A 257,416-nucleotide genomic window follows, 5' to 3' on the forward strand; every position below is an offset into this window, starting at 1 on the left:
GAAAATCCGCCTGGAAACCACTTCCAAATAAGAGAGTAATTTGGAGTAGTGAGCATAGATTTATGAAGGGGAAATTATGTTTAACCAGCCTGATGGCCTTCTACAATGCGATGACTGGCTTGGTGGATGAAGGGAGAGCAGCTGATGTCATTTACCTTGACTTTAATAAGGTCTTTGATGCTGTCTCCAGCAACATCATCATACACAGCTGACAAAGTACAAGTTATATAAGTGGATAGTGAGATGGCTTGAAAACTGAGCAAAAAACTGAGCCCAGAGAGTTGTGATCAGCAGCACAAAGTTCATTTGGAGTCAGATAATTACTGGTATACCACAGGGTTCAATGCTGGTGCCAATACCGTTTAGCCTCTTCATTAATGACCTGGACACTGAGACAGAGTGCACTTCAGCAAGTTCACAGATGATACAAAACTGGGAGGAGTGTCTGATACATCAGAGTGCTACCATTCAGAGGGACCTGGACAGGCTGGAGAGTTGGGCAGAGAGGAATTTTGTGAAGTTCAACAAGGGGAAATGCCAAGTCTTGTACCTAGGGAGGAATAACCCCAGGCACCAGTACATGCTGGGGGGCAACCTGCAGGAAAGCAGCTCTGCAGAGAAGGATCTTGGGGTCCTGGTGGACAAAAAGCTGATTATGAGCCACCAGTGCAGCAAAAAAAGCCAACAGTATCCTGGACTGCATTAGGAAGAGTGTTGCCAGTGGGTTGAGGGAGATAATCTTTCTCCTCCACTCAGGACTGGTGAGGCACATGTGTGGTAATGTGTCCAGTTCTGGGTTCCCCAATATAAGAGAGATATGGACTTAGTGGAGTCCAGTGCAGGGCCACAAAGATGATTAAGGGACTAGAGCATCTCTTGTGTGAGGAGAGGCTGAAAGAGCTAGGACTGCTCAGCCTGGAGAAGAGAAGGATCGGGGGGGTGGATCGTATCAACATGTATAAATATCTGATGGAAAGTAATGAAGAAGAGAGAGCCAGACTCTTCTCAGTAGTGCCCACAGGCAGGACAAGAGGCAATGGACATAAACTAAAACCAAGAAATTCCATCTGAATACACAAAAACACTTTTTTACTGTGAGGCTGGTCAAACATTGGAATAGCTTGCCCAGAGACATTGTGGAGTCTCCATCTGTGGAGCTATTCAAAAGGCAACTGGAAATGGTCCTGGGCAACCTGCTATAACAGACCCTGCTTGAGCAGGGGGTTTGGACCTGATGACCTCCAGAGGTCCCTTCCAACCTTAACCATTCTATGATTCTGTGAAGTTCCCATAGCTGGCAACTGACACTGAACACATTGCATTTAGAACTTGTGTAAAATGTTAATGGTGAGGGTAATTAGACTTTGATGAATTTTTTCAGCCACTCTGATAGCTTCTCATCAGCTGAAGCCTCTGAATCAAGAGAAAATATCTGCTTGAAAAAGCTGCTCCAGCTCACACAGGAATTAGACAGTATTTCTAACAAACACAGAAAAAAAAATCCTGCAGTCTAAGTCAGGCAAAAGTTGGATCAAAATTTACAACTTCAGTTATCAATGTCAGGCTGCTTTTTTTTGCTTCTTGCACTGAACCTGCTCCAGCATACTCACAGACAGACCTAGATTAAATTATTATAATGGTGTTTCCTGGTTTTAATATCTGTGAGTAGCTGAACACCAGTTCTCTGGTCTGCAATGCATATTTAAATATAAGTTTTAGCATATTTGAAGTGCACATGTAAATTCTTTTAGATATAGCAGGTGCATTTAAATGAATGTGAATTCCCTTTCAAAATGTAGATGAGGGCTACATTGTAAGAAATTTTGTATACAAGAGTTTCAGAAGAGTTGACAAAGAAACTCACTATTTTCTATAATCTGTGAAATACTGGAAAAGTTCAAGATCATTAAAAGTAAGGTAGTATCATGCCCACATCTTAAACAAAATTACTGAGTTGATTATAAATCTGTCAGCTTGACAAAGAAAGAAGGTTGGTTTTATTAAGGGAAAAAATGGCCAATGAGCTGAACACTGTTCCAAGTGCAATTCTGGGGCTATTGAAATCTTTGGATACATAAACAAGGAATATCAACTAGGGGAAAAGAGCCTGATATTCAGGCTCGGCATTCAAGTGGCCAGGCAGCCACTGACCCCCTGAATGAGTGCAGTTGGGGCACAGTGTCCAGTTCTGCTGCCTACCCTTCAGGAAGGTTGCTAACAATACTGAAAGGGTCCAGAAATAAACCAGAAAGAGTCACTGAGGTGTGTTTTATCAGAATAAACTTAAGGAACCAACTTTAACAAGTATGAAGTTGACAGCTCAGTTGCGTTAGTAAAAGTGATCTTCAGTCTAGCCGAGGCAGGTAGAACAATGCAATGCCAAGAAGCTGAAACTAGTCACATTCAAACCAGGAGGAAGTTGCATGTTTTAAACAGTGAGAACACCTATCATTGGAACAATTTCTCTAAGGTCATGGTGCATTAACATAGGAAACTGAAACATTAAGATTTTCTTTTCTATAGGCATGATCTAGTTTAAAGAAATTAATTCAGTGCAGTCTTCTGCATTGCACAGGGGGTCCGATTAGATGCTCACAGTGGTTCCTTTGGGCCTTTTAACTGTAATCTGTACTTTATGACTCTCCCGCCCTTCTCTAGGCTGTTGTGTGCATGTAAATGCTGCTCACACAAGTGCACATGCCTGCAACAGTTACAGGAGGATGAATTGCACACTCCCTCCATGGCACTGTAACCCACATGTTTTATGCTTCAGCATTTGACTTCGGCCCAAAGAAAGAGAGAACAGCTGTTGTTTAGACTCATTAAGAGCCAAGGAGCCTGACAGAGGTCTGTTCCATGCATTGCCTGTGTGCGAGCGGATTGGTACGGCACTACAGGAGCACAACCCAACAGTCGTTTCCAAAAGGCATGTGCCAGCACCATCTCACAACACACGTCCCCACACCTTCCCTTAGCAGGCACACACCATCACCATCTTCATCACTTTCGTATGGTTAACACAGCAAAGACCTTCAAATACTTGTAAATGAACTATTACCTTAATTAACAGAATTTATGCTGAATTAGAGTTGCATTTTTTTCATTTGGACCTCTGGGTCTACCCTGACACAGCCTTTTCCTGACTGTGCCATATTTTGGGATTCAGTCAACTCTACCTGCTGGTTGTTGCCTGAAAATGTCTTGTGCAAAACAATTGACTTAATGCCTCTTGTCTGCTCTCCTCTTGGCAGAGCATGTGTCCATCTGGAGTTACAACCTCCTATGACCACCAGGCTACCTCTCATGACACAACCAATATCCTCACAGATATGCAGATTGTTTTTATCAAGTGGTGGCAGCTCCTAGGGCGTTCTGGTTTCGCCTTATCTACCTCTTATTTTTGCAGGTATCAGTCTTTCTCAGTTTATAACAGATTTTTTGTGTTGTTCTCACAAGCAAAATCTAAGATCATGTTAACCCTGTTTCATTGGCACCATTCTGTAATAGAAGTACTAAACATAGTCAGTTGACTCTGCAGCCCTTTTTTTTACAGTAAGTACATTATTATTATTTCAGTGATAATTTCCAACAAATGGACTGAAGAAAATGGGAACAAAAGGGTGCTCACCTAAGCCTGCACATTACTGCAAACTGCTAAACCCATGTCCACATAGCTGAGACTGTGTGACTCTAAACTGTGCCTGCTGTTTCAGACAGACCAGCAAAAATTACCTGAAATACCAAAATCTCCTGTTTAGTTGTAGCAAGGCTGTCTCAAGGGTGTGAGAACAGGGAGGATAGTAAGGTTTCTCAAACATTTCAGTGAATAATCTATGTCAAGTTTGATCTAAAGGGATAAATCTTCCCTGCATCAGCTGTGTCACCTATGGGGATAGTTAGTCTTTATGTCCTTTTGCTTTAATTGATCTGTATATTTTGTAGAAATTATAATCCTTAACAGTGTTTGAAAACTCACAACTTCTTTACAGCCATTATAACATCCCTTTCATGTATCTCTTGGATTTTCCAGTTCCCAGATTATTTCTTTTTTTTTTTTTAATAAACCTTTTTCTGTAACTGCCTAAGAATCACAATACAGGCTGAAATAAAAGTATGAAATAAATATTGTGAATATTGTGAAATAAAATCCTGACTGTTCTGGTCCTTTCCTTCAACTGACAATAATTTTTGGAAATAAGCTGTTCTGTCTATCCTATGCTAATACCCTTCTTTTTTTCTTCCAGGGTTTTATTCCAGCAGCAGTTCTGGCAGCTGTTGTCCACCTTTCATTTGAAATTGGATGGATTTCTGTTTTCCTCACAACATAGCATAAACATGATCTAGCACTAGACTTTGTTACACTGCATTTCTATTAACTACCAAACCTCAGTCAGGTTTGTATTCAGTCTGCAACATCACTGATTTGGAGCTGAAAGAAAAATTCCTATAATCCCAAAGTAGAAGTTGCCAGGCCCTCCTTAGTGATGGCCAAAAGTGATGTATGGTCAGTCTCTGACCATAAATGTCTTTACCACTGATTGGTAAGGTAAAAAAAAACTAAATCCAAGGTCTGAAACCAATGACATTGAGTCTCTGTTTGTCCCTAAAATTTGCTGACCCTCTGTACTGCCCAGTTTGGCCAGTTCAGTAGGACAAACTTCCCTTCACCATTTGACATCCTGAGGAAATTGTGCAACCTTCACTTGTCAGCTGAAAAGGTCCCAGATATATTTTAGGCTATATCTGCACTCCTAAGCAAAGGGGGTGGGGAGCAGTCCGTAGTCCCCAAGGCAAAGTGGCACAGACTGATGGATACCCACATTGCTAAGGCCAGACCCCTCTTCAACAGGCTGGCTTCACCCAGAGCCCAGAGCATTTGGCCTGTGTCTCCTCAAGCCCCTGGTGGCCCTAAGATGTCATTATTAGTTTGTGTTTCTTTTGTCAGTTTACAATACCTAAAATAATATGAGAGATGTGGTATTATCAGCCCACACAGTGTGTGCACCATCAAACTAAGAAAAAACAGAGCATGGTGACAGATCTGGCATCTGGAAACACAAAGCCTTCCAGGGTGGTCTAAGAGGACTATGTAGCATGAAGGAAGCCAAACCTGGTGAGTCCATATTGCCCTTTGGGCATGAACCGGCATGAACTTCTTTCAGACTCTTAGACTCATAGAATGGTTTGGGTCAGAAGGGACCTTTAAAGATCATCTAGCCCAACTCCCTCCACCATGGACAGGGACACCTTTAAACACATCAGGTTGCTCAAAGGCCCATTGAACCTGGCCTTGAACAGTTCCAATGATGGGGCACACACAACTTCTTTGGGCAACCTGCTCCAGTGTCTCACCACCCTCATCATAGAAAATTTCTTCCTTATCTCCAATCTAAATCTACCCTCTTTCAGTTTAAAACCATTGCCCCTGTCCTGTCACTACAGGCCTCAGTAAAAAGTCTTTCTCCATCTTTCTTATAAGACCCTATTAAGTACTGAAAGGCTGCAGTAACATCTCCCCAGAGCCTTCTCTTCTCCAGACTGAATAACCCCAACTCTCTCAGCCTTTTTTCGTAAGAAAGGTGTTCCATCCCTCTGATCATCTTCATGGACCTCCTCTGGACCTGCTCTAACAGGTCCATGTCTTTCTTGTGCTGGGGACTCCAAAGCTGGATGCAGTACTCCAAGTGAGGTCTCACGAGAGCAGAGTAGAGGGGGAGAATCACCTCCCTTGACCTGCTGAGCACACTTCTTTAGATGCAGCCCAGGATATGGTTGGCTTTCTGGGTTGCAAGCACACTTTGATGGCTCATGTCCAATTTTTCATCCACCAGGATCCCCAGGTCCTTCTCTGCAGGGCTGCTCTCTATCCATTCATCCCCCAGCCTGTATTGCTGTTGGGGACTGCCCTGACCTAGGTGCAGGACCTTGCACTTAGCCTTTTTGAACTTCATGAGGTTCACATGGGCCACTCCTCAAGCCTGACTCTTCTCAAACTCTGTTTTGGAAGTGGCCGGCTGAAATGGTTGAAAGCAGAGGCAGGGTATGTACTAACAACTAAACAGTGTGCACAGCTCGTGCTCAGGCTCACTCTCTGCCTTTTATTTTCCTTTTCCTAGAAGCGTGGTCTACCTGCTGAATCTATAGTGAATATATATCTTACTTTTACCTCTTACTGTATTAATATCTTTCCCTTACAAAAGAAAAAAATGCACCTTATTTGACTTTACAGTAACATTAGGTCTTTTATATGAAAGCTCTTCAGGTCCTGTGATCTATCGTTTTCAAAATATCTTTGAGCACGACGTAGTAGGTGCCCCCCAGGCTGACTGCAGCCACTAGGATGTTCCCATCTGGCCTGCCATCTTTTCTGTAGCAGACAGAGACCAGACGTTCAAGGAATCAAATTCACTGGGACAGCTGAACTCCTCATGCCTTCAGAGCCGGGCACAGAGAGAAGCACACCACTACTCCGCCCATCAAAGCTGGGGTGAGGACAGGAGGGCTGATAGCATTGTTTCTGCCCATGCCCTGGTTCATTTGTTAGCATCCAATTTAAAATCTTAAATGTTCCCCTTGCTTTCTGATTGATCTTCTGGACACACAAGCAAGTTATCACGAGGCAGAGCACAAATGACAATAACTCCCTGAGTGCCCGCTTGCCCCAGCTGAAGCTCCTGATCCCACAATGTGTAGGGAGTAATTTACCCAAACCCACATTTAGCATAGGATCAGCGTCTGTAGCCACAGCATGTAAACACAGAGCTGACAGGATCCAAATGTGTACATGGTCTTTCCCTACGATTTAGTCTTATGTTGTTACCTTTGCAGTCTATTTGTCTCCTGCTAAGGAGACATAGGATTTACCCCATAGGATTTTTGCAGCTGCTATTGCTGCTGCCGTTTTCCTTGTCAAAATATCTTCGAGCACGATGCCCATCCCTCTTCTGCCCTGTTTGTGGTGTGGTCTGACTTAATGCCAAACGAAGGGTCCTAGTGAGGCACTCTCTGCTAACTAAAAACCAGTAACATATTTAAGTGCTTCAAAAGCAAGCACTGTCATTTATAAGGCTCGCTGCTGTCTGCCTTCCTTTCTCCTGCCACCCACTGTCTGCAGACACAGAGTTTAACCTTCTGCAGCTGCCTTGGGAAGAGTTTCAGCTCTGCTGGGGGTTTTAACAAGTCTTCTGTCTGACTCAAGCTGCTGTATCCCGTGTTGTAACCATGTTGTAGGAGGCTGGCAGAGCTCTCCTCCTCTTGGAGCTTAGGTCTAACAGCCCCACGTACCGCACCGGGAACTGCTGTGCAGGACAGCCACAGGCTAACATGGGCTTGTGCCAGGGTCTTCAGATACATGTTCCCTCTGAGAAGAGGCACGGGTTTTGGATGGAGTGCTTTGTGTGCAGGCAGCAGGACAGGGCAAAACAGGTTAAAGGGCTCAGAAAGATTCAGAAACAAAGGATGAGGCAGGTGCTAGGTGTGTCTGATAGCCATTTCTAAACATGCCCTAAATGGGGTGAATCTCTTGATGAGTAAATCCAGGAAATGCAGGGCACAGTTTCTCAGACTCCTGGCCCATATGCCCTACCCACAGAGCAAAGTGTAGCCATCCCTTCTTGCTGAAGACTCTAGGATGAGGAGTTTGATGGTGGGCACCAGAGGGAAAGATCCTCCCTTGGTCCATCCTGGAACCAATTTGATAACAGACAGGTCACAAATGCAATAAAGTACACTTTTTCTGAAGGAATGCTGCCAGAGCATTAACTGAATGGCATTGAGACCAGCAAAGCTTATTCGAAACGCTCAGGGAACATACTATTTTAAGGGTAAAAAATAAAGTGGCATAGGGACAGGTTCTGATGTGGTTCCCCCAGGGTGATTTGCACATCCCACAGTCTTGCCCTGGGATAGCACCAGGGCCACCGAGATCGGCCGCTGGCACCAGCTGAACAAGAACCATTTGTGCCAGTTTCCTGGTGGGAGTGATTGATTAGAGCTGGTTGAGCTTGCTCTGTCCAGAGCAGGTGTGGAGCAAATTTGCCCTGACTCAGTCAATTAACTTTATCAGAGAATCAAAATCAACAGCATGAATATGATAACAATGTGTTGCGGGCTCCATGCTTCTCACTGTGCCTGGTCTCACACTGCTGACATAATTCTGAAGTTATCGCTAAAAATGGTGCCCAAATCTTGTGATGTGTGAGCACATGGGTCCAGATTCATCCCATGCATGAGCAGAAGGTTAGTGAGCGCACTGAACCTACACTCCTCCGCACCGTGGGCTTCATCTGATACACAGGAATAATTATCACTGCTGAAAGCGTTTGAGTCTTTGGTTTATCTTTAGGTGAAGTTGTTCTGTTTTTTTTACTTCAGGTGAGCACCACAGAGAACCCACCCTAAGAAGTGGAGGAATCCTGAAGGAAATCATATGGTATGGTACAAACAAGGGAGGTAAAACTTAGAAAAGCAAAACATGGACCAAGCAGCTAGATGCCCAGATGCCCAAAGGTCAAGCCTGATGTGTATCATGGGACACAGAACATGCATCTCCAGGGTGACTTGGGTTTATCAGAGCCAACGTCAGTGTTGGAGCCTCCGTCTCCCATCCTTCTGCCATTACACTGGGAAATTCCTGCATAATTTCGTATGGCCACAGTTAAGGGAGGGAGGCAGGGAAAATCCCATGCCCTATGTGAGAAGTCTAAAAAATGTGTCTCAGGGAACCTTTGGCAGTTCAGGCAAGTGTCCCTCCAAGTCTGATAGCCGGTCAGACTAGTATAAAGTTGACCTCAGTGACCTCACCTCTCAAAAAAGCTGCATGTCATTCTTCACTAAGCTCTTAATTCAGGATTATTGACAAGAAGTAGGTAACCAACCACTACATTAAACAGGACTTCTTTCCTGTGTTAACACGGTCTGATGCTATATGTAGATGTGTATAGGGCCAGGGATGTGAAAAGGCTGCCTATGCCCTTTCCCTGACAGTGTCTCAGCTCACAAATCCACAGATGCAATCTTACATGTTTTCTAGATCAGACGCACCTAGCCTTGCCTCAAGCCACACTGTTTGTTTTCATGCCCATTTAACCTCAAATAAATCAAACCATTGTCCAAGTGGATGGCCAGTGAGAGAAAAGGGACAATAATGAAGCAAATCAGTTTGAAATATGTTCAGATCTCCATGCAAATTTGCCTCTTCAAAGGTGACTGTCACCTTGGTGGATTCAGCCTGCAGGTGCAGGGAGCCCCTTGCCTCCAGCAGTCCTCTCCTGGAATAATCAAATAACTCTGCAAAGGAAACATCAGTAAGTCTCTCTGACAGCCTAAGATGGGACTAAGAATGCTAAAAGCTTATGTCAGCCCTCAAGCATTCTCTGGTCACTCGGTCTTACCCTCAGAAAGGAAGTTGTGTGTAAGCTTTGTGGTACCTGGACTGCTCTTGGTAACTGAGGCTGTGGTGCAAAATACTCTGAAAGCCAAAGTTCCTGACAAAACTGAACTGTATGGGTTTTTTCTCCATGGATAGCATTTGGCCTCTGTCCTTACCCCACCTTGGTTTCTGGCTGAGCTCTGGCAGTGGGTGTGCTAATCCTGGGTTTGAACAAAGGACTAACTGAGCTACCAGCACAATGCAGAGCAACACCAAGGTTGCTGTAGGCACCTCCAGATGTCTGAGCTCAGCAGCTGGACCTCTCAGGAGCATGGCAAGGTCCCTGCTTCACCTGCTCATGACTCCCTGCTTTTTCTTCCCTTGCCCTTGTGCCTGCAGTGAGGTGGAGTCCTTTAGTTTGCACCAGCAGGTCTCTGCCCACGCAGAATCAACAACAGGACTGGGACCGTAGCTGGCACCATCCTCCTCTCTGGATCGAAAAACAAGTTTAAATCCCGTTGCAATGGTTTGGCTCAAAAATATTATGAGCGAGTGTCAGCGCTAATCAGAGCTAGGCACTGTTACAAGGAGCTTTCCTTTTGGTCGTGATCTCTGCTGTCATTAAAGGGTCCTGTCGCTTTTAAAATGAAGCAAGGCCATATGGTATATGAAGCAAAGCAAGCAAGCAAGCAAAAGTAAGTAAGCAAGAGAAAGAAAAAGAGGTAAAAAAGAAAGAGAGAGAGAGGAAGTGAGAAAGACAGCAAGACAGAAAGACAGACAGAAAGAAAGAAAGATACAGCCGAATACCAGTGAGCTGTGCTGCTTCCCTTTCTTTGTTAAATGCCATTTCCCCAGACCCAGCCTGTAGCCAGAATCACTGTATTGTACTCCAGTGAAGACAAATAGAAATAATACCCAGGAGAAAAAATGCGATCTAAAAAAGGGAAAAGTTCTCCTACCTTGTATTATGTGCAATTCCAGACACTGTAACAGTGAAACATGAGCTGATATCTCTGTTTCTATGAACATGCTATGTTTTAGAGGATGTTACTCTCAGAGCTTCTAAACTTTGTGACATAAACAGCAAACCTAATTCTGAAAAAAGCACCTACCACACCTGATTACCATAACCAGGAGCACACACTTTTAAATCAAAAGTCAGTTGAGTTGGAAAAGGTTTAAGTTTTTTCAATAAATTACTTTTTATAATGACTATAAAAGTTATATAGTACACAGAGACTTGCTAGAGGTAGATACTTTACTGTACCTGAATTGCTGGGAATACTTCCTGAGACATAAAGCTGACAATCAGACATCTGAGTGTGTTTGAAAAACATCATCTACCAAAAGATTAAAGTATGAATTTAGCAAAGTAACCCGGGAAGGAAATTCTTTGTTTTTTCTTGTTACTTATCATGGCAACTGAAGGGATGTAATGGGAAATGAGCTTACACTTTAATTCAAAAATAGTTGAAATACAGGAAGTGTTTGAGAACAAAATTATTTTTCACTGTTAAATATATGGATTTTGACTCTTACTGAACCATATTTCAACACACTTTTGTATTTTATGCCCATGATAAGTTATTAAACATATAAAATTGCCTTATTTATAGAGTATTACAACATTGCTAGCAATAGTGCCTCCATTTTTCAATGTAGCAACTCCTCAGATGTGTATAGATTCTAGATGATTTTTTAATTACAAGGGGATGAAGGGAATTGCCAGGAATAAAAGAAGATTGTTATTCTACAAAGAGGGAACAAAAGGAGTGATGATTCTAAATTAACAAAAGTATTGACTTGTATTTTTTATGAAAAATGAAGTACAATTAGGAAAAACAACCTTTTAGTTAGGATTGTTGAGGGAAGGTCATAAGGAAGGTTGAGGGGGAGAAAACTAAGGATGTGAAACTGAGCATATCTCTGTGATGTGCAGCATGGGGAGGAAAGGGAATTAACTAATGAACTTAAACAAACTACTGACAATTATTTTAAAGTGTTCCTGGAGAGTTAGTGAGCTCTAAGAGGTCTGAAAAGAAAGGGGAGCATGTTACTGGTCTTTAAAAATGGCAAGGGAAGAGGAAGAGAAAGAGTGAACCTGTCATCTACCATCTGGTAAGCCTAACTTCAGCCTGCAGTAATATAGTGGAAAAAATATTAAAAGGTAAAAATCCTAAGCACTTAGGGGAGAATGGATCCACAACCAATAAACAGCATGGATTTATAAGGAATGGAAGAAAGGCACACGCAAGCATTTTTTTCTTCCTATAATTGCAAAGTGGTGACTGAAGGGAATACAGTAGGTGTAATATACGTGCCTGCTAACATATAGATTTGGATGTATGGGCTTCAGTAAATTAAATAGGATCTAGCAGTGTGACCAAAAAAAAAAAAAAATCCAATGTAATTTTTGGGCTTCTAACACAGAGGCATCGTGTCATGTACCCGGGAAGTGATAGATGTCTCTCTCAGTATACAATACTGATGAGATAGCACCTCGACTACTGCTTTCAGATTTAAGTACTTTCAGTACCAATAAAGGTGAACTGGAAGGACTTCAAGAAGCATGGAAGGAAAAGGAAAGGCCTATAGAAACTGTTTGGTGATGAAATATTAACTGAAAATAAACATCTATAGTATGTCCAAGCAAGGGTGGGAAGAGTAAGCTCAGTGCCACATTACCCTCAGTGGAAAGTTTCCAGTATAGACAAAATAGGGTCAAGTGTAAGAATGAAAGCTGGGCAGGGAGTAAATATTAATTGTACTTGGGCAGACCTCTGCCCTCTGGTCCTGCTGAGACCCACCTAAATATTTGCTGGGGGGTGTTTGAAAGGAGCAGAGAGAATGAGGACCTACTCTGAGAGCTGGAAACAAGAGGGGAGCAGTTAGTTAGAGCTGCATGAAGCAGAATTCAGGCTGAAGTAGATAAATAAGTATAACAGGTAGCTCTGTCAATCCAGGGAATGGTTTGCTAAGGGGAACTATGTCAATAACCCTGGTTTGGCCAAAGCAGAAGTGCCCATACATGGGGAACCATGTGCATAAGGAGGGGAATGGCTTGGAGGCCCTCAAGGGGCTTTCTCTGGGGAAAGGAAGGAGAGAAAAGAAGGAGAGGGAGAGAAAAAAAAGGGGGGAACAGAGAGAAAGAAGGAAGGAAGGAAGGGCAAAAGAGAGTGCAAAAGAGAGCAAGAAAGAGCAAGAAAAAGGAAGGAAGGAAAGAAAGAAAGAAAGGAAGGAAGAAAGAAAGAAATATCTCAAACTTCCCAAAACCAAAACAGAGTACACTGAACTGTTGTAGGATCTTCCAGTCTTTCGCCACAAACCTCAGTATAACACCTCGGTGGGTTTGTCACTGCATATACACCTGGTGTTGTCCCTGAAACTGGGATGCCATCAGGCTCTTCCAACCATAATCTATTTCAAGTACATACATTTCCGGGGGGGGGGGGGGAGTGTATGTAAATGAATACATAATACCTCCTGAGAGCCTCTTGACTCCTGTCCAAGCACAGCCCTCAACCCATAGGCTTCAGCTTCAAAAGGGTGATAAATAATTATTTCCTTCCCCATGCCAAAACACGCTGCAGGGTTATTTTACATTTCCATGTAATTTTTTTTTTTTCCACATTTCCATGTAATTTTCTGCGTCTCCAGCCCCATGTCGGTCCTTCCTTCTTCCACCGCCGACATCAACCCCGCCGCCTCCGAGGCGGGCCATGCATTTCTCTCGCTGCCCAGGAGATGGTGCTGTGGATTTTGGATCGGGAGCCCAGCCACCGGGGCCGGGTGGCCCGTAGGTCCCCTCCTGGCTCTGCGGGGAAGCGCGGCGGGGACCTACGGGCCACCCGGCGGGTCTCAGCGGGGACCTTCAGGTGTCGTTGATCCCTCTGCAGCCCTCCAGACTTTCCATCTCCAGCCCTCCCCTTCCGAGGTGCGGGGCCGCCCGTCTGTGGGTGGCATCCTCTCACCCCAAGATGCTTCAACTCCGCTGCGCTCTCGGGTCAAGTCCAGCAATGCAGTTTTTCTCCTCCCGCAAAGGACCGGGGGGGAGGGGGGAATGCTTTCCTCCGTTTCGCAGCCCCTCGCCACACAAATATCTCCCAAGCCCGGCTGCACACAGGCAGCCGCCGCGTCCCACCACCCTGCCCCGCTCCCCGACCCTCCTGGCTCCGGGGAGCAGGATGCTGCGCCGGGCGTCGCGGGGCCTGAGAGCATCGCCCCCTTCTCCTCCCCTACATGCGGCCCCGAGACCCCCGTGGGCTGCCCGGTCCCTGTCTGCTGCTGGAAACGCTTCCCAGGCTGGGAATTCACCGGCCTCCCGCGGCTGCCACCTCTGAGGAGGTTTGCACTAGGAGCGAATGCAATGGGGGGGGATCAGTTTCTTTCCTTTGTAAGTGTCTTTTCTTCACCCTGAACTTAAATAAACTTTGCCTAAAAGTGAGGACAACACAGAAGCGGCTGCGGCGAACGAACACACTCTCCGACGCTTGACTTAGCCCTGAAATAGCCGGGCAGACCCTGCAGCTGGGGCTGCCCCCCGCCCCGCTGCATGGGGAACTCTGCGCCCGGCTCTGCTCTCTCCCAGTCTCGGCGTGCCAGAGGCAGGAGGGACTCGGGGCTGAGCCGCTGGAAGAAGGACGGGGAATTTGCGGGTGATCCCAAACCCTCAGCTTGCTGCGGGGCCGTCCCGCCGCAGTGGGCACGCCGTGCCTCTCTGCCCGGAGCAGGCAGGGAGAGAGGATGCCTTCATCTGTCTAAAAGCTGCCTCGCCAGCATTGAGCTCCTGGGCGCCTTTAGGGAAAATTTGGAGAGCGTCCTTCCTCCCGGAGGCTTTTCAGCAAACGGGGAGCCCAGCCCTGGGGAGAGGGAAGGGGGTTTTGACCTGGGGGAGGGGGGCAGAACAAAATGACTCTCGAGCAGATCTTGCAAAAGACGCTATGGAAAATTAGCAACCGCTGTGCTGTCCGCTCTCACCTGTATTCTGGGCCCCTCCAGCCCCCTTGCACCCCCTGCCCCTGCCTCCCGCCCCGCCCGGGACGGCCCCTGCCCGGCCGCTCACGGTGGAGGCTGGGTGATGCTCCGGAGCGGCCGGCGCAGTCCCTTCTGCAGCTCGGCTCCGGGCTGCTCGTTCCCCGAAATAATGACCCAAGTGGAGTGGAGCCGGTGGCAGAGGGCTGCGGTACAATTAAACCAGGTAACGAGACGCTGGGCAGATGTGTTTTCATTGCGCTGTAAGATAAACGCGGTGTTAAATGCCTGACAACTTCCCAGAAGCAATCAGCAAAAGTTTACGAGTGCATAAACCTCAAAGACCATTCCCCGGTATTTTTATAAGCCCCGCATTTAAAGCTTCTATAAATTCTTCTGCCTGCTTCCAAACTAAAGTTCTCGTAGACTATTAAACAGCCACTTCTTCGGAAGAGGGGGGAGAGGCAGATCACAACAGGCGGGTCCGGGGGAGGCGAGAGGGGCTCTCTTTTTGCCTCCTCCACTTTCCTCTCCCTACCACCCCCACCCCCCTCCGAGCTAAAGTTTGGAAGAAAGTTGGCATCATCAAATTGCGGCAAGTCACGGATGAAGGCATCGGCAAGATGACTGGGATACATCAATGTCTCAAGAACAGGGGGCAGACCCAGAAAGAAGGGGAAAGGAAAGGATGAAGAGAAATAAAAGAAAAAGCGATGTGGATGACAGGACGGGCAGAAGCAGGGACGAGCACATAAACAGATCCACAGACAGATCAGCAGCAGGCAGGCTGACGGGTGGACAGGGACGAGCAGCAAGCTTAGACGAAGAGAGACATTTCAGACACAAATTGCAAATCTAAGCGAACGCAGCCGAAGACAAGAGGAGGCGGCCGGGACCTCCTGCAGGTCGCCGCGGTGCCCCCGTCCCCCCGCCCCGACGGCGCGGCCCGGCAGCGCCCGCCTCCCCCCAGGGCAGGCGAGGCGGCTGCAGCCTCCGGGCCGCCGGCGGAGCGGGAGCGTACGCCGTCCCCAAAGTTGCAGGCAGAGAGAGGGGAGGTAGCACTAGTGAACCCACAGATCAGCGGGAGAGATCGAGCCGGAGACCTCCGTCTTCGGAGAAATAAGCTGCGAGGGATGAAATTTTCCCCCTAACCGTCAAATTATAATAACAATATCTGTCATCCTTCAGTGACCACAGGAGTTTTACAAGTTGGATATTAAAAAGATTAAATAATAATTAAAAAAACCCCAAACCCTATTGCCATGATAAAGCCCTTTGTTTATGGTCCCAGGGAAAACGAAGTTGCTAATTGGAAAACAATAAACCTAAAATGCCTTTGGATTAATAATGATAGAGGTTAACGGTGGCATCCCTTAGAAAGGGGGAGGGGAGCGAGGCGCTCGGTGACTGTGCGCTTGGACGGCGACCAGGGACAAGCGCAGCAGCCAAACGGGGCTGGGGGGGGCGGGGGGCGAGACCCCCCCTCTTCGGAGGGCTCGGCTTGTATGTTCGCCTCTGATCCGGAGACACGAGGTGAGGAAAGTCTGTATTGTAGTCATGTCCTCGCTAGATGAAATCTCAGTCAATTACTCTGAAATCTGCAGCTTGGCTTCTTTTCATTCTTTCCAGGTGAAAATTCAAACGTTTTCTGTTGTCGCCTGGTCCTTTCTTTCCTGAAACAAGGCACCCAACTGTTCTGATATTACCATTCAAAAACAGGTTCTGTGGCAAACCTCATTTGTGAATCTATTACAGAGATTAATAGATTATTTCTCCTTTTTCAACTAATTCTCAGTGGGGAAATTTAACCATATGGTAAGGAGAGAATTAGAATTTCATCACATTAGAGCAAAATGTAATGAAAAGAGTCCAACACCTGGGGCCAACTCCGAAAGACACAATTAAAAGGTTTTTAATGAAACCAGAGAAACCAAAAAATTTCATAGCCTTCAGTAATTCTGCCACATAAGAATGATTTACTGCAAGTGTTGGGAAATATTGTTTTTACTGATGTCATAAGGATGAAAACCTGCCACTAAATACTCTGAGCGCTACCAGTAAAGCGAGAGCGAGCTGCTCGCCTCGAGCATTAGAGGAGCAGTGGGACAAAATTCAGACCAGCCCCCGGGTTGCCACTCCAGCTGCTGGGAGAGCGCGGAGGAGCCTGTGCCCGGCTCCGAGGAGAAGCCCGGGGAGGGGAGCGGGGGGCCGGCGCGCCCGGGGGAACCGGGGCGGCATCCCGGCCTTGGGGAGCGGAGCGGGGTGCTCCCGCCGAGCCGGGCTCGCCGGAGGGAGGCAGGGAAGGACGGAGCTGAAAAGAGTTGGTCAATCACAATAAAACAAAAGTTTGGTGGGTTTTGCCCTTTCTCACCCCGCCCTCCCTCCTCCCCAGATCGGTTCATTTTCAAGGTAACTGCTGGGGCTTTATATCTTTTATAGGGACACGGGGGATAATCACTGGAAAGCGGCAATCTGCTACTTGAAAGGGGCTGAGGGGAGGAGGAGGGGAACCTCCCCGTAGTTTGGTCTCCGTGTGCTGGAGGGGGGGGGAGAGTGGGCTGGGGACCATCCGCCTCCCAGGGAAGCAAGGTGGACTTTGGCGGTGGGCAGGAGTGGGCACGGCGGTTGGGGTTGGTCCGGGTTTTTAAATTTTTTTTTCTTTTTTTTTTTCTTTCCCAGGCGATGCTTTTCGGGAAGACGGGTGGGGGGTGGGAGGGGGCTATAAGTTAATGTAAATGCGGGGGGTGGGTGGGCTGCGGTGGGGGGAGAGGGTGTCACTCCTGACTCCACGGCTAAGTTAGCAGAAGTCTGCTGGCAGCACTCGGAAGGGGAAGTGTTGAAGCGGGCTTTTCTGCAGTGCAGGGCTGTAATTTGCTGAAGGAGGCAAAGAACATCCTTCGATCTAAGTAGGGCTTTTAGTGTGCTCATTGATGAGTGAAAGTCGCCACACATGTCAAGCTAAAGGCAGTTGTTGGGTTACTAACAGGACACAACGTCTTGCAAACATATGCGTTAAGCTGTGTATACAGATGGCAGGGAGAATAATGGAGCAGGCGCCTCTTATAAAGCTCTAGCTGCTGCCTGTCTTCAGACCTGGGAAATGAAACTATTCAGACTCAGGGCCAGATAGCGCCTGGGATTGTTTGTTACCGTTTTAATCCTATTAATTAAAACGTTAACCTGATTGGGTAGAAAGCTCTGTCCCAACAGGCGAGTCTTCTTCATAATAACCTACTCTCAGAGATAATGATGTAAAAGACTCCCCCGTCTGCGGCGGCTGCTGGTTGATGGGTCCGGAAATCTCTTGAAGGTGAATCCAAGCAAGATAAACGGTGGAAGCGGCTCCGCTGGCAGCGCACAATGCCCCAGCGCGGCGCCTGCTGAGGGCGAGCCCGAGCCGGAGCCGCAGCCGCCGCCGGAGCCGCAGCCCGAGCCGGAGCCGGAGCCGCAGCCGCCGCCGGAGCCGCAGCCGGAGCCGCAGCCCGAGCCGCCGCCGGAGCCGGAGCAGGGGCAGCCGCGGCGCCGGGCACGGCGCAGCCCCGGCGGGAGCCGGGAAGCGATTTCTGCCAGCGGGACGCCGGGGAGCCGCCCGCCGCGGCGCGGAGCCTTGGAGGAGCGGGCCGGGAGCTGAGGGGGGCGGAGGAGGCGGAGGCGGAGGCGAGCGGGGCGCCGATGGAGCGGGCGCTGGGGCTGCCCGCAGAAGAGGACCTCTTCCACAAGAGCCTCGCCGCCTCGGCCAAGCGCATGGAGTCCGCCTTCCGCTCGCCCCCGGGGCTCGACCTCTCCCACCCCCGCGACCGCCAGCCCTCGCCGCTCGCCTGCTACGAGGCGGCGGAGCCCGAGGCGCTGCTGCAGCCCGGCGTCGGCGGCGACCCGCTGGCGCTGCCGCCGAGCTCCGTCTGCGTCAAGTACGGCGAGAGCGCCAGCCGCAGCTCGGTGGCCGAGAGCAGCGGCGGCGAGCAGAGCCCCGACGACGACAGCGACGGCCGCTGCGAGCTGGTGCTGCGCGGCGCCGGGGGGGACCCGCGCGTCGCCTCGCCGGCGGCGGGCGGCGGCGGCGGCGGCGGCGGGGGGGGCGGGGGGCTGAAGGCGGCCGAGGGCGGCTGCTCCAACAGCCACGGGCACGGCGGCAGCAAGAAGTCCAAGGAGCAGAAGGCGCTGCGCCTCAACATCAACGCGCGGGAGCGGCGGCGGATGCACGACCTGAACGACGCGCTGGACGAGCTGCGGGCGGTCATCCCCTACGCGCACAGCCCCTCGGTGCGGAAGCTCTCCAAGATCGCCACGCTCCTCCTGGCCAAGAACTACATCCTGATGCAGGCGCAGGCCCTGGAGGAGATGCGGCGCCTGGTGGCTTATCTCAACCAGGGCCAGGCCATCTCGGCCGCCTCCTTGCCCAGCTCCGCCGCGGCGGCGGCGGCGGCGGCGGCGGCCCTGCACCCCGCCCTCGGCGCCTACGAGCAGGCGGCCGGGTACCCCTTCAGCGCCGGGCTGCCCCCCGCCACCTCCTGCCCGGAGAAATGTGCCATTTTCAACAGCGTCTCCTCCAGCCTCTGCAAACAGTGCACGGAGAAGCCTTAAGCGCTGCCGCCGTTGCCGCCCCCCGCCGCCGCCGCGGCCCCGGGGAGCGGCGACAGCCGGCGGCCCGGCCCCGAGCCCGGTCCCGGGCCGGGGGGCGCGGGGGCGGCGGAGGGACTGACCGCTGCCCGGCCCCCGCCTCCCTCCGCCCGGCCTCGCCTCGCCTCCCTCTTCTCCGCGGGCTTGGCCGAGACGGGACCGCGACGGGAGCCGGCGCGCCCGCGGCGCCGGGGAGGGGGCGCGGCGGCGGGGGTGCCGCGGGGAGGAAGCCCAGGCCCGGGGGGTGCGGGGGGGCTGGCTCTCGCCGGGCGCCCGCTGCTCGCCCGGACAAAGGAGAGGCCGAGGCGCAGCGGGCCGGGCTGGGAGCCGGGGCTAGCACGCCGGGGAGAGGGACGGAGAGCGGCCCCTGCCCCGGTCTGCCAGCCCCCCGGTCCCGGCCCCTGGTCCCCGGTCCCGGTCCCGGCGAGGGGAAGGAAGGGGCCGCAGCGATCCGGGCGCGGAGGTGGATGGGACACATCGGAGAGGGCACCTGAGCATAGAATTTTTTTTTTATTATTATTATTAGCAGTATTATTATTATTATTATTCTGAGCCAGGAAACAAACAAACTTGAAATGTAAACTTATTATTTAAGCGACTCGCAGAAACAAAGAGACTGGACCATTGCTATGGAAGACTTTGTATTTTTTATCGTCTCTAAACTTTGATCCTGTGAAAATGCGCAAAGTTTGGTGAGAGTGATTTAAAAAAAAAAACCGAGAGAGTTAAAAAAAAAAAGACAAAAAATAACCGATCAAACCCCCTACTCCGTGTGGCTGAAAGTATCGCATTTTTAAAAGAAATATTTATGTGCACCTTGTTTCTTTCCACTTTGCAATGATGTATAAACAAGACATGCTATTTATTTGTTATTCTTTAAATGACCCTTCCACACCAACAATATTTATCATGTGTTAAGGTCACGGGTCTTATGTGCAGTTACTTTAAATGCTTCTAAAATTCTGTTTATGGATTAACTTAAACTGTGTGCCAAGTGTTTAAAACATTTATTTGCCAACAACGTATAACCAGAAATGTTGATGTATCTGAGCTGCTTAGGTTTCTGAAAGGTCATCTGGATTTTAAGTTGCATCATCCCTGTATTTAAATTGAGCTTTAATAAATTGCTTCAGTCCAAAAATTACAGGAAAGGTGTATTCTTAATTGCTCAACCAAGTGATTTTTTGAAAGGGTATTCTTTGCATTATAACAGGTAATATCTATTTACTTTTACAAGGCATCAGAGCAATAGCTGCTACAAGAACACTTGCCAAGCCAATGTTTTCCCAGGCGCTGTGTTTTCAAAGGTATAATTTAAACCGCTTTTAATGTGTATGTAAATTATTCTGACTGTGGAGGATTATTTAAGTTGAAATACTTTAAAATACTTTAGGCTGATTTACAGAACGCGTGGAATTCTTATCTTTTCTTTTCTCTGGGAGGTGGGGTGGGAGGGTGGGTTTTTTTGGAAGAAAAATGAGAGATGAAAAGCAAGAAGTAGCTATTTACCCAAAGTGAGCCTTCAGTTTGAGTTTGCATGGCTGGGTGGCTGTCTCTCTGCCATTTGTAAATCAAGATTTTTTTTTTTTTCCTTTTCAAAAACGAGTCCTGCTATTTTCCACTACTTGCAGATAATACAAATTCGGACTGTCAGGTTGGATGGCAAAATAGGAGCCATGATGGATCTGTTGGCAGGTCACGGATGTGTAAAGAGTGATATATATTAAATAGGTCAATCAGATTATGACAGCAATGTACGATCGTTTGTATGTGTATCTATGTCGGAAAGAATCTTTATTAAAATATTTTGAACAAACGCTTGTATTATGCTGTGCTTTGTTAAGCATGTATCTCCAGATTTGAGGAGGTGGATGGCGGGGGCGGGTAGTTCCTTTTCCTTTGCCTTGCTCTGAATGCGCCCCAGCACCCTCCCCCCCAGCACCCCACTCCCGGCTGAGGGTGTCCCAGGGAGGGGGGCGAGACGTTTTTCACCGCGGTGGGTCCCCCCCGGGCCGTGGCGGGCCGACCCCGGCGGTGCGGGGCAGCCGTGGGGCAGTGCCGGGCCCTGCCCGCCCGTCCCGCCGCTCCACGCACCGCCCCCCCCAGCCCGGCCAGTGGGGCTGGGTGCGCCCCGGGGTGAGCTGCAGGACCGCCCCCCCCTCCTACCTACCCCCCAAGTTTTGGAGCCGCTCCTCCCTTCGTGGTCCCTACGCCCTGCCCCAAACCCGAGGGCAGGGGTCGCAGGCAGCCCCCTAAAGCTGCCCGTTCTGAGCCGGGCCCGGGCCGGGGGTCCCGGCCCCGCCGGGTGCCCCCCTCCCCTCGGGCGGCCCGGGCCGGCTCCGGGTGTCCGCGGAGCCGCCTCTCCCAACGGCAGCAGCACAGGCGGGGGAAGGGGATAAATATTTTCTGCTCCACTTCCCATCAAAAAAGATTAATCAGAACCTGTAACTTTTCAGGAAACATAACTGTAAAGTGCCACGGAGCTGTGGGAAGGCAGCCCAGAGAGGGTGGGCAGATCAGCCCCCAGGCGCAAGGAGAAGCGTCTCTCAGCATTTACTAGACAAAGGCTGGGTGCGTCTAATTATGATTATTAAAACAATTTCCATGACGATGTCTAATATTATGTTAATTTGAAAACAACTGTGTATGAAAACTGTCGACTATAATACCTAAATTCATTTAATGAAACACATCGTTAAGGCAATTAAACCTCCTGGATGTGATTAAGGAACATAATTACGACACTGTTCTGCGCCATAATTGGGTGTCTTTAATCAAGGGGTAAAGTGATCAGCAACACAGCCATTAGTTTGTATTGTTCTGTCTCTGCTGTCCATCATTCTGATTAGGAATTAACCACTGCCACCAGCTTGGCGTGGTGCGTGTGTGTGTGTGTGTGTGTGTGTGCGCGCGCGTGTGTGGAGTGTGAGTGCATATAACATCGCAGGACACATTTGCTGCAAGATTTACCGCTTAATATCTCTCTGGCTACCGAGCGGGCTTCCCGGAGAGGTTCCCCTGGAAGGCGCGGGCGCCGCTCGGCTATGCCCGGGCGTGGGATGGGGGGAGGCAAGCCGGGTCCCAGCAAACTCCTGGAGCGGCCGGGACCTGGGCTGGGGGAAAGGCAAGGGGCTGTGGGAGGCCCACGCTCTGCCTCCTGCCTCCCGTGGGAAGGGGCCGAGGCGCGGACGGCGTGTGCGGGCCCGGCCGGGGCTGCTCCCCGCCGGCTCGGAGGAGCGAGGGCGGCCGCTGCCGTCGGTGGCCCGTCGGGCGGTCTCTCCGTTCGCCTCTCTCTCTCGTCTGCCTCTGCTTCGGAGCGACGGGAAAGCGGAATGAAAGCGCTTTTCATTCCTGCCGCCCGACTTTGGGCTCTCTCGCCTCCTCCTTGCTTGCTGTGGGGGCGGGGGGAGCGGGGTCTGTGCCGGGCGGAGGTGCTGCCACTGCCGGCCCCTCGCCCCTGTCCCTCCGCACCCCGCCGAGCAGCCTCGCCGGGAAGCGAGACGGAGCCGCTGGGCCAGTCCCCGGGCAGGTCTCGCCAATGCAAGCGTCGTGTGTGCCGGGGGTGGGGGGAGGAGAGAGGCTCCCCCGCCCCTCTTAACGCTTGATAGATCGCTTCGCCAGAAATGATCATGTCCCCCTTCAGAGGAGCTTCTTCCCCGTTCCCAACCGCCCCGCCGACCCGGGGTCTCTCCCCCAGCCTCCTCCGAAGGCTCCCTCTGTCCCCGCCGCGCAGCCCGGCTCCCTTCCCCCGGCCCCCGGCCCCTTACCCCCGCTCGGAGCCTAGGATTGTCCCAGCATGAGTGACATTGGCTTTCCTAATGTAATGACTTATGAAAGATATAATCATGTGTTAAATTGAATCCTCCGCTTAACTGTTAATGGTGTGCTCTGGGCACATTTACGTATTAGATGCTATGGTAACTAATTACCACTAGAAGAAGGGATAATACACTTTCCAGACTTTGACAAATAATTATGAGTGTTCACATCCCTGCTAGCAGCAGTTGCAGCGGATCTGCTGGAATGAGTAAGTGAATAAATGAATGGGTAAGTGAACTTGTGTGCATGGAGGGGACTAGATAATGAATAGTGGTCAAGTGAGTTTTCTTATTAAAACCTTTAATGAAAATGTGATTTAGGATGGAAGGGGGAAAAAAAGTGCCACGCTGCCTCTAAACGTAATTAAATCGCGTAATATAAACATCAGAAACATAAATAAGTTTGCTTTTAATTAAAACGCAGCAGTCAAAGTAAATTATCCACGTGCTCGGAAACTTTACAGCAATTAACACTTTTTTTGGGGGGGGGGTTGGCGGAGGGGGGCTGCTGGGGGCTACAGTAAGCGAGCCAGGACTCCGCGACTCTCTCCAGGATCATTTGTAACTTGGATTGCACCCGCTGCCAACAGGCCGGAGGGATCCTGCGGCGTTAATCAGATGGCGGAACAGCTCCTTGCCGCAGCGGGACAAAACTTTGGGGAAGTCGCGCTGGGCTCCGCGCCGGCCCCGGTCCCGGCCCCCCCCCCCGCCGCCACCGCCCGCCGCTGGCTCCGCTACTGCTCGGCGGGGCAGGGCCCCCGCCCGCAGGGCTCTGGCGCTAGCGGAGCCCGTCGGAGGCTTAATACCGGCTCTCCATGGAGTATCGCGCTTGGCTTAGGCAGGCGCCGCAGGGGTTAAGCAGCTCCTGCCCGCCGGCACGGGTGCCATCCCGGCCCGGGCAGGAGGAACCGCGGCCAGGAGCGGGAGCTAGCGCGGCCGCCCCGGCCCCGGCCCCGGCCCCCGCGCCGAGCCTGACTCGGGGACTCCTACCAGCCGGCCACGCCGCAGAAGGGACATGTGCTAAATGAGCCAAGAGCTGCAGCCAGCCCCATTTCCCCGTGGTCACTCATCAGGTCGGTGTCGCCCAGCCTCCCCCTCCCCCGAAGCGCTCCGGAGGCGGATTTGCTCCGGTTTGGCTGGATCTCCAGCCTCGGGAAGGGTTAAATCCTTCCCCAAGCCCCTAGTTGCCCTTGTCCTCTCAACCTGATTCAGAGACGTGTAATAAAACATGAAGCAAATTTATGGTCTGTTTCAAGCACTTTACTGCTGTATTTTTGAATTCATATATGCACATACAAGAAGTATGATCTGTGAATAATTTGAAATGCTATAGGAAAACGATGCATTTTAGATCAAACATAACCGTTTTCTTACATAATTGTCTCGGATTAAAATAAAAAGAAAGCTACATTTCGAACAGAGACAAAGCTGAAAATCTAATGACAGCCATAAACTGCGAGACAGCCATAAATTAACGTCTTCATCAAACACTGAAGAGATCAGGGCTTATCTAAATCAACAATTATTTCTTCCGAGAAGTTGCAGAACAGCTTGCCCCTCTAATACTGTTTTTAAATCCTCATAATTGAGGATTAGGGGCAAACAATCGCCTTTCCAGAGTAAACCTCCTCTCCGCCAGCCGAAGCCCTCCAAACTCACCTAACACCCCGACCGGTTCCCTCGGAACCTCCTCGGGGGCTCCTGCCCCCTTTCCTCACTCCAGCATCCCTGGAAGCACGGGCTGCTTTTGGGAAGGGGCTGCAGGAGTCCTCCCCCATCCCCACCCCTTTCCTCCTGATTTTTGTAGGGGGTCGGGGCAGGTGGGAGCGCAGCGAGCGCAAGCCGGCGCCGGGACTCCGGCGGGCGGCGGCGGGTGTGCGGTCCCCCCCCGCCGCCGGGGCCGGGGGCACACAGAGGCGGCATCCCGGAGCGGCGGCATCCCCCCCAGCTCCCCATCCGGTGCTGCAATCCCTTCATCAGTGCCGAGCTCGACTGATGCCCGTCCACTTTGCAGGTTCAAAGCCGTAGCGATGCGGCTGCCGCAGCTACCTGCGGCGCCGATTTTGCAAGAGGCTGCTGTAAAGATTTCCTTTTTAGAAGGCAACTGAAAAACACGTCGAGAAGACAGCCGATTCACTGGCTCACAAGATGGAAATTAGACAGGGAAAGACTTGCTGCCTGTAGGAGGTTAGCGACTAAACTATTTGGAAGGAAGAGGTAGTTTGGAGAGATGGGCTGATAGCAAAGAAGTCACTGTAAAAAGTCATCACAGGGTGTTTACTTACTGTCTTTTACTCTCTCTGTAGCCAGAACCTAGACTTTTATTCAACTTTGCTGTACTCATAGCTCCTGTTTGGGGGGGAGGAGGGGGGAATACAAAGCAACACATCAGTGTCAAAATCGGTTTAACAAAATCTTGCAAGATAGAATCCTGCAAGGCTCCTAGCAGGAACAGCTGAAGCTTAGGCTTCTTTTGATTATTTATTTCGGTGTAAATAGTTTTGAAGACAAGCACATTTCTGCTATTATGAATGATGTATTCACACAATCTCAGTACCTGAGATCCCAGGCAAGCCTGATGCATAGGATAGGCTACGTAGACACGATACTGGTTTATATGAGGATAAAGATCCTACTACAGTTTCATTCCTTGCTTTCAAATGAAAATGAAACATTTTCTATTTTTTACGTGCTTCCATATATGCAGCACCCATTTCTTCATACTTACTACTATTTATAAACATAGACAATAACTCAAGGTTCACAATACTTTCATATGCATAGTTTTAAGGGGTGTTTTCGTAATGAGATCATTTTTCTGATATGTTGTGGGTTATCGGGACATGACTAGCCAGGGTACATAGCCTGGTTTAGGTAATAGGCAGGAAAAGACTTCACTTTCTATGGTCTGACAGTTAAAATAGCTTTATTCATATGAATTAAGCATGTCATGCATAAATTGATGTCTCAGATAATTTTAAAATAGAGTGCAATATAAGTAACATCAAGAAAGCACCTAGTGTCAACCCAAATATTAGATAAAATACAGTATTAGGAGGTCTTATTAATCCCCCCCCCCCCAAGCTATCTTTCAGACCATCATGGAAAGTTCACTCAGAAATGTGCCCTTCAAGAAATCTCAAACAATGCCACTTTTTATTTCTAAACATCAATAACTTCTAATATAATCTAGAATTAAAGCAATTGCACAGTTACAAGACATTTATCAAACCCAGAAAAATGCTGCAGGTCTATCTTCTCTAAGATGTATTTTCAACAACCCTCACCGACATACCTGACAAGCATTTCTGCATGAAGGAATGAAGAAACACTGATGTCTCTGGGGTACAACCTTCGTATTAAACACCTACTTGTAGAATGCAGTAGCTACAGTGGTACCTAGAAACGCCAAGTTGCACTTTGCTGGCACAGTGCTGTATATTGTAACAATTTTCATTAATTTTCCCTTTTAAAATGAATGATCCGAGAGGACAGAATATTTTAGACTAGGTAGTACATCTTGTGCTATACAGAGGTTTGCAAAAGGAAAAGCCTAGGAGCTGTATTTGGGAATCACTAGTGGATTGCAGATCTTTATACTAATTTTCAAGAATGTCCTAATAATGTCAAAGTACCACTATTTTTTCCTCACCTGATAAGAACAGGCTTAAGTTTGGGGGGGGGTGTGTGTAAAACAGACTTGATAATTTCCTAAATTCAAAGGAGTTGCTCCATGCCAGTGCTGAATTAAAGGCTTTTCTTCTCCTTACAGAAATACCTTTCAAGATCAAGTAACAGAAAAATGCGGTATGCTGAATAAATAATTTAAAAAATGAAAGCAATAGTTGTGAATCTGTGAGAAAAGTGTAAATGTAAGCTAGAAAAAAATACCATGGACAGTCATTCAATATTAAAATAGATATATTCATTTTTATTGTGTCCTTGAAATACAAAATTCACTTAAGATGTTAGATTACTAAAATAATGAAGTTTCAATTTTCTTGCTCAGGAATTCACAATATACCTTATTCAAGCTAAGAGCCTTAATGATGGATATTAACTATTAAAGTAGAACCCAACTGTTGTTCATCTATACACAAAATGTCAGTTTGCACGATTAAGAGCAGTTCACAATCTTTTGAATGTCACAAAGTTCAATAATGATGAAATAAAAGATCATTTATAATTCTACAAGATAAATTCACAGACCAGTAATTATTCATAAAAATGGCAATGCCAAAAATAGTGACATGCAACTGGCTTAAAAGCATAAACTAAAGAACAACTCTTACACGGTTTTATATTAGCACATTAGGACACAGTGGCAGAGATGTGAACGTCTAATCTGCAAACAGGTACACATAGAGTAGCACGGTCTTTTAAGTAATGTAACAGTTTAAAAAGTTTACAATGGCTTATAGCAGTACTGAATGCCAGCACGAAAACGGAAAACATACAATCTATAAATTAAAATAAGAACAATAATAATAAAAAAATCACATTTTAGCATTCACATTAGTTGATGATGAATTCACTTTTCTTCTCGGGTACTATAAAGGGCCATACTGACTTAATAAACCTATTTTATATGAGAAAAAAGGTGATTTTTTTTTTTTTTTTAATAGCAGAAGATATTACCAATATAGCCATAGGCAGCGACAACTTACAGTCGGAGGCTGGTACTGACCAGCCGAGTCACATCTCAAACTGATCAGGGAGCGCACCATTTCACTAGAGGAACGGCAGAGAAAATTCAAGGGGCACCCACGCACTTCTCCTGGCTGACCCTACGCCCGCCGGGTCAGCCGATGAGACAAGCCGGCATTGCTGGGCTCGCCGGGCAGACCCCCCTGCTGAAGTGGAGAGGAGGGACAAGGAAGCACAAGGTCTGACTGCCTCTGACCACTCACCACCGCAGCACCACTGGCACCTGAATGCTTGCAAACAGCACTGCTGTTTCTGCTTAGATGATTTTGCTGTCTTAGTGACCCAGTGACAGACACTAAGAGCTGGTCGCTCCTGGGTTCTGCGGCAGAGGTGGTCATCAAAAACCATATTGTGCCTAAATCATGACTCATGCCCTCCTCGGCACAGCACGCTGCGGCCAGCTTGGCTCCAGCCGGGACCTCCAGGGATGGGGCACGCTCATCCCGTTGTGCTGCTACAGCTTATTGACCAGGAATACTGACACCGTGGGCCTTTCACTCCCTGCTCCGTGGAGACCGAGTCGCTCCTGGTCAGACCAGCTGCCAACGACTCTCAATAAGTCACCTCCTCAGCTGCTGAGTACATGGACCAGAAGTGCTTAACGTTTCCTCCGATCTGCTCTAGCTCTCATGACTTTACATGGGGGTGAGGCTTACCTCCTCCGCAGCTGGGGTATGCTAAGGTAGTGATGCACTGCTTACCAGCAAAACTTATCTACCAGGAGCACGGGTTACCAGGGACACAGTCCCAGGACAAGCTGGGCAGGCCCTGCTTTACATTTGATTATTTTGGTCCCTGAGCAAAAAGAGCAACTCTTATCCCAGCAAAACTCTGGCCTCTTGCATGGTGCAGAGTGTTCTCCAACCCCGACATGAGGCCCCCAGGTGCCTTCACAGAGGTTTCCTGCAACTCCCGGGAAAGATTCCGACCCTTTTTTTCTTTTTTAAATGGAAGCATGCCCTACAGATTTAATTTGCTATTTTGCAGACAATCTAGCTCTTCTTTTAATTTCAAAATAGATACTATACAAACTGATCAGCAATTAATCTGAAATTACTAATGATTTGCATGTACTTTTGGCACAGTTCTATTATGTCCTACCAAATTATGCAGCAGCCTGTGATATTCTAATTCAAAATCCTAAAAATAGAATACAATTATAAAAAAAAAGTCTTCTGTTTGAAACAAATACCTACTGTTATTTTCACAGTTGCTTCAGGTTTGTTTCAAAGTTGGATGCCAAAGAAAGATTTATCAGAACTGTGGCATGAGACATTTTACAGCTTACATTTAAGCAATAATGGAATACAGTCAATGGTGTAATGATATCAACATTTCCTCTCTCAATAAACCAGGCTCTAATGTCCAAACTGCATTGTGAGCTATGGCTGAGTACAGAATAGCTCCTACAGAGTAACTACAGCAGTAAGTAACTTGAGTACAAGAATCTCTCCATAAAAACAAATTTTATTCTGTGGCACAAAGCAATAATCAGCTTTTGCTGTTGATTAAATGTTGAAGCAAAGTTAAAGCATTTAATCAACTGCAAAGCCCATTTAATGTAAGCGTACTCCAACACTGTAGACATCATGGATATTATATATGAAGAGAAAATGTTTATCCAATATATCTCACAAAACCACAATTTTCTCCTCGGAGGATTTGGAATGTGGCTGTGCCAGTCTCTGAAAGCCTTTCTACTGATGCTGATGCTTATTTAGGGTATGTGCTTTACATGAATAACTAAACAGGCTTCTAAACAAATAACAATACATAATTCTAATCCTGAGTATGTACGTAGCAGTTTCCATCCATAGGCCATCAAGTGCTTTAGAGATGAGTAAAATTTCTGATTTTTAAAGACTTATGCTGGCACATCCCAAAGATATGTTTTTTTTGGGAACACAAGGCAAATTGAGACTGGACAGCCACGAGAATCCTTATCAGTCTTTGAAGTGATGGCTAGGAAGACAGACAGGGTCTAAAAATCTCAGATCCCGCGCACTAGTAAATTCATTTTTGAAACAAGAGCTGGTCACCCAGTGAAGCAGGTTGGGCAGCCAGCATAACAGAGGTAACTTCTGTGGCTGCCCAGGGTTTTCACTTGCTCAAATTTTGGCCCCAATTTTCCAATTTGTAGATGGGAAAGTCTGTTTCCAAACACAGGTCACACTACTCTGCCTATGCATCACTTAGGCACAGTAAAACACTATAAAAAAGTAGTTTTAGATACCACACTTGCCCTTGAAGCCCTCTTCTTATTTTGCCTTTTTGGAGAAGCAAACAAACACAAGAAATGGTCAAAATAAACACACGGACATGTTACTAGGAAAACAGCGAGACAAACAGGAGGTAATTTTTTAGATGACAGAATCATTTCAAACAGGTTCCTATATTTTCTCCCTGAAGAATATACTTTTTCGGCTCAAAAGCCAAAATAGATAATTTAGGCTTGATCCAGAGCCTATTAAAATCGACAGAACCTCCCTTCTGACTTTAAATGACTGCAGGAAAAAAATCACAGATTTTAATTTCTTTGCATTGCACCAAAAAAAAAAAAAAAGAAGAAAAGCAAAGCATTCACCCTCAGTACATACAACTGAAGTCAGAAATGTGTTGCCAGTAAGACATTCTTGCAAATCATCCCCCACCACTCCACACAGCTTCCATCACATCTCCCAAATAAGGGCTACGACACTCGAGACCATGAAGGGAACAGAGTAAATAAAAAGTTAGAATAATAATCACTAAAAATTCTTTCACCCTCTAGAATTAAGTTCCCCCTTTCTTCCTATTATGCTTCTATGAGCAGATGCAGAGATGCCTCCAGATGGTGGGTGTATGGGACCTCCCAATCTAACAAGGGGGAACCCCCTGTGACAGAGGGCTGCTGAGCCCGTTTCCCATACAAATGGCCTGGATTCGGCTTGATGTCATCCTCCCTGTAAATCCTACTCAACTCATGGCCAAGTGTTTGGGGGTCCGTCTTGTAGGGACATTGGGCTATTCACTTGGCCTAACTCTTGTCATCTCACCTCACTACTCACAACTCAGGCAGGACAAATTGAGGTGGCACGTCCCTGCATCTGATATCTACCTCCAGCCCAAGGGCTTTTCTTAGAAACAAGTAGGAAGGAGGTAAAGGCAGAGAGGGAAAAGCAAATGTTTCCAAAAATACAAAGCTAAGTGATGAAACAAAACAAATATGGAGATTAGTAGAAGGCATATAGGCAGCCGCTCACTTTCTTAAGGACCTTAGCTTGTAACGAAAGGTAATATCAACGTCTGGCAGGAGGATACCAAGGCCCATACGACTGTTATCAAGTCTGACAGCTTTGTTTTCCACTAGTTCTACATCGAAATGAGCCAACAGTAAGAAAAGAAACATCTTCATCTCGTTCATTGCAAGGAACCTCCCTGGACACATGCTGATCCCAGAGCCAAAGGGCATTAGGAAATACTTCAGTTTTCTTCCTGCCTTGTAGAATGTGGTTTTCTTCTTGCCATTCTCTATGTATCGATCGAATTTATACTCCTGAAAATAAAAGAGAGAGCACGCGTGATATCTAACAAGGCAGTTACATGAGTTGCTTTGTTTGCACAACAGTAACGCTTCTGAAACCCAGAAAATAAGATAAAGAGGAAGACAAGGAGCTGACAGCTTCTCCTTTTTAGTTGGTTCCCTCAAGTTTCATTAACTCACATTATCTTCCCTGCAAAGAACACTCCTTAAATCCACTTACTTAGCTTAGCCCTTTTACATCAAGCTCCTTCAACTTCCATGTCTCATCCACTGAGTGTCTGGCCTATATTGATTGTAATTAGATTTTGACCGCTTTGTAGCAGGGACAATGAACCTTAGTGGAAGGACAATTTTCTTGTAAAGCATCATACGCGCTCAGTGTGGTACATACATCATGAATAAGGATAATCTGCCAAATTCTGCAAATGCCTATGAATAAATTAATGCATTGCACCGATCTTGCTCTTGCAAGCTAGAGCAAAATCCATCCTTCTTTTGCACCCAGTGGTGCAGATTATTCGAAAACCAGACCCGATGCTTCGCAGACAATTTTTCCTTCAGTTGGAGATGGCTGCTGCTTAATTTGCCACATCTGACCTTCAAATGTTTTGCCTCGGAAGCTGTGTGCAAAGCAGGACAACCGCCAGTGACTGACCATCATAAAGAGGGTGCTTTCAAGTAAGGCTTGAGGTTGTGCTTGTAACTTACGTTCCATAAATTGAACATCTTTCTGACTATTTTCCAGTAGTAGGATCCCTGTTAAGAGATAATTCATGTTTCTGAATGAAGGAGATCTGGCATCCTCACTCAGTCAACGGCAAATTAACCACTTACAAAATCCTCCTGCATGCTTTGAATAAAAATGACAGACACTTCTTGCTTATGGTCACTCATTAGCATTTGTCCTGCTTTGCATACATCTGCTATAGCAGCAGCCATTTGGAGCTGGCTGGGAACAAGTCAGTCAGACAGAAACCAACCTCAACTGATTAAAAAAACCCCACACCACAATGAAAAAATACACTGATACTATCTACCCGTTAGATTAAAGGCTCTGAAAACCATGCACTGCAGGTCTTGCTGTCGAGAAAAAACAGTGGCAGGGGAGGTGGTCTGTGAGAAAGGGAACAAGTACAAGGTGCACTGGAGGGGATGTAACTTTGGGTGTTGAAGAACAGCAGCTTGTTTCTCTAAATGGCAGAAGCCTGGATTTTCCACAAAGATAAAGGTGATTTTATGTGTGTTTCCACTGACAAGTAATGATTTTCAGTCTCTTTGAACACCCCAGCCAAAAGGAAGCATGCCATTTTTTTTCCCCCATAAGTTATTGCTTCATTTGAAGAAGCACAGTAACAAATGAAAGCCCAGAATACCACTTCTTCCTTAAAAAAGATTCATTTCCTGAAATGTAAATCCTGCTGGTCTAAAAAAGCACTGCTAAATATGAACTGCAATAGCTTAAAAAACCAACCCAACCCAGAGCTCTTCACTTTGTTGGAACATTTCCACAAGGTGCACTCCTGGCATCTGGAGCAATTAAGAACTGTGGTATTGAACACATAGACATAGTGGGTCAAACCTTATGCTTTCATTGTCATCTTAAGAGCCATCTGAGAGTTATAATCACTTTTAACAAAAAATAAATTGGTGTCTAAGGAATTGGGAAAGCAGAAGACAAGTGTGAGACAGGAATGGAGCCAATCACAGTGACATCAAACTCAGGCTTGTGTTGCTGAAGCCCCTCAAGTTGAATGTTTCCTTAAAAGCTAGTTCGCTGGCTAAATAAAGACTAATTTGGGGCAATAAAGGAACTTTCAGCCATGCACAAGGCCTCCTTGGAAGAGACAGGGTGGTTGATGGCAAGGAAGAGGTGAAGACACTGAGCAAGAACAGGCGATGAAGTTCTGTGTGGAAGGCCTGCTAAGGGTATTACGAAAATTGAGCAATCTCCTGTGACTGATGTAAGTCTCTCTCTGTCACATCTCGTATTTAGCTTTGTTTGGGAAGCCACCACGTAGGGTTTCCTGCAGGGTTTCCTGATATTTCAGTCTATGGGATTTGCAGGGTTCATTTACTGAGCTCTATAACTAGCCAAGTTAGGATTTAGGGGTTCACTTATCCACTTTATAGAAAACTGACTCATTTATTTAGGCTTTGATGAGTGGAGAAAGAGGTCAACAATATATGCTTACACTTAGACAATATGGTGCCAAAGCAGAAGATAGCTTGAACTTAAATTTATGTATCCAGGAGAAAAGCATTGCTGCAAAATTATCTCGTCAAGCTGCCTGTTTTCCCAGGAAAGTTTTCCCTAAATACATGACAAGCTCAAGACTGCACCTTTCAAAAAATTCATTCTCCATCTCTATCTGATCCTCAGTAGTTATTGTTGAAAGCACACTGCATATTTTAAGAACCAAACAGAACAGTGATTTCCCCACTTTTCGAGAGGGCCCATGTGCTGAAATCAATGTACTGCAATGTGTGGATTGCTCATTCACTATCAAAAAGATAAAATATATGAACTAAAGCTGTCCTGTGAAAGCTGAGCAGAGCTGATACTAAGCAGATATATTCAAGCAATGGAAATATGGTAATATATTCCGGCAATTATTGGATAAGGGAGGGGATCAGTTTCCACACTGATGCTTTTGGTCTAGGACCTAAACAAACAGATGGACTTTTGACAAATCAATAATGTTCTCCAAAATAAAGTGTTAAGAATAAAATGAGAAAAAGCTTATTCGTTAGTTGTTACTTTTTAAGGCTAGAAATATTAATCAACCATTTGCCAATATATAGATTATTTTTTAAAATCCTAATTTTCTCAGCAGGCTTTGTCTTCATTTTTGGGTGGGGACAGCCAGCAGAGCCCTCCTGGACATCATTTCCATTTTCATGGCTCCAGTGTTCATCCCGCTGACTATAACTTACTCCTGCAAAGTCTGACATGCTCCACACCTCCTCTCACCAAGGCAGGTGGAGTTCCCGCACAGCGAGATGCTGTCCCGCACCAATAAGGCACTTGAATCTCATCTTTACTCTGCAACTTCATCTCCATAAACTCCCGTAAGGGAGAGCCTCAGGGAGCAATGCCTCTAACACGGGTATTCTATAAACATGTAAAAAAATCCAGTTCCCTTCTTCTTTGGCTCAAATGCCAAGGACAGAAATCAGCATGGCTGGGAGACAGCCATTTGCTTAGGAAAATGGGGATGAGGAATGGATCAGGTACGAGCACTTGCCTCTCAGGCAGAGGAGGCATTTAACAGCCTCGGCATGCACCCTCGCTCCTCCTCCGTGGCACCCTGGGCTGGGGACAGCAATCAGGGGGAGCAACCTAGCTGAGACGAGGTCTATTCAATTTGCATGCAGGTGGTGAATTTCTGAAGCCATATTAAGGCTGAGGCAGGGTGGATTAATTTCGAGTCTTTGATATTCATTAACTTGAGCGTCAGAGAAAAATACAAGGAGATGACACGATTACCCTCCGAGCTTCGCTGCAGAGCAACAGCTTTACAGTCTCAAGTTCACAACACTCTACTAATTGATCAAGAAGGGGTGAATCCCTACGAAGGGAGGTGAAAAAGCATAAGGCTCAAGTAAGACACTGCTATTATAGGGCTTCAGAGAGTCAATGATGCTTTGGGGGCACTTAGCTAAATGGCCCACATTATTTGCTATTTAAACCACCTTCTATTATTCAGACCTCCTTGGGTATCAAATGATCCACTGCCAAACAAAACCCACATTTAGCCTAAAGTTTATGGTAGTCAATGTGCAATTGTCAATTCCTTTGAAAGTAGTCGCAGTCAGTCTCATCACCATATTTCTCTCTTCAGGCCATGAATCCTTTGACCTATAGGGCCCTAGAAAATACATCTGAAAGTAGTAAGATTTGTTCCACAAGAAGGAACAGCAGTAAAAAAAAAACAACCCACAGATCACAAAAGGCTTGGCTGCTTCAATGCGCCTGGAGTAGGAAGAGTAGCACCAGCTGAATGTTTACCTTAGGATCTTCATAGACCTCAGGGTCCATGTGCAAAATCTGCGGGTAAAGGGCTATCCAGTCTCCTTTCCTCAAACCGACTTCTTGATTCCCTTCGAGCTTGAGAACAAAATCCTCCTGGCTGATGCGAATGTTCATGGAGGACGAGCACATGCGTAAACTCTCGTTTAAGGCACTCTCTGCGATTAAACAAAAGCGGAGGGGGGGAAGCATCAGAAATATGGGAGATGACTGCAAGTTATGCATGGCTACAGCTGCTGAATCTCGGCAGGTTTAGTAGGGCAGGCTAAAGGAAAAAAAAAAGGAAAAAAATCACAAACCAAACCAAACATAAAGCAGAGACCAGGAGGAGGCAATAAACAACCCCGCGGGGCAGGGGGGGGAGCCACGATGCTGAACCTCCCGATGTGATTCTCACTGATGGTGCTGAGAAATCCTGTCGGCTGCAGGCAGCACCGAGTTTTGGGCGGAAAGTCATTATTCAGGCATCACGTTGAAAACAACGCAATCAAAAGACACGAACGCTTTGCGCATTTACATATATTTTGGAGGTTGCAAGCAAATACCAGCGAAAGCATACATGGAGCTGCTTAGCTTGTCTTTCGAAAGCTGCTGGATGTAATGGCAGGGCTATATTAGAAAAATAATTTTGCTTGTTAATTCCGTAGTCATTCTGAGGATTTTTAGATTTATTTATTTTCTTTTCAATGTTCTATGCTGCCAAATGATAGTGTCTGTTATGGTCAGAGTGAATGAAAGCAAATCATTATTTGCCTGGTAATTTTAAGAGAGAAAGACACTTTCAGTTGGCCAAGAGACAACAAAACATAGTCCTTTCAGGCTTAAGGAAAGCAAGGTTTCTGTCTCCACCATCACATCCTGGAAGGCTCCAGAAGCTGAATGTCCTTGCTTTCCCAGTGGCCTTCACCTTTTGCTCCTAGCACGACAGATTTTATGGCTAATTTCCGGCAATTTATCCTGGCAGTTTGAGGAGGAATTCCTTTGGGAATAATATGCATAATTTGCATAAATCATTCTGATAGCATGTATATCAGCATGTAGCTCCTGTCTAGGGCTGCATCTCTCACTTTGTAATCAAAACTGACTATTTTTCCACCAGTGTGTATGGGCGCTGTTATATGTGACTTGATTCCTTCTAATCATCAGTGTGAAAAATAGCCTAAAATAGGGATTCATTTGCACATAATAATCCATTTGTGTCTGCATTTATGTTCTGTGATATCAAATAAGCCTCCTCTAAGTGTTCACCAAGGCACTGTAACTGCTGCACCCAAAAGGTTAGTTTATTAGAGACAGTAGCTACCCAGTGTAGATGCCTCTGAAAAAAAATAATAACAAACGTTCTTTCACTAAAAATTAAATCTGGTGCAGCATGCATAGCAAATAAAGTGGCCCTGGATGCTTTCTTGCAGGAGGTTTTTCCTTAAGCATGCATTTGTCTAAAGAAATGAGGCTGCGGTCAGCTTTGTGTGGCCAGCGCCGTGATTCAATGTGACGTACAGTGAGTCTGTGCATATTCTTTTGGACTGCCTTCGTTACTATAATCAGGCAGAGTCAAATCGGCTTGTTGGTGACGAAGCCAGAAAAGAACCCTGGTTCCAGAAGATGGCCTCTACTGCGGATAGCCACAAGGCACCTGACACGATAGATTTCAACTGGCAGTGCTCTAGCAACAAAACTTTATGCGGTACAAAGAAAGGGTCCAGCCTCCGCTCCCAGACTGTCTTCAACCTGCGGAAAACGAAGCTGGTGACTCCGCGCCGGTCCACCATTTGGAAATGGTGGTGATATACGTAGCGACAGCAGAAATCAAATGACGAAGAGGGGAGGAGGGGAAAAAAAGAAAAATAAAAATAATTATTAAAGTGCCACTGCAAAATAGCAGGTTTATGTTTAACCACCCAAGTGATGCGGTCACATCCTATTGGCGGACATCCTCCCAGAAAGCGCGGCAGTCCCTGCCTGCTGCCGGATCCCAAATGACAATTGGGCAGCATATCTTATGCAGAAGTTAATCACAATAATGGAGCACAAAGTGTGGCTTAGTGGTCAGATCGTAAATGACAAATCTGTTTTACCTTCCAGTACCAGTTATGTGTGGAAGGCGAGCTTGGCTCTCGCTCTGAGCGATCATGCCGATAATCATTAGATGACAAAAGTAATGAGTCACATTATGATCAACAAAGGAGAATGGAGCTTATATGGCTTTGCGGGCTCACATTAAAAAAATAGACAGTCAGCTTTCCACAAATGCCGGAGTTATACATTGAGAGGAATGACAACTGCACAATAAAACTGCAGCCTTTACTTGCAGTTGTCATAGTTCAGCAGACACCAGCCATCGCTGCTGACAGACCAGCTGGGTAGCTTGGGAGGCCTTCCATTCTGCACCATGAGGTACAGTAAATTATCCAGCACGGTAGAGCAACATCTGTTTCTGTGCTTGTGCCGAACAAACAAGGCAATTTAAAGCATACCAAGGGATAACCAAGCAGCAAATGAACATGACCCTCATTTTTTTTCCCCCCTTCTTACACACATGAGAAGCTAAACTTCACTGTGTGAGCGCTACATAAAGAAGCCAGGCTGTTGTTTGATAAGGTGTTGTCAGAGAGATTTTACATATTTTCTGGGGGGGGGGGGGGGGGGGGGAGAGAGATATCTCATAGTATTGTTATTCTTAGAATCCTCCCACTTCTCTCCGTTTCTCTTACACTAAAGCTAGCACTCAGCTTCCAATTCATTCTAGATTTTTTTTTTAAAACTGTTTCAATATACTTATAAATATTCAGTCTTTAAACCCTAATTTGCTATACTTAGTTCACATGCCTTCAAGCATTTGTCTTCCAATTTCCACTGAATAAATGCGTACTAATGAGAAATAGAGCAAGCTGCTGAGGCAAAGCTGGGTGACTTGAGCCTGGCCTGCCACCAGCTTGTGATAGGCAGGCAAATTGAGTTAAAATGAAAAGTCTTGTCAGCTGAAATACAACATGGTAGCCAAACAGCAAGCTGTCAATCATCCAGCCAAAACAAGGGACTGCAGGTAATAAAAGGTCATTGTGAATCATAAGTGCATTTGGCTTTCATAGGCAAGTTAATTTTAATTAAACATGATCTCTATCTGTAAATGTTTTATAAAACTTATTGTGCATAATGGATTGTTAATTTTACACTAACACATAGCAGGTAATAGGGTACTATAATTATTAGAGTATATTGTAGGAAAATAGCTATCAAGTATGCAAATATTTGGGGGGGGTCATTTACCCACAGGCATCACGGTGTGCCAACACAAACGATAATCGGAAACAAGTACATTTGCATCTTACTAAGAACTAAGTAATACTGCCCATCCCATCCCCGTCAAATATATTCATTTCTCTCAATCCAACCAACGATTTTAATGCTTAGCATTTGTGTTATGACTATGCACTCTGTGTTAGCTGTTTTTGGGTTCCTACCCTTTCTCGTGTATGAAACAATTTTTCAAGCTGTGCTCTTTTCGCAGGAAATATCTGGGATTCAGCAATGACCTGGGGCAAGAATACTTCACCATATAAATGAATGGACTAATATTAAACAAACGAACTGACTAAACATGCCTAGCATTAAACATGCACTAAGTATATCTCTGCTTTACCCTCTGCATTTCCATTATAACCATAAAAACCGACAGACCATTCTCATGTGTCGTTTACCATATTAGAGCTCCATTGTGAGCCATAACGACTAATAACGTACGTTACTCTGCGCACACAAATACATGCATTTGGGTTTCAGGAAAAGTCTTACGTAGACAAAACGAAGTGTGCTGCCCCAGAAATGCCACTGGAAAAAAATAATCAATCAGGGCCAAAATTTGCCAGTTTTGCTGTGGGTTGAAAGCTTTTTTTTTTTAATAAAAAATCACATACCTGTGCTTTGAATTTAGAAGAAAATCAGGCCATGTTTTTCCCCACACCCAAGGAATCTGACCATAATAACAACATTGCTTCCTGAGAAAGGCTTTTTAGCAATTCTTGCTTGTTCTCCATAGCATGAGGAATCCAAAAAAGGCTCTTGTTATAGTAGGCCAAAAAGAGGACAAAGAACCAGAGCACTTAAAACAGGAGAATGAGATGACAAGGTGATGAACATACAAGAATCCCACCTGGTCTGCCTTACTCGAGAGCAGGGACACAAATCCCGGTTTCCTACACTCTGGGCTGGCACAGGGGGAGCGGGAAGAGGAGAAGCTCAGTCTCGGAGGTTGGGGTCAGCGAGCTGCAAGGGCAAAGGCAGGGCTGGCCCACAGCCTTCCTGCGATGTGGGGATTTTTGGTGCGCAAGCAATGCAAATTGGGACCTTTGTCCCTCCTACACATTTATTAACAAAACATCCCTTTCCCCTTTCCACTGAAGCATGACTTTAATTCTCTTATGGTACAGATTTTTTTTCTATATTATTATTTTATGGGATGGTATCCAGCCCTTTATGACTTAAGTGCCAGAAGAATTGAAATCTAGCTTCTGTTCATATCACATTACGTTTAACACGATTATAAAATTTAACAAAAGTGTTACAAGAATACTACAAAGTAGGATGTGGCACTTTCCTCTCAACACATAAATCAAATGTTACCAAGGTACTTCAAGATTTCAAGGAGCAGCAGAGGAATGACACAGTTAATGTTTTAAACTGTTCATACCATTTTGCACCAGATGGTTTTAGTGAAGTACATGCTTTTATTTTCTTCATTCCTACATTTCTGGGGTGCCTTTTTTTTTTTTTTCCCCCCTTCTTCTTTTTCCTTGCCATTCCCATCTCAGTCTCCAAATAGAAAATAAAGCCTCTCTTGATCTTCTGGATGCTTGGTAACTTTCCTTTTCTCTTAATTTTTGGTGGATGCTAACTCTGATATGAAGCAGTTTTACTCGTGTTTCTTAAATGTACATTAAATGCTCAGAATGTCATGTTACTCTTCAGAAGTGTCCTTATCCAACATCTCCCCTACTTCAAAAGCATTCTCCATCGGTTAGAGAGAAATCTGTACCAAAACAGCCATGACCCCAGATGAAACCAACTTACTAGACTCACGCTATATAAGATTAACATTAACGCTCTAACAAAAAGTAACTGGATCAAACTCAATTTTATATTTGTACTATGAGAAGCAAATCAAGTTTGAACAAAGATTCTTGAGACATGCCACATTAGATGGTCCTGGAGAATGACAGCTATTACTTAGATCCAAACCAGGCACAGAGACTGCACTGCTCCACCATCCTCTCTTGACACAGCTTTGTTTAAGAGTGGCATATCAGTTCAGGCCATGAGCTACCAAGACATACAGACACGAGCTACCAAAACATATAGACATGAGCTCAATTTTAACAGGGGACTGTTTCTGATATTTAAAAAGAGAGGAATATTGAACCTTTAAGCTTTTATTCAGCTGTTGTCTACCCTATTAACACTACCTATGGAGACTTTCAGATGCTTAAAGGTTAGGTTCCTACCTGCTACACCTTCTCTTCTCCCTTGGGCTATTTTTAGCATTTACCTTGCCAGTGCCTGTGCACTAGCAAATGAAGTGAAAGCTTCAGCTGATGCTCCGAAGGCCTATCCAGCTCCTGGACCAAGCAACTTCCAATGGCCACTGAACCCCTGATCCAGAATTGGAAGATCTGTATCTCCCTTAAAGTTCCCTATTTTGAATCAAGGTACTTTTTTCAACACTGAAAACACCATTTCTGCTCTGCAAAGCTTTACCTTCTTATATTTTGTTTGGAGGCATCGCTCAACTGAAGCCCGCTTTAGAAGTCTTTTTGTTTTGTTAAAGAGAGAGAAAGAAAGAAAGAAACTGCTTGTGAAAAAATTACATTTGCAGTTTAAATACATTATTCCACTTTAATTTCAGAAAAGGGTCTTTCTTGGCAGTACCATACAGAAGTATTCGAAATCCATTAACACTTCGGCAGATGCTCAGAATCAAACAACTTAATAGGCATCAACTTTTTTTCAAATAATTGCAAGGCTTCGATTTAGCCTTTTGCATACCTTGCATAGTTAATTACCTAGGCTTTAATGTTTACATGCAATGAGAGTATCTACAGCTATAAACTACATAATTTATAATTGATGTAAATGGGTGTTATTATGTCAATTAGGCAGCTGTGTCCTCCACCTTCTCAGTAAACAGAAATGAGTGATAAACCGAGTTTGCCGGGAGAGCCCCTCTTTTCTTCCTAACAGATAAAAATAAATTACCTAGGTAGACCAGGTTGTCCAATTGTTCTCTGGTGAGGTGGATGTTATATGTGGGCCCTCTCTTTTGACCTGTTGACTGCAGCAAATGGTCAATCTCGTCACGCACCGCTGCAAGAGCTTCTGGGTGCCGCAGAAGATAATACATGGCCCAGAATGTAGCTGGAATCGTGTTTCCCACAGAGGCCCACAGGAAGGCAAAATGATGTGCTGGGAGAAAATAAGTGAAAAGGAAGATTAATAGCGTTTATTACACTGATTAGATTTGCAGTGTGCTAATTAAAAGATGTTAGGACACAGACCCAGCCAAGGATCAGTGAATGCTAATGAGGACCAATAGGCTTCTGAAGTCTAATTTTCTGCTTAATGAGAATAGTTTGAAATGTAATGTCGGGGGGGGTGGGGGGAATAAGGGGAGGAAATGCAGCTCAGTTATAATCTTTCTCATTATCACCATTAAGTATCTTGTTTTACCACCTCAGCACAAAAAAAAAATCAATTATCATAGAGGGTTGTTTCAGAGTAAAACATTTTATCATTAGCCAATTAGAAAGAACATAAAAAAATTTCAAGGTCGCCATTTTGCCTTTTTATTTCAAAGGTCTATAGTAAATTATTTTATTTTAGACAAGCAATCATTCATAAGTTTCCTACCTGCTTTGTCATAATCTCCAAGCAGCTCATATTTCTCAAATATATCTTGTCTGGCTTGGACCACTTTTGACCCTCCCAGCCATTTTGTCATGTTCTGAAGTAAAAAATGATGTATAAGCTCCTTCCGAACCTTCTTGGTAGCTCCTAGCAACTCAATTGGTATGTTTGCAGCTAAATAGGGAAAGCTGGCATCAAACTTGATAAATTTGTCTCTGATTTCACTAATAACTTTGTGGCCATCTGCAGCAGGAACTCTTCCATACAGTGTTACAAAACTGGCTTCAAACATTACAGAGCAGCAGAATTTGTACATTTTTTCTGTTTCCCAATCTGTTGCTTGTGAGCATTTCCATTCAAATATATCCTGGAGATTTTTCATCATGTGGTCAGAAATGATATCCAAAGGCTTGCCTTGTAGATACTGGTAGATTCTGTGCAGGTTTTCCTTGAGATCGGGGAATTTTCCTTTTGACAAGGCTGGGTAGTCAAAAGTTCTGGAAGCCATTTTATCAGCAAATTCATGAAATTCAAGTTGCTTGCTATTTCGGATGACATAGACATATTGAAATGGGTCCATGATGAAGGTAATATATCTACCTGAATAGAAGAAAAGAAAAAAACAAACACACGTGCACTTTTGTAATCTGGTGACACTTTCAGAAGTAATAACTGAAAATAAGCCAATGTCTGGGGAAAAAGCATGCAGAAAATCCCCAAAGCAAAGACCTGTGAAGAAATCTGCAAAGGAAAAAAAAAAAGAAGAAAGGGAGATGTAACAAGTTTTATTTAGATTATCTTTGTCAGGATGCAGACTCCACCTGTGTACACTTTTATGGCTCTTATAAAATCAGCGTGAAGCCACTTCCATGTAGACTGATCTACTGGTTTTGCCAGCAGTAGGGTGAGATCTCTGCAATTGTGGCACTTCTTTGAAATAAATCCATTACTACTCTGGTGTAATTCATGAAAATACAATGTGGAGTCATAGCAGCATTTCAAAACTGTAGGTTTTTACCAGCAGAAAGGGAGAAACACACACATTTCACCTGCATGGAGGAACATGAACAACGGGGGCTGGAGTGGAAAACATGCCACCTAGGCAGCTTTTCTTCAAGCAGATGACACAGAGACTCAAAATCTGCCGCCTACAGCTTTAACTGCACACTGCACTCCCCCAACATTTAAAGACCCTCTCACATCTGGTTTTTTTCTGGAAGTTTTGCTAACTTTTTGTTAAGAATGTGCTTAGTATCCATAAAATGACTACCTCAAGATTTGATTTTGAAGCCATAGGTTACAATGGAGTAAGATACCATTTTTAACATGGGTGCCATTTTGGGATACACACAGTCCCAGCGCTATCATGCATTGTGCCAGAGTGCACTGACAACTTCCTACCTTTCCTGGGGTACTCAAAGCAGTGACACAGCTGTACCTTCAGCTGCCTGTACAGAGGAACAGGACTGCATCAAGTTTGATGCTTTTTCAAGTTGCCCATGCCAGAAAAATCCTGCAATTTCTCCCTAAGCTTTAAGTCAACTACCAAAGAAGAGCATTTTGGTGAACCATCATGAATCAAAATGCTAACGCTCCCAAAGCTCAATTAAATCTTAACTCTTTATAGATGATTCCCATGTTAAGACTTAATTTAGAGTTCCTGATTCTTAACTTGAATGGAGAAGTGCATTAGGGAAAAAGGGTACCCATTAAAATGTACACATCCTCTGTGAAATATCCTAGCTATAAACTCAGGAAAATAGCAAAGCTTCCAGCACTTACATTCTAATTCTGTCTCACTAAAGGGACAAATCTCCTTTGATTTTAATAGGAACACTACATGCTTAACCGAGGACCAAATTTGGCTCTGTGACAGATGTCCTGAGATAAAGTAGTCACTATCACTAAAAACGTCAACAAGTATCCATGGTTACCATATAGTGATATCTGAATTATCATAGTTATTCTGTATTCTAACTTGTATATACACACAGTGCTCTATGGTAAATCTGGATGCACTCTGGACTTCCTCTGCAATTACCAGCTGCCATAATTTTCCCTCTGATTACATCCACTGCAATCCCAGTGAACCAGTAAAGAAACACAAGGGATAAATCGAGACAGAATTTGACCCCCTTTTTTGTCAACAGCATGTGAAGGTTTTTAAGGTACTTGTAGAGTTTACTGTAACGTAATCAACCATACATGTAAATTAATTTTTAAAGAATAAATATATCGCGAAATCAGCATGAAAAAGAGATCCTGAATTGCCAGTCCTCTTTTCTGATCATTTCTTCCTTCCCAGACCACAGAGTCTGACAGGAATTTTTAGTCTTGACCTCTGCAGGATCTTTGTTAAGAGTCCTAGAATTGCTCTCTCTTTCCAGCTTTCACCCACTGTCATGCTCTTTATTGAGGCTACCATCTTTGCGATCAAAGCTTGGAAAGAATGCCCATTGGAGCAATTTTTAATAAATAGATTTGGAGTGTTATTAACCCTAAAGATGAAAGCTGGCTTCCTAACTTTGCATTTACAGGGTAAACAATTTAAGTTAAGATTTTTAATTAATATTAATTTAAACCATCTGTCCACCATCTGCTTATTTCTGATGCAAAATATGAGTTTCTTTGTGATCTTTAATCAGACACTTAGCAAACGCACATCAATTCTTATCATTTTTAAGTAAGAAAATTATTTTCAGCAAATGAGTTTTCAGACAAACAATTTTAGCAATAATTTTAAATCAAAACTCACTCAACACTAGCACATACTTTGGAAAAAAAAGATCTCTGAGAAACAGAGTATCACAGATCCTGATTTTTATTATTCTCATCAGGTTCCTGGTAGCAAAAAGTAAGTGTGTACCAAAATATAATTAATTTTGTAAAATCAGTTCAGGCTCCAGACCACATCACTGCAAGTCAACAATATATATAAACACACGAAGCAAAATACTTTTGTTACCTCATTTAGTAAAGGCCTGTATAGTCAGAGAAGTGGAACCCCTCTATAACAAAGGCAGCTTGTTTATGTACCTCACCAAGAATCTAATTTTAGATCTTTTAATTAGAAAAAGACTAAAATCTAGAGCTAATTAACTGCAGTTAGTAAGTTGTTGTGAGAGTGGGTATGGGAGCCTTTAGCAATTACAGTCATACTTACACACAGATGCACTATGCGGCTACACTGGTTACCCCAGTCTCTTCTATACAGGAACAGATTGCTAATTACAAAACTGTGCCCCAACACTTCCTCTACCCTGAGCAGCAAACATCCAAACTGGAACAAACTGTCTCACCTCAAGTTATCATTTTAAATTTTGTGAGTGTCAACATGGTCCTTAATTTTGCTTTTTAAATCCTGTCGTTGTCCCTGATGAGGTCTCTTCCCACTTACTGTCCCTGGTGGTGTCAGAGACCAACAAATGCAAATCTTTCCTAAGGTTTCCAGTTATTATTCGGTATTTTAAAATGCAGCTTCCCCCCTCCCCTCTCATGCCTTTCCATCAGAGTACTGGTAAAGGTAAATGCCAGATCAGCCAAAAGTGGAGGCATATTCACATGCTCCACAAATCAGGAAGCCTGAAATACTGATGGTATTTATATAGAAACCACTGGGGACCAAGCCTTTCCTTGTTAGCTTGTAAAAAAAAATCCTTCAACACAAAAAACTAAGTTGACATGTCCATACAGAAATGTCATACTCCAAATCCCAATAGTTTAAGTCACTGAGCTATTTTCTTTAGTACTGTAGAAACAAATCAAAATAAGAGATGTATCCTTGTTTCTGTAAAAAGCCCTCTGATTTTTTTTTTTTGAATACAGCTACAGAGAATTCATGCTTCCCCATCCAGTCCTTCAGTCTGCTTTACACCCATGCTGCAAATAGCCTGGTACTCTCCATTTAGTTTCTACAGTCTCCTAGAAATAGAAGATTGATGTGGAAAATATGAAAATTGTCAACTTTGGTAAATCCGAGCACAGAAGCCAGTATTTGTATGATAGTTAAGAAATTACTCTAATAATGCATTCTGGAGCTTTTTAATGCTAATGATGAAAGACAAGCATTTCAGATGGCATCTAATGATGGATGTTATTTCGGTAATGCTTGCAGCAGGCTTCAGCTTGGTAAGGAGTTAATGTAAATTACCTTTTGCCTAAGAGAGAAAAATGTGATAAGATACTGTAGGTGTATCATGATTTAAAAGAAAAGAATGACTTAGCAGCAGTATTCAAAAAGGCAAGTGTGCTTAGTAAAAGACCCTAAGATTATTTTATTAAAAGTTGATTTAGTCTCAGAGAGAGTGTTGTAAGGTTCGGTATCGTTCCTAATAACTTGTCAGGATAAGGAGACAAAGTTTAACCCCAAAGAAACAATGACAAAACTGTTTCAAGCTCTTTAAGTTCTTACCTAGCCGTCTGCCTATGCTGCTGACCCTTAACAAGCAGAGAGGTTGGCTTGGGAAGTATGATCATCTCAACATCACAGACTTTCTCTCTCCCTCTCTTTCCCCTCCTTGTTCTTTTCTCTCTTTTTTTTTTTTAAGACTATCGCATTTACGTAATCATCCTCTTATTAGGGAGATTCTGCTGAACTGCTGACAATGATGTACAGTAGTGCTTCGCTGGCATGACGTTTGGGGAAAACGATTCTGCTGCACCACCACACAAAACCAATTAGAGAACTATTTTCTGCGACAGGTCAGGAATTTACATTGTTTCTCATAGAAAGATGTGCTTTTTAATTTCTTTATTAAGATGACATCCATGTCCCTTGTGACTTTTAGGGATGACAATCATTTGCTCATCACATGGGAAAGTACAATCAGCGAAATCGCATTACCGGTACGGGGCAACGCCAGAAACTCCAAGCATCGTTCTGCATTTTCCAAATGAACTAGTTTGAGAACCAATAATTAGAACAATATATATTGATAGAATTTTTTGACAGGACCTTTAGACACCCACCAGGGGGGTAAAGTAATGATAGTCCATATACAGCAGGCTATGCTATGTTTGCCGAACATATAAACCTCATCTTTGTCAAATCAGTAAGACATATAGAAATCCTGTACGTCTTCAGATCAGGACATGATAGGAGGTACTAACTAGCTTCAGCTTCTTCCTTGACTTGTGGATGACAAACTGTTTCTCCTCAGTGAAGTCCTGATGGTCAGTATTTTTATACCGAAAAAAGAGAACTTAAAGGGCTACCTCTGTTACGACAAACTCACAAGATCAAAGATTTCCCTGCAATAAGGCTGAAATGATATCCAGAACTCACTCCATTTACCTCAGTTTTTATCAAGGAAGGCTTCCTCAAAATACCTGAACACAGGGAGATTACCTGAAATGGAATTTTGTTTAGCATGCAAATAGAAATTTGTGAAACTAAATTACACTCAGTGATTCCTTAAACACACAAATCTCTAAACATAGTCTTGCATAAAATAATAAAGAGGTGAAAGACAAATAAATATTTGATTAAACACATTAAGGATTCTGAAGTATGACTGTATCTGGTTTTATGAATGTACTAAGGTAGTCTCTGAATTATAATTAATCTCTATTCGTAAGAAGCCACAACTGTATATAGTGTGAATGTGCATTAACAATAAAAAAGACTGTATTTCAACAAAAGTTGGTCTTGTAATGTGTCAAACTCATTTTCAAGATGCAAAAAAATCTGAGCATACCAGTTTCCAAAGAAAAAAACCCTGAATGAGTAAAAAAAATCACACAGTAAAAATGCTCTTCCAAAGGAAAAAAAGAACAGATTTGGTAAGAGGAAGAAATATTTTATTAATTAAACATACAGCCTGCAATTTAATTAATTGACTTTTGAAGAAAAAAATTGTTTTTATTGCAAAATATTACTTATATGGAAATATAAAGCTAATGCTACTGCCATGAAATGACAGAGAAAATTTTATACTTTACACTTTACATTTTTATTTGAAAGTCCCTAAAAATACAGGAATAGCTAAAAATGAGATAGACTTAACTCTAAAGTTGATCATTTGAACAAGGTTATCAGCATGTGAAGGGGCAAAAGATCCATTACATCCACCTACACTAGTAAGAGTTTGCCTTTTTCTGAAGAGAGGAAAATACTAGATTTTAAATTGATTTTAGTAAAAAGTACACCTGTGTGTATATATATAAATTTATATATTTAAGTTTCATTCAAGATTCCAGTTTCATTCTATGTTTTTCTTCTACAGCTAAGTGTCTGTGTGAACTCACTCAAATGTTTGTATTTGAGCTAGTGTAGTAGTAATACAGCTATAAATACAGAAAGCAGCAAGGTTATATCATACTTTATTATATTGTTATTTTCAGCAAGCATGATCAGAGTAAGAGGCTGGCAACGGGAAGTTCCTGTGTTCCAGTCCTGATTGTATCACTGAGTCAATGTGTCATTCATTCCCTTGTGTTCCTGTCAACCAGTTGTAAAATGTGTGAGAACATATTCTGCACTTTTTTTCTTAAGTGTTTTCTAAATTTAATCTGATATTTTTCTGTGCAGTGTCAAGATGATGTTAGTTCTCCCTTCTTTAGGAAAAAAAAAAACCAATACACAATTAAATGTGCTGGCAAAATCTATGTTCATACATTATATGCCTACAAATTCTGTCAATATGCATATATACCTATAGCTGTTTATAAATCCACTTTCTCATAATTATATCTTATGGATACTTACTATGCATACAATACCTGTGAATTTAAGTAATTTTTATTGGCCTATGCTACAGAAAAATGTTTTTGCTTTAAGAAGATTCTAAACTAAACATTTGAATTAGCATATAACTTCACTGATGGAAAAAATCAAGAGTAATACTAAAATATTTCTCACCAGCAATATGTACAGTGAAAATATCTCCAAGTTTCTTTTGCTGATCCAGTAAGAATTTGAAAGCATCTTTTCTAAAAATCAAAGCCTTCCCAAGGTAAGGAATCCAGCCATTTATTAGCGGGGGCTCTCCAGTTTTCCTGTTAAAAACAGACAAAGAAAATCAGGAATTAACTTTGGCATGAGAGCAACTCATCTTTATATCTATTTATATATTACACTTAGACCCACCATCTACATATATAATTCTTGCAATGTATAATATGTTGTACAGAAAGTTCTTCGGATATGATGGCAGGTAAAATCTAATCACACCTCTGAGCACAGAAGGCTCTGTGTGGTGATTAGGAAAAATAAGTGAGAGAAATTGAGATGCATTTAACTACAGGTCGTCCAGTTATTACCATCAAGTTATGAACACAGAAAAATGACATTCAGTAGAAAATCTCCCAGCAAAGAGTCCTTGCATTTTCAATATTTGGCATGTCACAGGAAGATGTATCGAAAGGCAATTATGACAGATTTAGGTAAATAGGACGCCGACATACCACACAAAACAACTAGCCTTACAGATAACATTTTAAGAATTTCAGTTTACCAGCACACAGACCAGCTACCATTCTAACTAAATATCTTTAAAATATAGAATAATAACAGACGCCAAACATTTACCATAATAAATCTTACTCTCCGTATATTTATAGTCTCCTAAGCTAGGAACGTGTATGAACAGTTTAAGATGAAATTCTAGATAATGATATTTGCACCCCAGTCTAAAAAAGCAGCCATGGTGTGTTAGTTATCTTTATGGAATAGTATAAAATACCTTTTAAGAATCTAATAAGTTACATTTTTCTTTAAAAAGGAAAAAAGGTTCCCACACTGTCCTATTCCTGACTGCAAGTAAATGCCTTTCCTTCGTGCTGGTCTTTAGTTGCTTGAATCTGATTTACAACAAAGAAACATAAAGCGTGCTTGCTCTGGAAAGGATTAAAACAAATATTCGTGAACAACTCTGCTGCTACATCCCATCTGTGAAGGTGACTTATACTACATGCAGAACAACTCATTCTGATTAAACACAAGATATTTACTAGCTTGGATCTAATCAAAGATCAAGGGATCACAAGCTTTACTACTATCATACACAGCATGGATTTTTATGTAGCTGGATTAACCCTATCATAGTCACATTCTCCCCTTAACTGCTGTAACAGAAATTAAAAAAAAAAAAAAAGGTAAACATGATATGCTGTATTTACATTTTTTATTTTCCTAATTAAAACTTTCTGAGCAGGAAATTACAAGCCGGAGATTTGCTCTCTTACTTTAAAAAGTTGCTATAAATTTAATTTACAGATAAACAGATGTGGCCAAACCAAGCTGCATATCTTGATCTCTTTCTGTTTAACTGTCTACTAATTCCGAATGTTAGTTTTCAAGAACATCCTTTTGTCCTCTGGAAAACCAGTTAAACCTGACAATCTCACAGCCCACACTTTTGCCCTGATGTTTTTGTTTCTTTGGGTTTTGTGGCTTTGGGGGGTTGGTTTGTTTGTTTGTTTTGTGGTGGTTTCTCTTTTTATTGTGAAGAAGGTGGAGCCCCTCTTTTTTCACTACCTCCCATAAAGCACTGCATTATCCATCCTCTAGCAGTCAAATAACAACATTATTTACTCAAGTGGTCCAGAAAACTTTGTAACAGTTAATTCTGTATTAAGTGAATACAAGAAAAGAACTAATCTGAGATTACATGAGAGGGATCACCAGCCCTGGAAGCATAACAGCCCACTCGATACCCTCAATTATCCCCTCCAAGCCCATAAAGAATCTGGATGATTTACCCATTTTTTTTCCCCCAGACTATTAAGTCTTGGGAGCGGCCACATTTCACTTCCTGGGCTGGACACTACGCCCCGTAAGTAGCATCCTGACAAATATTTAGACAGGCTTTTTGTCGTCTTCTAATTGAATGCATCTAATTTCACCCTCCACGTTCTGTCATTCGGTCAGAAGCTGTATTCTTCACAAGCTCTCCGCCGGGTAAAAAGAAGGCAGCTCAGAAATCCAGGGGAAAATTAACTTAATGCTCCAAGTCTGCGGGATCACATCAGGGAGACATTTTGCTATCGCAAAGACGTGAGGGTCATCGTTCGCTTCAGACATGTTTAGCTCAGCAGCAATAAGCTTAACACTGTTAAACACTGTGTCAAGGCTACGCGGCTTTCAGAGGCAAATATAACACCAGTTCAACTTACGACCCACAGCAGACTGATAACAGAAATGTGTCTTCATTTCTAGCTTTCCTTCTCTTTGGAAGATGGAGGTCATCTCCATGACTTATCGATGTCTGGTAACACACAGCAAAGAAAATAGCGCTGCATATATTTTAGTGCCTCCCAAAATACAATGCTTTGCTGCACAAACTTTTAAGCAGCACGGTGCAGCTGACCCTGGCTTCCTGAAGGACTCTCACTCGCATCCTGGGTACCTCCAGAAGTTCTCATCAGCTTCAGGCGCTACACTGAACCATTAGCAAAGCCCACAGAAACTTTAACTGGCTAATTAATTTGTTTATGAACTTTAACTCTGGACTCACACTTCACAGCCACTGTAAAATTTGATGATCAGGCAAAATATTACAAATGTTAAAGTTACATTTTTCTCACGACACAATATATATTGTTGTATAACGTAAATGTAAAATATAGCTAAGAAATATAAAAGAGCAATATGAAGTCTCTTGATGGCAATTTAAGATTGCAACTTTTTTAACTGAAGCATTCAGAACGTCTTACCAGATTACGTTTTGTTCAGACCTAGTTTAACTGCTTAAATTCTAATTCACTTAACACACCTTGTAATATTCCCAGATCTTTTCACTCCACATTCCTATGTTTTTTACAGGTTGGGCTGGTTTTGCTTATATACAGGAATATCTTTACTTATCTGAGAAGCCTCTGTGAAGTCAGTAAGACTTAATGGACAAATTTCTCACATATGTGAGTGTATTTTACAAATAAAGCATCAGTAACATGTCCAATGCAATCTATAAGTAGACAGATCAGTTACAAAGTGGAGGGAAAGCAACACAGTTGTATCATCCATCATTGTTAAATGGATAATTTCAAATGGCATTATGCAAAAATCAGCTGGCTACAAATACAGCCCATAAATAGAATGAACAGATTTTGATAACTGTAATTTTTCTTTGCTTTCACAGTGAAAAGATACTTCCTTGTTAGCAAGTAATAAAGTTGCAATGTCTACTCCATCAAAGAAGCAAAGTTTTGGCATTTGTTTACAGTTTCCTCGAGGTAAGATTTTTCAGCTCACCCAAAACACATAAGTCACTGACTCAGGTGTGATTATTTAGCTACTGAGGTAAGGCAGTATTAAAAAATGTGGTTGTTGTACCTATGTCTCACTTATGCTAAGCAGCAGTGATGCAATAAAGCAGGAGAAAAATGGGCTGCAAGATAAATTATGTGAAAAATAGATTAAAAAATATATTATTTTAAATTCAATGTCTCTAAACATTATGTTTTCAATAAGTGAAAGGGAATTACTTGGGAAACCCAAATAAGGTCATTTGTTAAGCTCTCTGAACATTAACATTTTTTTTTTTAATTATAAAGAAAATACCCTAAAGATTCACAAGCAAACAGACTTTGCCAACATTATCTCTCATAGAAATATTATTGCTTTATAAAAGCACACAAGACTATTCTTTTGCTGGTTACACCATTTCAACATCATTGCAGTGTAGGGCATTGGATCAGTGTAAATGAAAGGAGAGTCCTCATTTCACTGGTTATTTGTATTCCAAAGGAGCAGATGCCTTCCAAATTATGCAAAAATCCACAGCGCATCTCGTACTATAGCAGATGAACAGGTTAATTTTTCTCTTTGCACATAATAAATCATAAGTGCTTTAACACCCATAGTCGCATTTCATGAACATAAACCTTCTGTTTAATAATGTCTGTTTACAACTACAATCAGACATACAGTAATCTCTTGCCTGGGATAAACATTAATCCAGATCTGTCTAGAAAAATTATACAATTCATTACCATAAGTAATCTCTATTGTGCCCTGTGCTTAACCTTCATCTTTTTTCCTGTCCTATAATCTTGCAAATCCACTGGTGGTGTATGATTGGCATCTGGTGTTAACGCAGCCTTCACTGCACACAGCACAGCTGAAAAAGCGCCTACATGAACACGTCACTCTTCAGGGTACCGCTGGTTCAGCTGACCGCTTCTCAACAACTTTCACCAAAGGGTGAAAAAAACCCGCAAGCCAGGGAGAAAAAAGGTCCAACAATATCATTTGCCACAGAGGGCTCGTTTTCACTTTCCAAACCATCATTACCATCCACAAAAATTAAAGGTATTGGTCTGATTTTCCCATAGTATCTCTGGTCAAACCATCATATACCTTGTCCAAGCTGGAACACACTGTGCCGGGGGACTTTAAGGAATGGATATGGATGGCTACAGAAGTAGAACAAAAGCTATTATGAACACGTCAAAGCAGTTTGAGATTATTCACAGGCTCGATCACAATATTTAAGCAACAAGACATGACAGACAGTGTCTTTCCAGGGGCTTATGAACACTTTTAACTGTGAGGAGAAGAATGAGGCCAAAGGCTTCAACCCCAAGAAAGGTAATCCCCAGAAATGTGGTGTCTGGAGTGTCTTCTTGTATTATGAGAGATAGAACACAGGAAACTTAGGACAGGAGAAAGCCAGGAAGTCTATCTTCTTTTTTTTTTTTTTTTAATTTAGCAGTTACAGTTTTCCCCCCAGACCTGCTCATAGCATTAAGTGTTTTGTATCTATGAGGACAGAAAATAATATTATCTTCCAAATATTTGTCCACGACACAAATTTTTGATACTTATAAAATTATGCATGCGTCAGTGACCTCCTGGAACTCTAAATTTTCCAGGTTGAATACATGCGGTATGAAAAAAGTATTCCCTGCAGAACAAGCCAGACGAGTTTTAGCAATATACAGCCTTCTACCTTTGAATTCTCAGCTTACATACCTCCTATGGAGGTAAGGACCAGATGCTGCTCCTATCTGATCACTGTTTGGAGGGTTATGTGGAGTAAATGGGATGCATCAGGCCAAGTCTTGACAGAGATGCAGACACGGGTTGACTCAGCGAAGAAGAAACAAGAGCCCTGGGATGGAAAAAACCTCACACTGCTGCCACCTATACTTTTGCCTAGGTAAAGTGATTTCATGCTGCAGTACTGATAACTTCCTCTTTTTCATTTGGATAAAGATCACTTGTAAAAGAAAAGGAAAAAGACTCAGGAAAGAGTAGCAAATACACTTTTGAACGCACCAAGGAGAGCAGAGTTTATCTGCGCTCCCCAAAAGAGCACTACAGCAAAGACAGACTCTAGTAATGAGGTAATGAGAGACAAATTGGGAGAAATGCTGACAAAAACAAACGAACCGACGAGTGAATTTTTATAGTGATTTTTTTTTCCACAGAAAAATGCAATCCTTTTGTTGAAAGTTTTTCATGTCAAGAACTTCTGGGATTTGAAGAAAAATACTTTTTTTTCTGTAAAAGCATACAAACTTTTTGTTGCTAAGATCTTTAACTTGTGTTGTAATCCATTCATCACAGGAGCCTCTTCTTTTTTCTCTCTTCCAGTAATTTCATTTGGGTCATCCCCAAATATACAAAAAATACCAATACTCAACAACTCATTCAGTAGCTCTGAAATATCGCTCTCTAGGAAATGTTATTCCTTTGCAGTTTTTTAGGCTAAATTATCTCAACAATTGTAGGTTGACATTGTACATACCAACTCTTCACACTTCACGCTTGTGTGTTGAAGGACACATCCATAAATTCAACCACTATTTGTAGTGACTGTTTGGGACATTGCCTAAAAAGCCAAAAGGCAAGTAAATACCATTGTGGGAAAGTAATCTGAACAGTTTTAAAATGAAAACCCACTGAAAAAGCCCTTTTGGCTCAGGTTTTATGAGAGGCTGAAAATTCCCAGAAAGGTCCTATACAAAATGTAATGAAAAGTTTGTTTCATAACAGTCAGGATAGGAGTCACGGCGAAGACAAGACCTGGCTAATGCGACAATAATTCAGCAATATTAAACGCTCATATGAAGTCAGTGCTTATGGCCCCATCCTTGAAATCCTACTTTGTTTCTGCGCTGGGTGAGGTCAGTGAGAACAGCCATGACTACTCAACACTTTCCCAGACCAAGCCCAAGGTTATTCTATTACGTTTTACATTTGAGATCACTTGCCCAGCCCAGGGCTTTTCCCTTCTTAATTCAGCTTTAATCAAAGAAAAATAGGCTAGGAAGGAATGATGAGAGTTTACTTATTCCATGCCTCGTATCCCAGGTAGGGTGCTGCGCACCAGTATCTTCCCTCATATTTGTCTATGCTGTTCTTGAAGATACTCAGTAAGAGAGTCTCTACAGTCTCCCCAGGAATCTGTCCTTATTATCAGAAAGCTTCTCCTCACATCTAGCCTTTATCTTCATGTCGTACCTCAAGCCCATTACTTCTCATTTTGCCTGCGAAGGATAAAAGAATAAATTATTCCCTTCACTTCTGCAGAAGCACTTAATATATTTAAAGGTACTTATCATGTTCTCCCTTAGTCAGTCTTCTTTACGTTAAACAACCTCAATTTCTTCCAGTATTTCCTCATAAGTATTTTCTGGACCTCTACATACTTATGTCACTCCCCTCTCAATTTTCTAATGTTAGCCCACAACTTTCTCTACGGCAGTGTCCTGCACTGAGTGCAGCAGAGCAATTATCTCTTCCATCTTGAGAGTGACACACCCAGCTTTGCCTCTCCGCACAACCTCAGCTGTCTGTGCAAAATCACCACCGTGTTGATATAAACCCAGCTTGGGAACAATTACAGCCCTCAGCCTTTTCCCAGAGAAAAGATTGTGGTCCTGTCCAGATGCTGTTGATTAGTCCTCTGTGTTTTCCAGTTCGCCATTTGGAACGCTAATCCCTCCTTTGCAGGCTTGCAGCCGCTCCTCTTTTGGTATTATCCACAAACATAAACACTTTTTTTCCTGTATTCATGTGACAAGGATGGGATCAGAATATGAAGTCCACCAGTATTTCCTTTTACCACTATCAGGAACATATTTATGCTGCACATTAACTGACTTTACCTAAGAGAACCCAACGACTCTTGCCTAATATCCATCTCTTTCATAAGCCATTTCTGCTCTTTAATATACTGCTTCACTGCAACACATGTTAAAACTGTACGCAGTAAGTAGCTCATAGTAGGAAATCATATTAACTGTCTGGCCTAGAAATGACAAGTGAAGTGTGGATAAGAATGTCAGCACTCCCCACAGAAATATATTCAAACAGGCAGAAATCATTCCTTACGTAATAAAGAGCAAACAAATAAATTCAGGAAATCTCAGAAACAGTGGTGGGACATTATCATGTTTAAAAAACCCTGGTAACAAGGAAAGAGAGGAGAATGCTAGATGGAAAGATATTGCTGGTTCTGTGTGCAGCAACTGTATTTTCTCTGAGTATGTAGTATATAATTTCAGAAGTAAAAAAAAGAATTAATTGTAAAAATCAAATATTATTTCCCATAAAACTGTATGAATGCTAAACAATGCAGGATGTTTATTAGAACAAAAAGGGTAAAGAAAATAGACCCTTCATTTCATGTAACTGAACTGTCCAAAAGTTTGGTATCTTGGTTAAGCCAGACATCTTTCAAGTTCTCTATAATCACTAGAAAGAAAAGGAACGAAAAGGCGTTTTGGAAGTATTGGTCTTTATTAATGATACAGACAGGTTAGAGCTGCTCACCTAGGTAGCGAAGAGAAGATGACTCCCCTACATTTCCCTAATTCTGTCATGTCTCTTCCCACATTTGGTTTTTTATGTCAGTTTTCTTGGCCCACTCATCTGCAAACTTTTTTCTCCTCCCCATGATCCCTCTACGTACTTCCACCCTGGCTGCCCATGCCTCTTGGGATGCCTCTGTGGACCTGCCACCACCATTCAGCCCCTTTGCTCACTCACTGTTAACTTTCTTCCCAAACCAAGCTCTGGGTTCTGGGGAGCCTTGCTCTCATCTCCTGCAACATATTCCTAGTCCAAATATTGTCCACCTGCTTTCACTTCCAGTTCATCCTCAGTCAAATCCCTTCTTGAATCCTGACCACCACTGTCACCGCTGCGGACCACATACGCACTGCATGGGCACAGAAAATGCGTAAGGCTGTTGGTGAGTGTTGTCCAGTTTCGCCACCACGCTCTCCTGTCTGCCTGTACCCATCTGTTGTCTCCTGTCTTGGATGGAGACAGGAAAAGCCTTTCTACAGTGGATGTTTATACTGCCCATTGCAAAATTGATCTTCATTTGTGAGATTGACTCGTATCGACAAAATCACTCCCTCTCCATTTCCCCTTCCAGGGAATATTAGCTATTTTCAGGAAGCAAGCACAATTCATTCAGAATGCATGTGTGTGTACATGTATTTATGAACACAGATTATGTGTATATAAGCATATTTATTTTTATATAGGCACATACATATGCATATATGCAAACAGAGAGTAATTTCACCATAGGAAAAATTGAGTAGTGTTGCAATTTTTTTGTAATGGTAACACAAACATTTAGTTTTATTGCAATATTTAGTCTTATTGCAGTAAACTTCTGATGTTATAGCCATGGTGGCATTGTGAGTATCAGTACCACCGATTTGAGTTGAGTGCATTGTATACCATTACTGGCCAACAACAGAACATTGCAGAAAACTGTTCTCTCCCTCGCTCTGTCTACCACACACAGGATTTTCAAATACCAGCAGCCCACTCCTGATTTATCGAGGTAATTAACTAGAGAAATGGGGCCACTTACTCTGTCTTAAAATCTGTATGCACATAGCTTTAGATGAATAAAAAATTTTGCATTTTATCTTTAAAAAAGGATGCAACACAGCTATGAAGTTTTTAATTAATGATTTCATGACTCCCACAGTTATGGCCATGCATTCCCCAAGTGGAAGTGCAGAAGCACATGGCGCTCTGCAAGCAATTTCCCTCCTCTCCCCATGAGCTTCAGATGTCAGGCATTTCATGAATCATATTACAGAATTAACAGTCAGGACATATATGTTTTGCTCAAAAATGTATTGAAAAATTCCAAAGTATAGTCTGAACAGTTGAATAAGTACAAAAATACTCCAAGTACCTTACTTAGTTCACTTATTTGTAAATACAACTTGAAGTTGAAATGATACAGAGAGAAGGTAACTAATCTGTCACTAATGCATGTATCACAGGCAAATAGCAACTGAATACTGTAATCAGGTGAATGTTTCAAAAGCCTTAATGTTTGTAAGATGAACATAGTATTAGTAGGTCTTCTTCCCTTTCAAAGTGTAATACATACTTGCTTCCCAGATCCTTGTTTTCCCTCATTTCCTTCCAGTGCTACAAGTCTATTGCACATGTTAAGAGAAACAGTCTTGTAATTGGACTCTCCACTACACATTCATTCTCTCCTGCTTCATCTCCTTCTGCCAGCAGCCTAGATTAACATCTCAGTTTCTCCATCTGAACTGATTTTACTTCTCTCAGCAGAGACCATAGGTGATTTATTTCAGCAGAAAGCATGTTGCAGTCTGCGCTCTTCATCTTTTGCTCCTCACTAGTTGCAACAAGTCTCTGCTTTTCTTCCCTCTTCTAGACGTGCTTCTGTGCTCTTCCCTCACATCCCTACTCTTCTTCCAAAACTACCCCACTCTGTTTTCCATTTCACTTGTACCCTTTCCCTCCTTTTCCTCTTTCCCTGAGCTGTGCTCTGGCTCTGCCCCTTTCTGCAATAGCACACACGGGGCTTTTTCAAGACAGACGTTCTCATAGTTCATAGTTGGGTAAGTCCTGTCCCTGCCTTAACAAGTTGCCACAGTTAGGGAGCAACAAACCTGATTACTTGCAAATTTATTTTCCTAGGGCTGGGTAGTGATACTTTTCATGTTACCGTGTGTATGAGCAGCACCCTTCTATAACTCATGCTACACGCTATGTAACAGCAACCAGATGGAGTATCTAGTTGGAAGTAAGCGGATATGAAGTGCAGCCTTTTACTGAGCATTCCTGGGTAGGACTAGCCTGAAACTAGATCTCTTATTATGAGGGAAATTCTGAAGTATCTTAAAAGATTTTTATTTTTAAAGATTAAAAAAAAAATCTTAAATACATTTCCCACAAAACAGCTGCTGTTCAATTTTATTTAGCAAATATCAGAATGAAGACAGTCAGCCTTCTCAGCGTGCCCACAGCTTTTCCTAGGATGCTGAAAGGACTAACGAGAGGGATGGTTGTGCCCTCTTTTCGTTTGGCAGGTTTGCGGAGCAGCCTGCAGCCATCCGCAGGCCATGCAGACACCCTGTGAGCTGGGCTGTGGGTCATGCATCTCACAGGCGATCTCTGCTCGACCTCCCCCTGGGGTGCTCTCATGTGCTTTTCCCCTCTCCTGAGCCTAAAACTCTGCTGAGCCTGTAACAGATTTAATATGTATTAATTTAAGAGCTTCAGTGTATTGCCTGAAAACAATGGTTTGATGCTTGGAAAATATATTCCTTTAATTGGTCTGCAGTTGTCCTTCTTAAATATTTATGTAAACTCTATTGTGTTCAAGGGCATAAAGGTTAAACCTAAATGAAGCTCCTGGCCTTGTATTTGTGTGAGTTCTCTGGCATGTAGAACATCCTTGCCGGTTTTAGGTAATCTAACTAATTCCAGTTTTAGGCAAATCAAGAACACATTTTCATTCTGCAGTCACGAAAAGTAAAATATTATTAATTGAGGATTATAAGATGGAACAGTAACTGGGACATTGTAGGTCTGAACATGTTTTAAATCCCTCTGCTGTGAAAGATGGAGTAGAAAATATAAATACAATTCTTAATTTTTTTTAATTAAATTGAGTAAATGTCAACTTGGGGACTGTAATCAGAGACATTACAATTGCAAATGAATACTTGTTTCATTGTTTTCCTAAGTTGTTTCCTGCACAAAATAACACTTGAGTTATAAAAGGATCATCCTTCTGAAGAGTCCAAGACTTGCCTGTCCTAGATTTAATGAAATATATTATCCTTTTATTTTTTTTTTCCCCAAACCCAGATACGGTCCAATTGCATAATTTTAGAGAATCATAGAATCGTTTAGGTTGGAAAAGACCTTTAAGATCATCAAGTCCAACCATTAACGTAACACTGCTAAGTCCACCATTAAACCATGTCCCCGAGCACCACATCTACATGTCTTTTAAATACCTACAGGGATGGTGACTCAACCACTTCCCTGGGCAGCCTGTTCCAATGCTTGACAACCCTTTTGGTGAAGAAATGTTTCCCAATATCCAATCTAAACATCCCCTGGTGCAACTTGAGGCCATTTCCTCTCATCCTATTGCTTGTTACTTGGGAAAAGAGACCAACACCCACCTCGCTACAACCTCCTTTCAGGTAGTTGTAGAGAGCGATAAGGTCTCCCCTCAGCCTCCTTTTCTGCAGGCTAAACAAACCCAGTTCCCTCAGCCGCTCCTCAGAGGACTTGTTCTCTAGACCCTTCACCAACTTTGTTGCCCTTCTCTGGACACGCTCCAGCACCTCAATGTCTTTCTTGTAGTGAGGGGCCCAAAACCGAACACAGTACTCGAGGTGCGGCCTCGCCAGTGCCCAGTACAGGGGGACGATCACTTCCCTAGTCCTGCTGGCCACCCTACTTCTGATACAAGCCAGGATGCTATTGGCCTTCTTAGCCACCTGGGCACACTGCCAGTTCATATTCAGCCAGCTATCGACCAATACCTCCAGGTCCTTTTCTGCCGGGCAGCTTTCCAGCCACTCTTCCCCAAGCCTGTAGCGCTGCATGGGGTTGTTGTGACCCAAGTGCAGGACCCAGCACTTGGCCTTGTTGAACTTCATACAATTGGCCTCGGCCATCGATCCAGCCTGTCCAGATCCCTCTGTAGAGCCTTGCTATCCACAAGCAGATCAACCCTCCCTCCCAACTTGGTGTCAGCTGCAAACCTGCTGATGATGCACTCTATCCCCTCATCCAGAACATTGACAAAGATACTAAACAGAACAGGCCCCAATACTGAGCCCTGGGGAACACCCCTTGTTGCCGGCCACCAACTGGATTTAACTCCGTTCACCACAACTCTTTGGGCCCGGCCATCCAGTCAGTTTTTTACCAAGCGAAGAGTACACCTGTCCAAGCCATGAGCAGCCAGTTTCTCCAGAAGAATGCTGTGGGAAATGGTGTCAAAGGCTTTACTGAAGTCTAGGCAGACAACATCCACAGCCTTTCCCTCATCCACTAAGCAGGTCACCTTGTCATAGAAGGGGATCAGGTTGGTCAAGCAGGACCTGCCTTTCATAAACTCATGCTGACTGGGCCTGATCGCCTGGTTGTCCTGTATGTGCCGTGTGATGGCACTCAAGATGCTCTGCTCCATAACCTTCCCTGGCACTGAGGTCAGACTGACAGGCCTGTAGTTCCCCAGATCCTCTTTCCAGTCCTTGTAGATGGGTGTTGATTTGCTAACCTCTCACTTTTGCTAACCTCCAGTCAACTGGGACCTCCCCGGTCAGCCAGGACTGCTGATAAATGATGGAAAGTGGCTTGGTGAGCACTTCTGTCAGCTCCCTCAGCACCCTTGGGTGGATCCCATCCGGCCCCATAGACTTGTGTGTGTTTAAGTGCTGTAGCAGGTCGCTAACCATCTCCCCTTGGATTACAGGGGCTTTATTCTGGTCCCTGGCCCTGTCTTCCAGCTCAGGGGGCTGGGTACCTGGAGAACAACTGGTCTTACTCTTAAAGACTGAGGCAAAGAAGGCATTAAGTATCTCAGCCTTTTCCTCATCCTTTGTCACTATGTTTCCCCCTGCATCCAATAAAGGATGGAGATGCTCCTCGGCCCTCCTTTTGTTGCTAATGTATTTATAGAAACATGTTTGTATTGTCTTTTATGACAGTAGCCAGATTAAGTTCTAGCTGGGCTTTGGCCTTTCTAATTTTCTCCCTGCATAACCTCATTACATCCTTGTAGTCCTCCTGAGTTGCTTGCCCCCTTCTTCCAAAGGTCATAAACTCTCCTTTTTTTCCTGCGTTCCAGCCAAAGCTCTCTGTTCAGCCAGACAGGTCTTCTTCCCTGCCAGCTCGTCTTTTGGCACATGGGGACAGCCCGCTCCTGCGCCTTTAAGATTTCCTTCCAGCCTTCCTGGACTCCTTTGCCCTTCAGGACTGCCTCCCAAGGGACTCTGTCAACCAGCCCCATAAACAGGCCAAAGTCTGCCCTCCGGAAGTCCAAGGTAGCAGTTCTGCTGATGCCCCTCCTCACTTCTCCAGGAACCATAAACTCTATCATTGCTATGCCCAAGACGGCCTCCAACCATCACATCACCCACAAGTCCTCTGTTTGCAGACAACACGTCCAGTGGGTGCCTTCCCTAGTAGGCTGTTGCGTCCCAAAGTTGGAGCAACTCAGGTTCGTGGATTTCCTTTGTCAGAATTAAGGTGAAACGACACCAGGGGAGTTCAAACAACAACCAACATTTATTCAACCTAGCTAACCTTGCCCAAGTACACGTGAACTTATCAATATGAACCTTGCTACTTGTCATTAAGCCGCTGTTTGAGAAAAGAGGGGAGGTGTAGAAAAAGAAATGGAAGAAGAAACATTAAATGTATCAGAAGGAGAGCCCTCCCGTTGAGTCACGAGGTTCAGAGCGGACCCCCTTGCTTTCTGGACTCCTTCTCAAAGAGGAGCCCGGGGCGGCTAGATCCACTCCTAGTCTCAGACTTGGTCAACGGTTTATGTTTAAAAGGATGAGGTGTAGGGACTGTGGAAAAGAGAGAAGGAAAAGAGGGAGAGAGAGAAAGAGAGAAAGAAAGAAAGAGAGAAGGAAAGAGTTTCACCAGTCCTGGGTCCAGCGTTGGTCCAGCCAGCGTAGAGATCCAGTTCCGGAGGGCGCGCGCTGAGGACTTGTTCTCCCTTCTTTTATAGCGTGTTAGTCGATGGTCTCGACATGCGCAGTCCCATTCCCGGGGTTCTCTGGAATCGGTCGGAGAGCTTTTGGGGGGGGTGTCATCACAGAGTTGCCTCTCTTTTTCTGCTGGCATGACCGCTTAAGATAGAAGCACAGTCCCATCCTCCGTGGGGCCTCCTCCTCCAGGCGCATATGCTGTGCTCCTTCTCCTGGTCACTTAAGATAAGGAATTGCAGCTTTGGAGAAGCGCGGTCCCACCCTCCGGGGGGCCCTCTCCTCCGGCCATGTTATCCTGTTCACAAAACTCCAGCATTTTTACAGAGGCCGTTTTCTCCACCAAAGTTCTTTAACGAATGTTTGAGACATTGAATTTGTCAGACCGTCACATAGGCTTACTCACCAGCTGTGTCAGGAAGTTATCTTCCACACACTCCAGGAACCTCCTAGACTGTTTCCTCTCTGCTATATTGTATTTCCAGCAGACATCTGGTAAGTTGAAGTCCCCCATGAGAACAAGGGCTAGTGATTGTGAGACTTCTCCCAGCTGCTTATAGAATATTTTGTCTGCCTCTTCATCCTGGTTGGGTCATCTGTATCAGACTCCTACCGTGACATCTGCATTGTTGGTCTTCCCCCTGATTCTTACCCATAAACACTCAACCCTATCATCACCATCATTAAGCTCTACATAATCAAAACACTCCCTAACATACAGGGCTACCCCACTGCCTCTCCTTCCTTGCCTATCCCTTCGGAAGAGTTTATGGCCATCCATTGCAGCACTCCAGTTGTGCGAGTCATCCCACCATGTTTCCATGATGGCAACCATATCATAGTTTTCCTGCTGCACAATGGCTTCCAGCTCCTCCCGTTTGTTGCCTATGCTGCGTGCACTGGTGTAGATGCACTTCAGTTGGGCTACTGATCCCGCCACCTTTTTTGTGGGGGAGAAGCCCTGATTCCTACATGACCATTCTCAGGTGCTTCTGTGCTACCACGTGGGTCTTCATATCCTGCCTCCACCGAGACAGCAGACCAAAGGACCTCGCTAGCCCACCGCCCCTCAAACACGGGCGTGCTGCCCCCAGGCTTATCCCTAGCAAGCCTGGTTTTATCCCTTCCCCCCTTCAAATCTAGTTTAAAGCTCTTTCGATGAGCCCTGCTAACTCCTGTGCAAAGACCCTTTTCCCCCTTTGAGACAGGTGTACTTTGTCTCTTGCCAGTAGGCCTGGTATCATGTAAATCAATCCATGATCAAAAACCCCAAAATTCTGCCGGTGACACCAGGCTCAGAGCCAGGTATTGATCTGGGGGCTCTTCCTGTTTCTTCCCTCATCATTCCCTGCAACTGGAAGGATAGATGAGAACACTACTTGTGCTCCGGATTCCTTAACCAGTCGTCCCAAGGCACTGAAGCCTCTCTTGATTGCCCTTGGACTTCTTGTTGCAACTTCATTGCTGCCTACCTGAAAAATCAATAATGGATAATAATCTGAAGGCTGTACCAGGGTAGGAAGCTTTCTCTTCACATCTTTAACCTGGCCCCCAGGAAGGCAGCAGAGTTCCCTAAGAAGTGGGTCCGGTCTGCATATTGGGCCTTCTGTTCCCTTCAAAAGGGAGTCCCCTATGACAGCGACCCATCTTTTTTTCTTTATGGAAGCAGTTTTGACAGAGGGCGTAGGCCGACTTAACCTTGGCGACACCTCCAAGCTAGATGAACCATTGTCCTCGTTATTGTTCGGTTCCACTGGCAGAGCCTCATACCTATTACACAAGGGCACCTGGGAAGGTGGGGCAGTCACAGAGGAGACGCGCCTGCTGTGCCGGGCCGGGCAGGGCAGGAACTTGTCGCCGTTGCTCCCTATCCCTTAAGTCACTGTGTTCAGCCAGGTGAAGAGAGGATAGGGAATCCTGTGTATCATGCGTCCTGTCTGCCTGTCAGGCCTGTCCCAGGGAAGGTAGGGTGCGATTCCAGTAGTCCATCTCTCTCTCGCACTCCCTGATACTCCTCAACCTACTCACCTCCTCCCGGAGCTCTGTCACCAAGCAGAGGAGTTCTTCTCCCTGGGCACACCTCCCACAGCGGTGCTCACTGCTGCCGTCCCATACTGGCGTAACAGCAGGGCACAGCCCGCAGCCTGGCACCTGGCTGGCAGCGTGTGCCCACTCGAGCTCTGTCTGGGCAGCTGCATCAGCTGGGGCAGGTGCAGAGCTTAGAGAGGCCATGGCTTTCTGCTGGGTGGGTACCATCGCTCCCTGGTCGAGCTGGCAGAGCTTCAGTGCCCTTCCTGCACACCCTTCTGCCCAAACTGCCGTGCCATGCTCTGGTCGCTGGCGCTCCCCAGGGGCTTCTTTTATATGTGGGGAGGGGCTTGGCCACCTTTGTTCCTGGCCATGGTCTGGTCCTGTCAGCTGCTGTTGTGCAAGCTACGGGCTCTCAGTGGCTCTCTCAGCCTCCCCTGAGGTTCCCCTGGTTTGGGACACCACCACCCCCCCCAAACCCGTGCACTGCACTGGAGCACTCCGCTGCAGACCTTGCCGGCACCGGCGTTGCTCGCCTCGGCGACTGAGTTATTTCCTACTTTGGTTCAAGGGTATAGGATACATCTAAGCTCCCTGGCGCAGGTAACAGTAATTTTCATTTTTCATCAAGTAAAAGGCTTGAATTTGAAAATTAGACATTTTATTAAAGAAATGTTCAATATTTTCCAACCAGCTATTTCAACTGAGTACTCTTACACCTGTTTTGAAGCCCCACATAATTAAATGCTGAATCCCAAACAGCAGATGAGGCAGCTGTCTATACACGGGACACAAAATTCATCAAAGTGTCAAAGCATCATGAAATCTTAAAAGTTTAAAACACTTCCATTGGGGAGATAATGAGCTTTACAGGTTCTAATGAAAAGAAAGTGGATGCAGCCAGAGAAAGAGAAAAAGATTCAGGACATCTTATCCATGTTAATATTACCGTGCAGAAATGGATGCAAACTTGGGACTACAGCCAGGTGGCTCACCCATTCATCATTCCCCTTGCTGAAACGCCTCCGAGATTGGCTTTACCGCCACTCATCTGGTACAGAAAGCCACAGGTTTGGGTGTTTTAGAGTACACTCAAGGGTGTTCTCTCATGTGGCTGGCTACTTGACCCGGCAGCTAGCCCATCTGCACCTCAAATTTTGTCATATGACTGATGCTGAACAGAGAAAACAACCCAGATTTCTTCCTTGAAGGACCTTTAACATTGCTTGCCAGAAGACAGTTAGATCTGTAGGAAGTCTGAAAAACCTCTAGCTCAGATTGCCAGTAAAGTTGATATGAGATGCTGGGTCTTGTGAATGCCCTGGACGTCAGACCCCACTGGGATGAGCCACCTCAGATAGATCATAGATGCAGCTTGCCATCTTATTTCCATCTGTATGCCTGAATCCTGAAGCATGTACTTCCCATTGTAGCAGTATTTGAATACTTGGAATTCAGTCAGATTCTGCAATTTTTGTTTGTTCCAACTGAGAGCCACTGTGTCTTACAAGTACAATGGACTTCCATTATACCAAAGAGTGAATATCAACAGTATCGTAAACTGATGGAGAAATGTGCAAAATATGGACTCACTGAAGTCAATACTAGCCTGACTATTTACACTAACTGTGAAAAGATTTCATGTCGTGTGCTGCACCTAGAAGTCAGGTATGGGGTGCGTCCTGAATTTCATATTAAAATCTACATGCCGTTGCTGTCCCGTTGTTCATAAACAATTGGTGACATCATAGGTATGATGAGGAGTGCATCAAAGGCATGGCCAAAGGGTGCATTGGTCATGCTGAATTTTGTTTTGAGGGTAGGCAGGAATCCTGAGTAACAGGTTCTTCTAGCTGTAGCTCTACTTTTGTTATAAACCTGAGTCTTTACAGAAGGAACTTAAGTTCTCCATCACCAATAATTTTTCCATTTATACACTATATTATGTACCTTGGGCTTTATTATTTTTCAATTAGAAAAAAATCCTAAGAAAATGAAAATTAGAAATGAAAGGTTATCAGTAAAAAATTTTAACATTTCAATTCCAAGCATTTGCACCATTCTGATCCAATGTAGCCTCCTGTTAATGATACATCTGTCATTTTATTGACACCCCTAAACAGCTTTATTCTCTTTTCTAATTAAGAGACAAAGCTGATTATGTCAATCTATGAACTGACATCTGAGTGCTTTTGTTACTATGTAAGAAGCAATGAATATGACTATTGTTATGCTAAAACAAAAAACTTGGGAATTTTAACTGGAAAACCCAAGATAGCAAAATATGTTATGGCTAAATTAAAACAGATTCTTCCCATTCATGCAACATGCACATGTGATTGTATTATATAATTAAATGAAGATACTGTGTGAAAAATTAATTCCCAGTAATAGAAAACATAAAGCAATGAATGATACGTAATATGCCTGACTAAAACATGTGAGGAGAACTCATCAGATCATAACATATCTCAAACAAATAAATGACAGATTAAGCCATCAATCCTCATGGAAAAATTAAGCTATTAAATAATCCAAAATGCTTGCATGTCAGGACATGATTTCAGCTCCATCCTGCTGCTAAATCAAAGATACCTGCTCAGTGGGCTCTCCCATGCAAACGAATACATCTGGAAGTATTCTCCAGTACTGCTCTATGCATTAATTGGGAGTGCAGGGAATATCCAGTTTTCACCATTTCCCCCAAGCTACCATAAACATTCCTCTGTTTTGTGAACCAGAACTAGCTGCAATGACTTTTCAACCTGGAGAATTGATAGGTATTTTTAAGACAATACTGTGGATGGGATGAAATGCTCACCATTGCAGGAAGGTCTTAGTGTTTGGATGGACACAGGTAACACTCTGAAACATCTCCCACACACCAGCATTAATTCCTGCAATCTGTACTACCTAAAAAGGCCAGGGAGCAGACAGCAGCAGGCATATCCCACGGAATCAGATGATCTTCAATATTTTGGGATGTTAGCAGTTTCCAGACTCGAAGATAACATGAAACAGTTTTCCCCTCAGTTGTGATTAAAGGCAACAGACAGAGGTTATGCATCTCTTCTGGCAGCACTAGATCTTCGGAACCACTGCCGGTGCTGAAACTCCTGGCAGGAAAACACTGAATCCTTTCCAAGGAACTCCACTGATCCCGTGTAAGAGGTTCCTGCTGATGGTACTGGGTGTCCTCAGGACAGAGCTTAAAGTACCACAGACTGAAACAGCTCTCCTGGCATCAACTGAGCTAAATGAATTTACACCCTGATGATCTAGTCCTCAGCTGCTGACTGTGTCAACCAGTGTTGACATACACCCAACCAACACATACATCTTTCTTTTTTCCTTTAAAAACTTCTGTTCTAAATTACCAGAAAAAGCCAAGACATTATAAGCTACAGTATCAACGGCATTAAATTTAATTATGGATTATTGCATCTGTCCTCCCTCACATGTACACCTCACCTGTGGTTACAAACTACTGTCCTTCTACCATTTGCTGGTCAAGGGATTGTATCCTTTTGCCTCAGATAACCAGAGGCAGTGAGTGGCTGAATGTCTGTGACCTATCTCTGCCTTCACGGATGTTTAGTCAGTGGGGAAGGTACCTCCTTACACTTTTATTAAAATAGATCTGGAAGTGTAAACTATATCCTTTGCATTGGATGTGCAGGTTATGCATATGTCTCTGCATACCTGCAGAGATATGCAAGATAGGAGATGTCTATTACTTGTAAGACCAATGGTCTTGCTCACTACTTCAAAAAATCACTCTACTTCTGTTGCACATCATGGAATACCCAGTTGAGTGAAAATGAAATTTTAGGAACTGCTTTTAAAGAATTATTAAAAGGGATAATAATTTTTCCTCTGCCACAGGATCTCCTCTAACAGGAGGAGATTTCAATTACCTGTTGTTACTAATCAGTTTGATAGCATTCCAACTCTGACGGCTACTCGCTAGTAAGGCTGGGCTGTTCACTGCTTAGTGGGAGAAAGGGAAGGTTTCAGAATGTACACCCTTTGGCTTGGAAAGCATCATGATCTTCTTCTAAGCCACAAACATTTTGCTCCCACTGAAGTAGCAAGATTGGGACATTTACAGAAGAGTTTGGAAACACATCACACTCTTAAATGCAGTTTCCATCACATACAGGGTCACCTCAGAGGTGACTGACAACAGCATCAAACCATCCAAATCCAAAATGTAAGTATCTGGAGTTAGGATTACTGAACAAAAAATTATTGCTGATATTTGGTATTTATATTCTTCAGAATTTTCCTTTTAAAGGAAAAAAAGAAAGGAAAATATCAAATCACAGTCTCATGTTTTTCTCCCAATCTGCGATATGCATTTAGTTTATAAGAGCAGGTAAATGAAACCCAAATTAAAAGAATGAGCTCAACTCAATGGTATAAGTCCACATAGTAGCATTAATTTAAATATTTCTATTGCTAGGCCAAGTGGTACTGGGTAAGGGATAATATCTGATTAACATTGGTACACTAACAAAACTGACTGCGGTGGTCACAGAATATGAACACCTGCCAACGTGTAGGACCTACGCACCAGTCACCATCATGATGATATTCCCAGGGAAAGGGGACTCTATATAATGTGAAGAACTCTCAAAAAATGCCTTTGAAAAGCAGATTATTAAAAACAAACCCTACCACTGCACTTGGCCATTGCTCAGCCACAGAACTTCTCTTGCCTGTGCTGGGATCAGTTCCCACCACAGCCAGCCACTGGACCTCTGCCAGCCACAGCAGAAGCAGGGGTCTTGCAGCAGAACAGGCATCATGGCCGTTTCTATGCTTTCCCTTCTCTTCGTCTCCCCCGATTCCCCCTCACCCCCCCTCCCAACAGCTCCTCTGGCTGGGCTAGAGGACATGGCCAAAGGAAGAGAAGTACAGCCAAGACTTTGCTATGCCCCAGCAACCCCTCTCTGCTGTTGCAGGGTCACTGGCAGCCAGAATGATTTAGAGCAGCCTTCAGGCTATTCTAACTTACAGTGAGGGACTTGACTGACTCATTGCTGCTCCAGGACTGTGGGAACATAAAGCTACCTTAAAGCCATTTTCAGACATCCCTGCTTCTGAGCTGTGCTATTTTATCCTTGCCTGCGACTGAAAAAAAAACCCGAGAGCATGGGCCGTTTACACGTCTTGCAGCTGCAGCAATAGGGTAGTTTCCTTTGCCTTTCTTCTGCCTTCATTTTTTCTGTCTGTTTTGGCTTTACAGGTAGCTCTGGTAGCATTCATAGCCCCCCGCTCCATCAGAGATGGTGAATCATGGCAGTCTCTGCTCTATTGATCAGTCTTCAAAAGCTGAGGCTCCCGTCAGCTGCAAGGCTGCAAGAAGGCATGCTGCGCTGGAGTTTGCTGTCTGCAAACAGGACAAGCGATGTTCTCGTGGTTCATATGTGTGCTGTGCTCATCAGGAATCATTTTGTAATTTACCATCTTAATTTTTAAAGAATCAAATGCTAGTGACAGGCTAAACTGAATCGACTGTTTCATTTCATTGCTTATCAGCTTTGCTTATATTTTTACTCTGGAGGGACTTTGGTTTGAACTTCTGCATTGATAATCTATTTTGTTAGTGCACAGAAAATACCAAACTACATTTATTCTACTAATTTCTGTAGTATTCATGCACTTAATATATGCCTTCTATATTCTCTTCCATTTTAGATTTGCCATTTTAATTTAATGCTCTTGATTGCATATTCTTCATACTTACCCTCTTTGTCCTTTTCTTCTGTAATACCTTTATTAAATTCAATCTTTTTATAAAAAAGTACTTCCATTTTTTAATATTATTGCTTCTTCTCTATCACTATCTAGATTTTACATTTCATTAAGCAGACAGTTTTAATTTTACTTTTCTCTGACTGGTCCTTTCATTAGGCTGTTTCTTGTCTTGACCCTTTCATTTTATTTTTCTCTTCTGTAATTTGCTTTTATGCTGCTTAACCAATGTGTGTCTCTTTTCAAGTGTGCTTTTATTCCCTGTTACTCTCCTTGTGACTTCTCTTTGTTGCTCGGTGCTGACAGTGTTCTTCCCCATCCCCTGTGAGTGACAGTGACAGCATTTGAGTGGTAGCTGGCAGATTTAGGGACAAGAAGTATCTGTCTGAAAAGATTTTATTTGGTTTTATTTTTATTTTGACTGTAAAATCAGACCTCTCGAATCCTAGAGCACCAGGGGGCATTGTTTCATTTAGAAAATAAAAATTGTCATGATAGCTATTAACTTCCCTACAAGTCCACTGCAATACCAATCTGAGCCAAAGGAAAAAAAAAATCAAAATGGAGCTATTATGTCAAATGCAGCAACCAAGGCAGGTTATGGGTCAAACGTTTTAATGCTTAAAGATCGGTATTATTCTAGAAAGCTACTCTATGGTGAATCGGAAGTGTTGTACCCCTGACCTCCACCCCTATACACCTCAATGTTCAACTATAGCATCGAGGAGGAAACAAGAGATCAGAAGTTACAATGACAGCTCCTGAGCAGAAACCTGAATTTAATCAACAGTGGAAAATATTGACTGAAGTATCCAGAAGGAACAGGCAGTGACAGCCAAGGGAAACTACACATAAACGTAAAGAACAGCCTGAACTGCCATTAACATGAACAGGAATGTAAAGCAGCAGGAGAAATGGAATATCCCCCAGGATTGGGCCCAGTGGCTACATTTTAGTGAAATAATTAATAGGCTGCATTTCATAACCAAGTGCAGAGTAATAACAAATATAAGTGCAGCTTCACAGCTGGCTAAACTCGCAATAGCAACAGGCAACTCTATTACCACTAGTGAAACAATCCTGTTTGCCAAAGAAAAAGAGAAAAACAAGGCAGCAAAACTGTCTACAATTATGAGGGAAATCATCTATGTAACAACTTAACTAATGCCCAGAAGCTGAATGACTCACAGCATTAAGAAAATTAGAAAGGGTGCTCAGTAGTATTATATAATTCAGGACACGCACATTAGAATATCGTGGTCTTAACATGCCAGCAACAAATTTAAGCACTATGCAATATATGGCTCCAAACCCCACAGAACACAAGCAAATGCTTAATTCAAACCACACTGCAGAATTAAGCATGCAGCTATTTGCAGATTACCGATCTAAATGTCCAAAGGTGGATTTTTTTGTTGTTGTTTTTTTTTGTTTGGTTCGGTTTTATTTTCATGTGATTTGATGCTTGGGTAGCTTAAAGAGTTCTTGCTCTAAGTGTGTTTATAAGGAAAAAGAAATGAAATGTAGCTACCTCTTCTGAACTGCCTGCTGCAGGTGACGACCTCCTGATCGAACTGATGGATGGCACGGTGTGAAACATGCACTCCGCTCACAGTGCTGAGTCTTGCTACAGCTTTGCTAGCTCAAGCTATCATGACTCAAGCCCAGGGCCAGGCCACATACAGACCACAAAAAGAAAGGAAGAACAAGCTTGATGTCATTCACCTAATCCATGAATCTGGGATGGCTTCCAAATAAGGGTAAAAAATGACCCTTTTTTTTGTTTGAGCCTCATTTCAACTATAACAAGAAGAATCACAGGTTTTCTTGACAAATACCTGCTGAAACCCGCAGGAGCTCCTGCAAGTCCAGATTTCCCCTAGGTAGAGGCAGAGCCCAAGAGAAACTGTGTGTGCCACAACGTGAAGTCAGGTGGAAGGCAGCAGAAATCAGATATCTAGTTCAAAACTCATACAGGAAAGTTCTTACAGAGCAACAATTTCATAAATCCCCACTCTTTCATGTTGCCTTCAGCTTCTGAGCCTCTGCTGCTCCACATCCCAACAACAGGGCACCACCTGGCGCATCATACTCTTCCTCTGAACGGCATATTGATTCTCTGTAGGAAAGAGAATCACACAGCAGACACTTCATGGTTTGCTGTAAAGACTACTTAAGATTAGAGAAACCTATGTCTATGTATATATACATACAAATAAATCAACAACGAATACATCAAACACAAAAACTTCCTTTCACCCCTCTACATTTCATGCAAACTTTTTCCGACTACTGGCAACAGATATATTTTCTTCATTTTTACTAATAAAACTCATATTGACCTCTCTCCTTTATAATCAATAAAGAACAAAACATACATTCACATTATATATAAAAACATACACATTATTACACACACCTATACAGACCTAGTTCAATTCCTGCCATTTTCCTTACTATCAGTGCTGTATTTTACCTACTTGTGCATTATCATTTTACTGTTACAACAGATATGACTTTAAATGCTTATTTTCTTGTTATATTATAAGCAACCTGTTGAAGTCTAATTGAATATCAAATAAGTAATTTAATCTTGAGCTTCTACTGCCATCTGTAATATTAGCAAAATACTGTAGGTAAATTATAACCATATACCCAATTGGTTAAGAGTTTACAGTCCTTCAAGAAAATGTTCAGCACAACAGCTTGCAGTAACTGTATTATTTTTCATACCTACTATCAACAATATCTTTTATTTATTTTCTTGTAAATTGGCATTTTAAAAATTAAGTGTTTATGTTTATTGTTTCCTTCATTAAGGTTTGTTTTGGAAATAATGTGGCTAAGTATGAAATATAATGTTTACTATTAACAAAAATTTGTGTTCAATGAGTGCTTACTTGTGGAGTTAATGTATTTAAAACACAGGTTAAAGCTCCAAAGGAGGTAGACACAGCCTCATTAACTCATCACCTAGATACAAATCCACCTGTGAAATTTGGGAGGATTGTTACAATGTAAAGCCTATGAGTACATTTAGGGCAAGTCTTAAAATCTCTAGCTGAAACATCCTTCTAGGATATATACAGACCTTCTGTGAAGATCTGCATCTTCAAGAACTGCTCTGAAATACCAACCTAAGCAACTCTGTAGGGCTGCAGCTATGTTACATCTGCAATTTCCTAGACTGCAATGATAAAGAGAATGTTATTGTTCATTTCAATTTAATGTGTGGATAATACTGTCCCTAGGCACCAACTTTCTACCAAGGAGGTTAGATTATTGTAATATCCACATAATTAATTGCATTATCAATTTTCTTACTTTTTAAACATTTGCTTTTGGTTCCAGAAGATTATTGCATTGCTTCTAAAAATGTCTTTACAATTAATTATCTTTCACTGCAGTAAGCAACTAGGAAACGGACATTAATCATGTAAGACTCTCAAATTGCTGGGATTATCTCATTTTTAATTACAGGTGGCATAAATGGTTATGAGCCTGGTTGTTTGTGCAAGAAATGTGGCAAAATACTTATAGCCTCTGTAATATGCTCTTCTGTACAGCATTCAGCCCGCTTATTTGTTTACATAAAATATTCCAGTCTGCCTTGGAAAGGCTCTTCAGCCTTCAATATCATCTATGGGAAGTTTCGTCACAGAAAACAAACATCAGCCATCACTTCAACTCTGCCTTACAGCCAGTGAGTCAGGGATATCTTCCCAGGGGCTTTAAACTGGTTGTGCTCCCAGACAACACAGAGCAATGCCAGCATCTCATTTTAAAGACATCACTGACATATTAAAAACCCATGTTCTTAATTAGAAGCCCCTTTTGACTCAAAAAGGGAGCTGATAATCCCACTAAAATGCCAGTTTTCTAATCACTAGAACATCCTCGGTCCTGTGTTGGTAGGATGCTCATTCTCCCTGCCCAGCTCGATATCGCGACTGAGCAGAGGCATGCTCAGCAGTGGTGCTGGCTCCATCCATGATGTGCCCGCAACACCCAGCACTTAGTTAGTGGGTCCTGTTTCTACTGTGTGAGAGCACAGCAGATGCCTTCCCAAACAGCTAGCTGGGCAGAGCTGCCTGAGATATGTTCCTGGAGAGGGAAGAAGGAAAGGGAAGAGGGAGAAAGGAGAACAGGATCAAGAACGAAACAATGGGGAACATAAAGCTGAAAAAGAAAGGAATAGATTTGGGAGTCACCCAAAGATCTAGGAAGGCAGCAAACAAGAGAAATAAAAATGCTGAGTTCCAGGGAACAAGAAGGCAGTATCTTAATCAACTTGGTCCAGATCTCATAGGTTTTAAAGGGCTGTCCTTTAACTAGAGCCTGGCAGGGTGTCTGTGGAAACTGTACTGCAGAAACTAAAAGTTTGAAACGTTAACCAAACAATTAGCAAAATCCATGGATGGAAAGTCTAAAATTACAAAAATACTGCTCATAGGTCAGAAAACCCCCGAGTCACAGATTTGCAGAAACTGGAAGAGGCAAAAGGCACGTGTCTGTGCATACTTCTCCTGCTACGCTTTTCCTGGCACACACCCACTGCTGTCCTTGGAGTCGACATGAAACCCAGTTAGGGAAGCTGTTAGTCTCATCTTGACCCTTCTTCCCTTTAAGCATAAAATGGCAAATGCAAAATATTAATAAATCAGGTTTCTGACTTGGGGATGGGAGGAAGGAAGCCAGACACAGACACAGACACAGGAGAATACATAGTCTTCATTCAGATAAACCCCTAGACCAAAAGCTTGCTCGTTCTGCATTAATACATTGCAAAAATCTACTTGCAAAAGAAAAATACTAGATAAAAACGCACAAACCAATACATGCTTTTTTGCAGCTAGTGAAGCAGAGGTCTCATCTCACAGCCATGGTGCTGAAAACTGTACTACTTCATGTGTGTGCTCACTGCACTGCTCACAATGTTATTTTTCATATAAACTCATTCCTATCTAGCTTTTTACTTCATCAGTTACTGAAGTTTTAACCATATTCAAACTGTACACAAGGAATAAGATTTACCTGATTCTTTCCTTTCTTTCAGGTCTTTGTATTCCTGGAGAGTTTCCATGCAAATATTTACTTACTTGTTCATCTTAAAAGTTAAAACGAAGCAATTTGTAGTATATAAACTATTAGTTCTAGCCAATAGGATCTTTCAGTGCAATCAGCGCTAACATGCAGCCTTGCTGCTGCTCAAACCTCCTCCAAGAAGGACTCTCCACAACTCACCTCAGAGGGTACAGCAGGGTTTCTGATGTCCAAACCTGCCTTATTTTTCTCAGAAAGCACCTATGTCTTTCTGATGTTAGCACTAATAATAGGACAAAACCTTCTGATTCTTGCAAGTGATTCCGACTGCAGCTGTTCTACAAGAACATTATGGGGCAAAATTCCCACCCAACAGTCTTTGCTTTCTTATGTCATCTCCTTCAGCTGAGATACTTCCTGAGTCAAATACTGTCTGTAAATGAATGGAGGGGACTATGACTTGTCACTAATTCAGCCCTTCAACAATGAGATTTTATTAGAGTAGACAAAGAGAATAGATAAAATACTGCTACAAAGGAAAGGAGAGCTAAAGAAGGAAGGACAAGAAGATGGGGATTAAGCAATGTACACTTAAAAGCAGTAAGGCGCAGGAAAAGGAGTACGGATCATACTTCCAAGTGCACTTGAAAGATTACGTAGAAAGAGAAACTGCAAAGAAAACATCATGACACCAAGTAAGAGATAGGAGAGCAGAGAAGATGTGGGATTGTGCAATCAACCCATTTCACATTGCTCTAATAAAAAGCAAGATTCTGGGCAGAATTACTCTGAAGTAATCTATCCTAAACAGTTTGTACACTATTAAATGTGCTAGCTAGAATTTAAATTCAAAGCCTACATCTCTTTCACAGTTACTATGGAAGCGCCTACCCTCTGTATATTTCAGATCTACAGTCTTAGACTTGGCCTTCTTTGCATATTAGATTATAACAAAAAGTTGCCACTTCTTCCTGAAAATATCTCTGAAGATTGACCTTTCCCCTTGTGCTGGTTTTGGCTGGGATAGAGTTAATTTTCTTCATAGTAGCTAGTATGGGGCTATGTTTTGGATTTGTGCTGAAAACAGTGTTGATAATTCAGGGATGTTTTTGGTACTGCTGAGCAGTGCTTACACAGCGTCAAGGCCTCTTCTGCTTCTCACCCCACCCCACCAGCGAGGACGCTGGGGGGGCACAAGGAGTTGGGAGGGGACACAGCTGGGACAGCTGACCCCAACTGACCCAAGGCATATTCCAGACCACATGACGTCATGCTCAGCATATACAGCTGGGGGAAGAAGAAGGAAGGGGGGATGTTTGGAGTGGTGGTGTTTGTCTTCCCAAGTCACTGTTAGGCGTGACGGAGCCCTGCTTTCCTGGAGATGGCTGAACACCTGCCTGCTGGTGGGAAGTGGTGAATGAATTCCTTGTTTTGCTTTGCTTGTGTATGCAGCTTTTGCTTTCCCTATTAAACTGTCTTTATCTCAACCCACGAGTTTTCTCACTTTTACCCTTCTGATTCTCTCCCCCACCCCACTGGGGGGGAGTGAGCGAGCGGCTGCGTGGTTGCCGGCTGGGGTTAAACCACAACACCCCTCTTTCATACAACTAGAAATCTCATGAAGTGTCCATGTCAACTTGCCCCTCAAAGCTACTGGACATGGTTCAGTAAGGACTAAGTTCTTCTTTCTTCATTCTGAGCACCTCAGAGGTGGCACGCTTTGGTGGGGAAGGAGGCCACACCTGCCCTTTGGCCTTCTTCTTTCCCCTGTGTTGGGTACAAACTTATCTCCTCTACTGCTAAGACTCTTCAGGGTTTAGCTGTATTCTTGGGGAAAACAAGAGTTTTCAACTAAAGGTCCAATCTGCCAACAGTACCACCCCTCACTACTCAGGTGTCCCGTTCTTGTTACTCTACCAGCAGTTGGGAAGAGACTGCTCCATGCACCCAATGGCCAGGATGATGGCACCTGAGAGAACAGCGGGGATGTAGCCCCCTCACTTGGGCCATTTCATATATGCATTCTCATATCATTTTATAAAGCTAAACAGCGCCCGACTAAGACGTGTGGGCTCCCAGTTTTCACATATGGTTATTTTCTCACACTTGGCTGATGATGGTCAAAAGTTTTAGCTATCTATTGGCTGTCAATAGCCTAGGTGAAATGAGCTCCTGGCTCATTTCTGTCTAACAGATGGATATATACCAATAAACCCACCATTACAGAACTGAGGTGACTGTCCACGGCAGATGTACAGGACTAAGGCCTTATGTGTACATTTAATTAAGTTCTCATGCAGAGACCTCTCTCTGCTGAAGATGAGTAGGCCTGAATGACTGATACCATGCTGTTCTAATTCCATGGAGTAACAAAGGACTGTAGGGCTGTCTGCAGTGTTTGCCACAAACTCTGCAAGTGCATAACCAAAAATTAATTCCACATATACGTAATTTTCTGCATTCATATTACAGATTGTGTCTGTTCCTGGGTTATACATCTTCAAACAAAGTGTCTTTGCTGAGGATATGACCATAAGATTCCGTAAGACATGTCACCTGAGATCTTTTCCATCATGGTACAAACTAGACTTCAGTAATGTTCATAAATATGATCATTCTAACACTGTCAAAGACTACCAAATGTTTTTATAAAGTGAAAGACCAGGGTAAAGAGAGTCTATTTATTCTTGTCTGGAATAAATCAAGAAGTCCCACATTGTTTTGAAACAGTAGATCTAAAAGTTAACCAAGAGTTAGTAAAGGGAAACAGGGAAGCAATGCTATTGCCATTTTTCCCCACCATGATTATTTGTAAGAGAAATATCTCAAGACACAGAAGCATATATAAACCTTTATGAAATAGGTGCTCTTTGTAGGAGTACATAGGACAGGCATACTAGAGAGAGTTAGATAACATGTTACTCAAAATAGACCAGAGCTAAATATGCCGGCTCTGCTCACTTTCCAAACTTTTTTTTTTTTAAATGCTGACCAAGCTCAGCTGGGCAAGACCTGCTTAGTGTAGTCATTTTCACATTCCCACTGAACATATCAGCTCTGACAATATTTTTTTTTTAATCTCAACAGCAGAGAGTACTACATAATTCCCCCTAACTCAGCCAAGAAAAAAAAAATTAAACTTGAGAAACTGAAAGTGCAGGTATAGTTTTATATGAAACTGCACCAAATTTTACAACAGTCTGATGTTCCTGATATTTTTATTTTAACACATCAAGGGTGATAGAAGCTTCTTTTTACTGTCAAAGTGATCAAAGAGAGGTTGAGAAAGAATCTATAAACAGATGCTGCCCAGTGACAAACCTTAAAGAACAAGACTGTGGGGCCAGATGTTTGAGTGACCTTCGGACTACAGAACATGTTGGCATGGTGTTGATTTAGATAGCTGTTGGCAGGGGCTTTCGATCCAGCAGCTGAAAAAAAATCTAAATTATGGAAATATTTTTTCTCATCTTTCCCCTAACTACAAAAACTGAAACTACTGGTCAGTGGGGCTGATAGCTGTCAAAGAAGTTGAATTCACCACACAACCCTGCCAGTAGGTATCACATCAAAAAGGAGTTAGCTGAATGAACAAGAACATCTTCAGGCTGTGCCATTTTGCATCCCCCTCAACTTTCAACAGCTGTTTCTTGAGTGAATACAGATGCAAAATAATTATATGAAATGCTTTACATTTTCAATATACTACATAATGTAAATATGGATTCTATGAGTACTTATGGGTGATATAGCATAAACCACCATCAGGAAAGGATTTGGGAAGTGGAATAGGAAATGGAATGACTAATCAATAATGGTGACTTTCCTAAATTATGTTCTTTATACATCCTATTTATAGAAATAAAATAGCATTACAAAAAAACCCCACTCTGAAACAAAAACCACCAGGGATAATTGATCACATACATATTGTTTATGTCAAATACTAGAAGACCCTGGAAATTATTATTACATGAAACATTAGTTGTGCTGCACTTTTCAGGATCTCAGTCTCAGCAAGTCCTTTCATTTTTTAATCAGGTAGGAGAAATTAGTCGTGTATTAGGAAATAAAAAAAGAAAACAGAAAGTTCTTAATCCAAATTCCAGCAGATACTAAAGTCTGAGCCACTGCATGCTACTAGAACAAATGGAGAAAGCAGAAAAAGTCTTGCTTTGTAACATTAAATGTGATTGAAGACTGTACAGTTCTTCTTACGCTTTTAGACGTTTTGTCACTTTACCTGGAGAAATATACACTGCTTATTCCGAATTGCTGCTGATGTCCAGCACTTGTCAAAACCGCTATCTGTCAAGCACTTCACAAAGTGTTGCAAAATGACAGATCAGGATGTCTGAATAGATGGAGCCCCAGGAAAAACAGAACAGATAGAAAATTCATGACTCTAAACTACATCAAAGCGACTTCTGTCAACATCATGTCAAAAGAAGGAAAAAAAGAACTGTTCATTTTAGAGGGTTTTTTTCATTATATAAACACTTTTTTCACGTATGAGCTAAGTGTAAGGAAAAATTAACTTGGTGTACAGTATGATCATTCGAATGTGCCAAAAATACTCTTTAAATAATCCAGGAATAAGGAAAGTTCTAACAGTAGATACTGTCTGGCAGTTAAAACCAATGACATCCAAAAGAAATGCATGAAGAATCTATCAGCTTAAAATAGGACAAACCATCTGGCTCCAAAGAAATAAAAGTACTCTGCTGTGCATGTTTGTTGGGTTCGCAGAATCCTACAACTGGATTAATTTTGTATTTCCTCTCCAATCAGTTTTGATCATCTCTACTTAGTCTGTCGATTGCACAACGCTAATGAAATGTTATATTCCAGGCAGCAGATGTAGTAATATCAAGGCATTACTTTAATTTAAAAAAAGAAAAAAGAAGCACCACCAGCATTGCTGGACCCTCCATTACAGATGCATCTTTTAAATAGTTCCTCAAAGGAGACAGAAAATAAGTGGGTTATGATACATGACTATATACATTCAAATTACACATAATCAAATTTTGAGAAAGAATCACATACTCGGAACGCTACGACTAATGCAGATCTAGAAACGCTTTCTGTCTCACTCACCTTTTGCTATAGGCAATTGCCATCAGCACTAAATTCAAAGAAGTTTACTAACACTGTATAGATCTCTAGAAATGAAGAGGCTAAATGCCCATGTACAATGGTTTAGGTGGCTTTTGGGACATTGGGAAATATGAAGCACACACACACACAAACTTGGGAAAGTGGTGCTTCATGCATAGTCAAGTAGGCATTAGCAAAATATGGCATTTACATCAAATTTGGAACTCCAGATTTTCCACATTTACTGTCTCTGGTGTCATATTTGCTTGCCGGTATGTGGTTCGTGGAACTGTATAGAATGGGTTGGGTTGGAAGGGACCTTTCAAGGATCGTCTGGTCCAACCCCCCGCCCCGGGCAGGGACATCGCTCTTCCACCCACTTTTTCAAAGGGCCTATAAAGCTGCTGCTGCCGCCGCTGCAGGCTCTGACAGTAGAGACCGCTGATCCAGAAACCGGCACCTGCTCAATGGCGCAAACATGCTCCCATTTTCCTCGGAGAAGCTGCCCATTATCCGTTGGCCAGCAAAGTTTTGCTAGCTTCACAACATTCGCAAGATATAAATGAGCATGAAAAGGAATAGAGCCTTCTGGTTCAGAAAGGTGCTTTAGGATGTCCTGTTGAATGTGTACACATGGCTGGGAATTACAGTCTATTAATACTGGAGTATGGTGGAAGGCACGTCTGCTTCTTATTGTATGCAGAACTTAATATATCTTGCTTCCTACTTACAAAAAGATGTTTATTACCTGTAACTGTACAGAGGTGCGTGCTTCACAGCAGCAGTGATTGGTAATAAGCCTCCTTTTCTCATTTACATTGATAGCAAGCATTAGTGAAGATATATGCATTTCATTTCATGGTTCAGAAAGAACAAAGTATATGTATATGTGATAGCAGTGGGTGGTTAATGAAATGGTCTGACAAACATAAGCTAATACATAATCATACCAGAATGTGGACTGGAACACCTGTTCCTGCTTCACAGGCTTACAATTCTTAAAGAAAAGTTACTATTCACAAGAACTGAAATCACTACTATTTAGACATCAATATGCTCCGAGGAAATTTTAGTCATTTTTTGCAAACACTAAAGGGGGGGATTTTAATGATATCAAATCTCTTTTGCTTGTGTCCTAAGAGTAATGAAAACTTCACACATGCATGAAGCTCCAGTAATTATTTTAAACTGCCTTCTGTTGTCCCCCTGAGGAACACGGTGGTATTTGTTTGATGCAGTTTAATTAGTGTCAGGGTAATTAATGCTATGCTATCTACATGAGATCAAACCCCTTTCTTTGTAACACTCTGGTAACTAAGAACTAAGAAAAGGAAGTGGTCTGAAAATGTGGAAGCTTGGCAGGCTAGATTCAGAAACGAACCGAATCGCTCAAATCTGCATTTATGCAGCCGAAATATTAAAAACATCCAGCCAAGTCAGCACCTTCAAGTGTGAGACTGGGATCGTAATGCATTAGAACAGCGCCGTAAGACAGGAGACCCACTGCCTCCCATGTAAGTGAAATGCTTTTTCTATGGATGTAATCAAATTAAGTGAAACATTCATGGATACCATGCACCTTGTAAGGAGTTTAAATCCTTTAATAATGAAATTATATACTTTTGCACAACCGGATCACCATAGTTATTTATAAGCAGCATGTGGTGCTACCATGTGCTGATATATTTTTCTAAATAAAAGCATCATTTGAGTTTAATGAATGAATGTGATTCTGCTTTAATGCCTGAATAAAATTTGCATTTAATTGAACGTTCAGTCTCCACTTCAAAATAGTGCCCTCTACTAAAAGGACCAAGGAGATATACCAGAGTGCAGAAGTTGGGAACACACACAGAAATTCCAGACACACACATTGCACACACTACATAAATCCTTTTTAACTGTTTCTTTGGTAATAAGGAACTGCGGTATAAATCTCACAACACACAAACTCGGGCTGATTACAGGCTTAAGGAAATAGCTACAGTTATCTTGACTGGATAAATTATTATATCCTAGAGGTTATTCTGTTTTTTCTAATAAAGCTTCAGCAGCCAACAGAAAAGAAAAGAAGAAAGAAAGGAGGAAAGAAGGAAGGAAGGAAGGAAGGAAGGAAGGAAGGAAGGAAGGAAGGAGGGAAGGAAAGAAGGAAGGAAGGAGAAAGAGAGAAAGAGAGAAAGAAAGAAAGAAGGAAAGAAGGAAGAAAAAGAAAAAGCTTGTCATTTTTTTCTTTGTAACCAAAGAAATTCTGGGCTTGCCATAATGCCTTTGACACTACTACTTTGAAGAACAGAAAAATTTAAATTTTAGAGCCACACACATAGCCTGGAAAACATATTTTATGCAATAATACAGGGTTTCTGTGAGGCTTCTTGCAGAAAAGGAAACCCTGATTTGAAGGCAAAGAAAGTGGCTTGGTCTATCGCACGCATGTCCTGAGGGTGCAAACAATAAGAGCCCTGTTCAGAAATGGCAAATATTCTGGCAAAAAGCACAAGCAGTAGCCCTACAGCAGTCTGCAGATTGTGTTGGTACCCATCGCCATTAAAGTCCTGTTTATCTTTATCACAGGAGGTTTCACCAGCTTACGCTGGTGGCACAGCAGCATCTGAGGGTCTCCGCAAAACGCCGCTTTTGAGGTCATCCGTGACCGAACACCCCTGTGGATCAGCTGACCAGCAAAATATGCTCCTTCCTCTCTCCAGTTCTGCTTCCCGCGACTCGGTTGATTATCAATTAAAGTGATAAATACAAATGACTTTGATAAGGCAGGCGACACACGACATAGTAAAGCAACCTGCCGAAAGCCTGCTGTAAGAACCGCCCGCAAAGTTCAACAACTGTGAAAGAACTATTAAAAAGGACACACAAACAAGTGACCTTGACTGACAAGCGCACTTCATCCCAGCAATAAACAGCGGCGGGGCTGATAAGTGTTCATTGGCGCAGAGAGTAATTACCTATCTGTCAGCGTTGCTGGTGTGTGCGAAATAGTATAAATGAAACATACATAATGTACAGCAATAATATCGGGCATGCAGAACCTAATGCATTATCATCATTCTCAGGGCTCAGGTTTATGTGGCTGCCACCACTGAGTAAATGCCTTCTAGCCATGATAATTTCATTCTAATCTCTGTTCCATATTATAATTTTCATAGCTAAAAGATACTGAGGAGCAATACGTTTCAATCAAGGGCTAAATAGAACACAACCTGTAACTGGGTATTTTATACACCTATATATATTTTTTTCTTTCAAAAAAAATTTAGTCAATTTATGAATAGACTGAAATAAGCTGTAAATTTATGGATGACAAACTCTGTCTGTAGCAATGTCACAATGTCTGGAGACAGGCTTTACATATCTTGTACAAGGGATGCCAGCTTTGTCTATCATATCTCACAAAAGAATTCAACCCTGCGGAAGAATAAAGGTTTCTGTGCCCCTTCCTAGCACGTTATCAAACAAGGTTAACTTTTAGATGAACAAACGGGTCCTGCCGAGTTAAAAATAATTAAAAAAAAAAAAGCCTTTAGACAATGTATGTTATTATTTTAAATGCTGTTTAAAATTCTATTTTGTTACATAACCTTCACAGCTAGACCTCCGCTGCGGTGAACAAATCTGCCTGCTTCTTCATTAATACCTATTTTAAAATAAAGCCTTTGTATATTTTGAAATTATTTAGGGAGTCTTTATGAAGAGGAAGGACAGTGATTTAAAGGCGTGCTCAGCCTCCCCTCCCCATCACGCCCGCAATAGGCACAGAGAATAACGCTCGCCGCTTTATCAACATACATTTGACCGGATTTTAGTACCGGGGGAAGAGCACAGGAAAACGCGCGCTGGAGCCCGCGTGGCACCCCCAGCCCGCCTGACAAACTGTTGCGCTGCCGGCCTCCCGCCGCAAAGCAAGGAGGGATGCGCAGACCTAAGGCATTGGCGCTCAGGGAGCCTCAGAAGGGGCCTTGGGCCGAGCGGGCCTGCTCCTGCACCTGGCTGCACCCCAGGGAGCAAAGCAATGGCCCTGGGAACACAGTGGTGGGGCGAGGGTGGCTCCCCGGGGCAGAGGCGGTGTGCTGGGAGCTGCCCTGTGCTGCCTGGAGGGGAGGGAGGGAGGGAGGGAGGCGAGCAGCCAGCCCCAGCCGGGGGCAGCCCGCTCTGCCCCAGGGCCCTGCCGCGGGCTCCCACCCCACCTCCGGAGGGATTTCCACCCACCCACCCACCCACGCTCGCCTCGGCCAGCTCCCGCGTGCGCCGGCACTCATTACACCAACACCCTTCCTCGTTAGATAAGCGACGCATGTCTGGGAAGATAGGCAAATGTGAAAGCTCAGTGATTACAATGAGCAGGGGTGGGAGGTTTATGCAAACCTTCATTTCGTTTTCCATCAGCAGCCCGTCTTATCGTTTGCTTTTTTGACCTTCCATCTGCGAGAAACTCAACTCTCTCCCAAGGCTTGCCTGGACCCAGACCGGGTTTGCCCAAATCTCCCCGGTGGCGTCCGTAGCGGCAGGCAGAGCCTCCGCCGGCCTCCTTTGGAAAGCAGCCCGCGTTCACTGACAGATTTCACGAGCAACCCCTCCGACAAACCCAGACGAAGCTTCAAGTGGTACGGAAACCTGAAAGCCGGCATGTTTTGCCTGGCTGGGAGTTTCACTAGAGAAATTTCACATGGCTCTAAATATAACTCAACAGCAATATTTATTTTATTTAAATGTCTCAGAACATTGCATTTGACAGAAGACAACAGACTGGAAAATTGCTTATACAAAATGCAAGAGGTAGTTGCAGTATTTTCTAGCACGTGGCATTGCTCTGCGCTGAGGTGACGCCGGTACGGCTGCAGCCACCTCTTGCCCCTGTACCGGCACCCTCCTGCTCTCTGCTTTCTGACACGCGTCCTTAGATGACTGTATTTCAAACAATTATCCAGGACCCAGGCAATTGACAGATACCGGGGCAGCATTTTGGCTGCTGAAAGTTGTATTTTTGCCATATGCTGACGGCTGACAGTCAGGAGGGTGAAACTTTCTACTGAAGTCTGAGCTGGGTCCAACGATGGACATACCAAAAATGTATCACGAACTCAGCCCATAAACAGCATACTGGTGATCTGCCTTATAAATTTAACAACGTGTTACCAATACAGAAATATTATATGTTTCTTGTGAGAAAAAACAGAACTAAAACCAGAACAAAAATGCCCAAGGCAGGTTTCTGTGTCCACCTTACAGGATTAAAAGCGTGGCCCAAAACCTATTAAGCCACTACTCCTGGATTTACAGCCAGGATGAGTTTTAGGGGAACAAGAATTTAGAAACTAAGGGCTTTTTCTTTCTGTTTTCAACAAAACAAAACGGCCTCTCAGAAAGGGGGAGAGAATAATAACGGGAGGCTTTTTTCTCTGAGAAATGAGGTGAAAATGAAAATGTTTTTTAGCTCAGCTCAGAGCGCCGGAGTGAGCAAAACAAATCCGGAGCTGTTCTGTCCCACTTGCATCAGTTTGCTATGCCGAACCGACACCCTAAGTGGAACACAAACCCCCTCTTTGCGATGCTCACTGACATCCAGACGGTATACAAAATTTAGTGCCTTGCTCCCGAGTACTGCTTGCAGGTGCAATAAAAAGGAAATACAGCGTGCTTAAAGGCAGCAAGAGGCAGGGTCCCCAGGAGCCACCGCCCCAGCAGAACCCTCCTCTTTGCAGACTGTGCATCAACCCCATGAACAGCCAAACCATTCAGAAAGCAAAAACATCCGGGGCTCAGTAAACCCCGTCCCAGGCTGCCTGGGACTCCCCCCAACTATCCTCCAGTCCTCCTGTGTTTGTTTCTATCCCACTAGATAGGGCACTGTTCAAACGTGATGTGCATACCCCTGTAATAGGCAGTGCCTAAAGGATAAAAGGCTTATTACGCTTTCAGCTAAAGTTGTTAATCCCCTAACAAGCTGAAACAGCATGTGCCGTAGTCTCGGAGGCCCGGGGTTGGACGGGCGATCATCACTTGTGTAGGAAGCTGTTGCTACAATGGCAAGCAGCACGGTTCCTTTTGGCTTTCTAAGAATACAAAGGAAACAAACAAACTCAAGGAATGGCACTTTAAATCTCAAATTAAAGGTATGTTGCTTTATCAAGCATAAAGTTCGGAAGTATCAGAATTAAAGCCACCCTCCATTACCGTATCCCATTCCCTTCCTTTGTATACGATACGACACAGCCATCAGCTGCTTTGTGTATGCTCTCTTCTTCCGTGGCCTCAGTGTATCATAAGGATAGTTTTCAGGGAGCAAATTAAGACTATGCAGTAAACGAGGCTGTTTTCAGCAAGGCTCCTGCCTCTAAATGGCTCTCAGGGTCAGAGATTTTCCCGCAAGAGGGAGGGAAATGAAATTGTGTTAGGGAACTGGAGAGAAGCACTGGTGTTGTCAAGGGAGATGAACAGCACACCAAAACCAGTCCTGCGCCCCACACTCTCCCATATTTCTTATGTCATGTGTGGCAAGGCCTTTAAATTAACATTTTGACTGACATCTTTACCATATGTCTCATTCTTTGGATGCAGAATTTGTGGTACCTGGAGCCTGAACTTAAGCAAGCTTGAGGCACTTACAGCTGGCATAGGTATAAAAGGGTTTGGAGGTGGAGTATGTCTGGCAGTAAAACAACATGGCTTGGAGATGAGGCAGAGGGCTAGGAATTAGTTAGGAGGTTATCATCTTTGCTCCATCAGTGGTTCACCACATAGAAATGAGTTGCCTGAAACTATCTCAGTTTCCCCATCTGTAAAATAGGACTAATAACAATCTTACATCTCCCAAAGGAATCATAAGGATTAATTAAATTCACATTTAATGGTCTCTAAAATACTCTACTGAAAAGCTTGAAAAAAACCCAGCTAAGTCTGGGTTGGTTTCAGCTGCTAATGCAGTGAGGCACGTTTCCAAGAAGTTCTTAAACCATCCTCACCTCCTCTATCACAAACCAACCAATTACCTGAAGAATAAGAAATCAGACAGCTATCATGTGGCAATAAAAAGCTCATTGTTGCTTACCGCATTGGATCTAACCTTCAGGACTACCTGTCTTGAATTGAAGAGAGCCAGGAGGGCCTTAGGAGGCTCACAGTGTCCTTAGACCTGTTAGCCCTGCTGAGCCCTGCAAGTCCTCACTGTGATGTGAAAGGGGAGGCACCACGCGTGAGCTGATGGTGTATTTCAGAGATGACAACTTGAAAGCCCACATAGGTAAAGCTGTAAAGGTACTCAGCCCTGTATTGTTACTGGAAAGGTATGCCAGGAGTTAGGCTATTCTCATTCTTTATATTTAAGATAGAATATTCAAACTGTAGGGTTTTTTTCCCAATAAAAATAAATATTCTTAGCTGTCCTGTTCCCCAACCCCAACATGTGAAAAAACAAGGAAATGCAATGGAGAAGAAGGACTCTGCTATCCTTTAATGTTCCTCTTCCCAAATTCAGGCTCTTCCCGGTAGGCAGCCCCAGCAGAAAATACGACTCTTTCCAGTACACGGCACAAGCAGAAAATATGACTCTTTCTTAAAGTAATGCAGTACATTAGTAACCTCCCTCAAGCCTAATGATGCCAGAAGGATTCTACTCTTTTTATTTAATTATTAATAAATTCTCCAACTGTTAGTATTGCAGAAGCAAACGAAAGTCCAATTAAAATTTGGAATCCCTTGTAGTAGGTGCCTTTATACCTGCCTCTCATGTCCTTTTGTGTTACTGTCAAACACTGAATTTCCCCTAGTATAAATTTTCCTATTGGAAACCACTGGCATCCTCCCTCCTAAATAGCCTTGTCAGAGAGTGGACTAAGGCAAATTACACTGAAGCCAAGAATATGCCTATTCTGGCTATATACTTATTTAAAGTCAAGGACATTTTAAAGAGCAGCTCCGAGCTACTGTAGAGATGCCAGCCTATGATATTTTGTGAAGTATGTCTATGAAGTAAATAAAAATAATAAAAAACCCAACACGTAAATAATCTTTAATCAAAGACATTACCCATTACACAGTAGCACCGAAAACTGCTGTATACCCTAGCTGTTAGTGAGAAAATAAAATATAATACGCTACAATTAAAATGCTCTAATATGAGTTATCCACCCCCAGAGATGAATTATTTAAGAAATTACAAATTGGTACTTTTTTCACTACGCACTTCATACTGACACATGAATAGTTCCTTCTCCTGAAGTAAAATGAATTACTCCAATGAGCAAGAGTGGCACATTTGGGCTTTTATAAACAAACATCTATGCTTCTCTAATTCTCTAAAAGGTCCTTTTCTTGGCCATAAAGGCTGTCTTAGGCAGCTTCCAGAACTGTAAGAATTCCTGACTGACTAGTAAGATGGTTTTTTTCTTCCAGGAGAGAACGATTAATAAAATATTGCCTCAGCAATGAGAGATGATAATACATTTCTAAAATAAAATAAATACATAAAATAATATTTATTTCACGCAGTTAGAGATACCTACTGAAAGTTGTATCTCATCTTGTCTAGGATATAGGTGTTCTGTCACCTATACCATGTACCAGATCATAATCGCAACAAAGAAAAATACCAAAGCTTTTCCCCCAATTTTTACGTAACATTATTCAGATCTTTGTAACTTTCTGATAGAAGAAGACTGTATGCCACAACCAAACGTATACGCAAAACGTCTGAGTTATGAAGCGTGAGAGAAACATAAACATAGAGCTGTTTCACTTTTATGAATTTATGACTTGGTATCATTTGAATGTATGTTTTATGGTTGGATTTTTGAAAAAGGCCTCACATGATCTCTCATTTCACATCCACAGCTTAATAGTGTTAAATTCAAATCTGCACCCATAGCATGCAGAGAAGTAGGGTTATCTTATCAATATAGTTGGCTGTGCTTTCAGAGCATATGCTGTACTGAACATCCAAATGACATTAGCTACATCCAAGTCTAGCTATTATGTAAAAAGGAAAGATTAAGGGTTTAAGGTTTTTAAAAACAGACAATTCCCTTCCTTATTATTTTTATTATAAAAAAAGACTATGTGTACACACATACATACGTCCATGAACTCTTCTTATATAAACAAGAGAATAAAGAGCTTCCATATTCCTGTAAGAATGCCCATACTAAACCAGTTGCATTAATTTCAATAGCTGTGTTTTGAAACATTTTAACTCAATCAGGACAAAGCTCTTTTTATAAAATTTCCAGTTATTGTTGAAAATATATCAGTTTTGTGAATTTACAAAGCAATAATCCTACACTCTGAAATCGAATGTAATGGAAATGCCTTCCAACTGAAGAGAGGCACACACAAGAAACCATGGCCATGCCCTAGTAAGGATATAGTTTAAATCACTTGTTTTTTATCAGCCTGCAGCTTGGTGTGAGTTTGAACCCAGTGGCTGGAGGTGAAAGATCTCTGTACTGATTTACTGCACCACTGAAATGCCTCCTAATCCCTTCTGTGACTCCAAATTAATTTAAATCTGTCTTTGTAATTTTTTTTCTCTTGTATCCTAACATATTCAACAACTTTTACGAACACTGAAGATTTCTGTTCTTTCTCTTCTTCTCTGTAAGCAAAATGAATCTGAACGGATGTCAACACCAGCCACGTTCCTGGGATAACAGCAGATTTCATCCTCTGTATCCGAATCTAGTGCGGCACAGCAGTTCACATCTGCAGTCATGCAGGTTACCAGGAGAGCCTTGCCTTCAAGTCTTTATATATAGTTTGCATTTACTCCCTGTTTTCAAAACCTTTGAGAGACTTGCACAGCATTCATAGAAGACAGCCTCCTCTCCTTTAAATGTCAACCACTCCTGACAGCTCTGCCCCTCAGGAACTCTGAATCCTGAAGGATGAATCTTGTGTTCTCAGAACAGGGCTTCTTCAGTACCCGGCTTCCTCCAAAACAAGCCTAACGTACAACCTCTGAGCATTCGCACTAAGGGGAAAAAATAAAGTGGAGCCTACTCCTTTAGGGAGAACTATCAGAGTAATTTTTCCTTAAGATGCAAACCATCCTATGTTTTTTCTTTTCTTTAAAAAAGTATGTATATATCTCTATAAATATATAAGTATATATAATATACCTATCAATATATATGCATACATAATATATACATACATTGAGTTTTAATACCATAGTCTTAGGCACTGTATAGAAATGTGGAGGAATACTTTGTGTTTCTCCCTGAGCTTCACGATGATTTCTGACGACAACCTACCTTGTGCTAAGTTCCAACAAATTACTATACCAGTCCAAAAAGTTCTTAACTTCAAAATTAGAAGCAGCAGAAGAAACACCCTGCAGCCTGCCATGGATTTGTGACAAACATTTCATCCAGTACACCTTTTTTCCTAAACCTCTACCTGTGCTCCGTTTTGATATCAGATTTTATTTCGTTGTTTTGTGGGAAGATGACTGAATTCAGTTGGCGATATCCTGGCCACGCCGAAGTCAAAAGGCATGCAAGCTCTTGGCTTCCAGGCCATCTTGAGGACAAATGGCACTGGAAAGAGCATATGAGATGCTATTGCACAAAGGCCAGAGGCACCTGAGATGACAGTCTTCTGGATCTTCAGTTTAATCCAGCGCAGTCACTACACTCTCAGCAAGCAAACCCCTGCAGTGCTGGAGAAGGGCAATTGCAGTCCAGAGGGTTGTTGCTAAATAGCTGGACCTGGAGAGAAGCTGGGACTCCCAGACACTGCTTGGGACTAACCCTCCTTTGCAAGGGCAGAAGGAAAGAGATTTCTAATTCACTGGGCCACTCAGTTAGTTAGGAGAAATGAAGAGAGTAGTATTTGTGAGTTAAGGCAGGATGGGCTGGGTCACGAGTGATGCTCTGCTAATAAACACTGCCTGATGTCAAAGGAGCTGTGCTAACTTTCAGCAACAGAGGCCCTGTCCTATTTATCTAAAAGCTTTCTGCATCTGAATTTTGTGCACACTTACCTCAACTGCACATCCACATGACTGTGTAAATGGGTCTAAGGCAATCTCTTTACATGTACGTTTATTCAATGCGCATGCCTTACACAAAACGCACACAGCAGCAGGGAGGCAACAGACACGTTAAAGCTCCTCCTCTTATTAAGTCTCCCCCAAAAGTCATCAGGCCATTAGGGGTTTCAAAAAACATAGCACATTCATCAGATTTATGAAACTTAAAAGCTTTGCGGATAACATGCAGCTTCTCTTTTTTCTTACCATATCTTGAACCCCCCCCCCGCCCCACCCAGATTTCATCACTTGCAGCACAAAATTATGACACAGTAAAGGCCATCATCACCATCATCCTGATTTAGGTAAAAAACATGTTTATCATAACCAACAGCACATTACTGAGGTCCTTCTGATAAAGAAATTAGGCCTCCACATAGGGAATACAGTGCCTGTCTAATCTTTCTTCCTCTGTTGCTGTGTCAAGAGGCCGATCTTTCCAACATACAGATCCTCACTGGACTCAAAGCTATTGCAGGAAGCTTTAAAATGAGATATATGGGCCATTCTGCTTAGCTCCTCTGAAGTCTTTAGGGCCTTGTGTGCCTGCCAGATTACAATTTGCCTCTGGCAAGGAGGCCACTATTTTTTGAGTCAAAACTAAAATCTGTGTATAAGAAACTAAGAACTCATTTTCTAGGTAACTATTCTGGCGATGCCTATCTTGTCACACAAAGTCTGGAGTATCGATTAGAAGTAAAATTAGAAAAAAAACCCCAACCATCAATTCATGAATTTGGGATTTCTCTTTGCTATCCATATGAGGTTGTTTAAAAAGAAGTCAGCTTTAAATTCAGTCAATTAAGAACATGATATAAAAGCAGCTCCAGGGGGCAGACCTGCCCCCAAGCCAATTTACCAATTTTGTGGCTTTGCAATCAGATTTGTGTATTTTTGTTAAAAAAAAAAAAACCAGCCTTCCTACTGTATCAAAGACACAAACAAACAAATGTCAAATCTGACTAACGCTCCGCTGGCTTCAACAGGCTTTGGATTCATTCTCACCACTTCCTTCAGGGAAACAGTGTAACAGTTTATAAACAAAGTACTATAAAACATAAGCAAATGGAGAAAAAAAAAATTTCCTTTTTTCCAAGACAGTAAACTGCCTTGGAATAATAACAGAAATGCAGCTTAAATTGCTGGTGTCCTTTATTTTTGTGTTCAGTTTCCTGAATGTTTATGGAAGGTTTTAGCTAGGGATGCTCTTAATTTATAATCTCAGAATGAATTGGTTTGACTTTGAAATTTACAGGAATTTAAGTTACTATAAAAAAGACAAGACACAAACAATGCTATTAGAGGTAACAGCTAGAACAAACTAGTTGTACTTTATTATTTTCGGAACTATGTCTATAACCTGAATCATGGATCAGAAACCCATTGCATTAGGCACTGCACAAGGCCAAAACAAAAGAAGGCGGCATTTTCTTCCTCAAAGATCTTACTTTAGACAATAGACAACAGCTGTTTAAAGACAGAAGGAAATGGCATAGGAAAAGCATTCAATTAACATCAATTAGCGGTCATCTTGGCACATAAACAGTTAAACTATTTTTTGTGTCATCACAAGGAAATGCAAGCTCTGCAAGTCATTTCTCAAGGGCAATATCCTCAATATCCTCAAAGATGAGCTGGCATTCAGGGCTGATAAGGAAGAGTGTGTAAATACTTGGATACTATATGAAAGGTTAGCTCAATCAGTGAGAAGAGAGACCATGGGAGACTGCAAGAATGAGACTAAGCATGTTGCATTTGATAGATTCATCCTTGGTGGTCGTATGCTGAGGTGCAGTAACTGAGGCATAACAGAGTAGGGAACTGAACAGGCATGTGAGATATACAGATGGACAAGAGAGGTGGTCTCTTGAAGATGTTATGCAAAATAATCTGTAAGATTTGGCGTAGTCTGGCTAGAAGACATGAGTAGATGATAATGACATCTGCAAAACATGCCTGATTCACCAGGAAGACTGGTGGCAGGGGCTACAGCAATGGAGAAAAGGGCAACAAGAACAGTGGGGGTTGGAAGGAAGGTTGGAAGAATGCAAAGCTGTTTCTTATAACAAGGGCAGAAATGAGAAAATGAGGCATGCCAATTAAAATCAAGCATTTGCATATTTACGCCTTTAAATAAACGAGTTCAATTCTATTACTGGTGTTTAGGCAGTTAGGAGCTATATTTGCCTACATAACCTAGCTGCAAGTTTTTGGAAAAGATCAACTCTTTAGTGTCAAAAAGACACTGGTTATTCATCATAAGACCAATAAACGTTGAAGCACTAAGTACTTATTTCATGGCAGGTAACCTTGCAGCGAACTCAGAAAACCAAACCCAAGCTTTCCTCATCAAGGATATCAACTATTGGTCACAGACTGAACAATACTCTCCAAAAGCCAGTATTATCTGGGAAATAATGAAAGTGCTATTTGAAACGCTCATTTACACACAGGCTGGACCTGCAAAGGTGAGTGACTTGAGGTCAGGAATTAGCCATAGTTTCCTCAAGTTCTGAGCACAAATTTTTATAAACATAGATATAAAACAAAGAACAGTTTCTCTCGCCCTTCTCAGAGAGCTGCTCAAGCTGTAACTGAACATCAGCTAATACCTGAGTTGTTCATTCTCAGGCCAAAGGAGACCTCCAAGTTATAAATATTAAAAAAGGTGAAACAGATACCATGTTGCTCAAGGGTCAAAAATCTGTATCTAGGCAGGCTGAGCATATGCATGTCTTGACTTCATTAATTTAATGGTAAAACTGTACAAGCCAGTCCACCTTGAGAAGTGAGCCTTGAGGTTACGAATTAACTCCTCCAGTGGCTGTTCCATTACTCACCATTCCTTGCTAACCTTGAGTAAGTTGACCTAGCTTTACAGCTTATGAACAACTGCTGGATACCTTGTTTGTTTCTAGCACTCAGCAGATTTAAAATTTTTTTCCCAAGATTTTTCCAACAAACATTAAACACCTTTGGACACATTCTACACAAAACCAACAAATTTTTGCAAGACACTTCCTAATGTACATAATGCCACATCCACCTTTTCTGTCTGAGGGATGAGACAAGGGACAGTTTCTCATTCAAGGCAATGGTATCTATCTCAACTAAGACTGGCATACCTGGGCCCAGTTTCTGAACCACCCCTATGATGCCCTTTCTTTACCAGCTATAAACTGTCAGAGAGTAGAAGAGGCAATATACATCCAAGTGGATGCAGCGACCACGTGGGGTGTGCTCTGGCTTAGGTTAGGATAGAATGTATCAGATAGATAAAGAGAAATAATTACCATTTTATCAGCAGAAACAATCTACATATTTATACTAACAGAGTCCATTTTACTTCTGCCTTTAGTTCCTCCCAATGATCACCTTCCTGCTGAAATTTCCTGATCTTGATTTCTGTCTGAACATACTTTTAAAGGAAAGCTTGAGCATCAACAGCTCACCCATCCATGAGAAGTGAAATAAAGTCTTGCCACAATGAAAAAAAAATCATTGCATCCTTGCTTTAAATAGCTGCCTAGTCAAGATGGCCGCAGTTGGAGAGACAGCATTTAGCAAGAAAATTTCTCTCAGTGGGAAGATATCTTGGCTTCTTTGAAGGGGAACTTGCTTTGATTTGGTACCTTCTTTTCAGTACATACTGAAAGTTCATGATACAAGGTCTGCGGGAGTGAAATCTTGTCACTGACTTGTTTGGTTTTGTACTGAGCCCCAGTTAACTAAAGAGCTATTTGGTACATGATCCCACCTGAGTACTCTCAAATGTGCACTGAAAAACATGGGCAAGTCAGTGTTGTGAAATGGCAGGGATACCAAAGCTTGAAGAAAGAGCTCCTACAGCTCTCAGAAGCTATTCAGAACTACCCCTGTCACTGCCCATGATCTGAAGGAGCTGTAGCAGCTGAAAGAATGGCTCCATGGACATTCAGTTACACTGTGTGCTTGCATTTTAAGTATTATCTTACCTACAACCAAATAGACTTATTTCAACATTTCAGGAAACATCTGCCCAATGATAAGTGAAGACCTGCCAATCCCCCCTCCCCTATTTTTTAAACATGTGATTTTGCTGCTATTGGAACAAAAAACCCAAACCCCATGTAATCGATTTTAGCTGAGTCTGATCTTGTACACTAAAATTTGGAAACTAACTCCCTTTTAAAACCAAAGTTGTAGTACCTTGAAAGCAGAAGTTCCAAGAGAAAAGCTGATATATCTTAAACAATCGTGCCGCTATCACATTTTGAACACCTTGGAGTTTGCTAAGCTTCAAACTTCTCTATGCCTTTGGGCTTTGCCCTCTTGCATACCAGCTATGCAACTGTTGCATCTGAATTGATAAGGAATGGTTATGCCTCTTACACACAAACCCACTTACACTTCTACTTAAAGCTCCACTGCCCAGACCTCTATATCACGATTTTCATAGAGGAACTAAGCCCTTCTTTTAAGGGATGCATTTCCTCTAAAAAGAAACCATGGGAGAGGCTGGATTTGCCCTGAACTTTGAGGAGTAACTCCTTTTCACCACTGGATCACTGGATGTGTCTGCCTACCCTAATCTCATACCCTTTTTCTGTCTTTGGTCTCATTATAGCACATTCTACCTTTTTCTCCCCTAGACCTGTCAGACTGCCGAAGAGCTGCTTTGAAACGAAAATTCACCATGCTATTTTTTCCAGGGAAATATTTTTCTGTTTTTCCCCAGTACGTTAATAGAACTAACTATAAATTACACCTTAACAAGCATTCCAAATAAAAGGTGTTCTTTATGCTCTTTTAATAGCATAAAAACATTTGGATCCAATGGGGTATAAATCAGCAAGTTTTTTGCAGTCTGGATCTCGGTACAGAAACCAAGCTGCTGTGCCCAGGAGCACTTTCCTTACAATTAACTTCATGCTGGATCGGTGCTACCACACTCAACCAGCATGATGAATGTACAGTAATGGTTTTTAAGTGTTGCAATGTATTAGTATTTGTTTCTGCAATAGCTTGCAATGAAATCCAGGCCACGGTAGAAATTGTTATTTTAAAAAACCACACATTATAGCTGGGTGGGAAGGGATAGGGCAGAGTGCACTACTTCCCTTTCAGCAGTGTACTAAAACCAGTAACAGGCAAGCACTGGAGCTAAGCTCCATCTTAATAGTCTATCCATCAAGCCAGTATCAACAGTTTGAATGGAACACACAAATGTGGAGTTCAGGACGTAAACGCACATTGGTCTCATAAACAGGCACTATACAAATTCAAACATGATCATACAAATCAGTAATTACTGCCATAAAAGGCAATTTTAAATATACACCATTGACTTTCAGTTACATAGTAACAAGATGCTCAGAAACCAAGCTGATAAATGCAGCCAAAGTGTAAGACCTACAACTACTGAATGAAATCCAGACTTTGCTGACAGCAAACCCAAGCACCTATCTAGGCAGAAATGCACCTACGTCTTTACATTGAAGAACTCCAAAATGCACTTTTCCTGAAAAGGTCAGTGATAAAAATCTGTGGGTCTCTGAACGCAGGAGTGTCTAGCATTAGGAGCTGATGCATCAAATACACTGGGTGCCCCTGTTCGATGTCCTCTGCCGGCGGACAGGAGGAGATTGGGGTGGGTGAGGAGGACCTGGAGCAGCTCCAGCATTACTCGGCGTGGTTCCCCGTTTCCCTCGCATACACACGCATGAACAGGGACAATAACCAACCTCGTCTGGTGGGAAAACGAGGCCCATCGAGAACAGTTATATCACATGTTCAGACAAAGCCTGCAGACACAGTCTGCCATGGGAAAGGTTTACTGTCCATACTACAGCCTGTCATTGTAAGTGACTGTATAGACACCGCATAGCGATAAATTAACTAAAAAACAATCAGTCATGCTTAGGATGCTTAATTTCAGAGACACATTATCATGGCTGTAAAATGCTTTCTGAGCATAAAGCTCAGAATTGCTCTGAGCCTTAAGGCACTGCTACTCTGCTTGAGCCCTACCTAACTAAGACACCAAAATGTACTTTGTGACAGCCCAGATCAGTTAATATTTCTGTGCCGGTCACTCCCTGATTTTAAGGCTGATGGCACTGCATTTTCAATTCTTTTTAATGAAGAGTCAGGACTGTGATGAACTGAGAAACTGTTGGCGTTATCTTTTACAAGTATTATGAGAGTAGCTGTTTGCCTCCCCAGGTTTGCTATGATGCCTGCTTATCTGTGTGACTGTGCTCACAATCGAAGGAACTATAAAAGCAAATATGTAAAGGAAAGGTTAAAAAAGTAACAACAACTACAGGTACACAACTTCTGAGGAGGTAAAATAACCGTAGTTGGTTTTCTTCAAGCAACAATCCTCCCAAGATCAAGCCTGCAATGGATGGAAACCTGACATCTTCAAAGGCTTGAGAAGGGAGAGGGATTTTTCTAGGCGTGCCGGAAAAATCAGAATATGTCAGTGAAATAGCCAACAATTTGGAAAAACTGAAACCCAGAAAGCAGGAGTATGTTGTGGGTTGAACAGGCTCCTCCTTCCAACTCAAACATGAGGATTAAACTGGAACTGTCTGAATTACACCAGAGAGATCACATTTAGGTAAAGGAATACATGTATTTTTATATACATTATTTTTTTGCCGTTGTGAACCTGGGGTCCAGTGCACTTGGTAGTTTTGGAAATAAGTATCTTTTGTTCAGAAACAGTAGTTTTGAGTAACTTTAATCAGCTTCTTCCAAAGGGAAGGTCTGGATGGTCCCATTGCACTGCATCTGCTAATACTGTCAGGAGTCTGTAAGAAGAGTAATGTAATATCGGTCCTAATTTCAGAAATGGCACTGCAGCTAGCAATTGCCCCTAATAATTAATATCTACACCATGCCCTCACAGATGAGGAAGCTAAAATATTAACACAGATTTGGGAAAAAAAAAAAGCATTCTATTTTACATTCAAAGTTTTAAGTAAAACATACATCATCAGTACTGGAAACTATCTTGATGGGCAGTTTAGACGTCTCTGAAGAATATGACCTGTTAAGACTACGCCACAGACTAAACTATTAAAAGACTGCCATGTACTAAAATAAGTCTTTAAGTGTACACTAACTCCAGACTGCACCAGGAGGAAGTTACACACTTAAAAGAACAGAGTTTTCCATGACTCCTGCCTAACAAAATTTTGATTGAAATCAAAGTGGCAGCACTGAGAACACAGGGTTGACATAACAAATGCCATAGCCAATTTGAACAATTATGAGCCCAAATCTGCCGTCATTTACATATACATGTGATTCCAGCTGGTAAGCTCCAATTATGTATGCACAACCAACAGAGAATACTTTTTTATATATCTCCAAGTTTCACCACAAAAAATACAACGGAAATTGAAGTCAACAGCATTTAAGCAAAACAAAAGATGCTTTAAGGAATATGCTCAAAATCACCTTGCTCCATGTATTTGTCCTAAAGGCTGCAAGAGTTTGATAATGATGTGTGGTTTGGCATATAAACTTGCACTGTAAATAACAAAGAGAATGCAAAAGGATGCACCAAGCATGTCAAATGCAGCAACAAGTCAACATTTTTTAGTATCTCAGCTATTGTATTGCTATTTGTGCTGCTCTCCTCTGTGGGTACGCAGCTCAAACTGATGACAGTGACGCTTCCCAAATGGGAGCATGACTCATGCAAGTCTCTCCGGTGTCCAAAACAGAACAAAATCATTTGTGAATATGACTGATTCAGCCAGGAGTCTGAAAGAATCAAAGATGGAGATGATCACTCTGTGCTTCTCCTGCCAAGTGGGAGATGGAGGAAGTTGCGTTTACATGCTTGCTTGGGCCAGCTTTGCCCATATGAGGTCTGACAGTCCAATGACAGAGTTTGAGCAGCAGAGCAACTTCTCATGGGTCTGCCTACACCACCATAGCTCTCCACAGCCATAGAAATATCAACCACACCTCTAACAGCCACCTCGACCACTGCATGATTTTAGCAGCTCAGACAGCATGTAAAATGAGATGCTGCTGCCCTCCAAATGCCTGGAGTCTTCCAAGTGTAATCCATGAATCTTGGAGAATCAATGAATTGCATCTCGGATGTCTGCAAAGGTTAACTAAGAAAAGCAAGTCTCTTGGAACCAGGAGAGGTCTGCACCTCTATAGGAAAAAGAAAATAAGTGACCACAGATCAAATACTTTGAAAGCATCTAACTTGCTCCATTTCACAGTGCCCAGTGGGGTGAAGGCTCTAAGATAAAGTGGTCTACTGGAATTTACATGACGAGAAGGTGAGGAAGTTTGTTGCTTTGCCTCACGCGTCACTTCTTTCACACATTCCTCCTTCTGGGAAGAGTTGATAATATTGTCTAGAGTTCATCTACAAGTGCCTTCCACTAACTTAACTGAGAGATCACAACGCTTTCAAAATGAAATTTCTAAGCTCATGAAAAAGCCAGATCTAAACAACATTCATATAATCTGTGGTTTAACACTTGGATACTACTTTAAGACTCTACAATTAATTATATTTTTCCTTAATTATTCATCTTTCTTCCTTTTACGCTTCTTCAATACTATTAAAATACTGTTTTGTAAAAAGACCTGTTCTTAAAAACTGTTTTTAAAAAAACCTTGTGAAAGGGGAGCTTTCTTCTACTAATAAGAACATACGGTTTGAAGCTCTCTCATTAAAATCGTAAATGCCAACTTCAGTATTTCACCTAAAATGGATCACTGCATTTCTAGGTTTCCTTACGAGAAAGTATAAATGGACCAGAAGAGTGTAACACATGCCTATCTGCAAAACCAAGGCATACATGATCTGATCCTTTCTGGGATCAGTGTGCGAGTCTAGCAAGATAAACCAGGTGCAATACAGTATTCTTCCTTTTATGTTACATCCTTCTTTTATTACTTTTATTGAACATTGAGTGTTTCAGCAGCGAATATTTGCAATACAACCAGTCTGCATTTGCTGATCAGCTGTTTCTCAAGAAATGGACAAAACAAGCCATGGCCAAAAAATGACCACCCATCTCATAGGGAAGGGCTGGAGCAGAACATAGCCTGTAAAATCGTAAGACAAAATGCGACTCCGACTTGCTATGCTACAGCACACCACTTGCTCTTTTGCTAGCATACCTAGAAACATATATTGAGAACAAATGGTGCATTTGACCTTACTGACAGTAGCACCGGAGGGAATCTTGTGTTGGTTCAGAGCTGGTAAACCTGTGTATATCATCACTGGAGTGCAATTTGTCCTTCTTTTTCTTAAAAAACAACCACCCCAAACCTCCCCCAAATCCCTACAACATTGAAAAACCCCACTATTTTTTTCATAGCATTGATATTTTAAAACACTATGTGTTAGTACATATACATTGATGCTTTCTGGAAAGGAAGTAAGGAGTTGCTCGACACCGTGAGGGTAAATTAAGTTTAGGTATGTGTAAATACAAACCACAAAATACTATGTTTATGGTGTGATATGATAAATGAAATCAACCTTGCATGATTCATGATGAATAAATTTACTGAACTGCATTTTTTTACCTTATGGGCGCACACATTAACCCATGAAAAGAAAATGATTCCTTGGCACTACACTTCTCTGAAGAGAAAATTCAAAAGGACCCACTCCTGTAACCAAATAATGTCTAAACCTGCTCACACTGGGGCAAGGGTGCGGAGGTTAAATAGCAGCAAGGGGCAGACAGAGACAAGACTGAAAGATTTTCACCCCTTCGAGTCAACAGGGGAGTGTTCCAGCTGACATATGCAGCCTCTGCTTGCCCTTTGTCATGTCTGTGTTTCACCTCAAAAACTGTCAGTGACTTGTCAGAATCAATCAGAAAAGCTAATGCAATTCTGCAATGATGTACAAGTTTGGACAGCATGACATCAAATTTCTGGTAGTGTGTGTCAAGTACCATATGAAAACAGATGTCCTCATTACTCCACTGCTTTGGTACAAAAGAGTACATCTTACCTTTTTGACCCTTATCTGGCAATTGGGGGATTATAATAAAGGACAGCAAGCGATACAGCCTCTAGCCAGTACTTTTATCATATAAATCGAATTCTAATGCTCCTTATCTTCTGCCAAAAGAAGTTTACTTTATCAAGTACAGTTTTTCTACTGGATGCTGCCTTATGTTCCAAAGACTTAGAAGTCAGACTGTCAGTGCTCCGCTTACCTGAGACAACCCAGAATCTTGCTTAATGCAACAGGGGTCTCTAGAACTTGAGTCATTAACTGCTACAGCTTGACCAGAAAAGCCAAAGCCTGTTACTGAGAGGTCGTGCAGCTCCTGGATGGAGCCCGAGCTCCGAGCACAATGAGGGACCTGCGATGCAGCCTCACCAGGGGGTTACATACATTCGAGTCCTTTCCTACAGCCAAAGTGCTTGCTCCTAATACACTCCATGGTCCTCAGGTGCCATAGCTGCAGGTGATGCATGGAAAAGGACCTATGGCTGCAAATTTATCTGAAATACAGCCAGGATTTTAACTGCACATTTTCTTTCATTATCTTAAATTATGAACAGCAGTCTTCCAACAACCTTCCCTTTCATTAAACCAGGACATACAAAATGAAACTAAAGTCTTCTCTAGCTACACTTCTCCTCTTTGATACTGTCATCAAAGCTCCACTGATGCTATGTAAGAGAAGAGACAATGTTTTTTAAGAAGGTAGTAGGTTAGGATGCCAGCAGACTAACTGCCCAGGACTCTTTTGCGTGACATGTAGCTGCTGAAACTGGTGAAATCCCCAGATGAACTGGTCTATCCAAGGCAAAGCATGGATAACCATCCTTCCGGGGATCCTTGTAGGAACAACAGGCAGATTCTCTAATTCCATTAATAGAGGAATTAAGGGAACTCTATAACCTGGGGTGTATTAGCAGGTAAAAGAAGCTTGATACAAAACTGTTTTAAATGTAAAAAGAATAAATTCCTACCACATGTAATTAGAGGGAGAGGAATAATTTTATCTCATGAGGAAAATGCAAGCACGCCTCCCTGTACCAGGTAATACCCTGGAACAGACGCATAATTAGATGCCTTAGTAAGGAGCACCGTTCTCCCTTCTCAGAGAGCGCTCTGGAATCTGACTCTTCCCAGAGAATTCCCTTTGTGCTAACAGGGAATGGTGAAGTGAGTCTCTGAATTACTTTGCTGGTTGTGCCTCTCCCTCTCTCACTGGGCTCTTTGGGGTGTACAGCCTGCTGCTATTTAGGATGTCTATACAGCCATAAGCCCTCTCTGGGAAAGAGCTGGCAGTGAAGCTTCTGTGCAAGGATGGGCATTGGCAAGGGAATGAATCTCATCTGCAAGAGCTCTCATTATGTATTCCCCAGCAAGGAGATTTGCTTGCGCAAAGCCACTCAGCATAACACAATACAATAATACCCAGAGTTTTGTATCACTACTCTTGTTCAAATCTCTGAGTGTGTTATGAAAGAGAGGCAGGAACCAGTAGTAAGATCTGGTTCATGGAAATATATGATCCCTGCTTTAATAACAGGTCAGGATACCACCAGTTCCTAGAACAGAGTATTCTTCAACAGCAATGGACAGATAAATGTAATAAGGATGGAAGTGTCATCAGTTGGAGTAAGATAGAATCAAGCCTTTGAATCCTTTCCTTTAGTGGCTTATCTACTGAGAGAGACAAAATAAATCCTGTGGAGTCCAAGTGATGGTTAAGTTCTTTGTGATTTGGAGTGAGGCTGTAATTAGCGCACTCACTCTCACAAACACCTCAGAAACTCATCTTGGGTGCTAAACAATTTTGGTCAACACTAAATTAGCCTGACCTTAATTTGCCATGGAATTGGCTTCATCTGTGTCGACTCTTCACAGAGATTTTAGTGGCTGGCTTTCCTCCAAGCATTTCAAAGCTTCTTACTCTAAGTTCAGCCTTTCCAGCTACCCACATCCCAACAGAGTTGTACACACAACATTTTATTCCATTATGACATCTAACACACTTTGAGTTAAAGTGTGGTTTGCAAGAGTATGGTAATATCGGCATATTTAGCACATGAAAGATATGAGATCTTTTTGGCTATGAAGAGTAGGGTTGGCATATTGCATTGCAGGAGTAGCTACTGTATTGCATGTGCAATAAAGGGCTTCTATACTTCATCCAAAGTCAGTCCTTAAACACATACTGGTGCACAGTTTAGAGGCACCATAGCTACAGTCCAGGATTCTTTGGTATACACTAAATGCACCCATTTGACCTCCCACACCTTGTACATTATTTCTTCTTTCTGTGCCACCTCTTCTCACAAGCCCAACTTGTTCTAGAAGGTGGACAAAATACAGGTCTTCGAATGAAGAAAATAAAAAGTGTTTTCATCTCCAAGAAATGCATGAGTGAAGAATGATGAACAGTGTTCCGTGCAGTGCCAGTTAGTAAAGCAACTGTATCAAATATTAAGGCTAAATAGAGACTTTTTTCAAGCATAGTAAGTATGCATCACAAAGATTTTCCCACCCTCCCCATGTACTGTATATGAGCTGATGTTTCTTCGATTACCATTGCAGATTAAAAGCTCATCATTACAGAGGAGTTTTTTGGCAGCCAATCTGAGAACGACCTCCTGTTCCATGTGCAAGCTGCACCTTTCTCTCCTCTCTTTCCTGAAACACGTGCCAACAAAATGGAGTATTAGAACCCAAGCAACATGCCTACCAGCATAAAATACTGCACAGTACACAAAAACTTGCCATCGTTTAGGTTGGGAGGGACCTTTTGAGATCATATAGTCCAACCCACCGGCTCAAGCAGGGTCATTTACAGCTGGTTGTCCAGGACCATATATTGATAGATGGGAGACTCCACAACCTATCTGAGCAAGCTGTTCCAATGTTTGACCACCCTCCCAGTAAAAAAGTGTTTGCTTGTGTTCAGATGTAAGGAATAACAGAGAACAGACCACATGTGACAAATATCAGCCACGTCACTTCAGGCACCACTGAAAGATGTTCTGATACCTAGATGTTGAAGAAGAGTAGAACCTCAGAAGATTAGAAGGGACAGATCTAAAGTGACCTCCATGCAAGTAGACAACAGACATTCCCAGAGAAACCTCTCTCTTGTTTCCCTACAATCTTACCCTCTCCCTCCTGCCACCCACGCCGAGGGTACCCACACCTGCACTCCCTGCATTCTCCCAGCTGGTCAGGGTTCTTCACCCCCTCTCTTTCTCTCTCGCCTCAAGAATCGGGAAACTCCAGGATACATGATGCATCCCTAAGGCCAAATATCTTCCACTGTATCTGCATGACACCTCCAAAGTGAGGCAGCCACTAGCTGCCATACTCCAAGTATTGCTGCTCAGACAAAACCAGTTATAACACAAATATTTAACAGATTTTCTCCTTAAAATTGAAATGAATGACATTTCTTTGGTAAATATGCAGAATATTTTAATTGAATTTGTATTTGCTCTTCTGTTCACTGAGATCTCTTCGGACCAAGTGACAACAAATCTGGCTCTAGGACTGCTCTATCTGCAAAAAAAATCTCATTTCTCATTGAAAAAACCCAAACGCCTAGGTTAATATTCTGATTTCTTAATATACTGAATATGAATCTTTTTATGGTTCTTTTGAACTTGTGACTCTCAGCGCTGTCACAAAAATATTTTACTAATTTCCTCAAACATTAGCACAGTCTTCCAGTTGTTAAAATTGTTCTTTCTGATATTTGCTTTGTAAAAACATTATCAAGGACAGCACAATTTAACTTCTGCAAACATCAAATTTTTATGATAAATCAACAGGGCAGCAGATACATGTATTATGAAGTTAATGGTCTGTCAAGATATTAACAATGTTGATTCCTGAAGAGAAGTCTAGCATTTAAAAGACAAAACTGGGTTTATCGGATAGGACAGATTGCTGCTTGTCTGACCGACTTAGTCTGTGTGACAGAGCTACAAGCTGCCTTTGGGTTCACAAGTCCTTCAAAACCAAAGATTCATGGTAATAGAAAGCTTTTCAGCATAAAGCACCCAACAATCAGAGTTAAAGTTTTATTTATTGGCTCTGACCATCTACTTCTGTTATCAACCATAAGGGCCCATACACTTCATCAACTCCCAACAATAGCCGCAAGCTTGGACAATCTGTCTTGTGTCTTCATTGGGTAAAACTTCAATGGAGCAGCATCGATTAAAGAACAGCCCACGCATAAAATGGAAACTCATTAAAATAAACTTTTTCAAAGGGGGAAGAAACTTCAGTTCCAATTGAATTGAACTGTTTTTATTTCGGAGATGAAAGCTCCATTACCCAGCTATACATTCATGTGCTCTTGGCTTAAGTGCTTTTTATTTGACTTAAACTTTTGGTTTCTTCCCATGTCTTTTTGGAGGATTGAGAAACATAATAGGAATTCAGAGCTTATTGAGCTTGATTGGAACACAGTATCTGTGAACCTCATCATAATACGTCCTGGACCTTTATGTTTATCGTCTCACTGTGGCCTCTTTTGTGTGTTTTCTTGGCCTTTCCTACAAGAACAATTGTCTCCTTTCACACGTATTTGCAGAGACGTTTTTAATGCTTTAAACATTTTTAAATGAGGGGCCACAAAATAATGAAGAAATAAAAATAATGCAGGTGTAGTAATTTACATTATAGATAGAAAACTGCATAAGCTGCTGATGTCAAGATAGCTTTTCTAAAGTGTTTATATGAAAAGTGACTTGCAGCTTACTGCCTGAAAATCTCACCTTGAACTTACTATGAGGGCAATAATAATATGAAAAAATACAGATGGTAACCTGTGCTATCTGGAAACTTCAGTTTAAACAGAGCAAGCTTAATACATGGTAGATTACTCATTTATATCAAAGCTAAGTAATAATATCCCAAATGCTTTGATTTTAGATGACTGAACACTAAATGAAATGAACTATATTCTCAGTTACTTACATATACTGAATGTCAAGAGAAATTTGTTTAACGCTGCAAAGCAATACAGAAATATTCACTGACTCTGCCGCCAAACACCCTGCACTGCAGAAAATGAGCCCACAAACGCTTTACAACATTCCATCACACTGTGTGTTTTTGTCTTTATATATGTTTTTATGAAACATAAGTAATCCAATTCTATTAAAAATACATGAAAATATTTCTTAAAGCTTTCTTCTTAAATAATAGCACATAACTTGCATAAAAATTAACATACAGAAGATGAATATATGTTTGTCCTTCAAATTCACCACCAATATTTTTTTCACCTAAATTCTGGTTTGGGGTGAAAAAAATCAAATCACCTTTGATTTTAGCTAGACACAGATGCACACAACAGAACTCGGTTCCTCAAGTTTACATATGGCCACACAAAGGCTGAGAAAACACAAAGGTCTATTAACGATCATCTCCCTAGAACACAAAAAATGTACTTCATGCAGCACATTATTTAAAAACAAACAATGTGTGGGAATCAGACAGATTTAAGACCTGCATTATTCTAAATTTTTGCATAAAGACTCAGTGTTGATTATAAATTAGTTTTTCTTATCAATGTGTTCATTCTCACACATTTAATTCCTGAGGCTGATAGACATTAGTCTAACACTTAGACAAGACAAGGAGAGTCTGAATGCTCAAGAGAAAGCCATGCAAATCTGGGAGTCTGGGACTCCCAAATCTGATCATAATCTTACAATTTCTATATTGCATTTGTCCTTAGGATATTGAATGAAGGTACAGTTCCCAGTCTAGCAAGGCAAACTCCGGTTAGCTTTCATCTTGGTACTACAGACACCATCAGTGAAGATATATACCTAGGCTGCCCCCAAATCCATATGCTGACCACTATGCTGTCACAGCTTCCCTACTCTCCCTTGCTCTCTCTCTAGCTAGATTAAAAGTGGCACAGTTATGGCAGCCTGCACTTCATTTGCTGCACAGAGATGCCAATCACTTAAGATACGCTTAGGCATACCAGAAAGTCCATTTTTTCCTTCTCTGCCTCAGTTTCACCAGCTGTAAATTTAGCCTCCTCTGTGGACATAGTGCACTAATCGGTTAGTGCTTGTACTTAGTGTAGTCAAAGCATTATATAAAGATCAGTTTTCAAAAACATTTAAGGGATTCTATAGCTTTTTTCCACTCTAAGAGCATTTTTAAACCCTGGAAAATGTCTCAGCGTTAGCAAAACTTATTTCCTGTATTTCTTATTTAAAATCTCAATCTAAAAAGTCATTTGAGATAACAACCCCACATTGTTCAGGGCACCAGAATCTACAGACAGGGTTCTTCTGCACAGAAAGTCACCCTAGAGTAGGGTGGGAGTTTGGGTACACAAGATATGTGGGATCAAGTACAGATATGTTAGATTGCTTTGCTACTTAATATTTTTTCATGAAAAATTCAAAAGGCAATTTAGAACAAAAGAGAAATGTGTAATCGGCATCAAAATCCATTATAAAATAGGTAAATTAAACAGATGTGAAAAATACAGCATTATTACTAGCGTAATGAATATTTTCATGGTACGTCTTTATGGACTTCGCAGTTCAAACACACATGTCAAAAGTTAAACATACAAACCGAAGCAAAAGTCTATAAAACTGAGCTATGCTTCTACATTGCTGTTCCTAGCATTTATGTTCAGTATAACTCACAGGGATTGCTACTTCCTATCAGACAGTCTCAAGCCAACTGGAGAGCTTTCAAGAATAAAGCAGAATAAGAATAATGTAGGATACAGAATTCTTGCTTATACTGTCTTCACAGGTCATTTCATTATTTTACATGGTGGTTGCAATCTGCTTACATTTTATGAAGAGAATATTAGATACAGTCTTGTTCAAGTTAAAAAGTGCCTTTTATGCCCAAAACTGAATGCTGCAGTTTAAAAAATAAAATATGAATACATCAAATTATTATAGTTTAACTTGAGACTATTCTTTTTCTTCTGTTCTCACAAAATACAAGCTTGTACTACACACACAAAAAAAAAATTAGGAAAACTTTCCTTATACTACTATTGTAACTGCTGGCACAGAGCTCTATCCCAATTAGACCTTAAAGAAATGTACTGTCCTATTATCTGAGTGTGTTTTTGGAAATGGCAATCAAAGAAATATTCTAACATGAACAAGTGTTTCTAAGTGCTAATTATTCATGGTATCACTTGCTGATTGGTGCCTGCGGCCATGAAAATTTATTTCTAGGCTGTATTTACAGTAAAACCAAAAGTGCTTAGTGGCAAGTAGCTTAATCAAATTTAAGAACAGCAGACAGATAACATAGGAGAATTTTTTTTTTTTTTGTTGCTTTAATCCTCTCATTTGGTTTTGAAACATAAGGCCCTGTTCACTTCATTTAAGTCTCACAATGACTGGAAGCCTGATCAATCTGTCTTGTGTCTTCTTAGGGTGAAACTGCAATTGAGTGGAAGCAACAGATGAACAAAGCCCACATTCAAATCTGTAGCTCATTAAAATAACGTTAAAATAGGGTAAAATCACAATTGTAAGTGAATTGTAGTTGGCTTCTTTCAGCTACATACATTTGATTAATAAACCATACATTCATTAGCCATGAATCGCTGGTCTTTAAAGTAAATTTAAATGAATGACCCTGCTTTTTTGATCTTCAGACAATTTTGAAAACATTTATGAAATAAAGCTTAAAAAAATAGGTCAAGGGCTGTTTCCTACAAGCCAAAGAGCTAATGGGATACGATCCGTCAAATCCCATAATCAATTCACATTCTGATACAGAAACTTAGAAAGCTGCAAGTTTACAAGAGACATATTGTAAAACAGCTTTTACAGAGGGAAAAAAAAGAAGTATTGTTAATTTGCTTTAAACTCACGAGCAGTCCAACAATTCCAAGAACATATTTCAAAAAAATACTGTAAGAAGGCAACCTTAATTAAGGTTACGGCAACTCAAACAACAATGGAAGAAACCCCCTAAGTCATGCAGTTGAGTAGCCTGCAGGTATTCATCCCAGACCATCCTGTTCAGAAACCTAAACAAGGATGTTTCTGCCTCGAAACATGGGTAGAAGTTAACCTAGTATTTTTACACTGACATTCCCTCAAGATCATCACTGGTATGAACCAGAGCTGCTGAGACTGGAGGTTGCTGCTGGCAGACAGGAGGTTGCAGCCTCTCTGCCACCATCAGCAAAGCCTCAGGCCCTGTGACGACCCCTCACGGAGAGACACAGGGTAGCACTGGTGCCAGTACGTCATATTTGGGACAATCCACATTCCCCCCTACCTTTCAGCTTTGATTCTTAATCTTGAAAAACAATCAGCATCATTGTAATTAAGTGGGCAACTCACTGTGACAGGGTTGGAAATAGAGTGGAAGAACGTGCCTACAGCCTGAAGTTGACCCTCTATGAGCAGAGCAACGTCCCTGCAAGAGTTATTCCTTCTTGTGCAGATCCAAGTGAGAGCAAACACACAGCCCCTACTAGCTGGAGAGAACTTTGGGGCAGGGGTCTCTGCACCAGGAACCTCTGACCAGTGGAGATGCTCTTGAGGTGGAATGGGACAATTAGGCTTCTCTCTTTTTAGCTGCCTTGTTTTATTTCCTATGACGTGCGGAAAACAGACTCCACAATCAGTGAGATTGTAAAGTAGGTATGTTTATTCAGCGCTGGGCCGCACGGGGGATAGTCCCACCAAAGTCGTGCGCGCCGCACTCGGCAGTTTGTCTCAAGTTTATACAGTCAAGTGTTACATATTCACAATACGCCTGTACATATGCATGACCTATCCCCGCTCCATATTAAAATTAGCTCCGAGAGGTCATTTCCATAGTCTCCTCTCAACTGCGCTTGCGCAGTGCCTCTTTATGGTGGTCGTCTGGTGGTCGCAGAGATGAAGATAGATGACTCCTCTTCGTCACCGCTAGTAACCTTTTTTCTTGCGCAGGCTCAGTGATTTCTTGGTATTCACCCAAGCCGCAAGACCAGTCTTAGCTGGCTCTTGGGGCCTGCTCCTGCTTCTTATCAGGAGCTGTCTTTACCTCATTGGCTGGTCCTTGGGACTAGCTCTTCTTATCAAAGACTGTCTTTGCCTCAGCTAATTTCAACAATGTAAGCGCTAAACATCATCCTTCATCCCCCCTTATTATGTCTACTGAGATTCTTTTGACTCCCCTTGTCTCACCTAGAAGAGCTCTTCTTTGTGCTTTCCAGAGAGAAGATAACTAAATGAAGAATAAAGCTTTGTCCCACAAACAGAAACCATTGTTTGAGGACAAAAAAAATTTACCAGGAATAGCTACTAAAGAACATTAGTATATTCTAGGGACACTTCAGTATTCCCAGGAGTTAATCAGTGGTTTCCCCTTCCTTCCCACCGGAATAATCCCAACTGTCTGCCATCGTTCTTTCATGAGTTCACCATGGAGAAGACACAGACTGGAGGTCATGGTGACAGTTGGAATAAGCCATTGCTAATCCCGTCCCTGACAAAAAATCACCAGGCCATGCTTTTAAAGAAGATGAGCAAGACAATAATTCCTAACCCAAATTCAACACTCAGCCCAACACCTGAGTCAGCCAAACACTAAATCTGTTTGCTATTTGCCTGTCTCCCCAACATAGCTGGGGTATCACTCCACACTCCTCGCAGACTGTTGATTATACTTCTTTTACATTTGGGGGGCTCTCTTTGAAGCTGTAACATGAAACAATTTAAGTCAGGGTTAATCTCCCTTAAATTAAAGTAAGGATCCTAACTGCCCCAAATATCCTATACAGCTGATGGAAAGTATAATTCCTAGTGCCAAATGAGGTGCTCAAGATCTGAATTCCTCTGTAGAGATACCTGTTTTACCTCCCTTGACTGCAGAGGGACAACTACAGTCCTCACTTAAACAGGTCACGTGCACGAACTTAGGGTGGGTGAATGTATCTTACACTTATTTACCAGAATTTCACATTTTATTTAAAGATGAGTATGCACCATGATGGCTTTATGGTAGAGAATGGCACGCCAAACAGTTTCCAGGCTGCCTCCCATGTACCAAAGAAGACAGTAAGTACCCCGCTTCTGGCTGTGTGCGTGGGATTTGGCTGCAGATTAAATTTAGGTACCTGAATGTAGGTATCTCATAATGCTCTATCTACGCTTTCTGACCCCAACAGCAACCAGTACAGTCTATGGAGCTTGAACTGATTTATTTCACCTGAAGTAAACAAGCAGTGCTCAATTCAGCTGCCTGAAAACAGGGGTCTATCTAGTACCGTGAGATCCTCCACGGTATTTATTCCACATTCACACAGAGCTGGCAGGTCTGACACTGCCACGAAGGGAGAATTACATCCTTCTGGACCCACAGCTGGAGGCCACACAGGACAGACATCTCTGTAGGAGAATGAGTGGTGTCCTTTATGTCTTCATTACAGCGCTAGTATAAATGATTTCCACAAAACCATTAGCAGCATCTCAGGAGAGGTGACCAGGGAGAGAACAAATCTGCACTGTAACTGCTCTGAATGCCCATTTGCATTCCCTGGAGGCTCAAAGGGTTAAACACACCGAGGTACAAATACCACCACACTCAAATAAGGGGTTTGTGCATGCATCCGACCAAACCCCAGGTAGGATCATGCTGAAAACTGGGTATCACATACCGACTATCTGGAGCAGAAGAGCACTCCCACTTCCTCACACAGCAGCACTGAATTTATCTTTTAGTAAAGCATATGCTTTGACTCGTTTTCTGACAATATCTAAACAATGTCAACACTTATTTTAGAAAAAGTTACTGCAACTGTGGCAACCATTTTTAACTCTCCCTTCATATATGCCATAACAAGGTGAATTATCCAGTCTGATCAAAAAATGTGTCTCAGTTCCACTGGTCATGGGGAGTCTAAGTTAAACTCTTTTAACCTCTTTCCTACAGTGGCAATATAAATCAACCAGATTAACCCTTAGTGAAATTTCTCATAAAATTAAGAAAAAAGTAAATTTTACTGCTAAGCCTTTTCAAAAGAAGCTAAACAAAACTCAGTTATTGTTTTTTTAAATTATGCCAAATAGCTATTTTACTATAAACACCATCCATTGATTAGCACTGTACTTGAACCATCACCGTGCCAAGTTACTACATGGCTTTTTCCATCAATATTTTATATAATATTTCTTGTGTGTTCAGTGCAGGAGAGAAACTGGCTTTAAACCAGAAAGAAGTGGAGGTAAATATCCATCAGTTAAAAACAAAGGGATAGTAGCAGAAGGTTTTTGCCTTACAATGTTTAAGATTCTAGAACTAAATTGATATTTATAACCTTTCATATTTATTTCATGCATAAACTCTGTTAATTAGCCTCATTACTATCATTAAACTTTGATTCACTCATTGCTGGAATGACAGAGTTGATGTGTCGTTTAAGAAGAAAGCCTTTACGTCAAGTTGAAGGCTGAGTACACATTCCTCATTTGATACTGATTACTATTATGCATGCATATCAAGGACTGAATGTGCAGTATTTGTCTGCAGTGAGTACTGAATATCAAATTTGTTCGATAAATCTCTACACAAAAGTTTCTATGTCTTTAGAAATGCCACATCACCTACTTTCCCAAATATAAAATTCACACAAGAACTGAAAGGTCAGTGATTCCTCCTAATAAAACATGAGAAAGCTACCTGAGAGACACCCTCACTTGAGGAAAACAGAAATAACTTCCATTTTGCTGGCAACCAGCTCTGTTTTAAGGGTGGACCCCACTCAGTCAGATGACAGCTACAGCAGTGCAGCCACTCAGAAGCTGCTTTCACCGGTTTGGAATTAAAGCATGGACAGCTGAAGATATAAAATAAAGAATGCAATATCAAATCAACCTAAAGCAAGTATTAGTAGGGGGAAGGTATTTTCTGAGATGACTGGGATAAGTGACTTGGTAAGCATCTAAAGCAGGATGAGCATGCCAGGACAAAGATTGCTACAGGATCTCTAATAGCCATAAGTAGTCTCCTTTTTTAAAACTCATTTGCAAGAAAGTAGGATAATTTTTCTCTCAGTGTGAATGGGTCCGTATCTGTTGGCTTATACTTGGAAAGCTGGAAAGACACCTTTCAGGACTAACAAGTTTCTGATTAAAAACCATTCAGAAATGGAAATTCTGTATGCTAAAGTGCTGCGTAAAACTCCCTCTTGTGACATACAACACCCATAAAGTGCAGCTGAACATTTCCAAACACTGAAAAAAGATTAAAACTCAGGAATAGTCTGTTTTGAAAAGATCACTCTGCTAATTTTTGTTGAAATAAATACACTCTTCATACAAATTAGGACTTGCATGGTATGATTATGCCCATTTCTTTCTAATGGCAATACTGTAGAAAAGCTGTCCTGGGGTACTACACACCTTTTGAGATACTGAGGTTTTGAAACAATTTTTGAAAGGAGCTAGCTAGACATTAAATCTTTCTTTTCTAGGAGAACCACTATTTTAGGTTAAAAACTAAAACAACAAAACCAGTAATTCTTAATCTATCTGGAACTCAGCAGAGCATCTCCAGTTGTCACAACCAGTTCAAATGGAGAACTGGGACTGGCTGCAGAAGCCAGTGGTTTACACAGAAAAAAGGATGATTGATATGGGAAGGAGGTTACTAGTGAAGTACTTTAGGGACTGGCTTCAAGACGAGTTAGGTTTAATACTTTCACCAACAAAATATTAAATATAAGGATGCTAGTAAGAACATGAAGTTGGGACTCACTGGCAACAAAAGAAGGACCAGAAATCACGAAGAAGAAATGTGGGACACCAGTAATGGAAGATCTGTTAGTCTCAGCTGAGAGGTCAAGTGCTTCAGGACAGAGCCAAGAATTTCTGCTGAGTGCTGGGCTTCCGTAACTGAAAACACAGAGGAGACCAAGGACCAAGAGCTATTCATTTCTTCTAGTAATGAGATGCAGAAACACAATAGTACAGTTAATCCACATATTGTCAACAGAAATATTTGTATCACCCCCAATGAATTTGTATCACTCTGATGAAACCTCATCTGGAATTTCAAAGAAAATTTAGTGGACAACTAAAATAAAAAAATTCCCCCTCCAAAAAGAAACATGAATTTATATGGTACAGGAGTGAGACCAGTTCTTTGGACAGGGAGATATACTTGTTTAGCATAGTAAAATTATGGCTTCCTAAAAATACACTGGGAAGTAGTGGAAGGTGAAAACAGCAGATTTATTCAAGCTAGTACAAAAGCATGGGCACAAAAGTCTGGGTGCAAATTACCTATGAGTTTCTTCGGGGTTGAGTACCTATGAGCTTATTAAGGGTTGAGATGAGAAGTCTAATTTTTTTTTTTTTCTTAGCTTTTTCCCTCTTTCTGTCTCTGTTCTCTCAAACAGAAGAATGATGTTTGGGACCACAAGTCAGGAAACTTGTGTTCTTATAAAGATGAAATTCCTATTTAAGTACTTAACTTTGCAAGCTGAATCCTTTGGAGAAAGACATAAACCAACAAGCCCAATCTTCCCCATTTTCTGAAACTTGTAGTAAAATCACAGTTTGCCGCAGGAAGAGTGGAAATGAAATCTCTGTAAGAGAAGTCCTTCAACGTCACAAATTAGGCTTGATAAATCAAATGCCTTGTCATACAAGTTTTGAATTCATGTGCCAAAGTGGGGATAGCAGGCAGGCCTGCCTTCCCACCGTGGTGAAAACCTGTCTCTGCCTGAAGTCCACGGGTGACATGAGGATTCTTAGCAATCTGACAGCTAAAAACGTGACCCACCTTCAAAAAAGAAGCATATGGCTTCCAGCACCCAATTCTGACAACATTTTGTCCTTATTCCAATTTTGTGCCAAATTCTCTAACTCAACTACATTTTCGCCTAACATATTATTCACCTTGTGAAAGGATGTTAATCAGTATCGTTGTCAAAATGCTTCTTAGGGAAGAAAATTTTCACCAGGAAAAGGAGACTGCTTAAAAAATCTTTTTTAGGGGATTATAACAACATGTCTTAAAAGAAAAAAATAAGGAAAGAAAAAAGGTGGATTCAGATGTATGCATTTTTATACTAAGATGACTAAAATCCTACAGGAAACAAAGCAAAACAGGCTTTATTTCTGTGTGCCCACCGCAAAGAAACATTATTTATATCAGACTACCATTTCCCTGTCTCCATTAGGACTTAAAGATCTGAGTCTTCCATCGCTCTAAAAAAGAAACTCCCATTTTTTTTCCTAACAAAAAACCAACTAAATAATGTTAATATACAGAACACAGTACTAAGAGTTCCACAATATTGTTTGCATCTACCTCTTTACAATCCACGTTCGTATCAGGAAATGCACGGCAGACATGGGGACGCTGCATTGACCAAAGTAGAGTCTAATTCAGCCCAAGACCATAGGCAAATGATTCCCTCAGATAACTGCAGCATAAACCCACAACCCTACACCTATACCCAAGTGCATCTCCACAGTTTTTCTGATGAAAACTGGTCATGGAAAAAGGTTTAAGTGCAATACACTAGTGACTTATTATTTTTCCAAGGCACTGATTTCTGTCTCTCTACATATTTACACTGCTCTTCATCAGAAGGACTATAACCAAACACTGATATTCTGTAGCTCCTGTTTGTGTGATCCCATTTGAAGCAAAGCAGATCCAGGAACTGCACTTGGTAAAATCTCTGGATTTAACTGAGCGGTAATTTCACACTCCCAATATTTGGTGAAACTGAATAGCATTGGAAGTAGGCACTGGAATCAATCACTGAAGGCATATAAAAAAAGGACCGTAATAAAAGCCTACATCCAGAAAGCTGTGTGAGAGCAAACAAAAGATAAAAAGAAGAAGGAAGCTGCTAATGCTTGAGAGCGGCCGGGGCTCTTTCAGGATGGGAATGTGTCTTATGAGTATTTTGTGCAGTGCACTGCAGGCAGCTGAAAGCATCCTTGAGCAGATGACTTTGGCCTCCCCAACACGACGTGAAACAAACACGACCCTGAGTCTGATGCAAAGGGTGAAACTTTGAGCAGACTTTCACAGACGCAACAGAGAAGCATCCAAGAGTGAACAAAGATTTCCAGGATTCCTCCACCCCACCCTTTCCAGGAGGTGAAGATAGCAGGTGTCTTGGCTCCTCATCATCCCTGAACTTTGCTGGTGGTGCAGCATCTCCCTCTGTCTCTCTCCTGCTCAGGGGTTTGGTCCTCTGGCAACCAGTGAGTAGGTGTCTGATACATTTTTTTCAAACTTTATGGCAAGGATTGCACTTTGTTAATACTGCCAGACATATATGATAGCTGTGAAGCTGGTGAGTTATTTTAACACTTGGAGAACTGGCTCTGAAACAGTCAGGTAGCAAACTGCTAATGAAAAAGATAAGCAAATGAGTCAAATCAAGCATGCTACACTGTCTGTCTTAATGTTGCTTTGTATGTCTGGAAAGTAAAACGAGTCTTTCTACTGGCCAAATTCATCACCCAAGTGCCTTCCTGTAATTCATTAACTCACCTGACCCACATGTCTCCCCTGGGGCTCACTCTCATCCCCAGAGAGAGAATTGCAGGTGCAGTATTTTGTAAGTACTTGGGGTTTTATTTCTCCTACCCACTTCCAATTCTTCTCTGGAGTTTTCCTGCCAACTGCCATGGACCTACATGCACTCAGAAGGGTAGAAGTTTCTGAAGAATATTATTCTTTATTTAGTAGAAGGAAATGCTTAGAATTGTTGTATACACTGTATGTGCTTGAAAATGAACCGTTCAATGCAGAATTTGGTCCTCACTCAGGAAAGTGGCCATTACTTGAAGCTAGTATGATTTATTGCTCAACTGCTTTACCGTAGTCTTTTTCTCCAAACAACTGCATGATCCAAGTGAAGACTTCATTTAAAAAAAATCTATAAAAGCAGGCCAAATCAGAGACCAACTAGTAAAGGAGCACCACCTTATTCAAGGAAATATAGTACTTCCCCCCCCATATTAAAGAGTTATTAGTCAATTGACAATTCATTCTGCTGCAGTGACTGGACATTTATATATCAGATGGCACATTCTGAAAACTAAAGTAATTCAGACAAGAAGGAAGCCTAGGAAGGAAGCATTCATATATACTGCGAAGAAAATGACTCCCAAACAAGTTAATAATGGCGCAAGGGCAAAGGGTCAATATCACTGTTTTTACTTATGTTTTTCATTTTTTACACAGAGGCTGACACTGGTTTAGTAATAGTTTAAGTTAGGGTGGGGTGTCCCTTCATAAAATTATGCAAGCAGCCTGAAAGAGAATACATTTGAAAGCTACTCTAAAGCTGTGAAAGGAAACGTTGCAGCTGGTGCAGGTGATCATCTTTTTACCCAGGCTGCCATCCTCTTGTTGTTTGCTTCCCTCCTACATGCACATATACATCATTGTTAATTTTAAAAAGATATATCCTTGAATGTATTCCCTCTGCAGATTCTTTACTACCTCATCATTTCCATCCACGAATCACGAAGAGACAGGAAAAAAGATTCTTACACAAAGAAATATATATTAAGCTTTACGTGACTGTGATGATTTTGAAAGACAGCAGTCCCCTAACCACAGTTGTTGACAATTACAATACGTTTTCAAAAGCATAATTACAACTTAATTGTAAGGTTTGATTTTGTAATATCACAAATAAACAAAAAAGATGTATCTCTGTATTGTAATTGGCTGATCAAACAAATACTTATTAAATATAAACACATATGCTTTTGTAGATTTGTTAGAAAGATTCGTTAATTGCTTAATGAAAGATGTCTTTCAGATACTAATTCCTTCATTTAGTTCGACAGATTAAATTTTATATGAGGAGATATTAGCATGCATGCAATGAAGTGACAAGGACAACTAAAAAGCTTAAAATGTTAATGGATGAAGTGCAGCTTTCTCAGTTACTCTAAACTAAAAGCTATAATCTTCATTACATGCACTAAAGATCATCTTTTCCCCTGCTTTCTGCAGAGATAAGACAGCTATATTTAACACAGAAACGAACACCACAATATGTTTCGATTCAGCTGCTATATTTTCATCATCATAAATAAATTATGAAAACTTTAAACAGTGCATGAATGATTCTGCATAGAAAACAACAACAAAAATGCAATTAATTTTTATAGAAGAGAAAATTGATAGTTGACATCCAAGCAATCCAATTGCTCCTATATTTCACTGCAGTAGCTTTTGGTAATTATCTTCTTGATAAACTCTCTTCGCAACGTGCTTGCAGAAAAAAACCCCAAACAACTGACTTTAATTACTAAGGCACTACAGGGTTAATGTCAACCATTGCTGTAAAAAGCAAATTACTAGCAATACCAACAGTCCAGAGCCTTCCTTTTTGCTGTAGACTGGAGTTCAATCTGGCATCATCTTTTCTCTTTCCCCAGTAGGGTGCAGGGAGCCCTCTAGCTTCCATGTGGGTTTCCTACTGTGGTACATATTGGCCAGCATACAGCTGCTCTAAACAACTATTTGCATCTACAATGCGGTCATCCCACCACCTTCTTTTCAGATCAATATGATTGGGACAAACAATAGTTTGATTTTGATTGCTCTATAGTACGCTTGGGTAGAGCCTCTGAATGCAAGCGAATCGCTCAGAAACAATGGGCTGGTTCATCATCCAAAGCGTCCCTTTTCAAACAGCTGCCTCTGCCACACTCACCCTGACAAACGTCCAGAAAAACAGATGGTTTCAGCATTCATGGGCAGTTTAGTGAAAGCCCTAGAGTCAACTATTCAAGACATTTTATCATCTAGCTGATAATAGAGCATTGCTTGGAGATAAAAATTAAAAATACATTTAAAAACTCTATTAATTCGCACCCACGTGCAGCTCCCCTCGCACACATGCAAAACAACTTCCCCGTGCCCTGTAACGCTGCAAAGTACAAGCGCTAAAGGAAGCTTCACTCTTAATCCCTTCTGTGGGATAGCCACATCGCTATGAAAAATGACAATCAGCGGGTAATCTCACAAACCACATATACTGCAATACCCACAAACAAAAGCAGTGAATTAGTAACTGAATGGGAAGTTTAACTTTGAGCTGCCTGGGGTTTGCTGTGGATTAAACCAGGTCCTGCCTTTTGGGGTGGTTTTTTTGGTTTGTGTGTATTTGTGTATCTAAGAGACAGAGAGATTGTCTGCTTGTTTGTTTCAGGCAAACCCGAATGCTTTCGAGGCATTGTTTTGGGAAAGGCACAGGATGAGTCGTGATACAGATTCTGCTCATACCTACGGACAATCGCATCATTTCCACCCAAGTCACAGGTATTAGCAGCCTCCAAGCTGAGGTACTACAAAGAAGCTGCAGTACTACGAAGCCAAGGGTCTCCACTCCCTTGAACACCTGGAGGGACGTGAAGGACAGGCTGAAGTGCAGCCATGACCGTGGCTCCTCAGCTCCACTGCCCAGAAAGCCTGACCTAGGGATGACGAATGGGCAGTATTATCCTTCACAGGATGCAAGACTACTTCCACTCGCTCCACAAATCCCTACACCTTTGGGGAAGCTTAAACTCCCTCAAACTACACTGGAAAGTCTAAGTCTTCTTGAGGCAGGACAGGAGGATTTGGCTGCTATGAAAAAAAAAAGGATTTATATTTATTATTCCTCACTTAACAGCTAACAAAGATTCATTATCTACTGATCTATTTATAGTTTGCTGGTGAACACATAAACCTTTCGCAGCAAAGATAAATGCCATACATGGCACTGCAGTAGTCCACTGAGCTGCTCCACAGTTAATCTGGACATGCTTACTCTAACTCTACCTTTCAGTGGAGCAACAGGACTGAATCCTGCAAATGCTGGGAACTTTTTGGTAGGTATATGTAAGTATGTGTCAACAGCTCTAAAGACAAGCAGAGAAACAAAAAGCAAGGGCCAGCAATCATTTTTGCCTATACCTCAATGTCTAAATGATACAATTCAGCAGACGTATCCTGGAATTGAAAAATAAACATAAAGAGAAAGAAAGAAAGAAAAATCTGACCATACACTGTAAATGTGGACTTATTTCCTTCTTAAAAATTTTTACTTTCTAAAAACATTGCTCTCACTCCATTGCATTTCAATTCAGGAAAATAATATTCTGGATTCAGTCAGAAATCTCCAGTGAAGAAAACTTTACAGAAGGAAACCTCTGAGAGTTGAAGGATGGTACCAACTTGTCAAAATGATGATACTTAAATCCATGTGGCCACACACACAAAAAATCATCATGGATAAAGTAGTTTTTCTCCACACTACTAATGAAGTCAGTTTCAAACACTGGCTTCTCTGTTTCCCCAATAAACTAATCTTCCTTACTGCTGTACTTGCACAGAGAGACCCTCTGAAGCCCCTCCAAGTTATCTGCTTCCTCTTTCAGATCTTTTCTGATGCCTCTGCTACGACATCTCTAAAGATGCCTCTGCTATGACATCAACTAATCGTGACCAAGATGAGTATGTTATTCAGATAGCCAATATTACAGTTAGGACTACAAAAATACAGGACTCTCAGAGACCGCAGGAGACTGTGTAGACCCTCCTGCTGCATAAAAGGGGTAAGGGGAATAAATATCCTAGGCAAACCTAACTCCTTCAACCTCTCCTTTTAAATCATGCTTTTAAAATTCTTCATTTCCTCATGATTTCTTTTGGAAACTCTCCAATTTATCTACATCTTTCTTTATATGCAGTCCCCAAAACTGGATTCAATACTCCAGCTGAGGCCTCATCAGCACCATATGGTGCAAAATAATTACTTCCCATGTCTTACACATGACACTCCTGTTAAAGAATCCCGAAAAAAAGGTGCTTTATTTGCAATAGCATGTCCTTTGTGAGTTATATTTCACTTGTGATCTCCTAAAACCCCAGACACTCTTCTGCCTTCCAATTACTTCCACCTTTTGTCTTTGTGCATTTACTGTATCTTTTCCAAAGGCAGTAATTTTGAATTTTACTGAATTTCACCTGGTTGATTTTCATATAGATCCTTCTGAACCGATTCATTCCTCCAAAGTGTTGCAAACCTACCTACCCCGACCCATTGTCCCTGTAAAAAAAGAAAGTGTATTTTCTCATTAGCATTTTGAACGATGGATTAGAGAGCAGAACTTTCCATGGAAGAGACTGGCGAGTGATGCTAGCTGAGCTGCCCCTGCTGCAGTTGGGAAGAGCACCACCGGTAACCTCTCTTTGAGAACACTTTGTTCAACTGCTTTGCAGCCACTTATGGTGATTTCATCTAGGCCATATTTTTCAAGCTTGCTTATAAGAATGTCATGTTGGACAGTGTCAAAAGCCTCACTTAAGTCAAGATACATCACATCTACTTCTCTGTTATCCACTAGGCCAGTTACCCTGTCAAAGAAGGAAATGAGATTGGTTTGACACAATTTGTTCTTGACAAATTCATGCTGGCTGTTTTTTATCACCTTATTATTGTCTAGGTGCTTATGAATTGTTCTAACATCTCTCTGGGGGATCAAACCAGGGCCAAACTGGACTTGGCAACTGGAAAAAGGAGTACACAGGGAATTAATGACAAGTCCTAAGTCTGACTTTCTTCTAGCCCTGCCAGGCTGCTTCTGTTTACATTAAACACAGCTTATGCTTTAAGATCAAACCAACAAAACCTGGCCACCTTCTATGGTAGGACCATCTTGCAGTTAACCACTGTGGCTGCATCACATTGCTACAACGCAAGAACCATTTAGAAACACTCCAGCTAATTCCTGTCCCAGAAGCTGCAGGGCTAAAATCCAACTCCCGCTTTCTCCAATGAGGCCAGGACTTAGGTCTTGCATCTTGGGATAAATTACCTCAGACTTCTGATGTTCAGATGTTCAGAGCTGGCTTTACATCTCCCAATGACATGTTATTGCAGTATGCAGACACATACTTAGTTTTCTAGCACATTTAAAATGTTAACCACTCATTTACATTAATGGGAGTCTTCACACTGCTTGTAACAGCCTTTGAACCAGGCTTCAGGACACAAAATTTATCACCTTTCTTTGTTTTCATAGCCTCTCTCCCAGAAAGGTCCTGACCTTGTTTGAGACTTTGGGTGGTACTGCAACAACAATAATAAATACAATGGGAAAGTTGTAAATCCCACTGCAGTTTACAGAATGAGAAGAAGTTGGGAAATCAGGAGATTTCTAGCCAGAACAAAAAAAAAAAAAAGGAAAATAAAAAAAAAGCAGCAATTTGGGAGCATCCTGTTGCCAGGAAAAAAAAAAAAACAAACAAGCCCTTTCCCTCTCTGTTTTGCTTCCAGTTTAATGTTTCCCTGGTCAGCTTTCCTGGTTCTTTTTATTTTGCTAATGTTCAAGTGAGCTCTTCCTCAGGCACAAGTTTCTATGCAAGAGACAAACAAGAGATTCTTTTCTTCCTCCTTTCTATCGCTTCTCCTCAGGCTTCCCCTTACTTCTTTTCCTTTTTACCCCTCTCAGTCTCCAACACATTCATCCTCCCCCACAGACTCATCTCTCACCCTCTGTCATGCATTTTTTTTCTGTCCTACTCCACAGTTCCTGTTTCTTAGTTCCCTTCCAAGTCTTCTTAACCATACAGGCTTTTATACAGGTATTGAACTAAGTGTTGAACGTCATCAGGCAGTCACATCTGCGTTACCTCAGCTCAGCTTCCCATACTGTTTGTTTCCATTCACATCTCCTACAACACACCTCACCCTTCGCATCAGGGAGGTTACAGAGCATCAAAGAGAAGTAGCACAAGAAGGGCCATGGAAATAGCCATTTCAGCAGCTCTGAAGACAAGTGAGTGTAGATGGAGAAGGCTGAGCACAAGAATCCACAGCACAGAATCTGGCTTCTCCAGAAAGAAACAGTCCCGAAGGACAGCTCACACTTGACTGTGGTCACGGCTCTTCCTCAGCTTTAGTCAGATGAGTGGTTTCGCAACTGCTGGAGACCCTATGTGGTCCACATACCATTTCTAAGGAGGCTATGATAGACAGCTAACGTATGCTACGTGGCATCCTACATGCACCAGGGTCCTAAGTCTTAAAAAAACCAAAGAAGCTAAAACAGCGGTTCTGATTTTTTTAAGGTGGTACTGAAGACATTCAGTAAGACCTTGTTCCAGTACTCCTTGATGAAAATCTTTGACCTACTATCGAGCAGGCCATTCCAGTTCATCTCTGTTTCCTCTATGGCCATCAGTTTATCTTGTTTTCAAGATGCAATTTCTTGAAGGCGAAATTGTTTCCAGCTTTTACCGTGCTTGGCACTAACGTAATAATAAATAGGTCTGCATTTATAAGCGATGCTAATGACATAATTAGATTCTCTAATCTCTGTTTACATTGTGAAAATAGAATTTGTGTAAAAAATTCACATAAGAATTTTTGTTAAAAAGTATAATTTTGTTTAAACTCTGTTTCATTTTTACTGTGCATAAATGGATTTTCCCCTGCTTTTGTGACAGCCTTGCAGTCCAACGCAGGAGATAGAAGTCATTAAAGAGGAAATATAACAGTAGAATTACAGAAACTGGCAAGATAACATAGAAATAGAAACATTTCCTGAAACCACTAGCTCTTTTTTTATGAAATGACTAGGTTTCAAGTTGATGTTGTCAGTGCCAGTAATCTTGAAATTTACACTACAGCAGTTTCACTATCTCAAGTCAAAGGCAGAGATTTTAAAGGAAGAAGTTCTTTTTGAAAGTTTATGCATTAAAACTTTGAAAGTTATTTGTTGGCTTGATGAAGGTTATTGCATTATTGACAGAAATACCATTTTTTTCATTAAGACCCATATGGCTACAAATATTTTGTTGCAGTGTCATCATCATAATAGAACAATACACGATAAAGTTTTAGATTTTCTATTCAGTCTAAGTGCTGTAAAATCCAGTCACCTAAAAGCATTAAGCAGTAAGTTCAGTTTTTATACTTAGCATTTCATAGGAAACAACACTAGATCATTCAGGGGTTAAGTGCAAGATTAAAGTATAGCCTGTAAATTTTGTAATGATATAGGCTGCATATGGACAGTTCTTCCATCTGCCTAGATGACTACAACAAAGATACAAGTAGATAAAATTGCAGTTAATTTAGTAACATGTACCCACATGATAGCAAGTCCAATTTTGATTGAAATCATTTGAAGGTTCTAACATTTGCATCTCTTCAATCAGCTTTCATTTCTTACAGAGATTCATCATCTCAGTATCTAGCTGGATTGCATGAAAATATGGACCTTCATTAATTTCTAGAACGAAAAACTGAAACTAATCCCGGAGACCATCTGGAAGGCACAAGTAGCATAAAAATTCAGCTCCTTGTCTGTAAGGCCTCACCGCTTCTTTAAAAAGAACGAAAGTAATCGCAGAAACTTGGTTTCATTTTTGGTTACAAGTGCAATTCAAGGACCTCTGTATCTCAGTCACACGTATCTAAGCCATGGTTGCAACGAGGGCAACACGGCAGCCAAGCTAAGAAGTCCAAAGCCTATGAACTTGGAGCTGACAGTCAACATCTTTCAGAGCATTCACTTCTAGCTGGAATAGTTCTAAAACATAATGACGACTTTCTCTTGATGGATACAGAGAGGATAAAGTGAATTTGAACTGCGTATTTTGGGACAAATCTTCAAAACATTTTTGATCCTAGTTAAAGGTGTCTATGTGAACATCAACCTTGCCAGAAAAAAATGTAATTGTCAAGCCACAGAAAGAAATGGTAGATGACATAACCCTTGTCTCATGTTACTGCTACTTACACGTACAGCTTCACTGTAGCAAGTTTGATCATACACATAAATAAGCGTTCATATATGCATATGCACACTTACACACAGGTTAACAGAAATTTCTAGTATTTTACAGCATCAACATGTATGTTTTTATGGTTCATACTCTTTAAGAGTAAATCTCATTACAAGACCTTACAAGTTGTATACCATAACAATATTAGAGGTGTGTTTATATTAATGTGTTTCCTGAAAATACACTGTCTACATTTTGTTCCAGGGCTAAAATGTATTTGGGGAAGAATGGGCTCATTCAGAATAAATGCTTCTTTAAATCCACTTTATTTTTTCTGTTGTGTTAATCAGATATGACACTGATTTTATCCTGTATTCAGAACCTGTTAGGTATTCTGTCCAGCTCAAATACAAACACTGTTTCAATTACAGAGGAAGGCACGTAGAAATTAAGAGGCATTGCTCCTTTAGGTTTAAAGTCGCTTGGCTAGTCAGATCTTCAAGAAGAATCTCTGTTACCAAGCTGAAGATTTAAACAATCGTGACTTTCAAGAGTGTGTTTCCACCCCATTAGTGATATAGTAGTTCACATCAGAAAGAACTACTGCATTTTACAGAATTCAGCAGAGAAATGATTCTTCTCCAGTACTCCGTAGTGGCAATATTTCAGGTTTTTTATGCCACGGTTTTTACAATCTAAACACAGAAATTAAATGCTTGTAGTCATAACTCATATCCTCCAATTGCTTTAAAATGGACATTTAGCTCCTCAAAGGGGTTGACAATGTCTTTTTAAATTATTACTGCTGATTTATATCACTGTAATATGACAAAGTAGACTTACACTCCTCAAATCTGAAGATAGAACAAATATTCTTTGCACACAGGAGTGGGCAAAGGTTCTTCAGAAATAAAATATGCCTGCCCTCTACTGACCATCTAAGAAACTTTTTTTTTTAAAAACAATATTTGCACCAGTAAAATTTTTAATAAAATTTTAAATTTAATTTCTTTCCTCATTTGTCTCATAACGTCATGTCTCCAAATGAGATTTCCAGTCTTCATGTACTTGTTGCATCCCTCCAGAAAGCTCAAAGCCTGTCGGTTTGCACACCACGTTATATGTATCCAAATCTCTTTTTTTTTTTTTTTGATTCACTGGTCTCCTGAGAAAATCAGGGAGTGAGAATGGAGTAGCCCAGAGTTTAAAATCTGACTGTCTGCCCAGAATTGTTAATGTAAAAGACTCCTTTTTTTGCAGCAGCTGTTACAAATCAAGAAGCAATTGTACTTTGGACATTCACACAGAATGAGTTTTATCCTCAGGAGAGCTTAGAAAAATAAAAAAGTGTTTGCAAAATTCATTGGCTACCAAATTTCCAGGGTATTTTTAATCTAGTTTGAAACACTGTGCACATGTGCTATCAGAATGACCAGTTTTTAAGAGTAACAAGAAAAACAAAGTCCTGGCTATAAGCATGTGGCCAGTTCTGGCAGAGACACACAAGGACACATCTGGATTAGTCATCTCCTTTTGAGTTGCAATTTATCTATCTGTTTTAGACTTACTTAAAATGAGATGAACCATGCTTTAGAAGTGCTCCCTTCCCCCAAACGTACATGCAGTCAGTATTTACGCCTACCACAAGCAAACGTAACCCACACTGAGGAATAAAAGGAACAAAGGAAATGCTCCTCTCCTAGTAAATCCAAGGACACAAGCTGCTTCCAAGCAAAAGAAGGAAGAGTTCAGTCCAGCGAGAATTTTACCCTTGGACCCTGGGGATGAATGGCATTCCAGATAATGATCTTACCACCATTTCTTCTGGGCTAGGTAGGACCAGTATTGCCTCCAGCACAAGCCAGTGCTAACTGCTGCTGCTTTCAAAAGCTTTCAGAACTTGCCTGTGCACAGTCCATACGAACAAGTTAGGCTATAAACTCCAAACAGACCAATTATTCCTGACCAGTTCTCCACATGGGCACTCAAGGATAAGAACGCATCCAGAGCGAAAGTTAACCATCTGATCACACAAACAGGACCTCAGTGTCTGGCTCTCCAACCCTGACACTGTTTTTAGCTGTGATTTCAGTAAGAACTGACCCAGACTAACTCGTAAGTGCTACTAAAAGTCAAAGACATAACAAATAATTAATCCACTGCTCTTGTCATCGAAAACCCATAGTTATTCACTAGGTGTAGTCCTGTACTAATGCAGGACTAATCTACTATGCTTTACTTTATTAATGCGATGACTTTCTATATTCACCAGCAAGTGGATCCATTCCAGTCCATGTTTCCATCAGGCTTTGGAAGTGAGTTGGTATCTTCAGAAGCTATAGAATGGATATAGGCACGAGACTCTGAAAAGGCATATGAATAGGACTGGGGCAGGTTAATGGAGAATGTGACCAAAAAAGTTCCATTGAGGAAATAATTTTCTTTTCCTATGTACATCCCAAACTGTGCTATGTAAATAACCTGAGAAGAAGAAAAGCAACAGAAGTTGTGTGTTTTAATAAGCCATGTGGATAGCTTGCCCTTTTCTGAGTATCTCTCTCCATATATATGGTGTACAAAGACATAGAGAATATGTAGAGATATATATTTTCCCCCAATAAGAATAATAAATAGCTACATCTTTATGGAGACATACAATAATGGTGCTTCTCCTACTGCTGCTAGACAGCTGCCTAATGCTTGTCTGCTACTGACAACCAAAAATGGTTTGCAAACAGCAACTTTCTGAGGATGAATAAAAAGAAAAATCTCTGGAATGGAGTATTTTTAAAATGGAATCACCTGCTCATGAGTGAAGTTTGAAGAGCAAAAGGTTTTATAATCAGCTCTCCACCTATCTGGGCATTTGAATACCCTGCCATCACTGCAATTCATAGAGCCCTGTTTTGAAAAATTTCTCTGAAGCTGAGGCTCCGCTCTGGAAGTCCACACAGCACAGGCGGCAACACCAGCATCATGTAGTTGCTGGAAATCAGTCCCTGTAGAAATGAAGGTGGAAAGGAGAAGATACACCAGTCATGCTTCTATCAGCTATATAAAGATGAACTTTCAGTATAAAAACCCATAATGACAGTAGTGACATAGTAGAATTATTAAATATGAACAATGCGGATTATGTTCATATTGATTACCTCTGGTTCTTATGATGAAACCAATAGTTCATGACTGAACATAAGTTTCAAATAATAAAGTTATGTTGACCAAATACTGATCATTAATAAAGCGCACATGATCCTACTCATACAAGCCCAAAAGGATTACTTATCCATGTGGAGACAACAGGCAGTAATTAATGCTCACAGCACTTACAGCAAAATTTCCTCTGGGAATTTTTCATCACTCTTTCCTTAAGAATAGCCACAGGCAAAAAAGGTTAGTATTTTACCTTACACTAAAATTAATCACAACCTTTTTAAAAACCTAACTAACTACAGCAACACTGAAAAACTGAGTCCAGAGACATCTTCACTATTTCTCTCCTATCAACTTTGCTATAGATACCATCACAACAGAGACAGATGCACAGTATCAAGAAAAGCAGTTCTGAGTGCTGCCGCTGCCAGATTATTGAGCCTCACAATGTACATAAAAAAGTGTTACCCCTGAGGCAAATAAACATAGCAAACACAGTCCTCCAAGAAATACTACACAGTATTGGAAGTTTTATACTATATTTAAATCTTGTCCCCTCATTTTAATAAGGAAATATTGGTACTGCAAGAGGGAACTACTCTTCCTGCCAATTTAAAACAGGCTGTTGATTTTTGCAGTAGGACTGTTAAGTGCCCTTTTGAGGTTCCTCTAATCCACAGAGCCTTGGAGAGGTAGGACCTATATTTGGAGACAGAGGCTGAGCAGAGCAGAAAGATGCAACTCTCTTGCTGACACTGGAGAAGTTTGCATTCCCTTGTGTGGGAGATGATGTCCTCTTTCACCTTAGCACTGAGACAAGAGTCCCTTGGGTCTTGCACAGCGAGGAATCGTGGGGTTTTGCAAGTGGAGGTCCTAGGGAAGAGTTAGGTATTGCCACCAGACACCACCTCCTAACCAGACAGATGATTAAAGAAGGAATGCTAACCTGTGCTCTGCAATTTATTGTTGAAAACCTACCAGATAAAAAAAATAAAGTTGCCTCTTCAAAAACATCTTTAGCACTTTCTTTTTTTCTGCATGCCAGGACACAAGACTAATTGTTGTAATCCCCTGTCTTTAAAAAAGTAAAATCTACCAGGGTAGCTTTCACTTAATGTTACATGTTTTACTTCTGATCTTCAATGTCTTCCTTTCCCTTCTTCATTTCAGCTTTCTGAAACCATCTGCTTTCTGTTAAGATGAATTCTTAAAATCCTGTGAGCTGCTCATATGAAGTGAGTAGAAGTTGGATTTTCTAAAAGAGGCAGAGATTTGCAATGTAAACAACCTATATGCAGCTTATATCTTCATTCAGGTTTATAGCAAGTGGGTGGATACATTGCATAACTACACTTCAGAAGGGGTAATTAGGTGCTGAAATATGCATTTGCTTGTGTAGTGAACCAGCTGCACTAATCCATACAAGCATGCGTATTTTTGTGCTCATAAATGTGTTTCTTTACCTTCTGAAAATGTGATCTCTATGAGAAAGAAGAGCCTACAAATCCCTTTCACCACTGCCTGTAACTTCTAAGCTTTGCAGTCTCTAGTTACTCTTCACCACTTAGGAGAGTGTAGAGCCCCAGTGAAAATATTTACAGTGTGGTTAGCTAAGGCTGATAAGGTTTATGAACTGCTTCATAAATATTAAAAAATAATAATAACACAGCAAACTGTGTCCGATTTGCTTTCTTCAGGTACATAACACAGCAAACAAGCAAGCTGCAGCCCAGAAGCAGCCTAGCTGAGGCAATACGAGTGGCGTGTGCTGTAATGCACTTGCTGAGATGCTCTGCAGACAGGTTACTGCCGCAGATCTGTGCAGAGCAGCACACGGCCTCGTTAGCTCCTACTTGTTTAGACGGTGTTTCCACTGCGGTGTTTCTTCATGATTACAAATTAATTGAGATGGTCTGCAGAATTAATAAATGTTCTGTTGCTGTGGCCAGTGCCCATTATCCGATCCAATGTATGGGAGATGCCCTTGCCACAGGATCAGACACAGTTCCCATGGCATCTAACTGGCTGCACAGCCCAGCCCCACCTCAGACCAGAACCCAGTAACTCTCTTTAACAGCATCTTTAAAGTCTGTATCTGTGCCTCGGTCCCCTCATCAGCAGGGTATGGACAATAATACTATCTAGCCCCAAATTACTGTAATGACAAGGTCCTCAGAAAGAAGGTGAAAGGTGATTGTATAACATTACTATGTACTGCTTTATTCTTTTTTGAAGTAGCTGAAGTATAGGTCATTTCAGCCTTTAATCTCATCCATGTCCCTTGCTCTGACATACAGGCCTAGTTCAGCCTAAAGTTAGTGATGATGAATATTTTTAGGTACCAGAACCCCACTAAGAAATCATTTTTAGGCCTTTTGCTTTTAAATACAGACAGCTACTTCTGTCTTCCTGAAAGGAGTGGATCATATCTGCAAAATGATTTCATCCCTGCCCACTTAACAGCTTTTTGATCACCTTGGCTTAGAAGATCTCAGCAGTGCTACTCAGAGGTTTCAGGCAAAGGGGAAGTTCATATCCATATTTGAACCACAAGGTTAGACAGGACCTGTAGGTCTGCTCTTGGTTTGGGGAAGAAGAGGTACAAGAAGGATGGCTGCATTGTCAAAATTTGAATTAGTAGATTATTATATTATCAAATACATACATGGAAAAACGTGTCCTCTTTCACCAATGATGAGCACAAGCAAGTCTGATTCTGGGAAGAGCGCAGCCGTGAGTGGCAGCTGTGGGGGGATAAGGCAGGCATGGTAAATACAGCCCTCTAGAAGAGAATCCCAAATCCTTAAAGGTGATACAATCTAAGGGGTTCTTGGACTTGACCCCATTTAGTTCTGCATTAAACATACAAAACCCAAATGAACATACAGTGCCTGAGTCATTAAAATGCCTGTGGTGTGATGTAGCTCTGGAGACCCTCAAGAGGTTGAGTTCAATCACAAGGCAAAGCACTCCTCACCAAACTAATCGGTCACCGTAAAAGCACTAAATTAGGTACGTAGCTGAGCTTCAAAGAAAAAATTGCGGGGTGGGGAGGAGGATTGTTCATAAACCTGCCCTCTGATGAGGATATTCTATTACAAAAATCATTTGTAAGTATATTAACCTGTAAAAACAAATTGCTGATGGGTTCATGGGTTGAAAGAGATTGTTATGGAGGACCGTTAGATAAAAGAGAATACTCACAACAAGGAAAGAGTGGAAAGTATAAACTGGAAGTTAGGACTGTATTTTTTGCACTACATTAATGTACTAGCGTTCATGCTAGTATATGGATACTAATTTATGACAGTGTTTACACTTTGTTCACTGTTCTATAAATTTTACTTTGCACCCCTTTTTCCCTGTTCACATTGTGCAGAAAAAAAACCTTCTTTTTTTTTGTTCACATATAAATTTTTTCATGTTTTAGTTATAAATACACATCCTAACTATTTGGGAACTTAATGGCTGACTGGAGAATTAGTGGGACTGTAAAATCAGAGGTCAGAGCTTGAGCAATGTGCAAAACAGATTTTTAACCACACTTCTGAATGCTACTTTTCATTCAGGCCCAGTTCATTCATTCATTCTATAAATTAGATTATAACAATCAGACCAGACACTATCTTTTAAGCCGTGTCTTGTATAACTGACGTCTCTGCTCTGGGATATTCCAGAATTCCTGTAAGGCAATTTTTGACTACAAATAAATAGATCAAAACCCTAACAGATATTTGATGGGAGGAGAAGCGAGGATGTCTTAAGGACTCGAAATCTGTAACAGGAAATACAGAATGAGAATGCTACAATACGCACTTGAGTTTTAAGGTGAGTCTAAAAAACACCGACCCAGGAATGCCAGACCTGACACTAAGGAGACTCGCAGGTAAAACACGAACAATGTAAGGAAACGCATGAAGGAAGACAAGAAGGAAGAAAGGGTCTGGTGACACAGAGATGATCCTCATGAATCAACTAGCACAGTTTTTAGGTTCCAACTCAAAGTCAAGGCTTTTCTCCTTGAGATTCCTCCCATGACAAAGACACAAATGAACAGAGAACTGGCAGGCATTTAAAGACACCAGCTGTGTAGGCACTTCTAGCATGTAAGTTTGTTAGTTACAGTGTCTATCGCTAACCCCATCCCAAAGGCCATTTTTCCTGCAGCTTTGTCCCTACAGCTTATAACGTCTCTCTTCTATTCGCTTTGTAGCATACTTGTGATACTTTCTGAAGAAACTCCCATAGTTTGCCCAGAGCAGGCCACTTGACCATGAGTCACCCTGCCAATACAAAACACTTCATTTTCTGGTTTTTTGGTGTTTGGTGCAAACAGATAGAAACAAGAAACAAGCTCAACATAAAGTAAGGAAAACCCAGCATTAACACCATAATACTTAACATTGTCTTTTTTTTTTCTTCTTTTTTTCTGGGCACACACGGTCTTTTCCCAAGCATGTACAGATAGCTGTCTGCACTAAACATGAACATCCTCTGACCAAGCACTATATTCCATCTTCTCTGCGAGTGAAGAAGAGACGTGGAGAGATGCCATTCCTCGTGGCATGGTTCCAACACCAAAGCAGCTATCAGCGATATATATTGAAAGGAAGAAGGTGAATCATTTCTTGCTATGAAAAGAACTGCTACTTTGCCATGAATTCCTTTGTTAAAACAAAATTTCTTTAGTTTCAACCTTTTTTAACAAGCAAAATGTTCTAAGCTGGTATTTTAGAATTTGCATAAAAGGAGACCTCTTGGACACACTTCATCATTTCAAAATATACACTTTACACCTAGGAAAATGTATCAAAGCCACAAATGCTTTGGTCAAGAAGTTTCACCCCTCTTGAATTGACTGATGATATCATATGTTCTAGGAATATTTTTATCATCTGGCATGTTGCTCAGCACCATATGGCACAGCACACTGACAAGAGAGAAAGGACTAGTTTTAAATATTATATATATATAGGTAGATAAAAATAAATGTTACACTTCTATAGAAGTATAAAGACACCATTGCACATTTCTGTAATTCTTATTACAGTAGGGGCTCATTGTGGAAGGTATGGTTTTTGTCCTCACACTAAAATATGGAAGAATGACACAAGTAAAGTGTAGAATAGTTTCAAAAAAAGAAATGCAACCCCTCAAAGAGAGCTTGAACTGAATGCAACACTTATTTTCTCACTTAGTAATGCTTCTTTTTCCAAGAGTTGTAATTATTGTACTAATGACATATTAACCCTTTCTCTTGGAATTAACTTCCTGCAGCTAATTCAGATAGACATATTTTATAGTCCCTTATAATTTTTATATAGAGCAATAGCTCCAGTTCTGTCAGTAGTGGAAGGGATGAAGTCTACTGTTTTTTCCAAGAAAACTTTTTAAAGGCAAGCTCATATCATTTGGCATTAATATACATATATATTATCTCTTTGTTTTTCATCATTATTTGAGGTAAAATGACATTATGAATTGTACAAAATACTGTACTGAACATTTACTTAGGTAGAGATCATAATTTTTTCTATTTGGCAAGGGAAAAGTGAGCTTTTGGGGTTTTTTAGGTGATGTCACTAATTAGGTAAGATGGAACACTTAGCCCAGAAAAATGTTCACCATTTTATTGAAAATCCTCTTTTCTTTTCCTCTGTGGAATCTTCTTGATAGTTCTTGGTTCAGCCTCAAATTCAGCAAGATCTCATCTTATCCTCTGACACGATGATAAACCAGAATGTGAAAATGTGTGTAGAGAAACAGAAAGTTTAAACATATTCTATACCAATACAAAAGCAATGAAAACTCCATGACCTGCTTTTACTCATCTGCTACTGCCCTTTTTCCCTTCATAATTCACCATTATAGGAACAGAATACTAAACCAAACACAAATCTTCTCAAGCCTTTGAGGACATCTTCCTGTCCATTCCCTGTACCTTTACCACACAAACATTTGCCTGTGTTAGGGCTCTTCCAAAGTACTTTTGGACAATCCAAGCCTGTAGGAAGCCTGACCCCAACGACTGAAGTGTTCATCTTCCTCCCACCTCCAGATTCTCCCCCTTCTCCCAGGCCTACACACAAAAGTCTACCCTAACTCCATGAGATGCTTGTGCAGATGGGACAGTATTCTTCGACTTTGCTACTGTTCAAATCTTTATTAACCCGTCCATGCCCACAAATAATTGGTGCTAGCCCATCCCACAAGCTGCACCGCACTCTCCTTCTGCCTGTCTGTCCTGGCACTGGCAAGCTCCCCATCTTTCCACCCGGTCTCACTGTTTGAGGTAGGAAGAACTCTTCCCAGTTCCAGACCTTGGAAACAGTCTTTCACTCTTTTCCTCACCAAACCTCCATGTCATTTAAGATCTTAAATGAAATTACTGAGTTTGCCTTATAGTTGTTTCTATTACAGTATATCTGGCATTAGCACTACAGTATGAAGACAGCAGAGAAAAAAACCGGAACTGTTAGTGATCTATTTTGAGTATTTTAACAATGTCACCTACTCCTTAGAGTTGAAAGTTCAAAAGAGGTTAAAATAAATGGTTAAATGACATACATTAACATGGTATCAATAGCAAAGCAGTCTCAGTTGCAAGAAGTACAGCTGCCCTTACTCCAGCCTTTTAAGATCAATGAGGCTGCAGGGCAGCACAAAGCACAGGAACTGCAGGACTCAGAACAGCCTCTGGCAATCAGCAGGGCAGATGCTAACACGTCTGAGAGCTCCTGAAGGATGTCTCGTGCTCGCTTTGTGCCCTGGCTGCCCAGCTGGGTTCCCAAGCCTCAGCTCTTTGTGCTGGACCATGCATCAGAAGCACAGAAGGGTGGAGGCTCATGGCTGTGTATGGTTTGCAGATCCCGTGGCCCAACAAAGCTATGTTATCGCCCAGTTTCATTGTAGTTTCATAGCTACAGCTCTGTGCTTGAGTGGTTTGAGGATGAAGGGGTGATAAAGAAACTGCGTGTCGTTATTAAAGCTCTTCTCACACCTCAGGGAAGCACTTGTCCTCATGTAGCTATCCAGTACGTGAAATAAAATTATTTTGCTGTGAGGGGCTTCTCATTGGGTGACAGGCAGACAGTCAGACACCACCATTAGAGTTTCCACCTGTTATCATCACTAGAGATACCCTGTTCAAGACAGAGTAACTATGCAGACATACATAGATGAAATAAATCTTTGGGCTGGAAGCTGCTATTGCAGTTATCAGTAATCATGTCCTGGATTATGTCCAGCATGGACAGTTCCAAAGTCAACAGCTTTAAAGAACACAGTTTCCAAATGCTATGGGAAAGCCTAGTAATTGTAACTTGGGAGGGCAAAATTAGAAAGAGAAAATGCGAATGAGATTTAGAATTCTTCAAGACGACTTAGATTTCTATTAGCCAAAGTGCCAAAGGTTGGAAAACTATATAACTTGGGTCACTAAAGAACTGAAAACAATGCTTACTAATAAAAACTAAGGACAGAAAGGGATATCCTATGGATATAATGAAAAATATATAGTCTTACCTTAAAGAGTATACTTTCCACCCTTTACTTCTAATGGGTATTCTCTTTTGTATTTAATAATTCTCTGTAACACCCTCTCTCAACCCCTGAGTCAATTGGCTTGTTACAAAGGAGTAAGGGCAATTGGAGCCCTCACAGGGAAAAATTCAAAACATGATAATGTAGTTGGCAGGACTAAAGATGAGAGAACAAGCATATTAGAAACAGTGGGAATTATGAAAAGAAGGAAAACTGAACTTTGTAAGAAAGCATAATGGCTTGGAAATATGGGCAAGGATATTAGTAATCAGCCTGGGGCAGGGCTTGAATTCCAGCTGTCAGACATAAACAGGGTTTTAGCCCCAAAATCCTCATACAAAGACACCATCTCTAAAGAGGGAAGGGAATCAACCACAACACACATAAATGAAGAAACTTGCAAAAACTCACTGAAGTCTTAAGTGAAAAAACTGAGCCTTAGCAGGCTTTCACCTTACAGGAAAAACACATAGCAACCACCAGTGACAAGGAAACGACAAACCCTGGTTATAAACGTGGTATTTTAAACACAAGGATGAGGAACAGAAGGAACTGGCTACCAGGAAAGCCAGGCTGGAAGACGTATACTCTCCAAAGACATGTTGGCATGGCACCGCCGAGTGAAACGCTAAAGACCGCACTTCAAGCAAAGCATCAGAGTGGATGCTCTCACAGGCTCTTGGATTTATAATCAAAGAGATGATAAAAACAAACAGATCGTGTTCAGAACAGGCCTAAGCGTAACGAGGCAGCACAGAAATGTCTTCTCAACAACAGTAATTTCAAACAACAGCCCTTTATCTACCATTAATTCTCAAATTACTTTGCCCCGAGTCCCTCTCCCTGCCACAGAGCCCAACATTTGTTCAGTTCTCGCTCACTGTGACTAATAAATCCCATTATCTTTCAAATATTTGCTCCTGATCACTTTTTCACCCAGCTCCAGGGACCTCCCCACCCCTGAAGTTTGGTTAAGTAAGGAGGAGAGGTGGTTTTGCAGGCAGTTAGGATGCTGAAATCTCCACATGGGTTCTAGCCACCATCCAGGGTTTGCATTAAAGGACACCAAGCCTTTCAATATACAGCTTAGTAACACAGTATCAAAGCTGACTCCCAAATCAAAGTCTCAGGCATGCATTTACAGAGCGGTGGAAAAGAAGCCAAGTTATCCACAAGACCATCTTAACTTCAGCATTTAAGGAAGGATTTGGTACACAGCAAGTGTATCTCAACAGGCTTAGCAGGCTTGAAAATCTGGCCTCTAAGGATTATCTTTTCTATAAGGCTCTCATTAAAATAAAAATTAGACTTCTCCACTGACTGCTTTTGCTTAAACACTTTCTGTAAATATTGACATCCAGAAGTAATAACCAGAAGAAAACCTCATCTCCACTTCTAGAATATTTGTAAAGCTACCAATATAATTTTACTAGGCAAGGACAATTTTATTCATCTTTGATTTTTCAACCTTGGGAAGACCTCAGTCTAGACAGTTAGTGTGTGAGAAGCCTGTTCTCTAACTTTTATAACTTACTTTAGCACAGTTAAGTAATGCTGGTGTGCAAACAGCTACGTCTTCTATTAATTAGTTTCTAAAGTGGTGGAGGAAGGCTAATGAATTGCAGAGTTATACAGAAAAATAAAGTGAGATTACTTAATTCAGTATTATGGGTGCTCAAACTTCAGTTTTGTTTCAGACCAGAAACTTTTGTGCATCCAACATAGCCAAATATCAGTAATATCCAGGTTGAATGGGAAGAACTGAGCCTACCAGAGAACCAAACCCGTGAGAGGTGGAGATCCATCAACTCCCCGCAGCAACCAGCGACACAGACAGTCAGGATTTCAGTGACAGTGGCAGGATTTCTCCTGTTAAAATCACTGGTAAAACTTCATTTTGACAGATAACGGGAACAACATCAGGCTCAAGGAATTTTATTTATAAAAACTATGTAAAAAACTACATGAAAACCAGAATAAAATTTTTCAGTGTATCTAAGTGGTTGTTCAAGTGAGTGGAAAATCTAGCCGTTCACTGAAATGCAGGACAGATGCATGGTAGCTAAAACTCCACGAAATACTCTGCAAATCTATGGGTATATATTAGCAACAGAATAAAACACTCCCCTCCAACTTCTGACAAAACTGAAAACATGGAAACAAAGATGTTAGTTAAACAACCCCCTTCTGGAAGAATGCTAATTAACTTTTATAGGTTACATTTTCTTGATATACCGAAATCAAAATGACACAGCCATTTGTTTTCCCTGGCAAAGTCATGCACATCACTGATTATTCAGGTTTTGAAAACTGTGTATAATACATACTACCACCTACACAACAGCACAACGCTGACATTTCAGCACAGAACATGTTGAAGCAGTATTTCTGTACTGGAAAAAAGAACAACTAACAAAGACATTTCCTAGAAGGTACCCATCGAAGAGAAGAGACTAATGTATAAAACATGGGCCTTTTCTTGAGAGCCTGAGGTTACAGATGCCTTTTACACCACATCATGTTCCCAACACAACAAATCTGGCAGCACCACCAGGTTGAAAAATGGAAAGCAATTTTGTTTTGATTTTGTGGAGCAAAAAATATTTGATCAACTTCTTGCAGTAATTTTTGTGAGGCAGAGTACATTTAGGGGAATTACAAACAAGTTGCCTGAATGTCTTTGTTCCATACTCTTTCTTACTTTAAAAATGTATTAATTATTGCAGTCACCACTTTTAATAAGCCAAGACAAAATGACTGTATTCTTAATACTACATCAACCATCTCCTGTTACTCCTGCTTATGAGAGCGCCTTTACTTTTCATCCATGAGAAAATCCAAGTGATCCTACATAATTGTACATGAGTTCTGACCAGATAACTTTCTAATTACTCAGAAAAAATGGACAGAGACCTCCTTATATAATAGGATGCTCCCTGCTGAGCAAGGGAGGCACTCCCTGCTCTGTGGGAGGCACTCCCTGCTCTGCAGGAGCCAGATACACAGGGCATCATCCAAATCCCTGCTGTAAATGGGTGACTGGAGTGAAGTCAGCAAAGTCCATCAGTGCAAAAATGGTGCAAAGGACATAAAAACAAGGCTGGATCTTCACAGCACTCCTGGCACTAGCACAAGGGTGAGGAACTAGCTGTGCTTCCTAAGGAGAGGTGTATGCCAGCTGCTCCCGCACACAACGCAGAGAAACATGGTAGATGACCCACACCAGGAATCCCAAGTGTGGACTAACTCCTCGCTGAACTCTTGACTAATCGGCCTGTAAAAAGAGGTTAAAGTCTCTGACAACACTATCTGACTGTGCAATAATAAACTGAACTTTTCCATGAACTTCAGTGGTGAACACTCAGCATATTTATTTCAGTGAGGTCTTGTTGAAATAGCAATTATTTGAGGCCCAGTGTGGATCCATCACTGCAGGCAGAGAGTGAAGATGACCTACTGGTACCAAGCAGCAGCACACTTAACCACAGACGACATGATTTAGAGATCATCAATACAGCACACATACAGCAGGCTTCCAGCGCTGCCATAGCTGCCGCAGCACAGTCACGCTGGGGAGTCAAACCACAAATCTAAAGAACGCCAAAGACTGATAACCATTTGGCTCCCCTAATGCTTTTTTTTGTTTAAAAAAAAAAAAGAAGGAAAAAACGCAAGCTCAGAAGATCACACGTTAACTCAGAAAACACATTAATTTCAACACATTAATAAGAAGCAAACTCACTTTAAAGGAGTTGGGCTTTGCTTCCAGTTTCACCCAAAAGATCTCCAAGTGCCTGAACTGATGATAAATGGTAACTGACACTAAAGAAAATGGCAACCAACATAAAGTTTTAAGGAAAAAAAGAGATCTTTTTCTTTTAAAAGTTATTGATTGTCATAAAGCTGTAGGCTGACAAGACCTATGTACTGATAATATTTAAAAGATATGTATCATGAAACATTTATCAATCTAGCTAAGTTTAATTTTTGACACCAAACAGTACAGCTAAATGAACATAAAGCTTACATCAAAATAAGCACCTAAAATAGTATTTTCAGGAGTTAAACCAGAGTGGAAGGAAAATTACTTATTTACAAGCATCCATAATGTATCAGTTGTGCTTAATCAGTACTCTAAGTTTGCAGGAATGTTTGAATCTGGTAGTAATCAAAGGATGGTTGGGGTTTTCAGTCTACCATTCTCTTCTTACAAGCTCTCTTTGTTTCCAAAAGTTTTACCACCTATTATACCCCAATTACACTACCTACCCTACACCTTTTCCATCGTACACCCGGGAGTTATCTTCCCATTTGCTTACAGTCCTCATTAATCTAGAAAAACTGCCTAGCTAAAAAAGGAACGATTTAAAGTTGAAATAGAAGCTGCCAGTTCAGGACTGAACATCAGGATTAGAAGTGATACTCCGGATGGTAAGGAAAAAACAGAGCAGAGGACTTACACTCTTCATGATTTCAATGGCATAAATATGATCGCTGATGAGTCAAATGTCCTTTCTTTTGAAAATAATTAATTAAGCTCAATGCGGCTCTGTCTGCAGGGTAGGACAAGGATCACTTCCCACGTACTTGGTCCTGTCACACACCCTGAGCGTACGCTGGGATTTCCCCCAGCCTCCCTTCCTTCTCCCCTCAGCTGGCTTCTGTGGGTAGGAACGCATGCACATTTCACAACAGAAAAAGCCCATTATTTTTACTACCCACGCATAATTTTTTTCGTACTAGCAGGAACTATTTTGTACTAAAGTGACCAGAAGAAATTCTTAAAAATTCAGTGACAACAAACTGCAGCCAGCTCTGTGCAGCTGAAGGCTACCAGAGGAGCTTCTCATGGGACAACTCACTCACAAACTTGGGATGGATTTTGTTAAAGCAGTACTATCTCAGTTTCCAGATGCCTAAAACAAACAAAAAATACTATAATGTCACAAAATCTTTGCGGCTCAAAAGCCACATTGCCACTTTTAGTGACTATGTGATTAGTTTTGTCATCATGATTACAGAAAATTCACATGCAGTGTCATCCACAGTTGAAAGATGTAAGTCCTTAACTGTGTTCTGCATCTTATTGCTTACAAATGAAAAAATGCTCTAGAGGCTTCAGCCTTCTCAACCACTGAAACAGAGTACATTTGTTCTGTATAAGTCAATAGAATTACACCTCCCCATCTTTTGTGAAAGAAGAATAAGCTTCAGATTGCTTTTAAAAGGATAGTATCCCACTGGGAAACAACGGATCAGACTCATCAGCAGATGTGGTTAAGCACAACTGTGCCAGTTTATGGGAAGAAAAATAAGGGGTGGGTTTAGCAGAGGACAGTGAGTGTGCCAATTCTGGCTAGCCACATGCAGCTGCTAGCGTTACAGACCCAGAAAGGTGTTTGAGAGACAAGTCACTGCTTCACAGTGTTAGGAATGAGAAAAAAAGGTTGCCTCATGATCAGGGCCACGTGGCCACTATACTTCCACGCAATCCATACAATTAAAATATATGTAATATTGCATATGAAAGGAAACCTAGAATCAGTCCCAGCCTTTTAAGCTGTCAACCAGCAGGGTATGCAGATGGAAGTGAAAGTTCTATTTTTAAAGTAACCTCAGTTACCAACAAGAAGTGGTCTCATCCTCTACAAATTTCAAGGTGAGTAAAACTGCATTCCAAATACTGAACTGTAAACTCTTCAAGAATCGAAGAATAAAGGCATTCTAACTGCATGAAAACTGAGCTTTGAAATTCTGTTCAAAGCATAAAATTAGTACCACATTTTTTCCCCCAGGAATTAGTACCACTAAGGTGAGGAAATACTACTGTATTTTCTGTATCGTACCATCAAACCAGAAATTCACATTTGCCTCAGCAAGAAAGTGCTGATCTGTCAAAGAACTTGAGCTTCTGCTCCACTTAGAAGCTCAAGTCCCACTAAAATCAGAAGCTGTTCAAAGGTTTGAAAGGAAGCCATTGCTTTAGCAATTCACTGAATCGGAACACAAGGGAACTCTTACGAACCCCAACTAAACTTGCAGGAATTATCCTCTACATGGTGAGGTAAAGTCCCCATGTAAAGATGGTGAGATGGTGAAGGTTAGGTCCAGCAGGAGCAAAGAACTCCTGGGTGGTCAGGCTGCATGTCCTTAGTATTAAGATTTCCACTCCTCCCCATACGGCCTGGTCTGCCCTACTCATCAGTAAATACCATGTGAGCAAACATGCCTTGAACAGACACGCTAAGCCGGTTCCTCAACCAGAAAGAGCTACCATGGCAAACCCCCTGCCCCCCCCCAAGGTCTACTGCTGCTGCTGGAGGGCTTCTGCAGGCACAGCTATGGCGGTGAGAAGAGGGACAAATCGCAACCCTGTCTAATGCGGCCAGGTCAGCAAAACTTTGTTGGTGTTTAAAATGTCATTGAGGAGTTCAGTGACTGTGACTCTCCCCAAAGCACCCTTAACCACTGTGTATTTTCATCCTGCAAAGTAAAAATGCAAACCTCCCTCTGCAACAAAATCCAAAGCCATTTCTTGGTAGAAGCAGGACCACAAACCGAAGCTGTTCCCTTTTCAAAAGCCCACAGCAGCAGGATTTGCTGTGATTTTGAACAGTTTCTTCTTACTGCAAAAGTGTTTCAATTGTTACTGATGTGTTACAAACCACAAAAATGTTAAATCTACACACACCACTTACAGAAGAGATTATTTCATTTGGCTACATGATAAAGCTGCAGCCACCACAGAAGCTCCATACTGTGAGTAAATATCTAAAGTAAAATCCTAGGCTTGCTGAAATTAATGGAAAACCTCAAATGTCTAAAGTAAGGCCAAAAAGTCATGTCGAACACTGCAATAATACGAAGTCTGATAAGGGTCTGTTATCACTTGTTAATTGCTTTAACATGAGATAGAAGAATTAGAGGCCTAAAGATTAGAAAATGCCAGCTGTAGTAGATATTTTATAGGGAGGAAGATAAGCACAGTATAAAACAAAAGGGACTTGAGATGAAGAAAGAAAATACTAGGCTGAATGACAGAGAAACTGCCAGAAAAATCAAGGAAGACTTAAATGCACTAATTTTTTACTCTGTCTAAAACTGTTGAAAATCAGTTTGATCAGCCAGTCAAGAAGATTACACTGGTGTCAGGGAAATGACAGAATTATATAAATGAAGAGAATAGTGACGGCTCTAATCCCTTCCCTGGGTGAAGGAAGGAGTCCTGCAGAAGGCAGGTGCTGCAGGAAAGTCAAGAAGCTTTCAAGCTACTCTTGGCCAAGTTGAAGATAAGAAGGGACTACAGCGTAGCTCAAGAGCAAAGTTTCAAGCTAGACAAAAAAAATCCCAGTATATCTTGATTTAACATAAACCCAGTGAAATTCCTAAACATCAATAATCACAAAATTCAATCGTTCAGTAAACTCCATTAGGATTCAATGTAAATTTTCTTCAAAAGCCAGAGCACAGGTCTCCCTGGGACTCATAGAGGCTGTCCCCTCCTAGGTACGTTTGACTAACAGCTGCCATCTCCTTCTTGGGGCTTGAAATTCATTCAATCATATTTTCTTGTAAGTTCATAAAACCTAATACTATCCTCATGCTGAAAACAATGATACAATCCTGAGGTAGGTGAGTGCTTAGGTTGATGATCAGTACACTCAGCGAGACTTGGGGAAGAAGATGGATACGAATGGATAACTGGGGGAGCATGAGCCTTTGGGAAGGGTAAAGTGTTGAAGTCCCTGCCCGTTAGGTCTGCAGAAGCGGCAGGCTCCCGGCATGAGCTGAGCTGTAAGGAAGTGATAATACAAGGATGAAGTGGGACAGAGAGAGATCAGCCACAACTACAGGACAGGGCAGGAGGCAGGATGAATGTCTCTTCCTGCTGCGTGTTGACCGTCCTCATTTCCTCTTTCATTCTCCCTACTGCTGACTGGAGATGCACTCCATCACAACCTGCTTTCGGGTTTCATCCCATCAACTGAGAAATAAATCCCACACAAGGAGAACAGAGGGGAAATAAAGGGCAATTAGAGGCACTGGACGTTAAGGAGTCACTCACATCTGCTGACAGCTATGTTGAGGATCCAGGTGGAATTGCCAGGTGACTTACCAACAAAAGCACTTCATTTTTTTATTGTCATTTTGTCTACGGAAAATCCCCTTACAGGTTCCAGTGTGATAAAAGCAATTAGCGAAACCCACTCAGATGAAACAAAGAAGGGTCTCATTAGCCTAGCTTACCCCCTGAGCAGAGCAATGGGAATTCATGAGGACAGTTCCTATACAGTGCAGTGAATTCTGTGAACGGTAAAAAAGCAAACTGAGAAATCAGAAAAAAAAAAACCACTCTAATACCTAGCAGAAAAAAGGGATGATACAAAATATAAAGCCTGCTGAAAGAGCAAAAAGTGATAAATACAGACCTTATCCTTTACTGACATAAATCTAGCATTACCTACCAGCGAAACTCTGCAGTCAGGTTATAGTGATTATCAGAAGAATTGCAGTAGGGCTCAAGGACCTTATTTTTATCACAGAATCCAACTGTGCTGGTTGCCTTCCATATACAGAGCAGTTTTGAGAAATTTAGCATGCAAAGTTCATGTTTATTGAGGCTGCTTTGACCAGCCCAACCTTGGAAAATGAAAGAGATGTCCATGTTCTGTACTGACTTGCAGTAAAATTCATAATTTGGCAATTAAGTGATCTGTCCATGAGCAGTAAAGACTTTCCAGTACCTTGCTGCCTTTAATGAGATGATTTGATATTTGCCGCAAAAAGTAAAAAGAAGCATCTGATACAGCAGGGCTGAATCTGTAGCTATATCTGATTGGTGTGCCTGGGACTAAACAGGATACCAGAGGTAAAAATGGTCATGGATGGTAACAGCAGGGATTTTGTCACCCAGAGCCTTGGGTCCTGCCCACTGAGGAAAGCTATGTGGGATGGCAATGTCCTGCATTTGTGGGAATCCTAAGGCAGCCTTCACTTTGAAAGTCACCAGCATCATAGTACACACGGGGATTTCCATCTTCCTGCCATCTCCAACGCTGCAGTCTTTCACCGAAAACTGAGCCCTGTGTGACGTCTTCAATTCAATGACTGAGGAATCAAAACCACATCTCTGTTGGACACTCCTAACACGACCAATTACCTACAAAGTTACAACTATAAGCATACTGGGGTTTTATTTCACATGGTCTGGTGACAGAAACTCTCTGACAGTCCAAATCAGCACATTGTATTTGTGCTGAAAACAATTACAAGAAAAATCTTCCTGGGCTTTCATTTTGATGAAATGAACCTTATCACTACAGTTTAAGTCACTTTATCCCTCACATTTCTATTGTATATAGTGCATTTGAGTCTCTGGAACTGCTGAAACACAATTTGGAGGCATGAGATCACACATATGCCTGGCTCCTAAACAACAGTCTCAGAGGTATTATTAATAACAAGATACACTGAAATAGCGTGCAAAACAAAACAAGATCTTTTTTAATGTCCAAGCAAAAAAATGAAGCATTGGTTCATCTGGTCCCATCTGAATTATCTCTGGGTTTTATAGCCTTGGTTAAAAAAGTGGCTGCTCTTCTCCGTTTTCCCAAAACAAGCAAGCAAGCATGCAATGCAGAGACTACAGAGCAGCAGCAGGCAGTACATGTACATTGGTCCACCCAAATGTTCTTGGGGTGGGGAGAAAGGATAGACAGCAAGTTGCTTCAGTCCATACTAACTTGCCATTGAAGCACAAATAAAGATGTGTCAGATGAGCTTGCCCCCACCTTTAAGTGGGTATTTATTTGCAACAGCAGTATTTAATAGTGTTAACAGGAGATAGCCTTGTTTGTTAGTTTTGGATGCCATCTTAGGCTATCTTTCATCACTTTTAATTAAATCTTTCCAACGTTTAACAGGACATACATATCCACTAATGAGACTGAATTCACCCCCCTTTCTTAAACCGAAGTCAGAAAGGTAAGAACCACCTACGGGATAAGCACTGGCCTACTCATCACTCAAAGGAAAAAATAAACCAAAGGCAAGACATCTTTCCATGCACAATTTCAAGCACAATTGTGTTCAAGCACAATTTAATGTAGCTGATGCAGGAAACACTGCAATGGCCTCGACTATGCAGGAGATGAGACTGGGTGGGTCACAACAACTGTGCTTTATTGGACATCTCTTCTTGATGGTGAAACACGAAGGTATGTCCTACTTCTGCAAATGAGATCATGAAGACAGGAAGGCTGAACTTTCTTTTGAGCCCAACAGATCTCAGCATTGTCTATTTTAGATTCTTACCACTGCAGAGCCAATAGGAGCGGCATGCATGGTTTTATTTTAAAGTCTTCATAACAACAGGTTTTTAAGGCTCTAAATTTATTATAGCTGATGTAGTTCTATCTGAGGAAGTCCACAGGTTATGAAAAAAATCCCTTCACTCATAATGTGGTAATATCAAGGAGGATTTAGCAGTGTTTTCACTACATAGGATGCAAGAAACTACACAGCTTACAGAAAAAAAAATAATTCTGACTCATTCATATATGCAAGATTTCTTTGAAGCTTAATTATCATTTTTGTATCTTAAAGCAGCAAAGCCAGAAGTTCAGCTGTCTGTTCAACCACAAACCAGACATTGCGCAAGCAGCTGTTTCCCAAGCCACTGAACACTGGCATACGTGGGGAACCTCTCCAGTCCTGCTGTGAACAATTCTGTGTCACTCCTTAGCAGCAACAGATAATTTAACCTGGCTTTAAAGGATATTACATGCAAGCTGTTAGGACACAAACTTCAAATTTCCCTCATTTGGTCCTCAGAAGGAGCCCAGGCTCTGAACCCAGCTTGCTGCACTTGTTCCATGGCCTGGAAATGAATCTCTATCAGTCGTGTATGCTCTGATGGCAACTGTTACTAAAAAGCCCAAACATCTTTTGTGTACTGTCATGCACTGTAAGCTTAATTTTATCATCAGATACACACATCTAAGTCCTCCTGCTGTTGAATCAAAATCTTTCAGGCATGTATTTGGGGTTAAAAAGAGCACCACATTCAAGCCTGCCCTCCCAGTACTTTCATTTTTCCTCCTTGTTTTGCCCGAATATCAATTCTGCGGGTTCATCGTGTTTTACAGTTGGTTCTTGGATGACTCCTGAACTGAGAGACATTTTCACTTCTCGTACAGCTACACAGCTGCTCCTTTTTAAACAGGAATCGCACACGAGCACTGCAGTGCAGGCTCTGGCAACATGCCTCACCCTCAGCTGTAGGGCTTAGAAATTTGCTATTTAAGCAAAACAGTTATTGTGCTGAAAACTAACCTAGACATCTGAAAATCTTTAAAAAATTTGAAAAAATCCCATCCAACAAAATAACAGAAGTTTTCGAAAGGTGTAAGGAAGAAACACGTAGTCCACTGGAAACATTTTACACATACTGGTACCTACTGAAACAACAGCAAATCTTCCAGAGAGGCTTTTTCTGTCTTAATGAAGTATAAGTCTGAGATGAGTAAATATCACAGATCAATTCCTGAACAACTGAATGAAAAAATTATACCCTGTCATCAACCCACTGTTTGAGCTACTTTCAGAGAAGCTTCCCAAATGCGACTCACAAAGCTTCTCATGCTGAAAAACCAGCTGGAGAGAATTAGTAGGGCTATGATCTATCACACACCAGAAGCTCTGAAGAGGAGCTATCGTAACCTAAAAAACCATGCCAGCACTGAAGAGGAAAACATGGAGCAGCACTTCCCAGCTAAGGAAGCAATGACCGAATGCTACAGCAGCATCAGTTGAGTGGACCAGCAATGGAAGTCACGCAAACTCTCTTTGAGAAGATACCAGCAATTGCCTTTCCTCTGCTAAGCATCCTGCCTTTGTTAACCAGATTAAATGAGAGTATCTGAAAATACTTTTATTTTCCTTGGGGACCTATTAGAAAGTTGGAGACTATCTCTCTGAAGCCTTCAGAGACTACAGTATTACACCGTGACAAAGGCGCAAATCCACCCTTCTGCTGGCATGCATACAAATGGAAAGAAAGAGTACAAAAAGACTGAACTCTTCCTGACTTCTCAGTAACTTCATTTTAATCACCAATTCTCCGTTAATTCTGTCTACTGTACTTTAACAGCAGTAGTTTCTTTTGTTAAGGAATATACAGGTTCCTTTTGGGTTTGTTTTTTGTTTTTTTAAAGTAATTACTATCAGAGCTAATAATTGCAAAACTTCTGCATTCTCACACAGTGTTGAAATGAGACCATCATTTTTTTCTAAATACAACATCACTTAAAAAAGTAACGGAAATGCATCGATTTTCTACGATCATTTGTTCAATGTATCATTCAAAAATTTCGCATTTTGTTCAATCTTTTTAGGTGAGGCAAGTGACAAAAGAATTTGTAATAAGCACTCAGGAAAAATCTGGGGACGGGTCTTCCGAGAACCAAGGAACTGGGGTGAGGAAAGAGCAGGCCAGTAAGCAATTTGCTCATTTCTTTCTGGGGAACCACAAGAAATCGGATAGGTAACCACACTTAGCAGTGCTACACCCTGTCTTAGCCAACAGTAGCAGATCAAGTTACACAAACAAGAACTCCATGGGTGCAGAGTGGGGCTGTCAGAAAGCAATAGCAGTAGCTTGTGACAAACATGCACAGGCTCTCTGACAGGTCCCTGGGATGTCACAGCCCAGGAAGGAGATGCTTCTTGAACTTCCCACTATGGACATGAGCCTGCAACGTGCCGTATTGCAATCTGGGTTTTCGCTGCAGTGTCAGGAAGGGACAGCTGTGTGATGGAGATGACACTCCTGTAATGTGCCATTTTAGCTTCATTTTGCTCCTCCGTTCTTCCTTCATGTGCCTCCACAGGGCTTGAGCAGGCCACTTTGTCAGGACACCACGCAAAACTCTCCCAAATCAACAGGGACACTGCAGTTGCACCCAGCTAGAACCTCCTACCGTCAGGCCTACAGTATGAGGGAGAATTATTTTTTTAAGAACATTAGAATATTGCTTAGGAAACTACAAGATTAAAACACGAGAAGCACAACCATAGCATTTTTCTGCTGATTTGAATTACGAATAGAAAGTACGAGCAGTTAAGAGGAAACAAGATATGTTCTATACGAGAGCCAAGATTTTTTTTCCTGACATGTGCCAAACAAGGAAAAGAAACAGAAGAATCTGGCACCATTAAAAACAGTTTGTGGAGAAAGGAACTGAATATCTACAGCCAAGCTCCATGTGGTTTGTAAAGAGGAAACTTTTGTTTTATGGGACTCTCAGTCAGCCAAAATTCTCCCAGACGGCGTGCAAATGGGTATTAGCCTAAAAACCTACACGCATCTTGTAGAAGGATCAGTAAATGGTGAGGAAAGAAAAGGAACACTACTGAAGTTTTAAATCAGAATTCAAAATCTGCCTCATGGTTGAAAAAGTTAGTTTACCAGACAGCTATAATGTCATACATGGTAAGTGTGTTGGAAAGGAAAGGCAGCAAGTTAAAGCACAAAACTAGAAGTCAGGAGAATGAGTTCCAGCCCTGGCTCCACTACCAAGTAGCTCTATAAAACTTGGATAAAAGAGAAAAAGACTGCCAACTTAACTGTGAGATTTTCCTTAACTTCATATAGTGTATTAACATTGCACTTATGCTGTTTCTTTTCACTTCTACATTTCCCCCACTCCCTGGCATTAGTATGCACGAAGTTCAATAAGTGACTAGATGGAGTACTGAGAACAGTTATATTACTATACCAAAACAAGCTCTGGCCAACTTCTTAATCAAAATACTTGACTGAAAAAATCCCAAACAATTTTATATGGGACTGCAATTCTCATAACTGAGCAAAACACTAAAGCAGCTGACATGATCCAACAGCTTAGCTGAACATTGCAATAAAATGTGGCATTTCTGGCTTAAAACAGTAACTAGATCTTGTACTTCAGCATACAGGAGAAAGGGAATGGGCAGGCAACAGTTCCTCAGCACATGTTGAATGGTTATACCATGGAAGAATTTTTTGCATCTTCCCTGGCAACTATCAAGAGTGCCCTGTAAAGCATTCAGCTGCGTTATCTGTAAATCAAGAGGAGACCACATTGGCTTCCAACTTGCAGCAGGGGAACTGAGGTGGAGTCCACAGGCAAGACTACAAGCTCAGGAAGCATCCAAGACCCTGCATCCCACTGAAGTCACTCCTCACCGCGGGAGCCGGAGGCTCAGGTAGCTCTGTGGGTTGGGTCTCCAGTCCGTCCTGAGGTCGCCTGACAATATAGCTCTCTAGTTAGGTCACCAATGATTCAAACACATTAGGTGGCAAATTTCACCATCATGCTTAAAGGAGAAGTAGTTAATTTCTCCTGTAAGAGGACACCAGGATTAAGATTTGCCCCTTTGTGTCTTCCTTCACACCAGCCTTTATATGTAACGTTTCAACTAAGATTTGCCAACTAGCGTGCTTTCCTCCTCTAAATACAGTAGTAAGCATGAATCTCATTTTTGAAGCAATCTGTATTTGCTTGGGTGTTCCTCATTCGTAGCTTTAGGACTATCAACTTGGAGGAGGAGCAGAAGGGTTAATCGTTCAGTACTTTCTGTAAGCTATGTGCATTTGTGTACAGTGCTGTAGATGGATGCTCCATGCTTCATGTTGCACTGGAATAATAAAAAGAGCTGAAAGCAATTCCCTTTAATTCTCACCATTTAATTTTATTTGCTCCAAAGCATAATGAACAGTAGAAAGCAAAACCAAGCACTTCAAGGAAAAAAAAAGAAATAAAAAGATTACAGGCATTTTTCACAAAAACACTGGAAGGAAAAACCACTGTAAAAGCAAAAACAATTGTATTTTAGTGAGAAACCTGAAGCTAGCAGTTCTTATTGGCACTAAAAATATCTCCAACCCCCCCCACACACATTTACCAGGATGGCATCTACTGATGGGTTCTGGATGCTAATCAAGACCAGACCAGATACAAACTAAAGCTGAACAACCCCCAACAAAGTAGGTCAAGAAAACTGGGAGGGAAGAGAAACTGTTGCTAGGTGGCAGTGTACCTTAAGCAAAGAATACTGTAAATCATAGATTATTGGAAAAGTTCATTATCTGCTAAAAGAGGTGTCATCTTCAGTGTCATCTTCAAAGCCTTGGTAGGAAGCAGAACCCAAGATGTACATGATACACAGGCTCCATATCAGAAGGATGAGAAGCAGCGCTGAAAAAAAATAAGAAAAAGAAAAACCTGTCTTGGGACACGCTATCGTGCAAGACCCACCATGTAACAGCTCTCCAGGTCTATTAGTGCTGTAAGAGAACCCAAAAGCCCGTGAATTGACTCTTGTACATCTTGAGAAGGCTATGGGTTTGCTTACTTTGTTTTATTCAACCTTCACTAAGCTCTTACCAGAACAAGCAAGCAGAGAAGTAAACTTCCACCACATCTTGGCACAGCAGTGAACAGTTGACAGAAAACCCAAGTGCAATGGTGAGAAAGAAAGGTTTTTTAAGGCTACTTAAGAAACAGAACTGTTACTTTTCTGCCTTAAACAATTTCAGTCTTCAGTCCTAATCTTTTCAGAGTGGAGTAAGAGTGGACAATGACATTAAACAAAAGGAGGTCATGAAAATGCATGGACTCCCTAGAACTCCAACAAAAAGGATGGAGAAAAAGGCCTCTGTAGAAAGCCAAGGTGAGAAGGGAGAGGCTAGATTTTTCTGGTATCCTTCTATCTGTCCTTCCTGATGTTCCCTCCAACTGAAAACTACCTTAACATATTGCCTAAATTAGCAGAAGTGGTAAAAAAGACAGGCTGATGACATCTTGTGAACTACAATTCGCTTGGTAAGAGAGCTGTTAGCAAGCTCACAGCTTGTCACAGAGAAGGATAAGATGTTCTTGAAGGCAAAGACGAAATCTATATTCTTTTCAACAATATCTATCTGGGTTCAGGAGAGCAATTTTTTGGGAAAGTATCTTAGATGAATGTGATTGTGTAGATTGGAGGTATTTTAGAGGACAGAATAAAAGAGAAAAATGAAGGACACTTGGCTCCAACAAGGCTTTAAATCCGTAATGCAGGCAATAGCAAAATCCTTTCTGAGAAATTTATCAAGTAATTCTTATGTTGACTTTAATCTGCAATTATACTGTTTAAGTTTTTTTATACCATGTTCTGATGCATTAGAAACTGGTCAGAAATAATATATTAGAACGTACGTGCCCCATCTAACCCAGCATGGGAATTCCTATACTGCTGTACAGTAAAACCCACACAGGTTACATGTGCCATATATTGTATTATTCCTCGCAAGCAATCTTGACTGTGAAGACCATTCATAATAATTAAAATACCAACCTTATCAACCTATAGAGTTGCAGAGGGAAAAATTTTTACAAACCCCTTCATCGGTGTAGCTCACATAGGACGTGTGTTAACTTTCCAAGCAGACATAAACATTTCATGAGTATTTCAAGGCTGGGTCTGTATCTTCTTTATGTGACAAACTTTGGGATGCAAACTTCAGGACAGCAGGATCCAATTTCAATGGATAAATACGGATGCAACGGTCTTTGCTCCACTTCTCTCCACTGTCTCCTTCCCCAAAGCCGGTGGTTTTAATTTGTGGTCAGCCTGAGCCTCTTCCCCTTCCCCCTAATTTGCAGCGTCTGCCCCGCAAGGAGGGAGGCAGAGAGTCTCCCAGCCTTCTCCCCAAACTGCTGGTTACAATTTGTGATCATTTTCAGTCATGGACATGCGATAAAAACTAGCAACCAAAAATAAGCATCAATTTGAGCAATTGACACCTATAGAAGTCACTAGGAGCCAACCCTGTTGATCTCGAGGGCCCTTCCCTGACTTGGGCAGCATGACTGCTGGAAGACAAGCAGGAGTTGGCTTCACCTGCCATCTCACCTCCCGCTCCATGAGACTGTGCACAGTTAGCAGAAAAACAGTTTGAAAACAAAAGAAACTATAAAGCTGGGGCTGATTTAGACATTTTATGAAGACAACAGAGAATAATCTGTACAATCTCCAGGATAGGAAGTCATCAGGTTGTGCCACAGCAGAAATACTTTTGTGAGGCGGCACAAAGGAAGCTCTCTCTGGAGAAAATACATTCCCCAGCAAACAGCATAGATAGGCTTTTCTTCATTAACCAGTAAGAGGGAGATCTTTCGGTAGCATGCAGAAGGCACTGAGCCTCATTTGACATTGAAGTTTAACTCAAAATAAAATTTTCTGTGATTAAGGAAACTTTTGTTCTACTTCTGTTTCTTCACCATCTGTGATACGAAACCTGGCAAAGACTCCAATTAGTTTCCTTTGTGTTATTACTGCCACCAGCACTCAAAAGCTAAACATTTATACAAAAGGAAAATCCTCTTCCTCTCTTTCCTGTCTCCAAAGAGTAGAGCTAAATAATAAGAAAACCTGTACTGAACTCACCCTGAAATCTCGTAATGCCAGATTACACCAACCGTGCTACAGAATAAGGCAATGGCAGATTAAGCCAACACAACACCTCCCCTGACAAAATCTTTTCTCCAGTAATGAGCACTCGGCCTGAGAGGAAACAAAGCAGAAGCACCTCACACCAAGAAAAGTGAAATCCTGCAACACCTGCTTAAGGAACATCAGGGATGGATTTGGGGAGTTTCCTTCTCTGGGACCTACAAACCCTCATTACGCTCCTGGACACGGAACTCTCAGAGCCACGTAGGTGGTTGTGCTTCACCTCAATCAAGCAGGAAAGAGGCACCATCCGGCAAAACAAACTTGCCAAACTCCAAAGTGCAAGTTAGCACTTTGTGGCGTTTACTTACTTAAACTCTTCATTTATGTATACACACATCTGACTACTGTTGCTATCCTGATGGAACCCATGCAGGGCTGTCGCCAAGATGTTAAATTTGATTATTCTGGTAAAGTTTATCTTGGTACATTAAACACAACAATCCCCTTATACAGAGTTTGCACACTGGTACAAGCATACCAACATTAGGGCAACATATTAATTTCTATAAAAACACATGCATAGGTGAAGTAGCAACATTTTCTCTAGCATAGCCAAGCCCTACAAAACCAGAGTTGTTCACGTTTTTGTCCAAATGGATATGATCTGTGGCCAGGAGTACAACCTTGACTTTGGCATTTATTCACACAGTAATTTGCCAACAGCCTTTATGTCAACAGGCTCCGAAATGGGTTTTGTGGATTCCTGAGGGGGGTATCCCTGCCTGCTCCTGAGTTTGTTAGATTCAAATGGAATCATAGAATCATAGAATCATAGAATCATTTCGGTTGGAAAAGACCTTCAAGATCATCAAGTCCAACCATTAACCATGCCCCCTAAACCATGCCCTGGAGTACCCTATCCACTCACTTTTTGAATACCTCCAGGGATGGTGACTCAACCACTTCCCTGGGCAGCCCATTCCAATGTTTGACAACCCTCTCAGCAAAAAAATTTTTCCTAATATCTAACCTAAATCTCCCTTGCCTCAACTTGAGGCCATTTCCTCTTGTCCTATCTCCAGACACCTGACAGAAGAGACCAACACCCACCTCACTACAACCCCCTTTCAGGTAGTTGTAGAGAGCGATAAGGTCTCCCCTCAGCCTCCTCTTTTCTAGACTGAACAACCCCAGATCCCTCAGCTGCTCCTCATAAGACTTGTGCTCAAGGCCCCTCACCAACTTGGTTGCCCTTCTCTGGACACGCTCAAGCAGCTCAATGTCTTTCCTGTAGTGAGGGGCCCAAAACTGAACACAGTACTCGAGGTGCGGCCTCACCAGTGCCCAGTACAGGGGAACAACCACCTCCCTGTTCCTGCTGGCCACACTGTTCCTGATACAGGCCAGGATGCGATTGGCCTTCTTGGCCACCTGGGCACACTGCTGGCTCATATTCAGCCGGCTGTCAACCAGTAAGCCCAGGTCTTTCTCTGCCGGGCAGCTTTCCAGCCACTCTTCCCCAAGCCTGTAGCGCTGCATGGGGTTGCCGTGACCGAAGTGCAGGACCCGGCACTTGGCCGTGTTAAACTTCATACAATTGGCCTCAGCCCATCGATCCAGCCTGTCCAGATCTCTTTGTAGAGCCTCCCTACCCTCAAGCAGATCGACCCTGCCTCCCAACTTGGTGTCGTCTGCAAACTTGCTGAGGGTGCACTCAATCCCCTCATCCAAATCATCAATAAAGATATTAAACAGAACAGGGCCCAACACCGAGCCCTGGGGAACACCACTCGTGACCCGCCGCCAGCTGGATTTCACCCCATTCACCATGACCCTCTGGGCTCGGCCATCCAGCCAGTTTTTCACCCAGTGAATAGTGCACTTATCCAGGCCACAAGATGCCAGCTTCTCCAGGAGTATGCCATGAGAGACAGTATCAAAGGCCTTGCTGAAGTCAAGGTAGATAACATCCACAGCCTTTCCCTCATCCACTAGGCAGGTCACCTGGTCATAGAAGGAGATCAGGTTGGTCAAGCAGGACCTGCCTTTCATAAACCCATGCTGACTGGGCCTGATTCACTGCTTGTCCTGGACTTGCCATGTGAGTGCTCTCAAGACAAACCGTTCCATAATCTTTCCCAGTACCGAGGTCAGGCTGACAGGCCTGTAGTTCCCCGGATCCTCCCTCCGACCCTTCTTATAAATGGGAGTCACATTGGCAAGCCTCCAGTCCTCTGGGACCTCCCCTGTTGACCAGGAACGCTGATAGATGATGGAGAGTGGCTTGGCAAGGACCTCTGCCAGTTCCCTCAGTACTCTTGGATGGATCCCATCAGGTCCCATAGATTTGTGAGTGTCCAGATGGCGTAACAGGTCCCTAGCTAATTCCTCCTGGATTAAGGGGGGTATGTTATGCTCTTCATCCTTACCTTCCAGCTCATGGGGTGGAGTACCCTGAGGATGACTGGACTCACTATTAAAGACTGAGGCAAAGAAGGCATTAAGTACCTCGGCCTTTTCCTCATCACTGGTTGCTACGTTCCCTTCTGTATCCATTAAAGGATAGATATTCTCCTTGGGATTCTTTTTACTGTTAACATATTTGTAAAAACATTTTTTGTTGTCCCTTACACTAGTGGCCAGATTTAGTTCCAGCTGAGCTTTCGCCTTTCTAATTTTCTCTCTGTATGATCTAACAAGATCCCTGTACTCCTCCCAAGTTGCCCGCCCTTTCCTCCAGAGATGATAAACTCAAGAAAGAAAGGAAGAAAGGGAAAGAAGAAATCTGACACATGGAGGACACACGGGAATGGATAAACAGATAAGGGTCAGTTAAGCAAGGGGAGATCACAAACTTGTACCAAATCTGAGGAGCATGAACTAAGCCTTATCCCCATTTTTTAATCCACTGCACCCTTAGTATGGCTTTTCTTCAGGCAGATCAGAAATGACTGCTGAAGGCAGTCAGGCTGCTGCCAGGCATCTCTCCGGACCGTGCACAATTTCTTTTCTTCCTTTATGCTAAAAAAAAAAAAGAAATTAACTGCACATTTTACTGGAACGGGATAGCACTTCAACACCAGCACCTTAAGCTGAGGGCTGTACTACACAGAGCTTGATGGGTTTTTCCACTTTTTAATTCCAGTTGCTTTCATATTAGTGCTTTGTACACTTCTTTGAGAAACAGCACAGGATTTAAAGAAGTAGTTTATTAATCAGACAGCAGTTTGGCTTTTTGGGCAAGCCGGTATGCTTTCTTGCTGAGGCCTCCTGCATAACAACATTCTGTTGTGGCACAAACGTCCAAACAATTTTGATATAGACACTAAAGAGCTGACTTTAAAAACTCTACAGCCACAAGGGTTATGAAAATAATTCAAAATGTGTTCTCTGATCCTTTTTCCCTACCACTCACATCTGGCTGAAAACTTCACAAGCCAGAGCTTTGCCTGTTTCCATTTTCAAAAATTCAGTCTTTTACAATCCTACTAGAATTTCTACTAATGGCAGGCATAATTTTACAGTATGACTGAGCCAGTGTAACAGCTTCTAGCCCTAAAATGACACCCAATCCCTTTTAGCCTGGCCATGTCCTTACTGCTCCCCTTTTCTTTTCTGTGCTGACCTCCTTTAGGGAGCTAACCTTCCAGGAAACTAAATCTATCAAAAAAGTAGTTTTTTGCTGGTTTAATTCCCAGAACCAGCTCACAGGGGGTCAGATAAGCAACAGGGAGGAGGAAGAGGAGGAGGACTGAGCAGTTGAGCAGCAGCTATCTATTCAGTAAGCTGAGCTAAAACACTAAGCCCCATCCTAAGCTACTCTGTCAAGTAGTTTGTCTTATGGCATGACTCCACTGGAACATTGGGATGGATGCCTTCCACTTAAGGGATGAATTGGGCTCTCTACCTCAAATCACATTAATAATGGTTCCAAAACAGATGTAATGGAAATAAACCATCTCTGTTTACAGTAACAAGAATCTTCACTCTTTTTCTCTGTTACTCCATTCACTCTATACATGGTCCCAAAGTTAGTGTTATAGGTCTAAAACACTGCCATACTGACTTTCTCACTCTTCTTTAGAGGCTAGTACCGCAACTTCTTTTTTGCATTTGTATGTCTACACCTTCCAAAAATAACTTTAATGATTAGGAAAAGCAACTGTTTACTATTTAGAATAAATTTAGTATTTGCTATGCATTTCATTATGTGATTAAAAAGAATAAGCAAACAATACAGTGAATACTGATCCCTCCCCTTCTTCACTCCTCCTCCACTAAGCCTTTACACACATTTATTCATCAGCTGCGGAACAGACACTGAAGAGCATCAAGTACTGGCAATGCAAGTGAAAAATACCTGGGAAAAAGTTAGCATATAAAGAAACAGGTATTGTTCAGACACAGGAAGAATAGTTCCAGATAGTGCTTCTTTCCGCCCAAAACTTCTGCAACTTCTACTTAAGAGTGTCCCAAAATACGTGCGTACCTTCTGGGAAGCCTTAGGGCGTATGGTTGAAAGAAACTAAAGGCCACACCGTCTGAGACACTAGCAAAAGTCACCGAAATGCCCACGACCCGAGTTCTAGGGGCTTACACTACTGTCAGCTGCTCATCACAGAGAAAAGTGGCAGCAGAGGGCCGATGTTGCAACCCAGCAGCAGCATTTGTCCCCCCTGCCTCAGTAGATAAGGTCAGTGCACCTTGGACTCCACGGGAAGGTTGTCAGGTGCCGTACAGGGTCCCTTTTGCTACCCACGGCGCACAAGTAACATTCAAGTTTTTAGCAAACCTAAGGGTCACTTATATTCACACACCAAACTGCCAGGGGCCAGCCTATGCGCTTCGCGCACCCCTTGTTTTGGAGCACGCACTTCCTCGTACCCACGGGAGGCGAGGCCAGCCTGCCCGGGCGCTCCGGCCGCGCCGAGCACCCACCTGCGAACGGCGGCCCCCACCCGCCGGCCGGGAGAGGAGAGGAGCCGCCGCCGCCCGCAGCCCCGCACCAGCCCCGGCTCTCCCTCGCCCCCGGCCGCAGCCGCCGCACCGGAGCGGAGCGGTGCCGGGGCCCCGCCGCCCCGGCGCTCGCCTCAGCCGCAGCGGGGGGCCGCGGCCCGCCATCCCCCGGCGCCCCGCCGAGCCCGGCCCGGCGGCGGCGGCGGGCGCTGATAGGGCTTCCCGGCGCGGAGGGGCGGGCGGAGGGAAGCGCGGCCCAATGCGCGGCTCGGCGGCGCGGCTCCCGCCTCGCAGCCCCGCTCCCCCGGCGCGGCCGTGAAGGAATGCGGCGGCCGCCCCCCGCCCCGCCGCCCCCGCCGCCCCGGTACCTCTTCCTCCTGCAGAGCACGCACACGGCCCAGAGGAGCAGGGCGGCGGCGGCCGCCCCGCCGTAGGTGCCCAGTTGCAGCGCGTCGGGGCCCATGCCGGCAGCGCTCGCCTCGGTGGCCGCTGGTGCCTCACCGTCGCCGGCGTTGAAAGTTTCGCCCGTCCTCCCGCTCCCTGCAGGAGAGGCGCCCCGCCGGCCGGCCCTCCCCCGCCCACCCCGAGCCCAGGGGGCTGGGTTTGGCCGCTCGGAGCCGGACTTGGCGAGCGGGCCCGGTGCGACCCGGCCGGCTCCTCCCCGGGGAGCGCCTGGAGTGGGGAGGGTCGCGCCCGCCCGCCCCCGCGGCCTCCCGGCGGCGGAGGGGAAGCCCCGGCCTCCGGCTTGCGGGGAAAGGCTCCGATGCGGCGGAAAGGTCCCGGGACGGAGCGCGGGGAGGGGGATCCCGGGGCCATCCCACCGCGCCGGAAAGCGGCCCCCGCCCTCCGGTCCCCTTCAGCCCTCCCCGCACCCCGAGCGGGGCTCGGTGCCCCCCCGGAGCCGGCCTCGGGCGACGGAGCGGCGGTCCCCAGGGCAAACGGTGCTAGGCTTGGGCAGGTGGCGGCTGTGGCAGCCCTTAGACCTCCATTTGGTTTTGGTACGAGCACCCGATGTGTGTCCCCGGCTTAAAAAGCAGGACACCCCCCCCCCCCCCCCCCCGCCCGCTTTATAAAACTTAACCTGAGGTAGGGTAAATGAGATACAAATAGTGAAGGTTGGCTCTTGATGTTGTGCCCTGTGAGAAGACGGGTGCAGTCTTTCCAGTCCTTCCAGTCCTCCCACCGTGCCAGCCCTTCTGGTGTGTTCTAGAGAGGGGCAACAGAGGAGGTGAGAAACCAAAAACTGAGGCAACGCAGAGATCCCCAGCTTGAGGAAGCAGGATGGGGTGGTGTGGGGCAGAGATCCAGGGAGTTTGGTACTGCACGGCAGGGCAGCAGCAGTAGCTTATAGCTCCACTGCCATCTGGCACAAGGTACACTCAGAAACCTCGCTGTGATGAAGTCCCTTCAACACAAATTCACGCTGAAAGATGGAGTAAGATGCTTCAGTTTTTGGAATCATGGTCTGGTTGAATGCTGACAGAAGTTCACGTACCTTACTCATTCTGGGCTGCATGCAGTATTATGCATTATGTGTTTCACAATATTTGGTGGTCTATATATTCCTTTCATCTTGGAAACAAGTTGTACTACGCTCAGTTTTCTGAACTGCCCTGTTGTAAGTTTTCTCTGAATTGTAGAGACGCAAATGTATCTTAGCAGATAAAAAAGCCAGTTAGCGAAAAACCTGACCTTAGCAGATCTCATCATTTTTAGAGGCCTGACTCACATCTGAGGGTTTGCAGTTGGCAGCGCTGTGTGTCTTCATCCTCAAACATTCCCGCTGATTTCAGTGAAATACTCAAAAATGCCACTGTGTTAATCAGAGAAAATCTAATTAATGTGTCTCACAATCAGGTCACTACTGCTTAAAACCACCAGCTGTCCCTCCTGAGATCAAAAAATCAGACACCCTTATTGTGCAATAAGATACATGGAGGGAAACCATAAGAGAAACTAAAATTTTACTCATAGCTCTGTAGGGCTTTTTACAGGGAACTGTGTTTGAAATCCCCAGCTTGGGATTCCCAAGGGGTTTCTTAGCTACTAGTCCTGTTAATTCTTGGAAAACGAGTAATTTAGGACTGGAAAGCATTGCACTGTAAGACGTTACACAGTGTACAATATTACTGTTTTTACAAGGGACTTCTGCTGTGAAAACTTAGTGTTTCACTTCAGTATAGTGAGAAATAACTGTTCACATACAATGAAATAGCTATGGCAGCTAGAGTAAGCCCTCATCCAGATTCAAAACATCAAAACATCAAGATCACTGTAGTTCTGGCAGGGGGTGTGAAGAGGGTTACAACAACATTTTTTAGTTTGCATTTTTGAATTTACTGTCTCACATCAATTGCAGATGAAAAAAAACCACCCCACACGCCAAAAAGCACCACACTACGAGCACGACTGTGTTATTTTAAAATACAGGGAACACAACTTGAAAGGTCCTGAGTACCCTAAGGGTGCTGTGTACTCTTCTGTGTCAACCCTTTAAAAAGCCCAAGAAGATGGATCAATTTCTCCTCGACTATTAAAGGAATCTCAGAGTTAGAAGCCCAAACCTGTTGAAGTTTGATATCTCATATGTAGTATAAACTACCTCGATGCAGGTCCAGCTGGATGGTCTTTGCACATAATGTACACAGTTAAAATTATAATAGATGTATCTGTACGTGTTGGCATCTCAGCTGTCTGGGGAAAGAAGGTGAGGCTGAACAGTCTCCTTTAACATAGCTGTAGCAGAAAGGAGGAAATTTATTTCATTTTCGGGAGGTGTAAGCCTAGTCTTGTAGTGATATGGTCTCATGTTGAAAAATTACTCTTTTAAGAACTGGAGGGATTTTCAGTTTCAAGCTGTCATGAGATCTCCATGGAGCTGTCACTGCAGCATGGTCATAAGTGAGGAGAAAGAATGCAAATGCTGTTGTATTTAGAAAGGGGTAACATTACTCTCCAGCTGGATACAACTGCATCCAGTTGTTATCCTTACTGGTGGGGTGTAATTGCTGTTGTTCTGTGAGGGTAGTATTGGCTCCTTGGCAAACTTCTTCAAGTGCAGTTCATATGCTTAGAAAGCTGCTAGAAACAACTGCAGGCTGGACAGAGGTGAAGGCATTTGCAGCTATATATACTGGGTTGGGGGGGGTGGGGTGGAGAATTCATAAGATGAGCTTAGAGGGCTTTTCAGTTGAAAGACACCGAAGATTTCAGAGAGGTTCCTAATACCATGGTAGTAAGCCTAGATAGATAGCTAGATAGATGCTCAGTTGCATTTCTCCTGTTTAAATTGTGAACATTCTGTACATATGCTACAGTTCAAAATGCATACTGTGTGTATGTTTCATACTGCCAATGTTGTAAGATGATATAGATCATATTTTTTTGTCTTATGAAAATGCAGAAGACTCAAAATAAACTTCGAACAGTATATGCTGCAATCTGTACTGTATGTTACACATCACAGTGTGATTTTACTGTATGCAGCACATGGACAAATGCCTGTTCTAGTGGGTAGCTTTCATGTGCACAAGGATTTAAACTCCCAGGCTTAGACAAGAGCATATTCTCCATCACTGAAACACCAGTGATATATGTGGTATAAGCGACGGCAGGAACAAGACTTATTTTTCCACTCGCCCAGCGCTACTCATTCTAAGGCTGTTTTCAACAGCTTATAGCTTTGCTCTGCTGTAACTGTTGCAGTTGCAATACTGCAAGTCCATTTTTGCCTTCAGTTTAAATGCGCATGAAGTATTTTAACCAAAACAATCTATGTATTTTTGTGAACAATGCTAAGGAAAAATACCCGTGGTAACATTTTTAGTGGTTTTGAGAAACGGCAGTGGCATCAGACTTTGAAACGGGGTCAACAAATTAACCTGTGTCAAAGATAATCTGTCCAAATTTATTTAGGTTATAAGCCCCACAAGAAGAGAGGTTTTGTATACTCTAGTGACCCACTGGACCTTTGGAGCTTAATTCCATGAAGATGCCACTGGAACTGGGTCTGCTTCCAGCTCTCAGCTCAGCAGCTGTTTTCTCTAAAAGTGAAGCTCTGAGCTAATAGAGATCAGGCTGAATTCAGGGCAACGAAACTAAAAGCCTTTTTGTTCACTGCTCCCTGTCTCCCTTCCTGCTGGAATACAGGCAAAGGGAAGTGCAGTGATTTAAGTGTAGGACGAAAAGGCTACAGACCTCACTCACTGATTTAAAACTAATACATTTGATCCTCACTTTGTGTTCTTTCCTTCGAGAACAGATCAATCTGCATTTAATGCTTTTGTAACACAGCGTTGCATCCTCTCTCCCATGACCTCCTGTGTCAATCACAGCCAATCGGCCTAAGCTCTGAACAAGACCCCCTGCTGAGAGGGGCGAGAAGTCCCACTCCTCTGCCCCTGCACTTCAGATGTCATAGTCCCACTTCCCACTATCATGTGGACTGTCATGCCAAAGGCATACCTGTTATGTGCACCAACTCGTATCGTGTCAGGGGAAAAAAAGAAGCGGAGAGGTCTACAGGGGCAGGGGCAGTGAGGTTGGCTGGTAGATGTGGGGAACTGAATAGGCAAAGAGATCATGAATGGAAGCCAGGGAGGGAAATAGAAAAGAGGATTAGGAACAGATGAGTGGAAACCGGGGATGAATGAGCAAGATGAAATCTGGGAATCAAAGGAAAGGAGAGAAGAGGCGAGTAAGAATAGGAAAGATTTGAGGAGGAGCGTGACAGAACTGACACCGCCTCAGTGGAGAGATTAAGATGTGGAATTCTGATATGACTCAAAGGTGAAATCCAAGAAGAGAGGTAGAACTGGAAATGAGTGGGAATGACAGTATGGGAGAGGAGAAGCCAAGAGGACTGAGGTCAAAACCACTGAGATGGTTACTACAGTTTGTAGGCTGGGTCTCAGTGGGAAAGAAGAAAGGGATTTGTGTCAAAAATTGACACTGGGAAAGCATAAAAGCGATGGGCAAGAGGATCAAGAAAGAAGGGACCAACAGAAGAGGCTACATCTTCCTGGCTGCAGTTTTACTTTTTGTCTAAGATGGTACAACTGCAAAGAACCTCAAAAGACATGGTCACATTTCTCCTTACTGCCATCTGTGCCACAGGTCATGCAATCCTGTAATTTCTCTTCTGTTATATCTAACAATCATGTGATCACAGTGAGAACCAGTTATTTCCTAATCTGGCAGAAAACTCACTCACTGAAGGAGAAGAATGGATAACATGCCACCAGATTAGCCATAGACTCAACTCATCCTGAAGCCATACAGTCCTTAGCTTGTGCAAGGAAATGGGCTGGCAGTCTAAAGTGTGGACAATGGGAAAATGAGACACCCTATTCTGGGAGTTAAATGAAAGGGAGCTGTGCTACAGCGTGAAGGTTTTCAGCCCTCGTGATGCTCAGAGAAATGCTAGTATGATGCCACGTGGGAGAATTTTCACATTTTCACTCTGACTTTTTAACAAGAAAATTTTAATATATACACATATCTATAAGGAAGAAATTTAGGAATAAGCTTTACAGATGAACCTAGATTATGTAGACAAAGAAGGTGGAGAGCTCCTGCTTCCTTCTTGTTCCTGGAAATTTGGTGAGGCAAGGAGGTGACTGCAAGAGCAGTGGCTGTCCTGGCTAAGTTAACTAAATACTCTCCTTGAGAGTTATATTCCATCCCTTTCTGTGGTAAGTCGTTGTTATGGGTTTGTGTGGTGCAGGTTTTTTTGGTAGCGGGGGAGGGGGCTACAGGGGTGGCTCCTGTGAGAAGCTGCTAGAAGCTTCCCTGTCTCCAAGTCGGACCTGCCTCTGGCCAAGGCTGAGCCCATCAGCGAGGGTGGTAGTGCCTCTGGGAGAACAGACTTAAGAAGGGGAACCTACAGTCAGTAGTGGGATTGGAATATGAGAGGAACACCTCTGCAGATACTGAGGTCAGCGAAGAAGGAGGGGAGGAGGTGCGCCGGAGGAGGGGATGACCCCGCAGCCCGTGGTGAGACAGCAGGCTGTCCCCCCCAGCCCATGGAGGGGAGTGGGGGAGCGGAGGCCCCCGAAGATGGCCGGGACTCCATGGGAAAGCCCACACTGGAGCAGTGTGTGACTGAAGATCGGCCCATGGAAAGGACCCATGCCAGGGAAGTTCAGGAAGAACTGAAGCCTGCGGAAAGGACCCACGCCAGGGAAATTTGTGAGAAACTGCAGTCCGCGGAAAGGACTCACACTGGAGAAGTTCGTGGAGGACTGTCTCCTGTGGGAGCAACCCACCCCACAATGGAGCAGGGGCCGAGTGAGGAGTCCTCCTCCCCCTGAGGAGGAAGGAGCAGCAGAGACAAGGTGTGGGGAGCTGACCCCAACCCCCATTCCCCGTCCCCCTGCGCCGCCAGGGGGAGGAAGGAGAGAGAACTGGGAGTGGGGTTGAGCCGGGAAGGAAGGAGGGGTGGGGGGAAAGTGTTCTAAGGCTTGGGTTTACTTCCTAATATCCTTGTTTTGTTTTGTAGTAAATTAAATTGATTTTGTTTCTTCCCCAAGTTGAGCCTGTCTTTTGCCCGTGACCATAAGTGGTGAGTGATCCCTCCCATGAGCCTGCCTTTGTATTTTCTCCTCATCCCACCCTGCTCGGGGTGGGGAGGAGTGAGCGAGCAGCTGCGTGGTGCTTTGTTACCGGCTGGGCTGAAACCACAACAGTCGTATACCATCATACCGCTCCTAGGCTAATTGTCTGATAGTCCTTCATTTTCTGCAGGCTCAACTTGAGAGCTTGGGTCTGATTTGCCAAAGTGCTAAGCCAATCAAAAGAGATACATATCTATAAATATCTAGATGTAAAAAACAGTGGTGTATTCAGGACTTGCCCTTTGAACACATAAAGCACTCTCAGCATGAAAAAACCCCAGCATTTAGCTTCCCTACTGATGAGTATCCATGAAAATGTTAATGCTGGTGTACTCTAAACAAAACTTATATTTGCAGTATAGTAAGGTACTCAGCTGTATGCCCTGAGTAACATCACAAAATTTTGAAGAATGCGATATTCCCTGCACAGGATTATACAGAGAGAATTTGGCAAAGTTCTGATGAAAGATAAATGGAACTACATCATACTTACCTTCATTAAAGGCCTACAATTCTTTGATTTTCTAACTTTCTAATAGCTGGCTTTGTAACCTTCAGAATGTACTTTTTACTTTTCATTACTATAATTAAGTTTTGTTTGCCTTGGGAATAGTGCACTCTTTGCCAGCAACAAATATTTTGGGGCAACTAAAGAGTGTTTGTACTACGATAAAAACAAATATAATGTATTAACTCATTAACTGGCAGGTGTACATATATAAACAACATCTGGACAGTTTTCATTTCTCTGGAGTACTGAAAATAGCTATAGCACAAATTGGAAGAGAGGTGAGGAAGAGAGGGAGAAGAGAGGGAGAGGAGAAGGAGAGGAGAAAAAGGATTGGATGGGAAGGGAATGTAAAAAATTCAGCTCTCAGAGTCCTGTCCATCATAAGGATGAATCAGCACTAGGGTGAAGTATCCTGATTTGCAAACAGAAACAGTTCAAGAGAAATTCTTAAGAGTACACAGTTACCCAAGTGAAAAGAATGAATGATGGAAGACTGCAGATGAAAAATCCTAAAACTATTAGCAAGTGTATTATTGATAGACTGTGATGTAAGAATATTATATGAGCCAAATGATGAGACAGTAGAAGCAGTGGAAAGGGAGAGAGTAAAATCCAGATAGGTCTGTCATCAATGGTGATAATACTACCGGCTTCAATGCAAGTGGGAATCCACCCACAGACATTTCAGAATAGGTGGATTCCCTGATGTAGGGAAATGCAGGAAATATACAATCACAAACAAAATCACTGGCTGGAGTATCGTCCTAAAATGATTAAGTATTTATGTCAGGAATGCTAACTGTTGCAAAACAGGGCAAATGCATATGGCAGGTATATTAAAAAAAACAGAAGAAAATGTATAAAAAGGAGACTAGACCTCCTAAACTGAAATAAAATCAATAATACACTCAACAACTTGTGAGCTGTCTTGGCAAGAGCAGACAAGGTGGAGCAGTGCTGAACAGATCAAAGTGCAGAAGAAAATTTTTAATGAGCAATGCTGAGTTACCGCATACACGGAAGTTAGCAATAAAACACAGGGAAATTATCAACTAAAATCACATGTTATGTCAAAAAGTGGAGATACGTGCAAGTTCCAAATGCTTGCTTGTGTGTTCGCATTCACACTGAAAAGAAATGCAATTAACAAAGGTTTCAAGGAGAAAAAGCTCATATAGACCTGAAATGTGACCTGAATAACATGACTCAGTTAAAGGATTTCTAAATCCTGATGTCTTAGACTAGAGCTGACAGCGTTTCCCAAGGTGCTAACTATACTCCTGCACAATCGGTTTTTCTTTCTTATTAGCCAGTTCTGAACTGTGGTTTATCAATACATTACTGCTACAGATCTTTTAAACCATGCCTTTACATGTGATAAATTTGTGTTCTTTGGATTTTGTTAACTAGTTACTGCATTGCTTGTTCATCTGATATTACTTTGTGTTAGTGGTCTTGCTGATCAATCATGTAATGATTAAGATATTATTTAAAGGATTTGGGTTTATATTTTATTGTACTTAATAATTTGAATTAAGCCTAACTGTGAAAAACAAAAAGCAAACATCATAGCACAGTAAATTCAAACAGTGAACAGTGTATGGAGAGTCCAAAAATTGACTTAGCAGCCAGTTGTTCAGAGTTAATGTGCAATCAGTTAAGTCAAAGGTACGCGAGATTGCTCAGCACTTTTTATGATTGACTTTTAAAAAAACAAATCACATGTACTTCAAGATGACTTGTACGCTGCTTCTTTCTTTTCCATTAGTCTCTGGGTTTTTTACCTTCACTGTTTCCTCTCCTTGGGAATCTCTTGATTTGAAGCCAGTACAGAAGCGTTTTGAATCTCAAAGTGTAGGGTTTTGACAGCAGTGCACCAGCAGATTAAAATGTGGAACTGTTCTCTACCACTTACCTGTAACCTCTCTGACGGATGCTCCCACTCTTGAGGTAAAGACATTTGATTTGCCTGTGAATCAGCTCCTGATCCATCAGTTTTCAATTGCCTGTATTAAAGTAAACGAAATCTGAATTAGTCCTTTGTTGCTTAATGGGCGACACTCAGCTCGTTCATGGGGGCATGTTGTTGCCCCAGAGACATCATGGCAAGGCTGGGGCAGACACTAATGGCCCATCGTTATGTCAGTCAGCTGATTTTAATCTTGTGCTGCAAATCTGCCAGAGCCTGAAGTTGGCCGGTAAAGCTATTGGGGTTGCTAAATGTGTGCCTCCCTATGCACGGGGCGGGGCGCACACCTATGGAAGGTGTTTTGGTTAAAGGAACTGGGCAGGGGGTGGGGTAGTCTGTACTTTGGACTCTATCCTAAATAGGTACTTTTGCTCCATTAAATCATCCGTGGGTGGATAAAGACTTAGCTCAGGCAGGTCTAAAATCAGACCACAGAAGTTAATTCATCTTAATTTCTCTCTAAAGTAAAGAGTGGAGCAAGCACAGATCCTTTAAAAGGTGAAGTGGGAAATACATATGCAGCCAGCATATGCCCATGGTTACCTTCCAGGTTTGTCACAGGCTAAGTTGAAACTGAGGCCGTGTGCACTTTATTATGATATTAGAAGACACTGTAGCTCCCTTCTACGCATGTACTTGGATTGGCCTCCAAAGGTGGTCAAGGTATGAGAAGGGAGGTGATACTTTCCTGGGTGTCATCTCCATAGGCAGAACTGATGCCACTGAGAAAATGTAGGAATAGAAAGAGGAATAGAAAAGTAGATGCAGCCCTATGAATTCAAGCACTGGGCTTTCAAAATAAGAGAGAACATGTAATTTTTAAGCAGAAATACTGAGTTGGATTAGGATTTGTTCCTTAGCATATACACACTTGTAAGTGAGATGGTAAAAGCAGCGCAGCATTTTGGTCACCTACCTGCTGACTACATAACCTCTTAAAAAACCTCCATGCATCAGCATGTAATACAGTCTATGAGTCATCACAGTAAGTAGCTGATGAAAAGAAGGCAGCAGTAGATGGAGACATTTATACCCTCTTGGATATCTAGAGCCACTCTGAAACACCCTTTCAGTGGTTCATTTGTGTATGGACACTCATGCTATAACTGAAATTAAGCTGTGGACTTTGAGCTGATTGTAGTGTTGAAGTGATGGAAGGAACACTTGAAAGTTATTCTGCTTTATGTCTATAGCACAGCCAAGGCAATGCTTGATTACTAGGGAAAAGGAGTGTGAAAAATGAAGGAAGTGAACTACTTGAATCATTAAGTTTCAATCAGAGCTGTGAGCCGGGGCTATGTGCAGCTCACTGGTTATTGCTATGTGTTTTTTGCTCTGGTAACACAAACTTTCTAAAATCAGTTAAAAATGGCTGCACTTAGAAAGTCTTGGTTTTGAAAAGTGTTTTGGTTTACAAATATTCTGTAAGAACATGCTTCTGGCTTAATAGTCATAGGCCTGGTTAAAACCTGCAAAAAGGTGTAGTGTTGTGCCTGTGCAGGAATGTATTTGAGTTTGTGGACTTGTCCATATTTGAATTCAAATGATTGCTTCATAGTTTGAGTTATACTCTGCAAATGCTAGAGGAGCCAAAATAGTATATTATCAGATGCAGATGACCGTGGTTTAACCAATGCAGCAGAGTCTCCTGGTCATATCACACATGAGAATGCAAAAGTAGGCCAAGATGTAATTCACAAACACCAATCAAACAAATGGGTACTGCAAATGTAAGCAAGTGAGAACACATAAAAAAACTCCTCAACCAGAAAAAAAGTATTTAAAAAAGGAAAATAATTGTTTACCTTGAAAAACATTCCTGATTTGTGATTTTTTTTTCCTTCCAGGAGGAAAAATTGGTGGTGAGTGGGATCAGACATTTCCTTGATGCAACCCTGTTTCTCTACAGAGAGCAAAGGCCTGATTTCCAGCTCAGACTAAAATGGGGTGTTTCCTTTGTTCGCATTTCCAAGCCTTCCTCTAGCCATTACTTTTTTCTTCTGCCAGGTCCACTGCTTCCTGCTTTTGCTCTCTGCTTCATGTTTCCAACTGTTTCTCTTCTGCAGATCACAGGTGGCTTCTGCTTCCAGAAGCACACAGGTATTATTTCCACCTAACAGTACCCTCCTGCCCAGTTTCCCCAGTTTCAGTTTCTGGGTGAGCTGTGTTTTGGGCTGTGGCTTCATTTCCCTCCCCTTACTCCATCCAGATAGAAGCATCACTGCTCCTACGTTTGTAGGAGGAGAACCTGTGAAGGTCAGTAACCAGTTGCATCAGATTCAAAGACGTGTCATCTCAACATCCATTATGCTCTTGTATTATAATCACAAGCACTAAATCGTGATATATGTATTTAACAGGCCCCTGTAAATTTCAAACTTGTATATATTCAGAATATAAATTATCGTATTTCCTTCCTTATTTTGGAAAAGATCCCATTTAATTGAAAAACAAGTCTTTCCTATTGCTTTTTGTGATAACTAACAGAATTCTCTATCACCTCAGACACAATTTTATATTACATGGCATAGGCTGGTTGAAAACATGACAGCATGATAATTTTCTGTTGAATTCTGTATTCATTTCTATTACACCTAATTACATTTTTGTGATACTATATTGGAGTTATTCCTAGAATTCCATGCATTTTTTCTAGGTAAATCACAATTAACTTTTTTAAAAGTAAAAGAAATACCTAATTAGTGGTACCAAATTCCTGATAAATGTGCTTCTTGAGCTTCCCTCAAAAGTAAAGTTTACTTCTATTTGCATTTAGATTTCTAACCCAGTGTTTGGACTTTAGAGGAGAATAAAATTAGTTTGCTTAAAGAATCTGCTTATATCGGGTTACTTGCTTAAGTATCCCTACCAATCATTTCGTCCTATAAAACTTTAAGTTATATTTTTAATTATATATATGTTTTAGAAAAAAGTTGGTCTTCATCCAGTATATCGCTTAAGCACATGCTTAGCTTTAAAAGCCTGAACGGTCTCATTGAACTCAAAGTGAGAGACTACTTAAGTTCAATGACAGTGAGAAGCATCTGCTGGAAATTTTGCGCTTGTAACAGATACTATTTCAGCTTTGAAAACAACACCAAGGACTTGAGCCTGTAAGTCTTTCACATTTAGAACTCCTACGAAAGTCAGGGGAAATCTTCATGAAGCAGAAAAGTGTAATAGTGTAATTATTCACCTGCTGGAAGATGGCATATTATTCTATCACCTATTAAAATAAAATTGATACCTTTACAAGTTTCTGTCTCAACAACTTTGAAAGCTGTAAAATGTGTGCAGGAATTGTTAAGTATTTTTTTCTTTTCCGAATCTTAAAATTTTGTCCTTAAAAGTCTACAGAAAGTCAAATTAGGGAAATATTTTCTTCACTACAATGGTATCCGTCTTCCCACAGAGTGTTTTTTTAAGCAAAAACTCAGGGAATGATATTAGTGACAAACTACTAAATAAAATTCAAATGTCTCCGTTCACTTTTATTTTAAAAAGAATTTCAACTGACATAAAACCAAAGCATTTTGCATTGCGATTTATTGGCAATGCAACATGTTGAGTTTCAAGTGAGCTGTTTGTCTTCTGGAACAGTCTAGAGAAAAGACACTCTGAAAGTACACCCAGAAGATGTGAATAACTCTGGTACCTCTCACTCATCACTGTTTAACAATTAGTTATTGCAGGTATGAAAATAAGGAGTTGTATTTAAATTGTTTGCGATAGTAACTTTCCCTTTCTTGATTAATATTCCTGCTCTAGATGACAGCAAATGGAGTGAGGCAACAATCATGTCATTAATGATCTGGTGTGAATGAGCATGTCTCTCTCTTGTCTCCAATACAGCTATGCCAGGTTACATCAGCTGGGGGTATGACCCAGAACTCTGAAAAGCAGGTTATCATCATACTGGCTATCATGAGTGGCCTACTCTTTTTTTCTAGGCAGTAGTTGGCATCAAAAGCAGTAGTGTAAGTGACAAGGTCTTTGCAGAAGTTGGTTAGAGAATAATTGTGTAAAAGCTAAGTTTCCTTCTATTTCCAAGGGAAATTTTGCTTCTGCTTGGAACAATGAGAAGGTACAGTCCTTCCCACCTGATTTTACTGTAATAGTATTGTAACTATGGACATAGTTATTACTATTAATACCTATTATTATTATTAATATGTATTAATACCTATACCCTATTAATATCCACCCTGTGCGCATTTATAGATCTTGCTCATGTATAATACCTGATGATTGTTTTTAGAAATGTCTGATCCTGCTAAACACTTGACCCTTAGCCTTCATCTTGAAAGGTTTTGTACTCATATTTAGCTTTGAGCACAAGTCCAAAGTGCACCTGTATTATGGCTCCAACATCTTGGCACAGAGCTGCTGTGGTCTTGGGGCTGGGTGCCTCAGCTCCACCTTAAATCTTTAGGTCTGGTCCATTTGACATGTTCTAAGCATTGTGCTTTTGGAAGGTGCCAGATCAGCGGCCCTCAAGGCTAAAGTCTTCTGTATACTCACAAAATGGCAACACCCTAGGCAATAGCAATGCAAGATTTATCACACGTCTTAGTAAACAGTGCTGCACAGAAGGAGCCATGTCAGCCCTGAGAAGGTGCTTCAGCCATTGGGTCATTCAGCTTGATCCAAAAAGTCAAGAGCCTCAGTGCTTCAGCTTAGACTGAGCAGTCCACTAATTTATTTGACTTTATACCTCTATAAACAGCTGCCTAGCCCAGCTAGTGCTTATTTTGACTAAGAGGTAATAGAAGTTCAACAAAACGTGGCACTAGATTCCAGAGTCCCCAAGACAATCAAAACAAGTCAAGTGTCTTTCCAAAGCCCAGCCCGCACTTTTTTCCTCCCTTGCTGAAAGGCTCTCAGTGCTGCAACTTGGCAGCCAGCATGTTATTGCACTGAGAGTGAATTTCACATTCAAAGACCATCCCAGTCTTAAAATGTCAAGAAAACACCTGCTCTTCCACTGTCAGGAGGCCACTGATGAACCACGAATGTAATTTTTAATTATGTACAGATTACTATATGGGAAGTTTAAATCACCTATGTCAAATTTTTGGTGTAAGCTTATAAAACAGTGAGTGCTTAGTCTGCCAAAGCATGCAGGAAACCTGCCTTTTAAAACAGGTTACTGCTAATACTCAGCAGCAACAGACCTAGCGGTTCCTTGCTGTCCTTCCTGTGACAAGCAGGGTATTGATCCCCAACATCTCCACTGTCTCACTCAGCCTTTCTTTTTGATGTATGGCATTTTGAAAAGTAGTAACCAACACTAGATCAAAAGCAGATAGTTGATTTCCTCTGATGATCCCTTCTGATATTGCTTGCAGGAAGGAAATGCTTGTGGACACAGGATTATTAATAAAGTGCTGCATGCAAAAGACTTAGCCTTTAGTGACAATGTGCAGGCAGAATCTGTGTTCCCTTTGTTTCTACCTGACTTCTGTTGATCAAGTTTATCTGATACTTGAATCATTCTTACCACCTTTGCTGGCTCTTTGCATTATACTATTTTATTGAAAGCAAACAGTAAACCCAAGCTGTGGCTTGGGGCACTGAGGTTGGTCATTAGGAAACACTTCGTCACCAGGAGAGTAGCACAGCGGTGGTAGAGGTTCCCCAGAGAAATCAGGGTTTAGCCCACTGTTTTAGGGTGGTTTCGAGGATTCCCGCGAAGGTAAACACGCACACACTGACTATAAGGGAAAAAGCAAGCATTTTATTAACTACACACATGCGTTATGCTAAGGGTATTTTACAAAGCAGAAAAACCCTATTAACATACTGACCCAAGGACTGTGAAGAAGAAGATGAACCATCCGTACATTCCGTATATTCTTGTGCCATCTTGCGCCGCGAGGCCAGTCCAGCAGTCGGTAGGTGCCAGCTTTACATGGGCGTCCCCACAGAGGCAACGGTGACCTTGCCGTACACCAGCCCACTGCTCTTCGGAAAACCCCGGTATTTTATACATTTGTGGAGGAATGGGTGTTGACACTTGTGGCCAATGAGTGCCAAAACACGCCTCGATTGCAACACAGGGAGCCTATGGCACATGCGCCCGCTGGCCAGGCGCGCTGCACGTGCCATAGCCATCCCTTCTATTGGTTCATGGGTTCTGTGCACGTGGCAAATTACCATAATCCATCAGTCATGTCCATTATGCTCTAACCAATAGTAGGACTTTTGCAAGGTAAGCAAAATTATGTGTGGTGCCTTGTATTCCTCCATTATTGCACGTACTACCTCCCCTAACATTGCTCTACTTTCTTATCCTTATGGTCAGCATTTCAAACAATAGACAATAAAATATCTGTTCCCTGTGCTGACTGTGTTTTTTAGTTATCTACTTCTTACTCAGTGTTCATCCACAGACCAAAATTCCATCTTTTAACCCTTGTGTACACACCCACCCTTGGAAATTTTCAGCAGCTGGTTGGAAAAAGTCACACCTGACCTGATCTTGAGTTGATGATAGTCCTGTTTCCAGTGAGAGGCTGCACTAGAAAATGTCCATAAATTCCTTCCAACCAACATAAAATATTTGCCCTTTTTGCTGCATTCTTAGGATTACTGACATTAACATTCGCTTTGAAAAAGAAAAGCAATTGTTAAACCTGGATATTTAAACTGAACAAAAGGTTTTTTTCAGCAGTGACTAACAAAAAAGACGAATGAATATAGATTTAAATACCGGTCTATTAAAATGAAAATATACATGGCCTCAGAGAGCTACAATGGGAACGTCTCCCTTCTCACCAGCCCACAGAGGTTTGCACATATGGTAGCCCACTTTGCATTGCTTGGAAACTTTATCACAACATTTGCAAAAAGTGATTTGTGTTTTGGGACGGTAATTCATTTTTTAGAAACTTTCTTTTTATTGACTGCTAGAGATGGGCTGAAGCCAGTTGTGTCTGAAATGAAACCAAAAGCCTCACAAGCAGATGGCCTAGCATGTTCAGCAAAAGTGCTATCTGGAAATGTGATGTATTCTTCACTAATGAAGAACCTTGAGGACTATCCTCTCTGTTTACCATCAACCTCTGAATGTGTACCATTCCCTTATTCTCACAGGCACTGCTGCAAATAAGAAATAACAAGTAGGAATAGCACTAAGGTTTGAAAGTCACACCATATTTATATTTTTGTTCCATATTAATAACATTAGATTGGGGGGGACGGGTGTCCTAATATCTAGCAGCACAAATACTTCTAAGGGTTAACTTGTCCATACATGTATGAAGTGGAATATACCTGTATCTGTAAATTGAAACCACACTAAATGAACATTTTGATATAACTTTCAGTTTCCTTAGCTTAGGCTACTTCATCTGATTTTTCTCCCAATTTATTCACTGTAGGGGTGGGGAGGAAGAAAAGGAGGCATGGTTCCTACATGCTTTCAGCCAGTTTCAAGGTTACAGCTGCCTTCTCCATCCACTACTTTCCTCTGGTTAATGTCATGTTTGCCTGGCTTCCACTGCCAGACTCTCAGCTTGCCTCCTGTCACATCATTACCTGCCATTTCAACATAGCCTATTATGTTCAAGATCAGGACACTTAGATGTATTTTAATGTGCAAAGATGAATATGTAGGTGTCTACAGATAAGGTAGGTGGTTAAACTCCCATTACAGTCAATGGAGACAGTTACCCTCAAATGGACAGGCATTACTGTCATTAGCTCTGGGCTCCACACAGCATAGCTCTCCAGTGAGCACCAAGGGGAGCTGGACACCTAAAGCAGATGTAAACACCTACAAAAGAAGCCTAAGTTTAAGGTGGCTTAATATGGAGCTGAATCCCACCCTGGCTGATTGCCAGCAGTACTCTCTCCCCAAAATTCCTACTCAGTTTTTTCCTCTCTCCATTTCTGTTGTTTTTCTGCTCCCCTTGCTCCTACATGTCTTGTTTAATTCCTTGTTTTGTTGACTCATCTCATCTCATCTCATTCTGGAACAGTATATTCAAAATCTGCTCTTTAACAACAATCTTCGTTCGTACCTGGTTTAACTGCCACTCCGATAGTGTGACTTCCTCCTCCTGACATGAAGTTTGACACAAATCATTTATCCTCTCACCTCAGTTTCATATTTAACATACAAACATGCTTGTTTGTTGCTTTGTTTTTCTGAGGGAGGGAGATTCATTATTAAATTTAGGTTCTGTTAAAGAAAAGTGAATTTGTCATGACTGGTTAGTGTTTTGGCTATCCATTTCTAAAGAAACACTGCCTACGGTCTTGTTAATGTGCCTGATCCTCAGGCATGCTAATTTTTAAAAGCCTTTAAAATAAATGGGACCTGTGGAAGCTTAATCCATCTCCTGATTTCTGTGAAAGTTCTCCTCCACGGTGTTTTGTGTCTGTGTCTATATGAACAGCACAGCAACAATAAAGCAACCAGAGCAGAGCATGTGTGCAATGCACAAATTATGACAACACTGAAGAACCCTCATGTTCCTCCAAATGTATCTCTCTGAGCAAATATGAGAAGAGTAGCTCACATACAACAAAACTATGGGCTATATTCTGAGCTTCATTGCGCTAGTTTAAAACTGGAGCAATTTCATTTACTTTACTCCAGCCTAACTGAGATTAGGATCTGCCTGTATAATCAATACAGTAGTCATATTGACCTAAACCTTCTGGAAAGAAATAAATACTGTCAGGAACAGTCTTCTTGCAGGGAAACAGACAAAAACACCTGACTTTAAACAGACTTCTAAAAACCACATCTCTTATGAAATCTCTTGGGAGCAGGAGTTCTTTCAGTCTCCCAGGGCATAGCAAGCAAAGCAAGGTAAGTTATCTTGACACCAAGTCCTCGAGCAGCAGATCTTTTGGGGAATGAACAAAGTGCTCTGTAGAGCCAGCCTGGCTTATTGTCAGAGTCATCTGTATCCTTGAAAAGTACAGCTGGGGTTAGGGAAGCTGCAGAGAACACTTCTGTTACACTGACGTGCTTCTCCAAGGAAAGGAATCATCATGACTTGAGTTTCAGGGGAAGTATTTTTAGTGTTCCTTCCTCCTGAGGGGAGTTTCTATCATAATCCATTGATTTGCATGGAGCTTATTGTGCAATACAGGGATTCTTTTATTTTTTTCTTTAAAAAAGAGAGAAACATACTTGAAAAAATTCTATGCCTTTCAAGAATTTTCCTTAATACAGTAGCCCTGCATGAATTATTCCCAGCAATCCTGAACTTTGAAGTGGGAATCTTTATCATATTAAATAGTTACTATGTTATGCAAATAAATATACACGTGTATATTGTATTGGGTCTGGCTGAGATGGACTTAATACTCCCCATAGCAGCCCTCATAGCACTGTGCTCTGCATCAGTAGCTAGAAAGGTGTTGATAACACACCAGTGTTTTGGCTACTGCTGACCAGTGCTGGCACAGCATCAAGGCTGTCTCTCCAACATTTTTGCCCCCCCCCCAATGGCAGGCTGGGGCAGGGCAAGATCTCGGGAGGGGACATAACCAGGACAGCTGACCTAAACTAACCAAACAGATATTCCATACCATATGATGTCAGCTCAGACATAAAAGCTAAGTAAAGACAGACGGAAGGGGGGCATTTTTGTCTTCCGGAGCAACCACTACGCGTTCTGAAGCCCTGCTTCCCAGGAAGTGGCTAGATATCGCCTGCTGATGGGAAGTAGAGAATAATATCATTTGTTTTTCTTTGCTTTCGCGTGCAACCTTTGCTTTCACTTTATTAAACTGTCCTTATCTTGACCCACGAGCCTTTTGTTATATCTTCTCCCCCCTGTCCAGCTGAGAAGGGGGAGTGATAGAGCGGCTTTGGTGGGCACCTGGCATCCAGCCAGGGTCAACCCACTACATATATGTACAAATCTCAGAAAATATTTCTTTCCTCTGTTTTGGGCATCTCAAATGATTCGTAGACACTTTAGGAGTCATACGACTAAATGAGAACAATACCCAGTTGACCAGTCTGCCAGGAGAAATAAGGCTGTATTGTAAGAAAGGAACAAAGATTTTTTTTTCTCCTGGAGTTCTGATTCCTCATTAAAGAGTAACTATCAGGACTATACTTTCAAGGGTCATTTCTGTAGTTGGTCACTAGAAGAGAGTGATCGCACCTGTACGGCATCACAAGCCATGAGGAGGAGCGGGGTGCTCTCCCCTGAGCATGAAGCTGGCCAGCAGGGCTGCCTGGGCAGGAGCCATTGACCCTTCCCGCCCCTCCGGGGGTTGGGAGGGAGAGAGCACGGGCTGAGCAGTTTGTGGCCCTTTTCATGCAACTCAAAACATGGATTATTTTCACCCAGGATTAAATCACATTGAGCTACATTTTGGACTCCCCCATCATTCTGCATTACCCAACAAGTCCACCCAGGTCCTTGAGCAAAAACAATCCCACAAATAGGTTTACCCTTTCCTGAGGAAGGAATAACCCAGACTGTTTTTTCCAGCAAGTTTCTTATATGTACTGTGGGGTTCTTATCTCCTTCCACAGTGCGCAGGGGTTTTGATTGGGCAGGGCCAGGTCGACTGGCAGATCCTCTAGTGTTAACTAGCCAAGTAGCTTCTGCTAAATGTGTGTGCCAATGCTTGAATGTCCCAGCACCCATTGCTCGCAGTGTAGTTTTTAATAGTCCATTGTATCATTCAATTTTCCTGGAGGCTGGTCCATGATAGGGAATGTGATACACCCAGTCAATGCCATGCTCCTAGGCCCAGGTGTTTATGAGGTTGTTTCGGAAATAAGTCCTGTTGTCTGATTCAATCTTTCAGGGGTGCCGTGTCACCATAAAACTTGCTTTTCAGGGTCCAAGATAGTAGTCTGGGCAGTGGCATGGGTCACAGTGTGTGCTTCTAACCATCCAGTAGTTGCTTCCACCATTGTAAGCACATGGTGCTTGCCATGGTGGGTTCATGGTAGTGTGATGTAATCAGTCTGCCAGGCTTCACCATATTGATATTTCAGCCATCATCCTCTATACCAAAAAGGCTTTAGCCAATTAGCTTGTTTGATTATGGCACACATTTCACATCTATGGATAACTTGTGCAATGGCATCAATAGTCAAATCCACCCCTCGATCACAAGCCCATTTGTATGTTGCATCTCTTCGTAAATGTCCTGATGTGTCATGGGCCCACCAAGCCATAAATAGCTCCCCCTTATGTTCCCAACCCAGATCCACCTGAGCCACTTCAATTCTAGCAGCCTGGTCCACCTGCTCATCGTTTCGATGTTCTTCAGTGGCATCACTCTTGGGTATGTGAGCATGTGCGTGACATACTTTTACAACCAGGTTCTCTACCCAAGCAGCAATATCTTGCTATAATTCACCAGCCTGGATGGGTTTACCTCTGCACTGCCAGTTGGTCTGCTTCTGTTGCTATAGACGCCCCCACAGAGCATTTGCCACCATCCATGAGTCAGTATAGAGATAAATTACTGGCCATTTTTATTGGCCAGCAATATCTAAAGCCAGCTGGATGGCTTTCACCTCTGCAGACTGACTCGATTCACCTTGTCCTTCAGCAGTTTCTGTGACTCGTTGTGTAGGGCTCCACACAGCAGCTTTCCACCTTTGAAGTTTTCCGACAATACAACAGGATCCATCTGTAAACAGGGCATATTGATTTTCATTTTTTGGTTATTTATTATACAGAGGGGCCTCTTCAGCATGAGTCACCTCCTCTGGCAACACTCTGAAGTTTCAGCCCTCTGGTCAGTCCATGATCACTTCCAGGATTCCCAGACGGTTGGGATTTCCCATTGAAGCCCGTTGTGTGATCAGTGCGACCCACTTACTCCATGTGGCATCAGTTGCATGATGCATAGAGGAGACCCTCCCTTTGAATGTCCAGCCCAGCACTGGCAGCTGGGGTGCCAAAAGGAGCTGTGCTTCAGTACCGACTACCTCTGAAGTGGCTCAAATTCCTTCATATGTTGCTAGTATTTCTTTTTCAGTTGGAGTGTAATGGGCTTCAGATCCCCTATACCCCCAGCTCCAAAACCTTAGAGGTCAACCTTGAGTCCCTCCAGGCACTTTCTGCCAGAGGCTCCAGGTGGGCCTGTTATCCCTGGCTGAGATGTAAAGCATGTTTTTCACATCTTGTCCTGTCTGGACCGGCCCAAGTGCTACTGCACAAACTATATCCTGTTTAATTTGTTCAAAGGCTTGCTGCTGCTCAGGGCCCCATTCAAAGTCATTCTTTTTCCGGGTCACTCGATAACAGAGGGCTTATGATCAGACTACAACCTGGAATATGCATTCTCCAAAAACCCACGACACCTAAGAAAGCTTCTTCGTTGTTAGTTGGTGGAGACATAGCTGTTATTTCATTGATCACATCCATTGGGATATGATGACAGCCATCTTGCCATTTTATTCCTAAAAACTGGATTCCCTGTGCAGGCCCTTTGACCTTACTTTGTTTTATAGCAAAACCAGCTTTCAAAAGAATCTGGATTATTCTTCTCCCCTTCTCAAACAGTTCCTCCGCTGTGTTGCCCCACACAATGATGTTACCAATATACTGCAGGTGTTCAGGAGCTTCACCTTGTCCCAGTGCAGTCTGTATCAATCCATTACAAATGGTAGGACTGTGTTTCCACCCCTGGGGCAGTTGCTTCCAGGTGTACTGGATACCCCTCCATATGAAAGCAAACTGTAGCCTGAACTCTGCTGCCAGAGGGATCGAGAAAAATGTGTTGGCGATATCAATTGTTGCATACCATTTGGTGGCCTTTGACTCCAGTTCATATTGGAGTTCGAGCATGTCTGGTACGGCAGCACGCAGCAGCAGTGTGACTTCGATCAGGCCTTGATAGTCCGCTGTTAGCCTCCACTCTCTGTTAGATTTTTGCACTGGCCATGTGAGACTATTAAAGGGTGAATGAGTCTTGCTGATCAATCCTCGACTCTCCAGTCACCAGATCAACTTGTGGATGGGAACCAGGGAGTCTTGATTGGTGCGATATTGTTGCTGGTGCAGTCATGGTAGCAACTGGCGCCTGCTGTTCTTTAACCTGCAGCAAACCCACCACAGATGGATCCTCTGAGAGACCAGGCAAGCTAGACAGCTGTTTAATCCTCTCTGTGCTCAAGGCAGCTATACCAAAAGCCCACTGGTACACTTTTGGGTCTCTGAAGTACCCTCTCCTGAGGTAGTCTATGCCAAGGATACATGGAGCCTCCAGACCAGTCACAATAGGATGCTTTTGCCACTCATTCCCCGTTAGGCTTACCTCAGCCTCTAACACAGAGAGTTCTTGGGATCCTCCCATCACTCCAGAAATATAGATGGATTCTGCCCCTTTGTAATCTGATGGTAATAGACTACTCTGTGCGCTGGTGTCCACTAGAGCTTTATACTCCCGTGGGGCTGATGTGCCAGGCCATCGAATCCACACAGTCCAGTAAACTCCATTGTCCCTTTCCTCCGCCTGGGCAAAGGCAGGGGCCCTCTATTCCTGGTCACAGTCTTCATTACTGGATTTTTGTAACTGTAAAATGGAAGTCCCTTCATCAGGGTCAAAAGTACGATCAGTCCTTCTACTCTACCCAATAGACACTGGAGCAGTAATTTTCCTGGATGGATGCTTTTTGGCTGTTGTTTTTCCTTGCAGTTCCAGTACCCGAGCTTCTAGTCTCTGGGTAGGTTCACCATCGCACTTCCTCATGTTCTCCCTCTGGACACGCAGGAAGAACCACAGGCTTGCACGTGGTGTGTGCCATCGGTACTCTTTCCCTTGAACAGAAAAAGGCTGACTCTTAATAGCTGAGGCGTTGGTTGGAGTGCATGAGGAAGACCTACCCTTCTCAGCTTGCTTGGACATCTGTTGGGTCAGTCTGTCCACAGCCGAGACACAGGCTCACATGGAGGAAGTGAAATTATCTTCGTATTCTTAGAGTTGTCTGGCTGTTTCATCTACAGTTGGTGCCTCCGTGTCTGTCCAGCTCATTATCGCCAGGGTGTGGGTGTATGACATCTGTGCATTTCGTACAAACTTTTGCCTCATGGACCACATGCACTGGATTTCATCCGTGTCTTTGGATGCCTGGTTGTCATCCAGGTTGTTATAGATCACCTCCAACACAGCTAATTCCCTCAGATACTGGATACCTCCCTCAGTGTTGGTCCGTTTGCATCGGGAATTTGCAAGTTCTTCCTTGAAGGGATATCTGTCCTTCACACTTGACAGGAGTCGCCACCAAAGACTGAGGACTCCTGCCTCTTTTCCAATCCCGTTGTCAATGGCCTTCTCCTTAGCAAGGGATCCTAACTGCTGGGCTTCTTACCCTCTAATTCCTGACTACTGGCCCCAATATCCCAGCGTTGGAGTAACCAGCTGAGAATTAGCTCACCTGGTTGACAGCTAAAATCTTTTTGCATATCTCGCAGCTCACATAGGGATAGGGATCGGGTGGTTTCTGTCTCATTTATGATTTCAGTTTCTCCGTCCTCATATTCTTGTGACTGCTCTGCTGCAGAACAGGCCACCTCTTCTGATTCTTTCTCCTGCTCCCTCTTAGGAGAAGTTTCTTCATCCCTTACTAAACGAGCTGACTTCCGCTTCCATTGTTTCTTTTTAGTTATAGGAGTGGCTGATATAGTGTCTGGTTTAGCCATAGTGTCTGTTGGTATGTTTTCCCTCTCTTGTCCCTGAGGGTGCTGCATAGTATCAAGCAGTGTTTGGCAGATGCTGGCCAGGGCCCAGCACAGTGCGGTAAATTGTGCCGCTTTGGAATAGCCATGGCTTTTTTTTTTTTTTCAAGCATTCTATCACTTCATAAGAATCCTGTAGTTGTTTGGGAGTGAAGTTCCAGACCATTGGAGGTGAGGAGTTCTCTAGATACGTGCCCATATTCTCCCGCATGCCGTGCCACCCATGACCATACTCTCGCGGAGCCTGGGTCATATTCCTAAATTGCTTGTTAATTTTAGACAAAACAAAAGCAATATTCCTAAGAAATACCAATAGGAGTATTTTAACTACCCAAGGATGTTCAAGATGATACTGAGAAATTATTGTAACAAGGGAGAAAACATTGGAGAAGGTAGCGAAGGTGCCATTCTGTATTTCCTCCACAAAAAACCTCTCAGAGGAAGAAGTATAATTGTTAATTGTCTCCATGAGATGGTACCCAAAGTACAGTAATGGCTTCAGTAAAGAGCCCCAATACCAGATTAAGCTCAAGGTCAGTGTTTTAATAACAAATGTCCAGGCAAAACATCACTAATCACTACAGATCACAGCAAACTACAAAAGCCAACACCAATCTTTAATATCTACAGCAAAAAAAAAGAGCATGGCACAGATCAGATAAACTAATATCAAGAACAGATGAATCAATCATAGAATCATAGAATGGTTTGGGTTGGAAAGGACCTTAAAGATCATCTAGTTCCAACCCCCCTGCTGTGGGCAGGGACACCTTCCACTAGACCAGGTTGCTCAAAGCCCCATCCAACCTGGCCTGGAACACTTCCAGGATTGGGGCATCCACAACCTCTCTGGGCAACCTGTTCCAGTGCCTCACCATCCTCCCAGTGAAGAACTTCTTCCTTACACTTAATCTAAATCTACCCTCTTTCAGTTTAAAGCCATTACCTCTTGTCCTATCACTACAAGCCCTTGTAAATAGTCCCTCTCAACTGTTAATAGATATAAATCCCTTCTAATATGCTCTGGTCAATCTGTTATGATCTCAAACCCTTCAAGCCCCACATGGGGCACCAAAAAAGGACTGTTGTGGTTTAATCCCAGCCGGCAACTAAGCACCACACAGCTGCTCGCTCACTACTCCCCTCAGCAGGATAGGGGGAAAAGAATTGGAAGAGTAAAAGTGAGAAAACTTGTGGGTTGTGATAAGAACAGTTTCATAATAGAAATAATAATAATAATAATCATAATAATAATAATGAAAAGGAAAATGACAGAGAGAAATAAAACCCAAGAAAGACAAGTGATGCAAATGAAAACAATTGCTCACCACCAACTGACTGATGCCCAGCCAGTCCCCAAGCAGTGGCCCCCTGGCCAACCTTCCCTCTAGTTTTATTGCTGAGCATGACATCATATGGTCTGGAATATCCCTTGGGTCAGTTGGGGTCAGCTGTCCCAGCTGTGTCCCCTCCCAACTTCTTGTGCCCCCCCAGCCTCCTTGCTGGTGGGGTGAGGTGAGAGGCAAAAAAGGCCTTGACGCTGTGTAAGCACTGCTCAGCAGTACCGAAAACATCCCTGTGTTATCAACACTGTTTTCAGCACAAATCCAAACCACAGCCCCGTACTAGCTACTATGAAGAAAATTAACTCTATCCCAGCCAAAACCAGCACAGTTACTTTTGACAGATGTGCTGTAGTTATATTCATTTTTAATCTTCGCCATATGGAGGCATAGTAGAATGATGTTTCAGACATTCTACCAATCCAGGATTACTAAAGAAGAGGGAAGAAAATGTCAAATCCACAAAACCATACATAGATGAAACAGTTTTTTTTTTAAGTTCCCCCCCTGTCCCCAGGAAGGTCAAAAAGAGAATTTCCCAAATGTATCAACTAAAATTCTCAGAAGCCCTGTGCTAAATGACTGGAAGCAGGAAAAACTCCTGCAATCCTGTGGTGAGTCAGTAGGATTCTGAGGCATGGGTGTTCTTGGGTCAGATGAGGATACTATTATTTGTACTTCCTGCTGTAATCCATGTTTACAAGTAGCCCATTAGTGCAATTTTGCACCAAAGCTCCCCAAATTTGATTTTTTTTTTTTAATCTTATTTGTATAAGCTAAACTAATGATGTATGGACTGGAGAGTGGATGACTTATGCTTTTCATTCACATGTGCTGGCAACAGAGGAGTTGCCCTGTTTCCCAGAAGATGAATGTGAATCGCTAAGGAGAAGAGATGGGGGTAGCCGTGCCCCTGCCAGTATTTTCAGGCTGGTATTTCTGAAAGAAGCAATTCTAAATCTAACATTTCATCTGTTTATTTACTATATGCAGGAGCCTGGTTTTCTCAGTTGGTTGTTAAACAAAACAGCTGTCTACTACACATCTGTTTACAAAAAAATATTAGCAGATTGTGCAATAAAAGATTAGGGAAGCTTATTTTAATTTGAAATGAGATAATGGGACAATCTTAAACCTAGGATCTGATCCTGAATCTTTGTGTTGCTCTGGAAAACAGTTCTGAGCAAGTACCGCTCGGTGTCTTCCTACTGTCCTTGCTATCAGTCTGGACCACATGGCAGCAGCCTTTGGTCACATCTGTTTGAAGCTTGGGGAAACCAGTGATCAGAAGACAAGCCAATGGAAGAAGCAGTGACTTTCCAAAAAAAAAAAAAGAAAAAATTAAATAAAAAGCCAAATCAACATGTTAAATACTCAGAGATCAGGAGAGACCTAATCTTCTGTAGGTAAACTCCGTCCTTCAGTTTTGCCTGAGATCCGGACTTCTTGCAACATGCAAGGAGATGTACAATCAAACTGGGATGGCTCTTGCTGTGACAGGGTTTCCGCCTGTGTAGAACTTCTGTACGATAACAATTATTTTTTGAGTATGAAATTCACTTCTTTTTGTCATGGAAAATTCCCACAACTTCTCATTTCTCAAGGGGAATTTCAGGCACACCAAGTGAAAATTGTTTAAAGGAACATCTGTTTTCTCTCATAAATTGTATGACAACATCTTAATAGAAACACAGCCTGCCTGTATATACTTCTGTCCTTTCACCCATTAATTACAGAGAACATTAAGGTTCCATTTTACTGTGCTTTAAACATCTGGTGCCAAAAAAAGCAGCAAGGAGAAGGGAAGCTTGATAATGTTATTAGACTCAGCAGTCCCAAAATACTGATCAGCAGTCATTACTGGCTGTTGCTTCCATATGAAGCTAGTCTTTAATGTGCAATTCACTGACTATATGTATATATATCTTATCAAATATGTATTTTAAATAAATATATAGTCATAGATACTGTTTTATCCTGTTGTGCAGTATTTTTTAATAAACTCAATTTATAAGAGTTAAAAGCATCACGTGGTCTAAATTCAGCCAACTTTTATAACCAACTCGGTAACACATCCAAATTTAAATCTGGTGTCCCTGAAATACCTGCAAGGCTTTCCTGGAATCCAATACCACACCAGGAAGAACGTTGCAGTAAAGCTTTTAAGTCAGTCCTGTGGTCGTCATGTGCTAAATAACCAGCAGAGGCAGAACAATCAACCCTAATGCAGTGGGAGCGATCCCTCCTTCACATTTGCAGTGACGGTAGCCAAGGCACAATTCTGAACACGGCGTGATAGTGAGTCTCGCCACTTCGACCTGACTTCCCAGCCTAAGCTGGCCACAGCAATACCAGCCGGGTCTGCATCCAGGAGCGAAAAGCAATATCCACAGGTTTCTAAGGGAAGGGTTCCACTTTATTTGAAACTAAAGCAGCTCCAAGTTCCAGCATCTGTTTTTATGCTTTAAATTACCCCAAGTAGTTTCTTCATTTTCCAAAACTGCACTTCCTTAAAATGCCTCCTATTACACTATCACATTTTACTGTGCATTAAACATCTGGTATCAACAGCCTAAACAACAAAAAAGCATGATTATGCTGTCAGACTTAATAATTCAGAAATATTAACCAGCTCTTATACTATCAGGAGTTTTTCATGTGAAATTGGCCCTTGATGTGTATTTTGCACTTATGAGACTTTGCTCATACCGGCATAAGATAACAGTGTTCAATCTTTCATGTAACTAACAGAGTTAATTTGCCTAAATGAAATCACTTTATCAGCAATACTCTTGCCCTGCAAAAACCAAGGGATTATCGTACTTCGTTAAAACATACCAAACTGCGATCTGGAAAATGGGGGCGGGAGGGACTTCTTCTGTGCAATAATAGATTAGGAAAGCTATTTAGCCTTAAGCAAACTTGAGAGCTATGGAGGATGAACCATGTGGAAGGAGACCATAAAGCTCCTTGCCTGTTCAGTAACCAAATGACTGCTGCTTAGTTAGCTGTAAGCTTCAGTTTGAGACCTTTTGCTCCCATATTTAATTAAAACATCATTGTCATCTTCTGTGAGTACTGAGCTGTAATACTGCAGGCCTATTCAAGATCTGTTTCTTAATTGGTCTTAAATAGGTTAATTGCAATTCAAAGAACAAGTCATTACCAGTGGGATGCAAGTGTATGACGCAATGGGACAGAGCATGAGCTATTGGCTGGAATGCCTGATGAACAGCATAGTTATTATTTTAAGGTTATGGTTGCAAACGTTTTTATTACATAGATTTCTGGAGTTTCTTTCACCAGCCACCTCCTCCTTCCTACCTTTGCTCTGTGGGATCTACCACCGCAGCTGTTAAAAACTTCACATCCCCTGCTTGTGTGTCTCTGCGCTAATGAAAGGGCTGGGAACCTTTGGTGAATGGGACAACACCAATAATGGGGGTTTTAAGAGACTTTTTTCTTCTCTTTAGTAATCAGTTGCAGTCTTGAGACAACAAAACCAATCTAATTCTGAGTACCTGTGAAGTCTCACTGCCTACAGAAAACAGCTCTTGAACCCTCCTGGGGTCCCCGGGGGCATCTGTGTGAGAGTGGTGTGAACATGTACCCAGGATTTAATGGCACTGTCATTACTTTACAAGCACGTTTGTAATCAAAGCATTTCAAAGTGAAACTGCAAGCATTTTCTAACTTGTCTAGTACCACTCGATTGAATAACTCTCTACAGCTTTGTTTCCCAGTTATACCAACAGATGCTATTAATATATTAATGCTTCTGTGTGGTGTGTTCTGGATAGCCAGCCTTTTCAAGTAATGTCCTTGAAATGGTGTTGTATATGGAAAATGTATAGTTATATAATCCTCAGAAAGTCAAAGTAATTTAGGCATTCAACTAGGTAGATACAGATTTTGCATGAATGTTTTAAGGAAAGTTGCATTTTTAATCCCTTTACTGGCTTCTAGTCCTGCCAGGCACATAGTAACATTCCCTGGAAACTGAACAGAGGATAATGTAAACCTCTTCAACAGGCAATGAGACTACCGTCTTTCCCAAATAACCTGAAGCACCAGGGGCTGGCATGTTCCTTGGCATAAGGAAAAAAAAAAAAAAAAGCTGACCAACTTGTTTGGCACTTGCCTCCATCTTCGCTTGACTCTGCTTCAACCTACAGGTCCTGGTGCAATTGCACCACCTGCCCACTCAATGGCTATAGTCCTGGGAAGCACAACGATATTTCTTATGTACATCTCAGGGTTTTATACCGCTGCCAGAAGTCCTGGCACTATATGAAGGCATTTGCGATAGCAAAGTGCACAGAGGGATTCAGGGAATCTCCAGTACATTTTAAGGCCAAAATTCTGTTGGGGTATGGCTTTCTCAGATAAGAATTTGAGATGGAGAGAGAGAAAGGTGTTCAAATTGTGCACTGTAATTTCTGGGGCTGAAAGGCTTTCTCATGGCTTTTGCAACATTTCCTAAAGCTGTTTTCCTCTGGGCTATTGTTCCTTAGCCAGATGCCCTGAATAGAGAACACTGTGTCCCCAGCTTCACTCTTAGCTTTGTGGTCAGTGTAGTCTCCGAAGAGCTTAGCTGTCAGCAGGATTCATAGATGCAAATTTGATGCAACTGGGGGTTAAACCATGAATTATTTTCAAAATTAAGACAAAGGTCTTAGTTGGCATTGAAAAATTATATCAAGGCAGTAGAGGACTTGAGTGCAAATCCGTATTTAGGAAGTCCCCGTCTCCTGATATCCTGGCTGGTACTTTGCTGGTTAGTACTAGCTCTAGACAATAGAGTTTGCTGTCAAGATCAGGTAAATTTGTATTCTTCCCCTTATTCTTGCATTTGACATAATAATTACCTAAAGAGTTTATTTTCAGGGAGGTAAAAAAAAGCACGTTTAACATGCCTGAGCAAACACCCCAAGCATGCAGGCAGTGGCAACGGAGCAGGTGGATGGCAAAAAGAAGGTTATTTTTAGGACTTTGCAAAACCAAAATCTGAAGACTCAAAGCATGTCACATAGGTCACTGAACAGCTGTTAGACTGTGAGCACTCTCAGTCTGCATTCAAATCAGTGAGCTAGAGGTAAAAGAACAAATTTTCAAGTACTGTATGTTCTCCTTCAACTGTTTTTGTTAATGAAACTTTACAAGTCAGAAAAAGTGACAGCACACTCCAAGTGGGATTCATTCGACCACATAAAGATATCTACAGAGGACACACTATGTATGAGTTACTTGCTTTGACCCCTGTGTTAGCAGCAGAGAGACACACTCTTCCAAGGTGTGATCCATCCCATCATAAAGCAGATATCTAAAACATATATCAGATACATTCTCCTTCTCTCTGTTGACGACCAAAGAAGCCAAGGGAAACAATCTCAGATGTAGTGATCAGTCACTGCAGATGTCCAAATTTTTTGAGATCACCCCCCCTCCCCGCACCTCTGCTGAGAAAGTCAGAACAAGGACCAAATTTTTTATATGTTAATGTTCAGGGAAACTGGATTCAGGAAAACACTAGGCAACAGAACCCAAACAGAAAGCTTTCACCAACTAAATAGGGTCTTTACAGGTCCATTTAGCTGACAGTTATTCCTGTGTGCAATATCAGGACTGAAAGGAAGACTCAGTCTCAAACTTTCCAGAGGTGTAGACAAATAAACCATCATTAGTCTTGAGTCATTCTGCAGTGGGAGGATTAATAAGCTTAGAAATTGTCATCAAAACAATTGATAGAATTACTGCTGATCACTACCCACAGGGGTTTAAGGACATGCACAAGTCATGGTTTGCAGGTAGAGGTAATATCTGCCATCAGAACAGCTGAAGTCATTGAGAAAGCTACAAGCTTTTAGGCATACAAACCTTTTCTCAGCTCTAAAAAATTCTGCTTTTTTTCAAACAGAGATGGATAACTTCTGAGCCAAATACAAATACAGAACACTTGCCTGGCGCACATTACCTACTAATATAAGGCCACGTTTTAATGCACATTTAGTAGTACCTTATTCTTTGAATAACCTTTCTTGTATCAGTTGGTTAGTTGTGGAATATTATCCTTATTAGTCAAGTCTGTGTGACTATTAATCTCTTGCTGATAAATAACAACACTGATCATATATGAAATTTTAGTCACATGAAAAGAACAAAAGCTTCAATGGTGAGGTTAGGAACAAACACAGAAAAATACTATAGTAAGTTAGCTGTTGGGGCACATTGAAGAGTCAGGTAACTTGGACACTTCAGTATCTATGTGAAGGTCTTTTCTATATTTTCCCCACACTTCTGCTCATATGTCATCAATTTCCACTATCCTCCACTGACAGAGATGATTGAAACCTACATTACAGCTTGATAAATACCTCTTCTTAAAAAAGATCCCAAGACTGATGTAACATGACAGAAAGCAAATCCCTACGCTTGAAATCTAAACACCCCTCTTGTCCAATTCTTCCAACTACTGTAAGCGAACAAAAGAAGGACAAGACTAGGCTTTAAAATAATTTCTATTAAGCATGGGATTTCACTCTTTCTAGACCAACAAATTATTTCCCCTTGATAATAATTGAAATTTAGTAAATATTTGGAAAAAAAAATCAAAGAAACAAAGCTTTCCCTGCAGAAATTCAAGGGTACCTGACCTCATTACCAATCCTGATTTGGCAAATGTAGACTGTCTGTGTTGTCAGAAGGTAAATACAAGGCATTTTTATATTTTCATTTGCCCCTTTCCATTAATCCCAGTTATTCCAGATGTTGGTAGCATTTAAAAGCAAGTTGTGTCTTACATTACCTTCTATATTCTGTCTTGTATTACTTACAGATGTAATTTTGTAATTTTACAAGCCAATTACTTTCTTATTGCTCTACAGATTCCCTGAATTTCCAAAATATTGTATATATAATTATAATTGTTAACTTAGAAACAAACCTGTGTACACCAATGTATTGGTTTTGTGTGGCAAGGTTTTGGTAGCGGGGGGGGTTACAGGGGTGGCTTCTGTAAGAAGCTGCTGGAAGCTTCCCCTGTGTTCGACAGAGCCCATACCAGCCGGCTCTAAGACAGACCTGCCGCCGGCCAAGGCCGAGCCAATCAGCGATAGTGGTAACGCCTCTGTGATAACATTTTTAAGAAGGAAAAAAGTTGGGACGGCGGAATTCGGCAGCCGGAGAGAGGAGTGAGAACATGTAAGAGAAACAACCCTGCGGACACCAAGGTCAGTGAAGAAGGAGGGGGAGGAGATGCTCCAGGCGCCGGAGCAGAGATTCCCCTGCAGCCCGTGGTGAAGACCATGGTGAGGCAGGCTGTCCCCCTGCAGTCCATGGAGGTCCACGGTGGAGCAGATATCCACCTGCAGCCCGTGGAGGACCCCACGCCGGAGCAGGTGGGTTCCCGAAGGAGGCTGTGACCCCGTGGGAACCCCGCGCTGGAGCAGGCTCCTGGCAGGACCTGCGGATCTGTGGAGAGAGGAGCCCACGGAGCAGGTTTTCTGGCAGGACTTGTGACCCCGTGGGGGGGGGCTCACGCTGGAGCAGTCTGTGCCTGAAGGACTGCACACCGTGGAAAGGACCCATGCTGGAGCAGTTCGTGAAGAACTGCAGCCTGTGGGAAGGACCCATGTTGGAGAAGTTCGTGGAGGACTGTCTCCCGTGGGTGGGACCCCACGCTGGAGCAGGGGAAGAGTGTGATGAGTCCTCCCCCTGAGGAGGATGAAGCGGCAGAAAATAACGTGTGATGAACTGACCGTAAACCCCATCCCCGTCCCCCTGTGCCGCTGGGGGGGTGGTAGAGAATCCGGGAGTGAAGTTGTGCCCGGGAAGAAGGGAGGGGTGGAGGGAAGGTGTTCTGAGATTTGGTTTTATTTCTCATTACCCTACTCCGGTTGATTTGTAATAAATCAAGTTAATTTTTCCCCAAACTGAGTCTGTTTTGCCCGTGACGGTAATTGGTGAGTGATCTCTCCTATCCTTATCTCGACCCACAAGCTCTTTGTTATATTTTCTCTCCCCTGTCCAGTTGAGAAGGAGGGGGAGTGATAGAACAGCTCTGGTGGGCACCTGGCATCCAGCCAGGGTTAACCCATCACAACCAAGACATAAGTTGTCCTGAAGGAGTGGAAAAGAATCAGGGGAGAAGACTCAATAGAACAGGGAAGGCAATTAGGAATAAAAGACCTTCCTCAGGTTGCAGGAAACACTCTTCTGGTCAAGTGTCCAAAGAAGGAAAAAAAATGAAAGCATAAATTCTAGCACTGTAAATGTGAACACTAATAAAGAAAGCAAAATAAACTATTGATAAATAATTCGATAAAAGCATAAAAATGATAACAAGAATGTTTTTCATAGCAGAGAAGAAAATGTGTGAAACAACTTTTGAGGGCTAAGAAATTACTCAAGTGTGAAAAGAACAGTGAAGGATCATAAAGCCATAGCAGAAAAGCTGGATGAATTCTCGGTGTTGATAATTGCTCTTGAAGAGGACACACAGGCTCCTGTACAGGCACTTTTCTATACAGGGAACAAGTTGTAGAGAGAAGTGATCAGGCGTCACAATGAGGGGAGGATACCATGAGAGTCTTGCAGGCATGTGGGCTGGAACCTCTGCTGTCCATATTACAAATAATCTGTAAAGAGGGGTGGCAATGTTGCAGGTGATTCAAAACCATTCATGGTAGTAAATGTGTACAAAGAGTTACAAAAGGATCTCGCAGTACTGAATGACTAAGAATAATATGGGAGATTCAGTATCCATAAGTGCCAAATAATGCACATAGGAAAAAACAGTTGTAAACTATATATATACAGTGATGCACTCTAAATTAGCTACTACCACTCAGCAAAGAGATCTTGACTCATTGTGGGTATGAAAATGTCAACTCAAAACTCATAGGCAATAAAAAACCCCCAATAGATTGTTAGAAATTATTGGGAAAGGAATCAAAGACAAAACAGAAAGATCATGATGCCATCATGAATCCCTGGTGTGTCCCAGGAGTACTGCATGCGGTTCTGGTCCCGCTGTAACTATCTGTCTATCTAGGAAGGATAGAGCAGACAAATAGTGTGAAAATGGCAATCAGAAGAACAGAGAAAGGCTTCCTTCATGAGCAGGGACTAAATAGACTCAACTCCCCTCCATTTGGAAAAGGAAAGATTGAGGGCAAGTCTGTAATGTCACAAACGGCATGGAGATGCAGAACTGGGAACAACCAGTAATTGTTTCTCTAATACAAAAATTAAGAGGAAACCCATTACATTATTAGGCAGCAAAACAAAAGGCATTATATTTTCACATGGTAGTTAAACCACAGAGTTCATATCTAAAGGATATCATAGAATGTATACATTGGTGTAAAAATAGGGTAGTTTAAATGGAAAGATGTGGCTGTCATGTCCAGCCTGCAAAGTCCGTAAGACTGCACAAAATGGCAGAGAGTGTATTTGGGTGAGTGTTGTGCTGTTCATGCTCTAGCAGTGTCATATTTATTATTAAAGAATAGATACCGGATACAATAGAACTGTTCCCTGACCCAGTATGAGAAGATGTACTGAGTCCAGTACATCTCAGAGGCTTTCACCATCACTAGTTAATGTCAGTTTGTGCCTGTCTGATAGATACAAGTGTCTGGCACTAACAGGGGATTTCTCTGTTTAAGAAACAACTTTAAGAAACAACACTGCCTTTATGTGCCACTTAGTATCATTTATGAAGAGAAGGAGATTCAGTATGAGTGTTACTGGCCTTTCACTGGCGTTTGTGGGATTGGAGGGAGGTTAGGAAATCTCAGAAAACAGACTTTTTTTCGCTCTCTTAATACAGATCCAAACTCTGTAAGGCAGTAAGTCCTGCTGTAAGTTGCATGTCTTACCTATCTCTGGTAATAAACACAAACATCTCTCTTTGCAGTATCTTGTAATGATGGGCATTCTTCATTGCAGACAAACATTTTGCTCATTTCTGGTTGTAGCGACGTTATAAATCTTACCTCATGCTTAGTGCTGTAAAAGCACTTGCAGCAGGAATGGGGAAGCAATGGTTACAGAAAACGTCATGCTTCAAGAAATTAAACTAACGTAGTACCGAAGCCTTCGGTAGCAATAATTTTGCTGTGTCCCAGTATTTGGGGTCTTTGTGACATGTTATTTCCCACATCTGGGCCTTGGCAGGTGGAGAGGTGCACTTAACTTCCTTCAGCTCTGTGCCATTACACTGTATTTGTTTTCACTGTTTGCACAGATGTAACTGTAAAAACTTTACTCTAATGAGAGCTGTGAGAGCTTGGGAAAACCCACCTGGAAAACCAGCTTGTTTTTTAATATATTTTGTTCAGAAAAGCTCACCAAACTTGTAGGCTTAGGGAGAGCTTAAATAAAGCCAGTTGAGAGTTTTAAATGGGGGAGATGGGAAAGGGGCATGAAGCAGAAGCACAAAATCATAATAAAAAGACTAGATGACAAACAGTCAAAAAAATTCTGTGATAAGATCATGGATTTAGGAGGGAACATTTTTTGCTGTTGTTTGATTTGGAGCAGCAAATTCCCAGCACCCTAGCCATCTCAATATTATTTTCATTCCCATGAATCCTCATGTTTCCCAAGTGGAGCAAGGGCTAATGCTTCAAAACTGAGCTGGATGCCAAACAATAATGAATAGAAGGGAAGATTTTCCAGCAACTTATAGATTTCTGAAGTCTGAAAAATAGAAACACTAGCACTTCTCACCCTATTTGGAAAATAAGGTGCATTCTAAGATGAAAGCTATAAAGTGATAGGGTACCTTTCATTTTGGCAAAGGTTACTTTATTTTTAAATAAAATCCCTGCTTTAGTTTGTGGAGGGTGTGACTATTCAGACAATTGGTGGTGACAAAAATGGGAGACCCCAAACTTCAGTAATTTTAGCCCTTGAGGGAAGAGCAAACCAAGTAGTTACTATCTGTAATACAGAATTAGCCAAACACAGGCATGATACACACTTACAGAAAGGCATCGGTGTTCCAAAGAACTTAATGTTGATGAAGATAGAAAAAAATATTCAAAATATAAGGACAGAGGGGTTTTTTTTCCATCGTAAGTAGATAGAAGTGATGATTTCAAGGATTCGTTGGGTTTTTACAATGCATGAAGTATTCCATATTGGCCTTTAAGGAGATCATTCTTAGCTGGATGATTTCTTAAAGGTTTGAAAACAGAAAACAGGTTTGAAAACTCAAATTTCCATCCATGGTTTGAGTAAATGTTGTTGCAGGAGTAGCTCAGTTACATAACTTTGACTACAGTGAGCAAAATAAACAACAAAGAAGCCATAGTTAGAGGCCAAGTCCTGATGCAGTATAAATGGATGTAACTCCTCTGAGTTAAGTTTTGCTAAACCAGTTTGGACCTAGCTATCTGGGAAGATTTTCTATTTATCAAATACCTAACCTGAATTTAAAAACTAGGCAATCTTATTTCTCTTCCATCCCTATTTATCTGAAGCTTCAACATGTGTTTTCTGCAAAAGGGTACACAAACTAAACCATAAGGTCACATCACCCTGTTCAGAAATTTGCCACCTCTGGTGTTCTGATCTGCCCTGGAATCCTTGTTCTTGTCAGCGTCCCTTTTGGGAACAAACCCTCTGAATTTTTAATATAATTTATGACTTGGCATACTTAGAATCTTGTTTTGTCTTTTGTAGATTTATTGACACATTTCCCAAAAGCACAGCTTTGTAAGGCTCTGGCAATGTCTGTAATATGGAACTGAGAGCATCCGTTACTGGAGGTGGATGCTTTTCTGGCTATACCTTGCTCCATATCAGGATGTGAACTCCATATCAGCATGTGAGCACTGCAACGTTTTCATCCAAGAGAAAGACATGAACAGCCAGGAAAGAGGCATGGTGTTCTAGTCCTTATGCCAGTAGAAGACAGCAAGAGGAGCCTGAGGCATGCCCATAGTGCAACTCAGAAGGTAAGTAAAGAGACAGCCTAAGCCAGATACAACTTGTACTATGTACCTGTGATGCTCACAGAAGAGTTACAATGGACCAAGTGAATTTATTACTGCTCCCCTGGAAGTTGGCAGGACAGAATCTGTTTGGTGATATGAATCTGTTACTTAATTGGTTGTGTAAGGGCAAGGAAACAGATATAAGCAATTACGTAGTGCAACTTGACTCATCTTGTTCTTCAGTTTTACAAACTAAGGGTGGGATTTGGAGCAAACTGGTCTATAGTATCATGACTGGGTTTTTGCATCATTTCAATGAAGAGTAATTCCACTGCAGTCAACTGAATTATGTACAAGTAAAATTTGTCCATATTAACAGAATCTAACTCATTCACTTCACTGGCATAATCCACATTTTCAGTGATACGATTTGGTAGAATCAAGTATAATGTGAATCTTGTAGCTATTCTGGAGTACACACCAAATTTAATCCATGCGCTATTGAAAACATCTTCCTGGGCATTAAGGAACGTATTTAGCAACAAAACATTTATGATAGAAAGGAATCATTGGCAAACAAATCCGCTTTACTACATCACTAAGTGCAATATAATACCACGCAATGTTACCAGCAACAACTGTCCTCCTCCTACCAGTAAGGGCATAAAATTCTTTGGTATTCTCCTTAGAGAATGATTCACCTATATCAGAGGCATTTTTTTTAATCTAATTTATCTGTTGCTGTCAAAGATACGTATTTTTAAAACTTTATTTCTAGAGATCCATTAAGTGATTAAAACCAAATGAGAGGAAAGAAGACAGTTGGTAGAACAACATAAATCATAATCGAAAACATCCTGGTAGTATAACACCGCCAGACATTTTGAATGGTTTGCGAGGCTCTGAAGAGTTCCATGGTAGTATGGCTTTTTAACATCCTGCTCAGTAGTTAAAGGGTATTCAACCTGATCTGCCTTTGTTGATAGCTGATATTATTTGACATTTTAACAAGGTTCTGTATTTGCAGAAGCATCTTATGGCACCACTTTCAACATCAGAGTCTATCACAAAAAACATTTTAACTGTTTTGCAAACAAACTTTCTTCCAGTTAATAATTAAACAGTGGAACAGCTTGCAGTATATGCTTGGAACTAATTTTACTATATATAGTTGGAAATGACAAGAGCACATGAAGATGTGACTGAAGCCTGGTAGCATTTAAATACTCAGTACTTCCTCTGTTACCTTGACTAGTGTAAAGTTGGTTCCCAAGATAAAAACTAAGTGGTCTGCTGGCATATGGTATAACCTCCATTTGAGCGCTAAAAGCTGGATACTGTTTTTGTGAAACAGATGTTGTTGAGTGCAGCAATGCACAACTGACTCTATCTAACAGCTGGGAATCCTTCGTGACCCATATAGCTAGAAATAAACATGGTCCTATGCTTGGCAAAAGTGTAAGGAAGCAAATTTTCATTTGTTAAGGGCTTATCAAAATGAAGAATAAATGTTTTTAGCCATAAACTGATTTTATTCACAAGAGTAATCTTTCCAGCAGCTTATGCGATGGCCTCATAATATTACAGGCACCCTTTGCCAGATGAAGGCTGCAGTTGCACTGACATATAGTGCAGATGGAAAATAAACATCTGCCTCAATCAAGAGAGAAGACCAAAGACAAGGTTGACGAATATTATCTGGCATGACTATCTTTGCAGGAAAGCATATAAATGCTACAGGACCAAAACCACTGGCATCGTCTGGTGTTGTCCTTATGTGGTTACTGACCATGAAGAGAGATGATTAGTATGCACTCTCCAAGGAGGAGTAGTGCAGATGCTCAGGATGATATGATTCCAACTCACTAGTATGTGTTTTGCTATAGCCATACAATGCTAGCAACAGAGCAGTTTGAAATATTTTTTCTCAGTGTTTCGATGACATTTTGTATCCTCAAATATACTTCTTTTTGGGGGGTGGGGGAGAAGAGAAGGTTTAGCAATAATTATGTTGTTAAACATAATTAAAACATGGATATAGTGGCAACTTTCAGCACTTTATTTCTTAAACCATTTCAGGAAAAAAATATTTCTGATCTGCTTTAAACACAGTCAGTTTGTGGAGAAGGAGTTAAATGTGAAGATCACTCAGCTGACAGCAAACTATTCAACTGATTCCCATTTTACCTCTGGGAGAGAGAGTAGCATACATTTAAAGTAACTCTACATCCATGCACATATGCACATACCTAGTCCGAGCTGATATGGAGTTCCTCTGATTCTCTCACAAAGGATTACATGATGCAGGATGGATGCAGCTTCACAGGTTCTGTTTTTCTAGAAGGATTTCTTTGACAGATTAAAATAGGTATCTTACCAGTTTCTGGTCATTTTGATGGTGTCTGATTTCATATTTAATTTTTGACTATGTAAGTTCAAACTGCACCTCTTTGCTCTGGAAAAGAGTTAGTTAGGAGGGACATATTAACTATTGTTCAGTCTTAATTAGTGGTTTTGACCTGGTAAGAATTACATGCATGATGTGTATTAGCTAAATTAATGGGAAATTTATTACAGATAGAAAACAAGTTTAGCATGAGGATGCAGGTATAAATTTGAAAGCTGGAGATCTCAGATCTCGCCAAATCCTGAAGAACGACAGGCATTGTGTCCAGCAGAGAAAAAAAAAGCATCTGGATTGTAAGGCATAATATTACAGGCACCCTTTGCCAGATGAAGGCTGAAGTTGTATTGACAACCTTTTAGCTGCATACCAGTCCAAAAATCACAACTCATAGTAGTCTGTCAGACACAATTTGGGGGGTATGTACACATAAATCACATCAATGTGGCCATTCCTATTAGTCCCTGAAATTGCATTAGGATTCAGGCTTGGGTTCCTTAGGTGCCTCAGGAGCCAGGTGAGGCTGTTGAAGCTCCTGGTATTAAACATCCACAGAACAAGCACAAGGAATTGGAATGGGCATCAAATACCACCTGAGGCTGAGGCAACAGCATCATCTCCTTTGATGTAGATGAATATTTCTATTAGAAGGACCTTGTTCAGGAATGTCCCGTACTACCTCGTCTGCTTGCACCTGACTAATATGGGGGAGGTCCTTAAAGGGACTCAGGGTTTGAGTATAGTCAGAGCTACAGGTTCTGAACAGACTTTTAGACTCAGCTTTGCTGTTTCTCAGTGATAGCACAAGCCTCATGGTATTAGATGGTGTTTCCTTTAAGCTCCAGATCTCAGAACTGCAGAAGAATCTCAATTTTCTTTAAGAAATAATAATTTACTTTGTAGAAATTAACTAAAAAGTGAGCTTTCAAAGTCCAGAAATCAGAAGGAAAAGGAAAAGGAAAAGGAAAAGGAAAAGGAAAAGGAAAAGGAAAAGGAAAAGGAAAAGGAAAAGGAAAAGGAAAAGGAAAAGAAACCAGCACATACAATCTCAGAGTGTTTACGACAATCTCCTGGTTGTCACATCTGCTTTGTTATTCTTTTCTATCTTACAAATAAAGCTTCTCCCCTTTTGGGAATGTTCTGGGAACTCAGGATTTGATTTGCAAAGTTTAATGGGTGCACAAAGCTGTACATGAAATGACATTTCCCTGCCACGCGCCATATGAGATGTATCAGAGGAGTGCTAAAGGGGCAACTACAGCACCCTCTGCCCCCCACCTCCCCAATGTATATCTGCCAGCGGGCAGGGTGCAATCCCTAAGGCATATGCAATTTTCAAGGGTTTTTACCAGTATTTCTCAAAAGTCAACTGCTGTGATAGAAGAAAAAAAAAGTGTAGGATAGGCTAAAACTGGCAAAGCCTCAGTTTGAGTTTGGGATATTAAAGAGGATCTGGACCTTTTTCCCAGTTTTGGTTTCTTTTCTTTTTTTTTTTAACAAGGGTTATTTCAACTGGTTGCCTCCCACCTCTCACCTGCTATTTAAACAGCAGTATGTTTCCTTTAGGCAGTTTTCTTCCCTTATGTGCTGTTTTTATTTCATAGTCTAGCCCTCAGACTTGTCTTTCCAACTGTAGCCCCAGCAAACATACTCTCTAATGCGCTAGTCTTAAAAAATTAATTTGAAGTAATAGACTAAAACAAGCTTGTTTAAGGATGGTGCTAGCCAAGCCAATCACTAAAAGCTCTAGTTTTCAAAACCATATATGAGTCTGTATGTGTGTATGGCACAGGGAAAATAGGAAAGTGACTGTCTCTGAACATGCATGGAGGTTCACAGGCTATGGCAGACTTCAAAATGGACAACAATATCATAACAGTATCCTGAATATCACCCAAAACACCTGCTCCACAAACTGTTGTTTTTGATAACAACCATTTGCAACAGTAAACGTGAGTTCTCAGCATATGTACATGAGGCAAAGGAAAACTCAGATCATCAAGTAAAAGAAATTAAAAGATAGGCGTGATGCTTTTCTCCCAGTACCATCATCAGTGAGGGCAGAACAGCTCCAGTGACTTCTCTAGATATGAATAAGAAATGACCTTCTGGATCAGGATCCAAAATAGCCCTAAACTTGTTCAAGCACTAAGAGTCATAGAATGATCTTTAAACTACTTCTGTCACATTGCCATTTGGCACTTTCTTGCTGCAGTTAAAGCACTCACCACAATACTTGCTTCTTAGCTTTTTCCAAACTTCTTGAATCTATGTTGGATTTCAATGGTTCTATTATTTCAGTCCCAGACTAGTTTTTCTTTCTGATACATAGACTGAGAATCAACAGACTGAAATTGAAATGGCACAGCCAATCTCCTATACCCATCAGTAAAAAGTACCACTTGGCAAATACTGTCAAGATGTGATCTTTCCTACTTGCCCAGACAAAAATTTATTCAATTTGAATGTTTGAGTATGGACTACAGGATTCAATCCTTTGTACAGTTAATGCAGAAGAAGGAGAAGACTTAAAATGTTTTCATATTTTTTTCAGTTATGTGTTATTTATTGTTCTTTTTTTAAAGTAGCTCTATCACAGCTTGAAAAATGAGGGGAAATTTCATAATAATTTTACCCTGTCCTGATGTTTTCTGAATCATTTTATTCTTTGAAAATTTTAAAATTTTTCATCTGTTTTAGTCTTCTACATTCCATAGGCTTTCTGTGTGATATTAAATAGCAGCACTGAAAAACCATAGTGAGATGCTGATAGAGTGAGATGACAGATTTTTGTCATCCCTAATATGTCATTTGTTTGGCCTAGTATTTCTGCATAGGATACCAGTCTGTTCAATGATAGTGGGTTTCTCATATGGTATACCATCAGCCAGAAATCTATATGGTTCATGCCCTCACAGCAATATCTGTATTTTCTATCGAAAACAGGCATTCAAAATTATCCATAGATATTCCATAACATTAACAACCTTGTTCTTTATGGGGCTGAAAATGAATTATGAATATATTTAAAACCATTCTGCATATTTACAGTTCTTACATCCCTTTTTACATTTTTAATATTTTCAAGCAACCTGAAAGCTGGTTTAATTTTGCTCAATGCTACTGTAATTTATTCCTTAATTTTAGACTAAAATGGTCATCTAGGCCCCTATATAATCAGTGGAAAGATAAGTGCTTCCAAAGGACAATATGCTACACCTTCCTAAACACTGATTTTCAGACCAGAGGAAGTGCTGTGTTCAGGTTCAGCTGGCTTAGACTGGGAAATTAATGTTTAGGCAGCTTCGGTTAACACAGACAGGTAAACATCCAGCTCAACACAGCATACCACAAGACAACACGTGGAAGACGTTTTCCTGGTTCCTCATACCCTCCTACATTGGTAATACAGCAAGTATTGAATTCTTATTTGTCTTGGCACTTAAACATGGAAAGGATGAAGGATGTTTTCTTTGTTAGGTGTTTCATATGTGTATAAATATATATATATATATGTACAATCTGTGTAAAATGAAAAAAACCCCAACCCTGGGTAGCTGACCTTGCGGTCTTCCTGAGACTACTTTTTACTTGAGACTGCTTAATCCCATCATGAGCATAAAGCTGCACCTAGGAAAAACACTGAATTATTGCAATCACAAAATGGAGTGTTCCGAACTCAGTCTATACCTTATTATGCTAGGCGCAGCACTCCCAAAGGAGCAAAGGAAAGTGGACTGTCTGTGAGCTTAAGCAGGCATACCGAGGCCATTTTCACCTTCACCTTCACCTTCGCCTCAGTTCTGCACACAAAATGAAGAGGCTGTGCCCTTCATGTGGGGAAAGGCACAGACAATGCACTGTAACACTGAGACGAGCTAAGCTTTTTCACACAGCTTGTTCAAGCAGCAGATTAAACACTGGCCATGCTCATGTTTTGTCATGAGATGTGGGAAGTATTGCTGCCTCCATTTTACAGATGAAGACTCTGAGGCAGAGGTGAGACAAGGTGCTTGAAATAATGCAACGAATTAGTGACAAAGCCAGGTTTAGGAGACGCATTCTTCAGTGCCTCAGCCCTGTTTCCATTCTCCAGGACCCTGTTTCCTCAGAAGACCATGGCTTTCTTGGTTTCTACAAAGCCACAGTTTGTTAATTATGTTATTTTTGCCAAATAACGTTTACGGAAGCTAAAATATCTCTGAGTTACTACTATGATAAGATATATATGAAAACCTAAAAATGGGGGAGCCAGTTCTACAGGCTATTTTGATTTCCATGAAATAAAGACATTAATAAAAGAATTTCAGGGCTATATCAGGAATTCCTTCCATAGGAAGAAAAGGAAAAAGCCCAGTAGTAACACATGGGAACATAATCTTTTATGTTTAGAAGAATGGTAATATTTCTCTGCAAGTAACACCTGATTAAGCAAACTTATTGAATAAGGTCCATTATGTCTGCTTGAAAAAGCTGTAAGTTGAGACATTTTAAGATAATCAGATTGTAAAAGTGCACTAAATTCTCACCATTAAGCTACCTCACCTTCATTGAATCCTGAATTCTCATTACAACTAATCATATTTCCATGCAAAGTAAAAATAATTCAGGTACTTGAAACTGGGGTATATTCTGCTCTCAATACCCATGTATATCTCCTACTAGCAGTAATGGCAGTTAGATACAAAGTGGGAAATACATATATATCTCAAGGTATTTGCAGGGTGACAGGTACAGCCATTATTTTGGTGAGCAGAAAAAACAAGAAAGAAGCCCATGTATTCCAAACACCAGTTTATCTTCACATTGGAGATTTTAGACAGAGCATTTATTTACCTGCAATCAGCAGCACAGCTTCGCTGAGGATGGGATTCATCTCATTTAACCTAAGCCACTAAAGGTTAGATGCCTAAATCTGAACTAGCTGCCTAGAAATGCCTCTTTCTTTTCACCATCCAAGGAGCCGAGACATGATTTTAGGAGGGGTTGAGTATGTCTCTCTCTCTCTCTCTCCAAAACAGCTTAAAATTTGAAATAAAAATCAAGTGAGGGACCTGTTAGCCTAGATATCCTTTAAAGAAAATGTAACAGTTTTTATGTGGTTGCATCTTCATGTGAAGCAATGGAAGGAAGAATGGGGCAGTCTCCAATTTCCAAGTGAAAAATAAGGATTTTTTTTTTTTTTTTCCATTTCTGAGGATTGATACGGGAGAGAAAGGTATATTACCTTGTAAAGTCAAGAGATAAGATGTGTAGCAGTTATACATGCGTTTGCAGCTGTGGAACCTCTTTCCCAAGGTCTGCCATCACCTGGAGTTGGTCAATTACTTGAGAACAGGATTTATTATTAGTCTCCCTTTCGTGAACCAAATAGTTTCAGCCACCTTAACTAATACCTAAAGAAAGTCAGATACATCATTCTCAGCTGCTTACAGCTCTTGATTTCTTTATTTGTCTCATGATTGGTCAGTGAAACTTTTCGGAAAGGAGGGATTCTTCAGGCTAACCCCCAAATTTGCTGAACTTCAAAGACATGATCTCAGTTTAAAAATGAATTCACATTTCTACTTCATCTAAGATATTTCTGATATTTTTCTGCTGGTTTCCCCACTAAAGTCTGAACCTTGGTCCTTACATGGGATACATAATTTATCTGCTAAATGAATCTCGTCATCTGCTTAAGACTTCCCAATGTTTTTATTTGTTTATTTTGTGTGTTGAATTCTGTGGTTATATTTTAGTGCGGAATTTAGTAAGCAATTGATTTCAGCTGTCTCTGAAGATTTGATATCCACGTGACGCACATTGGTCACTTGTGTTTATTATTTCTGGGAAACTTAAACTTTGCAAATGAGTTTTTAACACCTTCAGAAAGGCTAACACAATAAAAACCACCTTGGTCTAACAGGGTGCTTTCAGGGGTGGAACTCAGAAGTGAAGTTGTGAAGAAGACTGACTCTCTCGGTGGTGTGATTTTATAGTCCATCCTACTGTAAATAGAGTTGCACTGTGTAGCCTTACAACTTCCATGGTGGAGCTGACATATTTATTTTTTTGGCTAAAAAGAAACATTTTTACCACTGAAATGGAGCCTTCCTGTCCTGCAGCATGGCTGAAAAGAAAGCCAAGCTGGTTAAAACCAAAACAACACAATGAAATGAAACAGCATGCAGCTGCCTCCTCAGGAACATCCCTGCAAGGCAGACAAATGGATACATTTATCTTCCCAGATTTATTTGCTAATGTAAAGATCCCAGTGCAAGCATTAGCACTTCAAATCATTATATAGTTCTGGGGCAATCTTGGGAGGAGTTGAATTTCATTAAAACGAGTTAGTAATTTGAGATTGCAGTAACTGTAGACATAATCTTGTTCCCATATATTTCATGATACAGTGCAAAAGAAACCATTCCTTAGACAAATGCTCCATAGCTAAACATCACCTTGCTACATGAGTAAACTGAGCAAAATACACAAAAAATATCTTGGCTTCCTTTTAAGTTTGCACCTCTATTGACCAAATAAACAGGTAGCACTTTCATATTTTCAAAGGCTTTTGAAGCAGTAGATGAAATAATTGCGTGCTACTTAGCATAAGAAAGCACCATATTTATTAATTTAAAAAGAGGAAACAGGACATTTTTCCCTGCTATTAAAGATCTAGCTTGCCCGTCCAGCCGGCACCAAGTGACTGTACCCTTAGTGTGAGGTGTTGCATCCCTGCTGGAGCCAGAGGAAGGGAGTGCATTGCTCAGCAGAGCATGGGCCAGAGCTCCACCAAGGGCACAGCACCCTTCCCACCTCCCTGTAGGCACGCTGGGCTGCCTGTTACACCCCTTCAGTCCTTACTACATGCGGTATTGGCTCTTGCAATGACCCCGGCCTGACTTTGCTGCCTGAATTCGGCAAGGTGCAATCGCTGTAAGGCGTTTTGTGTTACAGGCTGGTGACTGGGACAACTGCACAAAGCCACTTCACGCTGCAGGCAGGAGGGACATGGCTTCTCTGTAAGGGGGAAGGTGGGATCAGGCTTTCTCTCCACAAACACTGGAGCTCGCTGAATGTCTACGCCACAGCCTGGGCTTGTGTCCATATGCTCTGGGCTTAAGCACAGACTCATTATAACATAGCTATAGCCAGTGAAGCCCAAGTCCCTCCAGAAAACATGTTAGAGAGGCTCAGAAATCTGCATATAAAACCACAGCAGATTTTTAGTCGTACCTTTTTAATGTACCATCCTTAAGCAATGCGATGCTAACAGGCAGGATGGTTTTGTCACTGCTGTGTGAGTGGGAAGGGCAGCTGAGACCTCCAGTGAAATGTGGACAGCACATATTGCCTGTCCTGGCAGGGCAGAGCACTTTGGCCAATGTCTCTAATTACGTTCTGGTGCTTTAGTTTGGACAGTCTGTATGGGTAAATAAATCCCACCCTGGGATATCTTTAACTCTGCCTTGTATGCTCTACATAGCTTAGACATTGCCTAAGCTATACCAGTTTTTTCAAGTTGCTGCATGGCCTGTGACACTGCAGTCTCTGAGATGTTGCATGGTACAGCCTAAACCTCTGCCTTCTGTCCTCTATGCAAAGCTTTCCAAGCCACCTCCAAAGAGAGAGAGCACCATGCCTTTCACCTAGAATATAAAATAGGAATCGGGGTCTCATTCACATTTTCATAACCATAATATGCAGAGAAAATTAGCAACAGAAATGCTGTGTCCATGTACTGAGAGACAGCCTGAATGCATGTGGAACGTACCGCTCAGTTCACTAAGCCTGAAGAAGTAAAATTGAGTTTCCTTGCATGGAGAAATCTCAATATCCAAAGAAGCCCCCTTTAAAACTAACCTCAACTTTGTTTTGCAAGAACTGGTCTGCACAGCATTTTAGCTCCAATTAGAAAACTACCCTGCTAATACTGCAGTCAGGCACCTGTGACAGGAACAAGAATTTGGGGGGTTTTGGTAGTTTGAGGAAGGCATTGTGAACAAATCAGAGGAGCATACATCTAGCCCCAGCTGCTGACTAATCTGCATTACAGTGAGGATTTAAGCATGCGGATAGACAGTCAAGAGGCACAGTTTTCTCTGATATGGGAGCAAAAAATTTAATCATAAAATACATAGTTCAGAAAAAATACAGCTTCTTTTATGGCTTCTTTTCACAAATTAGGCTGTTCATATTGTGTATTCGTGAAATCGTACAGGGATTGAATAACTTTTGTCAATATGGATAAACCCTTTGACTTACACCAGGAATGTCAGACCTCAGTCTTTGTTCAAGTGTGTTTTGACAAATCTACCACACAATTTTTGTCCTTCTTTTGAAAACCTTGCAGAATGACTTACTCCACCTAGACTAATAAAGTGTAAATAATGTTTAAATAAAAGGGAAAAAAAGGGAGCCGGTGACTAAACACCAGGCTCCAGCAGAAGGGTGAGGGAGCACAGAAGTTTAGCCAGCTGTTTCCATGAAATCGAGGAAGAAGGCAGAATGCCACTTGACAGTTTTTAATTCTTCTGGAAGAAACAGTTGGAGATCATATGCTCTCTAGCAGTTGGAATACCAAAATCAGTACTCCTTTTGCCAGCAGCAGTAGGAAAACACTTTTTTGTCCCTTCTGTACTATCTACCACGTTTCCTAAAATCACATACTGATATTACAGCCATGTTCAACCTGTGAGATTTGAACATTGAGGTAAAATTTGATGGTTCTGCTGTCTCATGGGACACAGTCTCCTAGTATCATTTAAAAAGAAAGGAAGAAAGAAAAAGTTCATCTCATCTGATATACTTTGGAGAAAACAGTTCTTCAGAAGTGCTTTTATGAGTCCTGAGAGTTAGTCATGTCCGGCAAGGATGGGGAAGCTAAATGTGGTGGTTTCATTGGTAAAAGGGAAACAGTCCAACTCAGGCTCTTGGAAGTTCCCAAGCATTCCCCTGGTGAATGACTGAGCTGGAGAACCACAGACATCCTCAGTGTGTGCTACCAGAGCTGGAAAGCTGGAAATTTCATCACAGCTTCCTTTGTTATATGTTAGTCACATAAGACAAATCACACCGCAGCAGGGATGTGATATTTCTCGGTTGCCCTTAATAACCTCTCACCTGTGACTACACGGACAGAAAACCTAGCGCTGGAGAAGTCCTTCCCAGCTTGTTTTTAGAGAATGAGGAGGCAAGTGAGCTGAGGATGGAGACAGAAACACTGCCTTGATTCTCTGGAGCCACATGGAAAATCTGGATACTCTTTCACCACTGGCTCCCAGGTCCGTGTTATGACAGTAAACAGTGGCTTGCTATATGAATACTTCCTGAAATTCCTCTGCTTTTTCAGACCTGCCTCATTCTGGTTCGATGGGGACAGTAATTGCAGCCTACCTAAAGGAAGAACAAGTGAAATCATACACTGTCTGACTGTGGGAACTCAAAAATAAGGACATTTTTGGCAACATTAATCAGAGAGTTCTGTGACATATCTTTTTGTTCATTCAGAGTCTGACTTCATCCTCTGACTCATGCTTTGATTGCTCCTGGTAATTACTGAAGCCCATTTAGCACGCTGTGTATTACTAAGGCAGAGACCCAGTGTAAGTGTACAGAGAGCTGCTTAGGTGGGCAAGCTGATCCGGTCAAGAAGACCATGTGGGAGTATGACAAGTCTTCTAGCATAAAGAGGACTTGCTTAGTCTAAAAACTGTTCTCATAAAAGGTAGACATTTTTGAAGTCAGCATACAGCAGAAAATCAGCAGGGTGGAGGGGGAATTCTGGAAGCTCTACTAAGCTGTCTGCTAACAAGCATCATCTGCCACCACCCCCAGTGAAGGTTGGCAACACAGAGTACTTTCTTTCAAAAGATGCCTGCCATCAGGTAATGTTTTCTTTAAGCTTCCAACTATTTGCTGCTTCTTGACATTCATCTTGAGATGCTATTTCAGGGTTAACAGCAAAGAACAACTTCTAACTTAAAACATCTGTGGAAATGGACGCACCCTGCAAACACTGCATGCTACAGATGGCCAATTTGTACCACAAAACTTTTATTTAAGTCATGGGAAGCCACTTGTTTTAGTGCTTTGATCCACATTGTACATTGTTCTGTTTCACTGCCCAACAGATTGCTAAATGATGCTACTAGTATTAAGAAGAGTCCTTCAGCAAATAAGGTCTATTTGCTACTACAGAGTTTAACTGCAAAGATGGATCAAAAGCAAGCATTTCTTGTTTTACAGTCCATACTTTTTTTTAGCATTGCCAAACTAAAGAATTAAAGAAACAGATCTCCTTTAATGCAGTAACTCCCCCATCTCTCACATCCCTCCCACCCCTGCCCCCACCTTTTCCTCAATTTCATGCTATAATCCTAGGCCAACTAGCTCAAACGGCCACATTATTTCCTTGAATAAGTCTCTCTCTATTAAGGTTTTTCCAGAAGCTTTTGACAGAATGAAAAAAAGCAGTATGAGGAATGTCACTGTAACGATGTAAATTGTATGCCTGCATTTTTTATTAATAAGGCAAGGCTCTCCAAGGGACTAAGTTACATTGTTTTATGAGATTAAATTATTAGACCTGGAACTGAGAAGGGCCTTGTCCTATTGTTGAAGAGGCTGCTGGGGAGCATGGAACTGCAGGGAGCATTGGCGAGTCATGGTGAGATCTTATTTCTCCATAGAGAACTAATATCCCAGCTGCTCCAAATGCACCTGAACGGGTACTAGAGAGATGAGGAAGCTAACTTGTGGCAGATGGGACCAGACCAAATGGTCAGTGAAATGAACACATTCAACTAATGCACTAACCATCTCTAAACTGTTCTCCATCAATAATTTAAGGCCTTATGTCATAGTTTGTTAAAAATTATCTTTGATTAGTTATGTTATTAATACAATATGCATATTACAATAGTGTCACATTTTCTATCCATCAAAGTCAGAATAAGTCAATATGAGTGCATCAATAATTTATATTGGGTATACTAGTCAATTTTCTGCATGCAATAACATTGACTGCTGGCAATTACTGAATGCAACTGGTGCTTTTACCTCTATATTCACATTTTAAATTAGGTCATATTTATTTTCCAAAATACATGCAATACTGGATTATTTGAGTTTTGCTGTTGATTTTTAAAAGCTGAAGTGTTTTTTCACATAAGGCTCCAAGCAGAATGAAGCAGATAGTCTGTGACATTTCAGAAATAAAACCAGAGTATACATGGAATCATGGAATCATAGAATCATAGAATCACATGACTTACTGCACGTTGCTCCCATAAGATCTAGCAATCAGCAAACCCCTCAGTTGGCTTTTCTGGTGCGAGTGTAAGTAGAAAGCATTATCCTTAATTTAAATGCATTTACAGTATCACAGAATAGAATCTGAACCACTGATTTGCAACCCTTATGCATTTGGTTTCACATAAAATAGTACCTCATCAAAAACCTTATTTGCATGGAAGTCTTAGGGGAAAAAAAAATCAGTTACCACTTGTGTAGGGCTTCTAAAAATCCATATCGTTTTTTTTTTAGGATGCAGTCAGACTTTCATCAGTAGGGAAGTATCTTCCAGAACTCTATGGAAATCTACCTTTAAGGAATTAGGCCCCTTGTCTGGAAAGGTCAAGTTACTCTATAGCTTGTATTGCTATGTGCAGAGCAAAGCTATTTATTCTGCTCCAGCTAGAGCTGAGTGTAGTAGTGTCCGTGTCAACACTAAAAGAATCTAAGACTTACTTTTTTAAAACAAAAATTTTTTACCTGTGATTCAACAAGCTGTGGGAACTCATTGTTTCTGAAGGCAAGTTGTGTACATTGATCACCTCAAGCATTTTGTCTTCATGACACTTTTTCCTTAGTTTTAAATTCTTCTGTAAGGCATCTCCCTTCTTCCATTCAGTCAGACTTTGACTTTTGGAAACTTGGAGCACTTTTTATGGATTATGATGGGAAGATACTTGTGTGGTTCCATATATTATATAATAATGGTGCACTTCAGTAAAATAAAAATCAGTCAGAACCAAATTCTTTCCTCTGCTTTTCCTTTTACAGAAGAAGACAAGGGACAGATTTTAGAGGCAAAAGACACGGGGTCCAGCAGAACATGGAATAGGCTGCTGCAAATCAGCAGATTTTCCTGATTGCATTACTCACAGAAGATTGAGAATTACCTCTTGCTAGGCAATAAAAGAGTCTTCAGAAGCAAGTCCACGGGGCATACACAACAGATACCAATAATATTAGTATTGACTGATCTGCTAGTTTTATTTCTAAAATAGAAGTATAGATTCAGATATTGTTTTTCTTTTAGCTAAGAGAATGAGGTACAGATGAAGAAAAAAAAGAATGAATCAACACTATTCTTTTAAATGGGATAAGATAAATTTGCTGAAGAACTCTGGAAGGTTAGGTATTGAAACTGGTTTCTGGTCATTTCTGTCTCAATATACCTCTATAGCAGGTAGCTGAGAAGAATTTCTGCTGTTGTAGCAGCCCACTCTTAACCTATTTTGATATCATAGGCACAACAGAGGAAAAAATTTAATCTGTTTATTGAATGAAGAAGAATTTTAAAATGAAACAGAAATGCTCTGGCAGTTTCAGCCTATACTCCAGTGATAAGGGATCTACATGTCATCGCAGTAGCTCTGAGCTGCCTCGGGATCCACCCCGGTTACAGCTGCCTTCTGCTGCTACAGCAATAGACATGCTTGAAGTGGGGTTAAGGTGCTTGGCCCCCATTGCTTCTCACCCGCTCCCTGAACAGTTTGTTTTCATACCATCAGCCCTATGCTTGGTGCTCTTGTTGTGCTCTTTTCACTCTGAATGGTCTTCATACTCACAGCCACAAAACATGACAGAGTTCAAGATACCAGCTGACATTTGTATGCCATGGAGCTTCGAGAACTCAACTTAAGGAGCTTGTTCTTGCTCTCTCTTTTACTGCTGGGATATGCAGCTTCCCAGAAGTCATCTCCTTTGTCTTTCTTGTGTCAGGTGTGACCTGAATTTCATACAAGCCTCAGTAACCTGGTTTACGTGCTAGAATTCCCCAAGTTGGGAGGATTACATCAATAGCATATACTATCACCATCATGTTCATCAAGAGCAACATGTATTTCCCTATAAAGGTAGACAGGTGTTGTGCAGTAGAGATGTGCAACGCACCACCTCTCTGAGAGCTAGAGCTCCTTAGTCCCATGCTGATTGCTCTGACTGCTTCATTCTGCTTTTACCAGAATCATCCTGTAAGCCAGTTGGAGGCCCTGTGGCATGAACACCAATAAAGGAAAATGAACTGTTACTATCTATATCAGACTAGTAGCGTACACCATACCAAACTTCCGTTTCTCCAGATGTACATACTGCTTAAAAATATTTAAGTAGTTTTCTAAAGCCTTATGACAGTCAATTTTCTTTTCTGTGGATTATGAAAGCAAAAGTGCAAGCAAACAGAAATCACCTCTAGAGTAAATGCTGAAGTTCTTAGGATTTTTAAAACTCTTAATTATAACAAAGCTATCATTTAGGAAGGAAAAAGTGAAAACAGAATCCAATAAAGGGTTCCAGATGTAAATTCTGTAATAAAGAATTTGATATCAACATCCTGTTCTAGTCATCATCATGAAAAGCCACTTAATTTACAGAGAAGTATCCACTCAGGTGCAAATTTTGGCTAAAAAGCAGAGTGTTCCTGTTCTTCTGGCAGTTTCTATGGATCACCAGACAGCCTGAAATCAATCTTTCCAAAGCACAGCAGGAGCATTTTGAAACCAGTGCAATAGTCACCTCGGTCACAAACTCAGAATAGTTGCATCTGCTCTGAAGCCCACTCTGAAACTTGCAACATAGGAAAGAAAAAAACAGACCTACGAAGAAGGTAAATGATCTAGAGCAGAAGTCTGCAGCTCTCCAATGCCCCTATAAAAGCAGATGGCTTCATTGTTTGAAGTGGGTGGCAGTTGTACTAATAATCTCAAAACTAACCTCATTCCTTTATGATTACAGAATCAAGAGTTCTCATAGCAAAGGGAAATTAAGTCTTCAGTGGGAAACAGCCGTTTCTGTTCTTCCTGTTTGCTTATCTGAAGAGCATACAATGCCAGTTCTGGATCTTAGTCAGCAGCTATCAAACACTGTCATTTCATCGGGATTGTACATTTAAGTGGACTGTGCAAAGTTGGACAATCACAGAGACAACTGTAATGGAAATGGATTCTTAAAATAACTTCTCTGCCTACAGATAGCATAAAAGATTGTAGAAAGTATCTGAATATTTTTAAATATTTAGTTAACTGATCTCAATTCATAAGTGTTCTCTTCCTCCCTTCCACAAAGATGTTTCCACTAAACATCTGCTGCTATGAACCACACTATAAAAAGGAGCTATCAACAGAAGGGAATTTTAATAAACACTGTTCTTTGTTCCTTGTATTTTAATGACTGATATAATTAGAATGAAGGTTAAGGGAATATTTGTTTTCCTTCCCCTCAGGGCTACTTTGAAACAGTTTGACTTGCAAACAGCATTTCAAACTCATGCAGCTATAATCCTTAAGTATTCTGATGCTGTACAAGGGGGGAAAAAAATATGGTTAAGCAGCAAGAACATCACCCAAACTCTTTTTGCCAAGTGATTATAGCAAAGGACTGCATGGAAGTTAGCAGTCCCAAACTGTTGCTACATTATCCCCAACTGATCCAGTTTTGTAAACCCCCAGAATCCAGGAACTGATGATATGTGTTCCAGAAAAGTCGTGATGCTTGGTAGCTCAGTTTTTTCAGGAATTTTCTAGGGTCTAGTTGGAGACTAGCTGTGTGTCAATATTCATATTCACTTACATTGGTAATTAAAATACGTTAGTTCAGCTAATAGCTTAAACTAGACATCATCTTCCACTAATTTAGACAAACTTACATTAGAAAAAGTGAAAATGTTTTCTTCAAAACTTCACCATGAACAGGTCGGAGACTGTGTTGCACAGTCCTTCATACCAGCCATCTTCATGATAGAATCAACTCCTAATACAAGCTTGATCCAGGTGAAGTGTGGGTTCACAATTTTCTGTCAAATTAGTCAGAATACAGACTTTATTCTGTCCATATATTTTCATGTAGCTCTGTGTCAGCTGGGGGAGGCTAGGTGATGCTTGATTTAGCAAGCAATTACAGCTCCATGCATAGACAGTACTTGATCTGTCATAAAACCTGATGTACAAAGACAATTCTTCAAAAAAGTTTTAGAGACTTTGAACTGGTTGAATGAGTTCATAGTAGGCCAGCACTTCTAAAGTTGTAGAGGACACAGAATTTGGGTTCAGTCAAGAACAAAATCTATAGGCACTCCAAAATTTGTGAAACACTATCAATCCATACAGGATCTGGCATTGGATCCAGCACCATACCTAACTTTTGGGTACCTGACCTGCAGAGTCAGAAATCCAGGTTTTTCTCTTTTCTGCCTGAAATCTTATCGACAAGGATATGGAGAGCTTCAGACTTTTCTAAGTGTTTTGGAGGTAGAGCAGTCCAGAGAGAGCTATCATTTGGCCCTACCAAGTTTTTATACTGAAGTATATCCAGAAACCTCAGATATACTCCCTGTACATATGCAGGTTAATAACAGTACCTAAGTCCAAACCCTTCAAGAAGCATTAGATGAATCTTGCATGCCAGAGTTACTGTAGACAGGGAAGAGCAGACACTTTATTTCTGGAGTGGATGGTGCAAGCAAGGTCTACTGGTAGTATGTAGAGAGTTTGCTGGTAAGATCATCAGGAAGGAAAACATCCCTGTAAACTGACAGGTAATTTTGAGAACCAGATCCACTACAAAACAACTTGAATCAGCTGGCCAAGTTGCACATAAAATACTCTTCCAAGGCTTTACAATTAGCATAGGCCAAAGAATGCAGCCAGGCAGAAGTACAGCTCGTAGCACTGGGAACAAGTCAATCTATTATAGCCATTATAAAGGAGGTGACAGGGTCCCACATCCAGTGGGAGTAAAGGAAAGGATTTGGGAACATAAGTAGATCAAGTTCATTGTAGAAGCCTGGAGCTGTTGAGGTGGGATTGCTGAGTTATAAACAGACAAGACTGGACAGCAGGTGATGCTACAAAGCATGTTGCCAACAGTCAGTGCCACAAAGCATGTTGTCAACAGTCTTCTTGCCATACTAGGAATTTTGAGTGATTTGATAATTGAATATGGACTTCTTCACATCCATGTTGGACGATCAAGCCCAGGGCCTTGTACTGGTGGTTGGCTATCCCATAGGAAAAACTGCATGGGTAGTGTGAGTACAGATCATGATAGAACATTTACTTCACCACATCATCTTGATTCATTTTGCCAGGGTCGCACTGTCTAGACTCACTTCTATGAAATTATACCCATGAGCTGAAAGGGCATATTTTTTTTCTGTTACAATATTTAATCTGCAGAAATAAGAACGATCATTTGTTAGTTCAGTCCTGGGTTTTGGTCATGAGGATATTCAGCCAATACTGTACTTTACCTGATACAGTAATGACACAAACAAAAGCAGATATTGTCAATCATTTTTGCGAAGCAGAAATTCTGTCCCAGGATTTCGGTGGCTAGTGTTACTAGAATATGACATAAGATAAGCAGGAAAACATCTCCAACTTTTGCATGCAAGATCTGATACACATCTCTAAGGCAGATTTTAACGATGTATCAAGGAACAAACAGATATAGAGACAATCCATTTTTCTTCTACTGAGGCAGTATTCAATGTATCAATGCCAGGTGTGAATTGCTTTTGTTTCTATTTGGTACAAAAAATGTTGCTTGTAAAAAGGCTTGGTATGAACGCTCCTAATCTGAAGTCATGTCCTTTAAGTATAATGAACTTTATATTTGAGGTTTGGGGGGAGGAGCAATATTTATTACTGAAAATTTAAAACAGCACGTACAAGATGCTTCATAAAGGTGCTGTGAGAGCTGGCTGAAATCAGAACCATCACTAGTAACAGTACAAATCTGATAGGGTTTTCCTGTTTGTTTTTAATGGAACTACTTCAGCTTCCCACCTCACTACCCACTTTTATTCCATTTTTCTTTCATATTTAGGCAATCTATGGCTTTTGCTTTATGTTTTTAATCAAGTATAATTTATTAGCAACAAAAACACAATTAGAAGTTGCTCCTTGATGTCAAGACCAAAGTGACTGCAGTCTGAAGTAAGCAGAATTGACCCCGAAATGACATTAAGGAAATAGCAACTTCTGTGAACCTTTCACTGCAGCCAGACCTGCTGGAGCACCTGTCCACTGAGATTAAAGCCTGGGGCCACCTCCTACCTCACCTCTGGTCACAGTCCCTGGGTTAAGATGCTCTGGTATGCAGCACACAGCAGTGCTCGCTTGGGGAAACTGGATCCCCAAAATAAACAAATAGTAGCAATGCCAGGAGGAGCTCCAGAGAAACAGCATCCTCACGCTCAGCTGCAGGCTGCACAAGGCTCACAGGCCATGTGCTCGAGCCTCGGTGGTGAGAGGTCTTTCCTTTTTGGTTGTTGGCCAGGTCAAATCCTGTCATGGTGCCTGTGCTGCAAAGTCCCTTTGAATTTACAGCAAATTAACAAAACCAGACATAAACATAAGAGAATTGAATGACTGAGTTTAACTTCCTGGGTTTAGATAGCACTTGCCCTCCTGGCAGCAGATTTCAGTGTCTTTCTTCTCTGGGAGCAAAGGCTGCATTTTGCAGGATCCTTTCTTTTCTGATCTGCCTGAACCCTTTGCAGAGAAATCCCTCCAGAAACACAAAGGTTTCTCCAGCTTTGCCCCCATCCTGCAGGTGATCACGCTTTCCTTGGTCCTACAAAAATCTGGCTAAAATGCTATAACAGGAATAAACCTGAACATTAATAATTCCTAACTTTTAGGCATTACATCACATCAGTGAATCCCCACTGAAATATTTATGGTTGTGGTAATTTGTAAGGAAATGTTACTAAAAGCACATGAAGACTGGAAATACCTTCCAGCAAGATCCAATCAGTAACACCAACTGATGATTGCTATCCCCAATGCTTGTAACAGTCTCTTGGACTTACTAATATATAATGCTGCCTTTCAGATTTAGATTACTATTTCTTCACTTTCATTTCGTGGGACACTTTAAATTGGGTGAATGACAGATGCCGTTACAGATAAAAGAGCTCAAAGTATGGCTGGGGTAAGGATAATTGCCAGCCAGCATCTTTAAAAAGGCATTTCAGCAATTTATCCAACATCTGAATTTTGTTTCACACAAATGCAACTTCACCCCAGGCCAGCGATAGTTTGACTCTACATAATAATAATTTTAAACTCTTACCACACAGCTGTAATAAGAAAACATTTTGCAAGAACATGAAGATCTAGCCAGCTTATCTTCTGAAGGCTGTTTGGTAAACACAGCCTCCTACTTTAGATAATTTTTTCTCCTCCGAGAGGGTGGCCCGAAAGGGAAATTCCAAAAGTTACACAAGAAAAATAATCACTGCCTTGCCATTGTGTAGCACTATGACCTTAAAAAAATGCAGTCACATTTTTAATATTCTTTTGTTTGGATTTTTTCACATGGAAAGCTGTAGTTAGAATATTCAGCTCATTTTGGTTATTGTTGGAGAGAGTCTGCTAGCTAGGATCTCACCTGGTGCAAACTTGCATCACTCTCCTAAGACGGATTCAGCTTCCCTGGTTCATAGTGGCTGGAAATCTGTTTTTTTCTCAGTTATCCTGTCCTGATTCTCCAAAGTGATCTGCAGGGCTGCTCTCTCCGGGGAGCCCCACACTTCCACGGGTCTGTGTCCACCAGTGGCATGCAGTTGGCTGGGTGTGCAGTCGGTCCCTGGGGCTCTCCCCAGCCCTCCAGGTTCAGCTTGGCTTGGAAGTGCTGGTTGGGTCATGTCCAGCTCAAAGGTTTTCCTCCCACTTTGCTGTAAAGCAGCTCAGTTTCTGCTATTATTTACACTGTAGCATCTTCCCTCATATACCTCAGGCTACTGGCATGAAGAAGCATCACTTAAAAAGTAATTTAGCAAATAAGTATACTTTCCCTAGGGTGCAAATAAGAGGAAAAGTTGCAGTAAATAGCTAATGTAAGCAAAAGGTGCCTTGGGGGAACCCTAAGAATCACTTCTTTGAAACCAGCAATAACTTCTGGTGCTATTGGTCCTGAGGCAGCAGCAGTCAACATTGTTTAAAAAAGCTCCCTTATGGTGTACTCATTAATTAACTGCACTGTTTGTTGATTCTAGATTGATTCAGTTTGTTCTCAGGAGAGTGTTTTTGGAAACTCGGTAATGCCTTGATGCAGAATTTCATCTTCAGGCCCTAAATTCCCAGGATACTGCTTTACTGGGACATATAGAAGATGAAGTAAAAAGCAGAATTTGTTAGACAAAAATGATAATCAAAATATTTTAAATTCAGATGTAATTTTTGAAGATTTTCCCCACAGAGCTAAAAAATTACCTGCAGCAAAGTTTGACTGACAGGCAGGCTTTATCAAACAGAGAACAAGACAAATGGCATGCAAAACAGAGAGGAAAGTATTTGCTCCTAATTACTCGAGAAAGCATTTTAATTAAGTTGTTTGCCAATTAATGCCTCATTTTTAACATTCCATAAATATTTAAACATGTTTCATAAACTTTTCTTCACAGGGAAACACTTGCGAATGTTGTTAAAGAGATTCTTTGGGATCTCAATGCAGTAGACTTTACAATTTAAGTTTTATTTCCTCTCCTTGTGAATAAATAAGCAAAGAAATATGTTATTTCATGTCAGAAATGGTATATCAATATGTCTATATAAAATCCATATCAATAAGATTTTGAAATATCGTCCTGTGAGGACTGTCCTTCTATTGTATGAATGACAGACTGGCAAATCATGTTGAACCTGAACTAGAAACAGACTAGTGAAATGCAAAAGCAAATAAATGCAGATACCTCTCCTTTTTCACGTTCCTTCAGACTCATCACTCAGGGCTGTTTATAACCCGTCCTGCTACTAAAAAGTGTTTCAGTTCAAAAAAGTTAATTAAGAAAGAATAAGAAGCAAGTGGCAAGAAGGGAAACTGGAATGATCTCAGTAGTGAAGAGGCTTGATTCTGGATGCATTTTAACCCACGTGCAACTATACCCTTCGCCCACAGGGACTTGTTCAACCTACAAGCTTAAACCCTTTCTCCGCCAGCCTCGTTAGAGCAGAAACCTGCTCCTACGCTTGCATGCACTGTGAGTGGAAATGAAAGTACCCACACTCAAACCTCCGCTCCCTCCATCTCAGCAAGCCTCTGGACTTCTGCATACAGAAAACAAATGCCTCTTTCTCCTGGTATTTTAAAGGCTTCCTGTTTTTATGGAGCAGCTGACTATTTAAAACTTCACACAGCCACTTTATCTGTTTATTTATTCATTCATTTGTTCTCCCCAGAACTGTCCTTACTCATCCGAGGTTTCTTTGCACAGATGACCACAACTTCCCTTATCTCAGAGCTTTACTTTAGATTTTGAAACCCAGATCCGACCCCAGCCTCCCTTTGCTGTCATTAGTCATTTATGCCTGGAATCAGGCTCTGTGTGATGATGCGGGAGACAGACAGCCTGGGCCTAAAACACCAGTGGTCTGGATTGAAGGGGACACAGGTAGTGGGGTTTATGTACAGATGGAAAGGGGGACAGGACAAGAGTGAGGGGGAGGAGGATGATGCAGCTGGGAAGCCCACTGCCAGGTGAAGCAGTATAGCCTCCGCACATCCCAAGGGCTTTCCCAGCCCTCCGGCACTCACTGGGTCACTTCTTGCAGAGCCTGGGTCCCTGCTGGCCCCCTGTCATCCAGAGCTACTGCTCAGTCTGTTTGCTCAACTCATAAAATGGCCACAAACTCTGACCCTGGGGCAAGAGGGGCTAGGTCTGGAAGGAGGCACTGTGGTTTCACCTCCACCTCACTAGGGCAAAACCAGGGATCTGCAGCTCCCCAGCCATGACTGTCTAACGGACATCACAGACTGTCAGCTGTTTCTTCAACAGTACTTATCTTAAAAAGTTTTGTTCCTAAACGTTTGCCAATTTATAACTATAATTAAATTAGAGCACAACAGAGCAGAACGATTCCACTGCACTCAGGTTTTTCCCAGTCCGTGCAACTGTACCATGGAATGAAAGCCCGGAAATGATGTCTCCTTGAATGTCTCAGCCAAATTTATAACTGGCCCCCTCTTCTTTTCTTGCCCATTCCTCTCTGTCTCCTCCAGTTTTTCACGCAGACTTGGGGCAATTTATACCTGCTATGAAGCAACCCTCACCTGTCTATGGTGATAGCTGAGTTACAAGGTCAGAATGAAGATGTGTTTGTGAAACAGAGTATAAGTTATTAATTATGTTAGAGGGTAACTTTTGCAACCAGTACTCCCAAAGTCATAAGGGAGTCAAGCAAAAAAATTCCAAATAAAATTGTTTATTCAGAAAATGCCTTTAAAAACGAAATAAAAAATACTGCCTGTTCAAACTTCCTATTACGAGAAAGGAAGACTTCAAAGGAAATTTTCCCTAGCAGGGGGGTTTACTTGTAACTTAGTCACCAAATAAAATCTAGGAGCCATTAAATTAAATACTTCTTCTGCTTTCTCTACAGATTTTTAGAAACAAGACAAAGAAAGTGGTGACAAGCCCCTGACAAAGAAAGGAAAAAAAGCAAACAAAGTTGTAAGAAGCTAAAAAGCATAGAAGAGCCCTATTAACAGGTAAATAGGATAAAGGACAGAAAGTGTTTGAATGAAGGTTAGCGCAAGGGAGTCCTGAGGCTGACTTAGGCTCCTGGGTCCTGCCATACTATGAATATTAAGCAACAGCTTAGCTTTTCCTCTGTCTTGCAATATACAGCTCCTCTCAGAGTTTTGGCCTGTGGAGATGCTGAGACAGGGCTCCTGATCATACCTAGAGTCCAGAGAAGGCACACATCAAAATTAGAAGCACTACCTTTTTTCCACCACCATTTGCAGTGGGGTGTTACCTCCCCCCCCCCCCCCCCCCGGAATCAGCAGCTAGTGTCCAGATTGCCTTCAGAAAGGGCACAGAAAGGGGCACAGATGGTCTCCATGAAGGTCTTTCAGCCATGCCAAATAGGACACCTCTTTCCAGAGCAGCAAGACCTCCCTGACCAGGGAACATTTGACCTCTGCTCTGTAGAGCACTGAGATCAAGAGCTGCAAGACTTCACCTATGCTTTCTAACAACATCTCACTGCGGAACTTAGCTAGAAAATTATGTTCACATGTAGCTACTCACAGAGAAAATATACTGTCTGGCTAAATGGCAGGAGCTCACAATACTCGATAACCTTGGTGTTTCACAGGGGATGAGGTTCCTGCAGCTCCCAAGACTGTGGGAGGAACTTGGTAGGGCTGGGGAGACTGGGGAGAAGCAGGTGTGCTTGAGCTCAAGTGTGCCTCCCCTTTGAAGACAAATAGAAATAGTAGAAATAGTAGAAATAGATAATAATACAACATTCACATTTTTCTTTTACCAGTGTCATGTGGAGCAGCCTGCTGCTGCCAGCAGCACAGGCGTACTGTGGAAAGGGGAGTGGAACCCATGCTTGCTGTGTTCGGGGGCAATCAAGCTTTTCTTCCATTTGCTGGTTTGAATTTCAGCTACAAGCAATAAACAGTCTCAAGTGAAAGACAAGCACAGGGACATCCGTATCTGTGTATCAAGCACAGATTTACCACTAGGCAGACAAGCAGGTTTTAATGTCAGCCAATGCCTGTCTGAAGTCTTTCCTTCTCCTGCAAGAGCTGTATGAAAGAGACAAGTCCTTTGCTTAAGGACTTGTTTTCTGAGTCTGGATTTTTCTGTTGGCAATAAGTCAAGACTTCAGGTTTTGGGGGACTCATTCTGTGTGGTCCTTTGAGCAGAATGAAGAAAAGTCATACACAACATAACCAGTCTGCGAGGTTTTGATAAGATATGTAGGAAGAATATTTCCTTTCTGTCACATGCTGTGCTCATGGATGTTGTTTTTTTAAACTTTGTTCTATCACTTGCTGAAATTCAACAAAATTCAAGGGATTTAAGGAAAGAAAATCACAGTGTGTCCTTGTTAGCAAAGATCACCCAATAATCAGTTTGATGGCTAAAGCACAGGATGGAAAAAAGATCCCTCTTACACATTTGTTACCTTTGTCTGCATTAAGGAAGACAACTATGAGAATCTGGAGTAGCTCCAAACATTTGCCAGCTGGTTTTGAATGTTCTCAGCTGTGTGTGCTGTTGGATAATCTTAGACTTATTTTGTGCTGTTTGTTGCTGCCAGATAGTGTTACTGTTTAATGACAGTGTTAGAGGGGGCAAAAGTAGGTCCAGCTTCTGAGCTAGAAATAAGCCTACATAGCTTTGGCTGAAAGTTAATGCAGTCTGAAAAGAGAAAAAAATAATCCTCCAGTGTATTCATTTGGCTGCTTCTCTTAATATGTGTGGGAAAATAAACAATTTTCAAACCTTTAGTTTTGGTTTTCTTCCATTATTAAGGTCAGTACTCTCCTCTGATGCGAAAAAAATCAAAGTACAGACTGAAAGCCCTTGCAGAATTTCTGTCAGATTGGTCTGATCACCAGGTGAATTTCTCTCGGTTACTTCCCTTAACCTTGCAACAAGTTTTGATGATTTTCCATCCAGGCTCATGGAATTTTTCTGATCTACTCCTAGATCCAAATGGAAACTTCATAGGCAGTCAAATACTCCTGCTTTCTGAACATTTACCCTGTGGTTCAACCACCCACTATTGTTCTCTCTTAAAAATAAGATGCTTCATCTTGACGACTAAAGTCAAAGTCAGCTTCTTCCCAGAACAAGGTCTAATTAAAGACACAAGTAATCTGATGGAAGTTTTGCCAAGCTCTGTGAAAACTGTGCATCAGAATTTGCTTAGAAAAGGAAATGTTTCTATTTAGTGAATTAATTCAAAACAGCTGAAACAGTTAAAAATACTGAGGGTCTTTTCAATAACATATACTTTGGGTTTTTACCTACTTTTATCTTAAAAAAATCTCCCCCTCAGTTTTGTTTTTATTTCTCCTTCAAATTCTCCTCACGCTTTTAGCTATCACTTTCCTTTGCCTTATAAAAATGTTCTACTCTTATTTTAAATATGGAAAGTAATCAATAATTTGGACACTATTCAGCTGTTCACATCTCTTCAGTCAGTCTTATCTGTGGGACATTTATGCCACCAAAATCTGTAGTTAGCTGCAAATAATCAGCTCACATGTCTAGAAATGCCCAATAAATCAGCTACGTTTTTGCTCTCGGAGTCCAGAATTAAAAGCCTGGTGAGAACCCTGTTCTTGCAGACTCAGTCCTTCTAAACTCAGAGCTTGTGGACATTTCTTGATGGCTAGATTCTATCAGAAAATAAAAATGCCACAAGCAAAAGCTCTTCCCAGCAAAGAACTATTTCATCCCAAATCTCAGCTGGTTTTGAATTGTTGGAATGCTTCATTCTGTTGCTTGGAAACAAACAAACAAACAAACAAACAAACGTAAGTACATACACCCATTTCAAAAGTCTTTTTAATTACAAACTTCTGATAAACAAAGTCCAAAAAAAAAAAAGTTACAACATGTAGTTCCCCAAAATATTCACAGAGCTAGCTTTTCAATCCACAGATACTATTCCTGCTGAATTGAGATCCTATGAATCTGTTGGGTTTGGACTGGGCCTGCTATTTGGTGGGGTGATGTAGGTAGACCCTCAGAGCTCAGCAAGCCTCTGCCTGGCCTGTGGCACATGGGCGATTTCCAGGAGGGAGCTGGCTCTGTCTGGGTGAGATACAGGGGTTTTATCTTCTTTACCTCTCCATCCCAGAGCCTCTTTTTTTTCCACAGAAAGGCTACCTGTGTGCAGAGGCTGGGCAAAATACATAGCGTGCTTCCAAGCACCTCCCCTGCTCAGAGGACCAGGACCCTGGTGTGGGCATACACCCACCTATCAGTTTACATGCAGCCTAAGCAGGGTTTCTATGGGCTGGAATAACTCTCATGGCCATGTAAATGAGATGATAGCTTTGAGAAGGTCTAGAAGCATCCTTACAACTGGCATTTCACTCTTACCTCTAGGATACTTCCCACAGAACAGCCAAGTACCACCATGAAGGAGCACAGTGTTTTGCAAAAGGGAGATTCTCTCAGAAGGACTTGAAATTGTAATTGTGTGCTGTCTTCACCTACCTGATGCAGATTTAAGAAATGAATAGCAGCCTCGTTCAAACAGAGCAGGAAAATGGTTCAGTACTGTGTTGTTTCAGCCCACTGCGTAGACACCATGAAAGCTCCTGTGTGCATCTGGTGCTCCAGAGATGTGCAGCTGGTGCAGGGGGTAGGACGAGCAGCAAACAGCTGCTCTCTGAGGTACGTTCCCCTTGGGACTGAGCATATCTCTAGTCAGAAATATGTCAGGGAGTTAGTGCTAGCTGAACCAGAAGTCCCACCCAGCTGAAACAGCCAGTGGGGACTGCCTGCCAGTGCTGCCAGGGGAGTCACACCATGGAGGGATGGAGAAGACAACAATCAGCGCGGGATGCCTCTGTGTGAGTGCGGCCTTGTGCTTCAGACCCTCAGAGCATAGCCCACATAGGCAACGGGGGCAGGCAGGGGCCAGTCCCCGTCCCCCCCTAGGCTTTCCTCATTTGCCTGCTGCTAGTCCCTGGTACAAGGGAGCTTCATGCCTGGCAGCTCAGACCATTCACCACAACCTTCTCCTTTGAAATCATGCTCTCACCTGCTACAGAAAAGCCCATGCATCCCCAGGGAGACTTGGAGTCCACACCAGAAATTCTGACCCTCCAAGAGGCCTGGGGTGAATTTAGAGACTGGCCTGGTTTCAGCTGGGATAGAGTTAATTGTCTTCCTAGTAGCTGGTACAGTGCTATGTTTTGAGTTCAGTATGGGAAGAATGTTGATAACACACTGATGTTTTCAGTTGTTGCTAAGTAATGTTTAGACTAAGTCAAGCATTTTTCAGCTTCTCATGCCCAGCCAGCGAGAAAGCTGGAGGGGCACAAGAAGTTGGCACAGGACACAGCCAGGGAAGCTGACCCAAACTGGCCAAAGGAATTTTCCATACCATGTGACGTCATGCCCAGTATATAAACTGGGGGGAGTGGGGGTGGGTGGATTGCCACTCGGGGACTAACTGGGCTTTGGTCGGCAGGTGGTGAGCAATTGCGTTGTGTTTCACTTGTATATTACAATCCTTTTATTATTACTGTTGTCATTTTTTTAGCGTTATCATTATTAGTTTCTTCTTTTCTGTTCTATTAAACTGTCCTTATCTCAGCCCATGAGTTTTACTTCTTTTCCCAATTCTCTCCCCCATCCCACTGGGTGGAGGGGGGAAGTGAGTGAGTGGCCGCATGGTGCTTAGTTGCTTGCTGGGGTTAAATCACAACAGGGACCCATCAAACAGAGGAAATGTGATGAACCTGAGCTCCCCATGTGCCAGCTGCTACTCTGCCCAGAAGCAGGGGAGAAGGGAAGTGCTACCTTCTCCAGGTACTGTCATTTAATAAACCTGTGCCCTGCTTGACTGCTTGAAAGGAGACCAAATCCCTGCCTTCATGAGAGATTTCCATAACCTGATACTTAGGTTTATTCCTATCAGTGGTATTCCATTATTTGGGTTTAGAATGTTGCACCATGCCCCTGCTGACTTCTGGCAGCTCCTTACTTCAATCAGTGTCGTTTTTAAACTCCACTCCAAGACATTTAACTCATCCCACTTACTGCATTTAGAATCCAGTGATTTCCCACTCTGAAGGCCTCTATAACTTTTACCTGCAATACTAGACCTGGTCTGTAGGCCAAAAAACAAACCTGACAAAACTGGCAGTTTATCCTTCACCTTCAGTGGGTACTTCTTTTACCTCCTGAAGGAAGCTGGACTTCCCACGGGATAAATGCACCCTTTGGCAATTTTGGTTTCCTTTTTAGGTGTGCTTAGGTTAGTATAACAAAAGGACCTTTCTAAAGGTGTCATGGCTTAGTAGTAAAAACAGTCCTTGTGAGAAGGAAAACCAAAAATCCATGCCTAGCTTTGCTGTAGCATGTAGTTTTCAGTCACTAACTCACAGAATTACAATAAGGCTCCCACATCCCGGCTCTCATTAGAAGCAGACTACGGTGGTCCCACACATAGCATGGATTTACTTCCCACTCCTTTCTTGTTGGACTCTGGTAATATGACTGTTTAGTGTTGTCCGTTTTGCAGAGATATAAAAGACTAAGAAGACACAGTATGTATTCTCCTTGTCCCTCAGCATGTCTCCCAGGTCCTCCTTGTTTTTAAATTGCTTCACCTGCATCCATTGATATATAGGCAAACATATGTCAAGATAAGTCTTTCGCCTTGTTCTGCAGTGACACTTCACAAAGATAACAGCTGCCACTAGTTTTTGATTAACCTTTTTAGAAGATCTTTTACTAACCTATTGCCAACCCAAATCTCTTACTGCTGAGTGTAATTTGTTCCACATCCAGACAGCAAAAATATCTATGTTCTGGTGAAATGTGTCTTACATAAATTAAGAATTATCAAGTTGGTTTTAAGAACTAGGTGTAAAAAAAAGATGCTGTAGCATTTACAAGTGCAAGGGATCCCCCATCTGCATCAGTGTCCTTTAAAGCCTGTGCCTTGAGACTCTTAGGTGCATCTAGAAAGAAAATATTTTATCCCATATCTGAGTATACTAGATTGCTGTCTGGATTTTGCTAGCGAATACAGTTTTCAGATAGCAAATGATATTTAAGCTAGGTTGCAAAGACAGGCACACAAATCCATTTTTATATATGTCATCCACTTCTGCAGGGATAAAGATCAAAATCCTTAATATCCTTCTTCTAGCCCTCTTTAAACAGAGATTTGCACACAGATTTATTTCAATTCCAGTTGATAATGACTTGTAAGAGTCTTGATGTCTTTGGAAAAATCAGCCTTGGCAGTTCTCCATTGACCCCCATAGTCAAGAGCACCACATCAGCTTGAAAATGGCTTGTTTGTGTGACTGAAAAGAAAATCCAATCTACTTACATATTAGGTCAATTATTTAAATTAAATACTATCATAAGTCTTCATTTTAAGTGTGCTTGGCATGATTTGGGTTTGTTGTTTTCACAAAATATCAGCTAAATATTTATGGCATTGTTATTTTTATTTAACATAACTTGCTATAAGCACAGGGGGTTAATGGATTTACCTTTTGCGTTAGGGGAAACCAGCGTGTGGGTTGTATTTCAGCTACAATAAGTGGTACTACATTCATGAAACAGCAAAAACTTTTGTGCAGCATAAGTTATTTAGAGGAGAAAAAAAATCAATATGGTGTAGAAAATGACAAGAGTAAACATGGAAATTAACTCCTGGCACATCTTTTGTTCTGAGCTGTAATACTCATATTAAGATTGCCCCTTTTTAATAGCTTTCGAAAGAATTTCTTGCATAATGGCATTTTAGTCATCATGTTAATGTCAACAAACAAGGCAGATTAATGCTTATAATCCTGAGCTGTCTCACACTCTGCTTATTAGCACTGTAGGCAGATCTTCATTAGGATGAATGACATCTGAATCTATAAGCTCGTCACAACAGAGGCACCTTCTTGCTGTGGTGTCACCCTGCAGATGACAATGTCGGCCATTATGAATGACACTCCACAATTCGTTACTTCCTGCCTCAAATTGCAGTTAATCTTTCATCCAAACTGTACACATGTGCAGCTTTAAGTGGGCTATCACAGCAAGTACCCAGTAATGCTGCAAGCACATGGAGAATGACAGAAGGTAAATTGCTTGTCAGGAGGTCTGTATTTCAATTCACAGCATATTCCAAACACGTTGTGGTGAAAGCTCTCCACAACAGCTGCTTTCATTGCTAACTATTTTTGATGTAAATGTCAATAAAGCTCCAGGCCCTTTCATATTTTTGGCCAAGACTGTCCATCTTTCCCTATGCAGGCTGGCAGGTTGGGCTCCATTTATCTACTCTTAGAACATGTCCTATAATAATGATTGTCTCTGGAGACCGTTTAGAGTGATTGAAAGCAGTGATTGGGACAATAGGCTGCTGAATTTCATTGCTGGACTGGGTTGACAGGTGACTGCTTTTATATCCTCTAATCTGGAAGAGATGGAAATAAAAACACAGTTATATCTAATCAACAGACAGGCATCTACCGATTGCAAATCTATACCTTCAGCTTACCCTTCTCATCGGAAGGACTTAACCATGAATTATTACAGGAGTCTCATATTTCTCCAGTGGTCAGAGGGTTTTCAGAAGAAGGGAAGATGGAGCAGATATGTGTTGCCTCACTAGAAGTGAGAAGTAGGGAAAGAACTAGTCACAGGCCGTATAGCTCTACCAATAGAAACACCAGCTGCTGCTTTTAGTAGCTGCAGTTAAGATCTTCATTTTGCTTAATGAAAATCTCTGGGTGTTACCGAAAGAAGGAATTTCATTTTTAATCAAAGAGGCCATGAATGTTATACATTGCCCATGAATTTTAACATACTGATTGTAAAAATGTACTTTTTTTTGTCTTGCATTTCAGCAAAAGTTCTGTAAACTCACTAAGCTTACTGTGGATGTTTTTATTTTCTTTCATGAAGTCGGTAATTAACACACCACTGGGTTTTCCGAAGGAGATGGGAAGATGATCAGGTAGAATTCTGAGAACAGTATGGCAAACGGTCTAAAATATTCACTCCACACCAGCATCTGGCTCTTTGGCAGACCCCAAAGACAGTTGTGCTGGCACCTTTGAAATTCCCTGTGAGTCCACGTAGTTGCCCATGGTTACACAGCAGCTGGGAGCTGGGCTCTGGCTTCTTCGTCTTCCCCACTACCATGTCCCCCCCACCTCTGTTCACCTATGCTTCTGTAAATCATATGCACTTCTGCCCATTAGCGATGTCCGCATTACATCCATTTCCCCCTCTTATTTGCAGATTAAGGGGTAGAGGGTAAGCGAGAGTTTACCCTTGCCCATCTCCTTTTGTCTAAATCCACATTGCTGTAATTTTGTTCATATTTTACACTGATTTTTGTTTACTCAAATCTCAATCTCTACAATACTGAGCAGCTTTCTGTAGCTCTAGGCAATGCTGACACAAGTTGTGAGAATAATATGACTAAAAGCAGTTAACTGCCCAGCCCCTAGCCGTCAGAGTCAGATCTCTGACAAAAACCTAATTCAAAAAACTCCACGCCGTACTGAGTTCTAGCCTATAATTAAAAAATCACAAACAACTGAATGCTTTTTGACTTCAGAAAGCCTTTAATAACAGCAGTTTTATTTTGGAATTTTGATGGTGTGTTGGGTTTGAGTGGCAAAGTTTTGGTAGGGGGGGTATGCTACAGAGGTGGCTTCTGTGAGAAGCTGCTAGAAGCTTCCCCTATGTACCATGGAGCAATGCCAGCCAGCTCCAAGATGGACCCACCGCTGGCCAAGGCTGAGCCCATCAGCAATAGTGGTAGTGCCTCTGGGATAACAGATTTAAGAAGGGAAAAAAAGTTGCTGTGACACAGAAACTGCAGCCGGAGAGAGGAGTGAGAACATGTAAGAGAAACAACCCTGCAGACACCAAGGTCAGTGAAGAAGGAGGGGGAGGAGATGCTCCAGGTGCCAGAGCAGAGATTCCCCTGCAGCCCGTGGGGAAGACCATGGTGAGGCAGGCTGTCCCCCTGCAGCCCATGGAGGTCCTCAGTGGAGCAGATATCCACCTGCAGCCCGGGGAGGACCCCACGCCGGAGCAGGGGGATGCCCGAAGGAGGCTGTGACCCCATGGGAAGCCCGCGCTGGAGCAGGCTCCTGGCAGGACCTGTGGCCCCATGGAGAGAGGAGCCCACGCTGGAGCAGGTTTTCTGGCAGGACTTGTGACCCTGCGGGGGACCCACGCTGGAGCAGTCTGTCCCTGAAGGACTGCACCCCGTGGAAGGGACCCATGCTGGAGCAGTTCGTGAAGAACTGCAACCCCTAGGAAGGACTCACACTGGAGAATTTCATGGAGGACTGTCTCCTGTGGGAGGGACCCCACGCTGGAGCAAGGGAAGAGTGTGAGGAGTCCTCCCCCTGAGGAGGAAGGAGCGGCAGAGACAAGGTGTGATGAACTGACCCCAACCCCCATTGCCCGTCCCCCTGTGCTGCTGTGGGGGAGGAGGTAGAGAGAACTAGGAGTGGAGTTGTGCCTGGGAAGAAGGGAGGGGTGGGGGGAAGGTTTTTTAAGGTTCAGTTGTTATTTTCTCATTATCCTACTCTGATTTGTTTGGTAACAAATTAAATTAACTTTTCCCCAAGTCAAATCTGTTTTTCCTGTGATGGTAATTGCTGTGTGATCGCTCCCTGTCCTTATCTCGACCCATGACTCTTCCGTCTTCTTTTCTCCCCACCCTGTCCAGCTGAGAAGGGGGAGCAGCTTTGGTGGGCACCTGGCATCCAGCCAAGGTCAACCCACCACAGAGGGGAAAATATTTACTATGTGACAAATATTCATAAGAAATTTTATTTCCCCAAGGAAATAAGATTGGCTCTTTTGAATAAGATTCACATTAGATATCTAATGCGAATTTTCTTCAGAAAGAGAAAAAGAAGGAATTTTTTCCAATTCTTGAATACTAATTTTGTATATACTTTTACTTAAGTAAGTGTAGCTGATATGTCGACAAAGCATTCCTTTCTAGTTTAAGACCCTAAAATCAGTTTGGAATGTTTAAAACTTGGTTAAAACTATAAATGCTGGGCACCTTGTATCAGATCCTGAGTGCCAGCTTCCCAGTTTGTGTAGACTTCCACAAACCAGGGATGGAAATACTTGACATCTCACAGGCCATGTGAGGAGACTGGAATGCCAAAGAGCATTATGGTTTTTTTTTTAATGAGGTAGTTTTTCACAAAGGAAAAAAACACCTGAAGTTTTGATAAATGTATGCAAAGAGGCTATTACAAATTTTGTTAAATATATTGGTTCAACTGACAGACTATAAAGAACAAAAGGAAATAAAAAAGCAAAGAAATAGTGTCCAAGAAGCAAGGATACATGAAAGAAATAACCCACACATTGTTTACATACAAATGTTCAATTTCCGTACTATGGGGGATTAACAGTTGGGTTGGGAGAGTCTAGCAGGAGTAGCCCATTTCATGCAACTTATAATGTAGCTGTCATTCAGGCTTTATGTCTTTCCTCATCCTTACCCCAAAGAAAATTGTGTGTGAGTCCAGATCTCAAATCAGTTGTTTGGTTTTTTTTTTTCTCTTTTCCTTTAAAAAGGTGCCATTTCTTGCTAAAAAGAAAACTGGATGAAAGATTGATTGCATTGTCAAAAAAATGCACTAAAAGCCAGCAAATGCATAATATTTGGAAGTTAGGAAGTTTTCTGCATGCAGTAACATCCACTAAGACATAAAAATAGGAAATTACTGAGTTTCACTACATCACTACAGAGCCAGAAGCACTATAGTGAAAATACAGAATCCTGTTCTAATGTATTATTAAAAAAATACATAGTTGTTTTTTTTTTTCACAGAGGTACTGAAATACATGAGCTTCCCATCAGCAGGGAGAGGGTTGCCATGGAAGGACACTCAGAAAGAAGGAAAAGCAGGGAAATGAGTACTGGATTATTTAAACAGGGTACATAAAGTCATGTTGGTCATTTGTAGAAGCATGATTGTTCACTCAAGTAATAGTTTTTAGAAAAATATTGTCCAGCTACTTGCACTAATTGTTCTTAGACTGGTTTTGTGGGCAAGCCACCAAAGAAATCTGTCTCTGGTCAGCCAATTGTTTTTGCCAAGGCAATTGTTTATTAATTTGGAAACATCTTAAAATGAAGAAAGCCCTTACTGCCTTGCTTTTTGTTTTATGTAACTTCCCAGAACATGAGTTATTGTCAGATGTCTTTTGTAACCAGCTTTCTCCTCAATTCTCTCTGCTTATCCAAAAAGATAAATAAAAGATTTGACATATGGTCCCCTGTGCATTGAACAACTTAGGTTTGCTAAGATCTTTTGAAAAACATAAGATTAAGCCTGCATAAGATTTTGCTCTGCAAAGTGGCACTAGAAAAGGCAGGTAAAGGTGTGGATCTTTATAAAGGTGGAATAAATGTTTTGTATGAGTCCAAAATCTTATGGACTGAATTAGTCAAAAATTGTATACAGTCCCTCTAAATGGACATCCACATCCTGGATTTCACTCTGGCTCATGCATTTGCAAGTACTTTGACTTTCATGGTTCTGCTACAATGTCAACTAAGGGGTGAATTCAGACAGTGGACGTAAAGTGGTGCCAGAGCATTCTTCAGGCCCTTCACCCAAAGGTACAATTCATTGACCCAGAAGGAATCCTGCAGAAAATATGATAACAAAATACCTTTTCTCACTAACAGTTTCATTCCTAGGAGACTTTTCTCTTGCCTCTGTCAGGCTCTGGAGGTACTTGCTGGAAGGTCTAGGTCTAAAGAGGCCTGAGATGTGCAGATATAAAGCTGATATTAAAGCCTGCTGTGCAAAGGCTTTAAACTGGAGAGGTCTGTGTTGGCTAGACACCTCCTTCTTCATTCAGAAATATCCTAATTTTATATATTTTCTGCTTCTGAGGGTGCCCAGAACTGCCTCACCAGCTGGTGCCCTCTGAAGCCCAGTTGGGCAGAGTGGAGCAGAAGCCCTTGTAAGGTCAGGTCCAGTAGCTGTGTTCAGAGCAATTTGGACATGCCAACCCAACAGGGCATGGCAGAATGGCCAAACAGAAAAGCCAGCAGCCTTGAACACATTCTGTGCAATGAGTAACCTGAGTTCCCCAAAGTGATGGGAATCAAACTACATCCCCTTGACAATGCTGTAACAACCAAGCTGCAGGAAAGGCTGGTAAGAGAAGGTTTATTGCACAGATCATTTTAAGTGTGAAGTACAAGAGGAAGCCCTGGAGACTGAAGTGGGCAGCAGTTTGGCCATCTTGTCTCCTAAGCACAAGCTGTACCATTGATGGATGTGTTCCCAGAACCTCAGCCATATATCTTTTAGTGTTGATGTGCATGTCCGCCGCAGACACAATCAGGTTTTCTGAATGTGCAGTGTGTCCCAAGCAGAGCTGTTACCCCAGCCAGGCTGCTAATCATCTGGAATTTCTAGGCAGGTTTTCAAGATCCTTAAACTCTATCTGGACAAATTTTTTGGCAGGAAAAGGGAATGTATCAAGGGAAAAGTTCAATATATGGTAGCCTTTCATACAGTTCCAGTTAAGAACAGCATGACTTTCTGCATGGTGGCTTAGATCACATAGGCTGCAGATAAACTGCATGTTGAGTGCATACAAGGTATAACTGGTGAGAAGGGAAATGTATTGCACAGTCTGAAACTTTGCAGTGGAAGGGGAAATACACTCTAGCAGATATCAGATCCTAAATACAGTTCACAATATTATGTTTTAAGTTAATTTTAAAACCTTTTCTGACTTAAAATTAATTAATCTGTAGGAGGGAGAAGATCCTACATGACTTGTTGTTTCCAAAATTACGGTCTCTTCCTTAACTGCATGCTATGTTATGTAGGTTAATTTTCCCTTCTTCAGCATTGTTCTGGCTTAGACAAACCCTCCCTTGAACAAACTCTATGCAGAACCCATTCAGTAAAGATTTACGTTAAAATCACTGTCACAGAATAAGTGTCTACCAGGACTAGATGACATCCTTAGTCTTTCATGGAGGTGTCAGTGGGGTGGAATATGTTAGGTAATGTGTGTGTGCACCCCCCTCCTCTGGTAAAAAGAACATGGTATCTGCTGAAGATCTTGAAATATCGATGTTAGTAAAAGCCTGGTGAACTGTCCTCCTCATCAGAAGAGCTAAGATCTGATACTTCTGTTAACAGAGATTCTCCTTGAATAGTTGCAGGTCTTACATTTTTTCAGAATGTGGTTCAATTTTAATTTACTTCAATTTATCTTGTGCAGCTTTTGGTACCTCACTAAGGTAAACTAGGCTCAGTGGAAGGAGAGAGAGAGTGGCAGCTCAGGGGTGTGAATCTTAATGCACCGGCACAAAACCCAATCAACCTAAGTTGTAGGGCACCTAGGTTGCCAACGTAGTCACTTCAGTTAAGTGTCTAAAGTTAAATGGGGTGAATCACTCTCAGTCAGGTTAAAGCCAGTGCAGATATAAACTCATTTCACTCCCTGGCATACTGGTGTGTCATGCACTGAGCTGATGTGAAACATTATCAGCCCTGAAGAGTGGGTGGTTTATAGATATTCCATACTCTGTGAAGCACTGTATGAAACAGCAGCCTGATGCACTGTGCCAGATCTACAGCTTTCTATCAAAAACATTTTTCTGAGGAAGGCCAACAGTCCTGGCCTTTCCAGGTTTGGAATCCACTTGAATAAGAATAATTGAATATAAAAATACTGGTTTTAAATTACTTCAGTTTAATTTTGTTCTTCAACAGACTCCACAAAGAAAAACTTCAGTAAGATATTCATTGTGTTAAAATGAACTCTGGCTTCTTAAAATATTAAGTAATCCAAAGAATGGTCTAGAAGACTGACTCGAATGTCTGATAATAATCTGTGTCACATCAGCAATGCTATATCTGTACTGTGATATAGGAAAAGCATGGGGGTTTTGGTGAGCATATTAGCTTGCAATTTTAGATGAATAATTAATCTAAACTTCTCTTAAAGACAGATGCAAGGCATAACCTGAAAAATGTCACAAGCAGTAAAGCAAGTCTTTGATATATGAGGATATGAAAAAGTGTTAGGCAAAGTGTATAATAAGGTCCTTTTATTTACAGTAAAGTGACTTTTTATTGTCTATAATTTTCCCCTTTAATTGATCACAGTGGAGGAGTTAATGCTTAAGAGAGGAGTTCCAATTAGCTCACATCAAAAAGTCAGGAGAGTTTGTCGCCAGAAAGGTGTATCGCTATCCTGCAGCTCCTGCAATTCAGCGTAGTGTCAGATATGTGTCTCCTGAAATCTCAAATCAGCTTACCGAAAACACATCTACCATGGTCTTACAACAAATCATTGAGGAAGCAAATTTATGCGATAGTGATTGACTGTTACACAATTAAATGTGATGGCATGAGATATCAGAGTAACATGGAAAATTTGTCCATTGCTATATGTTATGTAAGGGATGATTCATCCCTGAAAATATCTCAGAGAAGAGGTGCAACTCAATCATCTTCATGCCAACTGCACCTCTGACATGATTATTGCTCCTTTGAAAGCAGCTGAGTTCTCTTCTAGTGGCATCATTAATTTGTGCTATTATAAGGCCAGTACGAAATTTATGAAGACGAGTTGGCATATAAATACACGTCCAGAAGGAATGTGAAAAGGAAATACTTTGAAGTATGCATGATTTCAGGCATCTATTTCATTGAGTAGGGCATGTCTTGAAAAGAACATTTATGAAAGTGTTCCAAATGGTGATTGCTGGGGCAATGGTGGTTTTTTTTCTTTTTTTAAATGTTTTATTGGTTGCTGTCATTGGCATGATGGTAAGGAAGAAAATGAAGAAATGTGAAAGGAGAAGCACAAAACTGACAGCCCATCTTTTCTAACATTGATAAATATAATCACTATTCTAATATCCTATAATGTATTGTTACAATGGGAATTTCAGTTGGTTCATCCTTTCACACACTTGGAGACAGTGGATTTGAATAGTCTTTGTTGGAACAGAACATGGCAAGCAACCAACATGCAGTCTGTTTGCATGACCAGGCAGAGATTTCACCTTGTAAAGTCTGTAACTGGACTACAGTTTTTGACCGCAGCATAGATCTGTGCTGGAAATGTCCTGGAAATCCCAAACAACTAGTTCACTAGTTTGTTTCATTGCAACATCCTTATGAAGTTTTCCTGCTTTGCTGGTTAGTCACTTTAAGATTATCCAGTCAGAGGCTGGAAATAGAAGAAACATTATCAGATAGAGAGCTTTGAGTTGCTAATGCTGATAAAGTTTTATAAATGTGTCAGAGAATCCCATGACCCACTCACAGAAAACCTACGAGAGAGAGAAAAGTCACCCTGTGTGAAGCAGCAGGAAAAAAATGTAAAACCCACAGAAATTCCAGTTAGGTTCTGAAGTTCATAATGTTGTGCCTGGGTCCCATACATATAAGGCTGAATTGTAGCCTAACAAAACAAAGCTGTACTCCATAAGTACCACAATGATTGACATTATCTATTCATCACTGGTTGCGAGGGCTTTTGTTTTCAGAGATGTACTGAACTCTGATTAGAATCAGCGATAGAAATAGGGGAGAAGAAGCATCAATAAAGTTTCAGGAACACTCTGTTTTTTAAGGGCATAAGACAGGGTAAGAAAAATTTTCACACACTTTTTCATCCTGCTGGGGTATTGCTGAAACTTTTGCATCTTGAGTGCTGTGGGCATCACCAATAAACCATTTCAGTCATTTTAGACTAACAAAGTCTCTTGCACGGGTCAGAAAGACCAGGCAACAGATGCTGCACAGATAACTTGGAATGTGTTCCCCACAAGACAGTGAAAAAGTTTAAAAGCCACAAAGCAGAAGTGGCGAGGAGATAGCTACCTCCATGCTCAGTGTATGGGCGTGGATGAGTCAAACGAACACACAGCAGGAAGCTGGCTCCTAATTTTCCCAGCACATCGGCTTGCGTTTATTAGCAATTCCTCCTCACTTTTGTGCAGGCACCAAGTCCGCGCTGTTTAGCTGGCTGCCAGCAGGACGGTAGGTTGGGATGGGGAGGGAAGGGTTGAGGAGGGGAGCGCGGGAGCCCTTGCTCTGGGATGGTGGCGTGGGGTTGTCAAAAGTGAGCAGCCGGCACCGCAGACAATTGTGAGCAGGGGGAGAGCACGCGCTTCTCTCGTGGCTCCCTTTGATGCCTGGATTAGATCCTCTCTTGGACCAGCAAACTCTAACACCTCTTCTGAAATCAGCTCCAACTGGTGATGAGCTACATCTGGCCTGTGAAATGAAAATAGCAAAACCTTTGATTGAGTCCAAGTTAAGTGGATCTTCATCATCTGCTCAGTCAACTTTTGCCAAGATGAATGATACTATGACAGTATTCTAATAATTTCTGAGGTGGATTCCCTCCTTTTTTCATCCATCTGAAAAGAACAAACCGCAAACACTTGGAAAATTTACTGCTCTGTGAGGGAGGAATTTTGCTCTTCATTTCGAATACATCCGTGGCATTTCACTGAGTGAAATGGAGCGCTGCGTGGAAGCCTGATTCAACATAAAAACACAGACCTTGGTGTTAAAAGGGGGGATCAGATTTTTTTAATATGTCACAATGCCTGTTTTTACATCATTTATATTTCAGTGTTTTTCCTATAAGCGGTTGTTATATTTGACAGGACTTGGACATTTTCTTTTCAAAGAGCTTTATCTGCAGATAAACTAGCCTGACAGAAAGAATGGTTTCCCTTTGCCACCTCTACCACAAGGCAAATAAAAACATATCCTTACTAAAACATTCACAAATGAGGATATCAAACAAACAGAAATTTTGGCACTTAGAGGGCAGCCGTACAATGACCATTTGTGCTATTCTGCAAATTTTCTGGAAAGCGTTGGACTTCTGTACTTACCTTACTGCACATTGACTCTCCAAATGCTAAAGACAGCTATTAAATTACTCCAGCGTAATTTTCTATGTATCAGTCTTTTAGTACCTGAGGAGATATGCAGCAGCCATGCAAAGCAGACACCTGAGGCTTGATTGCCAAGGTGCCCGTCCATGGCAGGCACAGAGCACACCGGGAGTCTGCTTCCCTCCTGGCCTTTCAGTTTCAGTGTAGGTCCCAGTATTTTTCCAAATGAGGTACCCAGATATCTACATAGTGATAGGAAAACTCTGTCACCTCCTAGATATAAGGTATGAAATCCCCTAAAATCCAAACTTGTCTCTCCCTCTGGGCTCGGGCATCAGTGGACTATTCATCTTCCCCAGGTCTGCAGAGCGTGCAGAGAACATTTGCTTCACAACCCAAAATTCACTAAGTTAGAGCAAGACTAAAGCCACGAGAGGCCAAGCAAAGCAGTCTGGCTGGCTTTTTGGCATGGAGCCATGGTAAGACCTAGTATATCTCAGCTCCCCACTTTACTGAAAATGTAGAGTTCTACTGTCCTGCAAACCAGCAGCTGAGTTGGCATTTCTCTTTCTCCCTCTCCCTTGCAGTCTGATGTCTGCCCTGGCTGACTAAGCACTAGCAGCTCTTTCCTGACCTAGGAAGGTGGAATAATGCTGTACCCTGTCACATATTTCAGTAACGGGATGTTTCTTTTCCCTGCATCAAACAAAAGCATGTTGAGCTTTTTTCCTTCAGTTGATAGGTAAGAGATGAGAGGAGATGTCTGATTTTCTAAATAATACATTTGGCACTATCTTTCCCCCTTATCCATCCTCTCATCGGCTTTAATTCCTCTGTTTTCCTGTCTCTTTTTTCTTCTGTCTTCCCTTTTCTTTCCATGTCCTCTTCGTGTTTGCTCTTTCTTCATGTCTTATCTGATTACCTTCACCTTCTCCAGACCCACCTACTGGCCCTGTCTCTCTGAAGTAATTTCTGAGGTGCTGTTAGCCGTCCCTCTCCTGTGGTGTCTACAGCCATGTGCTTTTTTTTACTTCCTCCTGCCCCTAAGGCAGACTGCATGCAGTTTTCAGGGTTGTGCTATTCCCTTTTAAGGATACCTTGCTGCAGCCACATGTCAGCGTTTCTCCTGGATCACGGTGCCTTTTGATGCCGAGATGCCGCCTCACCAGAGTCTGTATAGTTATTTAGTGTTGTTAGATTTGATCCAAACTGCTTTTAGGATCTGGGGGCCCAGTTGGTGGGTTTGAAGATGTGGATAAATGCTTTGAAGAAAGGAATGATAGATTTCAACTAATCAGATTTTTGTCAAGCTATAACAGGCTATTATGCAGTTTGCCAGCAATGGCTACAGAAAATACTCTTTTCTTTTCCTAAGTCTGGCCTTCAAGAAGTCTGAAGCAATGGTATAGGTAGATGGTTAAACAGATAGTTATGCATTACATTTTGTTATGGAGTGGGAAAATACAGAGTATTTTTTTATCACTGGGTTTATTCAGAGCCAGATTTTAGAGGGAAAGACTAGTGATTAGTCTCAGTTTAATCGCTAGTGGGAGATAGTTCACATTACCAAATGATTTGATGTTTCAGCACAAATGACAAACGGTGTTCAGAGAGGTCCAAGACTCTGTCAGCATGGCTGGAGACTAAATCACCTTTCCTCTTTATAGTAGATTGAGTTGTCCTTCCAAATCGGGGTTAAGGTCATTGGCAGGGCAGTCTGAGAATGAGAGCATCTGTCTGAAATATACCTGGACTGTGGATGTATTCAGAAATTCAATCTCTGACGCTGCCAGTCCCTTGACCTTCACAAGCACACATGCTTCCCAAAACATATGAAAATAAAAAAAAAAAAAAAGCCTGGATATTTTTATCTGACTTCAGCTTCAAACTCCTCTGAATGGACCAGCAAGAGCTGCTGGATAGCATACATCACAGAGCCAAAAATAATCTTGTGCCGTGGAGAAAAAATAAATGCATTTTATCTTAATTCTAGCATAGATGCCCTGTTTCCTTTCTTCATATGCACACACCACTCTGCCTGCAAATTATCTGAGGTCCCCTCACGCTCCGTTGACGACAGCTAGACATTTTCTAAAGTCCTTGAGCAATCATGCCTTGGAGTAGATATATTGAAATCGCCACACCAAAGAGACAAGCGCAGGAGCCCTAAATACACGTCTGAGCGTTTTCCCCCACAAGTTGACTTTGGGAGGGATGCTTTGCATATGCTGATGAAGTGCGGGCTTCCGACTGCCTGGGGAGCCGGTGTCCCTCACAGCCGAGCGGCACTGGCCGCTCCCGGGGGGCCACGGGGCTCCGGAGGGCCGTGCTCGCGGGGGCTACCTGCTTCGTCTCCGCGCAGCAACAGTGAGAGCCATATGTGGAGCTGCAGGAAAACAGATGCTGTTTTTCCATTTGTGAAATCAAGTTGTTGGAAAGTAGTCAGCTTTCCGATGTACAAGAGAGAGCTCATCCAATCAACCCGCAGAGACAGCGTGAGCTTATTTTTTTTTAAGAACTATTTGACAATACTTCCGTCTTATTGGTGGCTGGAATGGTGTAAGAAATAACGGTATGGAAAAAATCAGCTGATAAATGGCTTTGATAATAGGCAATTTTTTGATGGCCTGTGATTTTCATAAACAAAGGGGGTGTGCGACCTGGATTTTGGCTGCCAGATCTGCTTCCAGGCATACATCTCTAGATGTACAGTAGGTTTACTGTAACATCTTGATTTATTCTATAGCAGACATAACCACCTAGTTAGATTTCTTCTTACCCTCAAAACAATTAATATCATTCCCATAGAATAAAATGAAGACAGTGTCCTGTTGTCAGATGAGCCTCAAACATGTTTATGTTAAACCCACAATAAATAGCTTTTAGTTGCTTACTACCAACTGAAAATGTGTGCTATAATAGCAAACTGCCTAATTCTTAAAAAAAAGTCAGTTTATAATCCAAAGTGGTTTTCTAAATCACTGTGACATAGTGAAACATAACTTTGTGTAATTTGTTGTCCTTTAAATATACAAATTATTTTATCAGAAATCAAAGATTTAAAGTATCAGCTGGCTCCAGTGGCTCCAGACTGATAAAAGGCATCTTTTCTATTACTCTGATTAACAGGACAGTGCAAGATACTAGAAACAAATAAAGACGACTTACTGGAAAACAGCAAACAAAGACTAGTGTTATTTTACCAGGATTATGCTGTTAACAGTCTGTGCCAAGATCTTTAAGATATTTTGTCAGCATGTTAGGATCCTTCACAGTTCTCTGCAGCATATCTGTTTTCCACTGTTTCAGAGCTGTGGGAATCTGTCCTAGCTTTAGCATCAAATCTACCTCTTTCCAGCAACATACCTCTTCCATTGATTGTATAAAGAGTTTAGGCTGTTAGCTGCTCTGAATTACATCTTGGATGTCTGAAATAGATGGGGTAGGAAGTATGTAATCAGAAGTCAGACTCCAGCCTGAATTTGTGTCAGAAGGCAAAAATTATGCTAAAGCTAAATCCAGAAGATTTAGCTGCATGCAGACTTTGTCCATGTCTTCTGAATTTCTTTAATTAAATAAACTGTATCTCACTGTTGCAATGGAGTCCTTGTTAAAGGTGAGGATCACAGCCACATCAGTGCAGACAATTAGTGTACTCTGGGGAGGTCTGTATGGCACTGCAAACATGCCTAGAACTAAACAAGAGACCATGTGGAGGCACAGAGGTAGGATGTATAATACATTTTATATATCACCATTCTTGTTACTTTTAAAAATAAAAAAATATCGTATAGCTTCACACTCTGGGGAAAGGACAAAAGAACAAATGCAGTGCATCAAACGTGCTGCTTCATGTGCTGTTGGATGCTGGTCAGATGTTAAGATTAAGAAAGCAGTACAAGAATATAGAGCGACAAGAAGTCTGTACAGCCGAGATTTCTTCAGCTGCACATTCCTACAGCTCCAAAAGCAAATCACCCCTGTTCTTGTGATTTTCAGTGGCTTTGTCAAATCAGAAGGAAATGCAAACTGAATATTCAGAAATGTTTTCTTGCAAGTGATATACCTTCATCCAGACTCTCAGCTTTTCCACTTCAGCCGTTTAAGCATTTGATGAAATTAGGAAATGTGATTAGAAATGGGAGAAATGTAATGCATATACTTGCCTTAAAAAAAAGCAATTTCAGGCATAGGCTATATGCATTATTCCACAAATAGAGGACGCTCACCTTACTCCCCAACCCCTAACCCCCCTCCCCAAAAAAAGTTAAAAAAAGTATTTGCCTGGACAAATAAAATCTGATGGAGGAAACCTTCTGAAACTCTCTTTAACTCTCTTTAACCCAATTTTTTTTCATTCTTTACCAAATGACAGCAACGCTGTTGCAGTCAATTCACATGAATAGCCAAACTTCAGACCTCAAAGATCTAACAAACTTTTGCTTAATTTTTTCTTTCATCTGGAATTCCTACTTCTCTGAAAGTGGAGGCAGAGATACATAAAATTTCATAACAAAACTTGCACTCTAAAATAACATAGCTAAAGGATGATTTGTATAAAGAAGCTATAGAAAATATTGAGAGTGTGGATTTGAAAAACAATGGCAGTTCTGCATAAGGTCTCCAGTTAGCTGCATTTATTTTTGGAAGAAGAATAGCTTTTCTACAGCTGTTTAACCCACCTTGAAAATTGTTTATTGAAGTTCCACGTGTGGATAAGTCCCCACTTATTTTTTCAACAGCAGTCCATAAAAACACCCAGACTTCAGTTATGTATTCAAACTCATGGAAAAGCTAAGTCAATGGAGGTTCACCCATCAGTATTTTCCATATATATAATTCATGCTCAGTAAAATATGAAAACCTCAGCCAACATGGCTGCAAATCTGGTCATCACTTTGGTTACACAGAGGTCAGGTGACACGTGAACCAGTCACTCACAGCGTAAGATGCATTTTTCCCTTGACAGCATGTTCAGTGCTAGCTTAAAGGGCAACCCATCCATCACAGCGCAGTGCAGTGGTGGATCCACTCGTTTAAGTCCTCTTCCGTACTCCAAGCCATTGAGTTATGTTGAATCAGTACTAGTTTCACCTAATCCAATACCCAGCTCCATGTGTGACTACCTGAACACGCAAAACCATCTGGGGTCTGATGTGTGTTGTACCTGAGACTGCATGAAATGCACTGCTCCGCTTTTGCCCATGTCACTTTAAAAAGGGCTTCCTTTTCTCCGTGGCATTTTTTTACATAATAAATTATCTGTGGAAATTTTGGAGATGTGGAGAAAGTGGCCGATGGGTAAGGTTCACAGGCCTTGGAAACCTTTTTCTGTAGAAGATTAGTCATTTTTTCTCAAAATATACCCTTATCTCAGAGTCTAAATCTTTCTTCTTTTTCAGCAGTTGCAGCTTCTGTAGCCAGTTACAAGTCACTTGTAAAGGAAATTGTGTCCATCCCAAAAATATGTGGAAAGAATTTAAACTATCCCATGAATGAGTCACTACCCTTGTGTCAGACTGGGCTACGCAGGGTAGGTAGAACTGCTGACCCCTCCACCAGAGCACAGCTCTGTGAGCAGTCAGTGCCAAGTTACTTCCCATGATTAATTCTGACTTATAGAAATATTCTTGACCTTGACTGCAACTCTAGATTTTGTTTTTATTGTTGCATGTACATGGGGTTGGGGTTTTTTGTTTTTCTGTTTTAACTTTGCATCGTGTTGGTTTGGTATTTTTTTTTATCTAATAAGGAATAAAGGAAAAACAGTTTGAATCATGTGTCCTGTTGTGGAGACCAAGTTAATTAAAATCCTGATGTATATATACAGCTGATACTCCTCACCCTAATGAAGAACATTAATTCTAGAACATGTGTGGCTGTAGTCACATTGCTACAAATTACTGGACTCTTTCCTTTATCTGTTTCCAAGAAAGTCTCCCCCGGTTAGTTAGGAAAAAAGAAAAATATGACGCCTTAGTTCTAAGCAGCATAAATTACATGCATCAATCAGAGGAAGCTTAAATTAAAATACACATTTGGCAAACAAATATGAATATGTTGATCTCATCTGTGAATCAAAATGATTTAATGCCAGTACTGACCCCCCACTGATCAACATGAAGGTCACTGCAAACTGCTTGATTCTCATTGAGAAATGTTGTCGTGTCTGTTAAAGATGGAGTTTTATACATTCCCTAATGCTCAATCTAATCGGTAATTCCAGTATAGCAGAATTGATTTATTTTAGAAAGAAAACACAGAATTCATTTTTTGTATTTATGTAATCCAAAACAGATAGCTAAATTAAAATGTTAAAAAAATACATGTGGTTTATGTGTCTGGGCTGAAGGTTTTCCAATGTGTTTATGATGTTTTCCAATCTAGAGGAATACTATTTGTTAAATAGAACGCTACACCTTTCAGATACCAAGTGATCATAAATCAGTCTTCCCTTATCATCCCGTTCATGCTTTCTGGCTATAGGAACAACTAGTTGTTTAACTCAATTATGAGGCAAAATGTTGTTATGAATGGATAAGCCAGGGCCAGTTGGGTTTTCATTGCTCTCAAAGGTCTCAAGCAAACAGATGAGTAGGGCAGTGGTCTTACTGAAACTTGAACCAGTCTCTGCCTTTTGTAAGGTCTTTGCCTGCAGTTAAAACATCTTGGAAGTAGGGCTGGAGAAAGTCAGCATGGCCCCAAGGTGGATGGCATCGGGGAAGGAGAAGGGCCACGCTGTGGTGCAATGGTACACAGGCTCAGCAGCTCCTGTCGCTGGGTCTCAGTGCAGTCCCCAATGGGAGCAGAAGCAACAGGGAGCAACATCAGATTCCACCCATGGGGTCAAAGTCCCCAGTGAGACACAAGGGAAGAAGTCAGTCCAGGAAATATTTCTTTCTGCATCAGACTCAGTGGATATAATCCAGGAGGTTTAGATATATTCACACATGTATGGAAATGGGGTTTTCTCATAGGTATGAATGTTTTTGCATTGTTGTTTGTGAAGAATTGCACATCCTAAGTAAACATTTCACACCTCTGTAACTGGGGACTACAGCAGTGGTGAAAGCCAGCTTCTCAGTTCTGCTAAAAACCAGAGTCCTTTGTGGTTACAGTGTGAAATTATGACTTTCAATATCCAAGACTAAACATTTTTCTTTCTTAGATAATCCTTGCCGGTCTCTCTACTTAAGAATTTTTTCCATTAGAGGATTTTTGCTATTTATTTCCCTCTTCTTCTCCATGTGGAGCTGACATATTCTCCATGGCTATTCAATGATCAGGTCTTACCTTCTAAAGCTCCCAACAGCCCACCTGCAGCGTGAAAATCTTTTAGAGTGTATTCCAATTTAAACTATCTACTGGGAAAAAGCAAGAAGAGACGGCTTAAAAATGCATTTTGACAGGAACAGATCAGATGTTCACTAAGGAAAAAAATCCTTTTGAAATTACTGTACACCTTGAACAAAGCTTAATTTGAATCTTTGGTTTTTGGATGAGAAGAAACAAGAATTCACTCATCTTTTTGCTTCATAAAATAAAAACATCAAAAGTTCATGCTAGTTCAACATTCCAGTGCAAGCCACGAATGAGCTGTTGGCATCATGGAGTTTATTTAGGTCTCACTGGCCTTACTGAAATTCTCAAATAAAGTATTGCAGAACAATGCTTTACTAAGGGATGACACTTTCTTTTCTGCTCTCCCTATCACATAAACACATACTACATAATGTAATAAATAACAAAATTATTACAACTGCAGTATATCACACATCTTTGGCTACCTTCTCTCCCTCCATTTGCTATCTTACATAGTTTCCTTCCTTGGTCCAGCAGTCAAAAATCCCTGAGCAGCCACAGGTAGCTTCTATTATCAGGCTTGAGCAATTGGATATAGAAATATTTTGCGTCTCTCAATACAAAGACAATTTTGTCATTCATCAGCCCTGCACAATTGTACATAGAAGTTAAGCTGGATGGCCTCTGTTCAAGTGAAGCATCTCTCAGTCCTAGGGATAAAAAACACCAATGTTTGGTTTTAAAGTTGGAGAGCAGGTAACTGTGGCTCTCAGGGCGGTCTCAGGCACTTGCTTTTAGACCAAGGCATGTTGGAATAATAAGCCATTGCAACAGTGACCTGGATTGCTAGAAAGACCATTGTAGATACACCTCAGCAAGAAGTAGAGGAAGTAGATATACATGATATGCAAGTCTGTTCTGCACTTTGGGGCAGAAAGACTTTTTCAATGAAGAAATCAAACAAGTGAATCCACCTGTTATGACAGAAAGAAGTATGGCATTGCTAGATCACACCCCTACATCTCGAGTTGCTTCATATCAAAGCCTGCTGAGACAGAGCAAATATCACCTTGCCTCAGTGTCTCGGAAAATTTCAATATCCAGAAATTCTAACATTTTTGACAAACTGGAAGGTCATGAAATTATGTAAAGGAAAAATTTCCTGATCTCTGTTTTGATGAAAAATAGATATGATAAATGTATATAATGCTCTTTCCAGTTCCATATCTTCAAAGCCAAAGTTTGCCCATCACCAAGCTGCCAGAAAATTCTGGGCATTGATTATTTGCTAAAAGTCATGGACTGCTGTCTGTATGGAGTCTCTTTGGCTCAAGCTAATCCTACCTCTAATATTGGGGAATGAGCAGGTCTTACTGTTCACCAGCATTCATGACTTCAAATGCAGTATGAAGACACAAAACCAACTCTAACAGGCCAAGGCTCAGAGAATGGTATGAACATGGCCATCTTCTCTGCTGCAGCATCTGCAGAGCCAAGCAAAGAAGCAGAGCTGACTAACTTAAACCAATTTTTTTTCTTTGAAAACTTCACTTCCCTGCTCTGAAGAAGACAGCCCATCTGAGAGAGCATCCCTGATACGATGGTGCTGGAGCAGATGCTGGTCCTTCTGCCATCTGTGATGGAGTTTGGTGCAGTCACACACACAACCAGACAGTCCACAAGATCTGACCACTGAAAGTGAAATAACCCCTTCCATGATACTGTATCCACTGCACCTATAGAAAATTAGGGCCTTTGCCACTGCTTTCACTTTAACCAGTACCAGTACAAGATTTACATAGGAATTTTATTCCTTTTGAAGCTTAAGAGGAAATTGCCAGGAGCCAGAGACATCATTTCAGTGTATAGGTGAAAAGAGAAGAGAGAAAAGACAATGGCAAGTCAGTACTAGCTTGCAAATGGGGAATGATGTTGCTAGCGATTTTGGTTCATGAAATTCCATATCCTTGTTGAAAGTAAAATTATTGTAACGTCGAATGTCTCTACTTTTTATCTGCTACAGTATGAAAAAGGAAAGGAGCCTCTCCCCCTTATCATTTTGGTTTCTCTCAAAAAGTTCTGGTTTAGCTATTATTTTGTTTTTAGTCAAATTTCAGACATCTCTTCTAAAGCAAATTTTTTAGCTTTATTTGCAAGAGGAAGAAGAAAGGCATATTTTATCTGCTATGACACACTGGTCACTTCTTGCTGAACAAGTGCATCAAAACATCATACTAAGATCCTTTTACTCAATAAAGTAAGTTTACTTTTGGATGAGTTTCAAACTGCCTTCTCTTTGCTATCATTCATAGATTTAGTCAAGACTGAATAATTCCTCACAAAATAAACTTTATCACTTGCAACATTGATGGATATTTATTTATCAAAAAAGAGGAACATTGCTCTTTTAATATATGCAGATTAGCTCTTAACTGATAAACAATTTCCCAGCTATGCAGCTAGAACTGGTTGATCAGAAATAGATATATGTGTTTGAGCAAGTTGACCTTCATCTATTGATCAAGGGTAGTTGGCAAGATGTTAAGTAATAGCATTCTTGGCTTCACACATCACTTTCATATTGATAGTGTGGAATTGTTTCTGAGTCCAATACATATCTGCTGGTGAAATACGGGAACATATGAGTCTAGTCAGTCACACCCAAAATATTGTGGAAACTAGGAGCAACATATGTACTTCCTTGAATTTCTCCCACCGGTACGGAGCATTTGGAAATGCAGTGACTCTTTGGATAGGCACTTGCTCAGTATTTAGCCAGCGTGTGGCATCCCCTGTTACAATCTGGAAATTGCTTAAACCGTTAGGGAAAATCAGCTGGTTCAGTGACAACACAAAACAAAATGAGTCTCTCGGTTAAAGTTTCATTCCCAAGCCTTTTAAAATGTCTCTGTTAAAACTACGAGGGCAAAATGAACTCATCTTCCTAAACGCATCAAAAAGAAGGAAGTAAGACCACCCTTCTCTTGGGGTGCAATGTATCCTGCTAACAAGGGTTAGTTGTCTTCCGTCACCTTCATCATCAAACAGACTGTTCTGCAGAGTGGTTTTTGTGTATTGCTGGGGAATAAACAAGCCTTCAGTGTCCTGCCTGGCACCCACACTGTGTGGTAGAAGGGGAAGAACTGCTCACTGTAGAATCAACTTCTTACACCTTCCTGTCTTTTAGCAGAAGAACATCACCCTCAATCTTTAAAATAGATAGAAAATATTTTTTATTTGTTCCAATCTCTCACTGAATACAAATCAGGGTAAATAGCTCTGCAATGGCTCTAAAGCTAAGAACTATTATCCATGTATTTTGATCAGTTTTAACAGTGATGGTCTGTAGACCTCAATTTCCTGTTCTGCAGTGCTAAAACTTAAGAAAATAAACCCCAAGGCTTAGTAAGCATCCTTTAATCAAATAAAATTGTCAGTATGAATCTACCTATGCTAGCGTAACCTTATAAAAAATGTTTGATAGTAGCTTTTGGCACTGTGAAATCTAAAACTGCAGTACACTTCAAATTTTGTAGGATAAATTTGATACATTAGTGGCACTTTGTGTTTATTTTTTCTTTATTTATATGCTTTTTCTTCCTTTCTGTCTGTTTTACAGTGTTTTCTCATCCTTCTCTGTGTAACCCTCACCATTTTAATTATCTGTCTGTTTTATAAAATCATGTCTAATTAGAAGATTTTAAATTCCTCATTACAGCATATTCTCATGCAGAACTTGAAATGGGAGTGATTATGAACTGTTCTAATAAGCACCAGATTTGTGCTCTTTAAAAGATTGGAATTGTTGTTTATATCTGTATGCACATTAGTTTACCTCAAGATGTGTTAGATTACATTAATTATCTTTGCATCTGCAACAGGGAACATTAACAGTGGATGCAAACCTCATTCCTCTGAATTTTTGAAAAGTTCTTTTTTTTTTCCTTGACACCATGTGTACCTGCTGTACAGGGAAATAGGGAAATTTAAGAGGGATGGGCAGAACTTGCTGCTGGAACCTGCAAGACCACTGTTTTTCATTTTGCTGCAGACTAATTGTAAGTGTGACATCTTGTCTCAAGGAGCTTTGAGATACCATATTGTCAACTCATGCAACTTACCTGGACAGTCTGGAAATGTTGAGTGCAGAGCAGAAAGGATAAATCCTGTAAGGATTAGCTCATACATTGAGGCAAGAATGTTGACTTACATATGCTAGTCAAAATCATGGTGGACACTGTTTATGTACTTGCAAACACATAAATATTTATGGACTTACAGTGCTGATAGTGCTGTATACAAAAATTAGATACTGTATGCAAATACTTTTCTGTAAATGATCTAGTCTCCTCCATTTGTAGGTAAAATTTTAGGGCTCACAACTCTCATACAAAGCATTTCTAGGGATCTGTAGAAGAAGAGTCAAGATGATCTAGGTTCTCTTAGAGGCATGAAACTTCCTTGTAAAGGGTATGTGGGTCTCTTTCACTTATGTTTAGGTCCATTCGTAGTCACCATGTTCATAAATGTTTTGCAAAAGACTAATAACCACATAACCTGGAAGGCCAAGTGCTACCATATTTGTGTCATGACTAAAAGCCGCTTCACTGCCAGGATGTAAGTATTTTGGGAGAAATCAGGTGAGAAAAGCTTATCGTGAGCAGTTCTGGTTTACAACAGCAGTTTGAATAATTTCTGGGCCCCTAAACCAGAGGAGAGAGTTGTGTTTCACTGCAGTTCCCACCTGTGACCTGTAGGCAAGTGGCTGGCAGATAAAGAAGTTTTACCTGGTAGTGCTTTGTTACACAGGAGGAAAGGCTCTGCTAATCAACATTTAACTGCCAGTCAGGCCTCAGCAGCATAGGTGATTCAGGAGATATTTAGGCAGGTAAGTCTGTTGTTTGGTACTCTAAAGGGCCGGGGAAGCACTTCTCATGGAATGCTTTTAGAAATTAGATCTTATATTTGGGCTATACAATGATATAGAGCTTGTCTGTATGGAACTTGGGAACAAGTTATTTAATTTGACTATAAGCTACACTTGTACCTCTTGAAGAAGTCTGTGAAAAATTCTGATTTTGCAACTAGTGGTACTTTAATTTCACTTCAATCCTGATCTCAAAAGCAGGCACGTTTATTGCAGCAGTGTCCCCATGTGGACTTCTACCAAAATGAATGTGACCAACTGAATTTTGGCTCCTGTTTTGATGCAGACAAACCCTTACTACGCAAAATACATAGTTTTCATAGTTTTTAACCAAAGTTATTTAAGTAAGAATTGAGAGAAAACAACTGTCAATCAGTATCTGGAATTAGCCTTCTGGAGCCTCTGCTCAGTCGCTGCCTGTTCCGTTCAGGCTGTACAAATCCCTGTGGCTAGGGGACACAACCCCGCTGTCACCAGAGGCAGCATGTCCCTTATATACACAGATGCAGATCAGGCATCCCAGCTGACATACGGACATGGTTTTCAGAGACCTCTAAGGCTGGCCAAGTGTAGAGAGGAATGACGAGAGAGGCCTGCAATATTCAGTGGACAAACTTCAACTCCTTAACAGTTGGAAGAAGCTTATAAACACACTCATACAAGCAAAGAAATTTGCTTTCTGGCTCATGAGAATAAGTACGTCTTTTCAGGTCCTTCTAGCCTATGGCCCAAAACAAAGATACTGGGTCAAGCTATCAAATACTTTTTCTTTTCTATTGCTCAGGCATTTCCATGGTAAAATCTTTATGTTGCAGATCATACCAGTACAGATCATCCCACTGAAATCAATGGGATAAGTTACAAAGTAACTTGCTGCTCAGAGGATCCAAGAGTATAGCGGTCTAAACCCTAATTAGCACGAAAGAATTTATTTAATTCATTTTACTGTATTTGCCCCTTTGTGAAACATCTGCATTCAGATCATAATTCCATGGCATTTAATTGTTACTCAAAGCAGTCTGGTGAATAATTCTGTAATAATTTGTCTTCGCTTATTGTGAATATTCAGGATTTGAAAGATGAACTGTGATTGCTCTCCTAAATCAAATGGTGTGTTACTATTCCTTCAGTGAATGAGAGTCTTAGAATCCAGGGAATGACCGGGGGGAGGGGAAAAAAAAAAAAAAAGGAAAAAAAGAATTAAACTGGAACATTCTCCAGAATTTTCATAAAATTCTTAGTGTGGGGACTCCTGCCATGACAAAAGCAAGCTCATATGTGAGAAGTAAACATAAATGGCAGGCATATTGTTAAAATATATTTGTTCAGCAATAGTGCATGCAACCTGGAATTATACTTTCTATTTATTAGATGTGCTATAGCCTATAATTTGATGGGAAACAAAAAGGGGAAAAGACAAGTAACAGGTCTGAGGGGGCATTTAAAAAGGCATTTCTTGCAAAGGAATTTTCTGTACAGTGAAAATCAATTTAGGTTTTCCCCTCAGGCTCTGGAAAACAGACATTGCAACATTGCACTCAGGAATTTCAGTGTTTTAAATGAATGCAGACATATACATGCTCCAAATGCAATGACCTCAGAGGCTCGTGTTTGTAGGCTGATCCTTACCCCCCATTTGTTCGTTAAATTTCTAAACTCTGCATGTTTCTGTAGCAAGCCCTCCACTCTTTTCTGGATGAGTAAAAACCACAGCTTGCCCTGGCTCTTTGAGTTTGGCCTGTGAATGGTGGCGATGAGGAGATGATGCTTGAGGGTGCAGCTGACATGGCGGCAGCTCCAGAGGCAGAGGGGTCTCTGCGGGGCAGGCACCGGGCTGTGCAATGAGCCTCCCACCACCGCCTGCCCTGGGGGGGGAAACAAACTTGCCGTGAAATACTGCAACTGTTTGTCCTCGAACATTTACTCTGAGAGGGACTCCCGTGCTGTTCGTTCGGTGCAGATTCATGACCCTTCAACAAGTGTGGGGAGTTCCTTGGAAAAAAACACCTGATGGGGTAAAGCTGGAGGGATGACACAATTACAGGAAATTAAATGGCCCAGGAAGAGAAAAATAAATGGACCAGGAAGATTTTACAAGTATGTTATCTGGGGACTCTGGCAGATACGGCCCCACATTGGCCCCACATATGGCACTTGTGTGTCTCCTGTGCATCTGTGTGACTCCACCACTCTGGGTGTGAAGACCCTGTAGCCTATCCATCCTCACAGCAGTCTTGTGAGCTGGGGAAGTGCTGTGCTTGCTACTTTACAGGTAGGCAGAGAGAAAAAAATTACTTAACTAGGGTTTCAGAGAGTCCGCAGCTAGCAGAAATTTCTCCCCAAGTCCAAAGCAAATCCATTAATCACATGGGACATGAACTGTAGAAGCTGCTTGGGCAGGAGAAGATATTGTGTCTGAACATCAGCGAATTTGGTGTCAGGCAAAAATGAAAACTGGCCAGATCAGACTTATTTGTGGGTGTTGAGCTCACCATTAAAGCCAGGGCTGTATGAAAGACCACACTATTTTTATTTCTGTAAGACAAATGTTAAATAGGCAGGAGCATGGTAAAGGCTCTTCTGTGACATCCATGCTGCTTCTCTGGAATCAAAGTATCTAAAGACAGAAACAGTGTTTAATTGATGCTGAAGAGCTTGGACTGAGGTAATGTTCAAATGTCTTAGTGGTGGGTAGGGTAGAAGTACTCAGTTAGATGTTAAGATAATTAATCATGACAATAAAAACCCAGCACCTGTCACAGGCCTAAAATACAGACGCTTCAATACATTTCTTGTAGCAAACATATCAATAAATATGTTCAGGTAACTGGTGGACTGACACAGTAAGCAGTGCTTAAGAAATTAGAAATCAGCTTAGACCCCACTCCTTTTCTGTAAAAATCCTGCCCTATTACAGGATTGCCTATCAAATCCAAAAATCACATCCTGGCATCCAAATTCTAGTTCCACTTGCCTAAAATTTGCCTACCAAAATCCCACTCAAAAAAAAAAGTTCAGAAAGGAGAGTGCTGCAACTGTTCACTGTTATCTTTTTTGGCAGGGTCCAGCAAAAGCAGCACATCAGTGTTATGGTGCTCTACCCGGGCTGGTTGTCAGCATTGCTCCTTACAGAGCCAGAACAGCAATCTTTCACTTCGTTTCAGACACCGGCTATTAATGTCAGTGTAATAGTTGGTTTTGGCAGTGCCATGGTATGAAGGGGTTTGTCACTCATGTGAATAAAAGTTGTGGGGTTTGGATTAGGGCTTCCTTTGTGCTTGCTAACATGCAGCCAAATACTGATGCAAAGGCTGGGGAATGGGCTGCTCCTTGTGAGCTGTAAGATTGGCGTGTTACGTGCAGCTCCTGTGGGGATTTTCACTTCGTTTCTAGCCGTGGTGCTTCATGCTGTGGAACAACGTTTGCTCTCAAAGTGTTTGCTCAAGTTCAGTATTGTTACCTCCACTTCCAAATCAGTTGTTTGCCCAAAGTCGTGGAGCAGACAGCTTTCAGACTGCGAGTGGTCTCTGGTGCTGCCTGTGCTGCACTGTCTGGGGGCAGCACTTCTCTCCCGGACACCCATGGGCACCAGCTCATCACTACATTGCACCTTCTTTTCCTGCTTGCTTTCAGAAGAGCAAAAGGAAAATCAGACCAGAAACTTTGCTTGTAACTGGCACCAGGATTTCAAAGTTAGAAGCTTAAATTTAGGGTCTTAAATACATATGGGGGTGTTTAGAGGAGATCCTGGGTATCAGGACTTCCCATGGAAGCCCATGGGACCAGAGCTCTGCAAAATCTGCTGCAGACTGGATGTGGCCCAGGACTGTTTGCACACAAAGCTTCATATGCTTTCAGAGCGCATTAAGGAAAACAGCCTTCTCACAGTTTAGATGTGATTTAGGGTCAAAATGATGTGAGCCACAGAAAAGGTATGACCAGGTAGCAAGTCCCTGCAGCAAGCCAGCGACTCCGGGACTGCTGAGGACACAGAGACTGAAGAAACATCTCTGACAGCCTTTAAAATGTGTTACATGATGGTGCTTGTGACCCTGCCTTTGCCCCAGGCTATGCTATAGCTGCTAGAATTTCAAATCTCTTCCAGTGAGGGCTGAGTGGTATCTGGGCAAAGAAAAGAAATAAATAGGTTTGGACATTCCACATTTTCCATTTGGGGAAAAGTTAACTTTCCTCAACTTTTGTTTCCCTTGGTTTATTTTATTCCTTTTTCTTTCTAATATTTGAAAGCTTTATTTTTCTCATTTAAAAAATCATGTGATTTCTGGTATCTGAGATTACAGAATCCCAATGGTTTAAAATTGCTTAATCTGTAAAGGGTGAAGACCACCGCTTCTTCATCAAGGCCTGATAATGCTCAGACATTTAAAGTTTTCACTCGAAAAAATGGGGGCATCCGCATTTTCTGAGCATACTTTATTAAGACCAAAACACTGACTTTGAAGTTGAAGGTCAAAGTTTTTGTGTTAAAAGCCAGAAAAGTTGTGACACAACGAACATGATGGCAACACAGAATATCTCGTATCATATTCTGATTTAATTGTGTCCCTTTTGTCCACACCTTTGGTTTTTGTTACATTACGTGTTCCTGGTTGGATGTGTGTGGAGGGGGGGTGGGAGGCTGGAGGGGGTGTTTTTTTCCCTCAACAATAATATCCTGCTTCCATAAAAGATACGAAGCAGAAGACTGAACAGAAAATCTAGCTATTTTATTGCCCCAAGGCATTATTCATTTTCCTGACACATTATGTTTTTAATTAAAATTGCACATGAGTTAATTAAAATGTTCATTCAGCCTTTTTTTTTTTTTTTTTTTTTTTTGCATGGGTGCCTTGTTACTCTCCTAGCATTTTAGTAGAAGGCCGTTACATTTCAACAAACTGCTGGCTTTATCAGCTCAGACTTCTACTGACAGACTGTCATGTTCTCTACACCTTTTTATCTCAGATGTTCTAATTTTTTTAAATACCTCCTCTACTGTGGGGGTTGGCTGGTTGGTTGTTGTTTTTTACAAAACGTTATTATTATTGTGCTACCAGCACCTTCCACTAGTTGTTTGAGCTCAGGTTTATTAAGGAGACATTGTCAGGAATGGGTAGGAAGGTTTCACAGATAGGGGTCATAGAAGTGTTAACCCACAAGAACCAGAGAACACTGTCAAGGCTCACTCTTACGGAAACTACTCGGATTAATCTGCAATACAAGTACACAATAACTTGGGAAGCAATGCAAAAGAAAAGGAGCATTCAAAGAAAGTAAATATCAAAATGCTGCAGGCACCTTGTTTCTACTGAAATACGGGCAATCCTTCCGATTTATAGATTACAGGTATTGAATATTTGATCACCAGTTTGGAAAAGAAAAATGCTGTAAGATAGACACAGACTTTTGCCTATCGTCTTGCCCAGTCTAAACTATTTTTAAAAGGTATGCAAGGATTTGAACAGTTTGAGAAAGTGTTTCTTTTTAACTGAAACAGTGTCCTTGGTGGTATCTTAGGATGTGTAAGAGCAATTTCTTAGGCTGTGCACTAGTAAAAGCTGCTTTACTCAGTTTTCAGGGTACTTATTTCTACTCTTCAAATTCCAAAGGCACAAGTGGGACTCTGTCCTGCTTCCTTTAAGCTGGCTACATAACATGTTGAAATACAGTTATTTTCCCCAAGCAGCACCAGAGCTGGTTTTGGGAAGGGAGCCATCGTGGGAAGTGTTCTCTGTCCCAGGCATCAACCAGTTCCTAGAAAGGAATAGATTTCACCTGTAGGTCATCTCTGAGTTCCCTGGAGGTTTTAAACATATATGGTGTCCTTAGCTTGTTAAGTGTTATCTTTATGGAGTGTTACAAGTTAGAAATACATAAAAGGCCAATCAGCTATAGCATGGGTAAAAGGTAGAAAGCAGGTAAAGCAAATGTTTCCTGCATAGGTGTACAGAAAGCTGTTGCACGTTTGCTGAAGCCTTCGAAGCCTGCAGAAAGGCATCAATGTTTGTAACCAACATCTTGCGTCCCGGCTGCTGCACTAGCACATGCCTGGACAAAACGGAGCTTTTGGAGCAAAGATTTATTTTGTGTGTAAGTAAGTGCCACGCATGCCTTCTAACAGCAACACCGAAGCCAAGTTTGAAAATCAGACCTCAAAACTACAGTTCCTGTTAACTCAAATAGAGAAGGAGGGATGGGCCGAGGGTTCAAATTTCGAGCTCAGCTAATGTGCGTTAGTGCCATTTGCTTTTTTCACACAGCATGAGTTAAGGACAGACTGTCAGCCATAACTTTGAGCTTCCTGGATGCTGTCAGCTCATTTCACAACCTTCACATTATTGAAGTGGAGCTTTTTACATTTTATTCTTTGACTTCTTGTTGTATCTTCATAAGAATAATGTGATTTCAGGAGAAGTGTTGAAAGGTTTGAATGTGGTAACTAAACATTTACAAAAGATCTTTATCCTGAAATATGTAAATATATTTCTGTCAGTGGTTCAGATAGCAGTGTTTAATTTTGCAGAAAAATTGCAAAGGTTTCTTTTTATTTTTATACTGAATTTATGCTCCGATGAAAAGAACCTCACTTCAGGAAGTGGAAGAAATTATTTATTTTTAAAACTCTTTTAATATGGCATTTTAGATATCTTGCAAAGAGTGTGAAAGATAAGGTTACCAGTCAGGAATAATGTTTTACAACATCATTACCCTGATAACACCCAAAGCAGCTCTATTTGCATGATATCATTTGGTATATAATATATCTATATTTTGAATCAAATAATATCCTACTTGGTTACGCTAATATTCCCATGTGATATTTATTTAGGCATCAAGAACAACTTCACTGAAACCCAGCTAAGAAACTCTATTGCTTTCCAAAAGATCAGGATCTGACTCCTTTAGTTTAAAATATACTTTGATATCTCATTTATCATAAAACTATACTTAGTTCACAGGTTATTAACAATTCACTCCTTTATTACTATATATTATCTACACATTGAATAGAAAAAAAACCCCAAATATTTCTTTGCAACTTTTATTGAAATTTCACATTAGTGGAAATTTTCTTGCAGAACAAAAAAATAGAAGAGGGGAAGAATATACCTTATGCCTATTATACAGCCATACATAAGCACAACAAAAATGGCTGGTAGCTGGTGCATTTATCACCATTTCTAGGCACAGGCATGAGAATTCATTAATGCAGAAGCTGCCCACCCAACTGACTTCTGAGCAAGGGGTTTCTGTGCCCCTGGTTCAATCTTTCAAGTAATGACATCGTTGATTTGAAGACTTCATTCTCTTCTTAAATTTTAAATGTCTTTCTGCACTTAAAATGAGACAGACACTGTTTGTGGAACTAAACCAAAACCAGCAAATCCTGGCCCTAGTGAAGTGAATGGCAAAACTCCCATAGTCTGCGACTGAGCCAGGATTTCACCCAGAGTGAATAAATGAATATGTGTTATTGTGGAACATGTATGGGCAATTGGCTTGCATAGACATTTCCAGCTGTCATTCCATGCCCTCGCCACTACCTCTATATTGTATTTCTCTTTTTTTGCAGCTCCACTGTCTTACAGGTCTACTTTCTGATCTGTCACCCGTGCCCCACCGTGGTCTTTGCTGCTGCTTCTTTTGCTCCTTAATGTCTTTCTCCTAAAGCCTTTTAATGCTTCTCTCATGATGCCAGTGCAATTCATTGGCTTTCTATCTACAGTTCATATTCTCAATAGCTCCTTCATCTCAGCTGTTGAGTCTCCTTTCATGTTATTGACTTTTTTCTTGGTGTCTCCATTTTCCACTACTCTCTGACTTGTGCAGTAGTTTCTTGACTTTCCTGTCTCTGTTCCCTACTTTTACTGCAGTCTTCTGGTCCAGGTAAATCCCTAGCTCTTCACAGACCAAGTACCTGTTGCTACCACATACTCCTGGGTGAAACATTTACAAATTTGTGTCAGCAAAACTGAAGCATTTTGTAAAGGTGCATTATTTTTACCAAATTGTTCACTTAGGAAAATTAAAAGACTTTAAAGTTACTGTGGAACAAGCTGAAGTCTTTTTCTTCAGCATTTTAAACAGAAATTTCAATTTGTGCCTTTGCAATAATTAGTTCCTCTTGGTTTACAATTTTCTTTAACGCCAGTGAGAGCCATTTTAAAAACAAAGGTTTCATTCCATAAATTTTTTAAATAGTTTATCATGCTACCAACATTTAGAAAACACTGGTTTCGAAATGGCCTGAAACATTTTTCCAACATTTTAAAAGGACTCTAAAATTGAAAAAAAAATCCTTTTTCTCCTTATTTTCGCACCT

The 257,416-nt window shown here is 41.8% G+C and overlaps 2 protein-coding genes and 1 non-coding gene across 5 annotated transcripts; 2 read left to right on the forward strand and 1 right to left on the reverse strand.

Moving 5' to 3' along the window:
* The first annotated feature begins 17,088 nt into the window (after window positions 1-17,088).
* Window positions 17,089-20,099, forward strand: BHLHE22 (basic helix-loop-helix family member e22). Its single transcript, XM_052788591.1, has one exon. It carries the CDS (start codon window positions 18,014-18,016, stop codon window positions 18,920-18,922), a length of 909 nt encoding a protein of 302 aa, XP_052644551.1. The 5' UTR covers window positions 17,089-18,013; the 3' UTR covers window positions 18,923-20,099.
* A 6,580-nt stretch (window positions 20,100-26,679) lies between these two features.
* Window positions 26,680-159,413, reverse strand: LOC128142285 (cytochrome P450 7B1). Of its 3 annotated transcripts, none has more exons than XM_052788244.1 (6): window positions 159,094-159,413; window positions 48,796-48,932; window positions 41,940-42,536; window positions 41,289-41,495; window positions 35,016-35,194; window positions 26,680-31,018 (listed from the first exon to the last, which is right to left on the reverse strand). In XM_052788244.1, the coding sequence occupies exons 1-6, from the start codon at window positions 159,186-159,188 to the stop codon at window positions 30,722-30,724; spliced, it is 1,512 nt and encodes a 503-aa protein (XP_052644204.1). In that variant the 5' UTR covers window positions 159,189-159,413; the 3' UTR covers window positions 26,680-30,721. The 3 variants fall into 3 exon arrangements, with proteins under 3 accessions (XP_052644204.1, XP_052644205.1, XP_052644206.1); XM_052788245.1 differs by lacking the exon at window positions 159,094-159,413 and adding an exon at window positions 49,619-49,741; XM_052788246.1 differs by lacking the exon at window positions 159,094-159,413 and adding an exon at window positions 49,197-49,294.
* An 18,481-nt stretch (window positions 159,414-177,894) lies between these two features.
* On the forward strand, window positions 177,895-178,094 carry LOC128142536 (small nucleolar RNA U3). Its single transcript, XR_008235447.1, has one exon. It is a non-coding gene; the product is annotated as a small nucleolar RNA U3 (small nucleolar RNA).
* Window positions 178,095-257,416: the final 79,322 nt, after the last annotated feature.

This window comes from Harpia harpyja, chromosome 5 (genome assembly GCF_026419915.1).
Source record: "Harpia harpyja isolate bHarHar1 chromosome 5, bHarHar1 primary haplotype, whole genome shotgun sequence".
NCBI classification, from domain to species: Eukaryota; Metazoa; Chordata; class Aves; order Accipitriformes; family Accipitridae; genus Harpia; species Harpia harpyja.

Bases quoted from the DNA above. Each gene is read 5' to 3' on its own strand.
- BHLHE22 (XM_052788591.1), top strand. From the start codon at position 18,014: ATGGAGCGGGCGCTGGGGCTGCCCGCAGAAGAGGACCTCTTCCACAAG.
- LOC128142285 (XM_052788244.1), bottom strand. From the start codon at position 159,188: ATGGGCCCCGACGCGCTGCAACTGGGCACCTACGGCGGGGCGGCCGCC. The intron at 41,496-41,939 runs GTAGGAAACTTA...ATTTTCTCCCAG, and splicing joins TGGAGATTATGACAAAGCAG to CACATCATTTTGCCTTCCTG. The intron at 31,019-35,015 runs GTAAACATTCAG...TTTTATTTTCAG, and splicing joins AGGTCTATGAAGATCCTAAG to GAGTATAAATTCGATCGATA.